The sequence below is a fragment of the Gossypium hirsutum genome, chromosome A07, assembly GCF_007990345.1.
Source record: "Gossypium hirsutum isolate 1008001.06 chromosome A07, Gossypium_hirsutum_v2.1, whole genome shotgun sequence".
In the NCBI taxonomy this organism is placed as follows: domain Eukaryota; kingdom Viridiplantae; phylum Streptophyta; class Magnoliopsida; order Malvales; family Malvaceae; genus Gossypium; species Gossypium hirsutum.
Genome location: NC_053430.1, coordinates 5324728 through 5608857, shown reverse-complemented (window position 1 = coordinate 5608857; position 284130 = coordinate 5324728). Strand labels below are relative to the sequence as shown.

Below are 284130 nucleotides of genomic sequence, written 5' to 3'. Positions count from 1 at the left end.
AATTTTCCTATTGTCCCATTTAGACAATATACTTATGCATACATTCTATGTTTTCTAGATAGCTTTACTTATCCATTTATTTAATTAAATTAATTCATGCTCATGACATCATATAAGGCCAAACAAACATAGATATTTGCATCACAATCACAACTTTCATTTCGTGCATCATCATGTACATATCATTACAATCATATAATTCAGTCCAACAATTTAACATAGATAAGTTCATTTCATTATAATCCTTTATCTCATAAAAATTATAAATCATTAACATTCAACGTCTAATTGAGACAATGACATTTTCATTCGTATCATGATATTATGACCTTTATTCATACCTCTATTACTTTCTATTTATTCCGTTCATCTTATCAAGTAAGCCACATACACTACATCATATGAGCATTAAGCAAATATGGATATTTATCACAATATGAAACTTTCATCTCACATATTATCACATATGTATCATAAATTTTTATTCATACTTTTCTGAACCGAGACTTATCATAATCATAACTTTACTCAAATACCTTCACATAACATTGAACATGGTCAGCGCAGCTCGGTTGGAGAGTACAAAGTACCCTGTCTAAATAAAACGGTACTTATATGCGTCGGAAGACATCACACTATCACAGATCAGTGGCATGTATAGCTAAACTTTTACACATGCTAAGTTAGTCCGAGAACTGACTAAACCTGCTCTGATACCACTAAATGTAATGCCCCCATACCCGAGACCATCGCCGGAGTCGAGCACGAGGCATTACTAAACTTATTTGAGCACTTAAACAAATTCGGACAAGCTGTCCAACTGCGTCATTCATATCTCGAGTTTTGAAACTCGAAATAAAATTCTGTAAATTTTTCCTTAAACTAGACTCATATATATATTTACTAATTTTTTTCTAGAATTTTTGGTCAAGCCAATTAGTACAGTTTATTAGTTAAAGTATCCCCTGTTTCAGGGTTTGACTGCTCTGACCTCTGTGTATTATGAATTAGATATCTCCCTGTACAGAGTTTCAATGACTATGCTATTTCTTTCTAATAAAACTAGACTAAATAAGGAATCTGTACATATAAAGCATGACTTCTAATTATCTTTTTACAATTTCTGGTGAATTTCCAAAGTCAGAACAGGGGATCCAGAAATCGCTCTGGCACTGTTTCACAAAAATTTAAACATCTCATAAAATATAACTTATATACCTGTTTTGTTCTATTCATATGAAAATAGACTCATAATTCTTTAATTCCATATTTTAATCATCATCTAATTATATCTCTACTATTTTTAATGATTTTTCAAACTCACGTCACTGCTGCTGTCTTAATCTATTTTATGGTAAATTTTACCTATTTCATGATTTCCATGGAATAACTAGCATTTAGGCATACACAACACCAAATATGTCCTTGATTAGCCATTCCAACAGCTAATCATTATCAAGCATTTCCATACCACTCAATAACCATATCATAAGACTATATACACAAAATGATTATAATGCTATACATGCCATGCTCAAAATATACAAACCGTTGTACCAAGATGATACACGGATAGTGTGAGCGAGCCTCCGACCGTTCCTGATTTCCGAGCTGGCTTGTCAAAACTACAAGGAATGAAAAGGAGGGAGTAGGCATAAATGCTTAGTAAGTTCACATGCAAATAGCAAGTAACACAACTATATAAGCAAACATAAAACATCATTTTCATAATCATCACCGAGACATTCATATCACATTTTCATTTACAATCTTACCATATTGTTGTTATGTCGAGTTTTCAACTCGAGGGTTAAGTACAAACCTGTTCAAAGTATTCATTTTACGACACTTACCAATACGTCCCTTTCATCTCTAGTATTCCTCCATTTGAGTAGAATTTTACCCGTTGAACACATCGGAATATAATTCGGATACATGGAAAGTTTGCACATAAGTGCCACATATGTAGCCAAGCTACCATGTAACCCGCCTATAAGCGAACTCGGACTCAACTCAACGAGCTCGGGCGTTCGCATCCATAAGTGAACTCGGACTCAACTCAACGAGCTCGGATGCCTAGTTACATCTTTCGAATTCGGACTCAACTCAACGAGTTCGGACATTCGTATCCATAAGTGAACTTGGACTCAACTCAACGAGTACGGATGCCCAAATATCCTAGTGACATGTCACTTGTATCCTAATCCATTCCTAAGGTTTAACGGGACCTTTTTCCCAATCATGTGTCTCAACCATCTTCTACGGAATGCTGATACCGATAATGGGTAGTATTTCTCATTTTCCAAGTATATCACATAATTTGACATATTATCAAACAATTATCACGAGTATAATATTTCATAATAATTATCATATCATTTAAATAACATAAAAATATTTAAAATAATAACTATGTTACCAACATTTACATATGAACTTACCTGGCTGATTTGTAGAAGATATTGAAATTTAGGGACTATTCCGCAACTTTTTCTTTTTCTCGTTCTTCTTTGGATTCTTGATCTATGATATAAAGTATTTCTACTAATTAGCATTTATTTGACTTCTATTTCACTCCACAATTTATGCTGTTCAAATTTCAAAATTGTACTTTTACCCTAAAATTTACAGTTTTTACAATTTAGTCCCTGCTCATTTCACCCATCAATTGAACTAATTTTTTTCTCAATTAACATTTTATTTTATCATTATAAATTATTTCACAACCTTTGATATTCTGAATTTCAACACTAACATTTAATTCACAACTTTTTCACAATTAGGTCCTAAATACCATTTTCTATCAAAATGACTTAATAAAACAACCTTAATATGAAATTAGAACTTCAATTTCATAATAATTCATCATATACTGCCCTTACTCAGCCAGGGTAACTTCCAATTTCACCCACCAAATCAAAAACTAATGAATTAGATGATTGGACCTAATTGCAAAAGTCTTAAAAATATAAAAAAATAAGAAAAGGGAAAGAAATAAACTCACATGCAGTGAAATTGTGCAAAACCAGCTTAAAAGCTCTCTCCCATGGCTGTCTGGCCAAAATTATGAGAAGAATGGCCTAGAAATCTCTTTCAATTTCAATTTATTTGTTTAATTTTGTTAAATTTACCATTTTACTTCACCTGATTCCAGATTTTTTTCTTGCTTATGCTGCCTCATCCATTCCCTTTAGGCTAATTTGCCTTTTAAGTCCTCCCTCATTTAACACTTGAGCCATTTAATCATTTTATCAAGTTTTGTACCTTTTTCAATTTAGTCATTTTTAATTAATTGACTATCCAAACGTTAAAATTTTCTAACGAAAACTTAATACTAACTTATTTACACTCCATAAATATTTTTAAAAATATTTATGGCTTGATTTATGAATTCGAGGTCTCGATACCTCGTTTTTATTCTGTTTTATCTACAACTTCCTATACTGCATAATTTCATTTACTTACTAATATCTAAACTCACATGTCAGATTTAGCAATTTCAAATCACTGTTCCGATATCACTAAAATTTGGGCCGTTACAACTCTCCCCCCCTTTAGGGATTTTCGTCCCCGAAAATCTTACCAGAAAAGTGGTATTCACTTAGATTTCTCAATTTCATATTCGATGCTGAAGAACTTTCACTCAGGCAGTGCCTCCAATTCTTATCAGGATGTTGAAGATTTTAGTGATCTCGATGTTGATGAGGTTCTGGACGATATCGATGATAAAGGCCCAGTGGAGGTTGAAGATGTTCATAGCCCTTAATTCAGTAACCTGAGTCGTGACATTATTTTACAAAATGAACCTGGGGGCGACATGTTGAACGTAGATCCAGTGCATGCATCTGAGTTCCCTGAGTACAACGATATAGTACCTGCTCATAGATTCACGTCAAATTCACAGTTCGATGAGTTGTTCGTTGGGAAATAGTTTGAGAATAAGGCGGACTGTGTGTTTTCCATCAAACAATACAACATGATGTTGTCGATTGATTACATGGTTGCCAAATCTACATTGACATTATATATTTGGGAATGTTAGAGAGCCGATGTGGGTGTGGTTAGCGAGTTCAAGCTGCATTTATACAGATGACTTAACAGTGGCAAATACGAAAATTAGAAGGACGTCATACATGCACTGTCGCACATATGTCTTAAGACTACGGGAAATTGGATGCCAAAAGTATTTGTAACTACATCATGCCATTAGTGAAAGATAGCCCAATTATTCTTATGTCAACATTGATTGCGGACATGCAAGCTCGACTTCAGGACAGAGTGTCGTACAGAAAAACATAGTGGGTGAAACAAATGGCCATACAACAATTTTATGGCGACTGGAATGAGTCATACAATGAACTTTAGGGTTAGATTTTAGCAATGGTGGAATACATCCTAAGAACTGTTGTGGACTTGCAAATGTTGCTTTATAGAGGCTCGAATGGACAACTAGAACTTGGGAGAAGAGTTTTCCATCGACTGCTCTAGACTTTCGATCTATGTGTTAAGGCTTTCTCCCACTATAAATCGCTAGTGCAAGCTGATGGAACACGGCTTTATAGAAAATAAACGCAAATACTTCTGATTGCGGTTTCACAAGACGGTAACAAAAATTTACTACTGATCACTTTTGCCATCATGGAGTCAGAAAACTTCGAATCGTAGGCATATTTCATTCGGAACTTGCAGAGGCATGCTGTTAGGCAAGACAATATTTGCATTATCTGTGACAGATCGAAGCGTTTTGTTGCCACGATTCGACAATCCGATGTTCCGTGGAGGTCTACCTATTGTATTCGTCACATCATTCCCAACTTCCATAATAAGTACAAGAACAAAAACTGGCGCAAACGAATTGTGAACATGGGTAGAAACATCGTATTTAAATTCGTATTTGTAAATGTTTTGAGTTCATTTCCTAATTGGGATTGTAATTCATTTTATCAATATGCATATGTAGGATACGAGCTGGAAGCATACCGATTCAGACATAAGTTGGCGAGGTTAGAGATTGATATGGCGGGGTTCAAACATTTTCTCAGACAATGGTTGGGTAGCATGGAGCAGTGGCAATGGGCTCAATGTTTTGACGAGGGGTACCAATATGGTCATATGACAACTAACCTCGTTGAGGCTATTAACTCTGTCTTGAAGCGTACGCGTCACTTGCCAATTTCAGCGGTTTTTTCAGCATATTTTACAGGCTAGCAACTTTAATGCCAAAAATACGGTTGAAACAAGCAAAACAGTTAGAGGCAGGGCATATGCGCGTCGAAAAAAATTAGGGACGCCATGAAAGAGAAAGCTCAAAGGGCTAGGTCAATGAATGCAGAAGTATATTCCCCAAACTTGAAAACTTTTCGAGTGACAGAGTACATTGGTCGTCGGTCGGGGATCCCACCACGGTCTTACAGAGTTGATATTTGAAATAGACGGTGTGAATGCGGGATATTCCAAACACTACAGTACCTATGTACGCATGTGGTTGAAGCGTGTGCTACCTACAGTTTGAATGTCGAACAACATGTAGACGATGTGTACACACTTGAAAGTACATTACGTATTTGGGGTAACGAGTTCCCCGTATTAAGAGATGTATTGACATAGGAAGTGCAACTGCCTGCGTTCAGGAAGTTGTCAGATCGGTCACTACGTAGGAGAGTCAAAGGTCGACTGACAACAATGAGGATTCAGAGTGACATGGATATAAGAGAACAGGTCGATCCAAAGTGTTGCACCATATGTAGAACAGTTGGCCACAATCGGAGTAAATGTCCCCATGGAAATGTCTATACTGGTCAATCTTCACGGTCTGAAAGAAATTAAATGTTGTACCTAATGTTTGCATTTTATGATCTTTTAAAAATAAAGTTTGTATTATTTAGTGTTAAGCTTTTATTTAAAATTAACAGTTTCAACTTTTAATACTTTAAAAGATATTATAAATTATACAAAAAAGACTAATATATAAGCTATGGAACCCTAAACCAATACAAAAAATATTACATAACACTTGAAATTTACATAACTAAAAATTGGAAAGAACAGGGAGTGGTATCATTGTTCGGGGTATAGTGGTTTACAGGCCTTTGTTGACGAGGTGGACGTTGGGTGTACTGTACACATTAGGAGGATTGACAGCTAGATCCAACATGGCCTGAGGCGGGGTGGAGTACATGTTATTACCAAACATATCAAATGATATATGTGGTTGATATCGGTGAAATAAACTTGAATCGCCTATGTCTGGGTGATATGAACTCGAACCGCCCATGTCCAAGTGATATGAACTCAAGCCGCTCATTTTCGGGTGATGAACTTGAACCGCCCATGTCCGGGTGATATGAACTGCTCTACGACTCATCACAAAAAGCGCCAACCCATTGGTCTGATGTGTTCAAATGTTGGTCCTCAGAGTTGGGCTTCATCATATGTTGATCCTCTAGCTCCCCCATAGGTTGATTTTCACATCTGTAGCCGTGACCTGGTACTATTATAAGTTGTCCACCATATAAATAAATGTGTTATTAAGTCATGTACCACTACATGTATTCAGTCAAGGGACTGAAGTCAAACATGCAGGAGTGCATCTTAGGCTGCCTACCTTACCAGGCATTCCATAGTGCTACATAACATTGATGTTCCACGTTCCAATCTGTTGTATGTTTCCTCCTCATGGTCTTACCGTGGACATCAGCAAATTGTTGTGGCTCAACCGACACAAACTGTCTACACCCAAATTGTCGCATAACTCGATCATCGTTGTACCACTCAACGGTTGAGAAGTTGAGCACCAAAATGTTAATGCACCACATATGGGTTTCAGCATGAACTCGTTAAGGAATAAGGGTTGCAATGTTCGGTACAGAATACGACATCTACAAGAACTGCATAATATAGCATAATGAGTCAAGTCACATCACATACTGCAAGTGGATATGTTAATTCAACGCTACTTAAACCATATTAATATATATTACTTTCTCTCTGGCGTATGTCTCTATCATTTGGCGATAAATGATTAATGTTTAGCTTGCGCCAATTTTCGAGACGTGGCCCATCTTAAACCAAAACAAACATGTTAGCAGTTAAACTTTGAAAAATATTATCCACACTTATAAGTCGTTAAATGTTAAGTATAATTTTGTTTTTACCTATTTATAAGTGGCCACGAATATGGTTGGTGCCTAACAGCCGCTAGAAATGGCATCCTGTATAGAGCCAAAGATTGCAGTAGGCCTAGACAACCAGCCATGTTACTAACCCTATGTTTTGTTGCTCGGCAAAGCTCATAGTGCAATACGGCCAACATTGTCGATCCTCAGCTGTAACTACTGGCACGAGAAAAATCCTCGAATAGAAGCAAGTACTTTAAGTGGACCCCATTAGACCTGTTGTTCGGTATAAGTACCCCAATATAGGCTCGAACAGCATACATCACCTTGTGCTTAGTGGCAGTGCTCGATAACTCCTTAAAATTTGCTCTCAACCGTGCCAATGTCAAGCATGTGAAATTCTATTCCCCATCATTAGGGGACCGTCCAAGTAATTTGTGGCATACTATTGAAGGTTCCAACATTTTGCTTTGACCCATGACCACAGCACCGTCTACTCGTAACCTAAGTTGCATAGCGACATCTTCAAATGTGATGTGCACTCCCCGCACGACATAATGAAAGTGTGGGTCTCCGTACACTATCGCTCAACCAAGGCAGATTTTAAGTTCGCCTTCAGGTCAAACCTTCGGATCAATGCGACGTCTCCAAATCCCACCAACTGTAAGTATGGCATGATTCACTCGTCTGGATCGTACTTGGGAAAATGAAACCACGACCTCCAAACCAAATACCCATCCTGTATGGTAAATTTTTTATAAAAATATGATAAATCAATTATCTATTTATTTTAAACATAAAATTATATATTGAAGAGTAAAATTGAAAGGTTGAGAAAACAACAACATCACACTTATACTATACCGACGTATCCATTCTAAGTATTTTTTTATTTAAGTTAAATTAAATAAGTAATAAAATATTAATAATAGAATGAAGATTTGTCATAAAATATTAATAATAACACGTAGAAATCAATTGTGGTTATTATGTCCTAATCATAGTTAAGCATTAAAACTAAAAGCAACTATATAACTACAAAAAGTACATAAAAAAAAACAATAACGTCCTAAAAAACTATAGGTGGTATGGGTAAATATAAAAATAAAGACTTATTTTTATTGAATTTATATTTATGATAATACATAGATTTTTACATATAATATAAACTAAGCATATTCAAACTCGAAAATTTATCTTACATACGAAAACTTTTATAAAAAAATATACACTCGTTAAAGATAAATATACTTTTTTGTACCCAACAAATAAAACCACGTACAGTAAACAGTAAAATTAAGCAAAAAGGTCATCATATTAAAAAATTAATATATAAATTTATGAATATGTACTAAATTAAAAAAATTATAACTAACATGTAGAGATGAGTTTCATATAAGAAAAAAGTTAAAAAGGTATAATAACAACTAAATAGAGATCAGTTTCATAATCAAAACACGTGGAGCAAAGTAGCGCTTAGCAAGAAAAAACAAGAAACTAAAACGATTTTTTTATTTAATTTATAATTAATTTTACTATTTCGTTGATCTTCAATGAAGTGTGATCCGTATTTGCTCCAGAAAACATTTTAATATCTGCATAATATAAAAAAAAACATAAATACAATATAATTAATTATTATATTACAATAACTATAAAATATAAAAATACAAAATAAAAATTATAAATAACTTTTTTTTTCTCATTTCTTCCTTCTACAAATATTTGAAGGGGATAAAACCCCACCTTATATAATACATTCATCTTCTTTTCTCTTTTTTTTCAATTAATAATTAGGTTAATAATTGGTAACATTGTTGATGTCACTGACAAGATGTGATTAGTCATAATTTTTAACAAATAAATCCTTTTTTTAACAAATAAAGTTTTTTATTTTTTTAATTAATTTAATTTTCACTTTTTTAAATAAAATATTATTTTTAAAATTTTAAATAGATTTTAAAAAAAGGTTTGAATATCTTTAAAAATAATTAAAAAATCATAATTAAAAAATTATATATAAAATTAAAAATATCTAAAATATACATTTAAAATATTATAAAACTAATAATAAATTTGAAAGGTCATAAAACTAATAATACATTTAAATATTTTATATTAGTAAAAAATAATTTAAAAAAATATATATTTAAAATTTTAAAAAATAATATTATAAAACATTTCAAATATACATTTCAAATTTTTTAAAACCAATAATAAACAATAAAATAAAATAAATAAGGACAAATAAATAAAAACTTAAAATGAAAAAAATGAAAAAGGACAAATCATAAAAAGTGACTTGAAGGAAAATTTTTTTTTGCCTTTACCTGTTTTAATAAGAAATAGGTGGCAGCTATTTTCTTAAAATTGGGTGGCCCCAATTTATTTGGTTCTACCAGAAAAGGTAAAATTGTTTAAGCCCTCTTATACATTTAAAAATCACAATATTTTTCTAGTATTTATACAAGTGGTACCATTCTGACCCTGTGTAACTCTCTGACTTGGGTCACACGGCCAAGCCACACGCCTATGTGTCAGGCCATGTACTAGGCCGTGCGAAAACTGTAGGGTATATTGACTTAAACCACACAGGCATGCCACACACCCATGTGCTAGGCCGTGTGAAGCTACTGACTTGTTTCAAATGAGGTATTAGAGACCTAACCGTGTGTCACACACAGCCGAGACACATGCCGGTGTCCTTGTCAATATGGACAAAATAAGCTAGTTTCCAAGCCATATTTCTCACCCAAATTGGTATCAAACTAACCACAACCATATGTATATAACCAAGGCATAATTAAAAAATCAAACCAACCAATAATAAGTTTGAATCATACAATATCCACACATATAACACAATGTCCATAGGTACTTCAATGGACTACTTGTGCTCATACAAACTATATATATATAATATGTCTATGTGATAAAACACATACATGCCTAATTGTGCCTATAACTTATCATGTATGCCATTTATTAAAAACCAATCATTTGGCATTTAACACACCATTTCGCAACCAAATCATTCACATGACAACCATATACCAAATACTATAAGACTAATTACATATTCACACAACAAAACTTTTATCATTTTCAAGTCAAATCACTTCGCTAAATGCACAACTAACATATAGGCTACACTAGCCAAAATCCCTATACATGCCATTTAACTCAAAATATAAATTTCAAAGTACTAAAATAGAGTTCGATAGTGCGAAGTGATCTTTGACAACTACCAATCCGAGTAAGCTTCCGAAACACTTGAACTTGTACGACGGAAAACGATCGTTTAATCAATAGCTTTGATCTTTCCTCAATCTAATTCTGTGCGTTGCTTTTCTTGATATTCAAGAGAATAGCTTGGCTGAAATTTTCAAGCTTCCATGGCTATTTTCTTCTACTAGAAACGGGTGGGGTAGAAAGAAAATGAAAGGATGATAGCTTCTTTTTTGTTTTTCTTTCTTTTTTTTTTAATCATGACAGTTTCTTTTTTGTTTTTCTTTCTTTTTTTTAATCTTTTTCTACACCTAATACCAACCTAACATTGTCAAATTTCATGATTGAAATCCATGTACATCCACCACCTTAATTAATGATTTAATTACTCAATAAAGGCCTCTACATTAAAATTCTATAGCTATTTAACACCTTTAGCTAGAAGAACACAACTTTTATACTTTATACGATTTAGTCCTATTTCACAAATTGAGCATACTAAACAATAGGATTTCTTAACAAATTTTTTATACCATGATTCTAACACACTATAAATATTTAAAATATATTAAAATAAATTTTTTGACATCGGATTTGTGATCCTAAAACTACTGTTTCGATTTCACTGAAAACGACTCGTTACAGTAATAATTTCAAGTATAGTGAATTGGTAAATCCTTAGTTGAGGTATACCAAGGTAATAGAGGTAGGTAATTAGGGTCGAACCACAATAAGTCAAATTATTCAAACTTTTCTTTCCTTCCCTCATTATTTAAAAAAGGTTGCAAAGATTTTTAAAATATCAATTCACCCCTCTTGGTGTTTTTGGGCCTAACAAATTGTAAAGGGTTTTCTTTGTTTTTAGCTTAGTATGAAAGATTTGAGATCATATAATCAAAATAAACTTGAGTTTCATGTACAATTATTAAAAGGTTTAGTATTTGGTACATCGACAATGTACTTTTTTTACTCCCGAGCCGCCTTAAAAAGTTACCATGTGTCTCTTTTTTAAAATATTTTTTTAATATTTTACTGTTGGAAATTATTTGGTACACTGTCATTGGAGTTTTTAAACTCTACAAGCATGTCAGAGGTTGACAAATGTCTTATAAGGGTATAATATAATATTAAAAATTAAAAATTTAAAAAAAAGATACATAAAAATTTTTTAAGTCTACTTATGGAATAAAAAAGTACACTGTCACTTTACCAAATACTCACCCTTTTATTAAATCCCTGTTTGGCACTTTTCAACCCCTGATCCTACTTATTGAGTCTAAAAACTTTACTGGCAGTGTACCAAATGTATTAGAGATGATTTATTTGAGTTGATTTTAATTTGAACACTTAAAAAATTTTAAAATTTAAAAAGACGTTAATTAATTAATTCCAATATTATAGTAATAAATTGATTAACACTAGTAAGGGACAAAAAAAATTCTATAACTTATTTAATTAATTTTGATGTTTTGAAATTTAAGATTTTAATATTAAAAAAATAGAACTTTCATGAAGGAGTAAACATGTACAATTTGATACTTTAAAAGTATTATTTAGTTTTTCCCTTTTTTTCATTTTTATTTTTTTCACCCTAGCCAATACTAAAAAAAAGAGAGAGACATTTTTAGATGATCAAAATGAAAGCAATAAAAAAATTGAATGATTAAAATAAAAGTATAAACATGATGTGATCTGTATAGTTAAACTACCTAAAATGAAAGTGTAAATATGATGTGATATGTACAGTTAATTACTGTTAAAAATTTAATAATTAAATGACTAAAATAAACGTGCTTTAAAAATTAAATGACAAAAATACAAAAATTTCATTTTAGATGACCAAAGCCTTAAAAATTGAGTATCGAACTAGTTTACCCTTAATTAAATAATACCAAAAGAAATTAAGTGTCTTCTTCCATGTCCACGTTGAATAGTAATCAAACTAAAAACAAACTTTTTCGAGTCAATGGAAAAGTTAAAATCAAAGAAAAGTCCTATCAATTTTTGCTTGGAAATATTATTGAGGTACGACTTGGATTATTCTGCCATCCTTTTTAGACATGATAATAGCAAGTAAATATAATTATATATAAAATATAAAATTTAAATACAAATTAAGTGATGTGAAGAAAATATCTTGGAAATAGCTATCGTCAAAACAGATGGGATAAGTGATGTGAAGAGGCGATGGGGTTATGGTGTCCAGCTGTTGAGATCGTCTGGGATAGATATTAGGTTTTCCTTTTTTCCTTTCCATTTATTGCTTTGTCTTTTGCTTGCTTTTTCCTTAATTTTATTATAATAAATATCCAGTCGAATTTTATTAAAAAGATACAGTTTAAGTAATTAATGTAAATTATTTGTAAATTTGATGATATCTAAAATATTTTAAAATTTCAATATAATAATAAATAAGATTTAAATAATTTAATATAATAATAAATGATATCTAAATAATTATATATAAAATATAAATTAATCTAATATTTTTATATATCTTTTAACTAGTTAATACAAATAAATGTATTTTGATAATTTTCACGGAAAAATTAAAAGCACCTAATCTCAACTTTTACATTCGGCTTTTTCAGCCCATTTTTAATTGCAGAGGTCTAAGTGTTTTTGGCTATTTTATCAAACTGACCCAAAAAAATTAATTTTTATAAAAATAATTCAGATTTAAAAATAATCACTAAAATAACTTGAAATGAACAGTAAATTAGGGTTTTGGCCTATCAATGGCCGGCACCAACTCGTATTTTGCACACATGTTTGCCTGATGATTGTGTCAGTCTTTAAAAAATTAAATTTTTTGTTTTTGGCCTGTCAATGGCCGGCACCAGGGTATTTTTTTTCAAACTGTATCATACTAGTCTACAAAAAAATGAGTTTTTAAAAAATATTTTAATTTAATTTTAATAATGCATATTTTATCCGGATGAAGTATGTATTAGCAGATTCAGTAATATGATTATATTTATATATATATACATGCATGTATCACATTACAAAAATAAAATTTTAAATACTTATACCTAATAAAACATGTATCTCATTACAATAATTGTTATTTCTCAAATAACATATTATTTTATAATTTTATTTCTTATTTAATATTTTAATTTAATTTTAATAATGTGTACTTTATCCGGATGAAGTACGCATTAACAGATTCACTAATATGATTATATATATATTACGCATGTATCACATTACAAAAATAAAATTTTAAATACTTATACCTAATAAAACATGTATCTCATTACAATAATAGTTAATTTCCAAATAACATATTGTTTTATAATTTTATTTCTTATTTAATATTTTAATTTAATTTTAATAATACATACTTTATCTGGATGAAATATGCAGCATTAAAATTAAATTAAAATATATTTTTAAAAAACTCGTATTTTTGTATACCAGTATGATACGGTTTGAAAAAAAAATACCCTGGTGCCGGCCATTGACAGGCCAAAACCAAAAAAAATTAATTTTTTAAAGCTTGACACAATCATCAGGCAATCATGTGTGTAAAATACGAGTTGGTGCCGGCCATTTACAGGCCAAAACCTCAATCTACTGTTCATTTCAGGTCATTTTAGTGATTGTTTTTGAACTTGGGTCATTTTTATAAATATCAAATTTTTTTAGGTTAATTTGATAAAATAGCCAGTATTCTTCGTTGCTTTGTGGTGGAAAAATACTGAATGCACCTTAATAATTTTCTATATGTTTTAAATAATTTTTAAAATTTTATTTAATTTTAGAAATTTTTTAAATTTTTAAATATTTATTGATGTGCGCCACGCCAACGGTATATGTAACACATGCGTGAATGCCCGGTTGCTTCGTTAATTACTTCATCATCATGAGGTTACATTTGTTTATCGCGCGGGGCTAATTTGCGTGTGGATCATGGCGTTGACACTATAGTCTCCCATGTCCTTGTTCTATTTTGATGTGTGACTGACTGATTTAACAGCTAAACTAAATATCAAGCTTGCTTTGTGAATGTTATATCATAATGTTATATATATATTGATGCGTGACTGACAGTGCTCAATTTCTGGTTCTTCATGATATACAGATTCTGTGAACTTCCATACTGATCATGGCCGTGTGTTTCAGTTTCAGATTAGCAATTCTTCAGCTATCCCTTATGATAAGCTTAGCAGGCAGCGATGATGTTGAATTCATCTACAATGGCTTCCGATCAGCCAATCTAACCCTTAATGGCATCGCACAGCTCACTTCCACTGGGCTCCTAAAGCTCACCAATGAAACCAAGAGAAGCACAGGCCAAGCTTTCTACCCTTACCATATAAACTTCAAGAACTCAACCAATAGTTCCGTTTCTTCCTTCTCTACCACCTTTGTGTTCGCTATTCTTTCCAAATACCATGGTTTAAGCAGTAACGGAATGGCTTTCGTGATTTCACCCAGCAGGAACTTCTCCGGAGCAGGTGGAAGCCAGTATCTCGGACTCTTCAACAAGTCCAGTAACGGAAAAGCTACAAACCACATTGTTGCTGTAGAACTCGACACAGTACAAAGTACCGACTTGAATGACATCAATGAGAATCACGTTGGGATTGATATTAATGGGTTAATTTCTGAAAAAGCTTTTCCTGCTGGATATTACGAGGATGGCAATGGCAGACGTCAGTTTAGAAACCTGAGTCTGATCAGCGGGCAAAGGTTACAAGTTTGGGTGGAATACGATGGTGTAGGTAAGCGAATGGATGTTACTTTAGCTCCATTTAAAGTTTCTAAACCCAAGACTCCACTTCTATCTTTGCATCGTGATCTCTCTTCAATTGTTAACAATGAGATATATGTTGGGTTTTCATCCTCAACTGCTACTATTCTCTCATCGCATTATGTCTTGGGTTGGAGCTTTAAGATGAATGGTCAAGCAAAAGACCTTACCCTGTCTCAACTTCCAAAGCTTCCTAAACCAAAGAAAATATCAAGGCTTTTCACAATTGGGTTGCCTTTCATTTTAGTGACTGCGATTTTGGTAGCAGTTTCAGGTGTTGTTTATTCTACAAGGAGGAAGAGGAAGTTTGCTGAAGTTACTGAAGATTGGGAGCTTGAGTATGGTCCTCATAGATTCAAGTTTAAAGATCTATACTTTGCTACAAAAGGATTCAAAGACGAGGAGCTATTGGGTGCTGGTGGATTTGGAAGAGTCTATAAAGGAACTCTTCCAACTAGTAAACTTGAGGTTGCAGTGAAAAGAGTCTCACATGAATCAAGACAAGGGATGAAAGAATTCGTGGCAGAAATCGTGAGTATTGGTCGTCTCCGTCACCGAACTTTAGTTAAACTCTTGGGATATTGCCGACGTAAAAGTGAGCTACTTCTAGTCTATGACTACATGCCTAATGGAAGTCTAGACAAGTACTTGTACAACCAGCCAAAGCTCACCCTTAATTGGAGCCAAAGGTTCAAAGTCATCAAAGGTGTAGCATCAGGATTGCTTTATTTACATGAAGAATGGGAGCAAGTTGTGATTCATAGGGATGTTAAGGCTAGCAATGTTTTGCTTGACAGTGAATTAAATGGAAGATTGGGAGATTTTGGGCTTGCTAGATTATATGATCATGGAACTGAACCATACACAACACATGTTGTGGGTACAATCGGTTATTTAGCTCCAGAGCATACTCTGACCGGTAAAGCCACACCCTGCACTGATGTGTTTGCTTTTGGGGCATTTCTGCTAGAAATTGCTTGTGGAAGAAGGCCGATATCACAATCCCCGGTAGATGAAGTCATTTTGGTTGATTGGGTGTATTCTTGTTGGCGCAAAGGTGATATTGTTGAGGCAAAGGATCCAAATTTGGGTTCAAATTATGAATTAGAGGAAGTTGAGTTGGTTTTAAAACTTGGGTTGATATGCTCTCACTCGGAGCCTGAAGCAAGACCAACTATGCGCCATGTTGTTCAGTTTTTAGAAAGGAATATGGCTTTGCCAGAAATATCATCATTTAGTCTCTCCTCTAGTGGCCTAGCATTTGCGCATCGTGAAGGCTTCGATGAATTTGCCAAGTCCATGTCATATACATCTTCCTTCTCCAAGGGATTCTCCCATTCTTCTTCTGTTGCACCGTCTGTACTTTCCGGTGGCCGATGATTGTAAACTTTTCGTAGGGTTTTTAAAAAACTGTGTCAGAAGTAGTTAGTTTGTGCTGGTGAATTTGGGTTTAGGTTTCAAGATTAAATAAGTTAACTTGTATTTATTTATAAATCTGTTATTATTATTATTATTATTATTTGTCTTATTCAATAATAATGTGTCATGTTATTATTTATTAATGGTGCATAAGACTCGTGTATTAGTGTATCAATATTCTCCCAAAATGATAAAAATCTATAAAATTTAAATGCATGTAATACATTATTATAAAATTTAAGAAATTATAATTAAAAATAGTTATAAAATTAAAAGATAAATATTTTAATAAATAAATGAAGACATGAGAAGCAAATTTTACATAAATTTGATCTCAAAACCTTAATATATTATTCGATACTTATATTTGATTTCGATGTTCAATTTGGTACCTGAGTTTTTTCAAATTGATATTTAAGAGTTTTTCTTTCTCCCATACAAACACCTAAGTTTGACTTCAATGTTCAATTTGATATTTAAGTTTTTTTTTGTCCTAATTAAGTACTTATGTTTTTTTTTACTAGAGCACACATATTAAAAGTTTAAAACCACACTAGGTACCAAATTAAATATTGAAACCAAATATAAGTACCAAAAGGTATATTAATCATATTTTTTTAACACAAAGTCTATAAAAGTCAAGGTGGGAAGATTTTTTGCCAACCTACTAGGGACCAATGCACCGGCCCTATAAATAAGTGCTAAAAGCAAAGGGGAGGCTTTGGGGTTGTGGTCTTGTTTGAATCTGCAGAAGCTAATAGAAACCTTTTCAATCTCAGCCCCACCCATACATGGAATGGAAGGCTTAGGAAAACTTTTGGTCTTTAGGTCACTTTCTTCGTGCCAAATATTTACATTTTATATAATTTTAAGTTCGGGTTCAAGACAATTTTAATTTCGTCATTCAAGTCAATTCGAGTTCAAATGATTGACTTTTTTCATTGGATTAGTTTGAGTTCAAATTAATTGAGTCGAGTTTCTAAGTTTGGGTTAGAACTAGCCACAGAATCCACAGGTTCGGAGGGCATAGAAAATTTCAAGCTCACTCACTATTCCACAACTTTAATAAGATCAGAAGAAACCATAATTAAAAGTATAATAACATACAATCACTCACATTTTCCTTTACTTAAATCATATGTCAATCTTTTTGAGTCTTTTATAGTACAGTCTGGTTGTGATAACAATTCCAGAATTTTCAATGTATTTACAAGAATTATTTCAGATATGGTAAACTAAAAAGCATTTAAAAGGGATTTACTAGGGAATGTAGTACATAGGATTCGGTAACTTGAACGAACGTCTCGATGGGTCGGCGCCCAATAAATCGCTCCATTGATCCCCGGAGTTACCCACAATCCTATATCCCTCTTCTACCATCTCACTCCTTTTCTCCGACTTAAAAACCACCGCTAGCTTGCCGTGCTGTTCCGAGTCCCTGTATGGAACAATAATACGATTATCAGTAGGCGATTACAAACATCAGTAATTCCGGCTTTTGCAGGATAAACAAAACATTCCTAGAAGCAACCATTGCTTCATGAAGTGAAAACTAAGGTGAGAATGAAATTTCAAACATTCAACTTCAATCAGATATAAGCATTGTGCACAGACATTGGCAGTAAAGCCAAAAGTCTCTCACGATTTCACTCCAAGCAGGGAAGGCATGAACAAATATGTGGTATAGCCACATCGGGTCCTAATGAAATGAGGAGTCAAGCCCCAACAAGCTTTGGCAAGGCATGAACAAATTTAAAGCCAAACATAACATAGAAACTAGTATCCAACAATTAGAACTCAAAAACCACTACAAAAACACCATTCCAGTCCAAAAATATTCAGCTAATAGGATCCTATAAATAATGAATCAAAAGAGGTATGATGTTTGTTTACCTTAAAATCAGCTTGTCCCAACGTTGAAACCCTGCTTTGGTAAGATTTTCGATTGTAATAGACCTGTGTTTTTCATTTCGACCGGTGAGTAAGAAAACTTTGAACCCTAAATCTAAAATCTTTTCATAAAGTTTCAGGCTTGGTTCAATCGCTTGTGCCATTCCCTTTTGAACCCACTTATCAAATTCAATAGGATCAAAAATCTCCAACCTGCAAATTATCAATGAAACCCATATTAAAATTTCACACAAAATTCAATTTCCCCCCGATTTCTTAGCAACCAAACAGCTTACCCATAACCATGCTCAATGTAGTAAGGAAGATTGGACAACAAAGTCTCATCAATATCAAAAATCCTGTTAAGAAATGGCTTAAAATTGGTAGTGGATTGTTGTTGTTGGTAGTGGGTTGTTGGTGGTAGTGGATTAGTGGATGGTTGTTGGTGTCCATTTTCAACCACAAATCTTTGCCAAAGTTTTGGACAATTATGTCCTTGAACTCTCTTATAAATAGAGAGGTTCATTAGCCATATTCATCATCCCAAACCAAGAGAGAGCAAAGCTTGTTCTTTGAAAGCTAGGATTTTAGCTTTCGGGTTTTCTATAGGGGTTGAGAGTTGTGAGGTTCTCGGGTTGTGTCTTGAGTGTAAAACACTTGTAATCTTCATCTTGTTATAGTGAAATTTCTCTTCGCCTCTGCCCGTGGACGTAGGCATTAAAGCCGAACCACGTAAATCCTTGTGTTCACTTTATTTTTCGTTCCGGTCAATTTACTTGTAGTCATATCGGAGTTCTCGAATCGATCCTTTCCGCAACAAATTGGTATCAGAGCGTAGTTGAAGGAGTGATAATATTTTCTGAATTGCCCTGTGACTGCAGCTTTGTCTGATCTTTCACATCAGGAAGAAAATATTATCATTCATTCAAAGGTTCCAAATTATGGCTACAAGTGTTTCATCGACTAAGTATGATGTCGAGAAATTTACCGGGAAAAATAGTTTCAGTTTATGGCGCATCAAGATGCGGGCAGTGCTGGTTCAACAAGGATTGCTCAAAGCATTGTCTGGTAAAGATAAATTACCAAGCACGCTTTCGGAAGAGCAAAAGGATGACATGCTAGAAAGAGCACATAGTGCTATTCTGCTATGTCTAGGAGATGAAGTGCTACGAGAAGTAGCGGATGAGAAAACCGCGTCCGGTTTGTGGCTCCGGTTAGAGAGCAAGTACATGACGAAGTCATTGACGAACCGGCTCTACCTCAAGCAAAGACTCTATGCCCTGAAGATGGAGGAAGGTACACCTGTTTCCCAGCACCTGGATAAATTCAATTCCATTATCATGGATTTGAATAATATCGATAACAAAATCGATGATGAGGACCAAGCAATAATTGTTTTGTGTTCTTTGCCTCCCTCGTATGAGAATTTTGTTGATACAATGATGTACGGTCGTGATGACCTGACTCTAGAGGAGGTGAAAAATGCCTTAAGTTCCAGTGAGTTGAGGAAGAAAATCACTGGTAAGGTGGTCGAAAACAATGAAGGCGAAGGCTTGGTTGCTCGAGGAAGATCCAAGGCAAAGGGTGGAAGTTCAAGTAAAAGCCATCCTAGATCGCAGTCCAAGAAGAGAATACAGTGCTACTACTGTAAGAAGTACGGGCACATGAAGGTAGATTGTCCGAAAAGGAAGGAGAAATCAGAATCACAGGAGCAACAAAATGATCGTGCGAATGTAGCTGATGCAGATTCTTCAAGTGATGCCGAGATCGTTCTTGCAGTATCCGACTCTTACGCTGGTGGGAGATGGATTCTTGATACGGGAGCTACATTTCATATAAGTACTTCGAAAGATGCATTCTCAACATACGAGAAGCATTCTGGTTCAGTACTAATGGGAAATGACCACGCATGTCAAGTCATGGGGATTGGCACAGTTCGTATAAAGATGTTTGACGGTATTGTTAGAACCCTAACTGATGTTCGGCACATTCCAGAAATGAAGAAAAATTTGATCTCTTTGAGTACGTTGGACAAGAAAGGCTTTCGGTACTCTGCTGAAGGTGGAGTTCTCAAGGTATTCTCGGGTGCTTTGACTGTGATACGTGGTAATTTGGAGCGGGGCCTTTACTTCCTCGATGGTTCCTCGGTTACAGGTGTTGCGGGAGTGTCATCATCAGATGATCTAGATTCTGACACCACGAAGTTATGGCATATGCGGCTCGGGCATATGAGCGAGAGAGGCTTATCGGTGCTAAGCAAACGAGGATTATTGTCTGGGCAGTGTACAGGAAAGTTGAATTTCTGTGAGCACTGCGTCTTCGGTAAGCAGACTCGGGTAAAGTTCAGCACTGGGATTCACAAGACAAAAGGCACAGTGGATTACTTCCATTCTGACCTTTGGGGGCCTTCTCCGACAATTTCTAAAGGTGGTTACAGATATCTGCTTACCTTTATCGATGATTACTCGAGAAAGGTTTGGGTGTATTTTCTGAAGAGCAAGTATGAGGTTCTCATCAACTTCAAGCAATTTAAAGCTTTGATCGAAAATCAAACAGGAAAGAAGATCAAGCGATTCCGGACGGATAATGGCTTGGAGTTTTGCTCAGGTGAATTCAATGAGTTCTGCAAAAATGAAGGAATAGTGAGACACCGCACTGTTCGTCGAACACCACAACAAAATGGAGTTGCAGAACGCATGAATAGAACTCTCTTGGAGCGAGCTCGTTGCATGCGATCAAATGCTGGGCTCGGTGAAGAATTTTGGGCTGAAGCTGTTAATACTGCTTGTTATTTGGTTAACAGATCTCCGTCAACAGCTATTGAGCTGAAGACTCCTGAGGAAGTATGGTCTGGTTCTCCTGCTGATTACTCTGGTTTAAGAGTGTTTGGCTGCCCTGCGTATGCTCATGTAAATGAGGGAAAACTCAAACCGAGGGCGAAGAAATGCATATTTCTTGGATACGGCCAAGGGGTGAAAGGATACAGGTTGTGGTGTCCTGATCCGGTTTCGTCCAAGTTCATCATCAGCAGAGATGTGACTTTTGATGAGTCATCCATGCTTCGATCCACCACAAATTCCCGGGAAAAGGAGGAGTCAGATAGAATGGGAGATCACGGTGTTGAGAAGCAGGTGGAGTGTCAGGTGGACGCTCCAATTCCTACGGAAGGTACTTCAGTCCAGGATGATCAAGTTGAGGTGCAAGATTCCGATGAAGATGAGTCACCTCAAGAAAAACCATATAGCATTGCCACTGGAAGAACGAAGAGACAAATCAAACCAAATCCGCGTTACGCTAATCTGGTGTCTTTCGCGCTCAGTGTGGCGGAGTCCATTGGTATAGAACCTTCCAGTTATAATGAGGCTGTCACGTGTGATGAGTCGGCACAGTGGGCAATTGCTATGAGTGAGGAGATAGAATCTCTTCACAAGAACCATACTTGGGAGTTGGTTAAGCCGCCAAGTAACCAGAAGATAGTTGGTTGCAAATGGGTCTTCAAGAAAAAGGAAGGCATCCTAGGGGTTGAAGCAACTAGATTCAAGGCACGATTGGTTGCTAAAGGCTTCACTCAGAAAGAGGGGATTGACTACAATGAAGTTTTCTCCCCAGTCGTAAAGCATTCTTCCATTCGTGTATTACTTGCCATGGTGGCCAAGTCTGATCTAGAACTTGAGCAGCTTGACGTAAAAACGGCGTTCTTGCATGGTGAGCTCGAGGAAACAATCTACATGCGTCAACCAGAGGGTTTTACAGTTCCTGGTAAAGAAGACCATGTCTGTCTATTAAAGAAGTCTTTATATGGATTGAAACAATCCCCAAGGCAGTGGTACAAGCGGTTTGATAGCTTCATGATTCAGCATGGTTACACAAGATGTGACTATGATGCTTGTGTCTATCATCGGAAGCTCTCAGATGGTTCGCACATTTATTTGTTGCTGTATGTTGATGACATGTTAATTGCTTCCAAAAACATGTCGGAAATCAACAAGTTAAAGTCGCAGTTGAGTGGTGAGTTCGAGATGAAGGATCTGGGTGCTGCCAAGAAAATTTTGGGCATGGATATTCACAGAGATCGCAAGGCGGGCAAGCTTCGTGTGTCGCAGAAGAACTACATTGAAAAGGTTCTTCAACGCTTCGGCATGGATAAAGCGAAAACTGTGAGTACTCCGTTGGCACCACATTTCAAACTCTCTGCAGAGTTGTCACCACAATCTGATGAAGAAAAGCAGCAAATGTCTCACATTCCATACTCGAGTGCAGTTGGAAGCGTGATGTATGCAATGGTTTGCACTCGTCCAGACATTTCACATGCAGTTAGTGTGGTCAGCAGATACATGAGTTGTCCTGGCAAGGAACACTGGCAGGCCGTGAAATGGATTCTCAGGTACTTGAGAGGTTCTGCAGATTTATGCTTGGTATATGATCAGAGTGACTGCACTAGCAGTGTCACGGGCTATGTGGACTCTGATTATGCTGGAGATCTGGACAAAAGAAGATCTCTGACGGGTTATGTTTTCACTTATTCTGGAGGAGCCATTAGTTGGAAAGCTGTGTTACAGTCTACCGTAGCCTTATCTACGACTGAGGCGGAATATATGGCGTTAGCAGAAGCAGTGAAAGAAGCATTGTGGATGAAAGGTCTAGTAAGCAGTTTGGGTTTACAACAGGATTTCACTGTTGTATTTTGCGATAGCCAGAGTGCCATACATCTGACTAAAAATCAGATGTTTCATGAACGGACCAAACACATTGATGTCAGATATCATTTTGTTCGGGAACATGTTACGCAAGGTGACATTGTTATCAGCAAGGTTGCTACCGAGAAGAATCCTGCAGATATGTTAACTAAGGTGATCCCTGCATATAAGTTCAAGCATTGCTTGGACTTGATAGGTATTCGGGATTGATTAGCGCCAGAGAGGCGTTTGGAAGAGGTGATCCAGTTCGAGGAATTCACTATGATGTTCAGCTTGGTAAATTTCAAGCCAAGGTGGAGATTTGTTAAGAAATGGCTTAAAATTGGTAGTGGATTGTTGTTGTTGGTAGTGGGTTGTTGGTGGTAGTGGATTAGTGGATGGTTGTTGGTGTCCATTTTCAACCACAAATCTTTGCCAAAGTTTTGGACAATTATGTCCTTGAACTCTCTTATAAATAGAGAGGTTCATTAGCCATATTCATCATCCCAAACCAAGAGAGAGCAAAGCTTGTTCTTTGAAAGCTAGGATTTTAGCTTTCGGGTTTTCTATAGGGGTTGAGAGTTGTGAGGTTCTCGGGTTGTGTCTTGAGTGTAAAACACTTGTAATCTTCATCTTGTTATAGTGAAATTTCTCTTCGCCTCTGCCCGTGGACGTAGGCATTAAAGCCGAACCACGTAAATCCTTGTGTTCACTTTATTTTTCGTTCCGGTCAATTTACTTGTAGTCATATCGGAGTTCTCGAATCGATCCTTTCCGCAACAAATCCAAACATCTTTTCCATCTCCACTCAACTCGAGGTTTTTGGCGTAAACCCCAGCCTCACTCGAAACCCTTTCGAGATCCAGTTTATAACCACGACCGGTCATATATTCTTTAACATAGCCCAGACATTCCTCGGGAATCGTCTTCCAGGGACTCAAATTGTTGGCTTCGACGGAAAATCTCCAACTGGTACAGTGTAAGTTGAGTTCATCATCGAATTTTTCAAACAGGGTCTCGATATCTTCTGGTTGTATGATTAATGGTCTGGGGAGAAGATGAGGGTCAAAGGCGGCATCGTGAGAGAAAGTGAAGGAAAACAAAGAAAAGAGAAGGAAAAGTTTTAAGAAAAGCATGATAAAATAGCGAATGCAGATCGTGAATTGAAGAGAAAGAAGAAGAAGAAGAAGAAGAAGAAGAAGAAAAATCTGGGCAATCAATTGAAGACTCAAAGAGAGATAAGGAAAATTGAATTAAAGAGATATTAATAAAGCTGCTTGCTTTATTTGTGGGTGGATACATGGAGATTAAAAAAAGTGCGTTCCTTTGGAGTTAGGAGAGAGAAAAGAAAAACCCTTTAAAAACAGTAACCTTTGCAGGTTCGAAGAAGAAGAACACAGTTACGTGTTGTTCGAATGCAACAAAGGGCAAGGTTTTTTTATAGTTTAATTCTAACTCAAGTCCTTGTACACATTAAACTTTTGAAATTTTATCCTTTTATGTTAAATTTTTAACTTTTAATAATCAAATATTTAATTTAAAAAATAAAATCCAAATGGTTATATTAATATATTAAAATTTAATAAATTATTTATTTAAATTTAAAATTTAAATTATGCAAAGCAGAAAGTTTAATTTTTTTGAATTAAAAGTAAAGGCACTAAAGTTTAAAAGATGGAAAGAGTAAGAGACTGAGGGTAAAATTAGACCCTTCTGTTTCCTTTTAAGTGACGAATTCGGTAGCGTCGGCTTTATCTTTTTGAACCAGGATCAAAGAGGTTGTTAAGTGGGACCCCTTTGGTCGGTTGGGCTCAAATGATAACGTGGCGCTTTTTAATTGGGTTCTCTTATGTGGCAAGATTAAATAATTAATTAAAAATTGACCATATAATGTAAACATTATAGAAAACATATTTTAAAATCAATTCCATCGGAGGTCCAATGAAAAAGGAATATAGTGAAATCTTCGATGGATTTAATTTTTAGATAATTATCATTTTAATCCTTTATTAAAAAACATATATTTAAAAAATTTACCTTTTAATACAATACATATAAATTCATAAAATATAAATACGTAAGACTTTAAATTTATAGTTTCTCTTTTAAATTATAAAAAAAAATAAAATCTTAATAACAAGACGACTAACATAATTTAAATCTAGACCATCAGACCAAATATTTATTTTTATAAAAAAATTAACTTTCTTATTTTCTATGTATTTTATTGATTATCAGTAAAGTAAAAAAAACTCAATAAATAAATTTAGAATGTTGTCAAATATTATTTTATTATTGTTACTACACCCTTTATTTCAAAAGAAAATTATTTTGCTACATATATTTTAGTTGGACTGATAGTTAACTGGATAATATATATTTAATTAGATTAAATATACCCATAAAACAACTTTTTACTTTTATATGTTTCGTTTATAATTGAATTTTATGTGTTTTTTTTATTGTATTACTTTAATTAAACTAGGATAAATTTTAAAGTTATACTTAAATTTCAATCTAATATGTGATTAGATATATGATTTATCATTTAGTGTAATTATATATATAAAATTTTAATTGTGCTTCAAATATATAAATAAAACTTTAATTTTGATCCAGTTGAACAGTTTTAAAAAAATACACAAATTATTTTTATATTAGATAAATATAATTATTACAATATATAAACATATAATAATGCTAATCAAGAATGGTTAAAACAAGAACATGTTCCATGGAATTATGTTGATATTGGCTCAAAACATAACTAAATTTCAAAATCCTCCGCTATATATAATATACAATTGCATTTCTTACAGATGGAATACTAGCAAAGACTTATAGTGGACTCGAAGTTGCAGAAAGGAAGCATATATATATATATTTGCAGTAGTGGGATTAGGGGAAAGAATATACAGTAAAAAGAAGAAAAAGAAATCATTGTTTTCTGGACTTCCACTCCAAAATTGCAGAAAGAAGAGAGTAATTTGGAAGCAGATTCTTATTTGGCAAAGCCAAATTTGTCATTGGTGATATATCATTCGTTTCAATCCATTTCTCTATTGCTTTGCGCTCATATGTGTATCCATCCGCAGCTACACATGGTTCATCCATTACATCCTGTTAGGACAAAAAAAAAAAAAAACCCAAATTTCATTCAGGCAATGGAATGGGCATTGTGAAGCATCAGTGCATATGCTACTGCAGGTGTGTTCTTTTGAGTGTATATCCAACGTGCAACGACGACAAATCCTTGTTTTCATTTAACAAATTGTAGAAGACTATCTCTGCATACCTTTGATATGGGGCAAATGAAGTGGTTAGGATGTGCAGACTGTATATTGGAGATTGAATTTCGGGCCTTGTTTGCAACCTCCTTCATTTTCTCTAGTATGGGAAGTACTCGGTCTTTCAAACCAGGTCGGTCTTTACGTCGAAGTTCAGCACAACTCAGTCCCAATATAGCTAATTCCTTTGTTTCTTCAACTGGCCAGTTTCCAGCTTCTGAATCTAAAATTCTGGTTAAGTTGTCGTTATCTATTGCTGTTTCCACCACATGAGTTAGTGCTATAGCGGGTTTTGCGATTAGCAACTGCAGAATTATCATCCCAAAAGCATAAATGTCAGATTTTGGAGATATCAACCCGGTTCTTTGATACTCAGGATCGATATAGCAGAGTGTTCCAACAGGTCCAGTGTCCTTGTACACGGTGGATGTAGAGGAAGAATCTGTCGTTATCATCACGGAAAGTCCTACATCACCGATCTTGCTCATAAAGTTATGATCAAGTAATATGTTCGCAGGCTTAAGGTCACGATGAATGATTGGTTCAGGCTTTGAGTTATGGAGGAAAACAAGAGCTGACCCTACTTCCCAAGCAATTCTGTATCTTTCGAACCAAGGGATTGGTGGGGTATTGTTCTTCCGCAGCAATCTGTCCTCCAAGCTACCATTTTCCATGTACTCATAAACTAGGCAACCATGTTCGGGACATGCACCGAGAAGGAGAAGTAGATGCGGATGACGAATTTTGCTCAATATTTCAAGCTGAAACAGGGAAGAAAGACAAGATTTTTCAGTGTCAAATCACCTCATAATTATCTATGAACTATTATGGCTTTGGTTTAATCCAAGAAATTTTGTACCTCCTGCTGGAATTGCTTAGTTCTACCATTTTCTTTTGAGTGGAGAACTTTCACCGCTGCAGCGGTATGATGGAATATGCATTTATAGACAGTTCCATATGCTCCCATTCCAATTCTAAGATCTTCCGAGAATGAGGATGTAGCTGACACAATCTCGTCCCAAGTGAACTTCTGGTATTGCTGGAGGGGACCTGTCAGATAATTCTCGAGCTTTTCTTTTTCTTTAGCTTCGTGAGAGGCTTTCATCGCCGCCTCTCGCCTCAGTGAAGCTTCTCTGTCGGCACACCCCTTCACATGCACAGCTTCTCTTATAGCAGCTTCACACTTCGCCTTCTCTTGTCTAGCTAATTCTTTAGCTTCCTCCTCTTTCAAACATACCTCCTTAAGCTTCATTGCTTCCTCTAGGCGACGTTTACTTAGAGTATTCAACTGAGAAAACAGTGTTGACAGAGAAAGAAGTGAATCAGTCCGTTAACCCGAACAGATGATGGAGAGAACAACTTAGAAAAGTAAAGAAGCTCAGTGACCAGGATGCCAAATAGCAGCAAAGATGTGATTCGGGAAGAAGGCAAAGTCGATATAATGCAACTAACCTTCTGGGATGCATCAATGGTCTCACTTTGAGCTGCAGCATGCATTTCTCGAATGTGTCTGAGTTCGGTTCTAAGCTTTTCTAGCTCAAAGTTGATATTTACCTGCGTATACGTGGAAGTTTCATATTGAATTCCAAAACTAAACCCAAAGGCACTATGCATTTTCAGTAAAAATCACATTTTTCTTCACTAAAACATCTGTTTGAAGGTAAATTGCTACTTAGAGGTCAATGCAAATTACGAGTTACTGCATCCTATAATTTAAGCACCGTGAAAATTACAGAGTTCACCTATGCATATCCATTAACTGAAAAGATGATGACACAAAAGAATGAATATCCTTATTCATAAGGCTACCATGATGAGTAATGAAATACCATATAAGGCTATAATGATGCATAACACTCATCCCGTTTTTGAACAATAAAGGCCAAACCTACCTCACATTCGGACGGATTATTGTCTGCCTGAGCATCCAAGGTTGATATTTGATCTGGTAACCATGATTGTTGATAGGTTTGCAAGCTTCTGCGACTGGAATTTCGACTGACTGCTTCTCTAGATTCTGAACTGTTGGGACAAGAGCTCATATCATCATTCCCTGCTGCATTGTCAAGAGACTGGCATCGAGAATGGTTGTTATCGGGAGATTTAAACTGAGTGGACTCAGTCGATCTGAACTGGTTACTAGCAAGAGAACTCGTTCTTGAATGTAAATGCGTTTGATTTATCATTGAAAGTGTTTGAGATCTCTGCATCGGCAGGGATGGAGAACGGAAAGTAGCATAGGTTGCCACAGAGCCTAATTCTGCAGTTACAGAAAAGAGAAATGAAGGTTCTCTATGAGTAGTTTGTGTCAATCGTTTAGTGAAAGATAAGTACCTGTCAGCGAACTGAAACTGTAGTCCGATGAGTTCTTGGAAGAAAAACTTGTTTCGCTACTGTCATCTTTAGTGCTTCCATTCATCTCTGAATCAGATGGCCGAATTGATGTCAACTTTCCTTTAGAAATAGCATAGACTGTACAAAAGCTTGGAGCGCAGGCTGATATTCTCGAAGACAAGTTATTTTTCTTAAGCTTCCTACAGATATCATCATATTTACAAAATTATTGGTGGAGCTAGTGGATAACAGTAAATGTAGAGCTCATAAGTAAACAGATATGCAAAGACTGGCTCTTTGATGTTCACTTTCCTTTTCCTAGGACGAACCAGAAAAGGAAAACTCGATATGCAATACCCCGTTTCCGAGAATATGAAAATCAATGCATCAGTAGATTTACACAACTGCAACTGATGCATATCCAAAAAGGTATGGGAGTTTCTTTTTTTCGCTATGTTGTGTTAAATACCTTGTTAACATCCCACGAGATGAAGCTCCAATAACAAGTCTAGTAATAGTGTTCTTTGAAACCTCCTCTGCTATTGCATTCGCCACTTGGTCTGATTCAATGATTATAATATCAGCTTCCACCTTCAGAATTTAAGCAAATTTAGTTCACTTTTTGGGGGAACATGCACAATAATGTTCAATAAGAAAAACAAGAATATACCTTTCTTTGAGCACACATCTTATAAGGAAGAAGCATTTCATTTGCCTGCCATTCCAGTTCCTTCTTATAAGCTGCAGCTACATCTTCTCGAACTTGTGAAATCGGAAGCAAGTTCCCCACTAGAATCGATATGATTTCAGTCAATTTGCATTAAACATAGCATTCTTAAATTGATGACATTTTCCCAAATATTTAACAAAAGTTTCTTGAGAAACAAAAAAAATTAACTATCATCCATGAGCAGATACACTAATCTTTAAGATCCTTGACTCACTTGGAGTAGGAACAAGTTTAATCTTCGCACGAACATGTAACAACTTAAACATGACATTTCCTTCAGGAACGAATTTCTCCAATGCCCATTTAACCACATATTTGCTTTCTCTATTTCCATTGATAGCTATACCAATAGTTAAAGTTGGAGAAGGTGGCAACACCAGTTCATTTTCTGCTTCTTCTCTTTCTTTCTTCTCCATTATTCTGCCAGTTTCTTCTTATAAGACCAAATAATCTGCAGCTTCATAGAAAATACAATGTTACAATTATTCATTGTTCATTATTCATTAGCAACTCTACTTGGCTTAGAACTTGAATACAAGGAAAGAACCTGCAGATTTAGTACTCTTTTGGCATGTAATCAATAGAGAAAGATAATGCCCCCTTTTGCTTACAATATATATACCTATATACACATACAATCAATCAAGGCAAGTTAAAGAAACAAATTCATGAAAATAAGTATAGAAATGTACAAATTAAAATATATATATATATATATTAACAAGGGCATTTTCCATTGGAGCTTAAGCTTGAAAAAAGAAAACAGACATAAATGAAAAGCTATACCCTTAATTCAGATAAATCAAGAACTAATAGAAACCCATAAAAGTAAAACATATATCAAATCAAAAAAGAGAAAAAAAAAGTACTAAAAAAAACATACCAGCTTCCTTTGCAGCTCAACAGCTTCAAGAAATCCACCATTTTTACTTAAACAAGAAACTAAACAAATCATACTTAATAAATATATATATTTACTATTACTGATATAACATATAATATATTCAGATTTCAGAGATAACTATGCCGTGAAGCGTTTACCATTATTTGATGACGACAATTTCATCAATTTTTAATTGATTTTTTTTCTTTTTACACTGCTACTGGGTTGTTTGTTCATGTTAAAGGAAACGAAAATGGCTGGTTGCTTCTGGTTAGTATAAAAATGCAAATATTTGGTATATTCCTTCCAAGAAAATCATCAGAGAAGACTTGATATTTTTCGGATAATATGGTAAGATTTATCAAATTTGATTAGTTCAAAGAGATTGAGTTGTAGCTGAATTCAGCTGGGTTTAATTCTTAATTTAATCACTCTACTTTGGGAACTATTCCAATTGGATAACTATGTCTTGGGTTAAATTGCTATCCTAAAAAAAAAAAGTGAAAATCAAATATTCAAAATTACATATTTATTAACCTTTTTTATTTTTTATTTATAAAATATAAGGATTAATTTCTTAATTTTTACATAATAGAATGATGAAATCTGGGACCATTCAAGTATGATAGAAAGTGTCTATTCAAGGATATTTATTGGTACTAAAAATAGAGCTCTTCCTTTCAAAGTTAATTTCGATGGCAGTGGGTCAATTTCTTCACATGAACCTTCGTATAAAAAAATTTTATTTTTGCTATAATTTATGGTTCTCCACACATTTAAATTTTAATATTTTTACTTTTTGATTTCGTATTAAAATCTAATTATAACATTTTATTGGTACGTGAAAATTATTTTTATTGCATTATCAATTAGATTTTAATTATTAAAATCGAAAAAATGAAAAATTAAATAATTAATTGGTCGAGATTAAAAGTATGAGATTAAATTTTAAATATGTAAAAAATACAAGGATTAATAGCATAATTAAATCAAAAGAATGGGTTTATTTTGGTTGCATGTTATTTTTTAGGTATTAATCTTTAATTTGTAGAATAAGAGTGGTCAAATAGATTTGGTCCCATGCATGTATTTTATTGTATATATAAAATTAAACTAAATTTCATTTTCATTGACTTTATGTTGTTGATGATTTTAGACATATCGAGGAGGCAAGAAGATTGTCACAATTATGGCATGCTACTATGCTTTTTCTTTTTTATTTTTTCATTATTTTGAATAAATAAAATTAAATTTAAAAAAATATTCGACCAAGCCTATATTAGGGATTTATTTTGGGATTATCGAGGTAAATGGGTTACTGGTTACAGTCAAAATATAGGCATTTGTTTTGCACTTGATGCGAAACTATTGGCAATCATGAACGGATTGGATATAACTTACAAAAGAGGCGTAAAACAATTATTGATGGAAGTGATTGTTTGGTTAATGTCAATATACTTAATGGTCAGATAGAAGAAACAAAAAAGAATCTGATACAAATGGTTTGAAAGCTGTTAGCAAGGAATTGTCAAGTGAAAGTAATATTTATTCCATAGCCAGCAAATATAATTGCAAATTCCATGACAACATTAATTAATTGAGATGAAAATTTTATAAAATAATGTTGATATCACATATAATTAATGTTATAGCTAAATTATATTTAGCTTCTTTATCTAAAATAAAACTCCACCAAATAAAGGTCTTAAATGACATATGAAGCATGATTAGTGAAGCTAGGAATTACCCTTTTTATTCTATATTTGTTTTAATCTCTATTAAAAAAAAATAATTACTAAAACACTCACAAGTATGACATAAACATATTTAAAATATACATGTGCGTGGAAAAATACATACAGTAAATAATCAAATTTATTATTTTAAAATAAAAATAATATAATATAGGTAGTATGTACAAAATTATAATAAAATATATACCACACTTTTCATGAGCTATGATTATAGTGGTTAGAGGTGTTAAACGGTTAACCGAATAGAATTAGTATTAACTGAATTGTATAGTTTTTAAATCGTTAATTGAATTGAAAATTTTTCAAAAAAAAATAGAACCGAAATATTTTGGTTAATTTGCTCGGTTAACTAAATTAACTAAAATTTATATGTTTTTTTTGTTAAAACAAGTATAAAACATATCAAAAAAGTATATTGATAATGTTCATTTGTCTTGAAAGTTAACCGAAATTTTAAGTTTTAGAACACTATATAATTAAGTTTGGTTAATTCAATTAATTACTTGATTTCGAACTGAATTAACCGATAACTTAATTTTTAAAAAATTATTAATCGATCTCCAATCAAAATAAATCAATTAACAGAATTAAATTGATTTAGTTAATTAATTTGGTTTTAACCAAAATTTGAACACTTTTAATAATCAATATCAATACATCAAAACAAGTTTTTCTAGTACAAATTAACTTTTATCACTCCATTATGTTGGTGAATCAAAAAATATAAAAAAAATATATTTTTGACAGAGAAAAAATATGTACTTATTTTTTAAATTAATAGTATTTTCTTTAGAAGGAATAAATGATAGTTTTTATTTAAGAGATTAATTTTTAAATGAGGTATTTTTTTTAAATTGATTTTTTAAGGACATTGATGGCCAAAGTTAAATAAGTGCCAGTCTTCTTTTAAGGTGTAATAAAATATATTTAAAAATAATAATATTTGACAATATTTAAGTTCTGTTTGTGTAGTTTTTATTTTTTAAGGGTAATTTAAGTTATTTTATTTAAATACATTATATAAAATTTATAAAACCCAAAATATCTTTAAAAGATTTATTATTTTAAAAAAAATCAATTTTTTAAATATATATTAACTTGTTATATCAATTTAATAAAATGTTTTAGGGTTGAGATTAGGCAATTTTTGCAAAATTTTTTCGTGATTCTAATTTATGTAAATTGAGAAATTGTGCGCAACTTTTGTGAATTAATAAAATATGTAGTAAAACCCAAAACTAACACTTAACAAATTAATATTATGTTCATTGATATTGACACTTAGGTAGGTGAATATTAAATTTATAAGTAATCTATTGCATTAATGTTGGGTATAAATGCTTGACTTTGAAGGTGACTTCCAATTATCTTTCTAAGTTATCTATTTTAAAACTTCAATCTTAAATTTGTTAAATTCAATTCCAATATTTGTTTACGAGTAGTTCAAATTTTAGTGTTTTTATAAAAAAAATATGAAATTTTAATTGTATGAAATAAAACAATAAAGATATAGTCAAATATATATACTATGATAAAGATGATCAAATGATATGACTAAGATTGAATTACTTTGAGGTTTAAGATTAATATGCACATCAAGTGGAATAGTGACAAATTTTAAGTAATTATGGATATCACACCCTGAGATGTTAAAGTTTAAATTGAAATCGTGATTTTGAGTATTTTTTTTGAAAAGTTTATAAATTGAGCGGGTTCTAGTGAAAATATTGAAGCAATGGTTAGCATGTAGCAATCACATGTTTTATTATTATTATTATTATTATTATTATTATTATTATTTGGATGTAATGATGTAACTTAGTTGTATTCCAACTAAGTTTGTTAGTGTAGTAGGTGGTGATTTATTTTAAGTGGATGTAATGATGAAACTTAGTTGTATTCCAACTAAGTTGTCAAGTTGTAAGCTTGTATAAATAGGCTTTATGCCATTTTAAAAAAATATGAATGAATTCAATCAAGATTTCATCCATATACTCTCTATTTTAGCTTTGCTTAAAATTTATTTCATTTTTCTTCTTTGTTTCTGCCGCAAGTCTCGATTCTTGCTCGGCAAGCTTTTTGTTGAACCTTGCTATTTGTTGCACTTAGCTCCAACAATTGGTATCAAGAGCCTATTTCTTAAGGGATCTGTTATACAAATTCATGGCTTCATCAAGCTTTTCACCAGCTGCACCTCAAGTCTTCAATGGAGAAGGCTACCACATATGGGTGGTTAAAATGAAGACCTACCTACAAGCTTTCGATCTGTGGGAGGTAGTCAACTCAGATGTTGAACCAGAGCCACTTAGAGGCAATCCAACAGTAGCTCAAATCAGGCAGCATGCTGATGAGAGGACCAAGAGGCACAAAGCCATGTCTTGCATCCAGAACTCAGTGTCAGATGTGATTTTCACAAGGATTATGGCCTGTGAATCACCAAAACAAGCCTGGGACAAGTTGCAAGAGGAGTTTCAAGGGACAGAGAGGACAAGGCAGCAACAGTTGCTGAACTTAAGGAGAGATTTCGAGAATTTGAAGATGAAGGAAGAAGAAACTATCAAGCAGTACTCTGACAGGATTATGGCTGTGGTTAACAGCATTAGGCTCCTTGGAGAGCAGCTCAAGGAAGCTAGGATAGTGGAGAAGGTTATTGCAACTCTGCCCGAGAGGTATGAGGCAAAAATCTCATCTCTCGAGGACTCAAGGGACCTGTACACCATCTCCCTGACAGAGTTGATCAATGCTTTATATGCTCAAGAGCAAAGAAGAGCAAGCAGACTGGAGGAGCATCAAGAAGGTGCCTTTCAGGCAAGAACAAACACTGCCTACAAAGGCAAGAAGGCCTGGAGAGACAAGCCAAGGACTGATGTTGCAAGAAAAGAGGGTCAGACTTGCAAGCACTGCAGAAGGGCTGGTCATCCAAAAGAAAAATGCTGGTTCAATCCAGATGCTGTATGTCAGCATTGTAAAAAGAAGGGTCATGTTGAGAGAGTCTGCAAGAGCAAGGCCAAATCAAGGCAGAGTCAGTTTCAACAGATGAAAGCTGAGGCTCGAGTAGCTAAGGAGGACAGTGACCAAGAGGAGCAAGTCTTTGCTGTGTTATGCTCAGCTGCTCAAGAAAAGTTCTCATCTGGTTGGCTTCTAGACAGTGGATGCACCAACCACATGACACCTGATGCTGCAATCTTCAAGTCTTTAGACAGAAGCTGCAGAACTAAAGTCAAGATAGGAAATGGACATTTTATTCAAGCTGAAGGCAAGGGTGATGTGCTGATATGCACCCCCACAGGTGCCAAAGTGATTTCAAATGTGCTTTTGGTGCCTGAAATTGACAGAAACCTGCTCAGCATAGCTCAGTTGCTGGAGAAAGGTTATTTTGTTGTGTTCAAAGACAACCAATGTCAAATCAATGATCCAAGTGGATCCAAGCTGATGGCAGTTCCTATGGCTAATAAGAGCTTTGTAGTTGACTGGACCAGGGAGTCAAACATTGCCTACACAGTCACATCAGATGAATCCAAGCTTTGGCATCAAAGACTGGGACATGCCAACTTCAGATCGATGGCTCGAATGGTCAGAGAGGACTTGGCTGAAAACTTCATCAACTCAGTGGATCATGATGATGTGTGTGAAGTGTGTCAGCTAGGAAAGCAGGCCAGACTCCCATTTCCCTCGAATCAAGCCTGGAGAGCCTCTGAAAAACTCCAACTGGTGCACACTGATGTGTGTGGCCCTATGAGGATTGAGTCATTAAGTGGAAACAGGTACTTCATACTGTTCATTGATGATTTTTCAAGATATTGCTGGCTTTACTTCCTAAAACAGAAATCAGAGGCGGCCTCAGTGTTTTGGAAGTTCAAGACTGCTGCTGAGACTGAAACAGGTTACAAGCTGAAGTCCATAAGGACTGATAATGGGACTGAGTACACCTCAGCTCAGTTCCAAGCCTTCTGTGATAAGGCAGGCATCAAACATCAACTTACCAACACATATACACCTCAGCAAAATGGTGTAAGTGAAAGGAAGAATAGGAGTTTGATGGATATGGCCAGGTGCTTGATGATTCAGAAGAATTTGCCTAAAGCACTATGGGCAGAGGCAGTTAACACTGCAAACTACATTCAAAATAGGCTTCCAACCAAGGCCTTGGATCAGAAGACTCCATTCGAAGCCTGGTTTGGATTCAAGCCATCACTGGCTCATCTGAAGGTCTTTGGATGCATCTGTTATGCTCATGTACCTGCTGTCAAAAGGGACAAATTGTCTGAAAGGGCTCGACCTGGTATTTTGGTGGGCTACAGCACTGTTAAGAAGGGCTATAGGATCTTGGATCCTTCAACAAAGAAAGTGTCAGTCAGTAGGGATGTGGTATTTGATGAAAAGTCATGTTGGAACTGGGAAAAACATGAACCTGAGAAAGTTTCAGAAGGACTTGCAACAGATCAAGCTGAGCCAGATCAAAATGTTCCTGAAATGGACATTGATGATGAACCAGTTAGAGGAACAAGACCATTGACTGAGATTTATGAAAGAGCTCATGTAGCCATAGCTGAACCAAGCAATTTTGAAGAGGCTGAAGCTCAGCAAGAGTGGAAGCAGGCAATGGCTGAGGAGATTAGCATGATTGAGAAGAACCAGACCTGGGAATTAGTTGAAAGGCCAGTCAAAAGGAAGATAATTGGGGTGAAATGGGTGTACAAAGCCAAGCAAAATGCTGATGGTACCTTGAACAAACTGAAAGCAAGGCTAGTTGTCAAGGGGTTCAGTCAGAGGTATGGCCTGGACTACCTGGAGACCTTTGCACCAGTGGCCAGGCTAGACACCATCAGATTACTGATTGCCTTAGCAGCACAGCTCGAGTGGAAGATCCATCAACTCGATGTGAAATCAGCCTTTCTGAATGGTTTCTTAGATGAAGAGATCTATGTTGAACAACCACAAGGGTTTGAGATAGCTGGCAGAGAGCATATGGTCTACAAACTGAAGAAGGCCCTATATGGCTTAAAACAGGCTCCAAGGGCCTGGTACAGCAGAATCGATGGCTACTTGACTAATTTGGGATTCGATCGAAGCAAGAGTGAGCCAACACTGTATGTCAAGAAGCAAGGGACACAAACACAGCTCATTGTATCCCTATATGTTGATGACCTGCTGGTGACAGGAGGAGATCGAGCAGTGCTGGTCGATTTCAAGACCAAGATGCAAGAAGTATTTGAAATGTCTGATCTAGGGGAAATGTCTTATTTCCTTGGAATGGAGGTGACTCAAGCACAAAATGGGATATTTCTAAGTCAGAGAAACTTTGCCACAAAGATTTTGACCAAGTTCTCCATGCAAAACAGTAAAGCAACTAAAACACCTGTTGCTGTTGGAGAAAAACTATCGAGCCAAGGTGATTTTGAGAAGGTTTGTGAAACAACCTACAGAAGTCTAGTTGGTTGTCTGTTATATTTAACTGCCACTAGACCAGACATAATGTATGCTGTAGGATTGCTCTCAAGGTTCTTGCATTGTTGTAATAAAAAGCATTTACAAGCTGCTAAGAGAGTGCTTAGATATGTCAAAGGCACTTTGAGCTATGGTTTAAAGTACAGCAAGGAAGGAAATCTGAAGCTGGTTGGCTACACTGATAGTGACTGGGCTGGCTCGATAGATGACATGAAAAGCACCTCAGGGTATGCTTTCAACCTTGGTTCAGCCATGTTTTGCTGGAGCTCGAAGAAGCAAAGTCTGGTGGCTCAATCTACTGCTGAAGCAGAATATGTGGCAGCTGCAAGTGCTGTCAACCAAGCCATTTGGCTAAGGAAAATCTTAGCTGATTTGAAAGTGCATCAAAAGGAAGCTACTGAGATCTTCTGTGACAACCAATCTTCAGTTGCAATTGCTAAAAATCCAGTGTTCCATGGAAGAACAAAGCATTTCAGCATCAAGTTGCATGTTGTTCGAGAAATGGAGCAAGCTCAGGAAGTGAAGCTGATCCATTGTAATTCTGAGGATCAACTTGCAGACATTTTGACTAAAGCCCTTAATGTCACAAGGTTCGAATGTCTAAGAAGGAAGCTAGGTGTTTGCTCCATGCAAACCAAGGAGGAGTATTGAAGCAATGGTTAGCATGTAGCAATCACATGTTTTATTATTATTATTATTATTATTATTATTATTATTTGGATGTAATGATGTAACTTAGTTGTATTCCAACTAAGTTTGTTAGTGTAGTAGGTGGTGATTTATTTTAAGTGGATGTAATGATGAAACTTAGTTGTATTCCAACTAAGTTGTCAAGTTGTAAGCTTGTATAAATAGGCTTTATGCCATTTTAAAAAAATATGAATGAATTCAATCAAGATTTCATCCATATACTCTCTATTTTAGCTTTGCTTAAAATTTATTTCATTTTTCTTCTTTGTTTCTGCCGCAAGTCTCGATTCTTGCTCGGCAAGCTTTTTGTTGAACCTTGCTATTTGTTGCACTTAGCTCCAACAGAAAATAACAGGAATTGATGACTAGTTGAGGAAAAGTTGGATTTTAATTTTGGTTTCGTTATATTTGAACTAGAAATATATCATAGTGGGAGACATGGTAATTGTGGAGTTTTACACTAGGGTGTTGAATTTGAAATTGGTGAGGAAGTGTGGGAGTAGTATATAAGGGAGAGAGAGAGTTCTTTCATTTTTCTATTCTTTCTTCATCTTCTTCACTGGTTTGGTTATAAGAGAGAAAGATTAAAAAGCGGTCTGCATGGAGGAAAGGAAATAAAGCCTGTGCATAAGTAACTGATGATTTATCAAGCTGATAAGCTTCTTAATCTTTTTGTGTTCATGTATTTAAGGAAAAGAGAGAAAGTTAACGATTTCAGTTAATTCATTGATATTGTTCTGTATCAGGTAAAGTTAAATGTAATCATTTTAAATAGCCTTTGCATGTAAAGGAATTATGGTTTGTATGATGATGAATTGTCTTCGTTAGAATTCTGAATTGATTGTTATACTTTGTTGACTAAGGAGGCTCAATATGTAGCAATGGAAAAGTTGAGTAGGTAGACTTGGCGTCAACCTCCAGGTTAGTTTCAGCATTTAGGTCTTAAAGGATGTCTATTTATTTTCAGTATCATGTGCTGAGTATGTTTATCTGAGTGTGGGGTAGATGGTTAGTTCCAACACTTAGATCTTAAAGGATGTCTATTTATTTTCAGTATCATGTGCTGAGTATGTTTAACTTAGGTCTTAAAAGATGCGTGCTATGTCTTGACATGCAAATGTAAGATTGGTCATAGGTTTATTAATGTGATATGGATGAAATGTTAGCGTAATATGTGTCATGTTTGAACAGTAGTATTGGTTGATTGTTTGTGTATGAAATACATGTGTATGAATTGTGTGGAGTAGTCGAGAGCTGTCAAAGTGTGTTTGAGATGAAAGACGGAGAAGGAGAATTTGATATGTTACAAGGTTTGCCTCTAGTGTGGCATGTGAATGCAAACCGATATTGGCAAATGACCCTGGTCTTGCGGGGGAACACTTATGTGTTCAAATTAACAAGGAGGATTTGCAAAGGTTCGGGCGGATTATACAGAAACTAAACATTAATGATATTGGCTTTGCGGAGGTTTGGACGGACTGTATGAAGAAAGGTGCGCACCAGGATACAAAAGCCCTTTATGGACGTATGAAAACCCTTTATGGGTGGTAAAAGACTTTACAGAGTCAGATGCTTTAAGTCGTATAAATGAATGCAAGTCTATGGTTATGGCGTGAACCAGGGAGGTCCGCGAAACAGTTCGCGGTTACGAATCTGTTAGAATTGCCTATAAGGCAAGATCCAATGGAGGTTCGAGATAATTCGCGTATGCAAATTCGTGTTTATGTCCACAACTCTGTTTCCATAAATATGGAGTCTACTTGATAAATCCGCCAAAAATGAGTTTGTTTTTTGGTAATCTATGGCCAAAGGTATGAGCTATCTGTTTATGTGAGTCCATATATAAAATATATGATAGTCCGTTAAGGCTATCTCACATGTAAAATTCCACAGAAAAGGATTCACTTGTATGAATTCGCCTACATATTATATGTTTCTAAGAGCTGTTCACTAAGAATGGGCTATCTATTTTTGCGAGACAGAGGCAGGATATGACAGTCCGCTAGAATGTTTATTTAATTAAGGTGAGTAGATTTCCACTTAATCTTTAATGGGGTCTTCTTTATGGATCCACATTTATGTTTCGCAAGGTATGAATATGCATCATTGGGTCTGAAACCAGAACCCATTTGGATCGTACTATAAATTTGAGTCCGTTAGGACAAATTAGCAGTCCGCAAAAGGAACTATTCGCTAAGATTCGTCTTAATTGGTTATCTGGATTTATTGGTACAAGATGTGCTATGGGGTTTATCTATAGATTTTCTTTCATAAGTTCCCAAGTAAGAATCCACGAAGAATAACTCTCAAGGGAATGGTTGCACAAGATTCTGCAAGGACAACTATTGAAAAAAGAATCTGCAGGTATTGTCCGCCAAAATATCAAACGTATATAGACCAGTATTCGTGATTACCTATCTATGAACTCTCGTAAGGGAAAGCCTTATATGGGCAAGACTGCGAGTAGTCCAGAACGTGTGCTCTCCTGATATCCATCGTTTGATCTGGATCTAATACAACCTAGCAAGCTGAATTGTTCTCAAAAAGTACCAACTAAGTTAAACTGCCTGAAGTAAAGATTACGCCAGCAAGATTGATGAAATGTTCTTGTACAAGAAAACATCATATGTGAATTCAGATCCTTGAAGTATTAGCTTGTTAGCATTATGATGGTTTCAGGTATGGATCACTAACTAAGTTCGATTGAACTTACCAGTGTTTTGTCATGAATTGCAGGTATTATGTCGATTCAAGGATTCGAGGAGGGATCAGGCCAGGATTTGCTGAGCTCATGCGACTTTCCTTATTTGATATAATATGCATACAGCGGGGCGACGCAGAAACGAAGTCTCAGGGTCCGAGTTGAGTTGTAATTAAGTTTGGAAATATTATATCAACTTTTAAAACCAAGTAGCTATCTCAATGTAGTAGAACTTCCGATGTAAATTGTTTTATACGGGTCTTAAAATTGTATTAAATTCCTTTGACGAAATAAATTACTTAACTAGGTTATAAATGGTTACTATTAATTTGATTCAGCATGCGGATCGTACTAAGGTAAGCTTTTATAAATAAGAGTTAGTACTACATGACTTGAATTGGTGGTATTTTTTAAATGAACATATTAGGTAGATTTAGGGTGAATTTGGATGGGTGGTGCGTTTACCTGCGGTTAGTGTAAAAGCAGTGGTGGCGGTGAAATTAGATACTGTAGCGATATTGTGGCGTGAGATAAAAAGTAAGCTAAACGCACCGCACCGCACCGCACCCAATCGCCCATCCAAACCCACCCTTAGTAATGGAGTGTAGTACCTTGTAGTCCGAATCCGGCAATTGAGTCAGGTTAGGGTGTTTTAATAGAACACTTTCCCAATATTTTTCTTTTTGGACGGTCTACACATCAGTTTTAAGAAATTTCAAGTGTTACTTCACTACCAACCATAGTTGAAAATGAAAAGGGTTAGTTGTGACATTAGGACTTCACTGTAACATGGGTTTGGTCGACATAGAAATTTAGAGTTTAATTCTTCCAATTTGGCATACATTTGTCTTTTTTTATTTTTGAAATGTTATCCTTAGATCCAAATTCAAAATACCATCACTTGTTGTCGCTAAAATGGTAGTATGATTTTTTTTATTGTTATTCCATCACACAATATGAAACATATAGTGAATCATTTACAACTAGTAGTAAAATTACTATAAAAAACCTCTACAGCTCCTTTCAATTTCAATCCCTCTAAAAAACTTGGGCCAATTTAATCACTGCCAATTTTAAAGATGAAAAACTAAGGACAATTAATGATGATGTTAATGTATTTCATCATTTGTATATAATTATGATTGGCTTCTAACAAATTTAGCCTTCAATGTTTTAATATTTTGCCAATTTGATTTTGGTTCTTATAAATTCAACAAATTCAACCTCAATGTTTATACAATTACACAAATATTGCGGGATAAATTTGTTAAATTAAGACCAAATTGATAGAATGTGTAAACTTTGAAGATTAAATTTATTATTATACCAATAAAAATCATGATACTTTCGTGATCAATTGTCCTTATTTGCTCGCTTTCAAAATTAAAAAGGATTAAATTGAATTAATTTTTTTTATTAGGGACCAATTTGTTCAATTTTAAAATTGAGAGAGATTGGAGAGGTCATTTTATCTAATTATGTTAGCCGAATGTTTCAGGCTACTAAAAAGAATCCAGTTATGTCATTTTATGAGGGAGATTAAAAATAGAATTAGGCCAAAAGAAAATAATAGCATTACAGAAAAATTTTCATTTTGTATGCTATAATTTTCTTAAAAAAAAGCTCTCAACATGAGTTTTTTTCAACCCTTTTATTGAATTTCATCATGCATCATATATAAAGCCATGCAAACTTCTTTTTTTTTATGCATTATGCCCCTTGTTGTCTATAAGCCTTCTTCTCATCGTCCACCTCTCCAACAATTGTTTTCCAAAACCGATGATCCTTCCACACTTTTTCCATTTGTTCAATCGGCACATTTTTGGTCTCCGGCAACAAAAAGTACACGAATGCAGTCATCACCACGACCCATCCTCCGAAAAAGAAGAAAATCCCGGACTCGAAACGACAAAGCATAGCTAGAAAAGATTGTGCAATGATGAATGTAAAGAGAAATCCCATTGCCACTGTAATGCTTTGTCCTGCTGATCTAATCTCCAGTGGGAAAATCTCACTAGGAACTAACCATCCTAATGGTCCCCATGACCATGCAAAACCAGCTACATATACACAAATTAAAGCTAAAACTAAATAAGCATACCCTTTGCTTAATCCACCATGATCCCCTAACAAAATGGCCATAATTACTCCAATTGTTATTTGTGTCACAAACATTTGAATTCCTCCTATCATAAACAAGGTCTTTCGACCAAGTTTATCGACCACGAGTGCTGATACGAATGTCGCAGTAGTACCAACAAGGCCGGTCACGACTGCGGACATCAGTGAAGCACTTTCACCTTGGCCAATGGTCCTAAATAGAATTGGTGCATAAAATGTGATGACATTGATGCCTGTTACTTGTTGGAAAAATGGTATAGCTATTGCCATTACCAGTTGAGGCCTATATTTTCTTTGTATAATTTTTCGAAACGGACGGTTGATGGTTTTTGAAATCAAGCTTGCTTCGACGAGATCATCTAGTTCTGCTTGGACATCGGTGGTGCCGCGTATACGTTGCAACACGGTTTTGGCCTTATCAGGATTACTGCTATTTTGAATTAAGCTGTTGGGTGTTTCGGGGAGGAGGATTGCTCCGATTGTTAGGATTGAGGCCGGTAATGCGGCTAGTGCGAGGGAGATTCGCCAACCCCATCCACCTTTGATCTTTTCGGTGCCAAAGTTTATAATGTTAGCCGAAAGAACGCCAAGGCCAACGCCGCATTGGAAGCCAATGTTCATTGCTCCTCTGTGTCTGGGAAGCGCCATTTCAGAGATATATAATGGGACTGACTATAAACCGAATGCAACAAAGCAAAAATACAATTAGGTCCCAAAATATAAGCAAATTCAAAGGGAAGGTCTAATTATAGTTTTGGTTCCTCTATAATCCTAAAATTTGAGGTTTAATCTCTAATCTCTAATTTGACATAGTTGTACACGATTTTTTTAACAATCTTAAACATTTCACATATATATAAAATTATTATTAGTTAAAAATATTTAACGAAATTTTCATGTTGCCCTCACTATGTGACCAAATAAAACCAAAAAAGCCCGATGTAATTATCACTTTAATGGAAACAATTAACCCCGAATTGTCAATTTAGACAAATTAATGATACTATAAATGCAGAGGACCAAATTATGAGGAGTTGGTTTAAATTAAGAAATTGTATTATAAATCTCCGGTGCGGAAGTAAGAGGAGTAAAGGAGTTCTTCGTCTCATCAAAATTTTGGAAAGTTGTCATTAAGTCTTTCAAAATGTTAAGCTCTACAAAAGTTTAGAAAATTTTAATTTAAACCTTTAAAATTTTTAAAATTTCTTATTAATTTTCGCAGAATTTTTAAAAAATTTTAATTAGACCCCTTTTTTTAAAAAATTCTCATTTAATCCCTAATATTCTCAAAAAAATTAATCAAACTTCTACAATTTTTGAAAATTTCAATTAGATCCCTCAAACTTATGCTACATTCCGCCACTATTGACCCTCCTAAAAATTTATAATTCCATTTATGCCCTTTTGATTAAAAAAAAACTCTGAATTTAACCTCTCCAAAAGCTTATAATTTTATCTTGACCTCCTAATAGAAAATTTCTAGTTTCGCCTTTGAAATTATGCCAAATTAAATCTCAAAATTTAAGCATAACGGAGGGACTACAACCATAATTAAACTGCAAATATAATTATTGTGCATACCTGGTTTGCAAATCCAACTCCAACGCCTAGCAAGACACGACCGAGTATCAACATGTAGACGTTAACAGCCGCACCACCAAGTGCTGAACCAGCAAGGAATGCAGCTCCTCCTATAAGGATGGAGGGCTTGCGGCCAAAGGCTCCAGTCACTGGCGATGCCAAGAAAGACGAAATAAGGCCAGCTATGTAGAGTGAGGACGTAAATGAAGTCAACAATTGGCTGTCGAATTTGCAGTAATTGCTGATTTTGGTATCTTCTTTCATCTTTGTGTAAACTTTTGGGAAAAACTTCTTCAAAAATGGCTCCATCGACGTCACTCCACCTTTGTTACAACACAGCACATGCCTCCATAAGTTTGACTTTTGTTCAGTTGAAGTGTCAATTTGTTTCGGTCTAATTGTAATTTAACCCCTCAATTATATTAAATTTTGAGATTTAACCACTTTAATTTAAATCGATAGAATTCAACTAATAACAAATTTACATATCAATATGAGGCTTAAAGCTGTAAAAAAATTTTCAAATCACCACAATAATGGCAACAACTACTACTAGCTGTGGTATAAATTTGGTCCTACTTATCTATACGACTGGAAATTAACAAGTGACTCCCGATTTGCTTTTCTCTTCTTCTTTTTTTGACATCACAATATAATGGTCAAATTTTAATTTTGATCCTTATATTAAGTTAAAATTTGAAATTTAATATATATATATACTTTAATTTTTAGTACAATTTTGTCTCTTTACTTTTATATTGTCATTAGTTAGTCTATATAGTTAATATTGTTAACTAAAACGTTAATGCCAATTTTTCTTAAAAATATTATTCCAACAAAAATTATTTTATCTCGATGAATTCGAATAGGTGTTTCTAAAAACAATATCCATATCAACATTTTTAAGGTCATCTTTTTGTTACATGGCTATTGAGAGTTTTTTTTTTTTTAATTTCAAAATGTAACACCAATGAAGTTAGAAGAATTTTTTAATGATGGTAAAAATTGAACCTAAATTTTTAAATCTGAAAAGAAAAAAAAATTAAATTCTTAAAAATAAAAGAGCTAAATTTCAATTATACGAAGTGCGTATAGTCTTGGAGTATATTTCAACTTCCAAATTTTTTACCCTATAATTTTTCCCAATCAAATAATTAACCCAACGCAAAGAGTGGGTTGAGCACCATACTCGTATTATTATAAAAGTAGAAGATGAAATTAAATTATAAAGTTAAAAAAACCAAAATTTCAACACAGCAGAGGGACTAAAACTTAATTAGACGATTTATTTTTCAAAACTAAGTTTCATTAGCCTTAAATTCATAAAATAGTCACTGCTTTAACAAAAAGTTTCAGCCAATAATGAAGTTGTTCCAATCATTCTATTTGAACCGAAGCAAATGCCAATAAGGTTATAAAACTTATTGACAATGTTTCAATGCCTATGTAGGCCATTACATCAACTTCAAAAGGATGCAATTTTTTCCCATACTAAGACAATAGAGACTATATACAAGAGTAGAGAATAAGTGCACGAATTCAAAATGATTCAGATTGATTCGACTGAAAATCAATCTAACCCACTCGAGTCTAGATGAAATATAAAAGAAAATCTTGCATATTGATGTTAAATAGATAAAAGTAGAAAAGAACCTGAAATTCCAAGATCATAACCAAAGATGATTCCTCCTGTGGCAGCCATCATACATGAAAGAAGTACAAGCAAAGTTAGCCTGCCATTGTATTGGCCACCTTCACTTGCTATAGCTAACCCAACTGCCATGGCTCAATTCCACCAAGAGAGAGAGATTTGAGATTTTAGATAATGGAGCAGACTTTGTTTGAATATTGTGTTATAGAGCTAATAATTAAGACCGGACTGTACCGTCTTCTTTGACTCTTTAATCTTCTTTAAAATGTAAGCTTCTGGTTTATGAGATTCACCAAAACAAGTGGATATAGGCACTCCACGCAAGCTTCAAAATAATGGTGATTCAGCACCCAACTCTTCTTCTAATTTGGGAGAGCTTAACAACATCTTGCCAAATTTTCTTTGAATATTCACATTATCTTAACCATGGAGAAGACAGCTTCCATCTGTATCCATATCAATGAGGAATTCAAAAATTCATTTAATGGCCGAAATTGAATAATAAAATATAAAGATTGAAAATATCAAACATAATTCTCTTCATTTCAAGGCAAATTGCATTTTTATTATAAATTAATTTTTAGTTTAAACATTTATTAACAATTTATGTCATAATTTTTTTAATTTTAAAGTAGCCAAAATTCGTCCTGCCTAAACTAATTAAATAAACAGACCACTGATTAAATAAACAAATGTAAATTTAAATTCGCTTTGCCTAACTACTGTAATATAGAAGTTGTTGTATTAAGAGTTAAATGATATTTTATTTATATATTCAAAAAATAAGAATATCAATCTATATATAATATATTAAAGAGTAAATTAGTCATTTTTATTAAAAAATTTATTTATTTTTACTGTTAAAAACTGATATTGATGATAGAATAACTAATTTTCAAAGATAAAATTAGATAAAATTTTTAATAAAATGATCAATTTATTTTTTTTAAATAAAATGATTAATTTATCTAATTTTTTAAATAAAAAAATAAAATGTATTCTAACTTTTACAATACCTTTAAGAATATTAAATGTGAATTTAGATTTATCATCCAATCGATTTCAATTTAATAATTTAAGTTTTAATAATTTTTGTGTCATTTAGGGTCGCACCTATCCATGCTCAAAATGTGGGAAGATTCAGGTAAACATGCATACACGAAAAATATATTATCTCTACGGGGAGACATGGGGCATCTGATTATCTCTACGCCGCTTTGAAGACGATAGATATTTAAGATTATGTAAGCTAAACAAGTCAAATCCGGAAACGTAAACTGAATGAGCCTCTTAAAACTTGGGTTCTACAATCAACGCTTCCATTTGCTTCGCTTTATTCCACCACAGTCTTCCAATGTCTCCCCATCTACCTTTTGGGTGCAAAATCTGACCAACAATAACACCACCAACCACTCATCGTTATCTTATTATACTCCCAGGATTAATCCTGTAATAGCCAAGGCACTGCGTACTGAAGCATCTGCCACAGTACAGCCCATAAAAATGGTGAAAGCTATCAGGGTTCATCAATTTGGTGGATCTCAGGTCTTTTCTTACCCTTTCCAATGCTTCATCACTTTGCTATTACAATTTTTATGAGTTTGATTGAATAGTTCTTTTGGGAAATTAAAAAGATGTGTTCTTGTTGTTTTCATGCTTTGCTGCTTGCAGTTTTGCCCTTCTTTTTTATTCAACTTTGATTCAATTATTCTGGGTTTTGTTGTTTTGGCCTTTTTTTTATTTAATTTTGATTGAATTAATTCTGGGTTTTTTAGAAAGTTAATTTTTTGATAAAGAAGGATCATACTCTTGTTATGAATGGTTAATTTTTTGATAAAGAAGGATCATACTCTTGTTATGAATGTCGTTTACATCCTGCGAATTTTAAAACGGAGCTTAGATTGGAATGTTTACGGGCTGTGGTTTGCTTGAATTGATTTCTTTGCATTGGCTATATAGGTCCTTAAATGGGAGGATGTGGAACTTGGGGAACCCAAAGAGGGTGAGATACGTATTAAAAATATAGCTATTGGAGTGAATTTCATCGATATCTATTTTCGGAAAGGAGTTTATAAGGCTACTACCATGCCCTTCACTCCAGGTTGGTTCGATTTGTTTGAAAGTTTAAAAGTAGAACAAATTTTTACATTATGAGAAATGCGGAACATTCCAGGCTGATATGATACATGTTTTGCAGATTAGTTGATATACAGCAAGTCTTTCTAGTCCCTTCTCATTGAGTATTGTCTAAATGCTAGGCCTTGGACTCTTGTCACTTGAATTTTAGTGGTACTTTCTTTGAACAAATTAATGTGATTGCACCGAAGTTCCGGAAAAAATAGTTGAGTTTACATTTAGCAAGAGATGAAAAGAGTAGCATAAAAGTTTATAAATTACTCTTTATGGTTGATTGTTGATACTTATTTCCATTTCATAATTTAATTTACTTGGCTTACTTAACCATACTAACCGTATTTTAGGTCTTTAAGATAATGATCAGCACAATCAAATATATTCAATCTTTAAACCTGGACTCTTTTACGGATCAGGAAGGTGTTATGACTATTTTAACCAATGGAACTTTAGATGTCCGATGCAGTCTATATTAAACTTGCATTAGAATCTGAATGAAGTAATTCTCTCAAGGTCTTTTTCAGTAAGTACTCTGTTTCCTTGCATGTCCTGAAGTAAATGGAACACTGAATTTATTTTCTAGATTTTCTTTTTCTTCCATCTCATCATGTAGTAGCCAACCCCATGGATTGGGAAAAGGATGTGTTCACTATGTTAGCATGAGTTTTCTCCAGTAATGATTATCACAGAAATCATTTGTTTCCATTCTTTAATTACAGGTATGGAAGCTGTTGGAGAGGTGACTGCCGTGGGACCTGGACTGACTGGCAGGAAAGTTGGAGATATTGTAGCTTATGCTGGTAATCCTATGGGTTCATATGCCGAGGAGCAGATTCTTCCAGCTGACAAAGTTGTGCCAGTTCCTCCTTCGGTTGACCCTATTACTGCTGCATCCATCATGCTGAAGGGTATGACTGCCCAGTTTCTAGTACGTCGTTGCTTCAAGGTAGATTGCATGGATACAAGTTGTTCATAACTTTAATCATACTATAGGTTTGGTGCTTGGTTATTTTCTCTTTATCCTGACATTTACTCCTGTCAATTAATCTTATTTAAATGTTGAAAAAGAGTCATAATTGTATTAACAAAAAGTTTTAACACAATATCATGTAATATAGGTCGAATCCGGACACACAGTTCTTGTTCATGCTGCAGCTGGTGGGGTTGGATCTTTATTATGCCAATGGGCAAATGCACTTGGTGCCACTGTCATTGGAACTGTCTCGACCAAAGAGAAGGCGGCTCAAGCAAAGGAAGACGGATGTCACCATGCAATAATTTATAAGGAAGAGGATTTTGTTTCCCGTGTCAATGAGATAACATGTGGCAAGGGGGTGGAAGTTGTCTACGATTCTGTAGGGAAAGATACCTTTGAGGTAATCACGGTTCTGATACTGATGCTTTATCGTCTACTTTGCTCGTTCTTACTTTTAGGTTGAATCTATTCTTATGTTAAGCCATTAAAGGTTTACAATATCCACGGTGAAAAATTATATAACTTCACTGAACTTTGTAGCATTCTACTAAAAGTTTTATATTTTGTTAGGGCTCGTTGGCATGTTTAAAGCCCCGTGGCTATATGGTGAACTTTGGGCAGTCATCCGGTACACCAGATCCGGTTCCGTTGTCTGCACTTGCACCCAAATCATTGTTCTTGACTAGGCCTTCCATGATGCAATACACGTCAACTCGGGATGAGCTGCTGGAAACTGCAGGGGAAGTGTTTGCTAATGTTGCATCAGGCGTATTGCGGGTTCGGGTGAATCACAAGTACCCCTTGTCAGAAGCAGCGCAGGCACATGCAGATCTCGAGAATCGCCGAACAACTGGATCAGTTGTGCTGATTCCATGAAAGCATCTCGGTTGACTTTGAACACCAATTGCATGAGAAAAATAAAAATAAAAAAAACTATAACGTGTGGGATTATGTAAGAACTTGATCTATATATATATGGAAGTGCATGTTGAAGGCTTGAAGCCAGAATTGAATAAATTATTGCTATTAGTTAAGCATGCATATATATACACAATGATTTATGCAATGATGAAGTTAAAATAGGATTAAAAGAAAATCAGTGGTACAAAAATAATATCCAAAATTTTGTGCACCTCAATGGAAATTAATTTATTGGACTTGAATGCTAAGGAGACTGGGTTGCTTACTATGTTCACAAATCCAGAAGTAAGGCCTGTTCACTGGTCGGAAGGGTAGTAGGCTTTGTCTCGGTGGAGATAGGTGGTTGTTACCATGAAGGTTTTATGCTAGTTCATGGATTGCATTTTGATCTTTTTACTGAAAAAAAGGTAAATTAATCCCTGTTAAATTAAAGAGTAAATTATTTTCTGTTATAAAATTTATTTCTACTGTTAGGTGTTGACATGGTTGATGAAACAATTAAAAAATGGCATGTGGGGCATCATGTGTTTCTCATGCTGATGTGGAGGAACTAATTCAAGCAAAATAGAAGAAATTTTTAATAGAAAAAATGGATGAAATTTTTGACAGAGTGGATGCAACTTTTTACATGGTGGAATTAATTCAAGCAATTAGACAATAACACGTTCATCGCTTAGCAATAGAATGGGCAAATTTTTAATACAATGACTAATTTATTTTTTTGACCTAATATATATGGATTAATTTATCCATTTTCAAGTAATTAAGGTAAACTGCAATCCACCTCCTAATATATGAGCCTTCAAAATACTTTTACCGCATAATTTTTTGTTAGTATAGTTAAACTTGATTTTTTAGTCGTTTTTATAATTTCATTATAATTTTCTTATTTAGAAATTAACCTATATCTGAAGTATAAATGGTTTGGATTCAGATTTTAGAATTTCCATAAAAATAAGATTTGAAGTTTTAATTTTTTAAAATAAAACAATAAAGATATGATGGAGTATATATACTATGATAAAGATGATCAAATGACATGGACTAACATTGAATTATTTTGATGCTTAAGATTAAGATGCACATAAAGTAGAATAGTGCATTTTTGCCCTCATTTTCCCTTGTTAATTTGTGGCTTATATAGTGACAAATTTAATGAAATTATGGACCACTTCCCCAAGGTTTTTCATTTTACACATTAGTTTTAAGAAATTTAGTGTTACTTCACTACAAACTATAGTTGAAAATGAAAAGGATTAATTGTGACGTTAGGACTTCACTGTATCACGGGTTTGGTCGACATAGAAATTTGAAGTTTAATTATTCTAACTTGACATAAATTTATTTATTTTTATTTTTAAAATATTATTTGTAGATCCAAATTGAAAATACCATTAGTTGTTATCGCTAAAATGATGGTATGATTTTTTTTTATTGTTATTCCATCGCACAATATGAACTACACAGTGAACTGTTGTCAACTAGTAATAAAATTACAGTAATGAAACTCTCCAATTCTTCTCAACTTCAAATTTGAGTAAATTGGTCTTTCTCGAAAAAATTGTACAATTTATTCTTTGTTAATTTCAAAAGTGAGCAATTAGGACAATTAAGCATTACGTTAATGTCTTTCGTCGATTGTAAATAATTTTGGTTGGTATGGTAATAAATTTAGACTTCAATATTTACATATTTTTTCAATATGGCCTTAATTCTTATAAATTCAACAAATTCAACCTAAATGTTTACACAATTACACAAATGTTATGGAACAAATTTGTTAAATTAGGACCAAATTGGCAAAAAATGTAAACTTTGAGGGCTAAATTTATTATTATACCAATCAAAATATTAATGTCTTGATTAATTGTCATTTTTTGCTCACTTTCAAAATTAACAAGGATTAAATTATTTTAATTTTTTTTGAGAAGGGATCTCATCTTTTAGGCTACTAAAAGGAATCCAATCATGTCATTTTATGAGGGGGACTAAAAACAAAATTAGACCAAAAGAAAATAATAGCATTAAGAAAAACATTTATTTTGTATGCTATATTTTTTTTAAGAAAAAGCTCTTCACATAGTTTTTTTCAACCCTTTTATCGAATTTCATCATGCATTGTATATAAAGTCATGCAAACTTCCTTTTTTTTTTTTGCTTTTTTTTTTTTTTTTTGCATTATGTCCCTTGTTGTGTGTAAGCCTTCTTCTCATCATCCGCCTCTCCAACAATTGTTTTCCAAAACCAATGATCCCTCCATTCTTCTTCCATTTGTTCAATCAACACATTTGTTGTCTCCGGAAACAAAAAGTACACGAATGCGGTCATTGCCACGCCCACAACCCATCCTCCGAAAAAGAAGAATCTTGGACTCAAAACGGCAAAGCATAGCTAGAAAAGCTTGTGCAATGATGAATGTAAAGAGAAATCCAATTGCCACTGCAATGCTTTGTCCTGCTTATATAATCTCAAGTGGGAAATTTTTACTAGGAACTAACCATCTTAAAAGTACACAAATTAAAGCGAAAACTAAATAAGCATACCCTTTGCTTAATCCGCCATGATCCCTAACAAAATAATCATAATTACTCCAATTGTTATTTGTGTCGCAAACATTTGAATTCCTCCTATTATAAACAAGGCCTTTCGACCGAGTTTTTCGACCACGATTGCTTATATGAATGTTGCGATGGTACCAACAAGGCCAGCCACAGCTGCGGGCATGAGTGAAGCACTTTCACCTTGGCCAATGATCCTAAATAAAATTGGTGTATAAAATGTGATGACATTTATGCCTAATATTACTTGTTGGAAAATGGTATAGCTATTGCCATTGCCAATTGAGACCTATATTTTCTATCTATAATTTTCTGAAATGTGTGGTTGATGATTTACGAAATCGAGCTTGCTTTGATGAGATCATCTAGTTCTTCTTGGGCATTGATGGTGTCACGTATACATTGCAACACGATTTTGGCCTTCTCAGGATTATTGTTGTTTTGGATTAAGTTGTTGGGTGTTTCGAGGAGGAAGATTGTTCCAATTGTTAGGATTGAGGCCGGTAATGCGGCAAGTGTGAGGGAGATTCGCCAACTCCATCCACCTTTGATCTTTTAGGTGCCGAAGTTTATAATGTTAGCCGAAAGAACATCGAGACAAACACCTCATTGGAAGCCAATGTTCATTGCTCCTCCATGTCTGGGAAGTGCCATTTCAGAGACATATAATGGGACCGGCTGTAAACCAAATGCAACAAAGCAAAAACACAATTAGGTCCCTAAATATATGCAAATTCAAAGAGAAGGTCTAATTATGGTTTTGGTCCCTCTATAATGTTAAAAGTTGAGATTTAATCTCTCTACTCTAATTTGACTTAGGTGTACACGAATTTTTTGAACAATCTTAAGCATTTGATAGACATAAATTTATTGTTAGTTAAAAATATTTAATGAATTTTTCATGATAAAACCAAAAAAATAGATGTAATTTTCACTTTAATGAAAACAACTAATCCTATTGTCAATTTAGACAAACTAATAATACCATAAAAGTAGAGGACCGAAATATGAAGAGAGGGATCCAAAAGGGAAGATGCTTTGGCCTCCTTGCTTTAAATTAAGAAATTGTATTATAAGCCTCAGGGGTTGAACGAGTCAAAGGAGGTCTTGGCCTTGTAAAAGATTTGGAAAATTGTCATTGAGTCTTTTAAAATGTTTGAAAATTTCATTTAAAACCTTTAAATTTTTCAAAAAAAAAGTACTTTAATATTTTAATTAGACTGATATTTTTTAGGAAATTCCCATTAATCCCCTATATTCTTGACCTCTCCAAAAGCTTATAATTTTATCTCAACCTCCTAATACAAAATTTCTAGTTTCATCCTCAAAATTATGCCAAATTAAATCACAAAATTTAAGCATAATGGAGGGACTAAAACCATAATTAAACAGCAAATATAACTATTGTGCATTCCTGGTTCGCAAATCCAACCCCAACCCCAACGCCTAGCAAGACACGACCGAGTATCAACATGTAGACGTTAACAGCCGCACCACCAAGTGCTGAACCAGCCAGGAATGTAGCTCCTCCTATAAAGATGGAGGGCTGGCGGCCAAAGGCTCCGGTCACCGGCAATGCCAAGATAGACGAAATAAGGCCAGCTATGTAGAGTGAGGACGTAAATGAAGTCAACAATTGACTGCGGCACCTTAAAATTTTAATTTTTGCAAGTCATTTTCATAAATAAGTAAAAAATTTCGGGTCAGTTTCTTAAAAGAGCCGGCATCTAATTATCTCTACGCCTCTTTGAAGACGACAGATATTGTGATTATGTAAGCTAAACAAGTCAAATTCGGAAACGTTAACCGAATGGGCCTCTTAAAACTTGGGTTCTACAATCAACGCTTCCATTTGCTTCGCTTTATTCCACCACAGTCTTCCAATGTCTCCCCATCTACCTTTTGAGTGCAAAACCTGACCAACAATAACACCACCAACCACTCATCGTTATCTTATACTCCCAGGATTAATCCTGTAATAGCCAAGGCACTACGTACTGAAGCAGCTGCCACAGCACAGCCCATAAAAATGGTGAAAGCTATCAGGGTTCATCAGCTCGGTGGACCTCAGGTCTTTTCTTACCCTTTTCAATGCTTCATTACTTTGCTATTACAATTTTTATGAGTTTGATTGAATAGTTCTTTTGGGAAATTAAAAATATGTGTTCTTGTTTTTTTCATGCTTTGCTGGTTGCAGTTTTGCCCTTCTTTTTTATTCAACTTTGATTCAATTATTCTGGGTTTTGTTGTTTTGGCCTTTTTTTATTTAATTTTGATTGAATTAATTCTGGGTTTTTTAGAAAGTTAATTTTTTGATAAAGAAGGATCATACTCTTGTTATGAATGTCGTTTACATCCTGCGAATTTTAAAACGGAGCTTAGGTTGGAGTGTTTACGGCTATGGTTTGCTTGAATTGATTACTTTGCATTGGCTATATAGGTCCTTCAATGGGAGGATGTGGAACTTGTGGAACCCAGAGAGGGTGAGATACGTATTAAAAACAAAGCTATGGGAGCGACTTTCATCGATATCTATTTTCGGAAAGGAGTTTATAAGGCTGCTACCATGCCCTTCACTCCAGGTTGGTTCGATTTGTGTGAAAGTTTAAAAGTAGAACGAGTTTTTACATTATGAGAAATGCAGAACATTCCAGTCTGATATGATACGTGTTTTGCAGATTAGTAGATATACAGAAAGTCTTTCTAGTCTCTTCTCATTGAGCATTGTCTAAATGCTAGGCCTTGGACTCTTTTATGGATCAGGAAGGTGTTGTGACTATTTTAACCAATGGAACTTTAGATGTCCGATGCAGGCTATATTAAACTTAAATTAAAATCGGAATGAAGTAATTCTCTCACGGTCTTTTTCAGTAAGTATTCTGTATTTGTTTTGCATGTCCTGAAGTAAATGGAACACTGAATATATTTTCGAGATTTTCTTTCTCTTCCATCTCATCACGTGGTAGCCAACCCCATGGATTGGGAAAAGGATGTGTTCACTATGTTAGCATGAGTCTTTGCCAGTAATGATTATCACAGAAATCATTTGTTTCCATTCTTTAACTACAGGTATGGAAGTTGTTGGAGAGGTGACTGCTGTGGGACCTGGACTGACTGGCAGGAAAGTTGGAGATATGGTAGCTTATGCTGGTGATCGTATGGGTTCCTATGCCGAGGAGCAGATTCTTCCGGCAGACAAAGTTGTACCAGTTCCTCCTCTGGTTGACCCTATTATCGCTGCATTCATCATGCTGAAGGGTATGACTGCCCAGTATCTAGTACGTCGTTGCTTCAAGGTAGGTTGTTTGGATACAAGTTGTTCATAACTTTAATCATATTATAGGTTTGGTGCTTGGTTATTTTCTCTTCATCCTGACATTAACTCTCATCAATTAATCTTATTTAAATGTAGAACAAGAGTCGTAATTGTATTAACAAAAGGTTTTAACACAATATCATGTAATATAGGTCAAACCCGGACACACAGTTCTTGTCCATGCTGCAGCTGGTGGGACTGGATCTTTATTATGCCAATGGGCAAATGCACTTGGTGCCACTGTCATCGGAACTGTCTCGACCAAAGAGAAGGCAGCTCAAGCAAAGGAAGATGGATGTCACCATGTAATAATTTATACGGAAGAGGATTTTGTTTCCTGTGTAAATGAGATGACATCCGGCAAGGGGGTGGAAGTTGTCTATGATTCTGTTGGGAAAAATACCTTTGAGGTAATCATGGTTCTGTGACTGATGCTCTATCGCCTGCTTTGCTCGTTCTTACTTTTAGGGTGAATCTATTCTTAAGTTGAGGCATTAAAGGATTACAATATCCACGGAGACAGATGATATAACTTCACTGAACTTTGTAGCATTCTACTAAAGGTTTTATATTTTGTTAGGGCTCGTTGGAATGTTTAAAGCCCCGTGGCTATATGGTGAGCTTTGGGCAGTCATCCGGTACACCAGATCCGGTTCCGTTGTCTGCACTTGCACCCAAATCATTGTTCTTGACTAGGCCTTCCATGATGCAATACACGTCAACTCGGGATGAGCTGCTGGAAACTGCAGGGGAAGTGATTGCTAATGTTGCATCGGGCATATCGCGGGTTCGGGTGAATCACAAGTACCCTTTGTCAGAAGCATCGCAGGCACATGCAGACCTCGAGAATCGCAGAACAACTGGATCAATTGTGCTGATTCCATGAAAGTATATCCATTGTGGCTTTGAACACCAATTGCATGAGAAAAAAAAAACTATAAAGTGTAGGATTATGTAAGAACTTGATCTATGTATATGGAATTGCATGTTGAAGGCTTGTAGCCGCAGCTAAATAACTTATTGCTATTAGTTAAGCATGTACATATATACACACACATGATTTATGTAATGATAAGTTAAAATAGGATTAAAAGAAAATCAGTGGTACAAAAATAATATCCAAAATTTTGTGCACCTCAATGGAAATTAATTTATTGGACTTGAATGTTAAGGACATTGAGTTGCTTACTATGTTCACAAATCCAGAAGTTACGCCTCTTCACTGGTCCGACGGGCAGTAGGCTTGGCCTCGATGGAGATTGGTGAATGTAAATGAACTAAGTTTGGATAATGGTAAAAGTACCATCAAGGTTTTGTATTGTCTTAAAAATGATAAATCAATCCCTATATGTTAATTTAAAGAGTATATTATTTTTCTGTTAAAAAAAACCTATTTCTATTGTTAGGTGTTGACATGATTGATGAAGCAATCAAAAAATGATATGTGGCGTACCATATATATCTTATGCTAACGTGGAGGGACTAATTCAAGCAAAATTAATGGAATTTTTAATAGAAAAAATAGCTAAATTTGTATACATAGGGTGCAATGAATGCAATTTTTGACGTGGCAGAACTAATTCAAGTAATCAACAATCACACGCCATCATTTAGCAATAATAAAATAGATAAATTTTTTAATAGAGGAGGCAAACTACAATCTACCTCCTAGTATAAGAGGTTTCAAAGTACTTTACCTTACATATTTGTTCATGTTTGTTATTTATTTTAAAGTTTATTCTTGTTTGTTAAAAATTTTAAATTTGCGTCCGTGTTTGTTTATCCAAAATTATGTATTTATTTTTATTATTTTACTTTAAATGAATTTATTAATGAATATTAAACAAACATGATTGTAAATATTAAACTAATATGTTCGTGAGCATATAATTAATAGTGTTCAAAAATAATATTCATGAATAATAATAAATAAACATATATATTTATTTTTAGATATAAAATAATCAAACACAAATATTAGTAATTCTATTATAAATATATAAAATAAGCTTAGTAATAAAATTATTATTAATTATATACTACTCTAACAATTAACGAATTTAAAAGTCTTCAAAATAATTTATTTATTCGCTATAATTTTTTTTATAATTATATAATAATTAAGTAAATTGTTTGAATAAATATATATTAAATAATTATTAATTTTTAAATAAGTTATAAATTTAATTATATAGAAATTTAATTTAATATTTTATTATAATTAACCTCCTCCCCCATTAGTGTGTTTGTATTTGAAATAATTCGATTTTAGTTTAATTTTAAATGTTAAATTTGGATATTAGTTTGGGGGTAGCGGGAAAAATATCTCATGCACACTAACAGGAATAAAAGTCATCATTGCCTCTCTCTCTCTCTCTCTCTCTCTCTCTCTCTCTCCCTGTGCAAATGCTGCTATTTGCTTTTTGCTTCCTTTCATTACTAACAGACTCACGCACACACTGAGATCCACTTTTTCTAATTTCATAACCCAACGCTATATATATCCTGCCTGCCTTCATTTCCTCGCTTCTCTTCTGCTATTCCTTTCGTTTCACCCCTCACGTCTCCCATTGTTTTCTTATTGTTGATTTCCAGGCTTTTTGTGCTCAGATTAATTCAACAAACCCAGTGTATGTTATCTCCCTTTTCTCTCTCTCTCTCTCTCTCTCTCTCTTTTTTTCATTTTGATCATTATCATTTGCTTTGCATTTTCAGAGAAAACAAAATATGCAGTACTAACTAATTTAGTTTTTTTTTTTTTTGTACTTTGAAGTTTTTCCGTTACCTCTCTTGTTTGATCTTTTCATTTAGCTATCTCCCTTTTCTTCTTTTTATATGTCATTTAAAAATTTATAGATGGAGCTAAAATCAATAAACAAAGCCGCCATTGTTATTACTTCGGTTCTTTGTTTAGTATATTACATTTTCAGTATTTCTCAGAAGCCCTAACTCACTCCTCTTCATGCATCTTTTTATATTCAAATTACTTCGTCTTCTTTTTTTATGGTTTTTTCTTTTTTGTAAATATCAGATTTGACGCCGCAATGAAGATTGCTTTGGGCAGACAATTGCTGCTCCCTTCCTCACTCGATGGTACGTACTTTTTTTTTCTTCATTATGCTCCATTAATGCCCACCTTTTCATACTTTTTTATTTTATATCAGATGCTGTTGCTCATATTAGAGTTGGGTCTTACTATGAAATTGATCATTCCAAGCTTCCCACTAAAACCCCAGAGCACCTCAAGTTAGTTCGTGTTATCATGGTAATAGATAAATAAATTTTTTGTTTATGAATTTAGTTTTTGAATCCTGGTGATAACTGTGTGCTTGGTGTTTTTTGTTTGTAAGGTGAGTAAGAAGTCTAAGTGCAGCGTGTCGTTAAGGTACCCAAGCATGTATTCTCTTCGAGCACACTTCAGCGAACGGAACCGGAGGAAAGTGGATGCGAAGATGTTACCCACATTAGATGAACAGTACGCCATGGAATCGGAGACTGCTGGAGATGTTTTATATCGTAGGATTCCACCGCATGTGATTGCAGTGCAAAGGAATCGATGGAGTTTTTGGGTAATGGGGGTTTCTTCTCCCAAGGGACAAGAAATAGGGAAGAACCCGAGCCCAAGCCCAGCTGTTATTACCAGCTATGTCAACATGGTGATTAAGAAAGGATTGTGCTGGTCTGAGTTGATATCCGCTGGGATGCTCCGATGGGGTCGGCGTAGGCAGGTTAGGTTTTTGGGACGCTACGTGGAAGAGAGAGGGTCAATAGGTTTTAAAGGAGAAGAGGACGAGAAGGAAAATGAGGAAGACAATGAAGAAGATAATAAAGAGGAGGAAGAAGAGACAGTTAGTGATGATGAGATCATGGAGACAGATGGGAATAACTGTAAGAGGAAGCTCCATGGAGAAAACTTCAAAACACAGACAGCAAAGAAACCGAAGCAGGAGAATGATAAACAAATTACTCTTTACAAGCCAAGTAAGAGAAAAGAAGTCAAAAACTCCATTGAACGATGGTCTGTTCAGAGGTGAGCTATAGTGTTATTGATTTAATTTTGTTGTTAACTATTTTTTTTTATTATATAAAGCTGGTTTTCCATGAAGGTATAATTTAGCTGAGAAAAACATGTTGAAGATTATGAAGGAGAAGGGAGCAGTGTTTGGGAACCCAATACTAAGGCCAGCATTGAGAGCAGAAGCAAGGAAGTTGATTGGGGACACTGGATTGTTGGATCATTTGCTTAAACACATGGCTTGGAAGGTGGCTCCTGGAGGTGAAGAAAGATTCATGAGGCGGCATAATGCCGATGGGGCTATGGAATATTGGTTGGAGAGTGCTGATTTAATGGACATAAGGAAAGAGGCCGGGGTTCAGGATCCTTATTGGACCCCTCCTGCTGGTTGGAAGCTTGGTGATAACCCTACCCAGGATCCAGTATGTGCCAGAGAGCTGAAGGAGCTAAGAGAAGAGATAGCCAAGCTAAGAAGGTATAGACCTTTTCTTCTTTTTACTAATATTTTATCATTGACTGCTAGCTGGTGTTGGCCTTTATACGTGTTATATGATTCGAATTGCTTTCATTTATAAAAAAAATAGGGATATGCTGGAGGCCAAAAAGACTGATGAAAATCTAGCTCTTGTTATCACCCCAAATTCTTCTGTTGCTAGCCAAAACATGGTTCATGATGCTACTACTATGTTACTTCCATTGAAGGTAGATATTAAAGCTTGACTTATATTGTTTACCATCCCATATGCTCTTCTCTTAGAACATTCTTGGATTTTTGCTCAGGAAAAGTACATGGACTTGATGAAATGGAAAGCTAATCTTGAGGGGCAGCTCGGGGAGATCTCAAAATCTTTATGTGGAGTGGAGGTATTCATCATGAGTCACTCAGTTTCCTTTGGCTGAAGTTCATGTATTGCGTTTTCACAGAATGTGATGATGAAATGGAGTGGATGATGAATCATGCAGGAAGAGATGGGGAAGCTAAGATCAAAAGTGGAAGCTGCAAATGCCCTAGTCATAATGGGATCAACAACACCGCCATTAAACACTGATAGTGACAAAGCTATGCTGGTAGTTTCAGATGAAGAAAAAGATGGTTACCCAGAAGAAAGGATCCCATCAGTTACTAGAAAAAGAAGAAACCCAGTGGCAACCACAGAAAATAAAGCAGCAAAAATTCAAAGGCTGAAGAGTGGGTTTAGAATATGCAAACCACAAGGGACCTTCCTATGGCCAAACATGGCTTTGTCTCGTCAGGTTGTTGCTCGCATTGATGACCTACTTGCGGTCCCCACTCCTCCCTCTGTCAGCTCTTCCACCACCACAGCTCCCCGTCGTAGTCCCCAACCGACTTCCACTGTCGAACCACTCGCTGAGAGACGACAAACTGTTGCTATCAAATACTTACCCACATCGCCTCCTCTGCCTCCAGAGGCAACGACTGAAACTACTCTCATCAACCTCAATGAGGTCCCCGGCAACCTCCATGACCATGGATATTGCGGGTCTCACAGCTCACCTTGTCCACTCACCTACCAGAGAAGACATCATCATTGGACAACCTCCACTTCCTTGCCGCGAGTATATTTTATATATATTCCCGCAATACCCTTTTCATTAATTAGTTCTAACATAACTGAAACTGACATTGTACTTTCACTTTCTTTTATAGATGATGCATACTAAGAAAGAGAACGAGACAAGCCAATGGGAGGAACAGGAAAGGGGATACTCATCGCATTCACCTTGTTCTCCAAGAACATGGTTGGCTCTATCTGCTCCCAGGTCGTCAATGAACAAGAATCCCAGGCGAGTCTAGAAGAACACTACACTACTAATATATATTATCATCTAAAATAACAATTTATACTGGAATTTTCATAATATATACACACACATATATACACTGTAGTTTGGGGAACAGTAATACCCATATTTAAACTTTTGACATACCTTTAAAGTAATCAAATCCCTATCCTATATCTTAAAAACATTTTTCCAGGTTTCTTTATTTACTTGCATTATCATCATCACCAACCCCTAGGAGATCAATGTTCAATCAAAGCTAATCACTCAAACTTTTTAATGCTTACGGAATTCAGTGTTTGTTTTTGCCTTAAACAAAAAAGTAAAAATGAAATTGAATCAAAACTCCATCGGTGGATCCAAATTCAACACAATTAGGTTATAGTCAAATTTAGTTATATAAGTAAGCTTAAATATAAGCTTATTATAACTTCACCAACTCAGATTAGAACTCATCGATTTTTATCAACTAGTACTTGGAACTGAAATTGAAAGCCAAGTAATGTCACTGCAGGTTATTACTGAATCCAAACTAATCAATTTCGTCCACTCGATTATTTAACCATAAAACTAACATAAAATGATGTAAACCAGAAATAGTCATAAGCCCAAACCCAAGATTCAAACACAAACAAAGCCCTAATTCAAAAAAAAAACTCTAATTAGACCAAAACATATTAACAAAGAAACCTAAATAACTTGAATCCAAATTGACAGGTATCACGACCCAAAATCATCTAATAGAGCAAGTGAAGACTTCTTGACTTGGGTTCGGATTTGTGGGGAATAAGTTGCGATGGGCTGCATATAGTTTTTCAGCCCACTAAATTTGTGAACTGCGTGCAAAAACAGCGGCTGAGGCAATGACAGTTCCGTAGATAGTTACATAGGGTAAACTTTATTTCTCGCTATTCAATTATAGTTAAGGTATTGCTCTTTTGGTTACTAAAATATCAAAATTATAGATATTATTTTTAACTTTCATTTTACTAACTTTTTTTAAATCATCATCTCCATAATAATACCAACGTTTTTTTATTGATATAATAATAAATTTAATTTTTAATATTTATATATTCTATCAATTTAGTTCACATTTTAAAAGTTTAAAATATATAAAAATAAAAATTACATAAATTTTCAAAAAAAATATAAAAAGTTATATAAAATTTTAAAAAATATATATTTAAAAAAATCAAATTCTATGTAGAAAATCATTAAAAAAGCTATAAATTTACTAAAAAATTATAAATTGTTATAATTAAAATTATCGAGTAGGTCAGATTTTATGATAATGTTGGCCACAAAATGGAAGATCATAGAGGAAGCAATAAGGTGATAATAAGTGAAGTAATTTGTGTTGGTGCGTGAGGTTAAAAATAGTAATGTAATGGCATATTGCATCTTTATAATTCTCTTTGCAAATTGTAAACTTTTCTCATTCAAAGCAGTTAGGCAAAAATGTATGAGCCAATCTAAGGATTGTTGAAGTGTGGGATAAAAATAAACTTTTAAAAAATTAATGAAGGTTTCAAGACGTGTATTAATGTCGCTTTTTTTAAGGTTCCATTTGCCTCCACCTATATGTTGATGTGTAAAAGAATTATTGGCAAATAAGGTTTGAGGATACAATGAAACCCAATGACTGCCTACGTTTTGAACTAATGAAAACAATCCACGGAGCCAGGGGCGAAGTAAGAATAATTTTTTAGAGGGTTGAATGAAATTTTAATTTTTTATAGTCTATATCTTTATAATTTTTAAAGGATTAGATCAAATTTTTATAATTTTAGGAAGGCCAAAATGTAATTTTACCTTTATTAATTTAAAATTTTTTAAAAAAATTAGAGGGCTTAAATGACAATTTTTCATTTTAGGGGGCCGGTGCCCATGCTAACCCCCTAGAATCGCCTCTGCACTGAGCATTGAGCATAGCATAGCAAGAATATCAATTTCTATAAAGAATGTCTGCAATAATTCTTTATAGAACAATCTAATAATAATATAAAATAGAGGAGAAATAAAAGAAAAAAAAGTTTCTATATTTATGGTTTTTCTAAACAAATGAAATTTGACTCCTATTTATAGGAGTTCACATGTCTCTTCGTAAAAACATAACTATCCAATAAATGCATATTTGAATGGTGACATTTTATTAACAATGAACACAACTATTCAATCGAATAGTCATATCTTTTAACAAGAAATATAATTATTCAATAAATATCTATTAAAATAATCATAACTCTTTGTTAATAATCAAATGACATAAATTTTAAATTTAAAAGACATAACTCATCACAATAAAAAGTGATAACTCTGGGTTAATAATCAAGTGATATAATTTTTTGATAACTTGTAATCTTTCATTTGTAAATATTGGAACATTATAAATATTTTGAAAATGCTCCAACAAAGATTTGGTTATAAGTTGATTTTAAAGGGGATCCTTTATAATTTCGGACATGAGGGGTTATTTCTTGATTTTGCCCAGTCATTAATAACTCGATAATTTTAGATAATAGTAGATAGAAACAACGCTCATAAGAAGTCTCATTGAAACCAAAAAAAGATAGACCTGTCTATCATCCACACCAAAATAAATAGAGTTTTTCAAAAAAAGACCTCCTAGAAATAAAAGACATAAAGCTTAAAGAGAGAGCTGATGTGTTGATAAGTCTATTACAACTTTTGAAACCCTAAACTCTATATCATACAAAAACTTGTATAAACCAAAGCCAACAGAGAGGGCAAAAGCATTGCAACTCTTTCATGGCAACCTTGAAAAGGTGACTCATGTATCTTCAATCTTACCCAAAAGTGAAAAAGGTATATTGAGCAATTTGTTAAAATAAAACATTGATGTGCTCGCCTGGTCGGCCATGCTAGGCATCAACCGTACCTTAAGTTTGAACTCCAAACATTAAGCCCATAAATAAGAAAAAATCGTTCTCCCCACTTGTGGTCTAGATTTCAAGAATAGAACTTTTAAATAAAGTGTGCCCAAGGATAGCTAATTTCTATTTCCTTTTATCAGGTAAACAAAATTCGATTCGATTTTAAAAATTTAAAAAAAAAATTAAATTTCAAGTTATTCGAGTCAATTCAATTTTTTTTCAAATTTTGAGTTTGAATCAAGTTGAGTTTTTGAACTTGAATAATTCAAATAAATCGAATATTAAATTATAATATTTTATATTTTTACCCCGAATCCTTAAACCTTTTTTCCCCAAAACTTTTACTCCCCTCCCATTCCATCTACTCCAAACATATTTTCCCCTCATTTTTTTTTTTGAATATTCCCCCTCCCAGATTTTACTCCTCCATTACTTTTTCCCCAAACTTTTTATTTTCCCTCTAAAATTTTACTTCTCACATTTTACTCCAAAAACAAAAATAAAAATCATCTAAAAAAATCCTAAACTTAAAGAGTAATAATTTTATTTATATCTACTATTTATATTATTAAATTAAATTTCACATTTTGTACTATTTATATATTGAATTGTTTCGAATCTTTATAAATTTATGTTAAAATTGAATTATTGATGATGCCATAAAATATTCATGTTAAAATTTTATGTTAGTATCAATTTCACATTTTATCTTTAAGATAAATTTTATTAAAAAATCACATTTTTTACATTTAATATATTTTTTAAATTTCAAAATACATAGTGACAAGAATCAGAAGATAATTGAAGCAACTAAGCAAACAAAAAAACTATCTTGTATATAAAAGATTGATAAATAATTTATGAAGGGATGAAAGTAAATAACAAATTTTATTACGGTGGTTATAATGGTTACAAGGACCCAAAGTTATTTTTTAATTTAAATCGAACAAAAATATTTGATTCGATTCGATTCAAATTCCATCTCACTCAACTCCAATTCAAGAAAATTTCAAATCAAGTCAGGATGATAAAACATGATTTGTCAACTAAATTAACTTAAAGTTTTTTTATTCGATTTGATCGAACGCTCACCCCTAATTGACAGACTAACTAATGTATCATCTAGTTATAAATACATGAGATTTATGGAATTTTTTTGTTACAACTATATTGCAATGGCATTAAATGATCAAGAAAAGACTTCTTTTATCATGGAGGATGAAGTATTATGTTACAATGTAATGCCCTTTGGCTAAAGAATGCAAGTGTCATATATCAGTCATGACCAAAATATTGAAATTGCACTATGTTGAAAGTTCAAATCGCAAAAAATTTGCTAAAAATAAACTTTAAGCTATTTTTTTCAAATATTCCCTAAATTAATAATAAATAAAATATAAATATAATTAATATAATTAAGAACATAAATAGAATAGTTCAAAAGGAGAAATGTCACAAATAATTGAGAAATTACTCACTTTATCATCTTCCTAATTATTCTCAATCTCATTATTACTTAGAAAGTTGCTCCAATCCAAAAAAACAAAACACAGGAACAAATCAAAATTTTATAGGTTATTCTCAATCTCATTATTACTTAGAAGGTTGCATATAACAAAAACCTCGACACTCATGACACTATATTCCTTTCTTTTTCTCTTGAGGTGCATCTTCATTGATCACAACTCCCTGACACTTTCCCTTGCAATAATTTGTATTGGTTTCAAATCTCTTATTCTTTCTGGTTAGCTTATTACGCCCTATTAAAATTTTGAGTAAAAAGGGCTAACTGCTCTTGCAAGTCCTCCATAGTAGTTTCACCCTCAGTTGCAACTAGGGTTACAACTTGCTATGCAATGTTCCTAGATCTAATACTAGTTGTGAGTTTGTTTATTTTGCCTTTTAGATGTATGCTCAGTTGAAATTAGACTAACTTACTAGCAATTGTAATAGAAGATGGACATAGAAGTTTGGCTACACAATTTGGAAGCTTCCTACATTTATACTGTGTTTCCCAAAGAGTAATACATTATAAATCAATATGTCCAATACATTATTTAATTCCAGCTCAGCGATCAAGTTGCAACCTCTCTCCTATACAAAACTAGATCGCTTTCTTATTAAGATTTTTTCACTTCAAAACTTAATTGTAAATTGAACAACACCAGCAACTTGCTTATAATAATTTTTGCATTAAAAAAAAAGTTCCTCGCTAGAACAAGCAATTGCTCTTTCAATTTCATATATAAAATAACAACAAGCCTTCTTGTAAATATACAATATTCAATGGCTTGCAAAATTACAATCAATGTGAGTTTTAATTCCCTTGAAAATTATCTCTAAACCCACAAGTTAGGGAACATGTGAAGCCATAGGACAAGTTTTTGAAAGAAAAAATATATATATTTGCTTTTGCTCATCTAATTATTTTTCAAAACGTATCTAACTAATAGAGAAGAGATAGTATGAAACTGTGATTCCACGTCATACTTGTCCCAGGAGGAAAATGCTAGAAATCAGGAGGAAAAATCTGATTTATTATTTTCTTATTTAAAAATTTAATTTAAAACTTAAATTTCAATTGATAAAAGTCGGCTAATAGTGCTATCAATTGGGATTGGGGGCAGAATTAGACTTCTACTTTTTTAAGTTAATTACAACCACAAATATCTATCACCATCTGATAATTACAAAACATGATTAAATTAGTACTCAAAATATATCTAAACATCAAACAAAATAACTCTAGACTGTAAACCCACATAAAGGATTTACAAAATTTGAGTCTTAAACTTAACAACTCAAAATTTTCAAGGCATAATCTTGTATTAAAAAGGCCCATCTAGACATAAGGGTTTAGAGCTCTAGGTGAATCCAAAATATCGAGGGTTGAATCAGTTTAATATTTTAAATTTTATGAATTTTTCATTATTGATAGAACAACGACTGAATCGAAAATCTAAATTTTATTGCATCACTGTTGCAGTAATTAAAACATTGGGTCCCAATAAAGTGTATTAAAGGTGCCAAACTCTCCCATTTTGGGACGTCCCCTTGCTCCAAGTCTCCTCCAAATAGCAGCTATACTAGTATCAAAAATTGAATATCCCTATAGATGACGTTGTTCTAATGGGTTTAAAGTATAAAAAGAAATCCCGTAGGGAGAAAAGATCATCAAACCCAGCAAAAAAACCTAGAGTGTCATCAATGAAACCCAACGCCAGCAACAATCGTGAAAAGAGTTGCAAGTATCGTGGTGTGAGGATGCGAAGTTGGGGCAAATGGGTGTCTGAAATACGTGAACCCAAGAAGAATTCAAGGATTTGGCTGGGCACATTTCCCACGGCGGAAATGGCAGCTCGAGCACACGATGCAGCCTCCATAGCTGTCAAAGGTGAATCAGCTTACCTTAATTTTCCCGAGTTAGCTCATCAACTTCCTCGTCCTGCTACTTGTAGCCATACGGATATTCAAAAGGCTGCTAATGAAGCAGCCTATGGGAATGGCAATGGCATGGTTGGTGAAGAAGAAGAAGAAGAAGAAGAAGAAGAAGAAGAAGAAGAAAGGTTTGAACGGGTAGCAACAAGTTCGACTACAATGTCATCGGAGGATAGTGATCTGAGTATGTGGTTTGACCTTCCTGATCTCTCACTTGAACCAGATGGAACCCATCATCGATTTGGTTTCAATTCATGGTGGCAACATGAACAAGCTGGAATTCACACTGATTTCCAGTTTGAGGAAACGATGATGGAATGAATACAGGTAAAATTATTATAGAGGCCATTGTACTAGGAGCAGATTACATTTTGTCTCCTTTATTCAAAAAATAAAAAAAAATTAATCTTTGTATGTTAGATGAAAGAGTAAACTGATCTTTTATATTTAAAATTTCATTCATTTTCACTATTGAAAACTGGAGTAACTGATTAAATGTACAAAATATCAGTTTTTAACTGTAGATTTGGATGAATTTTTTTAACAAAATCACCAGTTTACTCTTTGATATAATGTATAAAGATTAATTTCTCTAAATTTTTAATAAAAAGAATAAAATACAATCTAACTCTTAGTATAAAAACTTCTATAATAAATACCTCATCATCATAGCTAATGGCTTTTGTTTAAAGAATTTGGGGCGCTGTGGATGTTCTTCTATTCACCAACTTTACATGTATAAAGACTATTTAGTTCATTGTATTTGTAACAATGGAACCTGAAGATTTCATTTAGGTCAGGCTATAATGGGTTCCACTCTATTTGCTAAGATTTCATAATAATAACAATCTCATCAAACTTTTTATTCTATCGTGTATGTTTGGAGTTTGTAATTATTCTCTCTTCTTTCAGGTAAGGTTAAATTAGGGATGGGGTTAATTCCATCAAAAGTCCTCACATTATGACTGAAATTTTCTATTGATCTTAAATTTCAAAACATAATTGACATCTTAAAATATCAATAACCTATTAATTTAGGCATCAATTCTAATTCAAATTGGAGCATATTTAACATTCAAATGAATGACTCAATTACACGGTTGATAAAAGATACTAATAATTTAAGGATTCAACTAGAATATTTTAAAGTTTAAGGATCAATTTAAAAAGTAAATAATAATTTGGAGATCTCTGATACAAATAATCCAGCAGAATGTCATCTGAAAGTGTGAAGCATGCTACGTACAACTAGAGTCAAGTCTTCTGCTTTATGCTTTTCCTTAAGTCTTAATTTATTTCATGTCATTTCTTAATGGCAAATAGCAAGAGTCAAATCCTTCCTCTTTTCATCTAAAGAAAAATTGGGGCTTTAATAATTTAGCCTAAGAAAAGAAGAAAAAAAGGCGCGATCTTGATTTAAAAACAAAAAGATAAAAGACAAATTTAGTATTTTTTGTGGTTTTTAAAATATTTATTTAAAAATTATTAAAAATGTATGTCCAAAATGACTACGAATGTTTTACGACGTCCATTTTTAGTATATTTTAATATTCTTTTTAAAAAAAATTCAAGTGATATCGTGACACTTTGATAATCTCTTAACGGTGTTAAGAAAAAAAATTATTTCGTTTGATGAAATTCAAGTTTGAGGAATCATATGAATAGAAAAAAGTCCGAAAACCAAGTTGAGAAAAATTATAAAATTGACGAGAATAAAGGTTGGTTTAGTATTGTTTTTGAAAAGTTTAGTTTAAAATTTAAATGTTTAATATTATTGTGAAAAAAATATTAGACATGATGTTGTTAAATTAAAAAAATAAACGATGTTGTAATTTATTAATATGATATTTCAATAAAATAAAATAAAAAGTTTACTGTAACTCATTATTAATATTTTAAATATCAAAATATAAATTTTATGTAATTTTTAAACAATTAATATTAATTATTTGTAAAAATTTATTTGAATATAAAAATTATATTTTAAATATTAAAATATAACCATTACAATTTCAAATGCTATATATTTCATATAAATGTTACATAAAAATATATTGAATTATAAATGAAGGTTAAAAATAAGAACGAAGTCAAAAATTCTTGATTGGGGGACCAAGATAAAAATACAAATCATTGAGGGGCTAAAGCTAAAAAGTTAAATTAAATTGATAATTTTTAACGAAGTTTAAAATTGCAATACAATCCTTTTATTCAGGGGATCAAGGCCCTTATCAGCCTTTTTAGATTGCCCGTCATTGATTTCAAATCTGTTTTTTCTTTTTACATTTAAGTCCAAAATCACTTTTTAGAAACATTTTTAATTTAAAAAAAAATAATTTATGATCCAAACCCAAAAAGTAAATTACTTTTTTCGTAAAAAAAAAAAAAGAGAGAGCATGAAAATTATGATAATTATAATAAATTGACAAATTGAAGTCTAATTAAAGAAAAAGGAAGAACAGCCAAAGAGACCGTACTGCCCCTATCATCCCCATCTACATTAAATCCCAGCCAATTTGAATGTGTTATTACTTTCAAAGAAAAAAAACAAGAAATATAAAAATTTAATAAAAGAACTAAACTCGTTTATATTTTCTAAATCTGGATTTTTCCTTTATCTACTATTTCTATCTTCTTTAGTTTAACATTGTTTTCTATAAAAATATTTTTAAATTTCGACTGTTTAGCAGTGAAGTTAAAAAATATTATAAAAATTAAAATATTCATTTTAATTATAATTTTATAAAATAATAATAATAAAATAATTTTGTTAATATTATGATATATGAAATATCATTTTAGAATTAAATTATTATAATAAAGTATACAAAATTATAAGAACTCATTGCTAATATTATTATATTTTTTTAACATTTAATATAAAATTATTTAAAATTTAATTTAAATCATATTTATAATTTATACATATGAGGAGTATGATTTCACATCAAAATTGATTTGACTTGAAAACGATTTGAAAAGGAATGAAAAACGAGGCATTAAAGAAGGTATTAACCAAGGTTAAAAAGGAAAACCATCGCTTGTGGTAAATGAGAGACAATGGCTGGACAAGATTAGCCCACGTCATGGTGCTAAAAATCCATTCTTTTAATTTTATTTTATAAATTTTTATAAAATTAAAAAATACATAATGAATAATTTACAATCTCATTTAGATCTTAATTTTTTTTACTTTTAATTTTCTAAATTTAATTAAATTATAATTTTTTAAACGAAAAATTTGACTGATGGACTAAAATTGTATTAGTATTGGCATCACATTTGACATTGCACTCCATGTATATTAATGTAATTTAACCAAATTTTAAAGGATAATGGTTAAAGTGATAATAAAAAAGGACTAAGTGATAAAATAAGTAAATATTAGGGCCTAAATTAATAATTATCTAATTTAAAATTGGTATAAATATAAATTTAGCTCCTCACTTTTACTATTTTGTGACTTTGCCCATTTTATTTTTTTTTGTTTCGACTCTTAACCTTTAAATTTTAATTAAATTAATTTTTTTAAATAAAAATTTAATTGTATTGCTGTCACAGCACATATAATTGTCTACACATATTTCACTACTAACATGAATAATTATTAATTTTTTTTAAATTTATTAATAGTTTTATTTTTTATGAATTGTACATGTATTATACATGAATGATCACGTCAGTATTGTTAAAATTTTAATGCTTCAATTAATTTTTTCATTTAAAAAGAAAACAAATTAAACTAAAAGTTAAAAGTTAAAATAATAAAAATAAATAAGATAAAAATATAAAAATAAATATTAAAAATTAAAATTATCATTATACCTTCAACTTGCTAGAAGTGTACAGTACATATATACAAATATATGCATTTGTCACCATCAAATTTGAAGGACCATAAAAGTCTAAAACAAATGCATGCAAACCTGCAATAATTTAATGCTTGCTTGGGCCAAATAATACACTGACTACCCTACCCTTAATTGTTTTTTGTTTTCATTTTAAGGGGATGTAGCTGAGGTCAGTCATGCCTCATGCACATGTTAATGCAATTTAGTATACTCTTCACAAATTAAGATTTTAATCTACATATTTTTATTTTTAAAAATTTAATTTTTTTTATTTTTTATATTTTAAAATTTTAATCCGGTTATTGATATTGTTAATTTTTTTTAAGTTTATTAATGTGAAATTTTGAAATAATTAAAAAAATTCATTATGTAGTTATGTAATTAAAAAATAACGTTGTAATAAATTATAATTTAATAAAATAGTTTTTAATAATTGGAATTGAATTTTAAAATTTAAAAAGTAAAAAAAATAAATTTTTAAAAATAAAAATATAAAGACTAAAATCTAAATTTATGAAAATTATGGGGATTTATGAGATATTTTAAGCAAAAACTAAAGTCGGCAGTATTATGAAGCCATGAGATGAGGCAACCAATGTCACATGCTGACGTATATATGTAATATTAACTTTATTGTACTTTGATTTTGGTTCATTCGTGCATGCATGGCCCCGAATCGTTATCCTTTTTCAGCTCAATTTGGCAGATCAATGAAGGCTCGAGTTAGAGCTACCCGATGAAGAACCAGTACGTGATGTAAAAAAGTGGATTGAACCCAAAAATTCATGCAAAAGAGCATAAGGCGAACTCAAAACCTTTAAGATGTAGAAGTTACACGAGTAAGTTAATCGAATCGAGTTATTCGATTAAATAATTCGAGTTTCAAATTTAAATTGAGTTGAACTTTATAATTATTTGAATAATAACTGATTGGTGTAGGTACACCTTTGGTGCTTGCTCAATCTTGAAAATAAGTAAATTTGTCTCTCTCAACAAAAAAAAATTCCAAAACAAAAAAAAATCCAAAAAAAAGTTCAAAATAATTTTTTAAAAATCAAATATTTATAAAAATTCCAAATTTTATATATTTTTTAAAAAATAAAAAATCTAAAAAATATATAAAAAAAGTTCAAAAAACTTTTAAAATAATATTTTTGAGTATCTAAATAAGTAAATTAACGATTTAATTCATTATACTAAACTATCTTCTTTTTTTTAATCTTATTTTACTTTGAAAGAGTTTTCAAATATATATGCTTTAAAATAGAATTAGTTATATGATAACAAGATGCTAATTTAACATGTTTATTTTTTTTAATTTAACTCGAATAATTTTACTCGATTTAACTTGACTTGAATTTCTTTTCACTTGACCTGATTTAAAAATTTTCAAATCGAGCTAGAATGATAAAATAAAACTCCTCAACTCAATTAACTCAAAATGTTTTCACTCGATTCAATTGAATGCTCATCCTTAGTCCATGTTGTATCTTGGTTGCCCAAAATACCTCTATCAAGATACCATAGACCTTTTACGTTCAATTTGATCGAACTTTCACTCTCCACACGCTTTTACTCTCAAACAACCATGAACCTTTTACTCGCTTTCGCTCTTCAACAACTTTAAAAGATGCTTCTAAACTCTCTTCAAAACTGAAAAGACAAATCCTTCAAAATATAAAACTTACATACCATCACTATATACATTTTCGTATCATAGGCTTAAGGCACAAAACTTAGCATTATAAAGTATATACACAACCAAAACTAAAATGGCCTATGTGGCCTCGAATACATCTAAACATGTAGTAATGTATGCATTAACATAATTGATGATATACATGACACAACTATGAACCAAAATTAAAATATGCACATTAAAATTGTAGATGTTTTCTTGATTTGACGCAACTTGAAGTACAACTCTTTCTTTTTGTCGAGATCAATTACCTACGTACAAAAACATCAAATTTCGTGTGTTGAACTTTCCTCAAAACTCATACAAACTCTAACATAGGCATATAATATACTTTATAACTATTAAAAGCAAATTTAAATAGTATCTTATGCATTTGATCATTGTGATGTTCTAGGTAGGCTCCTATGTATGCCAACACGTACTCTATTCTAATATTAATACGTGTTCTTTAGACGTGGGTTCGCTTGCATGATAATACGAACACCCCACGTGCCAACTCATACGGAGATACAAACCCTCTATGCACAGGCCTACACAAGCGAACTATACAGGTTATCACTGTTAAAGTAAAGAGGATCGAGTCGATCTCAGTCGGGTAGTTGAGTAACGAGTCGGTAATAGCGAACACCATAACAATGTATCTTTCCAATCTTTTAATTTTTGTTATTAAGCTTTAATCCTTGTATCTCTTGAAATACTATATGTCACCTTTATGAGTCTACTAGAAAAATTTAACAATCTTTTCTCTTTTTATGCTCAAAGTATACCATTAAAGACTTTGACTATACTAGTGGCTATCATAACTATCTTTATACTCTCTTATTAGCTTTTAGTACTTTGTAAACTTCTTGCCATTTTATAGTATTTATTTTCATAACAATTTTTATACACTTATCTTTTAGCTTTGAGAACTCTGTTTGTACTTTATAAAGCTTTAGAGAATTTTCCTTGGTCTTGGATCTTTATCTATGTATGTTCTTACCAAAATTTTGGTAAACCTTACTATGCTATGATCTTTCCCCTAAGTAATACTATAATGCACTATATTTTCATCTATCATATACACAAGAATATACATATATATATATAAATAACAGTTTAAACAACAATAGCATTATAGAGACTCATGTATTAGGAAGTAGATTACATCTTACTCCCTCTACTCAAAAAATGAACAAATTAGCCCCCCAACATATATCAAATAGTAAATTGATCCTTTATGTTAAAATTTTTATCTATTTGTACTATTAAAAACTAGTGTGACTATTAAAATCATAAGATAGTAACACGTGGCGTGACACATGTACCTCATGCTGATCAAATTTTAATAGTAGAAATAGATGAAATTTTTAATAGAAAGATTAATTTATTCTTCGATCTAACGTACAAGAACTATTTTTCCTATATTTTGAGTAAGAGAGACAAAATGCAATCTAAATTTTAATGCGAGCAACATTTGGCCTTAGGAGGAATTTTAACAAACAACCATATGGGATTACATCGATTTTACCACACGGGTATTTGGTTCACGAGGCTGGCCTATGTTTTACAATTTTGCTGCTCCTTCTACAAGGTCATTGGCTGCAAATCTTTACTGTCCATAAGCCTATTCGGCTGGTGAGCAATCCAATATTTAATCGATTTTCTATTGGCATGCAAATTATAACCAAAACTAATTCCTACTAGTTTACCAAGTTTCTTCTAATGTTAAATAATATTTTTTAGATTTTATATATTTTAAATTTTAAAATAATAATATAAATTTTTAAAATTTTATTAAAAAATTAAAACATACTAAAATACTAAAAAAAATATGCCTAGAATGAACCGCACAAATGGACCTGAATATAGGTTTATTCCCTATGTACAAATTTTATATATTTTAAAAGTTTATTTTTTTTATCATATCTCAAAATGTGAGGTTTTCGCATGTTGCTATTGATATTGGTCATTAGTGTCACATCAAATATTTTCAAATACTTAAAAAAAATTCGATTGGCTTATAGTTTTCAAGTTCAAATACCAATTATGTCAAATAAAAATGTTTAGGTACCAAATATGTACAAATTACCAAATTTAGGTACCTCAACCCAAAGTTGCTTTAGCTAGTGAAATAGATTCTTTTAAGAAAGACCTCCTTCGATTAGACATTTGTAACACCCCTAACCCTTATCCGTCGTCGAAATAGGGTTACGGAGCATTACCAAACTTTACAGACTAATTACGATTATTTCATTACCTTTCTTATACAAATCAAGAATCAATCATAAAACATTCATATTGTCCCTTAGAAGGGCCCTCGAGGTCCAATATACACTTTTGAAGTGAATCGGGACTAAACCGAACACTAAAGAAAATTTTCCCAAAATTTCAAAATTCATCTTAGGAGCAGGGGACACACGCCCATCAATTGAGATATTTTTTCTCAATTAACACTTTACTGAAGTATTATAGGCTATTTCACAGCATTTGGCATTCATAATTTCATGCCAAACCCTAAGATTTAATCTTTTTCACAATTAGGTCCTAAAATCAAATTCTATCAAAATTACTTAATAAAATCATCATATAACAAGATAAAAGCTTCAAATCCATGTTAATTCATCATAAACTTCCAGCACTCAATAATGGTAACTTTCAAAATTACTCATGAAATAAAAAACTAATGAATTAAATAGTTGAACCTAATTGTAAAAGTCACAAAAACATAAAAATTACAAAGAAAAAGCAAGAATTGAACTCACTTAAAGTAAAAATATGAAAAACCAGCTTCAATGTTCTGCTATGGCCTTTTTTGGACTGAAATTTGATGAATAATTCTCTAGATTTCAATTTGGTCACTTGTTTTATTTTTAATTTCACTAATTTACCATTTTACCCTTAGTTCACACAAATTTTGCTATTTCTTTTACCCTTATGCTGTCCCAGCCAAATCACTTAGGCTAAATTACTCTTTAAGTCCTCCCTTATTTACTTTTCAAGCTATTTATCATTTTAACAAATTTTTCACTCTTTTCAATTTAGTCCTTTTTAATTAATTAACTATCAAAACGTTAAAATTTTCTAACGAAACTTTAATACTAACGAAACTAACACTCTGTAAATATTTATAAAAATATTTATGGTTCGATTTATAAAATAGAGGTTCGGTACTTCATTTTCGACCCAATTTACCTAATAAATTCTTTTAAATCACAAATTTTACTAATTCAAAAATATATCTAAAATAACAGTTGACTCATAAATATTAATTTATTAAATTTTTTAACTTGTTGGATTTAGTGATCTTGAATCACTGTTTCTGAGACAACTGAAAATTGGGTTGTTACAACATTAACTTTGATATGATTTTATAAGCAAAATTATAACAACCAATGGGTCAAAATTGATTGATGGCATTAGGGCATTTACTAATTTTTTGTGTATCAAAACATTACAGAAGAAATTTAGAGATAAAAGAGGAGAAGCAAGGGAAAGAAAGAAATAAGAACACAAGATAGAAGGGAAAGTGATGTCCACAAAACCAACTAAAAACTTGACTAAGGTAAGCGCACCTACCAATTAATAGTATAGTTACGGTGAGTAAAGATATCATTCCCAAGAAGACTAAAAGTACTAGTAATTATCGTCTTTCTATTATTTAATCGATAAATTTGAGTGATTGATTAAAACTAAAATTAACTAAATTAATTAACTACGAACGAGATAAAGATCAAATAAGGAAAATAATTGAGTAAACAACCAAGAAGCGAAACAATACCTATAACAGCCTAATTTTCAGTGGTATCGGGAATAGAGATTTGAGATCACTAAATCCGATGGGTGAGTTGAAAATTTAATAAATTAATACCTATGAGTCAAATGTCAATATAAAAGCATTTTTGAATTAGTGAATTTGGTGATTTAAAAGAATTAATTAGGTAAATTGGGTCGAGAAGGAGGTATCGAGACCTCGACTTCATAAATCTAGCCATAAATATTTTTAGAAATATTTATGGAGTGTTGGTGAGGTAGTAATAAAATTTAGTCAGAAAATTTTGACGTTTGGGTGGTTAATTAAATAAAAAGGACTAAATTGAAAAGGGTGTAAAAGTTGCCAAAAGGATTAAATAGCTCAATTGTCAAATGAGGAAGGACCTAAAGTGAAAATAAGCCCAAAGGAGATATTTTGGGCCGCAATAGCTGAGAAAAATCAGGAAATGGTTGAAATAAGGGCAAAATTGGAAAATTGACAAAATTAGCTAAATAAAAATGGGACTAAATTGGAATATCTAGAATTCTCTTCATTTCTCTTCATATTCATCAGCTGAAAAATAGCCATGGAGGAGAGTTCAAGCTGGTTTTCATACTCTAGCTTCATGTAAGTTTAATTCTTGCTTTCTCCTTGAAATTTTTATGTTTTTGGACTTTTACAATAGGGTCCAACTTACTATTTCATTAGTTTTTAATTCCATATCTAATTTTTGAAGATTGTTATGGATGAGTGCTGGAAGTATATGATGATTTGGCATGGAATTAGAGCTTTAAATTGTTTATATTCTGATTTTATTGAAAGAATTGAATAGAAAGTGAATGTTTGGGACCTAATTGTAAAAGAGTTTGAAGTTAGAGTTTTATGTGAAAATTCTAAATTTCAATAGTTATGAAATAACTTATAATGTCTATAAAAAGTATTAATTGAGAAAATTATCTTAATTGAGGGGTTAATTGAGCAAGGACTTAATTGTATGAATTGTAAAATTTGGGGTAAAATAGAAATCAACATTTTGCACTAAAACTGTTTTGGGCAGCAGCAGTAGTTTAACTTTGAAAAATCACCAAAAATTTTATAAATTGAATTAGAGGATGAATAAAATATTAAATTAAAGCTTATTGAGTCTAGTTTCTTATAAAAGAAATTATGTAAGCAATGGAATTTTAAATCATGAGATACAATAACTTTTGTGAGACAAGGTCAGAATGATTTCGGGTTCCCTTGTTATGAGTTTGGAAAATCATAAAAAATAGGATAAAAATAATTAGAGGCTTAAATTTGTATGTTTAGAATCCTGAATGAGTCTATTTTCAAGAGAAACAAACGAGGACATCATTCGAATCTTGTACGAGAAGATAATTAATTTTTAGTGAAGAAGGGTTGGAACTGTCAGACAGCAGAACAGGGGAGACTTCAATGAATAAAATTTATTAATTGGCCCAACCAAAAATTATGAAATTTTTGTGGTAAGAATACATATGAGTCTAGTTTCTGGGAAATTTTATGGATCTTAATTTGGAGTTCTTTAGCTCAAGATAAAAATAATTTAGTGACTATAACACAGATGGACAGCTTGAATATTCACATAAGTAGATAGTGAAAATTATGGATAATGTTACCTACAAATGTGTTGTTTATACTAAGGATGTGGATGGAGAGGAGGAGGAGGAAAATATACAAAAATATATGAATGACTCGTGTATAAATTGATCACATGCCCGATTGTAATCGATAAGAGTTGGATTAGAAATGATATAATGTTTTATTTGGTATATTTATTCTGAAATTATGATTATCGTTATAATACAAAAATTGAACTTGTGAGTTTATATGGCTAAATTTTAGTGATTATTTGTTAATTTTATGAATTTCATGATGTGTTATTTCATATGTATTGATGATAAAATCGTGAATAATGTAAAAGCATGAAATTTGAATAAATGATCAAATTGAGCATTTCAGTTCAGTGACAAGATGAATTGAAGGAAAAGACCATGGTTGGACCATGGCAACAAGTGATAAGCGATAGCTTTGGCTACACTTATCTGATCAATGACAAATGACAAGTGAAAAGTGGTAGCTTCAGCTACCTGATCAATGAAAAGTGGTAGTTTCGGCTACTTGATCAGTGAAAAATGGTAGCTCCGGCTACCTGATCAGTGAATAGTGGTAGCTTCGACTACAAGTGACAAGTGACAAGTGATTTCTGTATAAGACCATATCTGGGATATGGCATCGATGTGATATATGCTACTGTATAAGACCATATCTGGGATATGGCATCAGTGAGATATGTGATTCGTGTAAGACCATAGCTGGGCTATGGCATCGATATATGAATATGTGTAAGACCATAGCTGGGCTATGGCATCATTATGTGAAGATGTGTAAGACTATAGTTGAACTATGACATCAAGAAAACGAAGTACTCAATTCCGTAAGACGTTCACTAATTTGACAAAGTTTGGTAAGTGTTACATGGAATTATGTGATACAAGGAAGTACGAGTTGATAAGATACGAGTATAGAACTTGGTTGATAAATGAATTCATTTGTGATTATATAATTGTTCATCTTTAATGTATTGTCCATATGTATTGATAATTCAAATGTTTTAATGAATAAAATTCCGATATGGAATAAATTGAACACGAGACAAATAATTATGAAATTGAACTCGGAATTCATGAAAATGACGGTTATTGATATATGAAGACATGAGACATTGATATATGAATATGGAAAATGTTTGATAAATGTGTTTATTCATAATTATAGAATTATATACCTCATGTGTACTATTTGCATAAAGATGATATTTCAAATACTTTGGTTATTTAAGCTTAAATATGAAATAGTCTGAAATCAAGATAAGTTGTTATGAAAATATATTTAGATTACAGAGATATGGCTGATATATGTTGTATGATTACATAACGTGAAATTTTGTATATATATGAGAAATTGAATGAGAATTAAGCCCATACACGTTTCTTGTTATTTATATGAAGTGTACGATTGACAAGGGTGATGAAGTTATAAACAGAGAGTTACATGTGTTGAAAACACGAGCGTATGACTCTCCAAAGTGTGAAAATTTTCTAAGTGTTGCAAAAGTTTCATATGTTTACAGTTTGGTCCCGAACCATCCTGAATGTATGTTTTGGGCCCCATAGGCCCATATAAGGGACGTTAAACATATGTATGAAAGTTTTTAATTTAGAAAAAATTTTATGGCTGATTTTTTTACATGATTGATCATTTTAAGTTTGGTAATGCCTCGTACCCTATTCTAGGCTCGAAATACGGGTAGGGGGTGTTACAATACCGAGGAAAGAATTCACTAAGATTTCATTTGTCACTATTCATCTAAATTACCCAATTTCTTCACTTAGTATCTTAATCTGTAAAAATCCCTAAATTATACTAATATCTCTGTTCAAGAATAAAAGCAACAGACTCTAAGTTGATTAATTGAAATTTCTTTCTAATTAAAACTCCTATTATCGCATTAACTCGATCTATGGATTCCCCTATTAGATTTGACTTTAATCCGTTAGATTTATGTCGTCCTATTTCTAGGATTGCATGCAACTCCACTCAATCACACAAGATCTGCCCTTAAACAGGGTCTATTCCTCCTCTGATTTAAGCATATCAAACATAGATTAATAATCTAGAAATATTACACAAAGAATTAAGCACACATAATTGAAAACAATATCTAAGTATTTATTATGTAAAATAGAAATCAAATAACAAAATCCATTATAGGGTTCATCTCCCTAGTTATTTATAAAATTAGTTCATGCTAGCAAATAAAAATATTCAAAATACAATATAACCACAAGAAACAAAGAAACTGATAATAATCTTCAAAGAAATCAAAAGGGAATCTTCAAGCTTAATGGAAATCTACTTTAGAATCGGCTTCAATGGTGTTTTTCGAGTTGTTTTCTTGAGTATTTTATGACGGCTCTATAACAGCCTAAATTTTAATGGTGTCGGGAATAGTGATTCGAGATCACTAAATCTGACGAGTAAGTTTGAAAATTTAGTAGATTGATATTAATGAGTCAAGTGTGAATTTAGAAATTTTTTGAATTAGAGATTTGTGTGAATTTAAAAGAATTTATTAGGTCAAATGGGTCCAACACGAGGTATCGAGACCTTCAATTTATAAACCAAGCCATAAATATTTTTAGAAATATTTATGGAGTTTTATTGAGTTAGTATTAAAGTTTCGTCAGAAAAATTTAACGTTTTGATAGTTAATTAATTAAAAAAGACTAAATTGTAAAAGGTGAAAAACTTGCAAAAGTGATTAAATAGCTTAAGTGTCTAATGAGGAAGGATTTAAAAGGTAATTAGATCCAAATCATTTGGGCTGGACGGTATGGGTATAGAAATGGACAAGAAAACAATGTGAACTAAGGATAAAATGGTAATTTGGTTAAAATTAAATATAAAACAAGTGACTAAATTGAAAAATCTAGAAATCTCTTCATAATTCATCAGCCAAAACGCCATAGGAGGATTTAAAAAGCTGGTTTTTCATATTTTTGCATCATTTGAGTTCAATTCTTTCTTTTTCTTTGAAATTTTTATGTTTTTGGGACTTTTACAATTAGGCCCAATTATTGAATTAATTAGTTTTTGATTTTATGAGTGAAATTGAAAGTTGACATGGATAATTTCTGTATATTTATGATGAATTATGATGGATTTGAAGCTTTAAATTCATTATATGATGAATTTATTAAGAGATTTTAGTAGGAATTGAATTTTAGGACCTAATTATGAAAAAGCTTATAATTAGGGTTTGATGTTGAGATTATGATTACCAAATAATATATAGTAGTTTAGAATGATGGAATAAATGTTAGTTTATAAAATTAGCTCAATAGGTGGGTTAATTGAGTAGGGACTAAATTGTAAAAACTATAAAATTTGGGATAAAAGTGTAATTTTGAAAATTGAAGGGCATAAATTGTAAAGTGAATTAAAATTAAAATGAATGCTAATAAATGGAAAAATTTTATATTATAGATCAAGAATCCAAAGACGAATGTGGAAAGGAGAAAATCGTTGATTAGTCCCTGAATTGCTATAACTTCAACGATATTAGCCAAGTAAGTTCATATGGTTGAACTCTTATGATTAATTGTTAATGTATAAATGATATAATGTCTTATTTATATAAATTTGCTATTGGATTATGAAAATTGTAATAATGTGAAAGTCGAAGTGGAAATTCGAATTAAGGGAAACGCAGAATTGAGTACGTTCAATCAGTGATCAGTGACAAATTGACGGATAAGACCATGATGTTAAATCATGGCAAAGTGTGACATGTAAGACCAAAATGGAGCCATGGCATAGTGAGAAAGACCATAACTGAGTTATGGCACAGTGAAAGTGAATGTAAGACCATGGTTAAATCATGGCAATTATATAAGTGTGTGCTAGTGTAAGATCATAGCTAAGCTATGGCAAAGTGATAAAGTGTGCAATCATGGCGATACCATGATAGAAAGTGTACAAGATCAAAGTAAAATGAAGCATTAAGTGAACAATGTACTCAATTCCGTAAGACGTTTCCTAAATTTGATAAGAAATGGTAAGTGATAAATGAATTAAAATGATAGAAATTAATTAGTTCTAATATTGAGCTCAATCAAGTGAATTAATCATTTGAGACTGTGATTGGGAAGAAATATTAATGAAATGTTCTATTATTTCTTTGAAAATGTATCATGTTTGGTAAGATTTACTTTAAACCTATGAACTTACTAAGCTTCTACAAGTTTACCTGTGTGTGTTAATGTCTTTTGTAGATTGAAGTGAATTTGGAAGATCGGATCATCACAACGAGGCACACTATCCAGATCATCACCAATAGATCTTCTTATGTATTTAGAGGTTTATATGGTATGTATAGGAATTAAAAGAGTTAAATTTTGAAACAAGGTTATGAATTATACATAAGTATATGTTTTATGTATATAAGAACTAGTAGTTTATAATAATTAATGAATAAAGTTAAAATAGTGAATTTATGCAAATTGAATTTTATGATTGCTTATGATAGATATAAAACTTGATTTTGGCTTGAATTGGTTGTTTGGTTGAGATATATTATTGTATCAATGTGTTTAGTGCAGGTTGGTTGTGTAAGGGTGAGAAAAGTGGCCTTAAAATGGCCTATTTTCGTCCACACAGGTTGACACATAGGCATGTGTCTAACACACGGCCTGTCCTATGGGCATGTGTTTTGGCTGTGTGTCCCTTGTGTAACACCCCTAACCCGAATCCGCTGCCAGAACAAGGTTTCAGAGCATTACTACCATTTGCAGATCACTTAAAAAAAATTAAAATACTTACCAATTCAATGCATCATATAAAATAAATATATTACCATTCAATCAACAGTTTGGCACTTGTATAAGCATCAAACAGCAATATTGTTATATACTTGTACATATCTCATATAAATTCAACATTGATATATCTATTTTCTCGACATGTCACACTTGAGTTTAATAATAGTCTCAATTACATAATTTCCTTGTATCAACATATCAAAGATAATCATATATGTACATGTCATGAAACATATCATGCTCTTACCGTTTCTTCACAAGCATATATCGTTCATTTCATTATATCAATATTTTATGCTCAATCATTTCCATATATTTTATGTATATTTATTCTGGTAATAGCTTATATCAAACTTAACATAAATTATATTCCATGTACTTATACTTATTTTGTTTATCCATTTTCATAATAATTTCATACAACGCTTTTGTACATATATTTCCATATGACCAGTTCTTGTAAACATTTCACACAACCATTTCATATAACCATTCGCCATCTGATACATTTTACCTGAATATCAATTGTTCAACAGATGTTATAGCGTCTCCCATCCACGGTCTTATTTATCTTTGACGTGATGCCATAGTGTCTTTCAACTATGGTCTTACTCATTTTCTGTCATGTTGCCATGGTATCTTTCAACCATGGTCTTATTCTTTTCATGTCACGTTGCCATGGTATCTTTCAAGCATGGTCTTACACATCTCATATTAGGTTGCCATGGTATCTTTCAACCATGGTCTTACACATTTCATATCAGGTTGCCATGGTATCTTTCAACCATGGTCTTACACACAGGTTGCCATGGTATCTTTCAACCATGGTCTTACACATTTCATATCAGAGAGCACACTCCCGCGAACCTCATCTTTACAGTGGGATTACCAGTCCAGGCTAAATCCCCTGTAATATAAACTCATAGAGTATTGTCGGGATTACCAGTCCAGGCTAAATCCCCTGCAACGACAATTACTCTAATGAGCTTGGATCTGAATTACCAGTCCAGGCTAAATTCAGACCCTAATTCGGATTACCCGTCCGGGCTAAATCCGTTTTACACATATTCTTCGGGAGGGCTATATCAGGATAGGATCACCCGTCCGGGCTAGATCCTTTTTACCGTCAATTCCTTTTCAGAGATCCATCGAATTTTCCTTTCATTCAACCGGGATTGCTTCTCCTTTTATCAAATTTATCAATGTTTCATAAATTTTCATAAAATGAACATTCAAATCATATTCACATAAATATCATACAATCTCAAGCAATTAAGAATATAATTCAAGTTACATGAACTTACCTCATTGCTTGTTTGTGTTTATAATTTCATTAATCTGATATCTTTTTTTTTCCACGATCATGTCTCATATTTGAGTCGTCCGGATCTTTATAAATAAATTTTGATCATCATTTTCATTCATTTCATATTTAATGCATTTAATTAATGCTCTAGACAAAATTACCATTTTGCCCCTAAACTTTTAATTAATGACGATTTCATCCTTAGGGTCAGGAAAATAAAATTCTTGCAATTTAATCCTTATTTCCAGCTATTATTCTCATATATATTGATAACAATCCATGAATTCTATAAAATATCAGAATTTTTCATTATTTTAACACTTTTCAATTTAATCCCTAAAACATTTTTCCCCCGATCTTGAATTAAATTAATAATTTCATTCAATTTTGTAATTTAAATAATAAAATAATCCAATTCATGCAATTTGGTCATTTCTGACATGTTTACAAAATTGCCCATAAAGTTTTACTTTTATTCAATTTAGTCCCTAAGCTTAAAATATGCAAATTAGCCATGCTAGATGAATATTCATACATATTTTTCCTCCTCCTCCTCTCCATTCCACATCCTTAATGTAGATAACACACTTGTAAGTAACATTATCCATAATTTTTATTATTTACTTTTATGAATATTCAAGCTATCTATCTGCATCATAGTCACTAAATTATTTATATCTTGATCTATAGAACTAAAAATTAATATCCGATAATTTTCCCTGAATCTAGACTCATATATATTCTTACCATAAAAATTTCAGAATTTTCGATTTAGCCAATAATTACAGTTTATTCTTTAAAGTTACCCCTGTTCTGCTGTCTGACAGTTCTGACCCTTCTTCACCAAAAATTAATTATCTCCTCATAAAGGATGAAAATTATGTTATTGTTTGTTTATATTAAAAATATACTCATTCAGGATTTTATAAATATAAATTCAAGCCCCTAATTATTTTTATTCAATTTTTTATGATTTTTCAAAGTCAGAACAGGGGAACCCGAATTCATTCTGACCTTGTCTCACAAAATTAATTATATCTAAAAATTTAAAAATCCATTGCTTACACTATTTCTTCTATGAGAAACTATACTCAATAAGATTTAATTCCATATTTTTTTCATCTTCTAATTCGATTTATACAATTTATGGTGATTTTTCAAAGTTAGTCTACTGCTGTCTAAACTGTTTTTGTGCAAACTATTAATTACCATGTTATAACACCCTTATTTTCTTTTTCTACACCATTTCTCATCACTTTCTCTTATTTTCTCTTCACTAACATATCAAAAACATAGGACCTTATGTAAGAAAACTCTACTATAACATTATTTCCATGCTTTGTCAATAATAACAAACTTAAAAACATATTGAAATCTTGATATACTTACCTTGTTCTATTGATACTAATCTTTAACTTGATTTTCTCTCTCCTCCAGCTTCTATTTCTTGAATCCAACTTGATATTCTAACTCCCCATGCTCTCCTTAACATTTTTGTCTCTTGGTAGCTATGGAAATTCATTTGATTTTTGGGTGAAAATGGTGAATTTTTGGTAAAAGGACCAAATTGTAAAGAAAGCAAAACTTTCTTTCTTCCTCTCTTTCTCTCACGTTAGTGCATGGGAAAATATGGATGAGAATTTCTCATCTTTCTTTCTTTATATACTAATAAAATAATAATAAAATATCTTATTAAAGTATTAATAAAATAATATTTATCTAATTAAATAATTATAAAATATCAAAATATCTCTAGCATGATTATTACTTTCTAGATTTCTCTCTCTTCCAATTGACCATTTTGCCCTTTATTATCTTTTAAAATTCTATCCTTGAGTCATCATTAGTTTGGTAAAATTGCAATTTAGTCCCTCATAGTTCTTCATCTATTCAATTTGGTCCTAATTCATCCATTTTCCTTAGTTTCTAGATCATTCCACTCTTAAATTATTTACACTATTGGTCCTTCAACTTTTTCATCTTTACACTTTAACCCCTCAAATTATGAATATTTACTCTTGTGCAACAAAACTTTTCTCACTTTTACAATTTAGTCCTTTCTTGAATTAATATATCATAATATACTTCTCAATATTGACATAACTCAAAATTTCCCTTTTTGTCACTTTATTTCCTTATTTTACTATATCAAGGATAATATCTTATTGTAAAAATTTTCAGGGTGTTACACCTTGTACCTTAAAAATGAGAAACAGGATGCTCAGAATTTAGCACACGAGCAGAGACATGGGCGTGTGTCTCAGCCGTGTAGATGAAACGGCCTCAAACACGGGCATGTGCCTTGGCTGTGTGAAAACTGCACTTAATTTATGAAAATCAAATTTTCCACACGGCCTAGCACACGGGCGTGTAACTTGCCCGTGTGATTTATATTTGTTCATGGGTTGCAAGTCAGAGAGTTACACGAGGTTGGGACACGGGCGTGTGAAATCACACGGCCTGCCCACACAGGCGTGTTCCAAATCCACACGGGCATGTGGACCTTGTATAGTGGAGAATTTTACTAAATTTTCTAAAAGTTTCTAAAGTTCTCGGTTTAGTCCCGAATCACTTCCGGTGTATGTTTTTGGGCCTCATAAGCTCATGTTAAGGACATTATAATTGAGCGTGAATTATTTTAATTCGAATGGAAACTTATGACTCGAAATGTAGAATTATTTGTGTTATATGTCTGGTAATGCCTCAAACCTTATTCCAGCGTTGAATATGGGTGAAGGGTGTTACAGACTCACTCATATCTTCTTATTTTTGACATATATAGGTCTTAGAATGGCTAAAAAACCTAAAAATTGCATTTTTCCAGTGTTCGGAGTGCAATTCGTGAAACCAACACAGTCGTGTGGAATGGTCCAACCCATGTGGCTCCTGTAACTCGCTCTGATTTTTCAATTTTTACTCCTTTTACTCTCAAATGCTCTCTTAAGTATAAAAACATGAATTTAAAGGATTAAGAGCATAAAATTCACCATTTACATTGAATAGTCATCCAAAAACACATTAAGAACGAGGATAAAATATGTTACTTTTAACACTTACCAAAAAGAGAGAAATAAAGAGTTAAGAAGAAGACATTTCTATTTCATGAATGACTACCTCTTTATAACTAGCTTACCTATGGTGTTATTCTCAATATTACCCATTAGTGACTTATACAATTACTATTTAACCTATACAAATATTAATACTGTAGCACTATTTGGTATCAAGACAGTATTGGTAGGAAGTTCATCTGTGTTTGAAGAAATCTTTTACCATGAAAATGACATCTTCCTTGATTTTATCCTAGAAAGTATGGTAAAAAAGATTGGAAAAGCCACCCAATCCTAGGGATTGCACTACATTAAGATTGAAAATTGTGGCTTTGATTTCCTCTCCTAAGATTTCTTACTTCAATTTCTCATTAATTTTTCTGGATATAACATGATCAATCACGTGTTGCTTAGATAAAAGATTCCGAAAATGTGCTATGAGAAAACCTTTTATCTCATATTCACCACTAATGCACTTTTTAATGTAGGTCTTGATCCTATTCATTTTGTTGTTCATTATAGTACCATAAAAATCACTAATATTTAGTATTGTTCTAATAATATCTTTTTTAACATTCTTAAAAAAATTAAATTTGAAATTAAATAGTTTGAGTTAATCGAGTTATTCGGATCAACTCGAATAAAAAATTAATTCTTTCGGTTTAACTAAAATCTGAATTATACAATTTGAGTCATCCGAAAATCTGAATAAGAAAAGACAAAACTCTATACTTCGTCTACTAGTTAAATAATCAGTTTATGTAAAAGCAACATTGAGCATAAATAATAAGATTCGTTAACTTGATTTGAATTTTTTTTTACTCGATTCAATTTAAAAAAATTTCAATTTAAGTTTGGTTGCTAGAATAGGATTTGTCAACTTGACTAACTCCAAGTTTTTTGACTTGATCGAATGCTCACCCTTAAGTAAATTAATATACAATTAATGTACAAAAATTAGAATAGATAAAATAAAAGTACAGAGGTGACATAAAGTTTGTTAGATCCTAGTGGTAAAGTCATTGTTTCTTTGTCGAGGTCTGGGGTTCGAAACTTTCCTTTTCACGTTTTTGATAAATTTTTTTGTCTTCCCTGCTTCGTCTTCTTTCTACCGGAAACTCTGAAACCGCCATGGATGTTGACGGGCCTTCTTCTGGCCGGCGAAAGGTAAAAAAACATCATAATAATTTTCTCAGTTTTCTTCCACGATTTTTTTATTCCGTCGATTATCGAGATCTCGAGATGTAACGGTTTGATCTAGTTAAGTTTGTCGTGGTTTAACCTTGCTGTTCTTTTTCCAGGTCCGATTCGCTCCTAAAGCTCCTCAATCTTCAAGAAAGCCCAAACTTGCTGTTGCCAAATCGTATAATTCCTATTTCCCCCCTTTTTCTTTTCTCAGTTTTCTTTTTTGGTCTCTCTAATTCTGTATTCATATTTCAAAAAACGCGTAAATTTTATTCATCGGTCAAAATGCAGTGAAACGAGTGATGAAGATGAAGAAGCTGCTCAGGCGCAATATCTTCTTGGACGTTTCAACGTACGTAATTTTGCTTCTTCTTTTTTTTTTTGCTAATATTGTATCTTGATTTTCTGTTCACTTTAAATTCAGGTCCTTAGTTCATTTTGGCCGTAATATTTTCCATGCTAGGGAGTTGAATTTATTTGGCTGTATAAATAATCTGTTTACCTTGTTTTTATTGTATTATTATTTGTTAGTCACTACCACTACTAGTAGGGGGTGTTTGTACAATTGATGCATACTTGTTTATTCAATATATATTGCAGAATTTATGATTTTTTTTTCAAAATAATAATAATACTGGATGTGGCATTAGCTTAATAGTAAGGTTTACATCGTGACAAACTTGAGTCTTATTTTATATAAATTATGTGTAGGATTTATTTGGATTTTGTTCTAATTTAAGTTCGGACATATTTCTGTTATCAATTTTTTTAGTAATTGATTGATTTTGACTTCAGATGTGTATTACTTGTATTTGTAATATCATTTATGATAGTTTTTACACATTATTTTTGCTAAATAAAATAAATTAATTATATATTTTTTGGTATCAAAATTTGATTAGCATTTGTGTGAAAACAAATTTTCTTTTTCAAAATATACTAAAAGTAACGTAGTATACATGTGGACCATAGAAGGTTTAGTGATGCCCGGAATTTTTCTGAATTGTGAAATTGCAAAAACATCTGTTTCATTCATGTTTGTGCCTGCATTGTCAAACGGTGGCGAGCAGCATATAATATCCCTAGGTTGAACAAATACCCTTTGTTCATTTTCACAACAAAAAGTTAATACATGAATTGAATGGCTTTTATTCTATGAGTAAGATAAGTTTTTGTGCCATTTGCATCCAAGTTGTTTACATTCTTTGGCCAAAAACTCATATGTTTGCTGTTGCATTTTGCAGGAGAATCTAACGCGACAAAAGCCGAAAGTTGAGAAGAAATGTAATCCCTTATTAGCTTTTCTTTCATTTCTGTGTACTAGTTTTTGTACAGGAATCATAGAATAGATTGATGATAGCAGGCTTATGTAGCAATGAATACCCTTCATATGATATCTTCTTGTATGCATATAAAGTGTTCTATAATTTCTCTAGGTATTTTCTGCTAGGTAGTCAAGGTAAAGCCTAATTGGTGGCTAGCTTTGTCCTGCAAAAAGCTGGTCCCTGAGTTTAATCCTTCTTTCCCGACTCGAAGTTGACATGAAATTTGTGAAGATAGATAATGAAATTCAGTAGCATACTAACTAGCTTTTCGTAAAAGACGAGCAAAAAAAAAAAAAAACCATTGTGAGGTTAGAAGAAAGCATTTAGAGAAGATCCATGATAAACTAACTTAAAAGAATGCAGTATAGGTATGGTTGAAATGCATGACTTATTGTTGTGGTTTAGATAAGTTTACATGGTGATGGATTATAAGAGCTCCACCTTTATATTCTATTAGCTATTTCGAGTTTGCACGGAATTTTCTGCTGGTAATTTTCAAATTTTGAGTCTGCAGCTTCAGTGCAAATTGCATTTGGTCCTGGAGCCCCATCATCCACTTCATTGAGGTCATATGGCAATAAAAGAGCTGGTAGAATCCTAGATGATTCGTCTTCGACTTCCAAAGAAGATTGCACTGATATATGTTCTTCAGATGCTATTGAAGCACCAGCCCCAAGAGTCAAGAGTGAATACAGAGAACCATGGGTAAAATTTTGCCTTCTGTTCATGTGTCCGTGAATGAGAGCAACCTCCTGCCTGCATTCGTCTCTTACGAACTGGCACTGTTTGGTTCCATGACATTGCAGGATTACAACCGCACTTACTATCCTACTACCCTTCCTCAGAGGAGACCTTACTCGGGTGACCCTGGTAGGTTTTCTGCGTCGAAAATGAGTCAAATGAACTCCAAAAGTGTCTTCTTACCTTCCCTGGAGGCAATTTGAGATAATATTACTCTTTTCATTTGAATGAAACCCGTGCTTGCAAGTACTAGTCATACACTTTTGCTTGTCTGAACTAATATGTATTGAGCATGTTATCGTGTCTTGCTTGTAGAACTTCTAGATGAAGCAGAATTTGTAGAGACTGCTAAAAAGGAATATGATGAGACAACTATTAATCCTGCATCAGATCTTGGGCTACTGGTTGGTGATTATATTAATAATAATGTTCCAACCCCTTTAAATTCTACATTTGTGAGAGAAGTATCTAAAATAATGATAATTGGTGACAGCAGGAAGGTGACAAACAAAAGATGCTCTTCTTTCAGTTCCCCGGAAATCTTCCTAGAATTAAGCAACCAGTTAGCAAGAAGGGGAAAGAGAAAGCTGAGCACTCGGTATCATCTGATAGGTTTGGAGCTTTAAAGAAAGGATGCCGGTTGGAAGAGCTGCCGGAGGGATATGTGGGGAAAATGCTGGTTTACAAGAGCGGAGCAGTCAAGTTGAAGATAGGAGAAACACTATTTGATGTAAGTCTTAAATATACCTTGCTTGATACTTACCGAAGCATAACCTATATATGCATTTTCCGAAATCAGAAATTACTACAACTCAAAATAATTTGAACTCAAAATGACCCCAGAACTACTCATAATTTAAAATGATCTAAACATGAAAATGCTCCAACAAGTAACCCGAAATGACACAGACACAAGTGTCAAACCCATTGAACAAACCCGAAATGACCCGACTAGCAGGCCCAAATAGCTTGAATACAAGAGTGACCCAAACTCAAACATGAAACGATATGAAAATTTAAAATCCAAAATTGACCTCACTCTAAACCAATCCAATCCGCCCTATTGACAGGTTTACTAACATTCCTAATCTGTATCATCTTTTTGTGCATTTCTCCATGGATTGCAGTGACAGTTTGATCTATGGATGTGGCTTCCAAGTTTAATTTATTGGTGATTATGCATATTGTTAAGAATTTTGGTAATAAATATTTTTTGATGGAAGCTTATAGGTTAAGAAATTAAATGCAGGTATCACCTGGTGAAGCTTGTGTGTTCGCACAGGATGTTGCTGCCTTCAATACCGCAAGCAAACAGTGTTGTGTCATTGGTGAGGTTGGTCAACGGGTTGTTGTCACTCCGGACTTTAGTTTTCTTTAGGAATGTAATAATTGTAAGAAGGAGGAGGAGAAGAAGAAGAAGAAGAAGATATCCTGTGTTATCCAATCTGATTTAATATTTTGAATTGAATATTTAAACTCTCAAATATGGTATATGTGAATTCGATGTTAGTAAATTAACAAATTTTAGATCTTAAAATAGTTTATTAAATTATATATGTTATACATGTCTCTTCGAAGTAGGTCTTGCCAATCATGTCTAAGACAACCTTGTCTATGGACGACTTCTCAATAAGATTGATCTTCGTCAATACCTACATGGTCGAAACATAAAATGCCTTTAATCTATCTCGCCAAGAAAAGTGTTGAGCCCCTTCCTCACATGAACAATACATGAAACTCCATTAGTTCCATATTAATTTAATCACAGTCTGGATTACTGAATCCGTTAATCTCATCACTGTTTAGTTAAGAAGGTTATGATGCCCGTAAGGAGCCAATCAATGCAAGGCCAGCATACACGTGTCTAGGCCTCAGGATAAGAGGACAACAAAACATCGTTATTAAATATCCTTCTTTGGCTATAAGGAGTCCAGGATAAGAGGACAATCAAAACATCGTTATTAAATATCCTTCTTTGGCTATAAGGAGTCTTGCTTTTTGAACCTTTTCTCTTTGTTATGTGCTTATCTTGTTCAACCTCCATTTCAAGCAGCTCTTAACACACTTTTATTGTGTGAACCGTCATTTTCCTTCGTTTTATGTTTAACAATTGGTGTAGCGGCTCTTAACACACCACTATATGAACTATCATTTTTCTCTTCTTTTTTTACCCACAATAGTTTGGTGCAATGAGTGTGGATGACATGAATCATCTGATGAGAACCCTTGAACCTTTTCTTCTTGTTATGTACTTAGATTGTTCAACCTCCATCTCAGCACACTTCCACTATGTGAATTGTTATCTTTCTTCTTCCTCATTTCACCCTCAACAATTTGATACAATGCGCATGGACAAAATGATTAATCCCGACGAGAACATCTCCAAGAATTCCACTGCTACAACCAATCCCACCACACAAACTTTCAGATTGGCCAAGCGGCTATCAGCGCACTTCCATGATGGGCGTGAATTACGTACTTCCTTTTATTTTTTTTTCCCTCATTTCCCTTTCAGCAATTTGATATGATGACTCTCAACATACCTCCACAGTGTGAACCATCAGCTTACTCTTTTCACACTCAACAATATTTCACTAAATATTTTGACTTAGGAAATTTGAAAATTTCAGACAAGAAAATTCAACAAAATTTGTCCCTACTAGTTTAGTGTTATCAAACTATTTACAAATACGAATTTAAATATTTGATGAGATAAAAGGGAAAAACATGGTTGGCCCAAAAAATTTCAAACTTAAATAAAATAAACAGGTCGCGGCCCCATTTTAAACATGGTCTGAAAGATAGGATCGATCCAACAGCCCACTTGAACAGAATCAAGCAATGGGGGTAAATTTGTCAATTCAAATAGCCTTTGTCATGCCTTCTAAAACCCTAATGCGAGATTCCGACTTCTTAAGTATATAATATTATTTCAAATTGGGCAGCAGCTCCTTCTAAACCCAAATCAGACACCGCAGGAGTTCAATCTGCCATGGGTACGCTATTTTTCTTTACCATTTCGCATCTATTAATCATTATTTTAACAACTGTTTTAATTTCTCATTTGCTTTCTCGTTTGATGTTAATATGATAATTTGAAATCTGGGGTTTGTTTATTTGTTTATGTAAATTAATCAGTTTTTTCCTCAGCTTGATTTAATGTCCTTTAATTAGAATCTAGAAGCTTGCTAAAGCTTTGGTTTTTACTGATTAGGTTCTCAGCTTTCGTTTTTAGATTCAAAGACTAGTTTATGAAAAATGATTTTTTTTTATTATTTAGATGTTTGTTTTGGTATTTTGGGTTATGATTTGTGGCGATTTTAATTTCTGTTGTGATTTTTGTGAAATTAGGGGCTTACAAGTACGTGTCAGAGCTATGGAGGAAGAAGCAATCCGATGTGATGAGGTTCTTGCAGAGGGTGAGGTGCTGGGAGTACCGTCAGCACCCTTCCATCGTGCGAGTTAACCACCCAACTCGCCCCGACAAGGCTCGTCGATTGGGGTACAAAGCCAAGCAGGTAAATTGATATATCATTTTTTCTTTAAATATTGTTTTATGCTACTGCAACCTTATAAGGTCTGATTTTTTTATATTGTATTTTTTAATTTATTATATACGTGTTGTCGTAGTTGTAACACATTCTAGTTATAAGATTATCCTATGTTTTCAAAACTGCATAGTTGAAATGTTCATCGAATTAAAAGCCACAAGAGAAAGAATTCCAAAGGAAACTGAAGCTTCGGGTAGGGAAAGGTTTTTTTATCCTGAGATTTGAAAACCAGAAGTGCATGGTGACTGGAGTTCTAAATTATTCTTAGTGTTAAATAGATTCACTAAGTGCCTAGTTCAACTTCTATGCATGCAAGGACAATTTTTTCCTTGTTTTATTTGTTTTCACTTAACTGGGAATTTCTGCTTCTGGATAAAGCTGGGGTGGTAATGTTTCTACCTGATTACTGTCTGATGCCATGTTAGTCTTTTAATATTCTTTAAACTCCTACATATTTACAGTGGTAACTTGATTTCATTTTTGCGTTAAGGATATTCAATGTGTTGTTAATACTTTCTCTGCGTGTATGTTGTATTTGGTGGCTAATCTTCTTTTTAACAGGGTTATGTCGTCTATCGTGTCCGTGTAAGGCGTGGTGGGAGGAAGAGACCAGTTCCTAAGGGTATTGTATATGGAAAGCCCACAAACCAGGGTGTTACCCAGCTGAAATTCCAACGTAGCAAACGATCAGTTGCAGAGGAACGAGCTGGCCGGAAGCTTGGTGGTCTTAGGGTCGTGAACTCTTATTGGATCAATGAGGTGAGTTTTAAGCCAAGCCCAATTTATTAACATTAGTTATTCATCTAAAGAACAATGACTGATAAATTCCATTGGCAACATTTTATTCTCATAGCATAATGAATAGCACTAAACAAAGTTATATCTTTCATCTTTATAGATTTTATATCTATTTTGTGTGGGAATCAATGCACACCAATCAATTGTATCGATTTTAAAATGGAGTTTGATGCTCAACTCTTTGTGGGCGCTTAATGTTCCAATTTGTTTTCTTTTTCTTTGTAGGATTCAACTTACAAATACTTTGAAGTCATCTTAGTCGATCCTGCCCACAACGCTATCCGCAATGACCCAAGAATCAACTGGATCTGCAATCCGGTTCACAAGCACAGGGAACTCCGAGGACTGACCTCTGCTGGCAAGAAATACAGGGGTCTTCGTGGCAAGGGGCACTTGCACCACAAGGCTCGACCTTCAAGGAGGGCAACCTGGAAGAGAAACAACACACTCTCCCTTCGCCGCTACCGTTGATCCCCTGGACCGTACTTGGTGATTTTGTTCCTGCTATCTTGGCTTCATTACTATTGTAGGGTTTATAAGAATTTTGAGACAGTTATATTGTGTGTGGGACATCTTGAAAATCTTCTATGTTAGAGGCTATTGAGATTTATGTGCTCACTGAAAATGTCCAATGCTATTGTCATATTGAGGTTGTGTTGTTTGAGTATTTTTTATTAAATACTAGAAATGGGATTTTAGATTTTACCATTTTTATTGCTTTTATAGCAACAAAATACGTAAATATATCATGGCTGGGCCTGGCAGTGGCATGAATCGACAGGATTGTTTCTTTTCTTAATATTTCTATTATTTTATTGCTGTGTGTGTGCGCGCATTGAGCTGTGATGCAATGTCACCCTTTTTAACTCATTAGCACTTTGTAAGTAGTAATTAGATGGTTTTGTTTTGAAAGAAAGTTAGCAAATAACACTCATCACTACGATTTTATAGTAGTTGTATCCAATTCAATTTCGACTAACAAAATCAGCATAATAATAAGATCTAGTTATGTCTGGTTTCATAATTCCATATTCTAAAACAAAACCATGCTTCATCAAATTTTACTATCATGAATGGTTTAATTTTTCACCATGCCTCTGAGATATTACCCCTTTTTTCTTTTCTAATTTTCAGCTACCTTTAATTCTTTAAACCCCTTACAAGGAACACATTTCTCACATTTATCTCCTCGAGATTACAACCTCTAGGTACAAACTGAACTAGTTCTTAATCCACACAAATATTACTACTTAAATTAAAACAAATTAGGTACATTATTATATGTTATTGGTATAAAGCTGGGATAGTGGTGGTAGGTGACAGTTCATATAATGGTGGTCGGGATTTGAGTTTTATTGAGAGATTGAAGTTTGAGAGTAGGAAGAGAGATACCTGAGAGTATGATAAAAGAGAGAGCCCTCTATATATTTGTGAGCCTTAAAAGGGGAGCTTTTAGGTATCCTCGTATTAGTTTCGTACTCCCTGAAACCTAATTGACCTATTGTTATATTGTTTTCTTAAGTATGAACTACCATGTCAGGACAATGGATATATATGATATACAGATAACAAAATATTTTGTCCAAGTCAATGGTATTGTCCCCATGGTGTCAGTTTGCAAAGTCTTGGGTTTATAAAGTTACAAGCTCACAGAATTTTGAAGTCATGAGGTTTTGGCCTGGTAAGTGTTCTTAGTTTACAAGAAAATTATAATTCGTGACATTAACCAATAAAATTGATAAGAAATTAAATAAACTCACTAAATATAAATATAAGATGTACATAAACCTTGTACAAATATATATATATATAGTTCCTTAACAAAAATATTTACTATGACATCAGCTAAATTAATATGAAAATTCAAGAGTAAATCTTGGTTGAATCCCCCCCCCCCTTCCAAAAAAGAAAGGACAATTATCATCCCATAGCCATATCTTGGACTTGGTGAGACAAATATTGAGATGCCCTTTGTCTAGATAGGTGCTAAAATCTAGTTAATAAAATAATCTACCTCAAACACCCAATTTGACTGATTATCATCATTTGGTTCTTATTCTAATTTGGTATTAACACTTTCTATTGTTAATATCTTTAATTATTCAAAATGGAAAAAAGAAAGTGAAAATTCTCTAATTAGTCAAATGAGTCTATGAAGCAACAAACAACTTCACCTATAATAATATATATATATATTTTTTTATCTTTTTATATAAAAAAAACAAAATTCTAAACCTAAAATAAATTTTTAATAAATTTAAAAAATTCGATAAATGGTGGGATTTGAACCTATAACACCAAAATACTTGAAGATTCAATTTTTACATTCAAATCAAAATCTTATTAGATTTTTACATAATTTTTTTTATAAATATAATTTTTACTTATTTTTTTTCATCCATATCGTGAATGTGTTATAATTTAATATGGTCTTAAGAGTCAAAATCATGTTACTTATTCTTAAGAAAAAAAGATAATTTTTTTTAAATATGGTATGAAAATTTAGAAAAATTTAAGATATTAAATCAATTTTTTTTCTAAATTTTTAACAAGAAATTTACTAGAACAATTTGCTATTAAAGCTAAAATATTATATATATTTATATGGTTAAAATATGCCATTAGTTCTTTTATTTTGGTAAATTTCGAGATTTAATAATTATATTGAGAAACTAAAAATTAGTCATTTTACTTTTTTTAATTTTAAAACTTTATTCCAATAATTAACATTGTACTATCCTAAAATTTTGGTTTCTAAAAAACAACAAGTATTTTAAAGGAGAGTTAAATATTTGGAGACAAAGTATGAATAACGAAAGTTAGTAAGGATTAAATTGCAAATTTTAAAAGTTGAAGGATTAAAAGTGTAAATTTACCTTTTTAGAAAAAAGGCAAAAGTTTTAGAATTTTTTTCATGAATGTGACACGGAGATATATTGACATGCGGAAATTGGAAATTGAGATAATGACTAAATTGAATAAAATAGAAAAGTATAGGGACTAAAGTGTGATTTCCCATTTTTATGAAGGAGGGATCTAAATGTAAAATTTCTATATTTAATTGATATTTAGAGAAAAAAGGATGGGATTAAAATCCCATATCTGATGACGCGGAAAGTTTGTAAAAATTTATGGAAATTAAGGTTGAAAAGTGTTCAAATTTTATTGGATGATGAAATAAGTAGACTAAAACGAAATCAAAAGGAAAAGTGTAGAACTTTCTACACAATTGAAAGGCTGAAAGATAGCAGCGAGGGGCAGCAAAAATAAAAGGGAAAGAAAAAAAGGAAGGATTAAGAGTGCAATTATACCAAGAAAATGTCACGAATCAAGAATATAATGGTAGAGAAAGTCAAGGCAAAATAATTATTTTTTAAATAAGATAATTATGAAAAAAAAAAGATCATGGTTTTTGGAAAAATATTATCTATTGGATGTGATTGAAAAATAAGATGAAATCTTAACTATTTGATTAAAATGACTAAAGTTAGATTTTTATATATTAAACAATAAAATTTTATTATTAAATTAGTTGAGATATTTTAATGAAGAAATGAAGAAACTTCTTTATCTTTTATATAAGTGGTTCACGCCACTTTCAAGAAAAAAAATGGGAGAGAAACTTCAATTTTTATACAATTTGGTCTTTTGTCACAAAATTTCAGTATTTCACCTCAAAACCTTGAAAATTTTCATAGCCACCAAAGAGGTAAGATGAAGTACAGGTCTGGAAGAGTTTGTATAACATCTTAGAGGCAAGAGGTAAGAAATTAGAAGTAAAGAAAGTTGGAAGGAAAGTGAAAGATTGCGAAGAGAATGAGAAAGGAAGAGAACAAAAGCAAATAAAGTGAGGTTTTTGCTAAAAGAGAGGTAAGTATTTAATTGAATTCAAGTTGGTTTGTTTTAATTTGAATATTTGAGTAAAGTGCTATATGAAATTGAATTAAAATCTAAAGTGTAAAGTATTGTAAATAAGAGATATGCTTGTGTTCATGTGAAATAATGAATGAAACGAGGAAGTAGCGCATGTGGTTATGAAATTCAAAGTGAATAAGTAATGTGATACAAAGTGATATATGTGATATGTCAAGTATGTTACATGAAAGTGAATATGTGAATGTGTCAAATGAAAATATTATGTATATGTTTATGTGATTTAAAATGAACGAATAAAGTGTTATGTGAATAGATGCCTTAATAATCTAAGAGGATATATAATATGTGATGGTGAAATGATTTTGAAGTTGAGAGGGGTTGGGGGTTCGGATGGGAATCGGGCTGGTGTTGCGGAGGTTTGGAGGGGATTAGGAGACGAGAAATGGGATAGGTAATGTGTTTAATGGAGTTTTGTATGTTTTCTAGAATTCTGTTACCAGAGTTCCATTAAAGGCCAAGAGTTCTATTTTGGCCTAGTGCTATGCAATGTAACAAAATTATTGAAACTCGATTGAGACTCATTAAGGACTGCAAAAGTGATATGTGTAATAATATGTGAAAATAAAGATAAAAGTGAACATGTGAATTAAGTGTTAAAAGATATATGTAAATTAAGTGTTTATGTTATATTTGTGAAATGAGAGAAAGATTTTGATATGTGAATGCAAAAGTTAATTAGTGATAATATATGTTGAAGTTAAGACTATAAGTTATAAAGTTAATTTAAATGATTCTATGTTTTGGAATTTTTTTTAAAAGTTTAAGTATATTAGTGAAAGAAACAATGTGAATAAATGTTATAAAAAATGTATTTAAATTGTGTATATATATATATGGTAAAATTGAATTCAGTTGAATACTTATTAAGTTATTCATGTAGCTTAACGCATTTGTTTTAAACGCATAGGTGATAGATAACTTTCGAAAAGAATCGAGGATTGTTGCTTCAGTTCGGATCACATCACTCCTCAAGCTTTAAGTTCAAGTCTTTTAGACTTTAGTTTGACATGTACTTAGGTTTATTGGTAAACAAAAAATGTGAATTATGTATGAATAATAATGTTTTGTGCTATAAGTTACCTCAATTATAATGAAACAAGAATATATTTAAGTGGTGAATTTAGTGTTTAAATATAGCATCTCTTACTTGGATCAGGTGAGAAGTGTTACAAGCATCATTAGTATTTCCTTCAAAATTTGCCAATTTGGCATGTTGATCCGATTGTATTCATATGAGACAATATATGATTGATAAAAAAATAAACATATCAAGTTGACAGATTTTGACAAAAATTTCCAATGGTATTAATGATTAGACTAAAACTTTTTAAATTGAAAAAACAATTTTTTTTAGTTTTTTTAAATATAAAAACTAAATCTTAAATTTTGATTATTTATCTATATATATATCGTATATGATTTTTGAAGAGAGATATATATTTTGGACTGAAATATGTAGTAATTGAAGGGTTAAGTTTTCCAAAATTTCAATTCTTTTGCTAATGTTAACCTTATACAACTTTTTTTTTTTGTTATTCTTTTAGAAGGTCTAAATCATAGGCATGCTTGTTCTCAAAATAAGTGGTGTTATAATTATAAATATAAGAAAGTTAGTAGGGTTTTAATATCAAATTAGTTATTCTTATAAAAAAAAAGTTAGAATTAATTTTTAAAATATGAAAGAATTTAGATGTTGAAATTTAAGATATTAAATCAACTTTTTTAAAATTGTTAAAAAGAAATGTACTGGAATAATTTTCTATTAGGACTAAAATATTATATATATATATTTATATTTATATGGTTAAAATGTGTAGCTTGTATTTTGGTAAAATTAGAAATCTATTCATTATAATTGAGAAATTAATTAAAAATTAAGTTATTTTACTTCTTTAATTTTAAAATTTTAGTCCAATCATAAACATCATTAGTATTTCTATTAGAATTTGTCAATTGGACATGTTAATCAGGTTGTATTCATATGAGATGATATATGATTGATGAAAATTTTGACAAAAATTACTAATAGCGTTGATGATTAAACTACAATTTTTTAAATATAAAAACTAAATCTGAAATTTTGAACATTTAAAAATCTCACATATGACTTCTTTTGTTTCTTTATATATATATATATATATATGTTGAACTGAAAATAATGTAGTAAGTGGAGGGTTAAGTTTCCCAAAATTCCAATGTCTCTTTAGTTAATAGTTAACTTTTTTGTTATTCCTTTAGAAGGTCAAAATCATAAGGTTATTGTTGTCAAAAGAAGTGGTGTTTACATTGTAAGTCCCTCACATTATCTTCATATTAAAGCATCTTTTGAAACAAAAACCAAATGGGAGAACATGGCATCTAATCATAATATATTGGGCCCCTCTTCCTTTTGAAATCCTCTTTGGTCTCTTCAAACACATCCCACAATCACTGCCCACTATTATCATTAAAGCTTTCAAATGTGTAATTATTAAAAAATATTTTTGGGGATCTCAATTACCTTCTTTAATTAACTTTCTAATGAATCCCCCCACCCCCCTAAAAGCTTGGTTAATTTTGTGTGTTTTCAAGATAAACAACAAAAATTTGTGGCCCATTTGCCACACTACTTACCATTTGACCTACAAATGATCTGCAGAATGTATGCATGCATGCATACATACATAGCATCTACACGGTTGAATAGGTGTACAGCAGTCTTAATGGAAAGGATTGAGTTAGAGAGAGGGAGAGAGGGGTATGTCACATGCTAAGTTCACTCAACCTTGAAACCCTCATCATTTTGTTCTCCACTTGGGCAAATGAGAAATAATATAATGTTAGGATTAAGGACCTATAAATCTATGTAAGCAAGAACTACTGTGTTTAAATTTCATTGCAGAAAAAAAAGAGAAATAGTGGGTCCATTTTTTTTATTTTTTATAATTTGGTCAGCCAATGATGTTATTTTTGTGGAGAGTATGTTCAAATTCTTCCATCATTCTCTTGTGGAACCCTCCTCTCCTTTTTCTGTCTTTTCATTACAGCGTTTTGGATCTCTGTACTTAGTCTTTGTCCTAATTGCCTTAAGCCCTTGATTAGTTCACAATTTGATTAATTCGCTTCACAACTATGACCTTTATCACTGATATATATACATATGTATATTACTTTGACAATATTTCAGTGCTAGTCTTCATTGGGGATGAGGATGGGACAGCATAAATTAAATCTTAGGTCAAGCATGTGAGGATGTATGCAATTCTTTCTCTTGTGTGTAAAATATTTTTTTATGAAAATTTAATTATAAACAAACAGTCAAAGTTGATTTTAACATATGAAAAGTAGAGGGGCTAAATTCCTAGTAAAATTATAGGGAATAAATTCCAAAATTGCAAAGAGTATAAGGACTTATAATATATCTTTAAAAAAAGCAATAGGAGAGCATGTCCTCCATTTAAGGGTCCAATTTAACTTAATTCTTTTTTTTTCTTGGTATCCTCTATTTTCATTTTACCATTCATATTTGAAGTTTAGGGTTATTTTTTTAACAATGTCGTCTCTAAAATTTAAACTTGTATTATCTGCTTAAGAATATATAATTTTTTTAAGTGAAGAGTAAACCCTAAACTTCCAAAATGTTAAATAATTTCAAGTATAACATAAAGCTTAGATGTTAAACAAAATCAATGTTAATTGTGGCATTTTAGGAGAATTATTGAAAAACAAGAAGTTATAAATTGATGCAAAAGCAATCCCACCATCATTGTAACTTGGTAGGCCTATATATGAATTTAAACTTGTGTTTGATTTTTGGTTACTTCAATAAAAATTGGCATCACCTACACCAACACCTTCATTAAGTCTTCAATCATATTCTCAACAATTAATAGTTTACCCACTCAGAATCATTTTGCTAATTATCATTGCCCTTGTGCGTGACTTCAAAGCAAAACACCCAGCAACCACTATAAACCTAAAGGCCAAAAAAAAAAAATCATAAAATAAAAATTTTTAAACAATTTCTTTATAGGTTTTGATAGTATCCACTCGTTTTGACACAATGTTTAAAATTACACATAGTTCATCTCCAACCTATAAATAAAAGGATAATGCGATTCAATACACCCGAATCCACGTCCTACTACATTGACAATAAAGATATTAATCAAATTAAAATTCAATCAAATGATAGAATAAAGAGTTTGTATTTAATATAATATAATTATAAATTTTACACTAACAATCAATCAATAATGATATCTCATTAAAAGCACTGCATTTTTTTTATAAATAAGTATATAAATTTTAATTAAATTCAAGATGAAAATTTTAAAATTTAATTACCATAATTTTTATTTTTAAAAAAATGTGTAACAGTCTGGTTTTGGGCCTAGTCGGATTTGTGGTAGATGTAACAACTCGATTTTGGGCCTAGTCGGAACAGTGATTTTGGGACCACAAATCCGACATTGTAAAAATTTATTTTTATTATATTTTTATGGTTCTATGGAATTGTTTTGTGAAAATTTCGTTTGAAAATTTTGACATTCGGGCACTCAATTTAGTCAAAAGTTCTATATGCTAGAGGTGTCCAATTGTTATGAAATTTTAAATTGGATGAAATTTTATGGCCTGATTTTATATGATTGGTTATATTTAAGTCCGGTAATGCCTCGTATCCCGTCCCAATGGCGGACACGAAAAAGGAGTGTTACAAAATGTGACACATGTCATGAAATTAATAAATGTCCCAGAATATATTAAATTAATTGAATGATGGCAAGGTTGCTATATGCTTGGAAGATTGATGGATTAGTACTTTAATGGGTACCAAATGTTTGATGTAATGTATCAATCTCCAATCCCATGGAATAAGAGTATTTTGATGATCAAATTGAAGACCCTCACTTCACTTTACTTTTTAACTCAATGTTATGGGACAACGATGTTCACTATCTATTACACCAATCTATTAAAACCCATACTTTATATTAAATAATGTTAGACAAAGTTTTGATATCACCTTCAAGATTTAAGCCTATTTCAAATCCAAGTTATTTTTGAAATAGATGAATACTCGAATAATAATAAACTATAATTTGAGATTCGATCTTATTTGATCATAAAAAATTAAAAATTTGAATTAGTTCAAACTGAATTAAAATGACTTAATCTCTAAATGACCAAAATAAATAACTCAAAACCACTTGAACCTAAAGTGATTAAGACCTGAAATAATTTGGACTCATAATGAGTTGACTTAAAAAACTTGAATCTCAAACTTGAATCACTTGATCTTAAACCTAAATCTGAACCTAAATTTATCCAAACTCGAAATTAATTCAAATTGAAAATTTTTAAAACCCAAATTTACATCATCAAGATGAACCAACCAAAACGAATATGATCCACCCTATTTGAAGGTCTAAGCAAAGTGTTTAATTACACTTCTACAGAACATGATTTGTCCATGGATATTTCATTGGAATAAGTAAATCCAAAATACTTGAAACTCTAAGTGGAAAAAATTAGAAATGATTTAAACTCATAATGACTTTACTTGAAAACTTAAGTTTAAAACCCTAATGACTTGAATATGAAAAACCTAAACTTAAAATTAATTCAAATCTAAAATATTTAATCTCGAAACTGACCCGAACCAAGTAACTTAGAAAATTTTTAAACTAAAATTGACCTAATCTAATGGATCCAACCCAACTCAAAACCAAATGAAACTCATCCATGTAGAGTTCTAAGCAAAGTGTTCAATTAGACTGCTAGGGAACCTGAATCTCCACTATTATTTCATCTAAACTTAAGACATGCATAAGGTTTTAGTGATAGAACTTGTCTTATAAACAAAGATGAATTGCATATCAAAATAAAACCCTTATCTTTTTAAAGAAAACATACTTTGATTAACTTGTAGCATATGAAAATAATGCAAATCTTTGCAAGATTTGACATTGCTGCGTTCTTATCTAATAAGCAACCGATGGATATTTGGCAATAAATACATAGAATTCCACTCCTTTTGTTTTTGCCCAAAACATATTCTATTCAAGGATCAGCACAACTTTGCTGAAATGGAAGCCAATATATTGAAAGGGACGAAGGGAGGGAAAAAAAGAAGAGAGGAAAGATAAGGCTGAACCAAAGGTCGAATAATTGCATAAATTGAACTATTACATATCATTTTCAGTGTAAAGCAAAAGAAAATGAAGATAATAGAACAGGATAATCAAGTGCATTATTCAAGTTTTAATGGGAGAATGTGACCCCATGCAACGTTTACACACGCACTAGCGGTTCATAGAATCACACACAAAAGCATGAAATTACTTGACTTGGATGACAAGAGAATGCAATTTCATTGTCAAAACTTTAGATGAAAATGGACATAACCACTAAATTTTATCATCCAAAGCTGGAAAATATTGAAGTAAAAATAAAGGGGAAATTTCTAGGAGAACTTTCAAAGATTTTCATGTGCCAATTAGTTTGAATGTGATTTTCCCCACTTTATGATCAAAGTAGCATATAGTGGAAAATAGAGAGTAATGCTGAATTATCCATAATTATTCAAACATTGATATGATTAGATGAGGATTCTTCTTCTTGTTTTGCTTAACAAATTGATTGAAAATAACAATGAGTTTTGATTAATCAAGCTTTTGATATAACTGATATTTAAGATTAAAATGAAATATCTTATGAAATATTTTCAAATGTTATAAATACTCATAAAGGTGTTTCCAAAATGATTTAGCTTGTATAAAATGGTTTTTTAGTTAATCCAAAATCTTTTTTGAAATATTTACAATTATTTTTCTAGCATTTAAGAAGCTAGAGGGAGGATCAATCCTATGCAAGTCAGTAGCCAACGGCTTATTAAATCCCGTTGACCAGTACTTGGAGGGATCAACCCCCATCGTGTCGGTACTCAGGATTTTATCAATTTCTATCAATTCCCCTTGTGCAGAGTTGTCAGATTTTACATGTTAAATGTTTCTAATCACTATTTTCACCCCAAATGGCCACAATTATTCATGCTAATTATCTTGGTATTTTGATGGAAAAATGGATTGTAATTGATCTTTTAACACTTATATATAAAAGGATTGTAGAAGTAAAAAAAAATAGTATTTATTTTGTTATTTAGAACTTGTTTTTTAGAGTGCATTTTGTAAGTAATCAAGTGAGTCACTAATTTAGTGACTAGATTTTAGCTGCAAAAGTGAATTTGCTAATTTAGTGAGTGTTAATGCTTCTAATCATTAATTGTATGAGGTATTAAGATAGTTTATTATCTCTCTTGGCATGGCCTCGAAGATATAAAGAAAACTGAACTGCATAAATATATCGAGTGTTTATTATTTTTTTACTCTATTCTTCACCAAAATTTAAAGTAGTTGGCACTGCTTCTAGCACTAAATTTCTAATTGCAATTATCAATTTTGAACCTAACATAAGGTTTCAAAGTAGAAAAGAGAATAGATTTAAAGTTAAAATAAGCTCAAATCAAAGATTTTATTCTTCATTCTTGTATTTATTATCTCCAATTATAAAATTTTTTACTTCACCATATTATTTTAGCCTTCAAAAGCCTTCAAAAAAATTAAAAAAGATAGTAAATGAAAATACTTAGCTAGAGGTGTTAAGATAGTAGAGGTAGATAAGTGAGATCCAATCACGATAAAAAAAAATTTCGTTTAGCTTGTGCGACACCCTGCAAATCTTCAAACGGGAGTGCAGCAGCTATTCTAGTTTGGTATATTTGTTATATAGGTCCCTTAAATTTAAATTTTATTTTAATTCTAACCTTAATTTGCAATTTTAATAGTTTTGAATTTAGTTTGTATTTATCTGGTTTTTTTTTAAATTACTAATTCCTTTGTATGTATATGGTGAAGACTCAATTTGTTGTATAATAATTTTAGTTGTGTCTATTTAATAAAAAGACATTAGTAATTGAATCTATATTAAAAAGACATGTAAATAGACACAACTAAAATTATTATACAACAAAGTGAATCTTCACCATATACATATAAAGGCATTAGTAATTTAAAAAACCAGATAAATACAAACTAAATTCAAAACTATTAAAAGCAATGACTAAATAAAATAAATAAAATTGCCAATTAAAGTTAGGATTAAAACAAAATTTAAAATTGAGGGACTTATATAGGAAATATCCCTAAATATAATAGCTGCTGCACTCCCATTTGAAGACTTGCAGGGTGTCGCACAACCTAATAATTATTTCAAAGTTGTACCATTTTCGAAATCATATTATTTTGATAAAAATCCCTAAATCACCCTATTCTCATATATGCTACGAAGTTGGCTAATAGTTTTAAGTGTTTTCATATATTTAATATAGGGTAAACTATAACCATGGTCAATTTTATTTATCTTTCATTATATTTTAGTCATTTATATTTAAAATATTACGTTTTAATCATTTACGTTATTGTGTTGTAAGATTTTAGTCACTGAACCGTTAATTACAGTTAATGATGTAACGGTAAGCTGGCGTGACATGTTAAATCATCATTTTGAACACAAATTTTAGGTTAAATTATACAATTTGTCCCCATATTTTTTCCTTTTCAGCAATTTAATTTTTTTTCTTTTATGTTCTTTTAATTTTTTTTTTTGTTTTCATTCTCTTTTTCTCCTCCCTCTATTTTCCTCCCTTCTCCATTCCTTTTAAGATATCAGGGAGTCGAAATAGCATTGAATAAAAAAGCAGGAAGTCGAAAGCCATTATTGTCTATAACCAAAACTCATAAACTCATACCATTTGCTAACTATCAAAACCCTCCACCACTACCTGTCATCTTCGTTTCATCCACTAACACATTCACTACTACTATGACTTCCTTTCGAAAAGATATAAAAAAATCCCCAACTTTTGGACTACCCAAGATCAAATCTCCATCATTGGCCATTAAATCAACTTAATTTTTTGATATGTGTTCCTCCTCACCAATATCTCCTTCCTGACTGCTAGGGTCAACAAGAAAGTTGTCAGAGTACCTCAAACCATTGACATGAATCTAACCCCCCTTTCTCTCTCTCTCGATTGATTTGAACGTGGCTTTGTTTGGTGAGGGGATGATATTGTTGGGTTTGTCATGAATGAGCTCATGGTAGTTAAAATAAATGGAGAAGGTAGGAAAAAGTAGAAGAGAATGGAAACAAAAAAAGGAAAGTTAAAAAATCATAAAAGGAAAAAATTAAATTATTCAAAACAAAAAAAATATGGGAACCAATTGTATAATTTAACCTAAAATTATTGTTTAAAATGATGATTTAACGTGCCAGCTTACTGTTAATGATAATTAACGGCTCAGTGACTAAAACATAACATTTCAAACTAAGTAAAATAAAATGTAACTTAAGATAAACAAAAATAATCATGAGTGTAGTTTTACCCTTTAAGATATTATATCTGTAATGGGCCAAATTTGCCCGACCCAAGCAAACACAAGAAAACCAAAACAAAATATAAAATAAAACAAACAAATAAAAAACCACAGTCCATTACAGTCCAATTACAAAAAAACCAAGCCCAAATTAATATTAAACCTAGACCCAACCCCAAAAGTACACCGACCCAAATGGCCCAAAATTTTTAGAACGAACAGAACCCTAGGGTTCTCTCTCTCGCGCCGCAGCCAAGCCCCGGCCCTGGCCTCCGTACCCTCCAACAGCCACGCACACGCACTCCAGCCTAGACCCGTACCCGAGCGCCAACGCACAGCCCGTGCTCCGTACCTGCAAAAGAAAACAAACAAAAGCAGCAACAAGCCAATACAAAAGCAGAGGACAAAAATTGTTGTTTTCTTTAGTTATTCGGCTATAAAGCCTTTGATTTTCAATTGTAAAAGGAGACTACGAACAGATTACACAAAAAAAGAGGAATCAAATACAAAGAAGTTGAATATTCTACAAAGGTTGTTCCCTGTTTTCATTTTTACGCCTTTATTTTCTTTTTATTTTGAAATCTATCTCAAAAATAAAAAAAGAAAGCAAAAGAGAGGTTTACCTTGCGAAACTAGCCGTCATTCCCCCTTCACTTCGTCGAAATCGAAGTCTGAATGGGGGTTTCAAAGACGAAAACCCCTCCTTTAGGGCTCGAACGCGCAGACCGACGCTCATAGTGGCGCATTAGTGCTGAGAGGAGCACTTGGGGGTCGATTAAGCAATGAAAGAGGGGAAAGGGCTAGGGTTCGGCCGAGTGACCCAGTTTTTAGCCTTTTTAAAGGGCCAAATGCGACGCCGTTTCAAGCACAGTTCAATGGCTCAAAAACGACGTCGTTTGGTGGAGCCCAGACCTGATCCGTTTAGCTGCCCCGATGACTCGCGTATTTTCGCGACGAGGGTCTATTTGCAGCACCGGTCCCTCCCTGCTGCACCATGTTTCATTTGGCTCTCATTTGTAGTTCTTTTTTTATTAATTTAGCTATGTAGTTTACACTCGTTTGCAAATGGATCCGCGCCCAAACGCAGTATTTTGGGATCTGGTATATTACCAGTTTTAGTCCCTAACTGTCTTCGCACATTGATTATTGGTACTTTTATTGCTATTGTTTTATTTTCGAATGGTCCCCGCTGTTTTAGTTTAATTTTAATTAAGTTTTTCTTTGTTTTATACCCATTTTTTTATTCTTAATCAATTATTTTACTTTTTAAATCACTTTAATAATTGTTTCTTCATTATTTTAAATGTTTTTTTGTAATATTATTACCACATTTTGTACACTTTAAATATTTACTTCCTTTGTATTATTGTACACATAAGTATATATTATAATAAAGTTAATAGTATTTCATACACCTAATGATGTGTTGATTCTATCCATGCATTTTAACCTATATTTTGTTATTCTAATATGTTTTATATGTTTCGCGTAAAATTAAAATTGTTTTTCTACTTACTTATATTAACACACATATTTGATTTATGTACATTAATTTAAGTCTACATATTATCATTTCCACGTTATCTTATGTACATTTGCTTTTTAAATTTATATGTATCATCTTTATAATGTTTATAAATGTTCTTTTTGTGCCTTCATTTTATAGCACCTATTTTAAAATTATTTATATCTTATTTTTACTAATTACCTCGAATTCTAATAAGTGCGGTTTGCTCACCAATGCATCATTCTCTAGGAGTTCTATTCGGTATTAATTTTATGTCGTTTAGTCTCATGGGTTTTGTTCTTTTTCATAATTATTTCATGTGTGTTATGTCAACTATTCTCCATGCATGCTTGAATATTGAGTCATGGATTTTAGATTGATCATAGTTAATTGCCTTGTTAGTTGATTAAATAAATTGTTTCGCCTCCATTCCTTAATTGTCGTGTTTTACGCGTACACATATCACCCCTTATCATCGTTTTCCACTTAATTTTTGAAATGTGGTTTTAAAACCTAATTTTTTTATAATTAATTTCATCTTATTTCAAATCGAATTAATGCGTTTTAAGCTAGCTTTACGATTATTTAAAATTCTTCAAAACGAAGACGAAATTTGATGTTCGGCAATTCGCGGAATCGTGCCCTAACGTGTTGGGTTGCAATTTCGTATTTGCTCAAAATAATCAAATTTCTCTTCGAAATTCCATTCATTTCTTTTAAAATCCCTTAAACGAAGATGAGATTTGATGTTTGGCAATTCGCGAAATCGTGACCTAACGTGTTGGGTTGCAATTTCGCATTTGCTCAAAATAATCAAATTTTCCTTCGAAATTCCATTCAAAAAATCCCTTAAACGAAGATGAGATTTGATGTTTGGCAATTCGCGGAATCGTGCCCTAACGTGTTGGGTTGCAATTTCACATTTGCTCAAAATAATCGAATATCACTTTGAAATTTCGCTCGTGTCTTTTAAAATCCCTAAAACGAAGGCGATATTCGGTATTTGGCAATTTGTGGGATCATGCCCTAACGTGTTGGGTAGCAATTGCTCGATTGTTTAAAATAATCAAATATCCCTTCAAAATTTCACTCGGCTCTTCTAAAAATCCTTTAAAACGAGGGCAATGCTCGGTGTTCGACAATTCGGGAATCATGCCTTATCGTGCTGGGTTGTGATTTCTCGTTTGTTCAAAACGGTCGAGTATTCCTTTAGGTCTTTATTCATAATTATTAAAAACCTTTCAAAACGAATGTGATGTTCGATGTTTGGCAATTTGAGAATCGAGCCCTATCGTGCTGGGTTGCGCTTTTTCATTTGCTCAAAACCATCAAAGATCCCTTCGGGATTTCACCCTTATTTTTTAAGGTAAGGCAATGGATAATGTTTGGAAATTCGAGGAATCGTGCCCTACTGTGCTGGGTTTCGGTTTTTTGTTGGACCAAACAGTTGGGCATCCTTTTGTTAATTTCAAATTATAAACTTTTGGACGTCGAAACAAGAAGATTTTTGGCAACCAACTCGGGTTATTCAAATGTTATTAACAAGAACCACATTTCAAAAACTTTTTTAATTTTAGACATAAGGACAATATTTAATCGATTTGGTACCAATTTTTGGCGTAATGAGGGTGCTAATCCTTCCTCATACGTAACCGACTCCCGAGCCCATTTGCTCATATTTTCGTAGATCAGAATCATTGTTTTAGTAAACCAAAAGTGTTTTATTAAAATAATCAAATTCTTAGGTGATCCGATCACACCAAAACAAAAGGATCGGTGGCGACTCCACGTATTTATTTTTTCAAAAGTCGATTCCCCCATTTTTCACTAAATTTAAAATTGTAAAATCCGAAAAAGGGATGATTTCGACAATATCTATAGAAAATTTTAAAAATAAATAAAAATTTTGAAGTCTATAGCCGTAGAAAAGAAGTCAATGTGCAAGTTAATCAGAAAGCAAGCAGTGCTTGGAAAAGGTAGCTGCATTATTCCACTAACCTTCTTCATGCGTGCCCGATGCTCTTCTTCAATATTAGTACATGAAGAAAAAGAAAAAAAGGATAAAAAAAAAAAGGCCACTCGAGACTATGATCTTGTTTTTTTTTTGAGTAATGATAAATTTATTTATTTTTATCACGATAGTTATCAACTTTTAAATTTTAGTTAAATTATTTTGCTTTTAATGGAAAAGTTGTATATACCATTAAATATTTAGTAATTTTGGTGTTGTAGTCTACGTAACAATTTATTTTATGAATTTTTTATTAATTTTATGAAATACATGCTAATTGACGCATAAGCTTCTACATCATTGTTGTTAAAATTTGAACATTTCAATCTCTCTTTTCAATCAAAGAAAAGCAAATTAATTAAATTTTGAAGGTTGAAGGAGAAAGTAATTCAAAAAAAGAATTAGTTGAGATCAAATTGACAGTAAAAAAAAGTATTAAGAGCTAAATTTATTATAATATTTTTTTAATATACTTGAATATTTGATAATTATATTACTTTTGATTAAATTTAAAAGTGATTATTAAATTTTGATTAAATTTAAAATTGAGTACAACCGAATCAAAATTTTAAAAGGTAACGAGATCTCGATTCAACCCTTATTATAATAGAAAAGAAAGGGAGAAAACCTTGAGAAAAAGGCCTATAGGTGAAGTATTATGAGGAGCTACAGTTAGGGCGGAAATTGAGACGACAAGTATAACGCGTTGGCTTCGCAATGGAAAGCAACTGGCCAATCATGATGATGATGATGATGATGATGCATGTTAATGATGGCAGTGCCACAAATATGATGCATCCTTTGCTTTGCTCTGGTGGTAGGGTCATGCATGCATGCATGCTGCCATGCCATGACTATCACGCCAAACACACACCCCGGTCCCGATTCTCTGCACATGACAGGCACGTGAGCCCTGTATAATCCTGCCATTCCCATCCCTCCATAGCCTTCCTTTTTGCAAGCGATGGGTATAAGGGGGACAAACTAAGTGGTGAAACCAATTTGGACCCACCCCCATTATGCATTCCCTACCCCTTTCTACTATTTGGTTCGATTTTAATTTATTTATCAATTGAATCTCAATTTAGAGGCCTTAGAGGTGTACTGTGGGCATCCCCACCAGCAATTATATATGAGCATAATGTTTTATGTAGCTTTCTAAAATTTTAGTGTAGTTTTGTTGTTTCCTGTTGCTTCTTTTTTGGTGATAAAAATAAAAAAAATAATTAAAATTATTAAAATCACATAAATCATTAGCTCTTTCTAAGAGTTTCAGCAAATATCCTCACATCAATTTTTCTGTCAGATATTATTTTAGTTAAACAGTCTATAACTAGATTTTTTTCTTCGGGATATGTCTTATATGCTATAAGATTTGAATGATTCTCTTGATTAAAGTGAAATTCAATTCTGTAAAAGAATTAGTCCATCCAAGATGTCCTAGAGATTAACAACAAATACTAAACAGACTCCTAGAAAATGATTATAACCAAGGATCCAAGTCGCTCTCTGATCACGTAGAACCCCTATAGAAACAATCACTATTGCTTTTTTTTATTTTCTCAAATGTTGAAATGTTTTTACCCACTTCATTCTTTTTTACTAAATGAATTAATTATGTCTTGTAAGAGCAAATAAAGGTATATATATTACCAATAATTAGCATTTCATTAGCTGTTCTGTGACATTACACAAGTGAAATTAACAAGGTTTAAAATTAGATTCTTCAAAGCAAAATAATAACAATAATAATAATAAAGTGATAGAAGGCGTGGAGCTTAAAAGGCGAAGCAATTAGAAGGCATGCATGCCGAACATTATTCGCCTTTTTGCTTGTATTTCTCAAAAAAGAAAAAAAAAACCAAAAAGATAATAAAAACACAACATACTTAAACAAGATTTATAGTTTCACATTTGTACATCTAAATATAAATAAATAAAATTATAATACAGCATGTGTATAAATTACCAGTTTAATATTAATTTTAGTCGGTGATTTGAGTTTTAACTCGATTAGTATATATATTATTATTAATGTAAGAGAATGTAAATTCGAACGTATTTAAACGTATTATTCTTCTATTTATAAGTTAAAAAGGGCTTTGAGTGATTTTAAGTATATAATATAAAAAAAAGGGAAAGTATAATTCATAATTGTGTTACTAATCACTTTTTACCGGCATTAATGATACAAAGTAAATGGGCATCATAGATAAAGCTAGCCTTAAAAAAAAGTCAAACTCCATTGCAAACAAACAAAAAATGAAAAACAAAATAGTACTACTACTATTTACTGTTTAGCATTTTGGTATGAAGTTTCACATTCATGAAGAGAATAGTATTTAAAGGTTATAAGTATAATAATTATAGTTAATATATTTGAATAATTATAACAAAATTCAGAGATTGAAATCGAAATGTTTTTTTAAAAAAAAATTAAAATCAAGAAAAATGGAAGAAAAAACACAAACATGGTGAAGCTCTCAAAAAGCATCCACCTTTGTCTCCTAATTAAAACATATGTTTCCCTTGCCTTGAATTTACCTCTATAAACTAAAGATGAAGCTTCATACATCCACCTCAAAACGCCCCACATCCCGGCCATAACCATGATCCTTCATTTTCTTCTTCTCCTCCTCACATTCTTCTTTTATCTACTAATTCCATCTTCTCCTTTTGTCCTCTCTGCTTCTGCACCACCTCCTCTGCCTCTCCCTCTCCCTCTCCTCTCCCTTCTCTCCTTGAAATCCTCCCTTAATGACCCTTTCTCCACTTTCAAAGATTGGGACCCTTCCCCTGCCTTTTCCAACTCTGGTTCCCATGATCAACCGGTTTGGTGTTCATGGTCAGGTGTCAAATGCAACCCCATTACTGCTCAAGTCACGTCTCTTGATCTCTCTTTTCGCAACCTCTCTGGGATTATCCCACCCGAGATCAGGTTTTTGACTAGCCTGGTCGACCTCAATTTGAGCAGAAATTATTTCGATGGGCCGCTACAACCTGCCATTTTTGAGCTCACTCAACTGAGGACTCTTGACATAAGCCACAACTCCTTCAATGCCACATTTCCACCTGGGGTTTCCAAGCTTAAGTTTTTGAAATTTTTTAATGGATACAGCAACGATTTCATTGGCCCATTGCCGCTCGAGTTCATACACTTACAGTTCTTGGAACAGCTCAATCTTGGGGGAAGCTACTTTGAAGGGGTGATACCAGTTGGCTATGGAAACGTTAAAAGATTAAAGTTCCTTGACTTGGCAGGAAATGCATTGGAAGGTACTTTACCACCACAACTAGGATTCTTGACCCAGCTTGAACACATCGAGATTGGCTACAATGGGTTTACAGGCAAAATACCAGTGGAACTTGCACTGCTATCAAATCTCAAGTACTTGGACATCTCGAATTGTTCACTTTCAGGTCTACTTCCTGAAGAACTTGGCAATTTAACCAAGTTAGAAGTTTTATATTTTTTCAAAAACAACTTTGTAGGTGAAATTCCAATGAGTTACACAAAGTTGAAAGCTTTGAAGGTTCTTGATTTATCTAATAACTTACTCAGTGGTACAATCCCAGAAGAGTTAGCTTCTTTAACTGAGCTAACATGGTTGAGCTTAATTGGCAACAAATTTTCTGGTACTATTCCGCAAAGCATCGGTGAGTTGCCAAATCTCAACACTTTACTTCTATGGGACAACAATTTCAGCGGCATTCTCCCACAGAAACTGGGTTCAAATGGGAAGCTACTGACTCTCGATGTATCATCAAATTCTCTAACTGGGCCACTCCCTCCAAATCTTTGCCATGGAAATAAGCTTTTCAAACTCATACTTTTCAACAACATGTTCACAAATGAGCTGCCAAGAAGCCTAGTGAGCTGCACATCGCTTTCTAGATTCCGAATCCAAAACAATCTCCTCAATGGTACCATCCCATACGGCTTCGGGCTCTTAAGGAACTTAACATTTGTGGATGCGAGTAAGAACAAGTTTACAGGTGAGATTCCTGGGGATCTTGGCTATGCACCAATGTTGCAGTACCTTAACATCTCGGAGAACGATTTCAACAACGAACTGCCAAGCAACATATGGAGTGCACCGCGCTTGCAAATTTTTTCAGCAAGTTCATCTAAGCTCACAGGCAAAATACCAGATTTTGTTGACTGTAATAACGTGTACAAGATCGAACTCCAAGGTAATTTTCTAAACGGAAGCATCCCTGGGGATATTGATCGTTGTCAAAAGCTCTTGTCTTTGAATTTAAGCAGCAATTTGCTTACGGGTATAATCCCAAGGGAACTATCGATGCTTCCTTCGATAAATGCGGTTGATCTTTCACATAATTTGCTCACCGGAACTATCCCTTCAAGCTTCGAAAACTGTAGCACTTTGGAAAATTTCGACGTTTCTTACAATTTGCTATCTGGTCCAATCCCATCGTCCGGTCCAACATTTCCCAATTTACACCCTTCCTCATTTTCCGGTAACGACGGACTTTGCGGCAGAATTGTAGCTAAACCGTGCCCGGAGGCTTTGGCTACAGGTGATGTGGAAGCTGGTAATAACAACCAACAACATCCGCCTAAGAAAGCAGCGGGAGCTATAGTTTGGATTGTGGCAGCTGCTTTTGGTGTCGGCTTGTTCGTTCTCGTGGCTGGGACCCGTTGTTTCCACGCCAGTTACGGCCGTAGATTCAATGATGATCGTGAGATCGGACCGTGGAAACTAACCGCCTTCCATCGGCTGAATTTCACGTCGGACGATGTGCTGGAGTGCTTGTCGATGACCGATAAGATCATAGGGATGGGGTCTACGGGAACGGTATACAAAGCCGAGATGCCGAGTGGCGAGACCATAGCGGTGAAGAAGCTGTGGGGTAAGAATAAAGAGACGGCGAGACGACGGAGAGGGGTATTGGCTGAGGTGGAGGTGTTGGGAAACGTCCGGCACCGTAACATAGTGAGATTATTAGGGTGTTGCAGCAACAGTAAGTGCACCATGTTGCTGTACGAGTACATGCCCAACGGGAACCTCGATGACCTATTGCATGGCATAAACAAAGGGGACAATTTGGTGGCTGATTGGGTGACTAGGTACAAAATCGCTCTCGGGGTGGCTCAAGGCATTTGCTATCTCCACCACGACTGCGATCCGGTGATCGTCCACCGTGATCTGAAGCCGAGTAATATTTTATTGGACGGTGAGATGGAGGCTAGAGTGGCGGATTTTGGGGTGGCTAAGTTGATCCAAAGTGATGAGTCCATGTCGGTCATTGCTGGCTCCTATGGCTACATTGCGCCAGGTGCGTTTACCCATCTTTCCGTTCATTTTAGTTTGAGATTATGGAATCTTGCTAACCTACGCTTAATCCTTGTTCATGGTCGGTCCGTACATATGAATTTTGTTTGCTAGTTTTGGTAAAGTTTGTGCATTAAAAAAAATCATAGGATAAGATTTTATTTGCTCAATTTTATCAAATTCTCGAATTTAATATAAATAATAATAATTTAAATTTAAAATTTAAGTATAAAATCATTTTAAATTAAAATAATTTTTTATTCGAATTAATCCTATTTTAGATAAACTCGAGTCAATTGATAGGACAAAGGCACTTTTCAGCTAGTGAATCTATTACATTCTTCCCCTTTTTGTTGATTTACAACAAAAATGGGTCCATCCCATCACACTTATTAAGGTAACAAACAAATAAAATTTAATTCCATTTAAACCATATATAATAAGAGGTTTTAATTTAGTCCAACTTTAATTTGCTTTAGACTCATGGTGGTGCGCATTGCGCACAACAACTAAAAAGCCTATTTTGGCACCGCCCTGTTTTTTGTAACTGTTGCATGGGCGTGAAGACTTATGCTTTATTTGTTGAAGTCGTTTATATTGCTTTGCTTGTAAATCCTTGTAAGATTACATTACAATGGTGGGCCCATCCCAAGGAGACTTTTGTCAATGCCTTTTGATTCATTACATCATGTTTTGTCTGTTTTGTAATGTTGTAGTAATCATTAACGTTCTTGTATCATTGTTGCAGAATATGCTTATACTCTACAAGTTGACGAAAAGAGTGATATATATAGCTTTGGGGTAGTGTTGATGGAGATTATAAGTGGGAAAAGATCGGTGGAGTCGGAATTTGGTGATGGGCACAGCATCGTGGATTGGGTTAGGTCTAAAATCAAGAATAAAGACAGGATTGTTGACGTTTTGGATAAAAATGTTGGGGCAACATGTGCATCCGTGAGGGAAGAAATGATGCAAATGCTTAGAATTGCGTTGTTATGCACCAGTTGTAACCCGGTGGAGCGGCCGTCGATGAGGGACGTCGTGTTGATGCTACAAGGAGCTAAGCCCAAGCGGAAACTACCTGCGGAGGGTGGCGGTGGTGGTGTCAATGGGAGCAATGTGGTTGTTGTTGGCATTGATGATTCTATAGCACAAAAGGCTAAACTAGAATGTTAATATATATAATATCATTACTTTTACGTTTCCTTTTCTTGTATCGTTTATATTTAGAATGGTGGGGAATTGGTATAGGAGAAGTGGTTTTCATTTTTTTTCTTCTCTTTTTTCCTTTCAATGGAATTTTCAAGTGCTTTTATTAACTTCATACATACATATTTTTGGAATTAGACTTGTACTTTTATTAAGTTCGGATTAAATTTGAAATTGAATTAAATTAGACTTTTAAATAAAAGCAAAGCTACTTTTAAGTTTTTTTTTTTCATTTCAAACTTTTGACCAATAAATATAGGGGAAGATATTTTATTTGATGGCCAAAATTGAGTGAGCAGCTATTTGTGCGAGTTGTCGGCTTGTTAGTTTTTTTTATTATAATTTAAACTCCTATATGATTTGGGCACACGGTCGTGTGACCCTTACTTTGTGAAAGTGTTCTTATCTTTTAAAAATATTACAATTTGGTCCATATTTATTTTTGGATTTATCTCAGAACTTATATAAATTCGTACAAAATGTGCAAAAGGTTAAAATAGTATTGAATGCTTGATATGATTGAAGTTACTATAATTTTAATTGTTAACTATTTGTAATTATTTTAATTAAATTTAAATTATTTGAGCATAAAAAATAACAACACCAACACTAACAGAATTAATCCAAATTTAATCAAAACAAGTAACTTGAAACAATTTAATCTTAAAATTTATATCTGTAATGATATATGATTAAAACCTAAAATCACACAAATTCATAAAAAAAACTAAACTCAAAATTAATATTAAACGAATTGAAATGGCTCAAATATTTTAAAGCCCAAATTCATACAAAGATGAAGTAAATGACTTTTCCCAATGGATATTTATTTAAATAGAAAACTATATTAATTTTATTTGAATTGATTTAACTAAAAATTAATTTTACTCATTCAACTAACAGATACAATTAAAATAGATTAGAGGGTTGATTAACATCGAGATTGGAGCATAACCCAAATAATCCATGTAACCTATTTTTGTTTGGCCTGGTGTCTTAAAAAGTTTAAGAAATATGTGCAAGTATAATATCGAGATTAAACTAGTGATCAGATCTATTTTTTTTTTACGTAATGTTTAAAATTACTCATAATTCTCTCTTTAACCTATAAATAAGAAAATAATGTGTTTTAACGAACTCGAATCAACGTCCTCTTATATTAGTAACAATACTCGTATCAATCAAATTAAGACTCAATCAACTGATACTCTTTGCTTTTACATATGCCTTTGCTTTTCTTCTTTTACAAAAATTTATGAGATGAATTTTTCAGTGAGGAGTTTGACCTTTCCTTGACTCCTTAGCTGCTTGGATAAGATGCACACGTAGGCTCTGCTCAGACACCTGCTTAGGAAACATTTGTAATTACACAAATTAAAACCTTAGGAGGAGTGGCTAATTATTCAATGCTTTTGGTCTCAAATCAGTCTACATGAAAAATTTATTGACAAACGTACTCGAATAATCTCAACATAAAATGTTTCAAGGAACGTGAAATAATTTCAATTCAACATTAACTTTAAACTCAAAAATTTTGAAATTAAATTAAACCAATGTATGGAAATTAGTGTATATGTTCTTTTTTTATACTTTAATTGTAATCAAGATAATATAATTTGTTATAATGCTAACGATTATTAACTCATTAACCAGTTAGTCTGTTGAGTCTTTATGAGTTTATACATGTGAAATATGGGTTCGCCTACACATAGTGTTAATTTTATATATACTAATTTACTTTAAGTATGTGTTAACCTTAAAATAGGATAAGTATCATCATGCATGGAAATCTACTTAGTATGTTACATCTATGAACGATAACTGTATCATATAAATACACAAAAACGTTCAACATAATTATAATATGAGCAAATAATCAAAGGGTAAATTATTAAAGAGCGCACCAATATATTTTTTGGAGGAACCAAGGTGATAACTTTCTCCATTTCTTCCAAGCACTGTTTTTCTTGTTCCACCATGCTTATAAGCTCAGTAACCATATACAGCATTTTCTCCACCGGCTGCTTCCACTCACATAAAATTACAATTAGATATATAGAAATGAAATTTATACAAGTGCCAATTACTTTAATACCCACAATTTAATTATATATGTAAAACCAACCTGTGAGAAGATGTTTATAATAGTGGCTTCTATGCCATCCATGGCTGCAATGGCTGCACTTATAGCTTCATTGAGAGACTCCACATCTACCTGCATGCACTCTACTGGTTCAACATTTTTTCTTCTTATAATCAACCTTGCACTCCGATTTCTCCATAATTAATTAACCAATGCTAGCTAATTAGTAAGATATATGGATATATGGATATATATATAAGTCTAATTTTGCTTCTAGTCCCTATACTCTTTGAACATATACAATTTAGTTCTTTCACTTTTAACCTCGAAATTTAATCTCTTCACTTTTTTAATCAATCAATCTTCACTTTTTTAATCAATCAAGCGGCATGGAAACCATGTTTAAAAAAAAATCAATTTTCACTATAAGGAAGAACCTTATAATCCCATGTTCAGAATTTGAAACATTACAATTTCAAACTCAACATTTTTATTTCCATATGTAGCTTTCCACACGTGTGATATTAGCTATATGTGACCTTTTAATATTATTTTAAGAATACCGTATAATCCAATTCAACGAAACTTCTTTCATCAATTATAATATCAAAAAATAAATAAATAACTAAAATTTAAATATGCAATAAATATAGAATCTGAAAGTATAATTAGACTGGAATCATAATACAATATATACCTTGGCATCTTGTTTAAGAGGGACTCTAACTAGGACTGCCGAGAGTTTACGAATCACCCGGCTAACAGCTTCGTAATTTTTGGCCTCCAATTTCGCCCACTCATTTAGTAGACATAACTGTGGACCTACAATTTGATGTAGTTTGATCTCATGTATCAGCTTCTCAAGTTGAATTCTCTTTTCTAAATTAGAGTTTCTTATCTTTAGGATTCTTAGCCACACACCAAACAATTTATCCTGAAAAATCAAATATTAGAAACAACATAATCAATTACTCAGGTTAGTTTAGAATCAAATTAATTTGTAATAGGTAAGTTTTGAGTATTAATATATTCGAATTATTTCAAGTCGGAGATATTTTTAGTTTGAAACATTTTGTGTTTAGATTAGTTGAATTCGTCTATCGAGTTTTTTAAATTTGGGAGAATTGAGTAGGTTTTGGATTGGTTTAATCTAAATCTAGTCAATTTGAATTTTAAGCTTGGATCATTTTGACTTCGCACTCATAGAATTTTTTAGTTGGGTTTTTAAGGCCGGTTCATATTTAGCTCATTTAGGATTAGTTTGTTTAAAATTTACTAAAAACAACATATAAAATTTAAAGATATATATTATATATATGTATACGTACCTGTGCATCTGTATTCACAGCGTTCATGGCAACTTCAGCTCTAGCATTCACAAACCTCCACTGCAACATCCTATTATAAAAAACTCGAAACTGATGATACTCTTCTTCTCGAATAGGCGACACCTTCTTTTGCCTGAAATACTTTAAAAACCCACTTACTCCTTTGGAGTACTTAGCCTTTACCTCAGTCGTCGACCCACAAGATCCTTGTGGCTCCATTCCTACCATCAACGGCGAAGACCTACCCGGAGACAATGCCCATGCTGATGGAGAACTCGTCACTGATTTTGATCCCTTAATTGCAACGCCACTGCCACGCTGCTGCATGAACCTAACCACCCCATCTCTACCCTCTTGATGGTTAGGCTTCTTTTGCATGTTGGTGGTGGTAGGGTTAATGTTCTCTCCATTTCTTAGGGTTCTTGATGACCTTGTCGTTGACTTTGACCTGTGAGCCGAGCTTTGGATCGAGTTCATCACCGGCGGTGCCCTGTTTAGGGCTGAGGTTCCACTTCGACTCCGCAGTAGGTGTGGAGATACGGACCTTGCCTCCGACTGATGGCGGCGCGTCGTCAATGACGTTTCCATGTTACAAATTTTATGTTCAGATGAGATGTGTTTGCTTAGGGATTAAGTGAATAGAGAAAGTGCAAATCCATGGTTTAAATTGCATTGCAGCAGTTTAAAATACATTAATGGAACTAAGTATAAGTTGATGGCACGTTGATGAGGAATATATATATATGTATGTATGTGAAATGCATGACAATAGTGCAGTAAGGAAGGTAGGTGAAGAGAAGACTATTTTCCCTCACGTAAAGGCTTCCACGAACAAGGAATATTATTTAAGACCTCGGAAAATTTAATTATTTCTTATCTATCTTATTCATTAATCTACAATACATACTATTTTATAATTAATAATATATCTACAATACATACTATATTATAATTATTAATAATATTGAAGTGGATTAAATAATATCTACTACCTACTTGGCTGTCTGAATTCGACTTTATTTCCATTACATAATCAATTCAATTATTTATTATTGATTGAAGATCGGAAAATTGTTTTTAACTTCTAAAACTTCAACACAAACATCAACATGTTCATTTTTTAATATAGATGCTTTAATTTGAATAAGTATTCTTAGATTTTTTTTTGTCCTTTTCGGCATCTAAAGGCAAAATTACAAGGAAAAAAGGCTACAAATTAAAAAATAGAAAAAAAAAAAAGACTACGTGAGGCATGAAACCAAACATGATCTCAGTATTTTCCAATTCTTAGAGTTGAATATATATGTGTCAATGACCATGAAGTTAGTGGCTATACTCAGAGCCATGACCAGTAAAATTTGCTTGGTGTGTTGGCAGTGACGCATCATCTATGTAGCGATCTTTTCTTACCCTTGAAGATTGTTGGGGTTAGGAAAGATCATCCATTTCAACATTCTCCTCATTAACATCACCATCTACTTGTTCCTTTGCAATTAGTTCCTGTGACACGGTTTCGTCAGGAGCAGTAGCAACTGCTTTTATATCTACTTGTGTCAAATCTTCATCTTCAAGTGTCAGTCTGGTGGTTCCATTTTTCACAACAACGTTAATAGACTCCACTATTTGAGCTTGCTTGTTATAGACTCTATAAGCCTTGTTGTTGGAATAGCCCAAAAAATCCCTTTATCATTTTTTACATTGACCTTTCCTTGATACGGTCGATCTCTCAAGATATAACATGTGCTTTCAAAAACATCGAAGTATTTGACAGTAGGTCTCATTCCTCTCCACATTTTGTATAGAGTCACCGTTGTCCGCTGTTTCAACTCAAAATGTATGAGATACATTTTTGCAACCCTTTGTAGTGCACATGTCCCAACTTCTCATACCACATTTCAAGCTCAGAGGTACCTGTTTTGTTACACTTCGTTTGTCTGGTCAGCTTGTAGCAATTATCAAAAGTCTTGGTCCCTTCCAACACTAGTTCATCTGTCTTCTTGGCTATCAGGCATTTATTCTTTATGGATTTAACAAGCATTTGTTGGTTACATAGTTGACTGATATCGATGACATTGGCTTTTGATCCTTCTACCAAGAAGACATTCTAAAGCTTTTTAAATGCCTTCAATATTTAGGACTCCTTTTCCAAGGATTTGTTCCTTTTTTTCTCCAGCTCCAAATGCCACTGTTCCTTCATGATTCTCATGAAAATTAGATAGGCACAATCTATTACCAGTCATGAGGCACGAATATCACTGCCGAAATACCACACATGATTAATTGATAACTTGATTTAGCGGTTCTTTCTGAAAGGCACGAATACAAATAAAAAATATATCTTAGATAAGTTTCACAACCCAGCGGTTTTCGTGATGGAAGAGACATCAAAGCAGCTCCTATATAAGGAGCAAGGTACTATAATGTAGCTAGGAAATCCACCGTTTCGACTACCACAATGGTGTACTCCATCGCTCCCCTTTCTTGGAAAGTGGTCATTACCTGAGTCATAGAAGAAGATGTTCTTTAATCAATAGCTACGTAAACACATATTACATATTGCCATTGTTGATTGAGAATCATATTCGTGGCTACTATTGTTCTACAGGTCTGTTTATCCCCAATAATTAATTCTCGCTGGCCACGTCCTATAGGGATCATCGAATCAATAACAATAAGTCATGTTTGAAGAGGCTCATAAACGGAAATTCAATTAACCGAGATTTAGAAGTTGAAATTTCACCCCGACCGTCAATAGGCTTAGTCAGGACATTTATAACACGATCCAGATAAAGTAACCTTCAAGATTGAACAATGATCAAACACCTCTAATCCTTTTTTTTTGTTAAATATAGTGCCCTAAGTTTAATATTTTCATCTACATATACTTCTATTTTTGAACAATTATATTTAATAAAAGTTTTGGCTAGAAACTCCAATAGTGAAATTTTCCTTTCTAATGTGATAGATTAAACAATGCTACAATCACAAAGCATATTAAGAAAATTAACACTTCTTCATCAAGGCTCTAATATCAATTTTTGAGGACACCGGGTAATATCTCGTATGAATATAGCTTCACAACTAATTAAACACTAGCTAAAAGCAAATTGAAACTACCCAAGTACAACGGATTAACCCAACAAATTACTATTAAATATCGAAATGTGACAGATAAACCAATAAGTACACATAAAATAATAAAAGAACAAAACATCAAATTTACAAAATTCAACATATTGTCTATGTCCTTAGACACAACGATAATTTCATTAATACGAAAAAATTTCTAAACTCTTAATTAAAAGGATTTCCAAAACATATACTTTAAGTTGTATTCAGTAGTGACATGTGAAGTACTTTTAAAGTAAAATGAATATTAAACAACTTTTGAAGAAACTTTTTGGCTTTTCAAAAATACTTTTTTCCAAATGAAAAATTAAGTGGAAAAATTAAAATTTTCAAACTTTTTTCTCTTAAAACTATTATTAACAACTTAATTATGTTTTCATTCCTCTAACACTCCTTTAACACAATATACTTTCCCTCTTCTGGTTAATTACTTAAGTACTTTTTAAACTAACCCTTAAAAGCATTGGAAAGGGTGCAGAAGAGGTAATTGTCTTAAAAGAGAGGCTAAAAGCCGTTATTTATACAATGGTTGAGGCCGCATAACTTTTCCCACTTTCAGTGTGGGATTTAAGCAGCCAACCCCAACATTTACCTTATTATTGAAAAAGAATCCCAAAAGAGACCTACCCTTTAATTTTCAAGATCATAAAAATATTAAGAGTTGACTTCGTAAGGTTAACACATATAATATTAGAGACGGGTTTAATTTTAAGAAAATAACTATCAACTTAAAAACACTATTTTACATTACTACTTAAAAATAGTTAAATCATAAAAATATACACCATGGCTTTTGTTTGCAATTTTGATAATTTGCGTTATGTTCAATTCATTAATTATGATGAGAAAAGCTGCTTTTTCAGAAAAACTTGGCAAGAAATCCTATAGTCATTAATGTCAGATTTCACAAATAAATAACATCATCCCCACCGACCAATTTTTTGTTACTTAAGCTTAGTTTGGATCGGCAATTGGGTGCGGTGCGGTGCGGTGCATTTAGCTTACTTTTTATCTCACGCTACAGTATCGTTACAGTATCTAATCTCATCGCCACCGCTGTTTTTACACTAACAGCAGATAAACGCACTGTCCATCCAAACTCACCCTTAATAGACAATTGTAAGCTAAAAACTTTTGATTTTTTGTCAAATTTAGTAAATTGCTTTGTTTTTTTTTTTTTGAATTCAATATTTTTTTATCAAATGGCGGGCAATAACTATTGGCCAGGTAACCAAACGAACCTATATGGCAAGGACTTAATCATAAAAATTATTATGGTTTATTAAGGTAGTCAGTTAGAGGTTTTTTATTTATAAAAAATAACTTTAAATTTAAGAGAAAAAAAAACCCATTTTTGGCTAAAGTGGCACGTAATAAATATTATATTTTTTTATAACATATGCTACCTCATTTTAAATCATCAAAAGTTGGATATAAGTAATACTGAGGATAAATTATATTAATAGTTACTTAATTATTAATATTTTTTTTCATTTAATTATAAAAATTTATAAAATGGTCATTCGGTTTTTTTTGTCACTAACCGTGAAATTATTAAAGGAAAGATACAATGACAACTTTTAAAATTGACTTAGTAATAACTTTAACCCTTAATAATTATACATTGAGTCAATTTAATATTTATTCTAAAAAAATTAACCATCAACATATTACACATAGTGTAATTTGGTCCATCTTTTTTTTGCAATTTTACTTACCTCTGTGACATGAATATTAATTTTAAAAGAGGGTTAGTAGAGTTTTTTAACTCCAGAATCAAGGTTTAGTTCATGACATGTATCTATTCTAATTTTTTTAATATTCCCTCAGAGCATATGACAACATTTTATTCGTGCTTGTGGAATTTTTTTAACTCCACCGGTAGTGTATCAAATAATTTCTCTTCAAAAGAATGAAAAAAAATTGAAAATTATTATCTTCACTTTTATAGTGCGAAAGTAACTCACATCCTTAATCAACCATGATATTATAATTTTCTATTTAAAACTACGATAATTTCTATGTTTGATTTATAGTTTATAATTGTTCGTTTTAATAATGTCATTTTTTAATATTTAAATCTGAATTATTTAATATAATATACGCTATCATTTATAATAATGTCGCTTTTTATTATAGCTTTAAACTTCTTCCTAACTTTCTTTGGAGCAAAATTATATAATATGTTTAGAAAATACTAAAATTTGAATCTTAAAAACATTTTAAAAATAATTGTTTGATAAAGAAAATAGATTAAATTCAAATTCAAAATAAAGCAGGTAAAATATCATTTCTTTTTCCTCCTCAAAGGAAAAGAAATTGAGAAATTTCTTGTAGGAAGTGATATTTTATTAAATTAATGAATCAATGCGATTGATTCGATTATTAATCTAATAATAATTAATTAATTTTTTTTCAATTCAATTTTTTTATCGATTTCAAACGATTAATTTAAATATTAATTTATTTTCTTTATCTATATTGGTACACCGATCAATTTTCGGTTCAATCGATCTATTAAATTAGAGAAAATCTGAGTAAACATAGATAGGGAAACTTATGTAGGTATTACCCAACTCAAAATAGACAGTCACCGTAGAGATTAATTATAGGGCCTGGAATGAAGGCATATGATTGTCATTTCATTCTGATACTAAGAAGATCATCATCATGAATCATAAACCTAGTACCTACTCTACCTAATCCCCTCCATGGATTTCTACTTCTTTCCATGGTACTCCATAAAATGCCACATTATAGGCTAGCCCTAGAGAGCACATAAATTTATCCCAACATACATACATACATGGATATATATTTGACTTCATTATCATCAGTACAAAACAAAGGTAATCTTTTGAGTATCCAAACAAAAAACAAGAAGAAAGAAAGGTTTCTAGTCATTTCATGATTAATATTGTATTATAACTTAGCATCACCATAGAGACAAAGAAAATCATATGAAATTTTCCTTGAATCAAACCCTGTATTAAAACAACAAATACATTACCAGTACAGTAAAAGATAAAAGCTCATTTGCTAAAAGAGACCTGAAATAAACTAACCACTGTGTCTTAACTGAGTAAAAAGAAAGAGCCCACTGTTTGAATGTAAAATGAAGTTATAGTTTATACGCAAACAAACCTCCATTTACCATTCATATAGCTTTGTCATAGATAGAGGGCCGACGCACTGTATTCTGAGCTAGGCTAACTTCATCGTCATCTTGTTCTGAAGGTGGTAAATTAAGATCGAATGGTTGAACGGTAGGCTTAAACTTAATGGAAATCCTATTATGAGTAACCGATGGTGAGTAACCAAAATGAATTTTCTTATGGCCACCCAGTGCTTGACCCGATTGAAACACCCTATCACAGAACTCGCATTCAAAGATTCTTTGTTGATGGATCTTATGACCAGTAGCGTCACCACCATTTTCAGCTTCTTCTTGGGCAATCTTCTTGTTTTTGAAATTGTGACTAGCTATATGCCCACCCAAAGCCTGGTGAGATCTGAAAGTTCTATTGCATGTCTCACACTTGTAGCACTTTGGGTGAGCCTTGGCCTCAGTAAAGAACTCACCGTCTTCTTCATCCTTCTCGTAATCAAAACCCACACCATGATCAGATATTTCGTAACCTTGGGTTAGTTTTGGATTGTCAGTCCGGTCATTCCTTGAAAGCATTAGAAGACACAGGGCAGCATCTTCCATAGAGAAAGGTGAGCTCACCGAGTCAGATGGTGAGTCGTTCATCGCCATGTCGGAGGAGAACTTGGGAAGATGTTTAGATCTTTTCCCAGATGGGTTCTCAGGAGACTCGGTGGAGTCAGTAGAAAGTTCATGTTTGGTGGAAGTCAATGAAGAGAGAGGAGGGTTGGAAGAAGAGGAAGAAGGTGGTAAGGAGAAATTAGGAAAGTTGTTAAGAAATGGCTTAAAATTGGTAGTGGATTGTTGTTGTTGGTAGTGGGTTGTTGGTGGTAGTGGATTAGTGGATGGTTGTTGGTGTCCATTTTCAACCACAAATCTTTGCCAAAGTTTTGGACAATTATGTCATTGAACTCTCTTATAAATAGAGAGGTTCATTAGCCATATTGATCATCCCAAACCAAGAGAGAGCAAAGCTTGTTCTTTGAAAGCTAGGATTTTAGCTTTCGGGTTTTCTATAGGGGTTGAGAGTTGTGAGGTTCTCGGGTTGTGTCTTGAGTGTAAAACACTTGTAATCTTCATCTTGTTATAGTGAAATTTCTTTTCGCCTCTGCCCGTGGACGTAGGCATTAAAGCCGAACCACGTAAATCCTTGTGTTCACTTTATTTTTCGTTCCGGTCAATTTACTTGTAGTCATATCGGAGTTCTCGAATCGATCCTTTCCGCAACAAATTGGTATCAGAGCGTAGTTGAAGGAGTGATAATATTTTCTGAATTGCCCTGTGACTGCAGCTTTGTCTGATCTTTCACATCAGGAAGAAAATATTATCATTCATTCAAAGGTTCCAAATTATGGCTACAAGTGTTTCATCGACTAAGTATGATGTCGAGAAATTTACCGGGAAAAATAGTTTCAGTTTATGGCGCATCAAGATGCGGGCAGTGCTGGTTCAACAAGGATTGCTAAAAGCATTGTCTGGTAAAGATAAATTACCAAGCACGCTTTCGGAAGAGCAAAAGGATGACATGCTAGAAAGAGCACATAGTGCTATTCTGCTATGTCTAGGAGATGAAGTGCTACGAGAAGTAGCGGATGAGAAAACCGCGTCCGGTTTGTGGCTCCGGTTAGAGAGCAAGTACATGACGAAGTCATTGACGAACCGGCTCTACCTCAAGCAAAGACTCTATGCCCTGAAGATGGAGGAAGGTACACCTGTTTCCCAGCACCTGGATAAATTCAATTCCATTATCATGGATTTGAATAATATCGATAACAAAATCGATGATGAGGACCAAGCAATAATTGTTTTGTGTTCTTTGCCTCCCTCGTATGAGAATTTTGTTGATACAATGATGTACGGTCGTGATGACCTGACTCTAGAGGAGGTGAAAAATGCCTTAAGTTCCAGTGAGTTGAGGAAGAAAATCACTGGTAAGGTGGTCGAAAACAATGAAGGCGAAGGCTTGGTTGCTCGAGGAAGATCCAAGGCAAAGGGTGGAAGTTCAAGTAAAAGCCATCCTAGATCGCAGTCCAAGAAGAGAATACAGTGCTACTACTGTAAGAAGTACGGGCACATGAAGGTAGATTGTCCGAAAAGGAAGGAGAAATCAGAATCACAGGAGCAACAAAATGATCGTGCGAATGTAGCTGATGCAGATTCTTCAAGTGATGCCGAGATCGTTCTTGCAGTATCCGACTCTTACGCTGGTGGGAGATGGATTCTTGATACGGGAGCTACATTTCATATAAGTACTTCGAAAGATGCATTCTCAACATACGAGAAGCATTCTGGTTCAGTACTAATGGGAAATGACCACGCATGTCAAGTCATGGGGATTGGCACAGTTCGTATAAAGATGTTTGACGGTATTGTTAGAACTCTAACTGATGTTCGGCACATTCCAGAAATGAAGAAAAATTTGATCTCTTTGAGTACGTTGGACAAGAAAGGCTTTCGGTACTCTGCTGAAGGTGGAGTTCTCAAGGTATTCTCGGGTGCTTTGACTGTGATACGTGGTAATTTGGAGCGGGGCCTTTACTTCCTCGATGGTTCCTCGGTTACAGGTGTTGCGGGAGTGTCATCATCAGATGATCTAGATTCTGACACCACGAAGTTATGGCATATGCGGCTCGGGCATATGAGCGAGAGAGGCTTATCGGTGCTAAGCAAACGAGGATTATTGTCTGGGCAGTGTACAGGAAAGTTGAATTTCTGTGAGCACTGCGTCTTCGGTAAGCAGACTCGGGTAAAGTTCAGCACTGGGATTCACAAGACAAAAGGCACAGTGGATTACTTCCATTCTGACCTTTGGGGGCCTTCTCCGACAATTTCTAAAGGTGGTTACAGATATCTGCTTACCTTTATCGATGATTACTCGAGAAAGGTTTGGGTGTATTTTCTGAAGAGCAAGTATGAGGTTCTCATCAACTTCAAGCAATTTAAAGTTTTGATCGAAAATCAAACAGGAAAGAAGATCAAGCGATTCCGGACGGATAATGGCTTGGAGTTTTGCTCAGGTGAATTCAATGAGTTCTGCAAAAATGAAGGAATAGTGAGACACCGCACTGTTCGTCGAACACCACAACAAAATGGAGTTGCAGAACGCATGAATAGAACTCTCTTGGAGCGAGCTCGTTGCATGCGATCAAATGCTGGGCTCGGTGAAGAATTTGGGCTGAAGCTGTTAATACTGCTTGTTATTTGGTTAACAGATCTCCGTCAACAGCTATTGAGCTGAAGACTCCTGAGGAAGTATGGTCTGGTTCTCCTACTGATTACTCTGGTTTAAGAGTGTTTGGCTGCCCTGCGTATGCTCATGTAAATGAGGGAAAACTCAAACCGAGGGCGAAGAAATGCATATTTCTTGGATACGGCCAAGGGGTGAAAGGATACAGGTTGTGGTGTCCTGATCCGGTTTCGTCCAAGTTCATCATCAGCAGAGATGTGACTTTTGATGAGTCATCCATGCTTCGATCCACCACAAATTCCCGGGAAAAGGAGGAGTCAGAAAGAATGGGAGATCACGGTGTTGAGAAGCAGGTGGAGTGTCAGGTGGACGCTCCAATTCCTACGGAAGGTACTTCAGTCCAGGATGATCAAGTTGAGGTGCAAGATTCCGATGAAGATGAGTCACCTCAAGAAAAACCATATAGCATTGCCACTGGAAGAACGAAGAGACAAATCAAACCAAATCCGCGTTACGCTAATCTGGTGTCTTTCGCGCTCAGTGTGGCGGAGTCCATTGGTATAGAACCTTCCAGTTATAATGAGGCTGTCACGTGTGATGAGTCGGCACAGTGGGCAATTGCTATGAGTGAGGAGATAGAATCTCTTCACAAGAACCATACTTGGGAGTTGGTTAAGCCGCCAAGTAACCAGAAGATAGTTGGTTGCAAATGGGTCTTCAAGAAAAAGGAAGGCATCCTAGGGGTTGAAGCAACTAGATTCAAGGCACGATTGGTTGCTAAAGGCTTCACTCAGAAAGAGGGGATTGACTACAATGAAGTTTTCTCCCCAGTCGTAAAGCATTCTTCCATTCGTGTATTACTTGCCATGGTGGCCAAGTCTGATCTAGAACTTGAGCAGCTTGACGTAAAAACGGCGTTCTTGCATGGTGAGCTCGAGGAAACAATCTACATGCGTCAACCAGAGGGTTTTACAGTTCCTGGTAAAGAAGACCATGTCTGTCTATTAAAGAAGTCTTTATATGGATTGAAACAATCCCCAAGGCAGTGGTACAAGCGGTTTGATAGCTTCATGATTCAGCATGGTTACACAAGATGTGACTATGATGCTTGTGTCTATCATCGGAAGCTCTCAGATGGTTCGCACATTTATTTGTTGCTGTATGTTGATGACATGTTAATTGCTTCCAAAAACATGTCGGAAATCAACAAGTTAAAGTCGCAGTTGAGTGGTGAGTTCGAGATGAAGGATCTGGGTGCTGCCAAGAAAATTTTGGGCATGGATATTCACAGAGATCGCAAGGCGGGCAAGCTTCGTGTGTCGCAGAAGAACTACATTGAAAAGGTTCTTCAACGCTTCGGCATGGATAAAGCGAAAACTGTGAGTACTCCGTTGGCACCACATTTCAAACTCTCTGCAGAGTTGTCACCACAATCTGATGAAGAAAAGCATCAAATGTCTCACATTCCATACTCGAGTGCAGTTGGAAGCGTGATGTATGCAATGGTTTGCACTCGTCCAGACATTTCACATGCAGTTAGTGTGGTCAGCAGATACATGAGTTGTCCTGGCAAGGAACACTGGCAGGCCGTGAAATGGATTCTCAGGTACTTGAGAGGTTCTGCAGATTTATGCTTGGTATATGATCAGAGTGACTGCACTAGCAGTGTCACGGGCTATGTGGACTCTGATTATGCTGGAGATCTGGACAAAAGAAGATCTCTGACGGGTTATGTTTTCACTTATTCTGGAGGAGCCATTAGTTGGAAAGCTGTGTTACAGTCTACCGTAGCCTTATCTACGACTGAGGCGGAATATATGGCGTTAGCAGAAGCAGTGAAAGAAGCATTGTGGATGAAAGGTCTAGTAAGCAGTTTGGGTTTACAACAGGATTTCACTGTTGTATTTTGCGATAGCCAGAGTGCCATACATCTGACTAAAAATCAGATGTTTCATGAACGGACCAAACACATTGATGTCAGATATCATTTGTTCGGAAATGTAGCAAGGATGTATCAGAAGGGCACGAGAATCTCAGATAGTTAACTAAGGTTGTTAAGAAATGGCTTAAAATTGGTAGTGGATTGTTGTTGTTGGTAGTGGGTTGTTGGTGGTAGTGGATTAGTGGATGGTTGTTGGTGTCCATTTTCAACCACAAATCTTTGCCAAAGTTTTGGACAATTATGTCCTTGAACTCTCTTATAAATAGAGAGGTTCATTAGCCATATTGATCATCCCAAAACCAAGAGAGAGCAAAGCTTGTTCTTTGAAAGCTAGGATTTTAGCTTTCGGGTTTTCTATAGGGGTTGAGAGTTGTGAGGTTCTCGGGTTGTGTCTTGAGTGTAAAACACTTGTAATCTTCATCTTGTTATAGTGAAATTTCTTTTCGCCTCTGCCCGTGGACGTAGGCATTAAAGCCGAACCACGTAAATCCTTGTGTTCACTTTATTTTTCGTTCCGGTCAATTTACTTGTAGTCATATCGGAGTTCTCGAATCGATCCTTTCCGCAACAAATTGGTATCAGAGCGTAGTTGAAGGAGTGATAATATTTTCTGAATTGCCCTGTGACTGCAGCTTTGTCTGATCTTTCACATCAGGAAGAAAATATTATCATTCATTCAAAGGTTCCAAATTATGGCTACAAGTGTTTCATCGACTAAGTATGATGTCGAGAAATTTACCGGGAAAAATAGTTTCAGTTTATGGCGCATCAAGATGCGGGCAGTGCTGGTTCAACAAGGATTGCTAAAAGCATTGTCTGGTAAAGATAAATTACCAAGCACGCTTTCGGAAGAGCAAAAGGATGACATGCTAGAAAGAGCACATAGTGCTATTCTGCTATGTCTAGGAGATGAAGTGCTACGAGAAGTAGCGGATGAGAAAACCGCGTCCGGTTTGTGGCTCCGGTTAGAGAGCAAGTACATGACGAAGTCATTGACGAACCGGCTCTACCTCAAGCAAAGACTCTATGCCCTGAAGATGGAGGAAGGTACACCTGTTTCCCAGCACCTGGATAAATTCAATTCCATTATCATGGATTTGAATAATATCGATAACAAAATCGATGATGAGGACCAAGCAATAATTGTTTTGTGTTCTTTGCCTCCCTCGTATGAGAATTTTGTTGATACAATGATGTACGGTCGTGATGACCTGACTCTAGAGGAGGTGAAAAATGCCTTAAGTTCCAGTGAGTTGAGGAAGAAAATCACTGGTAAGGTGGTCGAAAACAATGAAGGCGAAGGCTTGGTTGCTCGAGGAAGATCCAAGGCAAAGGGTGGAAGTTCAAGTAAAAGCCATCCTAGATCGCAGTCCAAGAAGAGAATACAGTGCTACTACTGTAAGAAGTACGGGCACATGAAGGTAGATTGTCCGAAAAGGAAGGAGAAATCAGAATCACAGGAGCAACAAAATGATCGTGCGAATGTAGCTGATGCAGATTCTTCAAGTGATGCCGAGATCGTTCTTGCAGTATCCGACTCTTACGCTGGTGGGAGATGGATTCTTGATACGGGAGCTACATTTCATATAAGTACTTCGAAAGATGCATTCTCAACATACGAGAAGCATTCTGGTTCAGTACTAATGGGAAATGACCACGCATGTCAAGTCATGGGGATTGGCACAGTTCGTATAAAGATGTTTGACGGTATTGTTAGAACTCTAACTGATGTTCGGCACATTCCAGAAATGAAGAAAAATTTGATCTCTTTGAGTACGTTGGACAAGAAAGGCTTTCGGTACTCTGCTGAAGGTGGAGTTCTCAAGGTATTCTCGGGTGCTTTGACTGTGATACGTGGTAATTTGGAGCGGGGCCTTTACTTCCTCGATGGTTCCTCGGTTACAGGTGTTGCGGGAGTGTCATCATCAGATGATCTAGATTCTGACACCACGAAGTTATGGCATATGCGGCTCGGGCATATGAGCGAGAGAGGCTTATCGGTGCTAAGCAAACGAGGATTATTGTCTGGGCAGTGTACAGGAAAGTTGAATTTCTGTGAGCACTGCGTCTTCGGTAAGCAGACTCGGGTAAAGTTCAGCACTGGGATTCACAAGACAAAAGGCACAGTGGATTACTTCCATTCTGACCTTTGGGGGCCTTCTCCGACAATTTCTAAAGGTGGTTACAGATATCTGCTTACCTTTATCGATGATTACTCGAGAAAGGTTTGGGTGTATTTTCTGAAGAGCAAGTATGAGGTTCTCATCAACTTCAAGCAATTTAAAGCTTTGATCGAAAATCAAACAGGAAAGAAGATCAAGCGATTCCGGACGGATAATGGCTTGGAGTTTTGCTCAGGTGAATTCAATGAGTTCTGCAAAAATGAAGGAATAGTGAGACACCGCACTGTTCGTCGAACACCACAACAAAATGGAGTTGCAGAACGCATGAATAGAACTCTCTTGGAGCGAGCTCGTTGCATGCGATCAAATGCTGGGCTCGGTGAAGAATTTTGGGCTGAAGCTGTTAATACTGCTTGTTATTTGGTTAACAGATCTCCGTCAACAGCTATTGAGCTGAAGACTCCTGAGGAAGTATGGTCTGGTTCTCCTGCTGATTACTCTGGTTTAAGAGTGTTTGGCTGCCCTGCGTATGCTCATGTAAATGAGGGAAAACTCAAACCGAGGGCGAAGAAATGCATATTTCTTGGATACGGCCAAGGGGTGAAAGGATACAGGTTGTGGTGTCCTGATCCGGTTTCGTCCAAGTTCATCATCAGCAGAGATGTGACTTTTGATGAGTCATCCATGCTTCGATCCACCACAAATTCCCGGGAAAAGGAGGAGTCAGATAGAATGGGAGATCACGGTGTTGAGAAGCAGGTGGAGTGTCAGGTGGACGCTCCAATTCCTACGGAAGGTACTTCAGTCCAGGATGATCAAGTTGAGGTGCAAGATTCCGATGAAGATGAGTCACCTCAAGAAAAACCATATAGCATTGCCACTGGAAGAACGAAGAGACAAATCAAACCAAATCCGCGTTACGCTAATCTGGTGTCTTTCGCGCTCAGTGTGGCGGAGTCCATTGGTATAGAACCTTCCAGTTATAATGAGGCTGTCACGTGTGATGAGTCGGCACAGTGGGCAATTGCTATGAGTGAGGAGATAGAATCTCTTCACAAGAACCATACTTGGGAGTTGGTTAAGCCGCCAAGTAACCAGAAGATAGTTGGTTGCAAATGGGTCTTCAAGAAAAAGGAAGGCATCCTAGGGGTTGAAGCAACTAGATTCAAGGCACGATTGGTTGCTAAAGGCTTCACTCAGAAAGAGGGGATTGACTACAATGAAGTTTTCTCCCCAGTCGTAAAGCATTCTTCCATTCGTGTATTACTTGCCATGGTGGCCAAGTCTGATCTAGAACTTGAGCAGCTTGACGTAAAAACGGCGTTCTTGCATGGTGAGCTCGAGGAAACAATCTACATGCGTCAACCAGAGGGTTTTACAGTTCCTGGTAAAGAAGACCATGTCTGTCTATTAAAGAAGTCTTTATATGGATTGAAACAATCCCCAAGGCAGTGGTACAAGCGGTTTGATAGCTTCATGATTCAGCATGGTTACACAAGATGTGACTATGATGCTTGTGTCTATCATCGGAAGCTCTCAGATGGTTCGCACATTTATTTGTTGCTGTATGTTGATGACATGTTAATTGCTTCCAAAAACATGTCGGAAATCAACAAGTTAAAGTCGCAGTTGAGTGGTGAGTTCGAGATGAAGGATCTGGGTGCTGCCAAGAAAATTTTGGGCATGGATATTCACAGAGATCGCAAGGCGGGCAAGCTTCGTGTGTCGCAGAAGAACTACATTGAAAAGGTTCTTCAACGCTTCGGCATGGATAAAGCGAAAACTGTGAGTACTCCGTTGGCACCACATTTCAAACTCTCTGCAGAGTTGTCACCACAATCTGATGAAGAAAAGCAGCAAATGTCTCACATTCCATACTCGAGTGCAGTTGGAAGCGTGATGTATGCAATGGTTTGCACTCGTCCAGACATTTCACATGCAGTTAGTGTGGTCAGCAGATACATGAGTTGTCCTGGCAAGGAACACTGGCAGGCCGTGAAATGGATTCTCAGGTACTTGAGAGGTTCTGCAGATTTATGCTTGGTATATGATCAGAGTGACTGCACTAGCAGTGTCACGGGCTATGTGGACTCTGATTATGCTGGAGATCTGGACAAAAGAAGATCTCTGACGGGTTATGTTTTCACTTATTCTGGAGGAGCCATTAGTTGGAAAGCTGTGTTACAGTCTACCGTAGCCTTATCTACGACTGAGGCGGAATATATGGCGTTAGCAGAAGCAGTGAAAGAAGCATTGTGGATGAAAGGTCTAGTAAGCAGTTTGGGTTTACAACAGGATTTCACTGTTGTATTTTGCGATAGCCAGAGTGCCATACATCTGACTAAAAATCAGATGTTTCATGAACGGACCAAACACATTGATGTCAGATATCATTTTGTTCGGGAACATGTTACGCAAGGTGACATTGTTATCAGCAAGGTTGCTACCGAGAAGAATCCTGCAGATATGTTAACTAAGGTGATCCCTGCATATAAGTTCAAGCATTGCTTGGACTTGATAGGTATTCGGGATTGATTAGCGCCAGAGAGGCGTTTGGAAGAGGTGATCCAGTTCGAGGAATTCACTATGATGTTCAGCTTGGTAAATTTCAAGCCAAGGTGGAGATTTGTTAAGAAATGGCTTAAAATTGGTAGTGGATTGTTGTTGTTGGTAGTGGGTTGTTGGTGGTAGTGGATTAGTGGATGGTTGTTGGTGTCCATTTTCAACCACAAATCTTTGCCAAAGTTTTGGACAATTATGTCCTTGAACTCTCTTATAAATAGAGAGGTTCATTAGCCATATTGATCATCCCAAAACCAAGAGAGAGCAAAGCTTGTTCTTTGAAAGCTAGGATTTTAGCTTTCGGGTTTTCTATAGGGGTTGAGAGTTGTGAGGTTCTCGGGTTGTGTCTTGAGTGTAAAACACTTGTAATCTTCATCTTGTTATAGTGAAATTTCTTTTCGCCTCTGCCCGTGGACGTAGGCATTAAAGCCGAACCACGTAAATCCTTGTGTTCACTTTATTTTTCGTTCCGGTCAATTTACTTGTAGTCATATCGGAGTTCTCGAATCGATCCTTTCCGCAACAAAAGTGAAATCTCATGTGAGCACCCAAGGCTTTGCCATTGGAGAATCTTCGGTCACAGATCCTACATACTTTGGGATATTGGTCCATGGCCGTAATCCAGATGAAGAACACGAAAACAAAGGAGTGTGGGTTAAGAGAACGAAGGGTGATTAGGTATTGTTATTTATTTATATAATTTGTTAAGCCTTCCTTTGCCAAATCAGAACATCAGCACACACAGCCACTCTCACCTTGCCTAATTTATTTTATTTATCTCTATTTTTTATTTTATTTATTTATTTATAAAAATAAATTATAACTTTTTTTTTGTAAATTATAACTTAAAACAGCCTTGAAAATAATTTTCTATTTTTTTAAAAGAAAAAATATTATATTTGAAAATATTCACTTATTTTTCTAAAATTTAATACGAAGAATATATTCAAGCAAGCAACTATAATCGGAAACTATTATAAAGCAGAATTAAGTTGATAGTTAGAATAAATCTAGACTTATAATAGAATGAATCTATACAAACTCCCCATACGTAAACAAAAATAAATATGAATTGACCTCAAACACAGTTTAGATAGAGCAACACTTGAACTTGGGCTTTTAAGCTTATGTTTAAAACTTTCTAAAATAATGATAATTACTTACAGAGTAATTGAATAAAAGTGTAATCACCAAGATAGTAATTACTAATTACACTCTTTTGTCTTGTACTTCCTTAGACGTGTTCTGCTAATTTAATGTAATTACATGTCATGTTTATAGTACAAGTTGTAATTACATAATTACATAATTTATATTTTTTGAAATATTAATTACTATAAAAAATTATTAGTATGATAGAAATAATTTCTAAAGATGAAGCTAAATATATTTAATTTTATGTAATTAAATTTTTATTATGTTTGTAATTAAAAAATAACAAGGGTATAATTGTGATTTTAATGAAAAAGGGTTTATGAAATGAGAATAAATATGATGAGTAAGCATGTTTATCCAAATATTATAGTAAATTGAAATATATAAGGTAGCTTTTATTTGAAGCAGTGGCAAAGCATGTGTTGAGAGTTAAAATGGAAGGTAAATTATTGATAGATTTTTAGGCTTAGCTGTGTTTCATACCAATTAAGAGTTAAAAAGAAGGGTAATTAATGAGTTTGACTGCTCTATTTGGTATGCAATTTTATTTCTTTTTCTCATGATTTGATTAATATGAATTTCAGATTTATTTTCTTTTTAAAGAAAATATAAATCTAAATGATGACATATTAACCTAAGTAGAATACGTTCAAGACAAGAAGGCCAACTCATATGGAACGGATATATCTATCCAAATATGACGTCAGCATTTTATAATTTTTTTTTGTGTCAATTCTAAAACTGTCACTTAAAATACATTTTAATTATTTATAATTTTTTAAAATTTTTAGAAAAACTAAATCAAAATTGTATCATTTTTAAAAAGGTTAAAGTGCAATTCTATCGTACACTAATTTAAAATTTCATAACTTTTAAAAAGTTAAAAATGATATTTTTTATTTTAAAGGAACCGAAGCCCTGCCAATCGCCTGACGCCGCCTTTTAATTTTTATAACGATCGATCGTGTTGAAACTGTTATAATTTCGGTATACGAATATATAGGAAGAAAGGGGGTAAACTACAAAAATAGTCATTTTTGTTTTGTCTTATATTACATTTTAGCCACTTATGTTTGAAATGTTATGTTTTAGTCACTTACATTGTCGTTTGTTACGAAGTGGCCACTCTAAACTCCATTACGCCCCTAATGACAGTCCTACATGGCAGTCCAAATGAGTTTTAAATGTCAACTTGGATCTCCGGTTGCTAGGATAAAAATAGGTTTTTAATTAAATAAATTTAATTTGGACTACCATGTAGGACTCCCATTAGGGAGGTAATGGATCTTAACTGTAGAGTGACCACTTCGTAACAAAACATTAACGTAAGTGACTAAAACATAACATTTCAAACATAAGTTACTAAAATGCAATCTAAGGCAAACAAAAGTGATTATTTTTATAGTTTACCCTTTTTTTTCCTATACATTCGTATACCAAAATTATAACTGTTTTAATACAATCGATCGTTATAAGAATTAAAAGGCGGCGTTAGGCAACTGGCAGGGGCTTTGGTTCCTTTAAAATAGGAAATATCATTTTTAACTTTTTAAAATTTATGAAATTTTAAGTTAGTGTACGATAGAATTGCAGTTTAACCTTTCTAAAAATGATAAAATTTTGATTTAGTATTTTTTAAAATTAAAAAAAAGATATAAGTTATTAAAATAGTAAAATCGTATTTTAGCTTTTCATAAAAATATACAATTTAATTTCAAACCCAAAAATATTTCATAATTTCAACTTGAACTGAATAACTAACTCATCTCTAACTAAATTAAGTAATTAGGTGAGAGTCGAACTTAAAAAAATTTAAAATTGTTATAATCTCAACTTTATTATTGAACCAATGTATCGGTTTAAATCAAAGAAAATTATATAAATTAAAAAATAAGAACAAATATGGGCATTCTTAATTTATTCCATAAACTATATCCAACGTCATTAAATTATTAGTAAATTTACATTTTGACGACTTGAGAAGGCAATATACAGATCTTGATTTACCAACTCTTTCTTTGCTCTGTTGTTTCCAAATTTGTTCTTTTCTCTTCAAACTCGGTTCAATGCGTATAAAATACCTTGCAAAACTTATTAAAAAAAAGAATCTAATTAAAAAGTAACAAAGTAGCTTAAAATACTAAAATTAAAGACTCATGTTAGAACTAGTTGTAAAATCAATTAAAAGACTCAATACTTGCTAAAAATCACTTAGAAAAACAATGCAAATATGAGTGAATAAAGGTCTAATATACGAGAATTTTAAAATTTTGAATTTTACACAAAAACATATTTAGCAAGGTATTTTGAGTGTCACAATGTACTAAAACTTTCCTTGTGCATATTTAAGTACACTATCAATGGAGTTTTTAATTTTCGCAAAACAAGGTCAAGGGATAACAAATATCCTATAAAGATATAGTAAAATATTAAAAAAGAAAAAACATAACAATTTTTAAATTTACTTATAAAATTTAAAAAAATATACTATGAATGTACCAAATTGAAAATAAAAATCAGCTTTAAAATTTCTTTTGTAAAAGATGATTTTGTAAGCAATCAATTACACTTGCCCAAAAAAAATCAGTGAAGCCTAGTGTTTTTGTTTTAAACCATTTTTTTTCTCAAAATTCCTCAAGCTGAATTTTTATTCTAAGAAAATGTTGACATTCATGTTTATACTATATATCAAAATTTTGGTGTCTTCCATAATTAAATTTTAATTTAATTTTTAAATTAGTAAAAGATATTTATTTTAATAAAACAATAAATATTAAATTTAAGGGTATTTTTATATATAAAATCCAAGAAAAAATGTTTATGATAGGATTTAAATAAAACTTTTTTAATTTTATCATTTTAACTAAAGTAAAATTTAATTTTTAATAAATATATTATATAATTGTTTTCTTTTACATTGTGGATGTGTCACAAATTAACTCGGTCAACTCAAGAAAAAAAATATAATATATGTGATATTATTATTTTTAAAATTTTATACTTTATTATTTATTATATGTTATTTTTAAATCCACATTTATGTTCTAAATATATAATTTTCCTATAGGAATATGTATGTAATAAAACTTCAAATAAATTAGCAATAAAGAAGAGTTAATTTGCGAAAGGGACTAAATTAAAAAAGATTGAAAAGAAAATGTGCACTGTTTCAATGTAAAATGAAGAACCAAAAAGAAGCATTATCTTGTACATACACAAAAACAAAACAAACAAAAAAAACTTCATTAACCATTCATATAAGCTTGTTAAAAGATGGAGCGCATTGGATTCTGAACTAAGCTAACTTCATCATCATCTTGTTCTAAAGCTAAAGCTAGTAAATTAAGATAGACCGATTGAACAGTAGACGACGACGTAATGGAAGTCGAGCAATCGGTGGTAAGTAATCGAAATGAATTTTCTTATGGCCACCAGGTGCTTGACCCCATTGAAACACCCACAAAACGGGCATTCAAAGATAGGTTCTTTGTTGATGAATCTTATGATCAGTAGTATCACCGCCATTTTCATCATCATCTTCTTCTTCTTCTTGGGAAATCTTCTTGCTTTTCAGTTTGTGACTAGCTCTATGCCCACCCAAAGCCTGGTGAGATCTGAAAGTTCTATTGCATGTCCCACACTTGTAGCGCTTTGGGTGAACCTTGGCTGCACCAAAGAACTCATCATCTTCTTCATCCTTCTCATTATCAGAACCCACACCATCATCAGATATTTCATAACCTTGGGTTAGTTTTGGATTATTACTCCGTTGATCCCTTGAAAGCATTAAAAGACATAGGGCAGCATCTTCAACAGAGAGAGGTGAGCTCACCGAGTCAGATGGTGAACCGGTCATCGCCATGTTGGAGGAGAACTTGCGAAGAGTTTTAGATCTTTTCCCGGCTGGGTACTTAGCAGACCCGGTGGACTCAGAAGAAAGTTCATGTTTGGACGAAGCAAGAGGTGGGTTGGAAGAAGAAGTAGAAGATGGTGAGGAGAATCTACCAAAGTGAGATTTCATGTGAGCACCCAAGGCTTTGCCGTTGGAGAATCTTCGGAGACAGATCGTACATAGTCTGGAATTTTGGTCCATGGCCGTAAGGAGATGAAACAACACGATAACAAAGGAGTGTGGGTTAAAAGAAAGAAGGGAGATTAGTATTGTTATTTATATATATATAATTGTTAAGCCTTTCTTTGCCGAATCAGAACATAAAGCACATAAGGTCCGGAGCAACTCTCACCTTGTCTAATTTATTAATTTTTTAAATTTATCTCTATTTTAAATTTATTTATATACATTAGTATTATTTAATCACGCACATAAGTTTAATTAGACTTAGTTTAGTATTACTTCTCAAAAAATGTTTTCCAAAATAAACTACTTTTGGGAAGAAACTAAAAAGCAACTTGTTTACAAATATTTTTCTTCCAAAAGTGTTTTTTTTTGTCTCAAAAGTGCTTGTTAAAAGCAATACTAATCACACCCTTGGTTGACATGATTGGTTAGATCATCTCGATCAATAATAATGTGACAAAAAGAGAATTTACATTGAATTTATTAAAGAATCTAAAGATTCTTCATTTATCAAGTATTGTTCGTTCTCAAAGAAGATTTAGCAAAACTCATTAGCAAAAGTTGAGATTAGATCTCTTACATTTTTTAAAGAAATATGTGCCAATTTATCCAACAAGTGGATATTTTGATATAATTTGGTAGATGCATGTACAACTTAATCACATGTGAGTTATGATCAACTCGCAATCTGTAGTTTGTGAGATTATTTGTTTAATTGTTTGTTTAACAACAAAACTTTCAAATTATGTCGTCGAGATAATTCTTGCTAATGTTAGTGAATTTATACTCAAGTTTTGATAATTACTGTTTGCTAGATACTCAGTGCAAGTATTGAAGAACCTGATACTTATGTGTATAAAATGGTTTAATAGAATTTATAAAGTAAATGTCTTAAATTAGTAGCTAAATCATATCTTTTGAGAAAAAAAGTTTTTGTATATACGGAAATGACATTTTACATGAATTAACACTTATAAGCATCATGTCAATAAGTTATTATAAAAACTCTCTGTTAGAATTGGCTTTCGGTTAGTAACCCAATGCAACTCATTTTAGAATTTTTGAATGTGCAATGGATGTTCAAGTTGCTCTATCACAATGCACAAAATGGATATTCAAAGAAAGTTGGGAATATATATTAATTATGAATCTCCTTGTATTATTAAATGCTTTGGACGAATTGGAGATTCAATTTAGTTATATATCTCGATAATCAATCACAATCATATCAATTCAATTCAATTAACCATTTTCAACTCACCTCAATATCACGTCGTGCAAAAAAATATAAATATGCAACAATTAAAGTGATATGAATCATAGAAATAAAATTCGAACACTCGAGCTACTTGTCGTTAGCTCTCGCTTTTCCTTTTTCTCTCAACGATTCAGTGATGTTGTTAACTATGAACAATCACAAAACATATCAAAATATCAAATTCCAGTCAATTCATAATCAATTATCCGTTTATGCAAATTTTTGTACTTTATTCAATTTAGTCCTTAAACCCAGGACAAACATAACTTTCAATCAAAAGCTTTGGATTGAAATCCAATTTTACAAATACTTATTAGGGACCTTCTATTTTTTATTTATATAAAAATTTCATGTCAATTTTAAGTTTTATTTAATTTGCTCCCTAATATACAGACTTAACAATTAAAAGTTATAATTTAGTCTTTTTCATAATTTAAACTTAATTTCTCATATATTCATACAAATTTCATCAAATTCTCAATAATGGTAACTTTCTAAACTATAAAAATTTTACAAATTAACAAATAAATTAGCTGAATGAAACTCTCATGACCTTAAATTTATAAAAATTACAAGAAAATTACTTACCCGAATGGTAGGAAAAATATTGAAGTTTTCTTTGTTTTTCTTTTGTGGAGGACGGCCTAATGTGGAAGATGAGAGAGAAATTACTCTTTCTTTCCTACACAAATTATATTTATTCTTAACTTAATGTTGTTCAACTTAAGTTAATTATGCTTTAGTTAAGAATTAATCTTAATTCTACTTAATTAATCAATCATCGTTACACAGTCCACTAAGTCTTATTTTAACAAGGTCTAACTATTGTTTGGTACCTTTAGTTAATTGCAATTTAAGTTCTCAAGTCATTCTTTAATTAAAAATTTATAGTGATTAAATTTTATAATTTAGTCTCTAGGTCTTAATTAATCACAATTTCGATTAAATTAACTATACAAATTTCAATTCACCTATACAATAACTCTATAAATATTTTTATTTAATATTTACAAGCTCGAAATGAGATCCCGAAATCACAATTTTCAATATCACTAAGACCTGAGTTGTTACAAAGATGATTTTTGTTACTTTAATAATTCAATCAATTTCTTTTCTATTAAAACCTTCCAAATTGATTTATTTTGATTTTGGGGATATGTTAAATATTTAATTATAATATTAACTGTTTTACCAATATTGGGGATACTATTTTGTTGTCCCGAAAGACCCCAAGATGTCTACTAGTGTTTGGTTTTTTGCACCCCCTAAACGTGCTGATGCGACAATTTGGAGAATGCTTTTCTTTGCTGTTATATGGTCCATTTGATTGTTTAGAAATAATTTAAATTTTTACGGCAAAGCTCTGGATTTCCTGTTATTGATCAATACACCTTAATGGCGATCATCCATTTAATTTATTCTTTAATCCCCCTAACCAGGTTCTCTTGGAGAAGAATAAGAGGACTAACTTTAGCGCCCGATGAGTGTAGCCTCCCATTGGGTGCTGAAATTCAATGTCGATAGCTCTGCTAAAGATGGTGTGGAAGGCACTGGATGTATTCTCCGAAATGAAAAAGGCTCGGCACTCGTGATTTTCTAATGCCCTCCTGTATTCACTACTTCTCCTCTATCCGAGATTCTAGGCTTGTCATTTGCTTTGATCTTGTTGTCAATTGGTGCACTGATCCTTCTCTAGCACGGGGTGTCGTTGGGAATTTCGTTAGTAGTTTTATTAGGAAGGTTTTTCATATTTTTGGATAATTCGTCATATATCCCGCAATACTAATATGGAGGATAATAATCTCGCCAAAGTAGGGGCCAATAGAGACTGTTATTTATAGCAATACTTTGCTTAACCTTTTTGACTTCCTTCCTCAACTTTTGCTACCCAGGTGTGCTCTTATTTTAGAGTGGTGTTATTTTTTTTTCCCTAAGTAATAGATTATGTTTGTTTTTGACTTTGTATTGAGTTTTGTTGAATCAATAAATGTGATATCTTTACCTATAAAAGAATGTAAAATAAAATAATTTACTGAATTCATCAGCTCTAGGTTAATATATAATTAAATTAAATATAAATTGCAAATATAAGAATTCTTTTTTAAATATGACGAAGATAATTTCACATTCTTAAAATTATGGAAGTATATTTTACATTAAACTATCATAGGTATATTTAGCCAAATATAATAATAATAACTGATAACTTGAAATGTATATGATAGCTTTTATTTTAATCTGTTGCAAAAGTTTTAAGAAATAAAATCGCAAGTAATTAATGATAAATTATTAGACTTAAACTTTTTTTTTCTCATTGAAATTAGATGAATATATTCATTGTTGGTAATAATAACTAATTTTTTTTGCCATGTGTTCTTCAAAAATGTAAACAGTTAATATGTGCTCTATTTTTATGAATGAAGATCGAAACCTCAAAATCTCATAATTAAGATACGAGATAAACAACCACATCTATTTTTCAAGAAAAAAAACATTTGAAGAGATTAATTAGATACAAGAAAAAAGATAACTGCTCAAATTGGTATGAAAGTCCAATCTAATATGTTTGATAAAATTGATCTTTTTTTTTTCTCATGATTTGATGAAATTGATTTATCAGATAAAATCAGTTTCATATTTACTTTTTAAATATTTGAATTTAAAAAATGAAGTCTAAATGATGAGATATTAACCTAAGTAGGGAACAAGTTAAAAGTCAGGAAGGCGAGCTAATATGATATGGGTTGGGCTGTTTATATCTTTACAACTATATAAAAATGATCCCACATTGACTGTATTTTGTTTGATGCAAAAGTTTTTATATTTACCGAAATTTTACCGAAATTACAAGAACCAAGGCGATAAAAATTTTAGTCCATTAAAATTGGAAATTTTATTTTTTATTTTTTTAAAACTTATAAAATTTTAAATTAATATATAATAAAATTGCACTTAAACTACTCCAAAAATATAAATTTTTATTTTTATTTTTAAAATTTTAAAAAATTTTAAGCTATTAAATTAATTGCATTTTAACCCTTGTAGAAATATACAATTAAATAGGGTATTCGTAATTTATTATAGATTTTGATGTTTGCCCAACTTCCCCCTTTTTACCTTATGCCATTTGAATCTAAGTTTTCTTGTCTTGTATTGGAGATAACATAAGTTTATTCCATAGATGCTATTTACTGTAGATAAATTTTCATCCTTGGCTTTCATCTACCAAGTTGTTTCACCATTTCTTTCTTCTATTGTAAGTGGCACTGGAAATTACCTGCTCGGCTTAGAAGCAACAGTCCTCTGGACAGTGGAAACGCCATTCATGAATTTTGTCCGGAAAAGAACATTAGCGTTGTTAAACATGCCCTCTTTCAGTGAAACTACGATAAACTGCAAGTTTCAACAACAAATGTTCAAGATCAGTTCAATGACTAAATTCCATCAAAACTAGGCAAGCCATATCAACATGAATACTTTCACCACTGCATGAATTGCGGTGCATTGTGTATCAACAACACCATTGTCCACATGTCAGACTTATACAGATTATTAACTTATCAATTCATCAAACCTGAGATTGTGGAAAGTGAGCTTTAATCATTCTCCCTATATTCTGAGTGTGGCTTAGATCAATTCTGCATCGATCTGTTGCAATCATGTTTTTTGTAATAATTTATAAGAATAGCATCGTCACCAAAAACCCTGTGTGGACTTGCTGAGGGTTAGTTTTGAAGATGCCACTTCCCCATAGCATGAAAATTAAATCCAAATATTTAACCTGACCCACTTTCATGAAACAATGAACCTTACTGAGCAGAAAAAATATCAGCACCCTACCGGTTTGGGATGTGTGCAGGTATTGAGCGGGCAGAAGAAGCAAGTAGGAAGAAGAAAGGAAGAAGAAAATAAGTACCTCGTCAAGTATATAAAATGGAGCGGGGTTAAACAGCAGCAGAGCCAAGATTAAAGAAAGTGCAAGTAGAGACCTTGACCTCCACTCAGTTCAGACAAGGACTGTTTCCAAACATCTCCAAACGCAACACGGACCTCAAGACCATCTAAGAAGCTGCAACCTTCTGGGGGTTCGAGCTTTGCCATGGCTCCGGGCAAAAGGGTAGAAAAGATGGACCCAAAGTCTCTTTAAGAAAAGTGCATCATGAAGACCCAGCAAAATTAACTTTTAGACAACTCAAAACCAAAATAACCATAGGAGAGATGAAACATAACATCTAAAAAAAGAGATTCAAACAGATACGTAAAATGCAGAAAAACCAAATATAACGGAAAGTAATGCTTACTTGTTAACTTTGACCAAAGTGACCTTAAGTGTTTCTTTCTTCTTCTCATCTAGTTCTTCAAGCGTCTTCTTAATTTTAGACTTGTCATTCTAGACAGAGGAACCATAGGATAAGGAAAAGTTAAATGCTAAAAAAGATGACAGATTGAGAGTATCTAACCTCTACAGTGTTTTTCTTGGACATCAGATTATTATATTCATCTTCTGCTTTCTCAAACATTGCCACTACTTTCTTGTTCACTCTTTTTCCAAGGCTTTATGAGAGGCGACCAAAAAAAATTGAAAATCAAGTCAAACCAGGGAAAAGTGAGCAATAACCTTTCATATTATTAGAAGATAATAGGTATGATATTGTTTTGGACTACATGAATATGAAAAAAAATTGCGACAGAATTTATTTAACTCTGCACCTTGATTGTTCGGCTTGAAGCTTGTCAAGTTCTTCCCTTGTTTTAAGAGGATCACAGGATGCAAAATCATAATCCGTTCCACCTTTGCCAAAAAATTGTCTTTCAGTAGCAACCCAGGCGTGCTTCTCAATCAATTTGTCAACTTTCATGGAGCAATCTTTCTGCTCCCTCTCCGTTTGCTTTACCTAAGAGACAATAATAAGTAGTATTTAACTGCATCAAGTTATAGGAGACCTACATGGACTAATAAAAAAAACTTACCTCATTGTCCAACCTTTTCCTCTCAAGCTTTATGTCACTAAGCTTAAGCTGAAGTTTTTGCTGCTCCTTAACAATGCTGCTAATTTGTGAATCACACTCCTTACTCTTTAAACGAATTGAGTCTAACTCAGATTGCAATTGGTCATGGTCTTTATTTAGAGTATCAACCTACACCAGAGAGCATGAAAAAAAATATTTTTATAACATAGAAATAAACAAGATAGGAATCTGCCGGTACCTTGGCCAGTTGTTCTTCTACTTCCAAATTAAGATTGTAAATCTGTGTTCTCAAGGAAGCCAATTGGCTCTCTAAAGATGATTGTTCTTGTTTAACTGCTTCTCGTTCCATAACAAGCATCTCTATTTCATTTTCATGCTCCTAAAACATGCAACAGCAAGTCCAAGAAATGAATGAGCCAAAATAAACTAAGTCTTCATCTGTACTCAAAATTAAACCACAACCGATTACTAAAAGAAAACAAGGGAGAATTAGACATTCAAATTCCACAACCACCATCCACCACCCCTCCCAAAAAAAAAAAAAAATGGTTGTGTGACTAGTGCTTATAATGGTTACCACATTAACTAAAATCCAAAAACATCTATAAACACAAATTCAACATAAACCGTGTCTCTAGAATCAATAACAAAATAGCAACGCTGCATAAAAAGTTCAAATAAGTTAACTCTTTGTTTCTTCAAAATCATTTTTAAAGGAACTACGAAAAAGTGTCAATATACCTTTAGATCCATTGAAGCCAACAACAATTGAGATTTTGTAGCCTTAATCTTTCTCTCCAAGGTTTTAAGTCTGCCCTCTCTATTATTCTCATGATCCCTAATTGATTTCTCAAGTTGCAAAATTGCACTAACATGCTTTTCATACAAAGTTTGCTTTTCTTTAACAGCTAAGTTTGCTACTTCAAGTTCTTGCTCAATGTTCTTTATCATTTCTGCAAGCTAGTTTCATTTAAAAGACGGAAATGAGAAAATTAAAAAAAGGAAAGGAAAAAAAAAATAGGGGCTTCATGATGGCTTAAATGAGATAAATTTATTGGTTAAAAGTATAATCAAAAAGAGCGAAGTGGAAAACCTTAAGATGCTCATTTTTGTTTGCCCTGTTCTGGAATAAGGAAAGGTCATGCGTTTTAAGTTCTAACTGAGCTTTAAGGTGCATGAACCTTTTCTGAAGAGGCTGTAGGTCTGCAATCTACAAGACCAGAAAAATGAAGACAATAAACAATTGAAAACAGTGGAAATTTGATTTACTGTAGAAACTGGCACTTAAGTGGCACATAAACGTTCAAAACAAAATACAATAGAACCTGGGAACAAATAGAATACAGATTTTTCCATTCATAGAAAATGTGATTTTGAATATCGGAATAATTACTAAAATCAAAGATCCAGTTAGATAATACAGCTACCAATGTATTGAAAATCCTGTAATTGATATCACTGCAGCAATATTTCCATGAATGGATTAAAACCATACAGACTATTCAGTCTTAAATTAATGAATCATAAATTGATAGAACTGTATAACAAGTCCCCATCAAAATGTAAAATGCAAAATTTGACATTGACGTCATGATTCTGGTGATCCATCAAAAGCAAGGGTGCAGAGTGTAATTTTTTTCTTTCCAGGAAGCCAAAAAGAGAGGATGTGATATAATGCGCAGCAATTGTACTTTTAATCAATCCTCTCAATCAATTCATTTTCTGATAAGAGCGAGCATGCTTAAGAAGAATTACAAGTCAGAATCTGAATGGAAATGATATTTGCTATGGAGTAATTTTTCATACAATTTCTTCTTTAAAAGACATACCACTAGATAAAATGACAAAGAACGATAGTATCACGTATAGTGTTTTTATTAATATTAGAATCAGATGTATCTAAGATAGCAGGTGATTATATCCATACATCAAAGAACAATTCGGCTAACTCATACAAGAATCTGACAAGACACAAATGCATCAGTAACGTACTAAATATGAAAAGATATTCATTCAATGCAGATTACCTTCATTTCAATTTCAGATAACCTCTTCTGATGACCTGCAAGTTTTGATTCACACTCTGCTAAATCATGAAGTTGTCTAAGCAGATCACCCCCACCCCTGTGAAAAAGGTCTCAATTTTCAAACCTCTTAATTTACACAAATAAGTACTTGGATACAATTACTTAGGACAAGTTATAAGAAGAAAAACAGTCACTCTCTAAAAAAAATTTAAACATCCACTCCAACCTTTCCAAAAGCAGAATGAAACCTCAAGTTTCAGGGGAAAAAAAGAGGGAAGAAAGGACAAATACTAAAATACTTTACGAGAATAAATAACCATGTACCTGCGGCTTCCACCAGTCAAAAGACCACTAGGTTGAAATATATCACCTTCAAGGGTGACACTAGGAGCGCGAATTTCCCTATTAAAAGCAACCTGCAATGCGTTGAGTTGAAAAGAAAAGAAACCATACATGAATTGACAGCTAATATTGTTTTCAGGTGACAAATAAAGGTAAAACTTAGACATGAGCTCTAGCCAAATAAGAGAATAGTGAATCGTTTCACATTGTTTAAAGAACCACATATGAAAGTATTCAGATGGACATGCCTCCGTTGCAGCATCAGTAGTTTTACAAACAAAAGTAGCTCCAAATACATACTCCATAGCACTCTGCAGGACCATTCAAAACTTCAGAATAAGACATCAAACAAAATAAAAGTTACCAATATTTCCATCCCGGCTACTTAAAAAGCTCCAAAAGCATGTATAGCTCAATTAATCGAATTTAAGCACCACATTATTAGTTACATTAAGCATACGTCAGAAATTTCTAATAGGCATCATGCAGCAGAGGTTTAACAAATAAAATAGCATCATGAAAACATACCTCCAATTCCTCATCATAACCAACCAAAGAAAGTGCCAGCTTTGCATTCTCCTTGCCAACCTGCCAATGCGAACATTAAATCAGAACAGAGAAAGAGAGACTCAAAAAGAAAAAGAACAAAGACAAAAACAAGAGACCAATTTCATAGCAGCCTGATGAACCCTTGGATGGACAGTACTAGGTTGGATTTTTTTTAATGGTATAATTGTTACTCTTCTTCGTAGATCACCATTCTGAAGCAACTGCTTTCCAGTATTTTCGGTGTCAACTACCACATTAAATAACTTCCCACCAGCAGAAACCTACAAATTGATTTAAAGAGTTACCATATAAATTTGATGGTAGGCTAGAAATATATCATTTATATGTTGTCAACCTCTAAGGCTGCCATTGCTGAGCTATCCTTCACTTTTATCAGTTTTACAACCACTCCTTTCACCTTTGACCTATCAAAATTTTTCACAGGATCACAATAAGTGAACTGAACATTTGCTAGCTGTGCTGAAAGATCTTGTACTGTGTCATTCAACTTCTGGATGAGGTCCAACTTAATTGCACAGTCCTAGGTAAATTTGTCCATTAAAAACAATTTAGCCAAAAGAAAATTCATGGACATTCCACACTGGAGAAAGAAACATATAAGGAACCTTCTGCAAAGTTTCCATCTGGCCTTCTTTGTGTGGAAGAGATTCCAATTCAATTTTAACTTTTTCCAGATCTTTTCTCCTAGAATTAAGCTCATTCTCCACCTCAAGTGCTTCATCACGCTTTGACATTAATTGATGCCTTTTCTCTTCCAGCTCTTTTCCACAATGGCTAATTTTCGTTCTCAGCTGTTTCAATTCTGTTTCAGCAGCCCCAACTGCAACCTTAGCATCACCTAGTTGATCTGCAAGGCATTTCTCCTCATTGCCACTGTTCTTGCCAGCTACGATAGCCTGCCATTTTAATGACAGAAAAATTCCTCAGTAAACTTGGTTTACTAGTTAACGCAAGAAATATAATATTTATTGTTTATAGAAAAAATTCACATATGAAGGTGGTTACCTGGTATTCCTTTTCATGCTCTTTGAAACTCTTAGAAAGGTCCTCAACTCTCTTTTTCAGATCAGCTGCTCCTTCTTTAGACTTTTGCACAGCAACGGCTTTCTCTTCTATAGACTGCTTCAAAACTTCAATATAGTGAATAATCTGCAACAGAAAATAAGAAATACAAGTAATTTACATGAAAACAAGATAAAGATTAAACAAATTGAACAGAAGATAAACAGATGCTTGAGCTGATGCTTATAAAGCAGCAGAGGTCGGGACAATAAATCAATAACCTTTTCAGCATTTTCTTTCTCACCCTTGAGAGTATCCTCCTTGCTATTCAGCACAGAAACTTCCTGCACAAGTTTCTTAGATAAGGAATCTACTTCATCTGATAAAGCTTTAACTTCCCCACCCAAATTAGCTTCCTGTTCAGCAGTCAACTTCGATATGTTAGTCTCCATATCTTGAATTTCCACCTTTACCCTTTCTGTATCATTATCTATTTCGGTGATCTTTGCCTTCAATCTTTGGACTTCACCAACCGCACTATCTCTAATCCTCTTTGCTTCAACGTAATCATAAGCAACGCAAAATCTTTTAAGTCTATCCAGCTCAACATTCCCATTAGACCATTGCACATACTGCATCCGTTCTTTCCTTAACTTCTCCAAAGCAGGCAGTATTTCCTCATCAAGAAGCTTATTAATCTCATCAACCTTACTTTGTTTCTTATCAAGTGTTTTTAACACAAACTCTGTCTTTGTTTCATACATCCTCGTCCCGGAAGCCTCTTCGAGCATAGATAAAATCTCCGGAGGCTTCATATTCAAAACCTTGGTGATCCGACCTTGCATTATGACGAAATACGGATTGTTAACATTAAGTTGAACCGAATGGAAGAGATTCTGCACTTGACTCGGCTGCGCAAGTTTTCCGTTGATCAAATATTTGTTCCTTCCACCAACCACAATCTACGAAGGTTTCAATAAGATTTTCAATTTTAAAAGATAGAGATAAACATGGGATTTGCAGCAATATTTCAAACTGAAACAAAATCATAGCTGAAATAAAGAAAAGAAGAAGACAATTACGCATCACCTACTTGTCGAGTTACAGTGATTTCAGAGTGCTCCTCGTAACCGAGTGGACTCCGGGATCTATCGGAATTATCAAAGATAATGGAGACAGTGGCCTTGGTAATTCCGGCTTGGCCTTGCTTGTAAACGAGCTCTTGGAGATTGGCAGCACGAACTTGTTGCAAATTAGTGATCCCTAAAACAAAGCATATGGAGCCGAGGATGTTGGATTTCCCAGAGCCGTTTAAACCGGTTATGGAATTAAAGAAAGGATCGAAACCAGGGACCAGGGTCCTCGATGCATAGGACTTGAACCCTTCCAAACATATTTCCTTGATGTACATCGTGCCTTAAATTCAGGGACTCATAGAAAGAATACTCTAGAATTTGAAAGAAAAGAAAATCGCATGAAATTGTGGAGGAAGTAACGGTAGATGCGGCGATTAGATTCACTTTTGGAGCAAAAAGCGAGGGAGGGAGTGTGTTCTGAGTTTGGAGCCGACGTACTCGGTAAGAGGAAACGGCGTCGGAGATTGAAACGGTGGTTTTTCAGAATTTCGAAAGTCAGCGTTTGAGATACTGGGTTGGTGGTGTTGATGATGAAACTGACCGAACCAAAGGGCGGGAAACGGATGTGCCCATTGATTTTTCGAAATCTGACGGATGAGGAAGCCAAGTGTTTTTTTTTTTTTACAATTTTATCCCAATTATTAGGTTATTTTTTTAAGGAAATAACAATAAAAATTAATGAATTGAACTCTCTCCATTTTTTGTATATTGTTTAACTAACATTGCAACTTTATCTATTTTTCATTATAAGTTTTGGAAAATTAATATTTAATCTTTTATTTTATTTTTGTTTTAGGGATAATAATGACTATTAAATTCATCATCGTTCCATAATTAACATGTTTTGCTTTACTCCTTTATGAACGTATAATTTTGACAACCACTATCATTTTCATAGGTTATGGATACATTCATCTCCACCTCTTACACTTCAATTTAATTTTTACTATTTATTTTTAATAATTTCTATTTTTTAAATTAAGTAAACATTTAAACATAATATATTTTTTCTATTTTAAATTATTATAATTTTACCCTTTTAATAATTTTATACAATGAAGCGAATCAAGACAAGTAATTACCTTAATTGCTACATACCCAATATTCAAAAGAAAAATTCACCCCTCTACATCCACCTTTCAAACATCCACCTTCCAAAAAAATAACATATATTACATTTTATTGCCCTCATGATGGGATAAAACAAATTAATACTGAATTATATTTATAAAAAAAATTATTCAACGTTAAAAATATTTATAAATAAGTTGTCTTTAGGCTTTAGACATTATATTTAGTTGTTTAATTTAAGCATTTGATATAAAAATAGTGAAAGACAATTATTATTATATTAATATTTATAATTTTATTAAAAATTAATTTATAATATAATTATTTTATTTGATCCTCTAAATGGGTTGATTTAAGACATTAATTTAATCAAACACCTTATATAAAAATAAATATATATTAATTATGTTAAAATACAAAATATAATTTTACAAAATATTGTTGTGGTATAGTGACCCTTTTGTTCTAAGGGACTTGTGGATTTCATATTAAATCTATATCTCTTACAAAATAAGAAACTTAGTACAGAAGAAAAGAAAGCACAGTTAAACTCTAGTTGTTCCATCGGAATTCACCCTTCCAGAAACATGACCGGGGAACATAACATTATCATACAGAAGCCCAGCCACTGCTGCTCCAATCATTGGTCCAACCCAATAAACTGCCTGGTTCTTGAACCGTCCAGCAACTACGGCGGACCCAAAGGCTAATGCTGGGTTCATTGACCCTCCAGAGAATGGTCCTGCCGCCAGAACCATGCTTCCTGCCATCAATCCTATTACCAGTGGTCCAATGCTCCTCAGTGGACCGCTTCTTGTGTCACCTCCGGCATAAACAGCGTACACCAAACCAAATGTCAGCACACCTTCTACCATGGATGCTCCGAACCCTGTCATTTCACTTGCAATTGTATATATTGGGACATCCTGTAAATACCTATAAATGTCATTTTAAGGGTAATGAAAAATGAAGTAACTGTATGATGGTGCAACAACAGATGAAATGATATACCTGGGAGACAGTGGCGACCTTCAACAAAAGGCAAGCCATCACAGAGGCCAACATTTGAGAAACCCAGTAAAACAGAGCAGTCGAGACACTTATATGACCCCCAACTGCCAACCCAAAAGTGACGGCCGGGTTCACATGCCCACCGGAAACGTTTGAGGCAATGTACACCGACGAGGACAGCGCGAAGGTGTTTGCAATGGCGACTAACACCAGACTAGACGGATCGGTTGCCGAGTCCGACATCAATTTCCCTGGTAAAAAAATAACAAGTCGGCCATCATGTCATGTAGGGGAAAAAAACCCAGATTCATAAACAAGATGAAAAGGCACTAACGTGAAGCCATGGCAGAACCGACAACAACAAAGACATAAAAGAATGTGGAAATGAACTCAGCGAGATAAGATCTGAGGGCATCGGGGGTAACAAATTGCTTGAAACGGGCAGTGAAGGAAGCGAGAGCCATTTCGTAACAAGAAGAATATGATGAAATGGAATTTGTTTTGAGTATAGAAAAGAGGGTTGGGATTTCTGGTTAAATTGCTTTTGAATACAAAGAAGGGGTGAGGGAAGTTTATAACAAGCATGAAAGGTTGCGACCTGTTCATGTTCAAAAATTAACCGCCCACTAGTTCACGTTGTTTCTGGCGGTCTATACCGTTACGTTGATTCGGCGGGGAAGCCAACTGTTAAATGTGTACGGCTTGGGCCAGCTGCTACGTAGATCTGCTAATGGGTGATGCAAATTCAAAATTTTTAATTACATTTTTTAAGTCCACACCCGACTCAAAAATAACTTTGAAATATGTTTAAACTTTCATTCAAATTAAAAATATTAAGGGTGAGTTTGGATGGGCGGTGCGTTTACTTGCGTTTAGTGTAAAAACAGCGGTGGCGGTGAGATTAGATACTGTAGTATACTGTAGCGTGAGACAAAAAGTAAGCTAAACGCACCGCACCGCACCGCACCCAATCGCCCATCCAAACCTATCCTAAATTAGAGCTTGAACCACTCTGTTTGAATTAAATTGATATATAAAAATAAATTTAAAAAGTATAATATATCAAAACATACTATAAATATTAAAATAAATATTTCTCAATAAATTTAAAATACATTAAAAAATTTTATACTTAAATAACATTAAAATAGTGACAACTTAGCAAGCAAATACGTCTAAAATAATAGCAAAATTAATAATAAAATAAGAGTTATACAATATCCAAATAATAATAATATAATAATAAAATAACAACAAATAATAGGAGTAAACAGCAACAGAAGAGAAAGTATAAATAAAATCCTACTTAAGGCTCAGCTAATTTAAAAAACAGACCTTATTTTTTGTTCTAATCCAATTTTTGGGCCTATATTTTTTGTCCAAATCTTCCCACTTTTTTGACAAACCTTCAGGCTTGGACAAATGACACCATAATATTTGAGAATAGTCTTTATTTGATGAATGTATTAGAATAAAATTTTGATTTTGTTAGTGACATTTATTTGATAAATGTATTAAAATAAGTGACATTAAACTCATTTAGTTGTTTGTTTCTTTTATTAAGAAAGATAGTATAAATTATTACCTGGGTCGAAGCCAGAACAAATTTTTAGAGGAGCCGGATGAAAATTTAATTTTTTATAGTCTGTATCTTTATAATTTTTAAAAGATTAAATCATATTTTTATAATTTAAAGAGAGACCAAAGTACAATTTTACCTTTACTAAATTAAAATTTTTAAAAAATTTCAAGGGCCTAAATATAAAATTTCCATTTTAGGGGGGCCAGGGCCACTACCAGCCCCCCTTTGTATCCGCATCTGATTATTACATAGCAATCAATTTAGAAAAAGATAAATCAGTAACAATTTCGTGCAACACATTCAAAGTAAAATCAGAAGGTTGGAATTAAGAGTAAAAGCCAACAACCACTTCTTCCGAAGCCTTTGCTCAGCAATCAACCATTTTTATACATGCCTAACATCAATATCTCAATCTCGATGCATCTCGAATGGTATGAATGACATACTAATCTTGTTAATGTATCATCAAAGTACATTTAACATGATGCAACGCTTGTAAATAATCAATTTCTAACAACATATCACAACAACCATGCGCCCAAGCCTGCTCAAAACTATCAAGAATACTCAAAAGTTCCGCCTCATAAGCACTACACCACCCAATATTCCTTAAAATCCCAAGCACCACGAGCTAGATGCACCTCAGATCATGTCGCCCGCCATTCCTATTATGTATTCCAGATTCTGGCCACCGTCTACATTTACTTTCCATTTCCCCATCAGTGGGGGAGACCATGAAAGTTACGTCCACCTTCTTTGGACATTTGTAGATCCCTAAATCTGTTTCAATTGACTGAAAAATAAAATCGCTTCTTTATGTCTCATGCAAGGATGATAAAACCATCATTGTCTACACAATCAGGCGTAAAAATATAAGCATTTCTTCTCTTCCATAATAACCAACAAACAAAGAAAATATCCCCATTTTTTATAGAGCTCGAAAAATACCAAGACCCGGTGAGGTTACGAACAATCCAGTCCTCAATGCTTAAATTATAAAACTTTGCTAACTTACCGTTATTTACCAGACTATTCCTGCAAAGGATCGTCACCGAGCATCTTAATACATGATCTATATCCTCAACATTAGTACCACATATATGAAAACTAGAATCCATAGTCAAATTCCTCTTTAACTCTTTCAACATTAGTTAGCACCTTTCCACTGCAGACCAACCACAAGAAAGCTCTAACTTGTTGTGGACAGCGAGATTTCCATAGAACTTTACCATCTCGGATTCAAGGGACTAACCATTTGATCCATGGTTGCATATGTTGATTTTGTAGTGAAAATTCTCCTTCGTCCCATTTCCAACCGGGCCAAACCATAATCTCTTCACCACAGGGACGCCGAATTGGCGCAATCTTGGCCAAGCATTGAGTCGGAAGTAAGAAACAAAACTGATTCCATGCACATTGTCCATGCTTAGTCATCATATCTCTAACTAAAATATGAAACGCCCGTATCAAAATCTATTGCAAACAATAAGCCGCAAGGGACTCACTTCAATGGATCCAAACATCTCTCCAAAAGTCAACTTAACGCCCATCGCCCAAAACCCCAACAACTCCATTTCAAACCTCATCCCAAACCTTACATAGTCCCTTCCATAATCGTAATCCATTTCTAGGATGAAGAACCTCCTAAAGCCTTCTATCAACTTTATACGTAGACCGAAGCACTTGTACCCATAGATGATCCATACGAGCCACCAACATATAGTCATTCTTAACAAGAAAGCTATTGTTCAATTGATTGTTTATAAATAGTATAGAATCTAGTTGTTTATACTTAGGATAAAAAGAAATTAGTGGGTTTATCTTTTGAAGAGTAAATGACATATTATACATTTACTTGATAAATATATTATAAAAATGATATTTTTGGTAATTTCACTACTGAATTATTTTCATAGAGTTAAGTGGCGCCAAACTTAGTTAGCTGCTCTATGATAAGTACATATGGAAGTTATTTACTACTTCACTAGAAGTATGTCCTGTAGAAAGCACGCCTCACCCATTATAGGTACCTCACCACACCAATTATACCTTATCAAGAGATTAAGGGTTCTTTTGGATGAGTCTTTACCTCCAGTGAGATATATTTAGCTTTCTTTTTATCTCACGCTACAATATTCCTATAATATTTAATTTCATCGCCACTGCTATTTTTACACTAAACACACTATCCATCCAAAGGGACCCTAAACCTTACCAATCACATGACAAATGGATTTAATTGAATCCATCTACCTATAAGACAAGACTCTCCTCAACTTGCAACACTGTTGTTTAAGAGAGATAATAACTCATTAAACCTACCAAACTAAGGGACGATTGATCAGATGGAGACCACAAAAGGATTCATACAATAATAGTTAATGCAGGGAACATGCAAATATAGACCTTCTCTCCAACTTCCTCCTTGAACCTTTTCTCTCTCCCCACTCTCTCTCTCTCTAATTGACCTTGCATCTTAGTAGCTCAGGATGCAACTCTCTGCACACCTCTATGTGAACCGCCCTCAACATCCTTCCCCATCTTCGATAATTAACAATTATACTAGTTATGTATCTAAAGAATTTAATTAAAGTAATAATTGTTAGTGTCAATTTTCAATGATAAAAATGGTAGCTTTCACAAGCCACCGACTCTTTGGACGGCTAAGTTGATTGCTTATTTTATTAGTTTGATGAGAAATGGTTACTTTTAAGTGTGTGCCCCAATCATGTATGGTATAATATGATTGTTATGTGGATCTCAAATTTTTTGGATTAATTCAAATTAAATTATTTTAAAATCAACAAATGAACAATTTACGATAAACAATGGCCTAATAAAATCAAATGCCAGCTCACATCTTAATCCACTTTGGGGCTGGAAATTTTGAAAACTTCTGAATCACACAAATAATATGCGCATAAAAATGGCATGCTAAGTACTGCCAAAAATAGATGATAATAATAATTAAATGAGCCGAAAAATTAGTGTAGCAGAGAATATTTGGAAACACCAAAGCATTTCTAGTATACTGCTGCTGCTGCTCTAAAACTCCATAATCTAAAATGGCGTTCTCAGTCGCAAAAACAATTGAAAATGAAAATCTCGAGTAATTTCACAAATATTCACAGCTGAAAGGCTGATCTCCTTACTATTATTGGAAATAAATTCAATTTATGATGGAAAAATATAAACATAAAATTGCAAAAGATTTTCAGCTTCTACAGACTAGAAATTAATCAGCCTATATTATACATCTGCAGCAATATAGTAATAGAAGTTTCAAGAACTCGACACACCCGAAATTTGAGATTGATCTTTTCTTTGATCGTTGCCTCAAGTATTTTTGTGCTGTTTCTTTATGGTAACTCTCCAGCACATCTTCCTTGTAAAGCAAATCTCTGGTGTCTCTTATATCGTCGGTGCCGAAAAACACATCTCCGATGGTGCCGCGATTGACCGACGAGTGGTACAAAGAATCGGAAGAAGACGATGTGGAAAGGGAAGAAGATTGGGTAAAGTATTGGCCTCCACTGCCACCACCACCGCCTGTATGATCATAGAAGCTGCCACCGTCGTCATAATTTGGGATTCCTCTGGCCATGGAAAAGGGTTTAGGGGAGGAAGAGAGGAGTTTGATTAGGTTATGGAATTTTTCTAGTCCATTCCATTCGGGAGATGGACAACAATAATAGAGAGTGATTTGACTAGAAGGTATTTAGCCGACTTCAATTAAATCAATTAAGGGTTAGACTACTATCATAATTCAAGCTACGACGTTTGCAGCTATACGCAACAGTATATTCCAATATTCTTTTTTTTTTTATTTACTTATTTTAATAAATTAAACCAGAATAATCTATTAGTTTAATTCTAAAAATTTTAAATTAATAACGGAATTATAAACAAATGGTGTTAGCATATTTTATTTTATATATCATGTCATTAAATATTTAAAAAATTTAAAATAATTAAAATTTTTTAAAATTTTTAAAAAAGCTAAATTATAAAAAAGTATAAAAGTTCATAAAAAAATAAAACAGCAACTTTTGACTCTGTTGGACTATTTCCTTGAATTACCATGATTATTTCGATAAAATAATTATCACTTATCATTTATATGTTTTACAATACTCATCTATCAAAAGTTGGCACGTGGCCTATACAATTTAAAGTTAGAAAAAAGATTATATGAAATAGTTAGTCACATCATTATATCTATTTTTTAGTAGTTTAATGTCATCCGACATTTTTATTTTGAAAAAAATTAATTTAAATACTAAAATTTAGGATTAAATTATTAATATTTTAGATAATAAATATATTTCATACAATCTTTTCTCAAGTAAAACTTTGGCCTTTTGTTGGCTGTTGCTTGAAATTTTTTATTTTAATTTGAGGCTTTTTTTAAAATAAAATTTTTATTTTGGACTTCGACCTCAATAATTTTACATTTTTTTTCGATCCTAGTTTGGCTTCCCCCTTGCCTTTCTCACGTGTAAAGAGCACACATTCACCATTTCTCTCACCTCAAACCTCATTTGTATCTCTTCCATTGGGTCCCATTTCTCATAATTTTTCTCCTTTTTAACCTCTCGAATAGTATGACTTCCCGTCCAAACAGGGCGAACTGTCTTCAATCTTCACCCCACTCTCCTCCACATCACTTCTAAAACTTGAAATTGCTAATTGTTGAATAAAATTTTTAACCCATATAATAGATATGTTAAAATTTAGTATATATACAAATAGGGGTAATATCTGATGCACGCAGGCTCTATGCATTATTAATACATCACAATTGATTATATCACTGATAAATAAAATATGAAAAAGTTAAAGTACTTTTTAATAAATATTTAAATTTTCATTTAAATTTAATTATATATTCTGATCATCATCTCTTAACAACAACACTAAAATTTTTTAATTTAAGATTCTCACAAACCTTAAGGAACAAATTGTACTTAATAAAAACATTTTTTTTTTCAATTTTGTTGGAAGTGTTACATCTTCTATGGTGATTGAATAGTGATAAAAGGAGACCGCCTCTGTACTTCAAAGGAAGGAAAAAAAAACTGCACCATTTTTTTTCAATCTGTTTTTAGAACAGTGGTAGAGTAAAAAAAAAGTTTTGAGGCCGAATTAAATTATATACTGTTATAATAATAAAAAAATAATTTCATCATTTTAATAGATTATATCTCTATAATTTTTAAAGAATTAAATTAAAATTTTATTATTTATAAGAAAATTAAAGTTTAATTTTATTATCACTTATTTAAAATTTTATAAATTATAAAATATTTAAATAAAAAAAATTCATTTTAAGGGAGCCGGTCCTGCCTGCCTGCCCTTGGCTCCCCCACTGGCTGAGAACTTATATTGAAGGCACTTTCCACCCAGTGTAGTTGGTTGCTCACCAATTCCAACCCTATCACCAGTGTAGTTTCTGTTAAGTGTTGTTAGGAAGAGTTTTCCTGTAGTTACATTTTTGTAGCAAAATTATCGATAAAACCGGATACTAAAAGAAATCGATAGTAATATGTAGTAGTTTTAATGAATAAACGATACATCTATCAATACAATACTAATTACTTTGTTTGAATAAAAATAATATATTATATTAGATTATTTACAAAATTATTTGAATCGGATGGAATTGAAGTTTTAAACAAGTCTTCACGTTTTGAAAAGTAAGCTAGGGCAGGACTCGAGAATGGTGAAATCAAATTCAAGTTTGTTTTAATCAAACTCGAAAAACTTGTCTCATTTCATATCCAAATTTTAGTGCACAAACAGAGCATGTAAAATAAACAATCCTTTGCATAGATGGGTTGAAACTTTTCACCAAATTTCGTCACACTTTCCATTTACGATGAAACCCAAGGAATAATTTGCAAGAAAATTTAGAAAAATCATTCTTTCTCTAACCAAAACATTAATTAGGCATTATTAATTTTCAATCTATGCAAGGAAGGAGGTTTAACAAGCGGACGAACCTCCGTCTTGAAGAGAAGGAAACAAAGCTTGTCCACCGAGAAGTACAAGAATCCTCCGCCGGCGTGCGTCACAAACGACCCAAAACTCTTCCCCACTATGCAATGCCATGCCGGTCCGTACAACGCATCAAATTCCTGCATCCCCCAAAAAACATTTTTTTAGGAAAAAAAAAACTCAAAACCCCCGACATCCAAAAATGTGACTGAAGAAGCAAGATTTTAGGTTTACCTTCTTAAGGCACATTGCGACCTGCGTAGGTTTGGTAATACCTGGGTTGTTAGCGTCGACTAAAGCTCTGGCTCTCCGGATAGCTCGCTCTTGCATTGCGAGAGGCATATCGGCGGATCTCAGGCGGACGTTCAAATCGATGGCCATTGCTGCTAGTTTCAATTGGTTTGGAGGAGGAGGTGGTGGCGAAGCTCTGGCGACCGGCGGCAGAGATGAAGAACGCTGGAGCCTACATTGTGAAAGATTTTTGGGTCTTTCGTCAATATTTCTTCGTCCATTATAAGAACGTTGTCTCTCCATTCACTCAAAACTAGTTGGGTGTGTTGTTTTTGAGCGATGGTTGCAGGGAGGAAGGCAAGTGTCTTCAAAGTTTGAGCTTTGACTGACACTGTTTCTATTTGCTTTATTTGGACTCCAAAAAGAGACTAACTCCTGGGTTATATACGCTTTTAGTCCTTTTTATTATTCTGAAATTCGCGTTTTAATTTAAATTGGAATTTCTTTTAATTTTTATTTTGTCCTTAGTTCAAAATGTAATTTTACCAATATTTTAACAAATAATAATTAGTACATTTAAATTGGTTTCTATGTAAAATGCTTAAGGTTGTTTTAAGAGGAAAAATTTAGACTTTTTAATAATATTATAAAGATGTCAGTGTAAAGTAGAAAATTTTTTTAAATATGAACATAGTAAAAGGATTAAAATTAACATTAGACCAAATTTTTTTATTCGCTATTCAAATATAAAAAAAGAAATAATGGGAAGTGTGACGTTACGGGGAATGAGTGCAGTGCAGGCTACAGGCTACGGATATAATAAGAGGGACTAGGCCCCGTAAGTAACCAAGCAAGACAGATAACTATTGGATCAATTATTTTTGTCTTGAGGTTGAGGGGGGCCTTCAATTTTATTCCCATCTTCACCAAAGGGAAAAAATAGAGTAAAAATAAGTGGAAAATGAAGCCTTTTGGTTCCTTATAATACCAGGGGATGATAGTTATTTGTAGCAGTATAAGAGTGACACCATAGCTCCCAATAAAAGGAACATACATGGAAGGAAAACCGATATCTGAGAGTGAAATCCTCACCATTTATAGCAAAGCAAAGATACACAGGTAAAGAGTTTCCATCTAATAAGATTAAAGACTTTGTTCATCAATTTTCATTCATTAGTTCTATGAGGGCCAATTTCTGTACCAACCGGCCCATGCAGAGACCAAGCCACTGATACCAAGTGACAGTGGATGGTTGCAGAAAGGGTTTGGCTCGATCTCTGCAGCTGCAATTATTAAATCAGCAACATTTGCTGCCACTGCCATCAGCCTCATCACCCTATCCCCTCTTATCTTTCTTATCTTCTCTTTTGCATCTTTTGAATCTTCTTCTTCTTCTTGTAAAGCAATGAGCTTCCTTTCGGCCTCAACCCCTTGTTTCATGATGATCAAATCTGAAACAATGAAGAAAATATAACCGAATGACTCACCAAATGCAGATATGAAGCTCATCCTCTTAGCCAACTTGGCATCCAATGTTCCAATCCTCGATAGCCATAGAAAGTGGTCGAAAAAGAAATACACCATCTCTCCTGCATTAGCAAGTACAGCTAGGAACTTGAATGTTGGGGTGGCACCAGGGTTCCTTCTCAACCCATTGAAACCAGTGAGGAACCTGCCTGTTCTAAAGGCTTTTCTGCTAAGACCGGAGGAGACCTCCCATTGTTTGAACCTGTTTGCTAGGTCTGGGTGTGTGGCTTCTACTTGCCAGTTAACAAGCTTAGAGACGTATTGGAAGGTCTTCACAAGCTTGTCAATGCCATCTCTTTTGGCTAGAAAGATCACGAGCTTGTCTACTGTGTCATTCATTGTTGAGGTGGTGGTGAGGGTAAAGCTTTTTTGGGTGTTGTTGATAATGATGAACCTAGTGAACACCTTATTTGATTTCTTGACATGTTTAAGGAGAGTGAGAGCCACAGGAATTTTTTGGTTTCGGGGATAATACTACGAGGGATTTGCCTTGTGGTTTTAGGCTCCTCACACTCACAGCCAGTGGTTTACTTGTTTTTTTCTGTCTTATTATATCAAAAGCAATTTGGGGTGCCATGTGGACTTATTTCTTCTTCATGCAGTAACACATCTTATCTACCACATATATCGGATAAGCTATTTTGTATTTGCCCAAAGACAGCCGTGAAACACAATGACTGTGCTTCATCATGGTTGGTGTCACTGTTATATATACACATACGACTGGGGGGGGTATGCTATGGAGTACTAAAGGTGATTTACCCATTTGCTGAGCAACACAGAAGATAATAAAGGAAGCACATATACTATCTTCATATACGTGATTTAAAAGGTTATACAATTTCCGGACAACGAGTGAAACATCCATGACATGGTGCTGGTTCTGATCCAAACTTGAAGCACCTTACAGCTGCCTCAACAATAACTTGAGGAATATATTCTTCCATTCTTCGAACTGTGTCACTGAGGTCAAGGCCTTGGGCTCCCACACCAGCAGTGGCATCCACTCCAGCAATGTCAAAGGAGAGGAGAACATCATCCATGTGTGAGATAAAGTTTGAGATGTTGGTTCCGTAAATCTAAGTAGACAATTCAAATATAATAGTGTATTCATAATAAATAACCGAATTTATCTTTATGTAGTCAATCTGATTGAACAAACAAAATCAATCGTTCAAAATTCTCTCTTGTGTGCTAGAAAAGGGATTGAGGTGAATGAAAAAATTGGATAATATATCTTTATGTCGATTCCAAACTCCTTTTAAATAATGAGCATAAGAGAGAATTAAACCACCTGTTCTGTTGATTGGCTAACTTGTAAACGTCGGCCGTAGCAAGTATTATTTAAACGCGGGCCTAGCCCTATGATTAGCCTTAAGGATAATGGGCTCGTTTAGAAAATTAGATAGAAGGAATACCATCCACGTTCCAACACCTGTTCTCCACGGTGTGAATTCAACACAATTCCGCACAAAAGTTTATCTTCGAAAGATACGCTTTGGATCACTTTATTGTCAATTAGAGGCAAACGATCGGGTTTGGATTAGGCTCATATAATATATTTAGATGAATTTTAAAATTTTGGTTGGTTTTGACTAAAAATTAGATTTATTTTTTCACTCAATTTAAGAAAAATAAAATTGGACCCAAAAAATTTATTATTATTTAAAAATAATTTTGAAAAAATATAATATATTAAACGCATTAACAAAATCTAATAAAAATTTTCTAACACGTTAAAAATATATTAAAAAGTGTTTATATTAAAAACACTACCATAAATATAATAAATGCTTTATTATATTAAAAAACACAAATAAATATAATAAATATTTTATTAAATAATGTTTAGAATTTTATATTTTGGGTTAGGTTATTTAGTTGAGTAAGTTCTTTTTTAGGTTTTGGGTAATAGGTTTAATTGCTATTAGATTAATTATTTAATATAAATATAAATATATAGCATTATTATTTAACATATATAATTAATATAATATTCTTTTATAACATAATATATTCGGGTCCGGTTGAACTGAGCTAATCTTGAGTAAAAAAAAATCTTACTTAAATCCCAACCCATATAAAAAACACGCCTTAAAATTTCCATAAGTCCATTTTCCATTTGCCCAAATCCTCTTATTTTATCGGACAAATTTTCGAGCTTGAACAGATAATTCGACCCGTGAATAGTTCTATCCTCAATAACTATATCACTTCCATTCCTCAAATTATCATACCTTTTTTGCCACCCTTTCTTCTAGACCAGTTTGGCCTATCTTCATGTTTAGTCCCATCACTATTATATATATAATTTGATTTTGTACAATTTTATATATGAAATATTGATTTGATCTATTTCTTACAAATTATTAACATATTTATTAATGTAGCGCATACAAAAATAATTATATTTGTCAAATATAAAATTAAATTTATATATTTTATTTATTTAAATGTGTATAATTGAAACAAAATTAAAGTTTCATTTATAAATTAAAACCACAATAAAAATTTCATATATTTATATAATTACATATGTATCAAATTACACATTAAAACAAAAATCATATACAATTTTAAAATTTATCCCTAATTCTTTTAACTCAATTTAATATTATTATGCATTCACATGCACATGTATTTAGAACATATAGTAGTGCCATAATTATATGTCATATATATATATATATTCGTACTTAATTGATGGGGGAAGCCATAAGTGGGCTGCAAAATAGTAAAACAATTTATAACCAAAACCATGTAGTTTGTATATCCCATATGCGCACACCACGAAAACTTTAGTGTTATAAAGTTGACCCCCAATCATCACTCCGCCCCCCAATTGAGACACTATCACCCACTCTTTTTATTCTTCTAAACTCCAACTTGCAGGGACCACTTCAAAGTGCTGTGACTCCCAGCAGCCTTTCTACGTATTTATGATCACCAACCTGAAATTCATATAAAATCCTAATCATTTACTCGTTGTTCGGTTGGACCTTACCAGTTGGATGTATATAAGTCTTGTAGTGGGGATCTTCGGAGGAGCTCGCAAGGATAGTTTGTAATCTCAGTTCGCATATACAAAGAGTTTACATGTGTGATAGACTAAAACTATACACGTGTCTAACATGTATAGAGCCTACCAAAAATGTCAGTTTCATAAACAATAATCATATGCATAAATATCACTATGATAATATTTTTGTTTTTTGTTTTTAATGTAAAATCTATGGAAAGATATTTAAATTTAAAATTAAATTAAAAGAAAAATCATCCATTAGTCAAGTTGCAGGCAAAGTTAGAGGTAGGGTAGAGAACATGGTGCTATCTGCTATGCACATCAAGCAATTCATTCAGTACTATATGACTGAAAACAGGAGGAGAATAGGCTGCGCACCAATTCTGACTTGTACCAAAAGAGGGTATGGCGTACTTAGTCAAGGATTGGTCACTCAAGCTGGATTCCATATTTTAATAAAAGATTAACAATTTATTTATTTTTATCAATAACTCCCAATATAAAACTTTTAGCTTCCAATTTTATTAGCCAAAGACTATCTAAATTGGATTAGAAATTGCGGTTGCTTGTTTTGATTCGAAAAAATTTGAAAAAAGAAAATTTTAAATTAATCAAATTGAATTTTTCGAGTCAAGTAGAATACGTAGTTTGAATTTCAAATTTGAATCGAATTAAATTATATATTTTTAATAACAAATTTACGTAAATAAACAAATTAGTTTCTCAATAAAAATTACAAAAGATATTCAAAATAGATTTTAAAATTTAAAATATTTTTAAAAATTTCAAAATTTATATTTTTTAAAAATTATAAAAAAATTTTAAGAAAATTCTAAAGAATATATAAAAATTTTAAAAATATTCTAAAATAATAATTTTAGGAGCTAAATAAATTAATTAATGATTCAAAATTATCATATTAGTATCTTATTTTCTTTTTCTTAATTTGCTTTAATTTTTTTTAAATATATATAATTTTAAATTTATATTATCTAACATAAAATTAGTTATTCTATAATAAAATTTCAAATTGACATGTTTAATTTTTTTAATTTAATTTAAATAATTTTATCCAATTCGATTAAAAGTTAAATTAAATTAAATTAATAAAATAAAATTTATCAACTTAATTATTTTAAAAAAAATTTATTCAAATAGATTCGATGTACCCTCTGTCGGCCAGTAAAGACAGTGACAGGGACAGGCAGCCCGAAGGAATACAAGGTTGGCCGAGTACTATGTCCAGTTCCACTTGTATTAAGATCCTAAACACAATACAATCATGCCATGTAATTTCTCCAAAATCCGACATGGCAGTTGTGGGTCCCAACCTCGAAAGAAGGATGAGGATATACGCCTCTCAGAATAATTCTTCTCGGATATGCGAATATGCTTTTCCGACTCCATCCGCCATTTCCATCATTTAACTCTCGCCCTCACGTGGATTGACGGAAATATCCTCCCTTGTTTCCCACAAATCACCCTTTCGCCATTTTCCTTATTTTTTGACCGCTGTGACCCAATTGACCCTATCCTCAAAGCAAATTGAAGCCTCAAAAAAAGCACGTTGTGGTTGGATTTGTTTATTTATTTCATACCCCGTCCCTATTGGTTTGACAAATATTTTTTTCTCCGAAAGGTTCCACATTTTTCATACGTGAAGAGTTGAATAACCTACATTATTTATACTTATCCTTCCTTCTTTGCTTGATTCTCAATTTCAGGGTTTAGTCCTTGTAGTCCCTCTCAAAAGAAGACGTCTCAATTTTTTCAAACCCCCCTGGCCCCTGCCTTTATATTCGTTATTATGTATTAGGATGTGCAAAAGGAGAAATCGCATTGGTAGCCAATTTAATGGCTTAGAATACTGAAAAAGAAAAGCATAAAAAGAGAAATAGTAGCCACTGAAGTTGAGCTGCTTTTTATTTTATGGTGATAAGGAAATTAAATTTCACTTTCATTTTCATTTTTTTTTTTTGCAATTTATGCATGCATACTCAATTTCTTGCCTTAGATTTAATTGCAAAATTAGAAATTTTAGATTAAGAAGTCAAGTAAATTTATAGGGGACAAAATAACATTTTATCAATATTTTTGGGAGTCTAAATGACAATTTTATCAAATTTTATATGCAAATATAGAATCTCATTCCAATTGATAATTAACTTAATAAAAATTCAACTACTGACCTTTTTTAGTAGTGGGAATTGGGACCACAAAGACTTTGCCTTCGCTTTTTTAATAATGCTTGGCCAGTACGTTCTGATGAGGGACAATTATGTCAGTTTAATAAAAATGAGGTGGATCTAATAAACGAGGAAGTAGAATACTAATAGGAAAATAAGTAAGGGTATATTTGACAATTCAATTGTTTAAATTATTATTTATGCCAAGTTTTGGAGTCCTCCCTCCCGCTGCACTTGGAGCTTGAAAATCCGTGACTTTGACAACCGGGGAAAAGAAGAAGATAAAAAACAGAGAAGAGAAACAATAGAAGAGAATTTTTAGGAAAAAGAAAGAGAGAAATCAAAGGCAATAGCATAGCAATCTAGTGACGTCAACTAAGCTCGAGGTAACGATCCTTTTGCTTCCTGCTGTATTTTCCTTAATGTATCTGTTTCGTCAATATTGAAGCTGTAATTCTTGTAAACTTGTTTTTTTTTATATATATATATACTAATTTTCTGGGTTCTTTGAGATTGCTTTGGCGTTAATGTTGAGGGGAACTCCCCAGGATGGAAATTTGACCATTTGGGTTTTATTTTTATTTGGAATGGTCAAAATTATCATTGGAAACTCTGGATACCTGTTTCTTGGCGATTCTCTGTTTTTTTTCCATGTGGATTCTGTATCGACACCTGCGTTTGATGGTGTTTTGTTTGCTTTTTTAGCTGCCGTTTTTATGAACCTGTTGGATTTTTTTAAGATTCCATTGAATCCTCTGCTACGTTGCATCATTATTTGTTATGGAACTAATTTTGCTTCGGTTACAATCTATTTCATGGGTCCAGTTAATATTCGATGTTAAATTTGAGACTGTTTCATGATTCAAAGCAATAACTGCAATTGGGGTCTTTTCTTTACTGAAGACAAGGAATATCGTTTCTTTTATAAGTTTCTAATTGAAGGACTTGTTTCCACTTTGAAACTTTATTGAATTTTGACTAGAATTTCATGGACTTTTCCAGCACAGTATCTCAACTTTAGGAACTTGATATTGTTATATTTCTGGGGATTCTGAATTTTTAGCAGCATCTCAATTAATTTCTAGGAGCCTTATCAACAGTATAACCTATTTTCAACCATTTGACGAATTTTAACTATTTCTGATTGATACCCGATCAAGTATTCTCTCTTTGTTTGATTTGATTTAGAAATTTATTTATTTGTTGCTTTTTCTTTTCATTAAGTTCTGTTTTTAATTGAGTAATTATTACTTTGGAATTGTATATCAAATAACAATCTAACGTAGCTTATTGGCTGTCTGATTTTGGTGTACCAGGGGAAGTTGGAGCTCTACTTGGTCTTTTTCTTTTATTTGGGGGGAATCAAAATATATGGGTTCAGAACATGAATTGCCAGCTGATAGAAGTTATAGCAAGCCTCTTGGAATTCGATTCTTGGAATACATTAAGAAAGCGAAGCTTTCCTATGAAAGTCATCAAGCCATTGTCTTGATTGTAACATTTTTCGCATACGCTAGCTATCATGCGACGAGGAAAACCACCAGCATTGTCAAGAGTGCCCTTGATCCCCAATCATCTGATGTAGGCTTGAAGTTCCCGTGGAGGATAACATACCTTAGTGCTCCAGAAAGCAAAGGACTTTCATGGGTTCTAGGAGATGGTTGGGCGCCCTTTAATGGATCCGATGGGACGGCCTTGCTTGGTCAACTTGATGTGGCCTTTCTTTCAGTATATGCTTTAGGAATGTACTTCTCTGGACACATGGGTGATAGAATGAACCTAAGGATCTTTCTGACAGTGGGAATGGTTGGAACTGGCTTGTTTACTTCACTATTTGGTGCTGGGTATTGGGCTAAAATCCATAGCTTTTATTACTACCTGATAGTGCAAATGATTGCTGGGTTATTTCAATCGACGGGATGGCCTTCGGTTGTTGCAGTAGTTGGTAAATGGTTTGGGAAGAAGAAGAGAGGGCTGATTATGGGTATATGGAATGCTCACACATCTGTTGGGAACATTACTGGTTCTTTGATTGCTTCAGCACTATTGAGCTATGGATGGGGTTGGTCCTTTGTTGTGCCAGGTCTGCTTATTGCTTTCATGGGCTTGGTGGTTTTCTTTTTTCTGCCTGTTAGTCCCGAATCAGTCGGTGCTTATAGAGAAGAAGATGAAGTGGATTCACTTAGGAAGAATGAAGAGGAAGAGGGAGTTACGGAGCCTCTATTGGGCTCAAATACTGAGCTCAAGGAAAAAGCTGTAGGGTTCATTGAGGCTTGGAAAATTCCTGGGGTTGCTCCTTTTGCTTTCTGCCTCTTCTTTGCCAAATTGGTCGCTTACACATTTCTCTATTGGCTTCCATACTACATTAGCCATACAGGTATTCTTCTTTATTTCCTTCTCCTATGCATTTCTCTATTGTAGTTTTGAATGCTGTTGATAGATATTGTGTTATACCATTTGGATATATGGTATTCCTTTAAACATGCTAAACTTGGCTGTCTATAGATGATTCATTTCTGATTAGCCTTTCTTTATTTGATCTTGCAGCGATTGAGGGTAAATATTTATCCAATGAGGCGGCTGGAAACTTGTCGACATTTTTTGATATTGGAGGGGTGCTTGGAGGAATCTTAGCTGGACACATTTCTGATCGTCTAGATGCGAGAGCCATAACTGCGGCAACTTTTATGTATTGTGCTATCCCTGCTCTCTATTTCTACCGTAGTTACGGACACGTTTCCTTGGTCATGAATGTAGCTCTCATGTTCATCTGCGGAATGTTCGTAAATGGCCCCTATGCTCTTATAACAACTGCTGTCTCGGCAGACCTGGGAACACACAGTTCATTAAGAGGGAGCTCCAAGGCATTGGCAACCGTAACAGCAATCATAGATGGAACAGGTTCTGTTGGTGCTGCAATCGGACCATTATTAACTGGTTACATCTCTGCCGAGAGTTGGAGCGCGGTTTTCACAATGCTCATGGGAGCAGCACTAGTTGCAGGGCTACTGTTGACAAGGCTTGTAGTGGCCGAGGTGGCAGCTAGGATATCCGAATCAAGGTCACAAGGAGGATCACAAACACGATCTGAAGCTCCAGAACTGGATGTATGATTGATTTTGTAGGGGCAACATAAGCTCCACCTGTATAAATAGTGTGTGATTTCATATTTTTCTTTGCTGTAGTTATAAAATGAAGAGAGGAAAAGCTTTCATTATGACTTGGCAAGGAGAAGATTTTTTTAGCCTTCTCCATGATTCTAGTTATGATTACTATGGAGTTTTTTTTTTTTTTATTATAGGAATTATTTGGAGGGAGAAGTTGGAGTAAAAGAAAATAGAAGAGTAATGAGAGAGTATTTTCTCTGCCAATCTGTATGTACATTCTGTATGTTACACTATATTAATTGATGAAGGCATCATTCAATCCTGTTGCTTATTAAAAACTTCACCTCTACTTTTGGCATATCCTCGCCAGTTTTTTGCACTTGATTTTGGATAATAATGTAAACATTGAAGTTATTCTTGATATAATCTTTTAAACTACTTATAATTTCTTCTAAACCCATAAATAAATAAATTTACGCTATCTTATATTAACTTTTTTTAATTAATTGAGCACGATGTTGCTCAGTTTTTTCTTAAAAGTTATTTCATTTTCAGGGCATATACAAATAAATAAATATATTAAGAAACTATTATTAATTGTTTTAGGTAAAGAATTTTATTTTTTAAATAATTTTTACTATTTTCTTCTCTTAAATTAAAAATAAAAATTATTAATAATAGGATGACGAGTTTTTCTTCTTCTTCTTTTTTTTCTTGCGTTTCCCGCAAAAAATAACTGCTCGTTTTATTCTCAGATTTTTCTTTAAAGAAAGGGAAAGAAATTGTCGGTGAATTGCGAAAACTCGTCATAGCATTTTCTTCATCTTCTTTAGATCGAATCAGGTTTCGTGTTCTTTTCATCCTATATATCTTTTATTCACTTAAAATATCTATAAATTCTTACATTTAGCTTCTCGAATCTATCAATTCTTGATCTTTATGGAAAAAAATTTAATATCTCCAATTCAATAAATGTTCTTGCTACAATTTCCGTTCAGTGCCCTAATTTTATTTGGTCCTCCATATTCTTTCGGTTTTCAGTTTTTATTTGTGGCAATCAGGATGAGATTTTTTATGAATGTTAAATGGTATAAACTTCTTCTTTGATTGTAATATAAATCATTCCCTGAATATAATTTTGCTTTTTCTTGGTGGTCATTCAATATAGTTATGCTTTATATGGTGGCTGTTTCATATTCCATCTACATATGTCTTCTTTAAAAGGAACCAATTAATGAGATAAGAAAAGGATATGATCTTTTAGAAGCTGAAAATTCGTCATTAAAAAATTCAAGAAATTCTACTATTTGTTCTTTTTTCCCCTTTTGTTGGTTATATTGGGCATGTTTTTTCAGGTTCGTATGGTTGCAAAGTAGCCTCAGTAATTGACTTCATTACCATTGATTGTGCCAATTTCGAAGTTTGCTATTATTGCCCAGTGATTAGTTATGTTTAGTTGGTTCTAATGAAAATCAGCAAGTTCGTTTTTGGTGGAAAAGTTGTGTTTGTCACCAATGGGTGTGAACTACTTGGTGATCTCAGTGTTCTCTACAGCTTTAAGCTTTATAGCTCTTCAACTTCGGACAGAATTTTCACTACTTCAAACTGATGGGTTAATTACTGAGAATTTTATTCATACGGAAAATGTCAACCATGTACCTGAGCTTCTTTTGGGTTCTTACTCCATCATGGCTCTGCTGGCAAATTTTGTGCTCAATGTATTTATTCTAGTCATCCTTACTCTAAAGGTTAGTTTAGTCTGTTTCCACGAGCCTTTAAGTATTAATGATTTTGAAATTTTGAATTTATAATGAGAGCTGATAACTGTTATCTGTCTTAAGACATTACTCTGATATGAAGCAGCTATATGCTGAGATAGTTTTGCAAGGTAAATGACGTTGTCAAAATTATTTATTACATTGGAAGAATCATTTGAAACTCTGAACACTCTGAAACCAGATTGATACTTTGATTCCAAGTCCTGGCTATAAACAAAACCTGTGGAAATGTGAAGCATATATGTCACTTTCTGATAATTGTTTGAAGTTCTCATGATTCGATTTACAAGTGCTCCATGTCTGAAATTATGAAAATGAACTTCAGCTAGGTTCTTGCTAATTAGTGGGCTTTTGATATCCATTTCCTAAGTAAATTTTTTTTGAGCTTTGATGAAATAGGCAGGTTCATTTTGGAGTTCATATATCTAAGAGTAATTATTTATTGTGATAGTAAATTTATGCCGTCTTACTTTAACCTTGTTTCACTCTTTGGCGGTTCCTTCTTCCATGTGCAGACTGTATTCTTTGGTCAGTTATACTCTTCAGAAATTCGGAAATTAATAGAACGCATTATCAACTATGTTATCTACAAGGTAAATGTTTTAACTGATTTAAACAATATTAACCTGTAATGGATGGTTTCCTGGATTTCTGATATGTTTAGTCTGTGTACAGGCCAATTTTGGCCCACCCCCAAAACCCAACTAACCTACCCTAACTAAACAAACCCAACGGGCCAACAAAAATAAACCCTAGCCCAAATCAAAAAATGACAGAAACCCTAGCAGCCCTATGCCCATGTGCGCCGCTCAGTCTCGTCTGCCCCCCAGCATTGCATGCGCGCCCTCGCCCCCACGACGCCCATACCGTCTGACACTTCCACCACCAACACCGGCTATACCCTGCAAACACAAACAACAAGAAACATCAGCAACAACAGAGGCCAAGTAGCAGAAAAAACAAGAGCAAAAAGACAAAAAATAGAAAATAAAAGTATTGTAACTTGGCTTTAAAAGCCAGAACCTGGTCATTGAAATTTCTGGGTCCCTTTTTTGGAGAAAAGCTTTTTACACACATCAGTAAAAAATCAAGAAAACAAAATCAAGAAAGGTTGATTTTAGTCTCTACTTGTTCGGTTTCTTTTTGTTCAATTTATATTTTTTATCTTTTTATTTTCATTACAAATCTATTTTAAATAGAAAAATCAATAAAAAGAAAACAAAAAGAGGAGAACCTTACCCGAACGCCCCGTGGTCGGCCATCGAAATTCTCCTCTCCGTCGCTGAAGTCGATTTCAAGAGAGAAAAATGGGTCTTTCTTTCATATATCATTTTTTTGAGGGGGGTTTTGAGGAGGCTCGGTTTTCAAATTCTTTAAACGGAGGTGAAAAACCCTCCTTTTCACTTGCCTTCAACCACCGTCCATGGTGGCCTTAACGGCAGTGGCGATGATGGGTATGAAGCCCTAGCCAAAAAGAGAGAAATGGGGGAGAAAAGGGGAAGGAGAGAAAGCAAAAAGCTTTCTATTTTCTTTAAAAAAAAGGGCTGGAAACAAAAAATAAAAAAGGGGGTTTTAAGTTTTTTTAAAAAAAAAAATAAGCCTGCACTTTAACCCATTTATCAGGCCTAATATGTGCCTTTTAATTGAAAATGGGGGAATTGTGCATTAGGTCCTTCCCATTTGCGCAAACATTCAATCATGCCTCATTTATTTCATTTCTTTTTAATTTGGCTTTGACACTTATGTATATTAGCATTTCGGTCCCATTTCTTTTTATTTTATTATTTTCGCCCCAAATTTCTGTCTAGAGTTCAAATTAGCCCCTTTTCGTCCTTTTCTTTTATATTTTCTTTTATTATTTAACATTATGGTATTATAATTGTATTTTATTTTCTTGCATATTATTTACTATTATTATTATCACCTTCATTCCATTATTATTATTGCTATTGCTTTTTTTTGTTGTTTATATTTTTATTTATATTATTATTAGTATCATTATTATTATTATTATCTCCATTACTATTATTATTATTATTATTATTATTCTCTTGTTATATTACTATTATTGTTATATTATTATTACAACTATTTTTCTTACTATTATTATTACTACAACTATTATTACTATGATTATATTTTCTTTTTATACCCATTTGCTTATTACCTCATTGATTTTATATCATTACTATTATAATAATTATTATCATTACTTTTCATCGTTATATATATTTTTTCTTTTCTCTGTTTTATTACTATTATTAATATCATTATTAATATTATTTTATTTCTATTTTTATTTTTATTAACATATTTTTTTTACCATATTATTATTTCCTTTTTTATACATATCATTATTGATATTAACATATACTATTATTATTAATGTACTATTATTTTCTATTTATTACTATTATATTTATTACTATTATTAATATATATATTTTTTTCTTTTCTTTAGTGCTATCACTATTATTATATTATTCATCTTATTAATGTACTGTTACTATTTCCCACTTAGCTATTATTACTATTATTATTTTTACTATTATAATTATTATTAATCTTTTATTATTCTCTTACATTGCTTGTTTGTCTTACTCCTCTATTTCTGATCTCATCATTCTTACTATGCATTTATTTTTATTCTGTTATGTTCATTGATATCGAAATTCATATTTGTTTGCTCATTTTTCGCTATTCCACTTTACCACGAATTTATATTAATTACCCAACAAAAACAATTCTTTCATAAAAGCAATATTTCGCGTTAGGAAAGTTCGAGAAAACGTGCCCTAACGTGCTGGGTTTCGATTCCTCGTTCGACCAAATGGCCAAATACCCTTTTAAACTTTCAATAATAAAGGCAATATTTCGTATTTAGAAAATTCGAGAAAACGTGCCCTAACGTGCTGGGTTTCGATTCCTCGTTCGACCAAATGGCCAAATACCCTTTTAAACTTTCAATAATAAAGGCAATATTTCGTATTTAGAAAATTCGAAAAAATCGTGCCCTAACTTACTGAGCTTCAATTTTTCTCGCGTTGTTCCTAAATAATCGAATATCCTTTGAAATTTGAAATAAATGAGGTTTAAAAAAAATAATAAAAGGCAAGCTTACTCTCAAAAATACGAGGTGTCGTGTCCTAACTTACTGGATGTGACATCTTGTTAATTCGAGATAAGAAGGAATTTTTCATTTTGATTTATCCAAGTAATTTTTTTTTTAAAAAATAATGCAAATATAAAGAAGGATCGTATTTTTAAATTCTTTTCGAGTTTTTTAATTTTCGACATAAATACATTAAATAATCAACTAAGGTACCAATTTTGGGCGTGTCGAGGGTGCTAATCATTCCTCGTGCGTAACCGACTCCCGAACCCTTTTTTCTGAATTTCGTAGACCAAAATCGTTATTTTAATAAAAATTAAATCGTTTATTAAAAACAGCCACTCTTCGAGGTGACCCGATCACACCTCATCAAAAAAGATTGGTGGCGACTCCCACTTTCGTTTTCATTTTTCAAAACCCAAGTTGACCCCGTTTTCCGTCAAAAAAAATGGTGTCAACAGTCTGTATCTCCTTAAGGCATATGAACACGCTATTTCCTTCTTTCTTCTTAAGAGAGTATGGTTATGGAGAGTAAATTTGATGATGCAGAAAACTGACAGAGATGACGGTGCTTAGGGCATATTTAAATTGAGGAAGTTCTTGGTGCTCTTGGTCAAAGGTTTAATTGAAGATTTGATTGTGAATAGTTACATTTTATTGGACAGGCAAATGCTTAAGTTTTTCTAGGGTTTTAACACAACTATTAGTACTTTAATGAGGAATAGATGCTTTTTGAGTTGATGAGTATTGGTCACTTGTATCAGAATGTCATCATATTGGGCTTCTTGATGGCTGGAGACCACCTGGTGAACATTGAACTACCAGCTGTTGTGAATTATTTTTGGTCTGGCTCACCATTCGGATTCCTGAGACAGTATTCAGGATAAGGTCCCCTTGTTCAATTATATTTGGTTTCTTGAGGAAGTATATTAAATTGCTGAAGTTAGGTTTGTACAATTCGTGATGACTAACTTTGATCACCATTTATTTTCTCACCAAATAAGAATAGTATCTTTCCCTTGGTCATGGCTCATCTCAAGGGCCACTTTGTGGTCAACCTTAGATATGCTGAATGCTGATGGTTTTGCAATATGATGGATACACCAAAGGATGGGTGGATTGTAAACTTCATTGTTTGTGTGAGGGTGTAAGAGAACTCTTTATTTTTGTTATAATGCATAAGGAATATTTCTTTGACTAAAGGATTGGATGGAAGATGCATATGGACAAAATGAGGATATACGTGGTTTTCAGAGAATGGCAACCTAGTCAGTAGAATAAAGAGAAAGGAAAGAGAGGAAAGCCCCTTGAGGAAGAAGAAGATCAATTTACACTTCTTTGATTAAATTATCAGTCTGTTTGCTTGTAGAAACCTCATGGTCCTCATGGATATATTACAGGAAATCAGCATACCATCCCCAAGATTTTTTTTTCTAGCACTGTATCTGTAGTGTATGACAATAGGTACTGCTGTATTGCCAGCTGAATTGATTAATTGAACTAAATATGTTGTGTGGGTTGGCATAAGTTGTTTGTGATTGAATTGCTGATACTTTCTTAAGGTGAAACTAAGTCAGGATTGAAATTGGTAAATATTTGGGACCATTTTCATCTTAAGTTCTCTTGACATGCTTTTAAGGTTTTTTCTTTCCTCTTCTTTCTTTTCGCTAATTCTGATATGTATATTGGTGGATATTGCACAGGGGACCTTTTTACCATTAGTTATTCCACCAACAATAATCCAAGCAGGTCTTTGGTTAATCTGGTTGACTGTTAAATGTTGTCTAAAGGTATACTATTTGTGATGGAAATCTTGTTTTTAGCTGAGGATGGAAGAGATTGAATTTGAATTGCTTCTTATGTATCCTAACATTTTCTTGAGCACACACTACAGATGTTTCAAGCTTTGGGCAGGGATAGACTTGAGCATTTGAATGCATCTCCTTCTGTTACACCGTGGGCATACTTCCGTGTCTTTTCAGTGTTTCTCTTTGTCCTATCTTTCAGTTTCTTCTGGTATTGCTCTATGTCTTGTACTTTTGTGAATTAGGAAATACATCCATAAACAACATCCCTTCTTTTTCTTTTCGTTTTTTTAAAATTACCATAGAATGAATAGCATTATCATACTTTTAGAATGCATGGCAGCATTAGAACTCAAAGGCTATAATGATGTTAGTTATTTTTTAATAGGAATATGAATTCTGTTGTTGATGCCTCTATTTTGGTGGCTGGGACTTACTGCCACTCTGAACACCAAAAGAAGAATAGAAAGATGAGTTTGAAAATATTATTGAAGCCTGTACAGTATTTTGAAGTTATCTTACACAAATAACCTTATTTATCGGATAGGTCCTAACACTAAAGTGCCTTAAAGTAAATAGTAGCTTCAGAATTGTACTTCTTTGTTTCTATCTGTCTAAACTCAATAGTGCCTTTAGAGTGCAATTCCATGACGTTAATTTTGGTGATTCTAAGCTTCAGGCAAACAGTGTAGTACAAAAACTTGTTCCTGAGTTGCGGGTAGTGGAGTTTCTACTTTTTATAATTTGGAAGAAGGCAGTTTGGCTTCGCACAAGTTCATAAATATGTGAAATATACTTGTTTTTTTGTGGGTGCACTCAGGATAGGGCTGAGCTTTGTGCTATTCAAAACACTGAATCCGTCTATGTTTCTGCTGTTGTTTTTTGAGCCTCTCAGTATTACTTTTGAGACCTTGCAGGTATGCTTGATATATACATGTGCAGTTTTTATGATAAATGCAATCATTCTTGAAGTTATGTAACACTTTTTTTTGATAAAGTTGTATAATACTATTATTCAGTGAAAATATTGGATCCTGGTTTGATTAGGTGGCTTTGTTATATATGGTATTCTATACAGGCAATTTTGGTTCATGGGTTTCAGCTGCTTGAAATATCATTCCATGCAGTGGGCAACACTGTAGATTGCCAAAGATCAAAACTATTTGATTTATCAGTTGCAGGTATTTTTGCTCTTTTTTTTTTTGGTATGGATGTAAGTACTTTGTTTGTTGATAGGTTGGCTGGATGTTCTCATACTTGAAGGTTCTCTACTTTACAATGTCATTGACTTGAAGAGTTTTGTTTCCTGAGATTGCTAAGCAAGTGAGCAATAAATCAAAGGGATTTCATTGTATTGTTCTCATTATATTATCATCTCCATTCTCATTAACATAATCCTTGTTACTCTAGTTTTTCATATATACTAGGTAAGGACATATGAATAAATGGAGAAAGCTGAGGCACCTGTTCTTGTATTTGAGAATTTGATCTATTCTTCAGTATCTATACGACTTGGAGCTATTATGTTCAAGTCTTTCAGATTGCAACATTTTATGCCTTCTGGTTATTTGCAAATTCGTTCGTGCTTCTAGTTAAAATTTTTCTAGGCTTGCAGGTTTCATCTTAAGTTCTTTGCATTCCTTTACTATGTGACATTTTCCCCCTTTTAGAATGATTGCTATTTTCTTATTTATTATCTGGCTGAAAAGGGTGAGGTTCCTTGTTGTTAGCCTTCTGTTTGTTCCCTGCACTTTCTTCCTCTTATTTTCTTTTGACGATTGTACCTACAGGTTCGTTTTGGGAATGGAAGGGCATTCTTATTCGCAATCTAGGTTTCTTCCTTGACTTGGCAACACTGATAATGGCAGTTGGCCATTATGTGCTTATTTGGTGGCTTCATGGCATGGCATTCCATCTAGCAGATGCAGTTCTTTTCTTGAATATACGCGTAAATATTCCATTGTATTTGGAGCATTTTACAGCCCAATATTGATAATTTGACATCCCAATACATGTTCCTTCTGTTCACCAATTCAACTTTTTTGAGCAGGCATTGCTAACTGCAATTGTGAAACGAATAAAGGGATTTATCAAATTGAGAATGGCATTAGGTGCTCTTCATGCGGCACTTCCTGATGCAACATCTGCAGAGATACAGGCATATGATGATGAATGTGCCATATGTCGGGTATGCTTTTGTTTTTTTAATTGTTTCCTTTCTAGTTTCCATTGATTTCTTAATGTCTAACTAACTTTGCAAAGCTCAGGAATCTATGGCCAAGGCTAAAAAGCTTCATTGTAATCACCTTTTTCATCTTTCTTGCTTGAGATCTTGGTATGATTATATGCTACTATCAAATTCGGTTTGTGTATTTGCTATGTGTGCAGCTGAACCTAATGCTGGATATTAATATACCATGCCAGGTTGGACCAAGGCTTAAATGAAGCTTACTCATGTCCAACGTGTAGAAAGCCACTTTTCCTGGGCAGAACTGAAAATGAGGTGAATTCCCGTCAAATAAATTCTGGACTTGATCGGCAAAATATGCCTGGTCACACTTTAGCTACCGGAGTATTCCCAAATCAAATGCAGAACCCAGTGGAGGGCAGCCCTTGGAGGTTTGGTTCCTTTAAATTAGTCTCCCTAGCTTGCCTTGAAATAACAGTGTGTTGTATTTTCATTTTGAACAATCATTTAATCTAGAAGTTAGTATTAAAGTATGATTCATTTAGTGCCCTGAGTATCACTGGAATTCTTTTGTTGTGCCTTGCATAGTTTATGGATTTTCTGTTAGTGAGGGTCAAAGGTGGTTTGCCCCAGCTTGTTTTGAAATAACCATGTGTTGTACCTTCTGTTTGAACAATCATTTAGAAGTTCAAATTGAGATGGGAAACTTTTACTCTTGATCCTGATTACAAAGGAATTCTTTTATTTTTTGGGTAATAAGTATTTCATTTATTGTTAGGTAGGATTAAACTGGTGGTCTGCCTCCTTTCTTTCTCAAGGAAGGAATTAATTTAGGTTTGGGGAATGGTAGGTGGGATTTTGATGGACTTCAACTCCATTAGCAGCAAACTGCTGCCCTACATCTGCTGCTGTTATCACTCCATATCCATGTCCTTAAAGAGAAAGGTTCCTCTGGTTTTAGAAAGAAGTAAATTGCATTGCCTGCATTATTTCTTCTGTTGATGCAGGAGTCAGAAGGGAGATGGCAACTTTCAGATGCCTAAGATATAATGTTTGTTGCAAACCCAAAATTGATTTTGGAAGTGAGTTGGAAATTATTGTTCTCTTTGTTGTTCTTCAGGATGCTTATTGATATATATTATTTGGTTTTTGTAGGAGTGCAGAACTGGATTCAGGATGGCTGCATTCTTGGCCAACCCAGAGTGTTGATGGAGCAGGTCCTTCTACCGGTGTTAGATCTGTTGGACTTGGGAGAGTTCATATGATGATGAGGCATCTTGCATCTGTCGGAGATACTGCTGTTGAACATACTGCTCGGAGCCCCTGGTCCATGAATCTGTCTCAGGCCGCTGCATCTGTTTCATCAGTTCCACCAAATGTCGGCGGAAGATACCCTGGAAATGCTGGCAGTTTACGTATGAGGACTACCCCAAGTACAGGAAATGGCAACATAGCAAACATACTTGCCATGACTGAGACTGTACGAGAGGTTTTGCCACATATCCCGGATGAGATGATTATTCAGGTATGGTTAGGATTCAATATGACAATTAAGATTTTTAGCTTGCAGATTTTACTTGGTTCAGTCGAGTGTGGTTTTTCATTTGTTAAAAGATAAAAGGAAAAGGAAAATTATTCGAGGGAAGGAACAGCTTAGCTAATTGAATTTATTGTTTATTATAATTATAAGAAATGATGTAATTTGACATTGGAAATTGCAGGACTTGCAGAGAACAAATTCTGTTACTGACACAGTGAATAATCTTCTTCTCCAAATGTGATGATGTGCTTTCTCCTTGGACACATGCTTCATCCATTCTAGTTCATTAACAAATATCCTGGTCTTTTAGCATATGTGATGCTGATGCCAATGGCAATGGCAACCTTTTTGAGGTTGTTGGGATCAGAAAATGGCCGGTCCTCTTGTATAAATATATGATGATGGTTGGTTGCGTGAATATGAAGGCAAGGTTAGTGAATCAGATGGTGTTATGGATAGAAAAGAAAGTATGAGAAGTTAACAGTTGTATTGGTTTTTGTTGTTGTTATTGTTTTAATTTGAAAAATAGAAGTTGGTCATTAGCAATGAGTACGAGGGTTGGCGTTGGTAATGCCATTCACATTGGTCTTGAATCTCGATCCCACCACAGCTGAAGCAGCAAAAGGAGAGAGAAAGAGAGAGAAAGGCGTACATTGTTTTGTTAGATGTTTGTATGAGAATGGTGGCAGTGGATCCGAAACTCTAACTTTTACTTTGGGTTTTAAGTAGTATTGTAACTACACCCACAAATTTAATAAAAATAAAGCAGACTTTTGATCTTGCATTTACAGAAATTCGATTAGTAGTACTTTTAACACACCTACAAGTTTATTTCCTATGTTTGAGAGTAGACTAGATTAGGCAGGGCTACAGGGTTGAAGTGGACAAGTTGGCAGTAAAAAAGGTAGTTTTGTCGACCCAAGATCCGGGGATTGTTAACAGTACGAAAAAAATCAGCGTAGTTATTGTAATAAATAAAATAGTGATTGTCGGTAATTGTTGTGGTGAATGTAGGAGGGGTGGTCATAAAAGCAGGCGACAATTGAATTGGAATTGCACTCCATATGGGAAAATGTTGCATTTTGTATTCCTCCATTACTGTTCTACTCTTGTCATTCGTGAATGTGCCTTTTTTGACTACATCCATCTCGTCTACAATTTTGCTTCACAAATCACTAAGCAATTAACACGAGTTACACGCACGCCAATGAAAATATATATATATACTTGCAATTAAAGTTTGATGGTGCTGCTGGAGCTCTCTCCTTTGGTAGGATTAAGGGTCTAAGTTTCTGGGGGCGGCATTTAGTTTCTTCTCATGCTCTTAGACAGTCAGTGTCACCCACAGCAATCATCTGCCTTTCATGCAATAGTCTGCCATTTATATTTATTCAAAATACCACCACAAGAAACATTTTACTTACCAACTAGATTTAATTCCGAATCCAATCATGTCTTGTCTATTCTTCTTCATCTTTGTGTGCCTGGCCATGCATGCATGCAATGCACGACATCTTGGAGTAGTCATGGACGACAATGATGTATCCAATAAGAAACATCTTTTTTCTACCAAGGTAAAACCTTTCTTCTCTCACTACTAATACCCTTAATTGATTTGTGTTTCTTATTTGGGATTTGTTATACATAATTGCAGGTAGTGGGAAGTGTTAAACGGCCGAACAAGGAGCAACCAACAGAAACATCACTTAAAAGCATAGTTTTCCGTGAGAGGAAGGGAAGAGAAGAAAGGTCAAAGACAGCAGTAGGTGTTTCAGCTTCGGCCAAGGAGTTGGATGACCGTTGTGGGTTTTTCTCTGATTATTCCAGACCTAGAACACGCCCTCCTTCTCATAATTGAACTGTTGCCTCCATTGTTATTACTTACACCATACTATTATTTGTTTTCTAAGCTCAGTTCTTATATGTAACTAACATATATAGCACGCCTGCACTGCCCCTCATTAACGTAATACTATTACTTTCCATTTTATTATTCACCATTACCCTTTCTTTTTTTTAATTAGCTCCTGCAAATGAGGGTGATGCTTAGGGCAACAATAGTCAATCACATAACTATAACTCCCATCTGAAATATGAATTTCGAAATCACATTTAAATTTTCTTTTTTTTTTTAAATCACCTCCAAATTTAATGACTTTTTTTTATATGTTTTCTAATTTACTCTTAAGTTCTAGGAGCCATTGATAATTAGGATGCCAACTTAAGTAATATTTGAATTATATAAACTTAAATACTTTTTAAAATTCATGTCTTATTTTTTTATATAATACTTAAAATTATCCATAATCTCTCTAATCTATGAATATGAGGATGATAATACGTTTCAACGCAGTCAAATCTATCTCTTCTTACTTTGACAACAATACCCATATCCATTGAATTAAGATATTAATAAATATGTAGAACTTTTATACGGTTTACGGATTAATTATTTCTTCCAAATTCTCTCACGAAAATATAGACTATTTTTGCTCATTTCTAAAAAATAAGCTTAATTTAATTGTGTTTTAAAGATTAAGTGAGCAGAAAATGGGATTAAATGTGAATAAATTTGGTTTACAAGATTGCCTCCAAATCCAAGGATAGGGACAGGAGACCATTTCCATCCCTTCCTATAACCAATACACCAAAATGAAGGGGACCAACGGCTATGCTTTATAATTTATTAATTAAGTTTAGACTTTAGAGATTAATTGTAATTAATTAGGGTAAGAAGTGTTTGGAATCCCCAAATCCAAAATGAAGATCTCCTACCTCATCTCAATGCAATGGGACCACTTCTGTCACGTGCCACAATCTCCTCCGACCAGACAAATATACATATACATACATGCGCCATATATATATATATTTGATTTTGGAATGAATAAATGACCCACTCCAAATGACAAAAAAGATGTTAGTAATAATAAAATATGATGCACCATTAATATAAAATATTTATACGTAAGTACCTAATGCTTGACGCCTCGTGTCATGAAAAGCATCACTACGAAATGTTACACTAAATTCATTGGGATACACCCAAGCTATTCCCTTTCTTTTATGATAAAGGGACATTGAACACGAAACAAGAGGAATCATTAGTTATTACTTTATTAAACCATCATCTTAAAACTTTTAGCCTTACTCACTTTCTAAATCATATTCACATAATAGTGTATAACTTAATATTTTTGTATCACAATTAATATTATGCGTGAAAAATAAGACCAAAAACTATGGCTAAATTGACTAACCTTTGTTAACACACCTATGGGTTAAAAGGATAGTTTCTACGGGGCGTAAGCCTCCCAAAAGGTAATGGAGGTGTGTAAAGGTTTTCTCGAGTCAGATGAAGATTGCCCTCGAGTGCAAAGTTAGAAAGAAGTTTAATTGTAAGACCCACCTATCTAGTAAGGACGAAAGTCAGCTTTAGTGATTTGATTGTGCCGAGTGGAAGGGTCGTCGCTCAATAGATTAAAGTTACTCTAGAGATAATAGGCTACTCTTCCCTAAGAGCTCACATCAATGGAAAGGTTTGGCACATCGATTTCGGCTCTTCGTCACTTGAGGCTATAGTATATTCCAAGGGTTGGGTTGTTCGCCTATTAAAGTGATATGTGAGCTGGGTTCAGAACATCCTGAGACAGTTTGTTCCATTTCTGGTGTGGGCGTTAAAGCATTGAGAAGACCTTTCCCTAGTACAAGAAGATTGAGAAGAACGCACCTTTGGTGTACCAGTTATCATGTCTACGATAAACGCTAGGTAGCCAAGTTTGAAATGTCATCCAAACATTGAAGCTAAATTAGGAAAATAACGGAAGTGCGCCTCAAGATAGGAAAGACTAAGTTTCAAGACTTGAACCCCAAAGTCACGAGACATATCATCATCAAAGCAAAAATACTAAACCAAGGGAGGTTTGTCTCAAGACAGTTTTGTTGTCTCGAGATATACTATTGGATTTTGGATATTGAGTTTGGGTTTAAATCCTAACTTTGAATTCGATGGAATTTGGCATCACCTTTGGATTCGAAAACCAAATAGGATATAGGGTGTTACAAAATAAATGATTTTAAAAATCTTTTAAATTTTTATAAGTTTATCAATAATTGTTTTAGAATTTTTATTTTTATTTATAAATTCTCCATTAGCGTTTTTATACTTTTTATAAGTTATTATAGATTTTTTTGAAATTTTTATAAATTTTCTAAACTTTTTTTTTAGAATTTAAAATAATTAAAAATAAAAAATTAAGAAAGAAATAAACTCTAAAAATAAAAAAGAAATCTAAAAACTTATAATTAAGAAACTCCAACATCAAAGTGGTGTCTATAGTTGACTCATAACTGATTCCTAGAAAATTGTTGAAGAAGTTAAAGCAAAATTTGGAAGCAAGTGGTTTTACTATTGTTGAAGAACACTTGTGGATTTCACTTTTAACTTTTTTTTTAATTAAAAAATATTAAAATTGGATTTACTTTGTTTCCACGAAAAAGCTTTTACGAAAAATGTTTTCGGCTTTTTCTTATGTTGATTTCATGTAAAATTACTATCTTTATTTCTGTAAAATGTCTTACCAAATTTTTTTTTGTAAAATATTTTTTAAACTGATAAGATTCTGTTCATTGTAACACCGCCGTACTCGACTCGAACATCATGTCAAAGCGCCGGGATGTTACATTCTCTACTACATTCTTCAATTATCAAATATTTTCTTAAAAACTTTCATAACTTTTCAATTTAGTCTTTTTTTTCATAAAAGTTCAATATTTACTAAATTAATCATATTAAATCAATTTTCTTTATTGTTACACCTTAATCACATAATTTATTTCAAAATCTTATTTCACATATCAAATTTCTATGTGTTTCACTTCTATTATTTCATCCACATATTTTCTCATGTTTAACAATTTAGTCATTATCATCATAAAAAATACATATTTTTCCATAATTTCACTTTTACAATACTTTATGCATATTTCATCATCTCATAACACGTTCATTAAACTGTTATCATAGTATTCTTATTCACATATTAAATTGTTTCACACTGAAACTTTTGTACATTTTTAATTTAGTCACTATTGCCATGTAATTTATTTTCACCATATAAGCACTTTAATCAAATAATTCATTATAATATTTTATTCCACATAAAAAAATTATGCATATCACTTATCTTGTTTCAATTATAAATTTCACAAAGTTTACAACATGAAAATTCATTATTTACTATAATTTCAAATTAACATCACTTTGTAATCAATTCACTACTTATCATAAATCTCAACTGCATGATTGTTTTATTGAAAATAGCTTTTATGAAATATTTTTAAGAAATCTGCCGAACACTAGAAACTATTTTACACAAATTCATCAAAATACCAAAAAATATTAACTTTTTTAGAAAAATAAATTATTTTCCTAAAATCATTTTTCAGAAATCATTTTCAATAAAAACAAATAGAGCGTTAAACTCAAAACAAAGATTTGAAGCTAATGGGTCTAAGGGATAGGTTATGCTCAATTTTATTTGGTAAGGGGAAAAAAATTGGTTTCCTTGGTCTGCATAGGTTTGACATTTAAGGAGCTTGCTCCAAGCTAGAATTAAAGACCTCAAAGCCTATATTCCATGAGACTTTTAGAGTAAAGAGGAGTTCCTCGAGAAGCTATGGAATAAATAAAAATGATACCAACTCCATCAGCCAAAGAAGCCAACGAAATAAGCATCAAGATGTAACTTTTCATTGAAGATCAAATTTAATTCCTTTATTCAAGAGTTTGTTTCTAATTAAATTTTATTATTCGGACCTCGATGCAAAATTTTAGGCCTATTGTCTAGGTCCGGATAAAAAAAATGGACTTAAAATTTTGTCCAAATTTGACCTGGATAAAAAATGCTAAACTTAAGTCCGACTGGCTCGCCTGTATTAAATTTGTATATAAAAAAATTTAAAAATATAATACATCAAATACACTAAAAATATTAAAATAAATATTTTTCAACAAATTGAAAATATATTTAAAAAAGTATTTATACTTACATAACACTAAGATAGTTACAATTTAGCAAGCAAATGCCTCTAAAATAGTAGCAAAATTAACAATAAAATAAGAGTTATACAACAAAATTATAGCAATATAATAGTAAAATGGTAGCAAAACATTAAAAGTAAAAAATTAGTCAAATTCGGGCCGAACCAAAAATTCTTATCTGAGGCTTAACCCGTTTAGAAAATGAGCCTTATTTTTTGTCCAAACCCATTTTTTATATTTATATTTTTATTCAAACTCTTCTATTTTTCATGTGAACCTTTGAATTTGGATGGGTAATCCGACCCATGATCAGGTCTATTTCTAACCAACTTAAGAAATTCCTTAACTATCGTTTTAAAGTGCAAGTTTGATTTTTTTTTCTTAAAAAGAAATTCAATTTGGAAGTTTTGTATGAAGTTTCAAAACATGAAAACTTATGTTTAGGAGACAATTTAGACACCTTTCCTTACATTTGGGAAGCTCTCATGATGTTTGGAAGGTTTTGAGCAAAGTTAAAGGGTTGTTAATTAGTTTTCTAATTTGTACCCATGCGTTTAGGAACCTTGTAATAGTAAGACATTGTTATTAGGTTGAGACAAGTATTTTGGTTGTTATAGTTTAAAGAAATTGCAAAGTTCCAAAATGAAGTGTTAAGAGTGGCGACTACAAGATGAATTCAACCATTTCATGGGAAGTCTTCAAGGTACCCCACTGTTATGTTATTTGACAATTATACTCTTAAAAGTTTCATTACATTTACACTTCTATGATTTATTATTACATCAGCATTATCATAAGGTCCCATATAGAATAAAAACGATTCTAGTCACTAGTCACCCGGAGAAGAAATTGTATAAAATTGTAATTTCACGTCATCCCTATCCCTTTCGAATAGGAGAATAATAAATTAGATTTTTTTCTCCTAATTTTAGCATTTTAGTTGGATTTGAATTTGTTCAGGAGTAAAAAACTAAAAATTAGGAAGAAAAAAACTAAAAATCAAGAGAAAAAATTTGATTTGTCATTTTCTTATTGAAAATGGATAGAGATGAGATGGAATCATAATTTCATACAATTCTTTTCTCTCTTTAATACATGTGTTTTCTATGATCCCTTACTTTGACGAGGAGCAACTAAATTATTGGACTCTCTAAATATATATATGTATAAATTTAACTTCACCACAGTTTTCACCAAAGTATCTATATCAACCACTAGAGACTCAATGCCCCATGGTGTAGAAGAATTGCCACAACACCATTCAACATCTGCAAATGCATCAAATTCCACCATAAGGTCAAATTTGCTATTCCATTGGGAAGCTATTCCACTGGGAATCATGAAAGAGCTCTAAAGCCATCTTAATAGCATAAAGTTCAACCATTTCAACACGCATGCATAGAGTTTCTGAGTTTGTTCCGATTGACCACCAATTCCAAAAATCTAATTTTAGTAACAAACAATAGCTTATTTATTTCAAGTAATAAAAATTAAAAGAAAAAAAGTAAATAAATAAACAGAACACTTTGCATGAGAAAATTACATGCTGCTTGATTAACACTATGTGTTCCTCTCTAGTCTTTATTCTCTTAATATAACTAAATATTACCGATTGAATTAGTTAATTATTAACTTATACACTAAAATATTATATAAAAAACAATACTTCTACCAAAACATAGTATATATATTCTTTTTCATACAATATCAGTAACTATCCATAACTTCTATATTCTTTTTTATACAATACCTAGAATTATTTATAATCCCTCCCCGAGCTTTAAATAGGAGAATAATGCGCTTCTGCACACTTGAACCTATGTCTTACTAGATTAGCAACAATTCTTATGCTAATGGAAGTAAGATTTAACTGGTTAGTATATATATATTCTTAATAAATGATAAATTTATCATTTTTTCTAGATTAATAGTTGATTTAGATATTTGGTGGCGGAAGCAACCATCTGCTACCCTCAATGAAGCCAAGATTTAAGAATTCTTGGGCAACGTTCTCAGTTAGCTGTACAGCGAATGGCACTCGCCCAGCTTGATCAGCTCCTGGCCCTGTGTTCTTGTATTCTCCGTAGAAAACAGTTCTGCAAATGAACCCCCAGAAAAAGCACCATTGTCAACTTCTCTAATCAGTGTAATAAAAAGAAAGAAGCAGCTTGCTTTTGGAGGGTTAAGATTGATGGTGAAGCTTAGTCATGGGGGGAAAAAAGATATGTAAATGAAACTTACTGGGCGCGCTCAGGTTGTAAATTATGAGACCATCCCTCGGGATTGATGACTTCGCTCATATCAGTATAGGCATAAACAACTTTTGGACTGGTCTTCCAAGCTCTACCCAGATATGCACCTTGCGCTGTTCCAGTAATGGTGCAATGCACAAAAGAATAACCAGTGTTCTCCTCTCGACTTTCCCTTGCTTGTGCTGTGATTACTGTTAGTCCCGTATCCCCGTCTACGTATAATTCTGTGTTCTGCATGATCAAATTATGGAATGGTGTTATAGTACTGGGAAAAAAATCGCACGTGTTGTTAAGCTTAACGTATTTAACTTATGATAGCGGGTGCATTTTCCATTGCATCATGTTTATTGAAGTAACGCATGATTAATTATGATAATTACCATTGTCAGTCAGCTTCTCCAATTAGTTTATTTTAAAAATAATGATTTACCAGATACAAAGACTTTCCACTTCCGAAAATGAAATCAACAGTGCCATGAATATAGCAGTTCATAAAGAAATGGTTTCCTCTGTCATCACATAATGTATCTTGGAAACCAATGATCTTGCAGTTATAGAAAGCCGCCTCATCGCCAGAGATTCTCAGGGCAACAGCTTGTGCTCCGACCGTTTTCCCGTCTGGTCTCGGAGCAGAATTCTATGTATATGCCAAGAAATACAATAAATATTCAGTAAAAAATTGGTTAGAAGAATATATATATTGTCCAATACTTAGTTGCTTACTTCTATAATGAGATTAACAGCCATGAAGAAATCAGACTCCACAATAAGGGAGGCACTGTCTACTGTTCCATAATCATGTGCGGTACCATCGAATGTCAAAGTTGGCATCCCGTTGGGATCCCCATGGAATGTAATGAATGGTTTAGTTCGTTCAATTTTGATTTTCTCTTTATAAGAACCAGGTCCAATCGATATAATCACGCGTTTGTCGTTCCCTTCGGGAACGCTCTCAATGGCTTCGGTTATGGTTTCAAAATCTCCACCGCCACCTTGCACCACTTTTACCACTGTAGGTTCAGTTTCGGCCTGCGCAAGGACAGCGTCTATGCTGCCAGTTCTCTCAGATGCAGGCATGACGTTGGCGTCAAACCACGCACTCACTTGTGATTTATCTTCGGGTATCTCTGGTGAACTTTGCGATGAAACAGTTGAAGCAAATATGAGAATTATGGTAATTAGTGCACCAACTTCAACGTTTCCGATTCCTATTCCTGTCATTTCTTTTCAATGTTCTTTAAGTTTATGAATTTGATTTGATTTTTTAGAGCCTGTAAGGGTTCCAATTCACAAGACAATTATAGTAACCCCAAAACTCTTAAAACATGCAATTTAGAGGGTTTCTCGCTTTACCATTCATTTCTGATTTTTCCTTGGAGCTGGGTACAAATTACAGACCAACCATTTCTTTTTATATTCTCAAAGATTAAATTTTGATTTCTTTTATCCACAAGTTGCATGTATTGCTAAAATGTTTATTATTTCGATGAAACAATTTGAAATTTTAAAATTTAGTAGAACTACTCATAGTTTCTTTAAAGATAATGTGTTTTAATCGAGTTAAGATTCAAATGCAAAATTTATTTTCTTTTTAAATTAACAGTTGCTATTATTTGTTTTTTTTTTAGTTTATTTGTTGTACTAATTGTCATGTTAAGTACATGTAGGCATACTTGTGAGAGAGAAATTCAATTTTTTCCATGGGAACCACACTCCATGGGATGGTCCATTTTGGGAGGAGTAGCCAAAAAATTGACCTGCGGTTGATTGGGGGTGATTGAGGACTGGAAAATGTCATTTGGGTTAATGGGTTTTATTTGAGATTCAGATAATATAGAACTTAAATGTGGGGTAGTTGCCAGGGCATGTGTGAGAAGGGTTCACAAAGTCATTTGGATTTGTTTCCATACAAGTATGCATAATAGGATTGGACTAATATGGGGTTATGTGGTGAAAGCTTATAAGAAGAAGTTGTGACTCAAAGGAAACCACGATGGAATTGATGATAACAAAAATCAAGGAGATGCACATTCTTTCCACATAATTAGCATTGGATTCTTGAACTACTATATCGACTACATTAACGACTATAAAACGCTTATAATTCAGTCGAATGTTGCACATTTGAACCATTGGTCTCTTAAGAAAAGTTCGTTGTTGCATGAACTTCATGCTTGAATAGTTGAAATCGAGTTGCATCAACACCAATCGACATTCTAACAAGCTTTCTTTGCGTTGTTTCTAAATCCATCGAAACAAAGATTACACTGTCCAAAGAGTAAGGAACCCTACTGAAACTGAAAGTAACTACAGCAAAAAATGAGTTGTACTCTTGAGGCAGTCAATTAAAAAAGGTGGCAATGTGTTCTGTTTTAAATACAGGGCTTCCACACACTGCTAGTGTATCACATATTTGTTTAATTTTCTTTTCTCATGGCCCTTAACTGACAAGACAGGTGCAAAACGCTTGCTTTTGTGGGGTGAGCGAAGAACAACCTCAATAACGTGCTCCGAATTGCTAATGATGTTTCATCACCAACTAATTGAGGCAAGATATATGCGCTAACTGTGGATAACCATAAAGATGCAAGGACATAATCTTGTTGTACATGTTGCACATAATCTTCATTTTACTTCTTTTAACCCATCATCAGAAACAAAAAATTCTGGTGAAATCACTGACGATCCATTTAGCTTTTGTTTTTGTTTTTTTTTGTTTTTTAAATCTAACATAATAAATCATGTTTGATTGAGTTTTACTTAAGATATTTCATCGCGGGGTAGGGGTGTTCAAATGGTTAGCTGACCAAATTAGTATTAACTGAACTTTTTAATCTTTTAATCGTAAACTGAATCGAAATATTTCGGTTAATTCGGTCGGTTAACTGAATTAACCAAAATTTATATATTTTTTTTGTTAAAATAAGTATAAAACATATAAAATAAATAAATTGAAAATGTTCATTTGACCTAATTAACGGAATTAGTAATAGTCTAATACATATAATATATAATATTATTTATTAAGTTAGGTTAATTCAGTTAATTACTTAATTTCGAACCGAAATTATTGTTAACCGAAATTTTAAAAAAATTTAACTAATCTTCTATCGAATTAAATCAATTTAATGAATTAATTTAATTTTAACCGAAGTTTGAATAATCTTGGAATAGATTGTAATAAACATCATTACTTAAAATTCCTGGTAATGACCAAAATAATTAACTTAGTACTGAATAGGTATGAGTTGGTGGGAATTGGGATTGAATTTTATAACAATTCCTACAACTAGGATTAGGATTCGGGCATCCCAATCAGAAGTGGTTTCCGAGTTGCCTACCATATCTTCAGCATTGTTATTATTAAAAAAAGGGTCTGGCTTAATGGCATGTGGAAGTTGGTTTGTGGCCTGGCTTAGCTGCTATTGCCCCCAACTTGTTTGATTGTATTCAATTTCAATTCACCCCAACCAAATAACATCGAAAAATGGGACAGCCCTTGATTTGCTTCCGTCTTTTTCAACCAATCTCTTACTCTTCGGAAGATATCTGAATTGTAAATAAATAAAAAGCAACTGTCGTGTCGAAGCTACCACGATTGGATGATGGGATAGTAATGGCAGTAGTCAAATGCTGGTTGAGTCCCCACTAAGTCCATTTTCCAACATTATTATTATTATTATTATGAGAATCTGCTAATTTTGGGCAAAGCTGATCTGTGATATGGAAACGTCAATTGTTAAAGCAATCAAGTATATGGACGCTCAAATCTTCAATTAATTAAGTGGAAGGAAAAGATATACATTACGGGCTGTTGTTCAGTGATTTTCAAAATACTTTTAGCTTCAAAAATATTTTTAGAAGAAAAATTATATAGAATAACTTATTTTTTGCTGAAATCTTTTTAACTTTTTAGAAGTTAAAATTTTTAATATTTTCTCTCCTAAAAATATTTTTAATGCTTATTTATTTTTTTACCCTTATAATAATATAATACTTTCCTTTTTTGTGCTTAATTATAAATGTATTAAAATCATTAATTTAAAATAAATTTTTTTTAAAAATACTAATTACAAATATTTAATAGTTATATTTAAATATTTAAAATATAATTTATATATTCTAATTAAATTTTATAAATAATTAATATTTATTACTTAAAAATATTTAAAATTTTTATTTTATATATTAAAATATTAATAATAAGTTATAATAATTTTTTTATATTCTTATTAAAATATAATAATATTAACTAATTTAAATATTATTTAAATATATATTTGTTACTTGATAATAACATGTTTAAAATAGATATTTTATTTTTTAAAAATATTTTTTGACAATAATATTAAACACTTAAATTTTAAACTAAACTTTTTTTAAAATACTTATGAGAAATATACTTTTTAAAAATATTGCCATACATTTGCTGGGATGAAGCGCGTTGAATTGATGGATGGAGGAGGGGCTCAAACATTCCAAAAACCCTGACTTCCACCCCCTTAATATCAGGCGGGTTTAATTGATTTCCCAATCCACCAAATGACATTGATTGATTGATACTTAAACCCAAATTCAAACAAGTCATGGTGGGTATTGTCTGCCTTATATTAATATTAATTAATTACTTAATACCAAAAGTAAATGGAAACAAAAAGAATTCCTTCTGCTTCTCAGTTCTCACTCATGGATTGGCCTTCAATTAAGTAATCGGGGTGGGCCTCTCAATAATTTTAGAAAAAGTCAATTTCTTTTCTTAATTTCTTTTGTATTTTTAAAATTTTAAAATTTAAATACTAATTAAAATTAAAATATTAGTATTAACGTTGGAAAGATGAAGAATGTGAAAATGGTGTGAGTCGTTGGGTTGCGGTGCATGTGAAGCGGACGCTTTTCTCAGCATAATCTCAACTGAAGGTTAGAAGTTTGGAGAAAAAGGGAAGGAAATCCTGATTTCACATTTAAATAATATTAATGTGAGAAAAGAAGACCGAAACTTATGCAGTTTCTCCCATTTATCCCTGCCTTCATTACAGGGCTGTTTGTCTCATTCCACCGGCTGCAGCAAGTTAAAGCTATACAGGTTGAAACAATATCGGCATTTCAGAGTGTACCAGACAATAAAATATTTGGAAAATAATGTTTTCGATTCATCCATAAATTAAATAAACAACAAAAGCCCCGCTCTTCCTCTTTCTCTCTCTACTACTTGTGTCTTTTTTCAGCTTTTTCTCCTACTTTGATGTTGTAAAACTTCATAACTATTCTTTCTTGATTATTTTCTTTTCATTTTATTTCAAATCCCATTCTTCGCTGCGAAGAAGAAGATATCTTTTTTTTTTGGTAATATGGCTCTGCTTCTTTTGATTCACATTGCTCTGTTTTCCACTCTCTGTTTTGCTGCCGACCCTTCCGTCTTCCTTGATTTGAAACTCTCTTACATCACCCTCTCCCCTCTTGGTGTTCCTCAACGGGTTTGTTTTCTCACTACTCTCTGTTTCTTTCAGTACTTTCACTTTGTGGGGTGGTTCTGGCTTAGATTGTTGAAGTACATCAGAGGGTATCTCTTTAAGTAACTGCATCTACAAACTGGATTGTTAGTGAACTATTTGTGATTTTCCACTAGTATATTAGATTTGTGTTCTTTGATTAACTTTTGAACCTAAGTTGAGTACTTGGCAATGGTTGTGCTTCAACTATATTAGTAGTTAGCATATACGCATGTCGCATAGGACTTCACGACTTGTCCCCGTGTTTGAAAATCTGGATACTTATAAAAGTTCAAATTGCCTTATTCATGTTTAATTCATCTGTTGGCAGGTTATAGCAGTGAATGGGGCTTTTCCTGGTCCTGTTGTTAATGTCACAACTAATTACAATGTGAATATTAATGTTCACAATCAGTTGGACGAAAATCTTTTGATGACTTGGTAGGATTTGAGTGTTTCCCTTGGGATATTATTACTACTATTATTTGTTCAACGTCAGGTTCTGAAACTTGAAATTTTACAGGCCAGGAATTCAAATGCGGAGAAATTCATGGCAGGATGGTGTTCTTGGCACCAACTGTCCAATTCATCCCAAGAAGAATTTTACTTACCGATTTCAAGTCAAGGATCAAATTGGGAGCTTTTTCTACTTCCCCTCCCTCAATTTTCAAAGAGCATCGGGTGGCTTTGGTCCCATTATTATTAATAACCGGAATATTATAGCAATTCCTTTTGCTCATCCGGATGCTGACATTGTCCTCTTGGTGGGTGATTGGTATACCAAAAACCACACGGTTAGTAACTGATGAAGGGTTGGGATTTTGATTTTATCCGCATTCTACTTTTTTTTTTTTGCAGTTTAAGTCTAATAATTGACACACTCTTCTTTTAGGCATTGAGAACAATTCTTGAGTCTGGTGAAGAACTTGGGATGCCAGATGGAGTTCTCATTAATGGGAAAGGACCCTACCGGTATAACTCAACTCTTGTACCTAATGGTATTGAATATGAAACCATTAATGTTGATCCAGGTATTCTTTTCAAACAAGTTTGCTTTGTTTTTCTTATCATCTGAGTATATGGTATCATCAGTTACAGTAATTTTTCTGAGCCTGATTTAAACTGAATGGTTTTACCTTTTGCGTTGGCATCCTTTAAGCTTTATCTAAAATATACCCCACACCCTTGAAAGTAATAGGTTTCACGTGTTTCATTCAGTTATTGATAACGCTTCATGTAACATCAGCTGAAAGGGGTTATTAGTTTTTACTGTATGAAGTCTTAATCTGCAATGGCATTGTGTTTTGCAGGCAAAACTTATCGCTTTCGAGTGAATAATGTTGGGACATCTACTAGTTTGAACTTTAGAATTGAGGGCCATAATCTTCTCTTAGTGGAAACCGAGGGATTCTATACAACACAACAGAATTTCACCAGCTTTGATATTCATGTGGGACAATCGTATTCCTTTCTGGTTACCATGGATCAGAATGCAACTAAAGATTATTACATTGTGGCAAGTGCTAGGTTTGTGAATGAAACAGTGTGGGAAAGAGTAACCGGTGTGGCCATCTTGCATTATTCCAACTCAAAAGGACCAGCCAGTGGGCCTCTGCCTGTTGCGCCAAGTGATATTTACAATCAATGGTCAGCAATGAACCAGCCCAGGGCCATCAGGTTTATGCTCACAGTTCCTTAGCATGTGTCTACATTGATACTTTCCTTCCTTTATAAACTTCCAACGGCCCCTCTTTCTAAAGTTGGCTTATTTTTAGAACAAATTTGTCTGCAAAGATTCACATATTGAACTCTCTATTTTGTCATGATTAGGCAAAATACTACTGCAAGTGGAGCTCGCCCAAACCCCCAAGGGTCTTTTCACTATGGTTCAATTAATGTGACTGACACATATGTGATACAGAGCTTGCCTCCGGTTAGGATTGATGGGAAGTTTCGTGCTACACTTAATGGTATCTCTTTCGTCAACCCTGATACACCAATCAGGTTAGCTGACCTGCACAAAGTAAAGGGTGCTTATAAGCTGGATTTCCCCAATAAGCCACATGATAGAACTCCCCACATGGACCGATCTGTCATTAATGCTACATACAAAGGATTCATAGAAATTATATTGCAGAATAATGACACCAAGATGCAGAGCTTTCACATGGATGGCTATGCATTCTTTGTGGTCGGGTAAGAAACTTATACATGATGTGCCAAGTGCCAATCTGCATTTATGTTCTACAGTATTTTAAGCAACTCTTGGGTGTTTTATGCAGAATGGATTTTGGTGTGTGGAGTGAGAACAGCAGAAACAATTATAATAAATGGGATGCGATTTCTCGCTCCACAACAGAGGTTTGTTTTTTTCTAACACCACTTCCTTTTTCACTGCTGTGTGCAATGGCAAGTGCTTAATCAATTAATATTTCTATTAATTGGTTTTATGTAGGTCTACCCAGGTGGATGGACGGCTGTCCTTGTATCTCTTGATAATGTTGGAGTATGGAACCTTAGAGTGGAGAACTTGGATAGATGGTACCTAGGCCAAGAGACCTACATGAGAATTATCAATCCAGAGGAAAATGGCAAGACAGAGATGGTCCCTCCTGATAATGTTATTTATTGCGGTGCTCTGCAGAGCTTGCAGAAGTATGTATATATATCTGATAATAAAACCTTGTTAAAATTTCTCTCCATCCCTTCCTAATACTAATGGCTGGTTGTATTTGCAGGGAATCACAAAGCTCTTCTGCAATGGCATTGCACTGTGGTAACTTCAAGCTGTTTCTAACTCTTGTCATCACAATTTTAGCCTTGTATTTTGACTTTTAGGTGACTATTCAAAGCTTACAGCTCCTCGGCTGTTTGTTATCTTTCTCTATCCTGTTGGAGTGGTTTGCTCCTATTTGATAGTTAGATTAGGCGTGCAAATGAAGTCAGACCTCACATTATTCTTTGTTTTGGTGTTAAAAGTTTCTCCTCTTTCTACATAATTGTAATTTGCATCATGAGGGGATCCATCATTATGTACTTCACATACTTTGTTAAAATTTTGCTTTCTATGTTTCCTGGGTTGATTTATTACCTACATTCAACATTATTTGTCTTGATTCTGTAAGTAGAACGGGACCTTTTTATGGTACTTATGACAATTCATTTTAGCAGTGTTGTGTGGAATTTTTGAATGTCAGTTCTATAACATGACTTTAACTTGAAGCAATGGGGTATCATAATTCATAATCTTGATTTAGATTTTCACAAGAGGGACAATTCATCTACTTTTAGCACGAGTGGGGCAAAGTAGCTTTATAGTAGGGATTTTTTTGGATTGAAATGCAAATTAGGATTGAAGATAAAAGCAAGAATATTTTGCAATATCTAAGCTAGGCGGATTGTTGGCTTCGAGAACGCAGTATCCAACAATAATAGGATCACTAAATGGTATGCAGATATGATGAGGTGGACCGTGCCGAAGCAGCAAAAATGTCATTCTTGACAAAAGAACATTTATAAATTATTGGAGTAACTACATTCATAATTATTTTTTTATACAAGTAATATAAGAGATTATTACAACAAAAAAAATTATAACTTTATTGCTTGGTCAAAATATTTACAAAACTCCCTACTGTTATAATTGTCGTAAGTAGAAATTTTCAAAGATTTGCACAAAGTGATACCTCAAACTTGGTTTTCTTTAGACGGATAAATTAATATCCTAATAAAGTCAAAATAAATTCAAATATTCATTATTGAAGGTGAAATTCATATAGAGGTATATTTATTTTATTTAATATTGGTTTGAATGAGATATTTTAACCATATTGTATTACTTTTATTAGACTTTAATTAGAATAAAGAGACAGAACACACGTGATATATATGTTAGTTACATACTCAAATGTCATTATATTTTTCTTTAAAAACTGCATTTATTTTAAAAACACAATCATATTAGAGTACCAATAATTGTGTTATCAAGTGGCTATAACACCACACAATATACCTCTTTATTATAGATGTTACTACTTAATTTATAACTATGATTGAAACCATGTCCATTACTCAAATAAGTCCAATGACATATTCCTATTTTAAACATGGTCATACTCACAACATCTTTGTTTTGTGGCTTCCAAAGTACACATACAATTTTTTTTATCAAACCAGAGATTATAGATTATTTCTGAACTATATAAATATATATAATAATAAAAAATCATATATGTCACCATAAGCATTCACAATCTTAATTTCGAAGATATGACTATTGTGTTACACTTCTCTTAAAAGATTTTATTTCTATATCATAATAATGATATTATGTAAGCCAATGATTTCCCTATATTCCACCTAGGCTAGAAAAGTTAACCAGATATATGATATCTTCCATTTCTCTACTTTGTGAAGTTTTTGTGTTAGTCACAATCTTACACTGCCTATGCTGTGTTTCAACAATTCTGCAGCTTGTGGCCTTGATCGATAAATTTTCTTTTCAAATATATATAGATGGGTCAAAGCGTGACAAACAAATAAATCTTGATGATTCATTAAAGTCTAATGATTAGTTGTATTGAAGGAAAATAGTCTATTGAGAACCCAACAAAGTACATACAACAAAATATCAAATTTTATAAAAATTCTCTACAATAGTTTTTTTTATAAAATAATATATCATCTGTATTTGCGCTTCTTCTTTTTTTCCTTTTTTTTCTCTAACCTTGGATTCCTTGTTTCGAATATTAATGTCCATCTCTGTGTCTCTCTCATGTGTAGTGTGCGTTGAGGAGGAGGAGCACTATGAGAATGTCCATGGGGAGATATCTCTTTGGCTAAAGTTAAAGCCTTCTTGACTCTTGTATGAGTCTGATGAGTAAATGTTTTTACAATTCAAACTTCTCTAAGCTTTTATAAAAATTAATTTCATGGCAGTAATTTTTTTTTTTAAATTGACTTTATAGCATTTTTAGTTCATATTAAGCAGTACGCATGCTCAATCACTTTGCTCCCCTCATCCTTCGACACTTCTTGATTACTGTCTATGCCCTTTCTTGCATTCGCTCGGTCCACCTTGAGTTGAATCAAACGTAAATGTTCAAGGTAGGTATTTCTTGCTTCTTAGTTTCACTTCTCTACATGCAATGACTTGTATCATATCTGCTATATGTCCTTTCACATCATCCAATTTTAAGATGTTTCTTATACGTACTTTGCATGCCCTTCAAACCCCTTCCTAGTATCAGAACATGCAAGAATATTTTGGGAGTTTCAAATGCCTTTAGGATGAGTTCGCTGTTCCTATATAAGCTTGTAATTCTCTGAAACTCTGGAAACTTGCTGTTCATACTCATTTTCATGCATTCCTAGTCATTTTGGCCTCTATCTATAGCTTGATAGCCACCTAGTTTTGCTCATATATATTTTATATACCTTTTATTATTTGAGGTTAGGTAGCTCTCTACCTTTATGCTCAACACATTTTAGGATTACGTATTAGCAGAAACTTGATTTCCACAGCAATATTTTTAGGATGATTGAACTATTTTGGAGTGGCTTCTACGTTTAAAAAGAACCCAAAAAAAAAAAAGAAAAAAAAGAAAAGAGTATACGTACGCATTTGTGTTGCGTGCCTCACTTGCATGCCAAGCTTTCCAGCAAAGCTAGCATTCAAGTAATCATTTTAGACAAGCTGAGACAATTTATATTTGATTCTGGTCCACCAGATGTTTGTTTGATATCTATGCATGCTGCTTGCCCCCTCATTGCAAAAATGGATCTTTTTTTATCGTCTTTTTCAAAATTACAGCAAAGCATTTAATTTTGCTTTACTTATAATCCAATCAATAGTCCATAAGAAACAATTCTAGAAACTAATATAGATCACAAGATGAAAGAAAGAGGCAAAGGAAAGTTTTTCTGATTAACGCTACTATTCATTGACAAGTATAAATATCTTATCACCTGTCGGGTCGATCAATGAACAATAATATATGTGTCTGGGGCTGTTATATACTTAATCCATAGGCCATAATTAAACAACTCATTCCTCACTGTAATACTCCGTCTTGCTACCTATACCAATTTTTCTTCTTGATAGAAACAACTTTTTTCCCCCTGACTAATCATGTTATTAATTTAATACCACCAGGGAAGGGAAGAGCTAGCAATTGTTATACAGTTTTGATATGTACAGAAAATTAAATAATAACTTCCCTTCCCTTCCCCTTTTTCCTTTTTCCCTTTGAAACTGAATATGCTATGATTAGTAATATATACTGTCAAATAATTAAAGGACCAGTCACTTCCACAGATCAGTGTGACGATTGGATGTTGATGCATTCTCCGGTGCCATTTCTTGTTTGTTTAAATGTCTGATGAGCAAATTTGCGTGCTGCGACGAGTGGAAGACATTCTTAGCTGAAGCACTTGAATAGTTATTTTGCTTGGCAACTTCTTCTTGACTGAGTTGAGAAGCCACAAACTTGTCAAGGATGCGCCAATCAGTGACTTGATCCGCCGCATGCTCGTTATTGGTGTTAGCATAGAGTGTCTGCAAGTGTTGCTCATGAGTTTCCTGTAGAGTGCTTGCATTGTTGATGTCTAGGCCAAATGCTTCGACGGATGGGTGGAGTAGTTTTGGGCTGTCTAGAAGTGGTAGCTGGAGGTAATGCTCATTTGGGGCTTGGTACTTCAAATCAAGCTCTTTCTTGCAGGAATAGGGAAGGTGGTGGTAAGCCATATTTTGCATTGGTGAAGCAAGATCTGGAGTGAAAGAGACTTGGTCATCGTACCAACAAGGAGACTCATACTGACTGACTTTGCTAATAGCTGGTATTCTCTTCTTGAATACCCTACACACAACCCATCCTTCTTCCTGCGGAGTCCCGTTTTCGTCTGTTTCTAGGCGATACTCATGCATGATCCAGTCTGACTTTTGTCCATTTGGGGCTCGACCTTTATAAAACACTAAGGTCTTCCTCATGCCAATCAAGTCATGCTTAGAGTAAATAGCCTTGTCTCTACCGGTTGCTTTCCAAAACCCAGCTGCAGTGGCTCTATTTGTGCGAGTTCCAGTTGGATACTTCTTATCCTTATGACTAAAGAAATACCATTCATTTTGCTCTTCTGTCCCTATTCTGCATAGCTCTGTTCAAAATACACGCAAGGTGTTCAATTAGTGTCATTTGGCCTTAACTTTGTAATCTACAAAGATTTCAGAATTTATCTACCTTGAAGATCCCATGGCTCAATTTTATAGAGATCAACATCTCTAATTACATCTAGGTCAATCCTTCTTGATGTAATTTTCTTCCTCAGGTAATAGGCCACAAGTTCTTCATCAGTGGGATGGAAGCGAAAGCCTGGTGGAACTTTTGAAAATGCATTCATTTTCCCCTGCAAACCCATCACCACACTAAACTTTGATCACATGATATATTAATATATTAACATATTTTTCCATTAACCACACTTAGAGAACAGATGAGCACAGATCGATCAAAGAATTGATTGAAATGCACACTTAGCTACTAAGATTAAGACCTAGCAAAATTCATGGCTTAACTAGTACTTGCCCATTCAACTTGGGATGTGGTTTTATCAAAAGAGAGAACTTGTTCCATGGTTGTTGCACAATTATAACAGACCATCTCAATGCGGGCAAAACCTAGCTCTTTTGAGAGTCTACGTACTCATATTTTTACATATTTAATTACTTCCGTATTTTGATTCCCAAAGCAATTGGTAAAGGATAAATTACAACTGGCTCACCAATATAACTCTAACTACAAAATATCAATGCACATGTTACATCAAGTAAGAAAATAAGTGAATTTTCCACTTTTTCTGTTGTTCTTAATCTGCAAGACATGATGAAAGTATATGAATAAATCATCATATAATCTGTAAAATAATCTGTAAATTTCATTTTATAACTCTTTAGATTCTACATATATTCGACTAAATGAAGAAATCTAAAAAAAAAAAAAAGGAAAACAAAAATCAATTTATAGAAGCAAGAACAGTAAAGATAAGTCTGATTTCGATAATTTTCATTACCATTTTATGCAGTTTAAATTTAAATGCACGTTCCTTGCAGGTTCAATGGCCTACACTATCATTGTTTTGTAATAGATAAAACTACAATGAATATTTTTATGGAGGTCAATAAGACAATAACATAATGAAGACAAGTAAACAAAATCATGCTAGTAACATTATATTATGCATATTCAACTGTCCTTCTGTTTCCCCTAAATCCTTATGGAAATATGATGATATGTTATATTTGATAAGTCCCTTTTTCACAAGGCCGAAAGGAGTGTATCTCGGACTTTCATTGTAGGAGAATGCGAATATATAGTTTTGGTAAGAGGAGAATAACATGTTGAAATACCATGTATTTAATCGCATATTAATACACTTTTCATATATAATTATAATAGATTAAAGTAATAGAAGCTTAAAAGAGAGAAAACAAAGTTAGCTTTCTTTTTTACCCCTTTTTTCTGCTGTTAATGGAAAAAATAAAGAGAAGAAGAAGATAAAAGCACCTGACATAGAATTTCATTCTTATCTTGTTATTACAGAAATAAGGTGCACGAACACAGGCCGGCATGCAGTGAAATTAAAAGCACGTGATAAAACCATTATGTCATCTCCATTGTAAACTCATGAAATGGCTGAACAAGTGTTCATTGTGGCGAGAGATCCTATTTTGTGATAAAGAAACTTAATGGAAAATGCATGCTTTCGAGATCTACAGTCGGGAAAATAGTCTAGAAGAGCGTATTAATGCGTCGTAGAAAAAGAAATATATATTACAAGTGATAAATTTTTGCTGAATATAAGTATGATGATCATGGGATTAGTGCAAGTTTTAATTATCCAAAACTGGTACAAATATGCAGTCAATGACAAAATGAGTTAGAGGCCCACTTTTCATTAGAAAGAAAAACTTGTAGATCTGATCAAAGATGTTCTTTTGACCCAAACTAAATTCATCCCATAACGTTAAACCTAACACACACAGTGTTTTAGACAATCTAAAGAAAAATATAGAATTGCGTGCGTGTGTGATGTGTGTGTATAGAGAGAGAGAGAGAGAGAGAGAGAGGGAGTGCTCACGGATCAAGCAACCAAAGATCTAGCTCTTTTTTAACACACGGATCTGGAGTGATTGAATCTTCCAGGAAGAATCAAGAAAATGCCTTTTTCTCCCGAAATATGTCGAGCGTTCTAAACTTTTAACCATTCAGCAGGCTCCAAATTTGGACAAGAAGACCAACACAAAGAAGCAGTCAAGTGATTAATTAGTGGTAATCGGTAGTCTTTATTTATTTTTATTTTTTTTGCTTTTAACTATTGGCTCCAAATTTGGACAGGAAGACAAATAAAGAGAGAGAGAGAAAGAAACAAGTTACTAGATATTTTGTGGTCTCGAGAACTGAACCCAACTGCTTTGGACAAAGGATAGGTAGGATCGAATCCCGAAGGAATAAAAGAGAGAAAAAGGGAAAGAGTTTGGGGGAATGGAGAAAGAGTAGGGTTATATAGGAAGCAAAAGAAAAAGAAAGTGATTGGAGAGAGAGGGAAACCCTAATGATGGAAGAATTGGTAAGATGTATGTTAGTAAGCTAAATGTTTTCATTATCTATCATAACCAATCATTGTCTCTCACTGTCGGTTTGGAGCTAAATTGGTGCAGAAGCTTAGGGCGGGAAAATGGTGGCGCAAGATTGGCTGAGAGAAAGATGGCGAGAGAGAAATACCCCACTCTTCTGCCACCTCCACCCTTAAATGACAACGACCCTAATGAGTGTGAATGTTTTTCAGTTTCAAAGTCAGAGGAACCAACCACAACATCAACTGTAACAGAAATCATATTAGCTATATAGGGTGTGAATCAATTGTGGTAGTGCTGATCTGGAGTGGGGTGACGCAACCCAACAACCACCAGCAGCCCACGAATACTTCGATAATATTATTGATAAATTCCAGCAGAGGGAAATGGTCTACTCCATGAATCTCCCTAGGTATGGCCGGCCCCCCTCTTAGCCCTAACTCCTTTCCTACTCCATACCATTTCCTCTAATATCTGTTATTCTGGCTAAACAAGGGGTGCGTGCAAACCTTTGCAAGCTGCTTCCACTTGTCTTATTTGTCATAAAAATGTAGGCAACATAATTTATTCACTAATACATTTGAAAGATAATTTTTTTTTAATTCATGTTTTAATGAGCCAACAATTTTCTTTTTTTAATTAAGATATCACTGATGTTGCTTTTATGTTTTTGAAAATTAATTCATTCTAACTATGTTTCACGAAGAATACAGTGTGTGTTAAGAACTTGTATAAGTTTCTGTTCCACTTTCACTATCATAATGATAATAAATATATGGGCAATCCATTTTATAAAGAAAACACGCCCAGTATCTGTGCTCATCAGTTTGCGCCATTGTTACGGAGTTCAATCTCCCAATTTTGCTTCAACAGCTTGCTCATAGCTTTTATCCCTCCCGTCCCGTGCGCGTCCTTTTTCTTCAAGTAATGACGCTCACCAAACAACGGTACGTGGCTCCGTTGGGTTGGTCGGTTGCTTTAAGAACCATGCTACTCCCGGTTTCCAGTGGCTTCGCCGTCGGTCCAACTAACTTCCTCCCTGGGAACCACCTTTGCTAATACATTATGCGCTAATATCTCTCTGATTCAATTTTATTAAATAAACATAGTTTCTTATATTAGTAACAGAATTAAATAAATTTAAATTTTAATATTTATTGATTAAATATAACATAAGTCTTTTTATTTTCAATTCAATTTTATATAAAGAATTTCATTACAAAATCATAAAAATAAAATTTAAGATATTAAAAATTAAACAATATTTTTAAATAATAAATCTCTGCATTATGCTATACGTGACTGGTGCACAGTAGGTTCCGCAAGGCAGGATGGATCGGAAGTGAATAATAAAGAAATACTCCCCCTGGGTGGGTCTCTGTATGCTGCGGCTTGCGGTCCGGCGTGGGCTAGCCACTATCATTAAGCTCGCACTTGAGGGTGGGACTCCCCGTCTTTTATCCCAAATTTCAGTACACGTGAAATTTAGCAAAGCTGCAAGTATTGATTACAAACCTTGTATGGTTCTCGCGTAATGACGTTTAAACTTATATCCTCTTTTGTTGATATAATATTAATGGACTAAAGCTTAAGCAATTTGTTGGTTTTATTTTCCAATTTATCATATACTAACTTTTATGTATTTAAAATTTATAATTATTATAAAATATTTACTTAAGTTGGTGTCATACCAATTTAATTATGTAAGCACCTTTTATATAAAATATTTTTATCATATATACTTTTAATAAAATAATATTATGAGAGCATTTCAGCTCAAATCACATGTTCATTATTTCCAACCAAAATCTTATTTGTTTTTTTAAAAATTATCAAAAATAATTTGATGAAATGTTATGTAATTCAACTTTATTTGTTTAATTTGATAAAATAGGTTTCTTAAATAAAATTTTAGTCAAACCCAAGAAAGAAAAGGAAATATGTAATATATATATATAAATAAAGATATTAAGAGTACGATGGTATATTAGCAAATAACACTTATGCTTTAACCTATTACAAACATATATGGTAAGAAAGTATACTTATTCATGGGTAAGGTTTAGGTTGAACCTTGACAAAATTTTAGGCCAGTTTGATAGCTTAGGTTTGACCCAACTCAAAAAATGGGTTTAAAATTTTTGCTCAAATTCAGTCTAAATAACAATGTTAAAGTCTAAGCCCAACCTAGCCCGTACATGGTAAAATTTTGTATATATATATATTTTAAATATAATACATCAAAAATATTAAAAATATAAAAATAAATATTTCTCAAAAAAATTGAAAATAAATTTTAAAAAATATTTATACTTAAATAACACTAATATAGGTGCAACTTAACAAACAAATGCCTCTAAAATAATAACAAAATTAACAATAAAATAAGAGTTATACAATATCTAACCAACAACAACAAAATAGTAACAATATAATAGTGAAATGGTAACAAAATAGTGAGAAAACAACAAAAAACAATAGTAAAATAATGGGAAAACAATAAGAAAACAATAATTTTTTTCTTTTTGTAAATTCGAGTCAGGCCAGGCCTGGCCTGGTAAAAAAAGCCTTACATGAGGCCCAACCTGTTTTTCAAACGAGCCTTGTTTTTTTTCTCAAACCTATTTTTTAGGCCTATATATTTAGCTTCTTTATTTATCACTATTATTTATATTAAATGTATGAAATAAAAATTAAAAGAATAAAAAACAGAAAGAACTAATTATTAAAAAGGAAAATAGTTTTTATAAACATATAAAGTCCCGAGTGGTGGGCTGGGCAAAATCTATTCTCAACTTGATTCTTAGGCTAGATGTGCAAGGATCCAGCCCATTATCTTCCCAAGTTTCTTCGGCAATACTGTGGATTTATTATATAAAAAGAGAAAAATGTCAAACCTAGCAAGGTGAACTCATTGGAAGCTTGAAAGGATAAGGCCGATGGAATAAACGTAAAGAGAAAACAAGGGCTAGAATGAATACATTTTGTATTGGCATTAATTAATTTAAAGTACGTAACTTAAGGTAAGTGCCACTGGCAAAGGCGCCCGCCATTCAGCCTCCATATGATCCCATCTTGCTTTTCAATTTAAAAGCTTGTTTAATTTCTCTTCAATCAATGCAGATTACCTTTTCAAGATATACATGCATAACCTAGGCGGCGAAGTCCCTTGCTGCTTGATCTAACCCCAGATTATTAAAATTTTCAACGTGATTCTCTCTTTTTTTCTTTTCCAAAATACCTTTTTGGGCAACTTATCTTTGGCTTATTGACAAAGGCAACTACGTATCCAACATTCCAAATAATCTGAAACTAACGCCTCACCAGTTACGACGGTACACAAGTCTCCGCCTGTTGCGTGCCTTATTTCTGCTTTCTTTTGTTTAGGCGGAAGCAAGCAAATGCATGCATGATTCATTACAAAGCGATTGGTTTTGGTCATCCCTGAACTAATCATATTGCATTATCCCATAGATAAATTGGATACCATTCATCTTAAAATTCAACCTCTAAGCCAAATCCGTGCTTACATATAATACGTGCTTATATTGTTCCTTGGACATCTGCAAGTAGACAAAAACAGACTAAAAGGGTAACTAAACAACGGAAACGTTTAGTCATGAGCCTAATACAAAGGTTATCAGTGTTGGGAATGGCGGCAATGGCAATGGGTTTGGTGGCTTCACATGATTATGGTGAGGCATTAACAAAGAGTATTTTGTTCTACGAAGGCCAGAGGTCGGGGAAGTTGCCTCCTACTCAAAGGATCACCTGGAGGAAGGATTCTGCTCTTCGCGATGGCTTTGAGATTGGTGTAAGTCTTTCTGTCTTCCCTCTTCGGCAGCACAACCGTGCAATGAGCTAAAGTCTTTCGTTTGACAAGTAATGTTGGACTACCCGAAAAAAAGAACTATTGTGTGCTAGCAATAGCACTTGCGTGACTCAAGTTCTTACATTTCATGGGATTCATGCCTAAGAAATACTTGCATGGAGCAGAAATTACGTAAAATAGAATATACCATAAAAACTGAAAAGTAAAAAACAAACATTCTCTAGCTAGTTTGATATCACATTATATGGCTTTTCATTCACAGGTTGATTTGGTGGGAGGTTACTATGACGCTGGTGATAATGTTAAATTCACTTTTCCAATGGCTTTCTCCATAACTATGCTAGCTTGGAGTGTACTAGAGTTTGGCCAATCCCTTGGCACAGATCTGCAGCATTCATTGAAGGCAATTCAGTGGGGAACGGATTACTTGCTGAAAGCCACAAGCATCCCAGGCTTTGTGTTTGCTCAAGTTGGCGATCCTTATGGTGATCACAACTGCTGGGAGAGGCCTGAAGACATGGACACTCCTAGAACCCCATATGCAGTGAGTAAAGAGTTTCCAGGATCAGAAGTTTCGGCTGAGATAGCTGCTGCGCTTGCAGCCTCTTCAATGGTGTTTAGACCTATTAATCGTGGATATTCTGCAAGGCTGCTCAAAAGAGCAAGAATGGTAAATGGTAGTATTAAATTGAATAATTTTCTTTGGATCTAGGAATATGTCCCATTAGTAACACAACACTTGTGCTGGGGTTAGGTTTTTGAATTTGCAGATAAGTACAGGGGATCATACAATGATAGTCTTGGACCATGGGCGTGCCCATTTTACTGTGATTATAGTGGATATCAGGTAAGGTTAGGGGAAACAATAAACATTCAAATGATCAGCTCAGCATATATAAATTAATAATGACTGCCGATACACCTTAATCAATGCAAGGATGAATTAGTTTGGGGGGCAGCATGGTTACTGAGGGCAACAAAGGCTCCCTATTACAGGAATTATGTTTTAGCCAACATTCAAAACTTGGACAAGAGTAGTAGCTTTGCGGAATTTGGATGGGATACCAAGCATGCTGGCATCAACGTACTTGTTTCCAGGGCAAGTATATGTAGTATTAAATTTTAATTTACTGACTTGAGTAATTTTTATTTTTATTTTGTTCTTGAAAACATGGAGATGATCAAATATCAATGTAATAGTTTACTCATCTGCGCGCAGCTAATAAAGAGTCAAACTCCTAAGCCTTTCATTACTAATGCAGACAAGTTTGTCTGTTCTGTGTTGCCTGAATCACCAACTGTTTCAGTCTCCTACTTGCCAGGTAAGGCAATCAGTTTTCTCTTACGACCAAACTCAATTCTATTTACTGGCTGACTGTTGTTTAATTTTCTTGGAAATTAAATACATGTAATATACATTTATCTCCCTTCCCGTCAGGTGGGCTCCTTATTAAACCTGGAGGAAGCAATTTGCAGCATGCAACAGCTTTATCCTTCCTTCTTCTAGTGTACAGTCGCCCTCTGAGTAAAGACAGTCGGGTGATCCACTGTGGCAATGTTGTTGCCACCCCTGCCAGGCTTCTACAGGTTGCAAGAAGCCAGGTATTGAATTATATGATTATACATTAATGTCCATATCCCTGTGACTAGCTTTGTTTTGGGAATAATATATTGATGCGCGCATGCAGGTGGATTACATCTTAGGAAGCAATCCACTGAATATGTCATACATGGTGGGATATGGCAAGAAGTTCCCGGAGAGGATACATCATCGGGGCTCCTCTTTACCTTCTATTACTCTACATCCCCAACATATTGACTGCACAGGTGGAGCTACCTATTTCTATACTAACAATCCTAACCCTAACTTGTTAACCGGAGCTGTTGTTGGAGGACCTGATATTAAGGATTCTTATGCTGATTCCAGAGCAGATTTTGCACACTCCGAGCCAACCACCTACATTAATGCACCTCTCGTTGGTCTCTTGGCTTACTTCAAATCACATTAATGATTAACCTTCTTCCCGTTTCTAGCAACTGTATACAAACATGCATGTCTGTATGTATATAATTAATTGGATTTCTTACCCAGGAATTTGTTGGTTTTTATATGACAGTGTAACAATTCAACTTTGAATGCTACAAAAGGTCAAATATTGTTTAGTGGAATCAAACTGCAATCCTATGCATATATTGCTCAACTTCTCTATGCTTTTTTCTTCTTCTTTGTTTTTTTTTTTTTTACAAAAAATGAAACAAACTTGATAAAGCTTCTGTGTTTAATAAGGATAAGAACAAGTTTAGAAGTAAAACTAGAAAGAGACCGAAAACAAATTACCGGCTGGAATAAAGGTTAAAAACTAACCAAAAGCACCCCTGAATCACACCAAAACACACCCCTGAAACGAAATAACATGTTTGAATCCATAAAGCACACTTAAGCCTTAGAGGAGAAAGCAATAAGAACACCATACACAAACAGCCATAAAACTGGTTGAACTGGACAAACCGATGGCCAAGCCTATTGAATCAGTTTTCTTTATTTTTTATTTTAGTAATTTATTCAATCGGACTGGTCGAACTAATGTTCTGACCGATTCACCAACCAACCTGATTATGAAAACCGATTCACCCTACACCCGACTCGATTGTCGGATTCGAATATGAGATACCTCGTTCGTTGCCAAAACAACTAAAATTAGTTTTTCATTCAATGTCAACACAAATATCATACTTTTACCACATTATACAAAACATTCGTATTGCTTAAAAACAAGTTCAAATCATTTAAAATACTTTAGAAACATTTTTAATTGAGCTCTAAGTGTTTGGGGATTATCAGGACCAAGTTCAGGTCTCTAGGGGTCAAATCAAGTCAAAATAAAGGAAGGATCCCTATCTGACTCGGTTGTATCGATACAAATGAATACTTTTATTGATATTATTGAGTATTACTGTTTATTTTTAGCTACTAACTTAATTGTACCGATAAAAATTTGTCAAAATCCAAAAATACTCCAAAACTCACCTAATTTGATCCAAAACATTACCAATTCATCTCGAAACATTACGAAACACTATAAACAAATTTCAAGCATATTTAACGCCTTGAATCACATGCTCACAAACATATACACCACATCACTAATTCCATGCATCAATTTCACTTATTTGGCGTGCAAGCAATACCTCAAATATAGTATAAACATAACCAAAATGAGCAAGCATACCATCATATTCCTAGGTTAACATATATACACACCACCATACAGACATGACCACATTCAAATAACAACCCTTTAACATGATAAGTATCAAAACATCCAATATATAAGCTCAAAGACTAATCAATGACTCTAGATACATGTTAATTTGCTACAAAACATATCCAAAGCTATACAAACTCGGTTAAGTTGAGAACTGAATCTTAAATGTTTTCGTATTTTTTAAATCTTTGAGATTTAATATTACCTGTATACGAAAATAAACAAAATCGTATGCTGAACAATAAAGCTCAGTGATACTAACATAATTTGTAAACAAAATGAATCAATGCATAATTAAGTTAAACACATTTTTTAACATATAATTCATAACTAATGAAACCATATCATCTACTCTTGTGTCATGTACTTATAATTTATGCTTGTTGTAACAAATCACTTTTAATTACTTTGAATCCATTTACTATACAATTTCAATACCAACTCAATTGTTTTTATTATAAGGCAAATCATATACACATATTTACTCTCTCATTTCACTATTGAATCCATTTATTCGTTTTATAATTATATCGTAGGTGATTAAGGTGATCAAAATTCAAAACTCTTAAAGAGAGAGATATCTTGTTCGGATGTTTATGGGTCTTAAAAGAAGGTGCTCCTTTTCGAGATGTCACGTGTAGACCTGTTCATGGATCGAGTTATTTATCCAAGCCCGAAGGCCGGTTAGAAATTTAGAAGGGTTTGGGAAAAGAAATATTAAGCCTAAAAAATAAACTTCAATAAAAAAATTAAGCCCATTTAAAATATACATCAGGTTCAGGCTTGAACATTCAAAGCCCAAACCTAACCCGACTCACTTTTAAGTTTGTAATATTTTATATTATATTATTTTCTATATATTATGTAATTTATAATACATAAAAATTAAATCTATAGTAATATATAATACTACTATAACATAAACATTAAAAAATATTAAGATAACTAAATATAACATTTTAATAAATAAAAAATATATAAAATCATTAAATATTAAATTAAAAATAATATAAATAGATATTTTTTAAATTTAAAAAAAAATAATATGAATGAACCTAAAATAAGTTTGGATAAACTATTTACAAATTAGTAAGCTTAAGCAAAATTTTAAACACATTTCGAACCAAACTGAGCTTGAAAAAACATAAAATATATTAATATCATGTCTAAACTCGACTCAAATCCAACACACAAACACTTCTAATCACGTGTCATTCCCATGTTAATTTCATACTTTCTAGAGCCGAATCCTATATACTCATATGAGACTTACATTTTGTTATTTTATTGTTAGCACTTAAAAAGCATAAAAACACTCGCCTTTCTTTTCAAATTAAAATGTCTGAAAGTCAATTCCACTACAGAAGTAAAACAAACCACCCGCAATTTCAACAAACCATATTTTGTCTAAACCATCAAGAGCCGGTTTTCTGTTCCGTTCTTTTTTGTTGTTATAAAAAATGAGGGTAGATAAGCTGGTTCAATCCAAAAGATAGCAACAGATGTTTCCCCAAAATAGATGTGTTGTAATATATTAACATAACTACTTCAAACATTAGATGCAATTTCAACTACTTTCACGTCTTTACCCGTCAATGCCTTCTTCATCCATAAACCAACTACCCCTCGCAGTTATTGCTACTATATTGCTCAAATTGGTTCCATATCAAATACATTTTCACTTCAACTAACACCATTTCTTTCTAGAAAAACCCAACACCTTTCATTTCTCCAGTAGCTGGCCCCTCTGCTTTATCAACATTTCCCAAAAACACAATCCGACCTACATATTTCACAACAAACATTAACTTTAAAGTCAAGTACTTTTCACCCCCAAAAGATAATATAATAAAACAAGCAGACTAAATCTCTCATTTCCTCCATGAAGCAGAAACAAGACCAGGAAAAAATGGATGAAAAAAAAAAAAAAAGACTACACCAGTAAGCCACAAGACAGCCTAGTGTCGGGTTCATCCATACATGGACACACAACATTCATAAAATATAAATATTTAAATATCAGCACCAAGGTAAACAAAAAAAGAAACTGAAAATTTCAAGCAAGAGAACACATTCTTCTTATAAGCACCACTTGACCTTTTTCAATTTTATAAGGTAAGATCAAGGATACCTTTTCCAATAGGCATAAACTGAAAGACCCATAAGGTTATTCGGGATTTTGCGGACTCCTTGGTACAAAATAACAATATTATAAATTATTATTAACTTCTCTTTCAATTCAAGGTAAGTACTCCAAGTCTGACATGCCAAAAACAAAACAAAAGTCAAAAAGCATTCATGACTTCAAAATCTATCCCATGACAGTAAACCAAAAATTAGTGTTTAATCATAAAATCACTCATCCAGTTGACGATACACATCTAAATTTTTGCTATTGTCAAATAAGGAATTAAACGCGGTACGAAATATTAATCAGAAATACATCCATTTGAGCACTAAAAATACTTAAGAAAAAATCTTGGCAGACAAGTATAGTGGTTTCATTTTCTTCTTTTCAGTTCAAAAGAGCAAGTACTAAAACAGGTAATTAGTAAGCATAGAATGGAAGAAAACAAAATGCTTACCATTTCGACGAATAGAAATCTCTCTCAGGCGTCGAACCATACCACTGATTGGATCAGTGAAGACTTTCATCTCCAGATTTCCCTCTAGATATAGAGTCGTGCTACATCAGAGGAAAAAAACATATATTACAACCAAGATAAAGAATGAAAGCATTTAAAAGGCATCAAACCATGCTCAAAACCAGATTACTATAGCATTCAATATCCCATTCTCACCCATTCCAAGAGACATATTAGAAACCTCATTTTGAATTTCATACATAAACAGAACTAGTTGCCCTAAGTTTATATATTGAAAATAATGCTATCAGAAAACTGTTATGCTCAGAAATGATCCACTACAGTCTCCCCACCCAAGAACATGGAATGCACAAAATCCAAAAGCTACGTAGATTTCATCAGCTGATTAGTAGAGCTCATTCAGTCTAAACTCAGACATAACTAAAATCCTTCAAAACCAACTATTCTCTCGACAGAACAAGGTTGCCTTTATCCGGATTCTTGCAGCCACCCTTTCTCATGCATTTCACATTCATTAAAGAAGGCTACCCAATTCTAGATGTAAATAGACTGTTACCAGAGCATCTTCAGTATAAGTGTCTAATAACTTTAATAATTCAGTAATACCAGAGCATTCACCCTTAATCTTTTACAGCATGTATGTACTTTTAAATCAAAAGAAAACACAGTAACTAACCGTTACAATAAGTTTTACAAATAAAAGGGACGAAATTCAAGGATAAGAAAATAGACATAATCTGAATATAAAGAAGCATTTCCGCATGTTAAGTACAATGAAATATGCTTCGAATGAAACCTTACCCAGGAAGAGCATGCTTCAGGACAACACCTCCCAAGTGCTCTTGGTAAACACAAACACGATGCCACTGAATAGCACAGCGATTAGCATACTCCACTGGTTCCTCATTCCCATGTGGCCTCCTGTTGTTTCGAATCCCACCTGTCCCCAGGGAAAATAATGTCACTGATAGCCCACTCTTCAGTTTCTTATGGATTGGGGTCTGCCCTACCTGTCCAACCAGAATTGCCTACCAACAGGAAAACCAACCAAAAGCCAAAGAACCACTTCGAGTTAGCATATACGACATTTTTGTCCTCATGTTTTCTTTTTAGAGTCGGCTAATGCCCAGAAATCACCAAACAGAAATATTGAAATTTCTTTTAATAAGAGAGAGAGAGAGGTATAGAAAGCCATTAGATTGAAAATGAATGCACCTTGTAAATGCCCGTATCAAAGCCATTCTCAAGCGGGAGGTCGTATAAACGACTCTTAGTGTTGGAGTCCTTGGCAGATTCTAACGGCGTTGAGGATTGCGAAGAAGAAAAGTCGGGAAATGGATCAGAGTCCGAGTCGGAAGTTTCAGCAGAGGAGGAAATCGGGGTGGTGGTGCAAAAGGGCATTGAAAGTTGAGAAGTTCTGGGGTTACAGAGAAGAGATCTATAAACCCTTCTAGATAAATTTGCCATCGAATTCGCCATTTTCCTTTTTGGCTGGAGCTGGAAAATTTCGAATGTCGCGGTGGTAGAGTAGGCTTAATTCTTAAACACTAAGCTTAAACCCTAGCAATGTATGACTCACACACTCCCACATTTCTAAATTTTCTTTATTCAATTAATGTTTTTCTCCTTTTATTTACAACTAGAGAGGCTGCCATATTTTGTATTATTGAAAGGTTAATTATTTTATATGATATACTTATTTAAATAAAAACAATTATTTAATATACAAATGAAAAAATGTGACAAGTTTTAAATTTTTCTAAATAATCATTTTTTTAATTTACACTTTCTGATGCAATATCAATTATTTGTTTTCAAAAAATAATGTAAAAACCCTCCGGACTTCAAAAATAAAAATTAAGTCTTTGCTTTCTTTTTTATCTAATTGGGAAACTTTTTAAATACGTAAAAAAGATCCTGGAATTTTTTTTAAAAAAAATTATTAAGTCTTTGTTTTTTTTACTTAATTAAATAATCAAACTGCCAAAATTATCAAATAAATCATTTTTAATAAAAACAATGATAAAAAATAAAAATTAAGCACCACGTGCCACAATCACATTTAAAAATTTATAAAATTTATAAAATTATTAAATTTTAATAAAAATATAAAAATATTTAAAATTTACTAAAAATTAAAAAAAATATATAAAAATTATAAAAAAAGTATAAAATATAGAAAAAAATATAAAATTTTATAAAGTCGTAAGAAAATTATAAAAATATATAAAAATATAAAATTCGTAAAAAGAATTATAAAAATTATTGTACCAAAGAAGCATTTTATTTTTCTATAACTTTTATTAATTTTTATTTTAATAATTTTTTGTTACATGTCACTCTATATTGCAACACGTGATGGCTTTAATTGAAAAAAACTAGTGGGTCATTTTTATAATTTGAACGATCAACGGTTAAAATTAATGGTTAAAAGTTCTTTTTATGCATTTTATATTTTTATGATTTTTATAAAATTTTATATTTTTTAATATATTTTTATGATTTTTATAGTTTTTTTCTAATTTTTAATAAATTTAAAATATTTCTTATTAATAAATTTTATTAATTTTTATTTTTTATAATTTTTGCCATATATCATGCTGTAGTTGTGACACAAGATGACTTTAACTTAAAAAAAATTAGATACAGTTAACTTTAACGGTCAAAAGACAATGTATCAATTTGATACACTTTGAAAGTACAACTATTCAATTGAATGAGAAAAATAAAAAACAAAAATTTAATTGACTTTTTTGAAAAAAATTGATGACTTTTTACACAGTTAAACTAAATTTAAAAAATTTTAGTATATATAATGGTTAGATTAATTATATTTTTATATAAAAATGAATATTATTTTTACTCAAACAAACTTACAAACGAAAATTATTGGTTATTATTAACAATATAAACTGGGGAACCTAAAGAGACATACTAGTAGCTAATTTGGATAGTCACCCAATTAAAAATAGGTAAAAGAACAGAATATAGCTACGTGAAGCAAAAGCAGCAGAACTCTCTGAACGCAGTGTAGATTTAGAACACAGAAAAGAGAAGTTATGAGAGGAGCCAAAAATTCTTACAATATCCTTCCTCCCCATAATTACAGCAGCATCTCTGCAACCTCTTCCATTACTCCCTAACATTCATTTCATTCCCCCCCCCCCCCGGCCCTCTTTTTCCTTTCCTTTTCCATTCTCAAACAGTTCAAATTATCCCCAGTTTTGTGTCATCTCTTCTTATGTGGCTGAAGAAGAGGCTTCAAAGCTGGTCCTCATAAATTGTGCCTTCATCTTGATGGACTCCGATTTGCAAGCATGCAAGCTTTCTTCTTTTCTTTTTTGGAAATAAAACACTTACCACTCCTATCATCTAAAATTAAACGACTCATTTAAATCTTAAAACTTTCCCAACTCCCCAAAATTGACGTTTAAAACTCATTCATTCAATTTCAGCTGTCTCGGCAATAATTTGGCTGTAAACTGGAGTACTATTTCACAAAGCCCACCAATGGATACAATAATATATTTCTATGTTTCACATGGTAGAAACCAAGATATGTGTGATTTCCGTATTCGCCTACAGAATGAGCGAGTTCAATCTTCCATTTCTTTCATGATGCATACCACGATAATGCTTGTAGGTACAAACACTACTTTAGCTTCATTCTCGAGTGATTTTAGTTCTTTTGGCCGTAGGGGACATGAAAAGCTTTCTAACTGAGGCAATGGGATCATCAACCTGCAGAATAAAATCTAGGATGATTATAATCCTCTAGGGATGGGAAAGCTAAGGATGTTAATCCGGTAAAAACAAAAACTTAGGATATTTTAATCATCAAGGCTAAGCAACAGTTCCTATAACGAACTGCTTTATGGATGAAGCCTAAATTTTACAACAGATTCGAAAATTAGAGTAAGATAGTAGAACTAGGGGTAAGCACAGTAAATCAATTTTTTTTATTAAAAAAAAAAAACTCTTAACAGCAAGCATACCAAATTCATATTTATACTCAATTACAAATTAATATGAATATATACTTCTGTTTCAGAACAAGATATACAGCAACACCTCCATTACTTGAATTAAGTAACATTTCAACTTACCTTAATCATGGAGACGGTTGAAGTAGAACACACAGGTGAAGAATTAGGAAAATCTTTCCCATAAAGCAAAGCAGATAATGTTTGTTGCCATCCCGGTGCCCCACCACTCAGTGATGCAATCCACGGACAAAAATGCCTGTGCTGCCTGATCGGATCAAACTCTGATATTTTATCCATATGTAGTCGCTTTAGATCCTTTCCTGGAAAATGGAGGCACATCAGTTGCTCACTCTTGTTATTAACTGAAAATTCATGAAATCACAAATAGGAATATAGCAATCGCAAATACCACAAACACATAGACCATATATAAATTACATATCAAGAAAGACATACTTCATTACTAACCAGCTGGATTGCAAAGATCTAATGAGGACTTAAGAAAAAGAAAGGAAAAAAAAAATGCCATGCAGTTACTGGATCAACCTTTCCAGGTAGCACTAGCATGAGATAGGTCACAAAAGCTCCTAGCTGATCCAACAAAAGGTTTAAAGTACAACATACTCGGGGCATTATTATGGAAGTAAAAGAAAAAAAAAAAAAAAAAGAGTTGAATTCTAACTTTGCGGCAAAGTTTCACTATTTCAGGTTAAATCGTTCAAGACAGATAATTGTCAATGAATATAAACATGCCATCCCAGTGAAATTGAAGTGTTTGAGTGCAATCAGAGTTAATTATTGCCTTTACAACCTTGGAGCACTGTCCTCTATCAGTCCAGTAAGAACTTTAAACTGTTCTGTCGCAAATTCCAAGATGAAAAAAAAAAAGATAAAATAGAAATTATATTAAGCCCCGTCACCATTAAGTTGAAAGCAACTCATGAAGATAGCCTCAACCACCATCACCACCCCAGTAACCTAGCATCAGTTTAATCAAGTACCATTTTTCAAACATCATATCTAGATAAATGCATAAGTTGATGGCTATGTTTCTTTTAATTCATCAAGGTGCAGTTCTAGGAAGATTCTTCTACATGACAATTCTAGCATGTTGTCTGCCCATCCAACAACAGATCTACCTCTCATTCTATACCTAGAGAACTAGAACAAAGGTTACATAAAATATTTTAGCAAATGCAAGAGCAAATCAATAAAACCTTGGATGTACCTTCCGCATTAACAAATGATGAAAGTTTTATTAACAAGGCATTAATTTTCAACAAGGTACTTGATTGATCAAAAGAAACTACAGAACCATTTTGGTATCTACAAGCAAAAACTATAAACTATAAATGTATAACCCAACTAGGTCTACAAGCAGCTTGAATAAGTCCATACTTGAAGAGTAAAGTTGGAATCAAATCAGGAGCATAGGTGCATTGAAAAATGTGTCACATTCTTGACAACACATCAGATGGAAAAGTGGGATAGAGAAGCAGTGAATAATCTTCCCTCAGTCCATCTGATATTATCTATGGATTTGGGTTCAACATGATAGACTGAAGGGAAGTTATTCCTTCCATGTAGGAATATAGTTGATCTCCTTGGGCTATACTGTACTAGGAAAGTTGAGCATTCTGCTCAATTGTACATACAAGGCTCATATGTTTCAAATATCTTCTAGAAAATTCTGGAAGTCTCCAACTCGTGCTTATTGCACACTTCTAAACAGGAAACATAGTACAACTCAAACACCCAACTTGGTACGTAGAACTCAATTCGAAAGGACAGAAAAAAAAATAATGTGTAATGAGTATATAAACAAGAATCACTCAATCACACTAACTGAAAAGGAGAGTTCAGCAAATTAGAGCACTAAATTACATATTCATGAGCTGGTAATCAGAGAAGTCATATATAAGCCACATGCCTGCCGGAATAGACCATTAATAGAAATTGATTGGCAAAACAGGCTTGATATGATATATGTATGAAAAATAAAATATTCACACCAAAGATTATAAAAAAAAAAAAAATCATATCCTAATTTAACTTCCTGTAACATAAAGTGAATAGCATCTTCTCCCATTGAAAAAAAAGTTTAACTTCATTATCAATAAACAATAATCAGTTAAAAGCCCACCAAAGCCCATAACAAAGGGAACTAATTAACAACACAGAAAGAGGGAAAAAAAAAAAGCATAAGTGAAACTTTCATTTTGCTAAAGATCTTTTCCAATGACACTGAGAACAAAACTTATTGATCATGAACAATACTGCATTAATGCTTACCTTTGGGACAGGATAAGACCTTATTGTTTTGTACAGCCTGGACTTCGGCAATCACTCCTTCCTCGCTGTTGGAACAAGTTTTGTCTTCTCTGGAGTTCATCTTGTTTGTGCCATCAACATTTACATCAGCTTCCAAGCAAGAGGCAACACATGTAGAGTCTTGATTAGATAAACAATTTTTTTTATCACAAACCTTATCTGGTTCTGCATTTTGTTCTGGATAGTACTTTTCAGATGTAACCATAACTGATGAATCATTAGCCTTAGCTCCTTCATTTCTAGGGGAAACATTAGCACCTTGAGTCATAACAGAAGACTCACCAACATGCATGGCATCAGAGTTCTTTACTGCTAAGTTGCAAGTTCTATCATTGTCTACCTTTTCAGGAAAGTTATTACTCTGGCAAGAATCTAGGACTACATTCTGAGAACTCTCTATTTGACCCCCAATATTAGAATCATCTATACCAGTATAAGGAGAATTTTCTTTTGCAGTGAAGTCGGTTCCTTCCAAAGGTGTGACATTTCTAAAAGTATCATCTCCTGAACAAACATCATAGTTTGAACAAGGAGACCGATCGCTGCTTTTAGAATTACAATTCACTTGACCATCTTTTTTTCTATTTAAAGTTCTCAAGTCCGCTAATGGAACACCTAGCTGATTAACACTATTATTGAAACAATCTATTTCTCCTGGAATCCTATTACAATTGGATTCTACTAGAGTATTTTTTGGATTACTGTATATCTGATCTCTAACCTCTGGATGATACAAAAGTCTAGCCCTTAAACTCTCGCCAATAACAGGTACACAGATTCTTGCTTTAAAGTTTTGTTGTGTTGGTGGAGGACCCCCAGCTATAGTTAATTTTGAATTTGAAGATGGCTCCATAGATGATGCCCCACTATTAAAAGGAACCTCACAGACATTGCTTTCATGGCCAGAATCGTGGACTCCAGGATTGACTTCCTCACATCCAAATAATCTGAATAACTCTACAGGCTGTTGGACAGTGGAGAAAGCCCATAATCCAACACTCGCGCCACAAAGCCTGCAATCTAGAACAACAGATTTGGGATCATACTGCAATCCAAAAGAATTTTCAAAGTCTTTATTTGCCGTCAAATTCTCATTTTCATCAGTTGGACGGAAGCCGAGACGCAAATTTAGTCCATAATCAACTCCCTCGGATGAACTTAAAATATCAGCATCTTTAACAAACTGATTCTGACCATCCTTGCAGTCAACTACATAAGGTAGTGAACGTGGTTCCCAGCCACACAGACTTAAAAGCTTTTGAGCCTGCAACATTTTCAGATTTATCAGTCTTCAACACCAACACAAATCCAGGAAGCCATAAAAGACAAAACCACAATCAACAATGCAGGACATGTTGTACAGTCATCAATTGGAGAATCCATTGGATTATTATTACTCCTTTTACCAGAAAGCAGGTAGAATGGTATGAAAATGCAGTAGAAGAAAGTTTCAGAAAACAAACATGCATGTTTAAGTGTACTCGTATGCAACTGAAACTGGCAAAAGCTGTCAGCCTTTAATGTACTTGTAATCGCAAACCAAAATGAGAAACAAGTTACATACCTGATAATACAAGTTGGCAGAATCCACAGCAGAACCATCTTCTATCCTTTCTAAATGAGAAAATTCAGCGTTCCCTTTCAGACAATCCAGCATTAAGGGTTGTCTGAGAAATTGTTCAAGCTGAGGGCTTCTCATAAATTCAATGGCCAAAGATGAAATAACAGGAAGAGCTATAAGTTGAAAGAGTGAGTCAGATCTCGCCCGGAATTTATCAACTAAATCAGCTGGCACAGAGGGAGGAAATTCAGCCAATCTTTCATCACAGATATTGTCAATCCAAGGGCAAAGCAATTTGTGTCCACTATCCAGCTTTAAGCTAAATACCAAGGCTGCCTTCTCAACTGAAGAGTATAAAAGTTAAATAATTTAGCCTTACAAATACCAGATTTTTCAAACTATTGGTTCAAAGTGAAGGAATATCTGATGGATGACATGCCTTGCTGCCGTGTCCAAGAAGATGGAGTAGAAAACAGGAGACGTGCTCCACATGATTCGCACGCTATAATGTCCATATCCACATTGACCCAACCTCTCCTAGCACAATTAACAGCATTTACTACCTAAAACAACGGAAAACATGATCATCTCTTTATCTATTAAATAAAAACCCAAAAGCGTAGGAAAGTGTATAGTCAGAATAGAGAGAGGAAAGAAAAGGGAACCTTGGGCTTAGCAAACCAAGTCATGGATTTGAAAGTTGATAACCTCCTCAAAAGATCTCCTCTATCCCATGGTCTGCAGAGTGGAGCTTCAGACGCAGCTAAGCAGTGCTGCTGCTTTTCCACTGCTGTAGTGTACGATGGAACGGGTCGTTTCTTCGCCCGTAATAGTTGTCTTTGTCCTCCCGTTCCCGGTGCCGGAGGACTAGTAATTAATTACAAATATATTTATAAATAAACAAATAAATAGCCGTAGTTTAATAGAAATTTCATCAACTAGAAGGAAACAAATCAGCAGTTAAAAGCAAATAGGGAAACAAAAAGGAACCTGGAGAAGGAAGTGGTAGATTTAGAAGAATGGAAGAGCTTGTCCATGATCGAATGAAACCTCTTCTCTGGATCGTCGGCCATTTTATTTCCTTTATCGGAGAAATAATATCTTCGTTGTACAAAAGAGAAACGAAGAAGAATGTTATTGAACTCCGCCTCGCCCTCTCCAGTGGATTTTAAGATCTCTTGCCGCTCCTAGACCGATTGGGCTCTTCTAATAATTCGCTTTCTTCACCCCTAATATCAGTGCAGAATTTGGTCTTCCCTTTGGGCTTGTTAAGGGCCAGGCCGAAAATTAATTATATTGGATAGGGGTAGCTCCAGTGCCAAGTATATAGATCTCTCGATTTTCAATTTTGTAAGAGTGAAAATTCGTATAAGGTAAGATTTAGAGAGTTGATTCATATTTAAAAAGAGAATGCAAAGAAAGAACGGAACCATACAAAGAAAAAAAATGATTTATCTTTTACTAATCTTAATTTGAATTTGTCTAGTGAATTTTGTTTGTTTCTTTCAAAAATTTGTTCATCCTCCAAAAATAGCTCAATTAAATTATTCCATTTATGATAAATTTGAAGACGAATTTTTGAGTAAATGAAGAATGATACATGCATAGATGAATTGAAATTTATTAAATTTAATTCACCAAATCTGTCAATTTCCAAGTTTGAAAAATCGGTAGATTTGCTATAACTTTTGAGATGAGATCTAGACATTTTTAAGCTAAGATGTTTTCATAAAGTTCAAAAAGTTATCTCTTAACTTCGAAATGCACTTTAAATCACTCAATTTCAAGCTAGAGAGCTCAATCTATTACAATTTTAATGAGCTATGGTACGCACTTTGAATCACTCGATTTTAAATCTGAGAGTTCAAATTATTACTATTTTAGAAAATAACATGTTAGCAAAATTTTTGAACAAGACTACAAAAATTACTAGTTTAGGTTTTAATTAATTTTTAAATCGTAGGGTTTAATCTTAATGTCTATATCCAAGCACACAAGTATATTTAATAATTTTTATATGGTTTTTTATTTATTTTAAGTTACTTAGGAAATAAGAGTTGTAAATCATTTTAAGTTCTTGTTAGATAAGATTGGCCACATCCTTCTGGAGTTTGAATTCATCAAGGAGTTTTGTTCCATGACCATGAGTGCCTATAAATAAGGCTGGCCTCCTTCATTTTTAATCAGATTAAATTTTAATTACTCTTTTGAGTTTCCTCTCTTTTCAAGAATTCACTTTTTGTAATTTTCAAAAAAAGTTTCAACTTCAATTTCATTTGAATTGCTGGTGGAAATTCTTCAACTTTTATGTTGCCAAGTAATTTTCTTGGAGGTTCAGATGCCATCTCTTATTATTGGTTCTTCCTCATTCTTCAAGGGGAAAGTAAAACTGTGGACAAGAGCCCCAGTTTTTCAAGTTTTAAGGGCCAAATACAACTGGATGTTTTCCTTTATACATGAAGTTGAGAATAAAATTGCTTGTCAAAATCATGAATGTAAGTCTTCATCAATTGTAGCTCATCTACACTTTGAGTTTGATCATGTCATGAGAAACATTACCTGTGCATTGCGTCAAAACTCATACCAAGTACATCCATCAGGAATTTTATTGAAGGAGACCGGGTAGTGGTGGGTGTTCTGCTTATCTATATCTGCTAGCTTTTGGTTTTCTTACTTCTCAACTAAAGAATTTGCTGCCAAAAGTTACTCAGAAATCTCAACAGCAGCCTAAAACACAGCCATATCTACACGTCGAAAGCTCATGTGTAGCTTCAAGTTCTAAAATTCTTTAATCCACAACCTAATGAAGGAGCAAATTATGTTATCAGCTCTAAATTTTAAAACCAGTTCTTTAAGAATATTAGACTTAAAAGTAAATATAAAATAGATTTAAATGTGACTTAAGGATCTACCCCCAGATATAGGTACATTTAAATGTTAGAAACACTGCAAGTCCAGTCAAGTGGCCATTGAGTCGTGTAGGGATATGGTCATTTTAAAGAAACTTGCTGAACGGTGGTATAACTCCACCTTCCATACTGCTTCCATTGTTGAGGCATTGTGTGGATAGCAGTATGGAAGGTGGAGTTATACCACCATTCAGCAAGTGGTAACCACTTCACCCAATCTTGTGGCCGTTCCCCAGACATGCACTTTAAGTAACTCACAAGACATCTGTTCAACACCTCGGTTTGTCCATCAGTTTCAGGATGGTAAGCAGTTGTAAGATGAAGTCTCGCACCAGCCCTTTGGAAAAAAAGGTCCTGCCAGAAGTTGCTGATGAATACCTTGTCCCTATCAGATACGACTGAGTCTGGCATCCATCATTCCATGTAACTTGTAGACATTATCCAAGAATACCTGAGCTACTGATACAGCAGTAAAAGGTGAGATAAGGCAATAAAATGACCATATTTAGTCAAACCATCTACCACCAACAGTATGACAATTTTTTCCATTGAACTTGGAATGCCTTCTATAAAATCCATAGAGATTGATGACCAAGACCTCACTGGTATTGGACGAGGTTGCAGTAAGCCTGTAGGTGCAACATTTTCTGACTTGTATTTTTGACAGGTGGAACATTCTTTTGTCCAACGCTTAAGGTCATTTGACAGTCCCTTCCAATACAATAGACTGCCCATTCTCCTATTGGTAGCATGGATACCAGAGTGCCCTCCCAAAGCACTTGCATGGAATAGCTAGAATAGTTCTTGCCTGAGGTTATTTTCATCACCTACCACGATTTTGCCTTTCCTTCTAAGGAATCTACCATCCCAGCTGTACTTTGGGTGCTTAGCTCCCTGTTGTTGCACCTTGAGACATAACTTGTGTGTTTTTGAATCCTTTAGGTAAGAAGCTTGGACTCTTGCAAGTACTTGAGAGCTAATGGCACTGCTAGTGATTTGAAAGAGCGTGGGTGTTTTACTTGAAGAGATTTGAGATTAATTTAAGACGAGAAGTGGGGATTTTTTTTAATTTAAAGATTTGGTTTTTTTTTTTTTTTAATTTGAGATTTGGGAACGTGAGTCCCAAATTGATAAAGGGCATTATCGCCCAACTGAAAACTACGGGCCAGCGTAAACTTGCCTACTGTTCTTATACGGATACGGTTCCGACTCAGATTACCTTTCCCCCTTTTCTTTCTGACATTCAAACCCCTGCATATGCAAAACCTCCCTCAGTTTTATTTTTATATTAAATTTACAGCTTCATTTTCTCATTTTTGCCCTTTGATATTCCGCTTCTGCTTCTTTTTCCAGGTTCTGGCTTTATTTATACCAAGCCTAAAGGTAGACATGATAAAACCCAGTATATGTAAAACCCAGAGAAGATATCACCTTGTTTGTCGGTTTATACATGGCTGTAATGTGGAGGTATTATCATGTCTTCACTTTTTTTTTTCTTCCTTTTCATTCCCCCTTCTATTTAGACTGTAGTTTATTTCTTGATATTTTGTGATATTAGTTGTGGGGTTTCTCTTTTTCTTTATTGATGTTGATTTGCATGATTGGTTTCTTTATTTGTTGATGAGTTTATGGATAATTGGGTGGATTTGATTCCTAAAGATCTGATTGAGGACCATTGACTTTTCTTAGTTCTTACTATATACGGTCCTTGGGGATTAAAGAAATTTTATTAAGAAATTGTTATGATAAGTTATAATAGTTCTCTGAAGGAATGAGACTTTTTGGTGCAGACAAGTTTAGGATTTTTCGTAGAAAACGATGCCCGGTCTTATTATGGATGATAATAAAGAAGAAGCAGATGTGAATGAAGTGAATGGGACTTCATCACATATTAAGGAAAATGTGGTTTTGAATAAGTCCCCTAAGAGCGCAAGACTGCAAAGCCTTCGTGGTGCAGAATCTGCTCTTCACCTCAATAATGGGATGAATCAGGCTGACACCTCCATTGAGCAGCTTTACGAGAATGTGTGTGATATGCAGAGTTCTGATCAGTCACCCTCAAGGCAGAGCTTTGGATCATATGGTGAAGAGTCTAGGATTGATTCGGAATTGTGCCATCTTGTTGGAGGAGAGATGAGAGAAGTTGAAATAATGCAAGTAGATATAGATAAACCAGAAGATGATAGTAATAGTAATTCCTCTTCTAAGAAGGGAGGCTCGTCTAGTGGTAAGAAGTCAGGGTTGTTGGACAAGAGCCAATCTGCAAGTGCAAAATCCATTTCTCCAGATCATGTCAGGAAATCGTCTCAATCACAAATGGTCTCTGAAGTATCAACAAAACTCAGTCTTAAGGGAAAAAGTCCACCTGAGAAACCTCCCATTAACAAGCGGAACAATAAGATTCTGAAGAAATCAAACTCAGGAATTGTATCCATGAAGAAAGGGAAAGGGTCGAAGTTACAAAATGGAACTGAGGATGCTTCCGAGTCGTGGTTAGGTAGTCCTGATCTTGGATCATTTTTACTCAAGCAAGCTAGAGATTTGGTTTCTGCAGGAGACAATCCCCAGAAAGCTCTTGAATTGGCACTTCGAGCGGCAAAATCATATGAACTTTGCGCGAATGAGAAACCCAACTTAGAACTGGTCATGTGTTTGCATGTTACTGCAGCAATATTTTGCAGCTTAGGCCAGTACAATGAGGCAATTCCTCTTCTTGAACAATCAATTGAGATTCCACTGATTGAGGAAGGCCAGGAGCATGCCCTCGCTAAATTTGCTGGTTATATGCAGTTGGGTGACACTTATGCAATGCTAGGAGAGCTTGAGAACTCAATAACTTGTTACACCACTGGCCTTGAAGTCCAGAAACAAGTTCTTGGAGAAACAGATCCCAGATTTGGTGAGATCTGCAGGTATTTGGCTGAAGCTCATGTGCAGGCATTGCAATTTGATGAAGCTCAGAGGCTATGTCAAATGGCTCTTGACATTCACAGAGAAAATGGTTCATCAGCTCTTCTTGAAGAGGCAGCAGATCGGAGGCTCATGGGTCTCATATGTGAAACAAGGGGAGACCATGAGGCAGCTTTGGAACATCTTGTTTTAGCCAGTATGTCCATGGTGGCAAATGGCCAGGAGGCAGAAGTGGCTTCTGTTGATTGCAGCATTGGAGATGCATACCTATCTTTGTCTAGGTATGATGAGGCTGTTTTTGCCTATCAGAAAGCACTCACAGCTTTTAAGACAACCAAAGGAGAGAATCATCCAGCAATTGGATCAGTTTTTGTCCGGTTGGCTGACTTGTATAACAGGACAGGGAAATTAAGGGAATCAAAATCATACTGTGAGAATGCTCTCCGAATCTACGAAAAACCCACGCTTGGGATTCCTCCAGAAGAAATTGCAAGTGGCCTCACAGATGTTTCTGCTATCTATGAATCAATGAATGACCTTGATCAGGCAATCAAGTTGCTACAGAAGGCCTTAAAAATATACAATGATTGCCCTGGTCAGCAAAGTACAATTGCTGGAATTGAAGCACAGATAGGAGTAATGTATTACATGCTGGGGAACTATTCAGAATCTTACAACTCCTTCAAAGGTGCCATTTCAAAGCTACGTGCATGTGGACAGAGGAAATCTGCCTTCTTTGGCGTTGCTCTCAATCAGATGGGGCTAGCTTGTGTCCAATGCTACGCTATACATGAGGCTGTCCAGTTGTTCGAAGAAGCCAAGAGCATATTGGAGCAAGAGCGCGGACCGTACCACCTTGATACACTTGGTGTTTATAGTAATCTTGCAGGCACTTATGATGCAAGTGGCAGGTATCACTATGCTTCTGTTCCTTTCTTCTCAATCTCATATCTACACCTGATTGTCAAAATTCACGACGCCACACTGACTTTCCTCGGGTTATGCTAGGTTTGATGGATCTATAAATATTTAACTAAACTGCTACCATTGTACTACTTTCTGGATGCAGATTTTTTAATCTTCTTACCGTGATTGCTGTGATATATGGTGTCAACAGGTTGGATGATGCCATTGAAATATTGGAGCATGTTGTTCAAATGAGAGAGGAAAAACTGGGGACTGCTACTCCTGAGGTTTATGATGAGAAGAAAAGGTTATCTGAATTATTAAAAGAAGCAGGAAGAGTTCGGAGCAGGAAAGCCAGATCATTAGAAACCCTTCTCGATGCCAACCCTCATAGTTTAAATGGTGAAGGAATTAAGGTGGGATAAGGATGAATTTATGTATTTATGATTGAAGATAGTGTATTATAGGACCCATTAAACTGAAAGAATGGAAGAAAAGAAAATAAAAAATAAAAATAGATTTTTTTATTGGCATGGGAAGAATATAAAGGGTGGTTGGGAGGGATGAAATAACTATCTGGAGATTTTGCTGTACTATTTGTTGTAATCCTATATTGATTGAAGGTTGCTTTTAATTATATTCTAATAATTTGTGATGTTATTTCTATAATAAAATCTCTTGAAGTATGGATATGCTTAGTGTTGCATAAGTAAAGGTTTGTTTGATCAGATGTAATTAGTGGTTGCAATGATGACCAACATCTTATTCAGTTGATCGATTGCTAACTCTTTTTCGGTTTGGTGCTACCATTCTTGAATCGCCTAGGGCTGAACTTATCAGTGCACTTAAGAGTGTTAGGAGGAAAGGCGTTATTAATGCTAAGCATAATTGTCTCTTGGAGTGTTTAGAAGGATGTACTTTAAGTGCCTCTATCAATGATAAATTGGGAAATAGAGCTGTGAATGGGTAGCCCGGCCTGAAGGCCCGTCCAAATAATGGGAGGGTTCGGGTAAAAATATAGGTTTGAAGTATGGGTTTGAGTAAAAAAACGAGGCCTATTTTCTAAACGGGCCAGGCCTTGGGAAAAACTATTTTGGCTCGGGCACAGCCCGGTCGAATTATATACTAAATATATTTTTATTTTTATTTTAAATCATATTTATATTTTATTTTCAATTTTAATATAACCACTTTTTATTATATTTTCAATTTGTGTATTGTTTTAAGAATTGTTTATCTCTTTTTTTGTTTGTTTTTTATTTTAATATTTGTTTTTATGTTTTTAAATGTATTTGATTTATTATATTTTAAAATTTTTTATTTAATGAAATAAGCTAAAAAAAATTAATATGGGCCCGGTCAGGCTCGGGCTTAACAATTTTTTTGGGCCGGGTTGGACAAATTTTTAGGCCCATATTTTGGGCTGGGCTGGGCCCAGAAAACCGGCCTAAAATTTTATCTGGGCTTGGGTAGAACCTAACTTGGCCCTGCCCATGTGTACCTCTAGTGGGAAAACATTCAACGATACAGTGATGTTATGTCATTTATATTCTTTTTTAAGTAATTTAATGTCATATTAGAATTTTCATTTTGAATTTTAAGATTTTCATCTTAAAAAAATCAAATCTAAATGAAAATCCTAAAATTTAAGATGAATTACTGATGTGGCATTAAACTATTAGAAAGTGATAATATCCATGTTTTATACAATTCGTTTGCATATGGATATATTTCGTATACTTATTTCAAGGTGAAATGAAATGCTAGAAAAATGAAAAAATCATGGTTGGGATGATTAGAGTAGCAAAAGTCATTGGAATTTTTATTTTATACATTGGAAGAATCCATTTTGTTATGAATAGACTAAAAGAAAACTGAAAGAAAGAATTAGTTATTCAGAAAAAAAAATTATTTAATGGCCAAAATTAAATGGGGTTACATAGCTCGGAGACGTCAAACAAAATAAATTTATTCTACTTATATTCCACCACTATTTACTAAGGACTGAAAATGAAATTGTAACAATAACCATTATCGAACTTGTGACATGGTTTAACTGTTGGCTTGGTAATATTGGTATATATGTTGAATGAACTAGTCAAATGAACTATAACACTCATCCATCTCAACGATTGGAACGAATATGAGTTGCAACAACGACAATTTCAAGCTTAAACCAATATATATATATTTCGCATCATATTAATGTTTTATAAATCAAATTGGCAAGGTTAGAAAGTTTCAAACAAGATTAGAAATCATTTTGGGTCATTGAGTATATACGGGGACATGCCCAAATCATACAAGTGTTTGAAAATTCTTTGGCTTAATCGAGATCACTCAGGTTGAGAAAGATAAAAGTTTTACAATAACTTAAAACTTAAAATAATTTCAATAAAACTATAAAAACAAGGTAAAATCATTTTTGAAGGCTTTAAAATCATTTAGAAACTCTTATTGAGTGATTAAAGGTGGTCGAGGTCAAGTACGAGCTCCAAGGAGACCAAAACGACCGAGACAATGCAAGGAACCCTACCCAGGATATTTAAGCCTGGTATTATAGCATTTTAACTATTGTAAAGTCCTATTCCGATACCTATAAGTTAGGACCGGAACTTGGTGTCCATAAGCCAAAACTCGGTCTAAAAACATATAAAAACACCATTAAGTATCGGTAGGTTTCAAATCATTTAAAACACATTCAAATGACTCGTAGAACTCACATACATTCATAAAGCATACTCAAGAATTTCAATGATCAAATAATAATTTATAAATCATCAAATTAAAGTACATTATCACTTATCAACATGAAACAAATAATTACAACTCTTTTCAAGGGACAAAGCCTTTATGTAAATGTCATTTTGATACAAATTCTAAGATATCATCCAATGTTCAACCTTCTGATATCATCAAGTGGTGATGTGATGCATCTAAATCACTAATTCAATCCTCTCGGAAATGGTTTTACCTACGGGTTCTAAATCATTACCGTGTGAGCTTGATAAGCTTAGTAAGTATCTAAAGATAAACTTATTTATCCTATCCTTTTATAATGTTGATCCCCTCTTAAGCATGTCATACAAAGTTCACTCAACCCGCATTATAATGCTACAAACCGATTCATTTAAATTAATTAAATTACTGGCCTCAAATTACATTTTAATAGTTTATTTGTCAATCATTTATGGAATTCATGTTCCAAAATCTTATGGAAAGTTTGTACAGAGTTTAATCTCACACACAATCCTTTAAACCATAGTTTCTTAACATTTTCATATATGTATACAAACATTCTCTTTTATGTATCATACATTTTATTTTCGTAACTTCACTAAGGGCGTACATGATTATCAATTACCATAATATCACTAAAGACATGTTCACTTAGGCCACACAGATTTAGAATTTGTTACCATATCAATTTCTTATTAGCTTATTTAGATTATGCACCTTATAGCCACATTTTTCAATTATGCACCTTATAGCCACATTTTTCATTTCATTTTCAACTTTTATCAAAGTTTGAATTAACGCCTACTATAATCTTAGTAATATAGGATTTAGATAAACAGGAAATTTGCATACACTAATGAGCATCAAGGTGCTAAGCCCAAAGACAACAGAACTCCGAATGTATCATGAGGGCCTCTGAAGAGGTAATGTAAGCCTAATGATCTACAAAACAAGCTTGACCAAGGGGTAACGTAACAAAATTCGAAGTCTAATCACATAACTCTAGAACTCCACATAACACCATTACAAAATTCCAGTAAAAATACACATGAGACCCTAATTGACATGCCAACAATATCCTAACATTGCTACCACATAATCAAGATCTTTATTCATGTAGTATTTATCGTCTTTCCATTTCTATGTTATAGCATATCAAATTTCATGATCTTAAATATACTTCATACACATTCATTTCCATTTAATGGTCCCCAAATGGTAGAGAGTCATGATTCATTTATTCATCAACTTTTACATAGTCATTTTCATGTTTTTACTGACTCTATTGGCAACTTGCAAGAATTAACAATTCATCCCATACTAGGTTTAGAGGTGCTCATGGGTCGAGTCGGTTGGGCTCAACCAAAATTTTAGGCTCATTTGCTAGGCCCGGGCCAAATCCCACCTAAAAAATGAGCCTAAAATTTTGTCCAAACTTAGCCTGAATAAAAATGCTAAAATTCGAACCCAGCCCGGCCCACCTGTATTAATTTTTTATATTATTTTTATATAAATTTTTAAATATATATAATACATTAAAAAGACTAAAAACATTAAAATAAATGTTTCTAACAAATTGAAAATAAATTTAAAAAATATGTAATTTAAATAACACTAAGATATGTGCAACTTAACAAGCAAATGCATTTAAAATAGTAACAAAATTAACAATAAAACAAGAGATATACAATATCCAAATAATAACAGCAAAATAGTAGCAACATAATAGTAAAATGATAGCAAAATAGTGAAAAAACAACAACAAGAAAATAACAAAAAAAAGTAAAAACAAATAATAAAAAAACAACAGTTTTTTTGGCATATTCAGGCCGGGTCGGGCTCGGGAGAAAAGTCCCGTTTTCTAAACGGGCCTTATTTTTTTGCCCAAGCCCATTTTTCGGGGCCATATTTTTACCTAAACCCTCTTACTTTTCAAGCGGGCCTTCAAGCTGGGCCACCCAGCTCGGCCCATGAACAAGTCTAACTTGGCCATAGGGACATTATTAACATTTTCATACAATAAAGTATTTCATACATATTCATACACATCCTAACATACTTTTTAACACTTCCATGGCAACCAAGATTTCACATCCCACAATTAATTAATATCATCTGACCAATTCAACCTTATTTGACAAGCAACGTGTCATTTGAAGCAATTAAATTCCCATGCATTCTCATATCCTACATATAGATACATTTGTAATTAAACACATTTAAAGAATGCAATGATTATACAGGGTTAAACTGTATTTAGAATTTAAATTCAAACTCATGTGACTAATTTCCATTGGAGGTCTTGAGACATATCTTCCATGTCTCAAGACAAGATGGGCTTTACTATAATTTGATATGAAGATGTCTTGAGATATTGGGGTTTATGTCTCAAGACTATGCGCCTTATGTCTTGAGACGAATTTCTCATATTTTCTTAATTTAGTTTAATGTTTGGGTGTTTAGTTTATGTCTCGATACTTGGAACAGAGCAAATCTATTTTAGCTTCGAAGTGACATTGTCTCGAAACAAAAGTTACATTGTCTTGAGACTTAAGTTAGATTGTCTCAAGACTTCCTTGATCAATCTTGAGACTTAAAGCAAGCAAATGCATGAAATGGTTAATTTTATTCTTATGGTCTCAAGGTATGTTCTTATTGTATCGAGACTCTATGATAAAATGACCTAAAAATAAGCATTTAACGCATGCGACAACAATCAAATTCATCCGAAAGCCAACTTATAAACAAATGCATAAACATCAATTTGGCATATACAGTAGCATGTTTAAACTTGCATATTCATCATCTAAGACCTTGTAAGTCCTTACCACCAAAACATACAAAAAAGGATCAAAATAAACATTAGACTTCAAAACTCAACTTAGGTTCATGCCATAAACTATAAAAATATAAAATGAATAAAATTTTGATCGGAGTTGAGTTGCTGAATCTTGGGTGCTTCGAACTTGATCTATTAAATCCTTACGAAACCAGTGCACGAAAATAAACAGCTAATGAACTATGATGATGGTGGCCAATGGGTGTTGGTGGAGTGGAGAACAACAAAGGTTTTTGTTAGGGATTTAGGACTTCAAACGTCAAAGAGGGCTATTGATTGCTAAATAAGGGGAAAAAAAGAAGAATTGTTTTTATTATTTTATAATATAATTTGTTCGGGTCAAACTCAACTTAAAAAACTTTTACTCGAGGCTTGAGCCTTAATTATTGTCTAAACTCATTTTTTGAACATCTATTTTTATCAAAATTCTCTTACTTTTTAAGCAAATCTTCGAGCTTAGATATATGACCTATGATCAGGTCTAATCCATGCTTTGCTGAAATTCGAGAAGCACAACATTTTTATGGGATAATAATTCGAATCAGATTGCCTTAAGGTTGTTAATGTGTTACCTCTTCTTGTTTAGTATTATAATTAGTGATTGTTTAATGCTGAAAGACTCGCATATGTCTTCCCTTCGAACACGCGACAGGATGCTAGCGGCTCTAAGGTAGCTCTGTTCTATGTAAGCCGATTCTCTTGGGATTTTCCCTCCACTATTTCTTCCATTTCGATGAGTCTTGAAGATTATAAAAAACAGATTATTGTATTTAGACTGTATTTCTATTTGCAGAACCGACGAAAATACGAGTCTAATACAACCCACATTACCTTGGAGCCCAAGAACAGTAATATCATAGCTAAATCATAAAATTCCCAGAAAATGTCAATAAATCGTTAAAAATTACCACATCCATACTCTACCTAATGAGGCAGATCCGGAAACCCATAATTGCCCACTTACCAAAATCATGTTATTGCAAATAAAAGTCATTCATTTAAGCTAAAACAACACAACTTCGAAAAATCCACACCACCTTTTATTCTCTTAAAGAACACACCTCATCCAAGTGCAAAACCAACACAAATTTGCATCACAGTCAGCAGAAAGAAAGGGCATAACTTGGTATTGATTGAATAAGACTTAGTTCTTCTATTTTTTTTATTTTTTAGTTTCAGCATAAAGCAAGAGTGAAGCCTCACTTTGGGTCAGTGAAGAAGCTGTTGATACTGGGCATGATTTCTGGCGTCTTGTTGCGGACATATTTTCTCAAGAAATGTTCAGAATATTTTTCTCCCTCAGCAAAGTTGTCCAAAACCCCAGCAGCCCTGTTCTCCTTGGTTACCCTGTGAAAATCAATATATTCAACAGTTTAATTGATTCTCTCTCACAATCTTTCACTAATACCCAAAACGACAAATTTGGCTTGATAATTTGCCTATTTGCTTATTTATTTATTTATTCACTTTTTAAAAGCAAAATAAGTTTTAATTTTCCACTCATTCGTATCGACATAGTCATGGAACTGTAGAAAGGGCGAGCAGGAAGTGCACTGTAATAGTGTATACCCGGGTTTGATTCCTCTCTAGGAAATCCCTGATCAGTAATAAAAAACAAATTGGATGGACCGATTGACTTGAAAAATCAATGTTGCAATTATGCAAACATCTCCAGGTGGCATTCAGTAATCTCGACAAGTAGCATTCCTCATTACGTGTAAAAAAAGAGATGAATTTTGACAAAGATGATTCAATTATAAAAGGAAAAATCCCTTTGTAAACCTACCCCATGATTTTCGTTAAATAAAAGTAGACTTATATTTGATTTAAACGTGCTATCAACTTTCACTTGAAACCACATGTATATGGCCAGTACCACCAACAATAGATACAAACCCATTATAGTAGTAAGAACAGCAGCTTTCACATGTACAACAATAACAGTACCTTCCATACTTTCACAACAATAATAGTATTCACAACTCCCTCAAATAGACAACTGTAGCAGCAGCTTTCCCAGTTACTTTCACAAGTACAACAAAAGTCGTAGCTTTGCTGAATAAAAGCAAAGATAACTTCCTTAGCTACAACAAATGTTTGGGACATGATTGGTGGTCCTGCTTATGTTCAAGGACCAGTCCAGGGCCATCGGGCAAAGGTGAGGATTTCTTTGCTCTTTTAATTATTTTTTAGATTAAAATAAAGTACTATGATATTTTTTTAATTTCTTTTTGAGGTAATAGGTTCTTTATCTTGCTGATATGTTTTATGATTTAGCTAATTTGTTCACATTTGATTCTTGAATCTAAACTTTATGATTGAGGACATTATAGGAAGTGATTATCGTAGGTTATTCTATTTTAAGTACATCGCATTGTTCAATGTTTTGCTTTTGCAATTGGTTAGATTTAGCTTTCATACATAGTCGCCACTGATTAATGAATGTCATATAAATGTACACACATATAAAGAACTCGAAATCGAAATGATATTGAATCATATCCTAGGAGAAATTTAGATTCTATAGCTCTCTTATGAATCAGTATAATTTCATTAGTCATCCGAGGTTCGTCAAATAATGTAATTCTTACCATGCTATCCTATCCCTTGATCTGTCCTATCTCTTTGTAATACTTTGCTATGAGCTCTTTAGAGAAAGATATGTGATCTTATCTAATGATCAAACCCAAGATATTACTGATTTAGATTTCAAGAGAGGCAACTAAAATCTTTGTCCCATGTTGATTTAGGTTCTTTAAAAAGATGATAATACTAGCTTTCTTCTTGATTTCTGTCGCCTTTACTCCTGATCTTCTTGATCATGCAATGGCAAGTATAGCAACTTCTTACAATGCATGATAAGATGAAAGTTTCAAGTAAGCTATTTTAATCATTCCATCCGATTTGGGTTTTGTCTTCCAATTCTATCAAAATCCCTAATGGATTCTTAAAGCGGAAACTGTTCAAAGTGCCTAAACTGCATACGGTTTAAGTCGAATTTTTTATAGGCCATTTATAGAGAAGATGCCACAGCTTGAGCTACCAATGGCATATAAGTCATGAAAGAACGGGAAAATTGAAGAGTTTGCATATGGTTTAACTCGATTTATTATAGGTCATTTATAGAAAGAGCTACCTATGGCATAGACCTCATTTATGAGGAAATATGCAAGTTACACTCAAAGTGGTAGCATCCTCCCTGTGATTGACCAATATGCCATAGCTCATTGCTCGTAGACAAAGACCACCATGCACAAACTCTTCATTTTTGACACTTTATCTATTTCGGCACTCCTTCCTTATGAATCTACCACCAAGAGTATCAGTAAATTTGAAGCAACCCCCCCCCCCCAAAAAAAAAGAACAATATGTTGAATTTGCTGAATGCTAGCAACTCTCAACAATGATTTGTATGAAAGGTATATAAAAACATTAATCTCAAATGTGCTATTAATAAATCTCCAACAAATATCCATATATTTAAGAAATAATCATAAGCGTTTTATATATGTTTTATATATTAGAAATTTTGTATTCTATATTCGTATTAAATATAAATCAAACATAAAACACAACGAATATTTTTTAAAAAAAACCCTATAAATAGGCAAAACTAGCTTATATATAACAAAAATCATAAATATATTAAAATATGAAAAGGAGAGAGAGACCTGACTTCAGGGTTGATGCAGATATTGCGCACCAACTGAAACCCGCAGATTCCGACAGCAACACCTACGGCCGCAAACAGCGGATACACCTGCAAAGTGCCCCCCAAATCCCCGTTTTTTTCTTATTAATTCATCAGATCTGACAAATACTATAACCTATAGAAAAAAATGAAATGAACCAACGACATGAATCTGAGCTTACCTCAGGCCTCAACCATCGATTTGCCATCGAGTGCACAGCAAGGATGCGAAATCAAAGCGATAGATAAGCCAAAGAGAATAGAGAGAGAGAGCTTTGAAATAAGGGAAAAAGGGAAGAAAACAGGAAGAATAGACCACCTTTTATCTGGATGACTTGTTAGGGCATATTCTATTTTTATTTTTTTTGCTTTAAAATAATTATACGCGGTTGAACCTAATTGGTTAGGGAAGAGCGCTAACGTATGGGATTTATCCAATCTGTTGATGCCGCGTGGACTACAGTGCTCTTTTCGAGGCTCTTGCAAAAAGAAAGTAAATTGTATCTGATTCGACCCAAGTATTATAGACATTTCCCATTTTCATCCCCGAGCATTTTATTGGTATATAATAGGAGGAAAATGTTTATTAAAAGTCTGTTTATTTACATGTAAAATATTTTACGAAAAATATTTTTTATATTTTTTGTGTTAATTTCATAAAAAATAATTTAGTCAACGAAAAATGATTTATAGGTCAAGGTAAAATAATTTTTTTGGTGTAAAATGACTTACTCTTTTGAAAAGCATAAATCATTTTTTGGAGTTCTATAATTAATTTTATTTTTATATAAAAATTAATTCAAATTAAGTTTAATATTATTATATTGATAATAAATTTTATTTTTTTAAAAAAATATTTAAAATATTATATTTTTCAATATTATTAAACATATATATTTAATTTTTTATATTTAGTCATATAATAAATTATTAATATAATAAATATAATTTATTATTCTAAAAAATTTTAAAAAATAATAATTTTAAATAATATTATTCACATAATATTGAAAATATTCAATATTAATATTTTAATAATAAATATTTATTACAATTACAAATATATTAATAATAAATGTTTTGTAGTATAAAGGTTAAAATATATCATAAGTCTATGTACATTTCACGTATTTGTAATTTAGTCTTTGTACTTTTATTTTTTAAAATTTAATTCTTTTACTTTTCAAATTGGAAAATCAAGTCTAATTGTTGACATTATTAATTTTTTTTGTCAACTATGTTGATGTCACATTTTTAAATAAAAAATACTCACTTAGTAGTCATGTAATTAAAAATAACGTTGTAATGAATTTGAATTTAACATAATATTTTTAAAATATGCAAAAACAATGTAAAATATAAAATTATAGATAAAAATAAATTCAATTAAACAATGAAAAAAATAAGAAAATCTCAAATATATGTTTGTTTAATTGAAAACAACTTTTATGAAATATTTTTAAGAAATCTACTAAACAACAGAAAATATTTTACACAGATTCATCCAAATATCAAAAAATATTAGCTTTTTTCAGAAATCATTTTCCAAAAGTTATTTTCAGTGAAACAAACGGAGCCTTATTATATATCTATTATAATAGTTAGATTTAAAATAAATATAGTTTACACGAATTTAAATTTAAAATAAAAAAGACGATTAAAAATAATAATTGATCATCGGTTGGGATTGGGATTGAATTAATTTGGATTGAATTAATGTAAAACTTTAGGTTTATTTTGAACTAACTATTTTTTATTATAATGTTGTATATATTTTATTAATATTATTGATTAGTTTCAAATAATTTGTTTTATGCTTTAATATATGTTATTTTTAAAGCTAATCTGTATGTTATAAATACATAGTTTTCAAATAGATATATGTGGCAGAATTCTAGTATTTATAATATATGTTATTTAATTTAATTATAAATAAAAATTATTAAATTTTGATACAACATTTTATACCTAACTTGGAAGATGATTAGATGCAAAGTGTCACATTTGTTGTCAAAGCAATAAAAAATAAACATTAAACTAACCATGAAAGCTAAAAGTTTGAACAAAAATAACTAAAGTGTGACATATACAATTAAAAAATATAACAAGTGATAAACAAACTCAAACGAGTTTATACGCAACATATTGGAGTCAGAGACAATCAAACACAGAGGCAGGTTACGTATACTAGGTTAAATTAGAAAAATACATAGCTATTTCAAACTCAAACGGGTTTATACGCAACATATTGGAGTCAGAGACAATCAAACACAGAGGCAGGTTACGTATACTAGGTTAACTTAGAAAAATACATAGCTATGTCAAAGATATGCCTCTTTTATATTTAAGTTCAGCTTTGAAGTTTCGTGTCTTAAGACAATATAGCTATATCTTAAGACTTGACCTATATATCTCGAGATACTAGCACCATGTCTTGAGACTTTGGCCTCTAAATAATGTTTTTAGTTTTGTTGTTTTATGGCATGAGATTTTAGTGTTCATGTATCAAGACAATTATGATATGTTTCAATATATGTACCTAGAGAAGCATAGATCTCATAAATTGTTCTTGAGTCTTTGAATACATTCTTAATGTCTTGAGATACGGACTTAAAAATGCAAAAAGCAAGTATCACAAGTTGAGTCTATAAATGTCTCTATACATATACGAAATGACACTAAATCATTGTAAGCATATTGAAAATACAAAAACGAGTTTAAAATTTGCAAAAATATGATCATTATCATAATAGATAAAAAAAATTCACTAGGTAAAATAAATTTTAACACTTAAATGTATGCATAAGCATATAATTTGCATCACAACTCAAACCAAAAGTAATTAATATTCTCAAAATAAATCAAGACATAACAAATATATCAAATATTCTAAAATCACATAGAAATATACTTAAAGACATGAAAATCCCCTTAGTGGCTCAAGTACATGTTCAAACTAATAAAGTTCAAAGTAGGAGTAACGAAGTTGTGGATGAGACTTAGGCCTTGGATGTTGGAATAATCAAATCAAGTCTCATATGCACCCCTACTACTTTCATACAAAACAAACATACTATGCCTTGAGCTTTCCAAAGTTTAATGGTGTTAGCAAATCCAATTTCATAATATATGACCATTATGCAATTAAGCATGCTATAATGTTAGCATCAATTCAATATAACTCATATAATCGAAACATTATCTTAAAGTATCAATTAACATATCATCACTAGCACAAACCCATAGATCAACATATTTCAAAGTTTAGTTAGGCAATGCCTCAATTCATGGTATAACATATTTTCAAATGCCAAATCTTCATATTTTTCAAGTTGATATCATCATAGCAAACATTAGTTTACATCAAGAAATTTGCCTTTATTGACCAATTATAAAACAAAGAATAAATACATAGATCAACCCTCTAACTTTCCAAATAATCATGCACAAGTGCCAAATGGGTAAATGTACTCTAGTGCATGTAAAACATGATTTTCTCTTAAGTGTAATACCTCTAAAATCACCATGCTATATTTGTAAAGTGTCATACTAGAAATATACAGAGTGATTTTCTGAGTAAATGAAATGTGATAACTATGCACTAGTGACCCAAGTTACTAGTTAAGTGATTACCAACCTAGTCGATTTAGGAATTATTAATGCAATTAAAATCAAAACATAGAAAGCTAAGCTAGATTATCTACCAAGTAAGCTAACCTAAACTTCCGCCTTCTTATTTTAGACTAATGCAATTAGTGGGGCAATAATCGATTAGTCAACTAGTTACTAGCCAAGCTAACACGTCTTGATCGTATCAATTGTCATCCCTAATCAATCTCCTCTTGACCTCATTCAAACCTAGGAACTACAATTCAGGATCTCTTCTCAGTCTTAGCTAGTTTATAGCTCTCTTCTAGGTTTTACTGTTCAACACAATCATATTAACATTCTACTTAATAAACTCTTATCTCAGCCTCATCTATCTACATATCTAACTACAATAATCATTTGTAGTTTATTAAGCGTTTTAACCGAATCAAACAATCAACCAATCAATCTTTAACATTCACATTAACTATACTTAACAACCAACATTCTAATTAACCATTAGAGAAATTTAGCACATGGTAATCAAAACACAAACAACCATTCTAAATATTCAATTAGTAGAAATGAATTAAAGCAAGAGTAGTTGTAAGATTGTTTTACTTTAGAAACATAAAGTTTTTTTATGCCTTAAAAGGTTTAATTATGAGATTAATCACCTTTAAAGATTAGAAAGCTAGTTTAAGGTTTCATTTGTTAATTCTCTATTTCATTTTATTTTTCAAAAAAGAAAAAAAGAAGGGCCAAAACAAAATAGGTGTCTATGCCTTTGCACCTTCCTTATTACACAAGCAACACACTAAAAGGGGCAGTTATAGACACCTAATTTTGTCCAGAGTATGTGATTTCGAATTTATTGGGATTTGAATCTATTAAAATAGAGGTTATATGATACTTTTGAGTAAAATCAATTTTGATTTTGATTTTGATTTTAAATTTGATTTAGTATTAATCTAGTTTGCTACTTAAATTAAAATATGATTTTTTAAATTGGGACTAAATTGAACTTCTTTCATAAAATTTAAGGATTTCGATTAAAATTTTGGTTGAAATAACGACAAGCTGAATTGAAATTTATTTGTTTTTGGTTTTTCATGGTGGATTATTTTGAAAATAATAAAAACATTTTTTATAAATAAATTTGATTTTGTATTTAAATAATTTTTAATTATTAATAACGAGGTTCGATGGAAGAGCTCGTTTTAAGTCCAATTAAATTCCAACCCAAGTCCATATTTGAAACTAGTTTTAAGCCCCATTCCAAGAAACGGTCCATTTTAAAGTCCATTTTACTTTTGGGCCTAAAGGCCCATATTATTATGATATTTCAGTTTATGGTTTTGAACCATAAAGTGGTTGTCGTGAATCAAAGTGGTAGTAAATACCACTTATTATTGTATTTTTTATTTTTACTTTTGAAAATATCAAAACTGCTAAAAATGAATCTCGGAAATCAAAAGAAGGAAAATGAAAAAAAAGTTTCTTCCTGATCAAGAACACAAGCATGCAAATCTAACATTTCTGAGGCACAAATAAATAAATTTTAAAAACCTTAATTGCCTAATTAAATAAGGGTGCTTTTTTTTCTTTTTGTCTTTTTTTTTTATCTCATCATTATAGAAATCCCGTATAGTGAACCCAAGAAAACATCAACCACTATCAACATCACAACAAAAAAATTTTAAAAAATAAATTAGAAAAGAATACCAATAGGCACACACAAACACAGAGAGCACAAGCAGTAGCAGTTTCAGAATACCAAATGTATAATTTTTTAATTCGTTTTTTTCTTTTCCCCCTTTTTTTTTTGTGTGGATGCATTGTTGATAATTGAGGTTTGGTTTCGAGAAGTTTTTGGGGCTTTGAGATGAGAAAGAGAGAAGGCTCTAATGAACATGACCTCACCGGGGTTTAAACCTAAAGTCATGAGAGACCCATCAATTTCCTTAAGCCCAGAAGATAAAATAAAATTTCTTTTATCCTTTTTTAAGGTTTTAAACATAGATTTGAGAAAAGGAAAGGGAAAAGTAACGACTTTTTTTTTTTTGAAAAGAAGAACAAGAAAGAAGAGTTTTTTTTTTATTTGAAAAAGAGAAAATTTTGAAATTTTCAACCATTGTGTGCAGTGCGCCGCTGAAGAATTTTGAGTTGAAATATTTAATTGTTCTACGGTGTGTTAGAACAAGTAGTGGAATACAACTATATCTACTATTTACACTTATGCTAGAATAAGTGTATGTTCCAATCAAAATCTTTTAAGGTTGACATTATTAACATTAAAGGAACATGTTTTAAAGACCAAACTAGTTGAGACATGAATATTGCTTGAAGCCCATGTTTGATTAGTTTGAGGTTTCTTGTGCTAAAACTCTACCTATACTGCTTGTCTCTTTTCATGTTCAAACTACAGTTAGAAGTATCTATTTTGGAACAGTTGAAGTCTTTTATGTTGTCATGTTTGACTTTTAATTAAATATCATTAAGGCCTCAACTGTGGAAATATTTTGTGGTTAACATTTTAGGATAATCATCATCATTTGCTTGTATGACTTGGAGAAGAGGTAGAGCAGTTTTATGTGCTTGGAAAAGCTATACTTAATTCTTATCTCTTGAGAGCTTTGAAGCTGATGGAAATTGTTCTATAAATAGCTTTATTTGAATATCTTTTAAGATAATTATCAGTGTTTAAAGTTATATTAAACTCTTATCTCTTGGTTGCTAATCAACTTTGGAGAAGAGCTATAAATAGTTAGCTAGTCAACTTTCTCATTAACCGTTTTGGGGTGTGTATAGACACTCATTGTTTAGGAATTTTTGTGAATGTGAGGTATTTGAAGAGACTTATTTGTAATAATTTGGTTTTGACTTTGAGACTTCTCAACTTCCATTTTAACATAAGATAGAGAGAAACTATTTTTAAACATTAAGTCAGAATGAAGTGCAAACTAAAGGCTTTTTCATATGGGGTTCTCCAATGACGAGACAGATAAATGAGAAAAAGAGAAGGTAGAGGAAAATAAAGGGAAAAGAGAAAAGAGAAAAGGGAGGGTGTTTTTCAAAAAAAAAAAGAAAAAGTTTTAGGGGGTTAAATAGTGAGGGAAATGGGAAAATTTCTATCTAGTCCCTCCAGTTTTTTTTATTCAAATTTTCTAATGTTTCTGCTTTTTGAGATAACATGATTGGTTCCTTTAAGTTTTAATTTCATTTGAATTTTGAAAACTTTTCAATCAAGTCCCTTTTCTTTCACGTTGTTTTTAAAATTTGAAATTAAAATATCTTCTTAATTTAAGTTAATTTATTTTAGAATTAAAATTTTCTAAAGTGTTCATTTAGATTGATATATTTTGTAACTTAATTAATTTTGATTATAATTTTAGGTGGTTTTTATAACTTTCTTCTTACTATTAGTGTTTGATTTTGCTTGTGAAAAGTTTTGATGTATTTATCGAGTTATCTTTATTGTAAAGTTAAACTTGACTCAAACTCGAAAATTAAATTATTTATTTGAGGTAACACAAAATTTAAAAAAATTTTCAAGTCGAATTGAGTTTTGTTCAACCTTAATATAAATACAAGGTATTAATAACATTTTATACATGACAGTTACTACCAAAACGGTAATTAAAACCATAATTTACAAAATAGGACCTACTAGTAAAATAAATATTGTGAAAATGCTGATGCGTGGATTAAAGAACTAGGACACTCACTCTACCAAAATGGCTCATGTACCATGCTTTATTTTATATGTCTACATAAAAGATATCACAACTCCTAACCTTTATAGAACTTAGACTACCCCATTAATTAGATATTAGCAATTATAATAAGGATCAATCAGTGGCAAGCATTCCAATGGGTTCATGGCCTATAAATTTGTTGTTCGTCTTTAGCTACTCATTCAAAAATATTTTTGAGACAATGGAAACAGTTTCCATGAAGAAGAGATTTGTGATAACCAATGTAGTCTCCATTTTATGTATGCTTATTGCAGTTCACGCTCAAGGAGACTTCCCTCCTGATTATTCTTCTTCGCAATCTGAATTTCCTCAGAATTCTCAGGACATGAAATACCCCAGGGAGACCCAAAAGTCATCTCTTGAAGAACAATCACATTCTCCCAATACCTCTCTCTCTTCAGAATCTATATTTCCTCAAGACCCCAATGAGCCTTTTGAAGACCCTTTTGAATCGGAATTTCCTAATGAAACAGATTCAAATGTCAAAATCCAGTCACCTCCTCCATCTCCCGCACCTTTGTCCTCAGCTACACCACCCTCACCTACAAAACCTCCATATCCTCCTAAACATCCATGGATTTTAGATAACACTTGTAAAACAAGGTGTTCTACGCTTTGCATAAGACACAAAGTTCCTCTTCTTAATAACCTATGCAAGGAAATCTGTGGGAAAAGATGCATACTCTATTACTGGCAGCTTGTCTACAACTGTACCATTCATTGTGCATATTCCATGCCCAAAATTTGCAAATCCGGTAAAAAGACTCTTTTAAGTGAACTTGTCTTTTAAATCTTTCATGGTATCAATATCGATTTCTGATAAAAACATTTCTTGGTATCCTTGTTCTTTCAGATAAAAAGAAAGAAGCAGGATATGTGAGTTACTGCTATCACAAATGCATCAAGAAATTCTAGGCTATGAATATCATTTCATATTGCAGGGAGGGATTTGAGATCCATGGAACTGAAGCTATATTTGGTTTATCTCAAATGAAAGTACAATAGAACTGTCATTAGGAAGTTGATACTTTTTGATTGACGAAATAAAACTGGAGAGGAATTGTAATTTCAATATTCCACCTACTCCTTGCAATGCAAAGAACGAGCTATAATTGTCATTTCAGTATTTCACCTACTCGCTGCAATATTAACATCTTTTGATGCTCTAATATCATGCAAAGAATTAGTTCCATTTGTCATTTCAGTAATTCACATAACATATTTCCATGATAGAATCATGCCAAGTATGAGTTAGATTTGTCATTTCAGTATTCCAACTACCCTTGTAAACCTTACTATTACATGAGCCAAATATCAATCTTTATAATTGATTTCAATTTATAGTTAAAATTATAAATAATTTTAGACATAAAATTAGAAGAGTTAAATCAACTAAAAATTAGTATTTTCATTATCTATTTATTTTAACCACATTTGATAATCCCGGTAAACTATAAAAATAATCACATTTAGTTTTCTTTTCCATTTTGACTGAAAAAATTATTCTCATCCTAGTTGGACATTCAAGTTGGCATTTAAATCCCATTTGGACTGCCACGTAGGATTGCTATTAGAGAGGTAATGGAGGTTAAAGGTAGAATGACTACTTCGTAACAGAATAATAACATAAGTGACTAAAACGTAATGTTTCAAACATAAGTGACTAAAATATAATCTGAAGCAAACAAAAAAGACTATTTTTATAGTTTACCCTAAAAAGAAAATGATTGAATTTTTATTTATGTCAAAATAAAATAATTATAATAACATTTCTATAATTAATTTAACTTGTCTGATATGGTGAATATAATCCAACATTTACTTTATTCCGGTCATTACAACCAGAGAATGTGACCCTATAAGTTCTTATATCGTTGGCATTATAACCAAGTTATCATAGAAATTAATGAAATTTTTAATAGAATGACAAGTTGACTCTTTGATTTAATGTGTATGGACTAATTTACCCATTTTAAATAGAGAAGACAAAATGCAACCTTAATCCTAATACATAGGCTACATATGACTTTTACTTATATATCAACACTTGTGAATAGTTTAAATTTCTCCAAATTTCTCAGATCTGATTAGCTCCAAACTGCGAGTGGAAGGAAAAAAAAGTAATTTGCACTCTCTTCTCTTCACTATCTCTACAAAGGACAGTTTAATATGACTCTTCGTTTGGCTTCATAGGTACTTATTTACCAGCCAGATTTTCAGAATTGCATAATGGGCCTGAATACTTGCTTTTTTGCTGCTCCCTTGTGTGTGTATTCACCATTAAAGACCTAACTTATGTTTTAAGGCAACTGTTCCTTATTTATGTTGCTTTTGTGGATTTTGTTATTCACTGTAAACTTATCCTCCAGTCAAAAGTAAAAATGATGTCTTAACCAAATCTTAAACCATCTGCACCAGCTACTATAAATTGTTAACATTAATGGAAGACAATTAATAATGGTTGCCATTAACATTAATGGGAGACAATCAATAATGACAACCACCAACTTTGGAAAAGTGGCAAGGGATAATTTTTTTTTGGTCCTTGAGATAATGGGTTATTTATTGTTTGGTCCTTGAACCTCAACTATAAATAGGCCTTCTCATTTCTCATTTCAATTCATCCCAACCAATCTTTCTCTTTTAGTTTTCTCTCTTCTCTCATTTGAGAATTCTTAAGGAATTCTATTTGTTTGTAATATCTTGAAGATAGTAAAGTTATCATCTGGTGTTAGTGCCCGAGGACGTAGGTATAATTTACCGAACCTCGTTAAAACTCTTGTGTTCTTTCTTGTCCTATTTTTCTTTCAATATTTGAGGGTATAATAGTAGTATTTAATTGTGCTATTAAATTACTATAGAAGGGATATTCTGTCTAAGGAAAGACTTGGTATTTAAGAGATCCATGTGATCCACCTCTCTTCCCTGGGAATTGAACTTTGTGTGATTTTTAGTACAATAATTTACACGCTTCCGACCCTATTGGAACAACAAGTGGTATCAGAGCCGAAGGTTAATCGTAGTATGCTCTGTGATTGCAGTTTAAACTGATCTTCCACATCAGAAAAGATTTCCTTAGGTATATTGAAAGATTATGGAGAAAACGGTGGGTGTAGGAGCTTCAACATCGTCCATGTGGACAAGATCGACAATTGCAAATGCAAGATTGGCCGTGGAGATCTTTGATGGCACGGGCCATTTTGGTATGTGGCAAAGTGAGGTTCTAGATGCCCTTTTTCAGCAGGGTCTAGACATTGCCATTGATGAAGAGAAACCAGATGATGTACAGGAGAAAGATTGGAAGGCGATTAATCGGTTGGCATGTGGCACAATTCGATCATGCCTTTCTCGAGAGCAGAGGTATGCTTTTTTAAAGGAGACTTCTGCAATTAAGTTGTGGGTGGCACTTGAAGAAAAGTTTTTGAAGAAAAACAGTCAAAATAAGCTCCACTTGAAGAAAAGACTGTTTCGCTTCACATACGTCCCAAGTACCACAATGAATGATCACATCACCAAATTAATCAGTTAGTCACTGATTTGCTGAATATGGATGAGACATTCAAAGATGAAGATTTGGCTTTGATGCTGTTGGGGTCACTTCCTGAGGAGTTTGAGTTCCTAGAAACTACTCTACTTCATGGCAGGAGTGATATATCTCTGAGCGAAGTCTGTGCGGCCTTATACAGTTATGAACAGAGAAAGAAGGACAAACAGAAAAACTCAATCAGAGATACAGAAGCTTTAGTAGTCCGAGGTCGTTCATACACTCGGAAGAAAACTCAAAAGGGGAGATCAAAGTCAAAGTCCAGACTCGGGAAAGATGAATGTGCTTTTTGTCATGAGAAAGGCCACTAGAAGAAAAATTGTCCAAAGCTGAAGAATAAGGGAAAAGCTGCTGTAGATGCTTGTGTTGCTAAGCATGATACTAGTGACTCTGAACTATCACTGGTTGCATCATCATCGTCGTTCTATTCAGATGAGTGGATATTGGATTCGGGTTGTACCTATCATATGTCCCCTAACCGGGAGTGGTTCTCTGATTTAGTAGAACTAAATGGAGGAGTTGTTTATATGGGCAATGACAATGCCTGTAAAACTGTTGGGATAGGTTCAATCCAATTAAAGAATAAAGATGGATCAACCAGAGTTCTGACTGATGTTCGGTACGTGCCCAGTTTGAAGAAAAATCTCATCTCATTGGGAGCCTTGGAATCCAATGGTTCAGTTGTTACTATGAGAGATGGGGTTTTGAAAGTGACATCTGGCGCACTTGTGATATTGAAGGGCATCAGGAAAAATAACTTGTATTACTACCAAGGTAGTACAGTTATTGGAGCAGTCGCTGCAGCTTCCGGCAACAAAGAATTGGACTCAATATAGTTGTGGCATATGAAGTTGGGACATGCCAGCGAAAAATCCTTGCAAATTCTGGCAAAGCAAGGATTGTTGAAAGGTGCAAAGGCTTGCAAATTAAAATTTTGCGAGCATTGTGTTCTGGGAAAGCAAAAGAGAGTGAAATTCGGTACTGCTATCCATAATACAAAAGGTATTTTGGAATATGTTCACTCACATATGTGGGGGCCTTCCAAGACACCTTCATTGGGAGGAAAACACTACTTTGTTACTTTTGTTGATAACTTTTCCAGAAGAGTTTGGGTGTATACCATGAGAACTAAGGATGAAGTGCTTAGAGTTTTTCTTAAATGGAAAACTATGATCGAAAACCAGACTGGCAAGAAAATCAAGCGGCTTAGGACGGACAATGGAGGGGAATATAAAAGTGATCCGTTCTTCGATGTGTGCCAAGAGTATGGTATTGTTCGACACTTCACAGTTAGGGATACACCACAGCAGAATGGATTGGCAGAGCGTATGAATCGAACATTGCTGGAGAAAGTTCGATGTATGTTGTCCAATGCTGGGTTGGGCAAGCAATTTTGGGCTAAGGCTGTGACATACGCTGGCCATCTTGTTAATCGTTTGCCATCATCTGCATTAGAAAGAAAAACTCCTATGGAGGTATGGTCTGGAAAACCGGCTACAGATTATGATTCCTTACATGTGTTTGGAACCACTGCATATTACCATGTGAAGGAGTCAAAGTTAGATCCGAGGGCAAAGAAAGCTCTCTTTATGGGAATCACTTCTGGAGTGAAGGGATTTCGTCTTTGGTGCTTAAGCACAAAGAAAATGATCTGTAGCAGAGATGTTACCTTTGATGAATCTGTCACATTGAAAAAGGTAGCAGATAAAGATATTCAGATGAGCAATACTCCACAGCAGGTGGAGTGTACTCCAAAACAGGTGGAGTGTAACAGCCCAATTTTCAGTAGTGTCAGAACAGTGATTTGAGATCACTAAATTCGATGAAAAAGTTAGAAATATTTTTGAATTAGTGAATTTTGTGATTTAAAAGAAATTATTAGGTAAATTGGGTCGAAAACGAGGTATCGAGACCTCGATATTATAAACTGAGCCGTAAATATTTTTATAAATATTTACGGAGTGTCAATAGGATAATATTAAAGTTTCGTTAAGAAATTTTAATGTTTCGATAGTTAATTATGAAAAAGGATTAAATTGCAATAGGGATAAAAGTTTAATTATAGATTAAAGAAAAGTTAAAAGGACCAAATAGGCAATTATGCCTTTTTCTAAAGTTGAGGCGGCATAATGAAAGAAATATCTGAGATATTCTAGTTAATATATATATTATATATATGTAAGTAATGATTATTATTAATATTTTATATTATATTATATATATAACAAAAGAAAGAATAGAAATGAAAAAGAAAAAAACAGAGAGCAAAACGAAACAGAGAAGGGAGAAAGAAGAAAAAGAAAGAGCGACGGTTCAGGGGTTTCAAAACTTCTAAATTCAATTGGTAAGTCAATTTAGTCCCCTTTTCTTATGGTTTTGATATTTTTGGAATCCTAGAGCAAAATACTACTTGATTTAAGTGGAAATTTTGGAAGTTAGTAGATTATTAGATGTTGTTCATGTTGAATTAATTGATGAATTAGAGGTTAAAATGATTGAATTTTAAGTTAAAAGTTAGTAAAAGGTTGATTTGTAAAATAAAACATAAGTTTTGAATTGATAGGGATTAAATTGAAAGAATCCCGAAATTAGGGATTTATGGGGAAATTGAAGAATTAAACTGAGTTTATAGTAAGAATTAAGAGATAATATAGAGTTAGAATGGAAAAATAAAATTAGTATTGATAAGGGATTAAATTAGAATTTGGGTAAAGTTTAGGTATACGGGAAATATTTTAATGAAATTGAGTATTAATGATTTTTAATTGTTTAATTACGTAGCTAATGTCGTGTACGAGTCATTGTCCGAGAAAGGAAAGGAGAAGGTGGACAAGGATTGACTCGGGAGAAATTTCGGTTAGTATTACCATAATTCGAATTTAATTATTAATTCTTAAAATTAAATTAATATACACGATAAGCAAATTGAGGTGAGTTTCATAATTGAATTGAATAATATATATATATATACGTATTGATATTGAATTTATTGACAGTAATTATTAAATTTTGAATAATATGTTAGTAAATAAAAATAAGGAGAATATCAATATTTAATTGAATGAATTAAAATATGAATTGAATAAAGGAGATATTAAATTGAGATATGTGAATATGTGAATTGTATATTGATTTGAAAGTGGGAAGTGAATCTGAGTTGAATTGCGATTAAATCGAAAGTGAATTTGAAATAGAAAAATGTATTGAAACAAATGGTGATTAAATGGGAATGATTTGAATTGAAAGTATGAGAAAGTGATTGAATTGAAATGTGATTTGGAAACCCTATTAACTAGTCGGGCTGAGTCGGATATAGTTGGCATGCCATAGGATTGGAAGAGTTCAGGGATACTTCGACCTTGAGTCGATGAGACACTGGGTGTCATACTATTACTTCGGATAGATTCGATGAGGTACTGGGTACCATCTTACTTCGGCTTGGCCGATGAGACACTGGGTGTCAACTATTGCTTCGAACTATCCGATGAGGCACTGGGTGCCATTCTGGTGTGTTTGGTTGGATCCGTGTATCCGCCAAGGTCCGAGTCTTGTTAATAGGGGTAAATAATTGAAATGAGAAAATTGAATAAATGTGATTGATTGAGCTATGGGAAGAAACGAAAAAGTGAAATTGTGAATTGATGTGTGAATTGGAAATCGAAATAAGAGATTTAAAGATATGAGCCCAAAGTTCATGATGTGCTAAAGAGTAAATTTTGTTATATGATATTAGTGAGTACAAATTGCAATAGAATTGATACTAAATATAGTGATAAATTGAATGAATTTCATATGAACTGAAATGAATTATTGGAATGAGATGTGAAAAATCCAATAAAATTTAGATAGTGAAATAAGGTATGAATACCATTAAATATAAGACTGAAATATTGCTTATTGTTATTAATGATCGAGTTGATTTAAAGTATGAGACAATTAGTGAATAATTGTAGACATAAATTAAATGTATATAATTTATCAATTAATGTTATTAATTTGAATTATGGTAATACCACTGAGTATACCCATACTCAGCGTACGGTTGTTTCCGTGCGCAGGATTGTAGAAAACCAGTGTTCGATCCAGCATCCAAAGTAATCCCGACCTCAGAGACATTTTAGTGATGTACCTTTCTGTTGATAATGTGGCATGTACCTAAGTAATGTACATACCTAGGTAATGTATATACCTAAGTGATGTATAGGGATTAGTCATTTTGAATGTTGTATCTATGATATCGCTAAAGAAAGATGTGTGAGTATGTGATAATGTTTGGCTTTTAAAATGGTTAAGTATGAAAATCAAGAAAGGGTAAATTTTGCAAAGAAACAGAATTCAGACAGCAACAGCGACGTAACTTTGAAAAATCACCTAAGATAGTATAAAATGAATTAGAGGGTGAAAGATATATGAATTTGAATGAGACAGGGTCAGATCTGTTTCTGGAGTCCTCTGTTCCGAGTTTAGAAAATCACTAAAACTGGTACAAAAATAGTTATGAGTTGTAGTTTATATGTATTGAATCCTTATTGAGTCTATTTTCTGTAGAAACAAGTGGTAATATCATGTGAAAATACTATAATGAGAAAAATTATTTTTAGTGGCAAGAGGTCAGGACAGTCGATTGAAGAAACAGGGGAGACTTTAACTAATAAACTGTACTAATTGGCCAAATCAAAAATTCTGAAAATTTTATGGTAGAAAGATATATGAGTCTAGTTTCAGGGAAAATTTACGGAATTAAAATTCGAGTCCCGTAGCTCGAGTTATAATCAATTTAGTAACTGCTACGTGATTGGGTAGATTACTGTAAACAGTGAAATAAATTTTCAAACCAAATTTTTATGCTACGAATTGGTAAAATAAGCTCAGTAACGCCTCGTGCTCGACTCCGGCAACGGTCTCAGGTAAGGGGTGTTACAATTTTGTTGGTATCAGAGCTTTGCAGGTTTAGTCGATTCTCGGACTAAATCGAGCTCAGAATTGAGTTTAGAGGTACATGCCATAATTGTGTCGAATTGAGTCGGGATTTGGATGCTGATATATTTGCTTATGTTTTAGAGTTGAAAATGTCGAATGAATATGATGATGAATATTACGTTATATGTTTCATTGTAAAATAAATTATAGTGCTCTACAAACTGTTGAATTGATAACTAAATTATAAAATATACAAAAGTAATATATGAAATAGATGATAAGGATTATTAAAGAATTATGGATGAATAGTAAGTTTTGAAATATATTACATGTGCTAAAGATAGAGAAGGTATAAATGCACGAATTATTGGTACAAGAATTAAATTGTAAAGCATGTAAAAGTATTGTGCGAAAAGTGTAAAAGTGATATGCATACATGAATGAAATAATTTGCCCAAGTAGACGAGGTTAGAACTATTAGGATATTAAGGGAGTTTAGCGTGCTCTCTGATTATTAGCACATTGGTGCTCTCTGATTATTAGCACATCGGTGCTCTCTGATATTTAGCACGTCAGTGCTCTCTGAATATTAGCACGCTCTCTGATCACTAGCACGTTAGTGCTCTCCGTTTAGCGCATTTGTGCTCTCTGTTTAATAGTGCATAATAATGCACCTCTGTATCAGTCCCGTATATCCTAAGTGTTCTATTTCGTCTACTGGGTCTCTGTTAAAAAAAATTATTACAAGATAAAAGATTATCTTTGATTCAATGATGAATGATTATAAAGGAAAATAAGTTACAAAGCTGTGAATAAATAAGCATGTATTTGTAATAAAATAATTTAAAGTTGTGAATAAGTAAATGTTATTTAGTTCTGTATGGAGATTTAAAATAGTAATCCTTATAGATAAGGATGAAAATATACATTTATACACTTAAAAGAGTAACCTTGATAAATGAGAAATGTTTTACTAATAGACAAAAATGTCTCCAATTGATCTAGTTCCGACAGTGATGAAAGTGATATTTGAGTATTTGATAGAGAAAAGGGGAGTTGCCTATATGAGTAAAGATTTATAAGGTACGAAATGAATGTTTGTAATGAATATATTGACGATAAAAGTCATGTTATGTGTATATATATATATAAGTATATATATAAGAGTCAAATTTTGAGGCTTTACGACCTTCACCCCCTCACCTGAACAATGGAATTTACAAGAATTGTATTCATTAAGTTTACAAGTGTGAAATTGAAGAGTTCAATAATTGAAGGAATAATAATGCAGTCAGAATTGTGGATGGGATAGCAAGTAAAGAGAGTTCTAGAAAGGATATTAGATTTTTTTTAAATGATTATTGGGATTTGCAATGTCGCTATTAAGGAATAAGCTATTCACGAGTAACCGACTTACTCAGGTATAAAATTTAAAGAGCAGGTTAATCGGAATTTCTTCTGAATTGATTTCTTTAATGATTGGTATAATGTGAGATTATTGATGACTTTAATAATCAGTGGGATTGTGTTGAAAATTGTAAACATATCTGAATGCAGTTGTTATAGTCGAGTATTTTACAATGATCTCTTCTGGGTATTCTATATGGGTATTCTATATGCTCTTTTATCCTCAGAGGTATATGCAATTATTTATTTTCAGATATGATTCTTATCATATAGCAAGGTTGGCTAATCGTATTGTTAGACGAAATTATTATTAGTCTGGTTGATTCATGATCGGGATTCCTCTATCTTTCTTTGGTTTTCTAATCTATTATGTTCGATAGAAGATTTGATGATAAGACTCATATGAAACGATTTTCTATTTCTACTGGTTGAAGCTCCGAATTATATATATATGGAATTTATATTGTCTTTATCACAACTATTTCTAGTGCGTACAAGTGATATTCTTCTTGTGGATTTTCTCTGGGATATTCTTTTGGACTTTCTCTGGGATATTCTTTTGGATTTTCTCTGGGATATTCTTTTGGATTTTCTCTCGAAAATTCAGTATAGTTTCACATCTTGGATTTTATTATCTCGGTTTTCTTATTATTCTTATGGTCTAATCTTATCTATTAACCATGGTTTATCCGTACAAGATATTCATTGGCCGGAGGTAATTATATTTATTACTGTTATAAATCTTGGTTTGATCATGGGAACTCGGTGATATGGATCTCAGATTTTAGAAGTTGTATTACTGCACTGGTTGTTATTGGGACTACTTCGGTTTTCTTCATCTATTTTGGAGTGCACTATTGATGTTGAGGTATTGTTCTATCTATATAGTTGGAACGTCGGTCCTATTATAGCTCTATAGTTTTTAATCTATTTGATGGTTGTGGCTTCGGTATAGTTCAAAGCTTCGATGTTAATGATTGAAATAGTTTTATTATATATATAATTCCTTTCTAGTTTTCGTGAAAGGGTTGACATCGGCAAAAGTGTAGATGGAGGAAGATTGAGCTCAAACTTGTATTTTGGTTTCCACTTCTCAGGTAATTCTGAAATTATGTCAACAAGTCAATAATGGAATGTCAAAATTCGTTTGAGTTAAATGCTATTTGTGGAAATTTTCGATTGGTGTTCCGAGAGGATTATGATATATGGTATATCTGGATTGTTTTGACAACAAGAAGAATGGATTATTCTGAAATGTTATTATCTGATAGATAAAATCGACTCAGTTGTTTTAATCAGAGTGGGTTATTCATTGAAAAGTTAATTGAGTTATAATCAGTGATGGAATCAGTACATCTTGGGTCTCCACAATGGGTTTAAATTATCTGTTTTCTTATCGCTGGATGGGTTTCCAAGATCTTCGTTCAAAGGTATTAAATAAGATAATTCGGGTTTCTCAGTTATGTTTCGACAGACAATTACTGGAAATTTCTTGGTAGTCATACTACTAGTGAAAAAGTGATGGCAAGAGAACATCAGAGCTGCTCAGTTAAGTTCAGGCATAGTATCAATTTCTAAAATGAGTTTTGATATGAGTTCGGAAGTGATATGAGTTATGATTAATTTTTATGGACTTCGATTGAAAGGGGTGAAGAAAGATTTGACTTAATAGCTTGTATCAGGTGAGAAATTTCGAGGACGAAATTTTTTAAGGGGGGGAAGAGTTGTAACAGCCCAATTTTCAGTAGTGTCAGAACAGTGATTTGAGATCACTAAATTCGATGAAAAAGTTAGAAATATTTTTGAATTAGTGAATTTTGTGATTTAAAAGAAATTATTAGGTAAATTGGGTCGAAAACGAGGTATCGAGACCTAGATATTATAAACTGAGCCGTAAATATTTTATAAATATTTACGGAGTGTCAGTAGGATAATATTAAAGTTTCGTTAAGTAATTTTAATGTTTCGATAGTTAATTATGAAAAAGGATTAAATTGCAATAGGGATAAAAGTTTAATTATAGATTAAAGAAAAGTTAAAAGGACCAAATAGGCAATTATGCCTTTTCTAAAGTTGAGGCGGCATAATGAAAGAAATATCTGAGATATTCTAGTTAATATATATATTATATATATGTAAGTAATGATTATTATTAATATTTTATATTATATTATATATATATAACAAAAGAAAGAATAGAAATGAAAAAGAAAGAAACAGAGAGCAAAACGAAACAGAGAAGGGAGAAAGAAGAAAAAGAAAGAGCGACGGTTCAGGGGTTTCAAAACTTCTAAATTCAATTGGTAAGTCAATTTAGTCCCCTTTTCTTATGGTTTTGATATTTTTGGAATCCTAGAGCAAAATACTACTTGATTTAAGTGGAAATTTTGGAAGTTAGTAGATTATTAGATGTTGTTCATGTTGAATTAATTGATGAATTAGAGGTTAAAATGATTGAATTTTAAGTTAAAAGTTAGTAAAAGGTTGATTTGTAAAATAAAACATAAGTTTTGAATTGATAGGGATTAAATTGAAAGAATCCCGAAATTAGGGATTTATGGGGAAATTGAAGAATTAAACTGAGTTTATAGTAAGAATTAAGAGATAATATAGAGTTAGAATGGAAAAATAAAATTAGTATTGATAAGGGATTAAATTAGAATTTGGGTAAAGTTTAGGTATACGGGAAATATTTTAATGAAATTGAGTATTAATGATTTTTAATTGTTTAATTACGTAGCTAATGTCGTGTACGAGTCATTGTCCGAGAAAGGAAAGGAGAAGGTGGACAAGGATTGACTCGGGAGAAATTTCGGTTAGTATTACCATAATTCGAATTTAATTATTAATTCTTAAAATTAAATTAATATACACGATAAGCAAATTGAGGTGAGTTTCATAATTGAATTGAATAATATATATATACGTATTGATATTGAATTTATTGACAGTAATTATTAAATTTTGAATAATATGTTAGTAAATAAAAATAAGGAGAATATCAATATTTAATTGAATGAATTAAAATATGAATTGAATAAAGGAGATATTAAATTGAGATATGTGAATATGTGAATTGTATATTGATTTGAAAGTGGGAAATGAATCTGAGTTGAATTGCGATTAAATCGAAAGTGAATTTGAAATAGAAAAATGTATTGAAACAAATGGTGATTAAATGGGAATGATTTGAATTGAAAGTATGAGAAAGTGATTGAATTGAAATGTGATTCGGAAACCCTATTAACTAGTCAGGCTGAGTCGGATATAGTTGGCATGCCATAGGATTGGAAGAGTTCAGGGATACTTCGACCTTGAGTCGATGAGACACTGGGTGTCATACTATTACTTCGGATAGATTCGATGAGGTACTGGGTACCATCTTACTTCGGCTTGGCCGATGAGACACTGGGTGTCAACTATTGCTTCGAACTATCCGATGAGGCACTGGGTGCCATTCTGGTGTGTTTGGTTGGATCCGTGTATCCGCCAAGGTCCGAGTCTTGTTAATAGGGGTAAATAATTGAAATGAGAAAATTGAATAAATGTGATTGATTGAGCTATGGGAAGAAACGAAAAAGTGAAATTGTGAATTGATGTGTGAATTGGAAATCGAAATAAGAGATTTAAAGATATGAGCCCAAAGTTCATGATGTGATAAAGAGTAAATTTTGTTATATGATATTAGTGAGTACAAATTGCAATAGAATTGATACTAAATATAGTGATAAATTGAATGAATTTCATATGAACTGAAATGAATTATTGGAATGAGATGTGAAAAATCCAATAAAATTTAGATAGTGAAATAAGGTATGAATACCATTAAATATAAGACTGAAATATTGCTTATTGTTATTAATGATCGAGTTGATTTAAAGTATGAGACAATTAGTGAATAATTGTAGACATAAATTAAATGTATATAATTTATCAATTAATGTTATTAATTTGAATTATGGTAATACCACTGAGTATACCCATACTCAGCGTACGGTTGTTTCCGTGCGCAGGATTGTAGAAAACCAGTGTTCGATCCAGCATCCAAAGTAATCCCGACCTCAGAAACATTTTAGTGATGTACCTTTCTGTTGATAATGTGGCATGTGCCTAAGTAATGTACATACCTAGGTAATGTATATACCTAAGTGATGTATAGGGATTAGTCATTTTGAATGTTGTATCTATGATATCGCTAAAGAAAGATGTGTGAGTATGTGATAATGTTTGGCTTTTAAAATGGTTAAGTATGAAAATCAAGAAAGGGTAAATTTTGCAAAGAAACAGAATTCAGACAGCAACAGCGACGTAACTTTGAAAAATCACCTAAGATAGTATAAAATGAATTAGAGGGTGAAAGATATATGAATTTGAATGAGACAGGGTCAGATCTGTTTCTGGAGTCCTCTGTTCCGAGTTTAGAAAATCACTAAAACTGGTACAAAAATAGTTATGAGTTGTAGTTTATATGTATTGAATCCTTATTGAGTCTATTTTCTGTAGAAACAAGTGGTAATATCATGTGAAAATACTATAATGAGAAAAATTATTTTTAGTGGCAAGAGGTCAGGACAGTCGATTGAAGAAACAGGGGAGACTTTAACTAATAAACTGTACTAATTGGCCAAATCAAAAATTCTGAAAATTTTATGGTAGAAAGATATATGAGTCTAGTTTCAGGGAAAATTTACGGAATTAAAATTCGAGTCCCGTAGCTCGAGTTATAATCAATTTAGTAACTGCTGCGTGATTGGGCAGATTACTGTAAACAGTGAAATAAATTTTCAAACCAAATTTTTATGCTCCGAATTGGTAAAATAAGCTCAGTAACACCTCGTGCTCGACTCCGGCAACGGTCTCGGGTAAGGGGTGTTACATGCAGTTTGAGCAGATGGGGATTTGCCCAGTTAATAAGTCTAATTCTCCAGCCACAATGGAGGAATTAGAGGTTGAAGAGGTTCTGACCCAAGAACCACTAAGTACACCAGAACCAGTTGCAGTTGCAAGGCCACGGAGAGAAATTCGTAAACCTGCTCGATTTACTGATATGGTGGCCTACGCCCTTCCCGTTGTTGATGATATTCCTATCACTTATCAAGAAGCAATGCAAAGCTTAGAAAGTGATAAATGGAAAAGCGCCATGGATGAAGAAATGCAGTCTCTCCTGAAGAACAATACTTGGGAATTGGCGTAATTACCGAAAGGTAAAAGGGCAATCGGATGCATGTGAGTATTCGCAAAGAAAGATGGATCTCCTAGCAAGAAGGATATTCGCTACAAGGCAAGATTGGTAGCTAAAGGCTACGCTCAGAAGGAGGGAATTGACTACAATGATGTATTTTCCCCTGTTGTGAAGCATTCCTCCATTAGAATTTTGTTGGCCTTGGTAGCACAGTTGAATTTGGAGCTAGCTCAACTTGATGTTAAGATGGCTTTCTTGCATGGTGAGTTAGAAGAGGAGATCTATATGACTCAGCCAGAAGGATACACAGATGCTGGTGGTAGAAATTGGGTTTGTAAGCTTAACAAATCGCTATATGGATTGAAGCAATCCCCGAGGCAGTGGTACAAGCGATTTGATAGCTTTATGAGAAGGCAAAAGTACACAAGAAGCAAATATGACAATTGTGTATATTTGCAGAAGCTGCATGACGGATCTTTCATTTATCTACTCTTGTATGTTGATGATATGTTAATTGCTTCGAAGAGCCAAAATGAGATAGATAAGCTGAAGGCTCAGTTGAATCAAGAGTTCGAGATGAAAGATCTAGGTGAGGCCAAGAAGATTCTCGGCATGGAGATAAGTAGAGATAGACCGAGAGGCAAGCTCTGTTTAAATCAGAAGCAATATCTGAAAAAGGTATTACAATGTTTTGGTGTAAATGAAAACACAAAACATGTAAGTACCCCACTTGCTTCTCATTTGAAACTTAGTGCTCAATTATCTCCGAAGACTGAAGATGAAAGAGAATATATGGCGAAAATCCCATATGCTAATGCAGTTGGGAGTTTGATGTATGCGATGGTGTGTACGAGGCCTGACATTTCACAAGCTGTTGGAGTTGTGAGCAGGTATATGCATGATCCTGGAAAAGGACATTGGCAAGCTGTGAAATGGATTCTACGGTATCTTCGAAAAACCATAGATGTTGGTTTAATTTTTGAACAGGATGAAACACTTGGTCAGTTTGTAGTTGGATATGTTGATTCCGACTTTGCTGGTGATTTAGATAAACGTCGTTCAACTACGGGGTATCTGTTTACTCTTGCGAAAGCCCCAGTGAGTTGGAAGTCTACCTTACAGTCTACAGTAGCTGTGTCTACTACAGAGGCAGAATATATGGCTGTTACAGAAGCTGTTAAGGAGGCTATTTGGCTTAATGGATTGTTGAAAGACTTAGGAGTTGTTCAAAGTCACATAAGTTTATATTGTGACAGTTAGAGCGCTATTCATTTAGTGAAAAATCAAGTCTATCATTCAAGAACCAAGCATATCGACGTAAGATATCACTTTGTGCGGGAAGTCTTTGAAAAAGGAAAAATTCTACTTCAGAAGATTCCGACAGCAGATAATCCCGCAGATATGATGACCAAGGTGGTAACAACAATCAAGTTTAATCATTGTTTGAACTTGATTAACATCCTGAGAATTTGAGCACCTTCAGGTGTATGGCGCTCGAGAGCGCATTTGTAGGCACTACAAAAGATAGCTTTATCGAATTTGGGGAGTTGAAGGAAGTGTGTGAAGATGTGATTATCCTAATCAAATCTTCAAGGTGGAGATTGTTAACATTAATGGAAGACAATTAATAATGGTTGCCATTAACATTAATGGGAGACAATCAATAATGACAACCACCAACTTTGGAAAAGTGACAAGGGATAATTTTTTTGGTCCTTGAGATAATGGGCTATTTATTGTTTGGTCCTTGAACCTCAACTATAAATAGGCCTTCTCATTTCTCATTTCAATTCATCCCAACCAATCTTTCTCTCTTAGTTTTCTCTCTTCTCTAATTTGAGAATTCTTAAGGAATTCTATTTGTTTGTAATATCTTGAAGATAGTAAAGTTATCATCTAGTGTTAGTTCCCGAGGACGTAGGTATAATTTACCGAACCTCGTTAAAACTCTTGTGTTCTTTCTTGTCCTATTTTTCTTTCAATATTTGAGGGTATAATAGTAGTATTTAATTGTGCTATTAAATTACTATAGAAGGGATATTCTGTCTAAGGAAAGACTTGGTATTTAAGAGATCCATGTGATCCACCTCTCTTCCCTGGAAATTGAACTTTGTGTGATTTTTTAGTATAATAATTTACACGCTTCCGACCCTATTGGAACAACATAAATGACCTTATTTTGCGTCTGTTTGCCAATGACTTTTGATACACTGATCCTGTAAGTCTACATTTTTGTTGTCTCTGCTTAAAACTTGATTTCCTTCAACATATTACTGTACTATCTTCAAATATCTATAATATAGATTGTCTGTATTTTTAGGTGGATGGAAGTGTAACTACAAAGCAAGATGTTTGATTAGTCTTCACCGATGGTTCAAGGATTATATTTCGTTGATCGGTATGGCATTGCTTTGTTTCCCTAACTCAAAACTTGAAGGCTCATAACTTGCTTACTCTTTATCACATGTTAATTTCATATGCATACAGGGAACTGGTTCAGCCGGTGCTACCATTCAAATCTGTATTGAGCAGTTTAAGCCACATGCTTCCAGACACGACATGGATGCCCTCAAGTCATTAATAGCTCAGTTACTGATGATTTTACATATATTCCTCTGGGCAAGTTATGAATAAATTGTTTGCTAGTATTTCAGAACACTTTACAGGAAGAGAAAGCTACAGTCATCACATAAACCACACTCATCCTGAATCTTACTTATCAACTGTTATCTCAAGTGGCCGTTACGCTCCATGTAATTTATGTGGACTGTTTATGCAGAAATAAAGCATCTAACTTCCACCGCTAGATAATGAAGAGCAAGTGGGATCCAGTAATACATTTCTGTTGATAAGACATCCGCACACAGGCTAAAAAGAGATGCCATTCAAATGGTCGATTAATGGAATTCTACTTTGACTCGATCGCAACTAATAAAATCTTGTTGTAGTTGCTAATTTCTGAAAAAGATAAAATGTTTAATGGAAGTTTTTGGCGTGATGGACAAATTGACAAACAGAGTAAAACAATGACACTAAAGATTGTTTATAGAGTTCAATTTCTTTACATCTATGAAGCTTAATTTGGTAAGTAAATTTACTATCTTTAATTTGCAATACAATAATTGTATTAAGTTCTATCACTTTTTTAGTATAACAATCTCACTTTTGTATCTAAATACCTAGACCACTCACCTCTCAATCCCTCTTTCGGCAGTAAACAAAACGTGTTTACTCTCTCAAATGCATTCAATAAAGTATTCTACAATGAACAAATTCATACTCTCTAGATCAAAACTTACACAAATCTCTTAATATATAAGAAGTTTCGAGGCTTGCTAACATACTAAACATCAATTACAATCCAATTCGTTTTCCCCTATCTAAGGAATCCAATTGTTAGATCTGATCCGATCCAATCCTATCTTGAAGCTAAGTTGCTTCAAATGGATTGGTCCTCAAAGTCAGACTTTCATACCTCCACAATATCAACAACATTCAAAGTGCAAACAAATTTATTTTAAAAAGTTATCAACTTTAAACATGACAAGTAACAATCACCGCAATGATGATAAAAGTGACTACTTCAAAACTTTCCTCAACGAATTCATTGACTAGCTATTTCAATTGAATAAATTGATTTTTAATACTATTCATCCTTTTTGAAGACTTGGTCCGATGGAGTATTTACGACAAGGACAAAAGAGAAGTTGGCTTTCACTTGTCAAGGTGAGTTCGTAGATCCATTTGAGCTGATGAGATTTGGATGATTCAAATTTGAGACATGAGAGCCATCCACTGGTAGTGTCCCGACCAACTCTTATGGTACAACTAAGACAAGCATGAGCACCATGCAAATTTTGATGTCAAAAAAATGGTGTCCCTCGTGCCTACAGTTTTCCTATGAAATGCGAGCCAACGCTCTCCAGCAAAGCCCAAAAGTGACATAATGGCACAGCAAGCACTCAACGGGAGGAAGCATGTTGGGACAGCATGGCTGCGTGGCTTTCGAACCATGCAATTTAATTTGTATCATCCAGGTCTTTCTTCAATGCATTTCTACCTTTCTTTGGACGTGACACTTTCGGACAATACCCTCTTCACTTCAGGAAATAAGTTTCTTCTATTAGGAGGGTCCTAGCAACGTGCTTTTCCATAAAATTTTCAGTGCATATGGAAATCTAAAAAAGATGCCATTTTCCCTGTTTAACTGTTCCCTTATCATTGCCAGCTACAACATAAAGGGGTTCAACTAGAAATAGCTAGAAAGGAATAGCATTCATGGCTTTGAAATTTACAAACTTTACATGTGGAAAGGTGTCCAGTATCTGCGTGTGACAAGTGACAAACTGTTGGACCAAAACTCGATCAAAACATACATTTACACTCATAAATTGATTTGTCAGGATAAATATGGTTAACTTAACCTGAATGAGAAAAAAACATGCCTTGTTTGACTCCATAACTTTTCTTTAAAGAAAAAACATAACTCCTACTATCTATATAACTTTATAAAGGAATGCATTAATAGCCTTTCTTTATTGACACGTGCATCATCATAATGCTTTCCGTTTTACATTTTAAAAAATGGTGAAATTTCAGTTTTAGTCCCTCTATTATATTTAAATTTAAAGTTTAACCATCACACTTTTATTTCTAACATAATTCGGTCCCTATATTATTGTTAATATAACTAACTTTTCAATTAAAATATTAGGTGATTATATATAATTTGAATACCCTAATAATCTTAAAGATTGATTCTAGCTTTCCATTTCTTCTAGTTTATATAGAGATAAATTATATTCATAAGAAGTACCTTTACAAAATTGTAAAATTTATTTTAAAAGAGTTGTTAAATATATATTTTTTTCCATAGTGATGATTAACTTTGGAAAAGTCACTAAACTTTTTATGTTTTTCCCTTTCCTCATCTTCAGGGGCAGATTTAGGGGTAGCTCCGACCCTCCTAAAATGTAAAATTTTTATTTAACTCCTTAATTTTTTTTTAAAAAAATTAAATTAATAAAGGTAAAGTTACACTTTGCCCTTTAAAATTATAAAAATTTGATTTAATTCTTTAAAAATTATAAAGATATAGACTATAAAAATTTAAAATTTCATTCGATTCCCCTTAAAAATTTGTTCTGGCTTCGTCCTTGCTCATCTTTATTTATTTTCTTATAATAAAATATTTGTATTTTCTTCTTACCAGATATATTTTGTTCATAATGTCGTATTAAAGGTAAATATACAATGCGTGCTAAGTATAGTGGAAGACAACTATCTCTCAAGCAACAAATAATAGTAATAATTCTTGAATGGGTGCAGTGTGGTTAACTACAAAGGTCCACTTGAACTTGTTGAATCATAACTGGAAAGTCATAATGAAGCGATGACCTGTTCATATGAAACTATCTCTTCATTCTCCTGTTTCAGTGCTTTATATAGAAGCCACTTAATGTAGGTTTTGACAACATTATTTTTGGACTCAACTCGTTAATGACTGAATGTCTGTCATGTTCACTCTTTTCCTACATAATTGTTGTTTTTTTCCTTCAAATCAAGAAACATCCCAGACACATATAGTTCATATAGTTCATCGTCAATTTCAACTTGTCCAAAATCCACACACATGACACAGAGCAGCAAGCTAATGGCTGTCTGAAGTAGAATAAATATTGTGGCCTACGCTTTGGCAAAATCCAAAATTAGAAACACTAGAGGACATATGATAACAAGCCAGGAGAGGAGGCATCAACTCTCCATCAGAGCAGGCATGTAACATGATGGTGGAGTAGACATAATGTGATGCACATAAACAAGTGGGGCAAATTAATTTGAGTTGAGGCCAAGAGCAAAGAGCAGATCCCATGATATTGATATACCCAACAAGGTTGGATCCATGTACAAACAGTAGTTGAAGAGGTGCTTACAATTAGGACAAACACAGTTCCATCTTCCAATTTATTTATCCACTAAAAAGATTGCTTGCTTTTCTCCCTGTCTGTACCATTATTTGTTGGTGGGTCTGGTGGTGGGATATTAAACCACATTACAAATGGGGGGCAGAGAATCCCCATTGATTTTGGTTTTGGAGTTTTGAAGAAAAGGACGGGGCTCTTGGCTACCATTTCCAAACTTTTGTGTTCTCTTCCCCAGTTTGTATTAGGAATTATATCAATTTCGCTATTAAACCCTCGTATTCCTATTTTCTTTGAATTTCTTCTCATGCCTTGCCTGGCTGGCCCTTCGCCGAATGGTAAAATTGTGATTTTAGGCCCTGTAGAAGGTAAAACATTCAATTTAAGACTTTAGTTAAATGAAAGATTCAAATTTTTACCCCTGCGAAAATAAATAAGTTAATTTAAGTATTTTTAACACAATATTTTTAGCTTTGCCCCCCAAAATTTTATAATTACATTTTTCATCTTGAATAAAATTCTTGGCTTCACCTAAAACTGGTACTAGCAAGCTACTCGAGTTCAACTTGAAAAATACTCTAACTCGATTTGATAATTATTGAGCTGAATACGAGTTTAGTAATACTCAGTTAGAACAACTCGCAAGCATTATCAAGCTTTTCATTTTCAATATATATTTTAAATATTTTAATTTTATGAAATTATGTTATTGCCCTTAATATATATAATCAAACCTAGCATTAATTATCGAGTCAAGCTCGAGCTCAAGTTTACATGTCTACAAGCTTATCGAACCCAAGTTCAAGCTTGAGTACGAAAATTAAATCGAGCTCCAACCCGATTAACTCAATTATATCCTCAGTCGATCTTAAACTTAAAAAATGATGTTAGATCGAGTTTAAACCGAATATTGAGATTCAAATTTCAAGTACAGCTCAAGCTTATTAATATTCAAGCTCAACTCGACTTGGTTACACCCTTAGAGTTGCCACCCTTTCTCTCTCCCTTGCTTCAACAATTGAATAACCCAAATTGCCACATTATTTAAATATTAAAGGCCTTTTTTTTTTCTAATTATTGAGTAGGATAGGACTTCTTCGGCGTTCGAACCCAAGATTGATGTTGAAGACGTGACCACAAGTCATTTTAACCTATAAATAATTATTTGGTACACTAGCCTTGATTTTTTTAAATTCTACAACTGATGTTAAAAAAAAAGGAAGAAGACAATTGTCCTTAAATTGGATTCAAAAATAATAAATAAAATGTAACATCCCTAAATTCTCCTTGGTTATAAGTAGTATTATTTCGAGAAAAATATGTGCTAGATTTTTTAGAGTAAATAAAATGTTATTTATCAATATTAGTAGGGAAGGTAATTGGATATCGGAGGAAGTTGAAAATAATGCTATGTTGGGAGATATTAATATGGGGTGTGGCCTAAATTGTAAAGAAGTGGAAACTAAAGGGGTAAAATTATAAATATTTAAAAGTTGAGGGGTTAAACAAAAAATATGGAATAGTTGGATGACCAAAGTTGCATTTTTTTCCCAAAGTGTGAATGGTGAAATTGTAAATGTTAAAAATGATAAAGGCAAAATGATCATTTGATAAGAGATATTTTTTAGTAAAATTATCAAAATGCCCTTAGATGTGCATTTAATTGGTGCCCTTGGATTTACTTGATGGAAATGGATTATGAGTCTTTACATGAACAAATGCCTTCCTATAGAAATAAATTGTATCTTTTATTCATTTTAGTCTTTTGTCATTAAATTCCACTAGTTCACACTAAAACTTTGGGAATTTTCATAGCCTACCTTAGAGAAAAAGTAAAATAAAGATCTTAGAGAGTTTGTTTATCATCTTGAAGCTAAGACCTTAGAAGTTAGAATTGAAGAAAATTGAAAGGAAGTGATGAAGGTGTGACAGGCAAGGGCTAATCTAGGGGACTGGTAGGCCCTGACCTCCCTAAAATGAAAAATTTTCTTAAATTTTTTGTTTTGGTCCTTTAAAAATTTAAAAATTTTAAATTAGTAAAGATAAAATTGTACTTTGACCCCCTAAAAATGATAAAATTTTGATTTAATCCTTTAAAAATTGCATCTTTGCTATTGTAAAAATTACAGTTTAATTTTGACCCCTTAAAAAAAAATTTCTAACTTCACCCCTAGTGACAAAAAGAAAAAAAGAAGTAAATAAGTGATGTTCTTGTCAGAAAGAGGTAATTATTCTTTTGGAAATTTCTGACCATGTTAGGTTTCGACGAAAATAAAGATATAGACTAATAAAATATTGATGAATATGTTAAAGGGTTGAAAGGTTAAATTGTATAGAAAAAATATGATTTAATTGTGTTAGTTAATTTATATAGTAAACTACAAAGCTAAATTATTATAAATCTCAATAAAACATATTTCTAGACAGCAACAGTGTTGCAAATTTATAATTTTACAGAAAAATTTGTAGGAATTGAGTTAAATTTTGAACTAAACATGAAATCAAAGCTTTATAATTCTAGTTTTATATACAAGAAAAAGTGTAATGAATTGGATTGTAATTAATGAGAAAAATAAGTTTTGGTGAGATAGGTCAGTCTAATTTTAGGTTTCCTGTTTCAACTTTAAAAAATAATTAAAAATATAAAAAAATAATTAGAAGATGAAGTTTATATGTATAAAATTCTTAATAAGTTTATTATGAAGAAGAACAAATAACGACATTGTATAAATTTTGTACTAAAAGATAAATATTTTCTAATGGAAGAAAGTCAAAGTAGCCTAACAGTAGAATAGGGGAAAATTTGAAGACAAATTGTATTAACTGGCTAATTTAAAAGATTTGATCAAAATTTTTATATTAGTGGTGGGGTATGCAGTTTTGAGAATTTCAAATGAAACTTAATTATTAATTCTAATGAATGAGATATGAATAAAAAACATGACTATTATGCATTGGATTGTTCTGTTTTGAAAGTTAAGTATAGGTATATAATTTTGATCGCTTATAAGTGATATATTATGAGACATGAAAAGTGAATATGCTTGACAACAAGATATCGAACTGGGATTATTATAAATATTTTTATATTTATAAATATAAACTTTGTAGAAACATAGTAGATATCTTGTTGATGAATAAATAATATACACTTCTCTCTCTCTCTTCTTTTTTCTTTTGAATAATTTTATTATAGGTTTTGATCCTATCTACTTTTTGTGACACAAAAATGCCTAGAACTACTTATAACCCCTCCCTTACCTATAAATAGGAAGATAATACGCTTCAGTATACTCAAACCCACATTTTCCTGCATTGGTAACAATGTCCATGCCAATCAACTCTTTTTTTCTTTGATATAAAAGATTAGAATAAAGGATATTATTCAAGTAAACCCATCTTAACAATAAAATTTTTAAGATTCAAACTCAATCTAAATAACTGAAAAAAAAAAAATCCTTCCAACCATTAGTTGCTATACATACTTTCCTTTCTATTCTCTTCATCTATTGTTGTTTTACCTTTGTTGTTTGCTTTACTTTTATGACATTATTAATTATCCATCATTTTTCGTCATTTTGTCTTCCTATATATAATTATAAAGACATGATAGAGAAAATGTGGTAGGTAGTATTAATAACGTGACATAACACTCAAATTCAGGACCACAATATCGAAAATATAAAAATGCAGTGACATATATGAGAATATATGTCTTGTAGCTGTAGATTAAAACCAAATATATATATATCATTTTACATAAATAAAGTTATAGCCTTATCTAGCTTGGGTTTAAAATAAAATTTGTTCAGTAGACAGTGAACTCTAAAAGGCACAAGGAAATTCAAATTTTGAACAGCAAGAAACAGGGCTGTTAGGTTGCGCTAATTTTTTTTCTTGGATTGTTATGGATAAATTAATGTACCAAAATGTTACTCTACTCGCCATCTATATGTTAGCTCAATGTATAGTAGTTGGTTTAACTGGAAACTGATGAAATATGCTACAAATCTTTGACAATATGCATAAAATGATAACAATTTGTTGCCCAAAAACAAAAGAGCAGAAGAATCCAGAACATGACAATGATTAACACAGTTTCAAAGTTTACTATGCTTCAGTCAAAAGTCCCTTGCACGATAATTAGACATGTGACTTCAAGATGTCGGCAACAACTTAGATTATCTTCAAGAAAACTGTTGTTAGGGGTAAAGGTCCTATTTAGTTTTGACTGCCCAAAAGCCTTTTTCATACCCAAAATAATCCTAAACAGTTGGCTGTTTCTGTCAAAAGCTGTTGAAAAGATATTTTTTCTTGTTGGCAAACGTTGTTTTTAGCCCCTTGGAGGAGCATTATAATAAATAGGCATCTCAGTCTTGGCGAAACCCCAGACATCCGTAGCATAGGCTTGAAGAAGCACTATCACAAATCATTGAGAGTTTAAGGCCCTACCCCCCCAACCAAAAAAAAAAAGCTGTGACGAGTATACGCTGCTCAAAGTCCTGTGATAGTTTCTGTGTTTCCTTGACATGAAATATGAAAGCTAACTCCCAGGATATTTTCTTGTTGTCAGTTTGTTGCAATGAAAGATCTTGGTGATATGAAATGAAACAGAAAATTTTGTGTCTTTTCCTTTAGTACTATGTTTGATTGACAATTATTCTGGTAACAAGTCAGCTATAACTGCTACAAAGTTTTTGGGTTCTGTCACAACACAACAAAGCCAGTCTCTTTCAGGGTGCTCGCTACTTTGGCAAGTTTAACGTGCTGTTTATCTTGATGTTTCTCTGTCCTTTTAGCAGGGTTAATAATACTGAGGAAAGAAGTTGAAAATGATACATGATGAGTTAGATGAATTAAGGTGAATTTCAGCATTTGGTTGCTCACGTGTATGTATAATTGGATAATCAGTGGGGTGTAGTGTGGTTCGACGGGTCGTCCTATAAGGGAAAGCATGCATAATGCTGTCTCATATTGGGCTTTGCCATTAGGTACAGAGATCTATGGGTCTGACTGCCAAGGACGCCCGCTGCTATAAAATAGTGAGGTCTTAGTACAGGTGACATTAGGATATCTCTCCACTAATAAAACGCCAAATATCATGGAAACGCTTCCTGGCAAACATTTAAAATTAAAAAGAAAAGGAAAAAAGACAACCTCCCCTACAACCTGTAGCAGTTTTCTTAATTTTTTCAATTCACAAAGCACCAAAACTGCAATTCTCCCTTTTAAGTAGCCCTTGTTTGCAAAAAAAGAATAAAGAAATAAATAAATTCAACAGAGATAGAGATAGAGCGAGATAGAGAGAGGGGGGGAGGAGCTATAAGATTCCAAAATTTGCGCACTGATTTCCCCAATGAGAGCGGCCTTGGCGTTTCTTTCATCACACCTCTCAAACTTATGTCTCTCCCTCCTCTTCTTTCCAATAACTAACTATTCCTTTCTCTGTCTCAGTCCATCTCTTACCGCCCATAACTACTCCTAAAATCACTCAAGTATATAAATATATCCATCTTTCTTAGGCCTCAAAATATTTACACTTCATGCAATGGCAATTGACTGCGTCTCCAGCATAGCCTCCATGCCTCACCATCTCAAAGACGACAGTAAAGATGAGCAAAAACAACTAGTTTTTGATGCTTCTGTGCTTAAATACCAATCCTGCATACCACAACAATTTATATGGCCTGACGACGAAAAGCCTTGCGCTAGTGCACCAGAACTCCAAGTACCACTCATTGACATTAAAGGTTTCCTCTCTGGTGACCCTGTTGCTGCGATGGAAGCTTCAAGGCTTGTCGGCGAGGCATGTCAACAGCATGGTTTCTTTCTTGTAGTTAATCATGGAGTCGATGCCACACTCGTGGCCGATGCTCATAGGTACATGGATAACTTCTTTGAATTGCCACTCTGCGAAAAGCAATGGGCTCAGAGAAAAGTTGGTGAGCACTGTGGATATGCCAGCAGCTTCACCGGCAGGTTCTCCTCCAAGTTGCCTTGGAAAGAAACACTTTCTTTTCGCTACTCAGCTCAGAGAAACGCATCCACGATGGTTGAAGACTACCTTGTTAATAAAATGGGAGATGAATTCAGGCATTTCGGGTAAGAAATTCGAATGTTGTAAAGTTTTCCGTGTCATTTTTTCTGCTTATTGTTATTATACTCCTCGATGCTGAAATCTTGAGTTTAATTGCCTGCAGAAGGGTATACCAGAGCTACTGCGAGGCTATGAGCAAGCTTTCTCTAGGGATTATGGAGCTTTTAGCCATCAGTCTGGGCGTAGGCAGAGCGCATTTCAGGGAATTTTTTGAGGAAAATGATTCAATAATGAGGCTGAATTACTATCCGCTTTGCCAAAAACCAGACCTCACTTTAGGAACGGGGCCTCATTGCGATCCAACGTCTTTAACCATCCTTCACCAAGACCGAGTTGGTGGTCTTCAAGTGTTTGTAGACAACGAATGGCGTTCAATCAGCCCAAATTTCGAAGCATTTGTTGTTAACATTGGCGACACCTTCATGGTAAGATCCTTTTCCGTTTAATCCGTGCATTCTTTAAGTGTAGGAATGCTTTGGTGATTAAGTTTTGGAGTAATGTTGATTAAGCTGTGTGGGTTTAATTTTCAGGCTTTATCAAATGGAAGATACAAAAGTTGCTTGCACCGGGCGGTTGTGAACAGTCACACCCCAAGAAAATCCCTTGCTTTCTTTTTGTGCCCAAAGGGTGATAAAGTGGTTACCCCACCAAAAGAGTTGGTGGACGCAAATAGCCCCAGAGTATATCCAGATTTTACATGGCCTATGCTGCTTGAATTCACACAAAAGCACTACAGAGCTGACATGAATACGCTTGAAGTATTCTCAAACTGGGTTCAACAGAGAAGCCGCTGAACCGCTGTTGTCTCTACCGTGTTGTAAATTAGCTAGGTGTCATTACAAAACAGACATTGCCATATCACTGGCCTCTCTGCCAAGAACATGACACTTGATGGGTGGACAGAAAACTGATTCAAGAGCTGGGATTTTTGCTACGAGTTGAAGGCAAGGTCAGGGGATAAGGGATCAGGTGACAAGCATTTTAAGTGATGAAATGAAATACAAGACAAGAGATGCTACGAGGAACCCAATAAACAGCTCCACCATCACTAATTTTTTTTTTGTATCTCCTTTGAGAATATAGAAAGCATAGAATTACCTCTCCTCATGTAAAAACAAAATTAGGCTACTTAATTGCTAGGTTCTCTTTCTTTTGTTGTTATATTTCATGCAACTTCTTCCATTGCAAGTCGTTATATATTTTGTTTCATACTTTGGCTTAGTTTTTTATTTTTAGGTATGGCCTCGTAGAACCAAAACTCAGCCAATCCTATAAAAGCTAACCTTTAGCTTTGCATAGGATTGTCGCATCGGAGCATTACAAAATTCAGTCAATATGTCCGAAACATTACACTCTCGTAAGATCAATTCAATTAAAAACTTCATCAAAATAAAAAGGTTGATAAAAAAATTATTTCTCTTTAACTTCACTCAATGTTTTTGTGGTTATATTATTGATCTCTTAACCACCTTATAGTTTATTAGTTAGTCAAAGTTACATACTACTCGCTCCCATTTGATTTATTGCGTTAGGCTACTTGATCTTTCTCCATATCTGCCTATCTTCATTCAAAGATTCACAGCAGTGAAGATTTGATTAAATACCAAAAAAGATATCATTCATTTTTCGATTACAAATGTGTTGATCCGAAGTTGCATCAACCAATTAATGATCTTGTTGCATATGAAGTTGTTGGACTTACATGGGGCTTAAGGCTGCCAAATAAATCCAAAGGAAGAGCTCACCCACCGATTGAATGGCAGAGCTAGCTTTTCTCTGTAAAATGTATTCTTCTGCCAATACTTTATTGGGTTATTTGTTTATTTATATATATCTGGAGATTTGGAAGGTTGTGCTAATATATAGAATAGAAAGGAATACGAGCACCATTGTCGTTGTGTTTGTCTTTAAATGCTGCAACATTCTTTTGTTTATATATAATAATAATTAACTCGACGAAGATGATTGTAAAAGGAAAGAAAATATAATATAAAAATATATTTTTAAAATAAAATAATATCTAATTTTAACCATAGGTTTAATTTTGATCTAAAAGTCAGAAAAAATTTTAAATTTTAGACAGTGGATTGTTTCTGTGATAAAATTAGAAGTAATATTTCCTTTTTGTTATAATTTTATTTCTTTCTTCTTTTGGAGTTTTCATCTTTCATCTCAAATCTAGAGTTAAATATGATTAAATCAACCACTCATAAAATAAAAAAAAATCTTTCCAATTATAGAAGATTTATTGCGAAATGACCATTCATGCAATAGCTCGCATATATAACGGACAAGCAAAGTGCGGACTATCTTGCGAACAAATCAAGAACAAGTAGTCCCGCAGGTGTGGGTCATTTGACGGACAGGCCAAATGCAAGAAGAATAACGGATTGTCAGTTAGTGAACTATTTAGTGGATAACCATTGACGGACTATCTGGCAGATTGTCTAAATACAAAAAAGACTCACGGATACGCAAGACATGAGCTGCCTTGCTAATTGGCATACTCTAAGCTATTGAAGGGCGAACTATCAAGATGCTAAACGACTATGCCAAGTTGAGATGCTGCAAACTATCCCAATGTTTTGATACACGTTGGCAAGTTATCAACTTATTTAAAAAATTTGTAAACTTATTTTGATAGGAAAATTTTAGCGATGCTGACTGGACAAAAATCAGCCAATGAATAATATCAAATTCCTAAGCTTGCCAATTGTCAAGTCGTAATTGGTAATATTTTTCAGGCTTTGTAAATTATGAACTGAAACATAAAAATATAACAAATCACATTTAATTGCTAAACTTGATCTGTCTTTCCCAACAAGATTTCCCCCAGATGAATAGTCATTATACAGTGGCTCACAATCATGGTAGATATACTTAACAATTCCGACAATACTCATAAACTGTTGAAGTCAATCCCCATGCAGCAGCCAAGGTGACCATGCAAGGTGGCCATGCAGGGATCGTGCTTTAACAGCAAACCGAAACTGCATTGTTTCATTTGGTTACTCAAATGAACATTTTGTGTTTTAGTTTGTTTTGAACTAAGTTGGTAACTGTATTTTGATGTAATTAGGTGCTGAATGACAAGTTTAGGTAGAAGTTTTTGTTTTTCAATCAAGTTTACCAAGTTACTAGGCAATTTAGTGGTGTTAGGTATGTTATTAGGTGATTACTTGTTTGTTTTACTTGTTGACTGATATATGTAATGGCTTAATGCTTTGTTGATGAGTTAATGAAGAAAATCAGCTCATTTTCATTCAATCTTCTTCTCTTTTTTCTGTTATTCACTAGCTAGCTTCATTTTCTGTTTTTTGCTTCCGAGTTTGTTTCTTCACCAAGGCTCGAGGCTTGCTATACAAGCAAGATAAAAACAGCCTGTTATTGCCTCTTGCACCAACAATTGGTATCTAGAGCCGTTGTCTTAGTGGACCTGTTGCTTTAAACCAAGGAACCTGATAGCTTCTTCAGGATTTTCACCAGCAGCCCCACCAGTCTTCAATGGAGAAAGCTTTCACATATGGCTGGTAAAGATGAAGACTTACCTGCAGGCCTTTGATCTGTGGGAAGTTGTTAACACAGATGCTGAGCCAGCACCACTGAGGGCTAATCCCACAGTAGCTCAGATCAGACAACATGCTGATGAGAGGACCAAAAGGCACAAAGCCATGTCCTGCATTCAGAACTGTGTATCAGATGTCATCTTTACCAGAATTATGGCCTGTGAGACTCCAAAACAGGCCTGGGACAAGCTTAAGGAGGAGTTTCAAGGCACTGAGAGAACAAGGCAACAGCAGCTGTTGAACTTGAGAAGGGATTTCGAGAATTTGAAGATGAAGGAAGAAGAAACAGTGAAGCAGTATTCAGATAGAATTATGGCAGTGGTTAACAGCATAAGGCTCCTAGGTCAGCACTTTGATGAGGCAAGAATTGTGGAGAAAGTCCTCTCCACTTTGCCTGAGAAATATGAAGCAAAGATATCCTCCCTAGAGGACTCAAGAGACCTTGCTAGCATCTCTTTGACTGAGTTAATCAACACCTTCTATGCTCAGGAACAAAGGAGAGCTAGCAGAGCTGAAGATCACCAAGAAGGTGCATTTCAAGCCAAGGCCAGAGAAGCCTCGAGCACCAATGCTCAAAGAGGCAAAAAGCCTTGGAAAAGCAAGCCTAAGCCTGATGCTGCAAGGAGCAATGACCAGCCCTGCAGATATTGCAAGGAGCTAGGCCATCCAGAAGACAGATGCTGGTTTAGGCCAGATGCAGTATGCCAACACTGCAAGAAGAAAGGCCATGTTGAAAGGGTCTGTAAAAACAGGAGTAAGCCAAGGCAGAATCAATTTCAGCAATCAAAGGTTGAAGCTCGAGTAGCTGAGGACAGTAGTGACCAAGAAGAACAAGTCTTTGCTGTTTCCTGTTTAGCTGCTGAGAAGAAATGCTCAAAAGGCTGGTTGCTGGACAGTGGTTGTACTAACCACATGTCACCAGATGCCTCCTTGTTTAAAACCTTGGACAGAAGTTATAAAACCAAGGTCAAGGTTGGAAATGGTCAGTTTATAAGGGCTGAAGGAAGAGGAGAAGTGCTGATATGTACTCCCACAGGCAACAAGATCATTCCAAATGTGTTGTTGGTGCCAGAGATTGACAGAAACCTTCTCAGCATAGCTCAACTGCTCGAGAAAGGTTATTCTGTTGTGTTCAAAGACAAACAATGCCACATTACTGATCCAAGTGGATCAAGCCTTATGACAGTCACAATGACTGATAAATGCTTTGAGGTTTACTGGGCAAATGACTCAAACTCAGCATACACAACTTCTGTTGATGACTTCAAGCTTTGGCATCAAAGGCTTGGACATGCCAACTTCAGATCAATGGCTCGATTGGCCAAAGAGGGCTTGGTAGAGAACTTCACCAGCTCAGTGGAGCATGATGATGTGTGTGAAGTTTGCCAGATGGGGAAACAGGCAAGACTGCCATTTCCTACAAATTCAGCTTAGAGAGCTACTGAAAGACTGCAGCTGGTGCACTCTGATGTATGTGGCCCGATGAGGACTGAATCACTCAGCAAAAACAGGTATTTCATCCTCTTTATTGATGATCTTACAAGGTTTTGCTGGATTTTCTTCTTAAAACACAAGTCTGAGGTAGCTCAAGTGTTTGTGAAGTTCAAAAATGCTGTAGAAACAGAAACAGGTTGCAAGCTGAAATCGATAAGGACAGACAATGGCACTGAGTACACTTCAGCTCAGTTTCAAGCCATTTGCAATGATGCTGGTATCAAACATCAGCTTACAAATGTCTACACACCTCAGCAGAATGGGGTAGCTGAAAGAAAGAACAGAAGTCTGATGGATATGGCCAGATGTCTCCTGTTTGAAAAGAAACTGCCCAAGACCATGTGGGCTGAGGCAGTAAACACTGCTGTTTACCTTCAGAACAGGCTTCCTACCAAAGCTCTTGCATCCGAGACACCTTTCGAGGCTTGGTTCAGTTTCAAGCCTTCCTTGGCACATCTGAAGGTGTTTGGTTGCCTGTGTTATGCACAAATACCAGCAGCAAAGAGAGACAAGCTCTCTAAAAGGGCTCAACCAGGTGTTCTAGTAGGCTACAGCTCAGTCAAAAAGGGCTACAGGGTTCTGGATCCCTTGACAAACAAAGTCCAGGTGAGCAGAGATGTCATCTTTGATGAAAAAGCCTGCTGGAATTGGGAGAAAAATGAGCCAGAAGCAATTTCAGAAGACCTAGTGCCTAATCAAGCTGAACTTGAGCAGCTAGAACCTAAAATGGATGTTGATGATGTGCCTGTGAGAGGCACAAGGCCCCTAGAAGATATTTATGAAAGGGCATAGGTTGCAATAGCAGAACCTAGCAGTTTTGAAGAGGCTGAGGCAGATGAAGGTTGGAAACAAGCTATGGTTGATGAAATCAACATGATTGTAAAGAATCAGACATGGGAGTTGGTTGAAAAACCTGCCAACAGAAAGACTATCGGTGTAAAATGGGTCTATCGAGTGAAGCACAATGCGGATGGAAGTTTAAACAAGCTAAAGGCCAGGCTAGTTGTAAAGGGCTTCAGTCAAAGGTATGGTCTGGACTACATGGAAACATTTGCTCCAGTAGCCAGACTCGATACAATCAGATTGCTGATTGCAGTTGCTGCTCAGAACCAGTGGACAATCCACCAAATGGATGTCAAGTCTGCATTCCTCAATGGATTCCTAGAAGAGGAGATATACATCGAGCAACCCCCAGGTTTTATAATGCCTGGTAAGGAACATTTGGTGTATAGGCTAAGAAAGGCCTTGTATGGCCTAAAACAGGCCCCTCGAGCCTGGTATGCTCGAATTGACTCATACTTGGTCAGTTTGGGATTTGAAAGGAGTGCTAGTGAGCCAACACTTTATGTTAAGAAGGATCAAGCAGAAACACAGCTTATTGTGTCTCTTTATGTGGATGATCTCCTTGTAACAGGAGGAGACAAGACTATGTTAGAAGATTTCAAAAGAAAAATGAAGGAGATGTTCGAGATGTCAGATTTGGGGTTGATGACTTATTTCCTTGGAATAGAGATACAACAAGCTAATCAAGGAATCTTTTTGGGACAAAAGGCGTTTGCTTTGAAAGTTTTATCCAAGTTTTCAATGCAAAATTGCAAGCCAACATGCACACCTATGGCAGTTGGCATAAAACTGTCGAGCCAAGAAGAACATGAGCCTGTTAATGAATCATTTTATAGGAGCCTTGTTGGTTGTTTGCTGTATTTAACAGCAACAAGACCTGACATTCTGTTTGCTGTGAGCATGCTATCAAGGTTCATGCACTGCTGTAACCAGCAACATTACAAGGCTGGGAAAAGGGTGCTAAGATACATCAAAGGTACCTTAAACCATGGAATACAGTTTAGAAAGGCTGAAGAGTTGAAACTGATTGGCTACACTGATAGCGATTGGGCTGGTTCAAAGGATGACATGAAGAGCACTTCTGGCTATGCTTTTACACTTGGCTCAGCTATGATTTGTTGGAGCTTAAGAAAACAAACAATGGTGGCTCAATTGACAGCAGAAGCAGAGTATGTAGCAGCTGCTAATGCTGTTAATCAAGCTATGTGGCTGAGAAAATTTTTGGGTGATTTGAATCTACAGCAGAATGATGCAACTGTGATACATTGTGACAACAAG

The 284130-nt window shown here is 33.4% G+C and overlaps 30 protein-coding genes, 4 long non-coding RNA genes and 2 pseudogenes across 50 annotated transcripts; 19 read left to right on the top strand and 17 right to left on the bottom strand.

Annotated features, from left to right (window-relative positions):
- Positions 1 to 14313: 14313 nt before the first annotated feature.
- LOC107913187 (L-type lectin-domain containing receptor kinase IV.1) lies at positions 14314 to 16618 on the top strand. The gene has a single exon (XM_016841685.2). The coding sequence runs from the start codon at positions 14458 to 14460 to the stop codon at positions 16483 to 16485; it is 2028 nt and encodes a 675-aa protein (XP_016697174.1). The 5' UTR covers positions 14314 to 14457; the 3' UTR covers positions 16486 to 16618.
- Positions 16619 to 17623: 1005 nt separating this feature from the next.
- On the bottom strand, positions 17624 to 24498 carry LOC107911096 (acid phosphatase 1). Its single transcript, XM_041117319.1, has 4 exons — positions 23877 to 24498; positions 18711 to 18773; positions 18418 to 18627; positions 17624 to 17962 (listed from the first exon to the last, which is right to left on the bottom strand). Exons 1-4 carry the CDS (start codon positions 24224 to 24226, stop codon positions 17785 to 17787), a joined length of 801 nt encoding a protein of 266 aa, XP_040973253.1. The 5' UTR covers positions 24227 to 24498; the 3' UTR covers positions 17624 to 17784.
- Positions 24499 to 25804: 1306 nt separating this feature from the next.
- LOC107913186 (U-box domain-containing protein 35) lies at positions 25805 to 30718 on the bottom strand. 3 transcript variants are annotated; one of them, XM_041117317.1, is made up of 12 exons: positions 30483 to 30716; positions 30325 to 30383; positions 29989 to 30063; positions 29656 to 29892; positions 29382 to 29500; positions 29181 to 29302; positions 28712 to 28911; positions 28270 to 28637; positions 27830 to 27931; positions 27237 to 27665; positions 26386 to 27138; positions 25805 to 26210 (listed from the first exon to the last, which is right to left on the bottom strand). In XM_041117317.1, exons 4-12 carry the CDS (start codon positions 29855 to 29857, stop codon positions 26028 to 26030), a joined length of 2478 nt encoding a protein of 825 aa, XP_040973251.1. In that variant the 5' UTR covers positions 29858 to 29892; positions 29989 to 30063; positions 30325 to 30383; positions 30483 to 30716; the 3' UTR covers positions 25805 to 26027. The 3 variants fall into 3 exon arrangements, with proteins under 3 accessions (XP_040973251.1, XP_040973252.1, XP_016697172.2); XM_041117318.1 differs by having other exon boundaries at positions 30325 to 30370; XM_016841683.2 differs by having other exon boundaries at positions 28270 to 28631; positions 30325 to 30718.
- Positions 30719 to 42468: 11750 nt separating this feature from the next.
- On the bottom strand, positions 42469 to 46498 carry LOC107913185 (hexose carrier protein HEX6). The gene is made up of 3 exons (XM_016841681.2): positions 46273 to 46498; positions 44620 to 44942; positions 42469 to 43710 (listed from the first exon to the last, which is right to left on the bottom strand). The coding sequence occupies exons 1-3, from the start codon at positions 46400 to 46402 to the stop codon at positions 42628 to 42630; spliced, it is 1536 nt and encodes a 511-aa protein (XP_016697170.1). The 5' UTR covers positions 46403 to 46498; the 3' UTR covers positions 42469 to 42627.
- Positions 46499 to 47370: 872 nt separating this feature from the next.
- On the top strand, positions 47371 to 50396 carry LOC107913183 (quinone oxidoreductase). The gene is made up of 5 exons (XM_041117316.1): positions 47371 to 47815; positions 48230 to 48371; positions 49123 to 49349; positions 49522 to 49779; positions 49950 to 50396. The coding sequence occupies exons 1-5, from the start codon at positions 47552 to 47554 to the stop codon at positions 50253 to 50255; spliced, it is 1197 nt and encodes a 398-aa protein (XP_040973250.1). The 5' UTR covers positions 47371 to 47551; the 3' UTR covers positions 50256 to 50396.
- A 2082-nt stretch (positions 50397 to 52478) lies between these two features.
- Positions 52479 to 54518, bottom strand: LOC107911095 (hexose carrier protein HEX6-like; annotated as a pseudogene).
- A 48-nt stretch (positions 54519 to 54566) lies between these two features.
- On the top strand, positions 54567 to 57272 carry LOC107913182 (2-haloacrylate reductase). 3 transcript variants are annotated; one of them, XM_016841677.2, is made up of 5 exons: positions 54567 to 54929; positions 55299 to 55440; positions 55928 to 56154; positions 56327 to 56584; positions 56755 to 57272. In XM_016841677.2, the coding sequence occupies exons 1-5, from the start codon at positions 54888 to 54890 to the stop codon at positions 57058 to 57060; spliced, it is 975 nt and encodes a 324-aa protein (XP_016697166.1). In that variant the 5' UTR covers positions 54567 to 54887; the 3' UTR covers positions 57061 to 57272. The 3 variants fall into 3 exon arrangements, with proteins under 3 accessions (XP_016697166.1, XP_016697168.1, XP_040973249.1); XM_016841679.2 differs by lacking the exon at positions 54567 to 54929 and adding an exon at positions 55537 to 55728 and having other exon boundaries at positions 55305 to 55440; XM_041117315.1 differs by lacking the exon at positions 54567 to 54929 and having other exon boundaries at positions 55305 to 55440; positions 55537 to 56154.
- A 1946-nt stretch (positions 57273 to 59218) lies between these two features.
- Positions 59219 to 60909, top strand: LOC107911094 (protein DYAD-like). Its single transcript, XM_016838983.2, has 5 exons — positions 59219 to 59267; positions 59339 to 59439; positions 59525 to 60204; positions 60281 to 60664; positions 60774 to 60909. Exons 1-5 carry the CDS (start codon positions 59219 to 59221, stop codon positions 60907 to 60909), a joined length of 1350 nt encoding a protein of 449 aa, XP_016694472.2.
- A 65-nt stretch (positions 60910 to 60974) lies between these two features.
- LOC121232020 (protein DYAD-like) lies at positions 60975 to 62127 on the top strand. The gene is made up of 3 exons (XM_041117314.1): positions 60975 to 61053; positions 61153 to 61767; positions 61859 to 62127. The coding sequence occupies exons 1-3, from the start codon at positions 60979 to 60981 to the stop codon at positions 62003 to 62005; spliced, it is 837 nt and encodes a 278-aa protein (XP_040973248.1). The 5' UTR covers positions 60975 to 60978; the 3' UTR covers positions 62006 to 62127.
- A 5891-nt stretch (positions 62128 to 68018) lies between these two features.
- On the top strand, positions 68019 to 68640 carry LOC107911093 (ethylene-responsive transcription factor ERF035). Its single transcript, XM_016838982.1, has 2 exons — positions 68019 to 68405; positions 68551 to 68640. Exons 1-2 carry the CDS (start codon positions 68019 to 68021, stop codon positions 68638 to 68640), a joined length of 477 nt encoding a protein of 158 aa, XP_016694471.1.
- A 20740-nt stretch (positions 68641 to 89380) lies between these two features.
- Positions 89381 to 93158, top strand: LOC107913181 (DNA-directed RNA polymerase III subunit RPC4). Of its 2 annotated transcripts, none has more exons than XM_016841676.2 (9): positions 89381 to 89537; positions 89672 to 89733; positions 89847 to 89907; positions 90800 to 90839; positions 91395 to 91585; positions 91687 to 91750; positions 91937 to 92025; positions 92118 to 92351; positions 92871 to 93158. In XM_016841676.2, the coding sequence occupies exons 1-9, from the start codon at positions 89502 to 89504 to the stop codon at positions 92997 to 92999; spliced, it is 906 nt and encodes a 301-aa protein (XP_016697165.2). In that variant the 5' UTR covers positions 89381 to 89501; the 3' UTR covers positions 93000 to 93158. The 2 variants fall into 2 exon arrangements, with proteins under 2 accessions (XP_016697165.2, XP_016697164.2); XM_016841675.2 differs by having other exon boundaries at positions 92115 to 92351.
- A 1252-nt stretch (positions 93159 to 94410) lies between these two features.
- On the top strand, positions 94411 to 96675 carry LOC107913180 (60S ribosomal protein L15-1). The gene is made up of 4 exons (XM_016841674.2): positions 94411 to 94617; positions 94973 to 95139; positions 95734 to 95931; positions 96196 to 96675. The coding sequence occupies exons 1-4, from the start codon at positions 94614 to 94616 to the stop codon at positions 96439 to 96441; spliced, it is 615 nt and encodes a 204-aa protein (XP_016697163.1). The 5' UTR covers positions 94411 to 94613; the 3' UTR covers positions 96442 to 96675.
- An 18540-nt stretch (positions 96676 to 115215) lies between these two features.
- LOC107913179 (leucine-rich repeat receptor-like protein kinase TDR) lies at positions 115216 to 119469 on the top strand. Its single transcript, XM_016841673.2, has 2 exons — positions 115216 to 118141; positions 118886 to 119469. The coding sequence occupies exons 1-2, from the start codon at positions 115450 to 115452 to the stop codon at positions 119311 to 119313; spliced, it is 3120 nt and encodes a 1039-aa protein (XP_016697162.2). The 5' UTR covers positions 115216 to 115449; the 3' UTR covers positions 119314 to 119469.
- A 2639-nt stretch (positions 119470 to 122108) lies between these two features.
- LOC107911091 (QWRF motif-containing protein 7) lies at positions 122109 to 123345 on the bottom strand. Its single transcript, XM_016838981.2, has 2 exons — positions 122758 to 123345; positions 122109 to 122363 (listed from the first exon to the last, which is right to left on the bottom strand). Exons 1-2 carry the CDS (start codon positions 123343 to 123345, stop codon positions 122109 to 122111), a joined length of 843 nt encoding a protein of 280 aa, XP_016694470.2.
- A 5479-nt stretch (positions 123346 to 128824) lies between these two features.
- On the bottom strand, positions 128825 to 129791 carry LOC121232019 (zinc finger protein ZAT9). Its single transcript, XM_041117312.1, has one exon. The coding sequence runs from the start codon at positions 129644 to 129646 to the stop codon at positions 129044 to 129046; it is 603 nt and encodes a 200-aa protein (XP_040973246.1). The 5' UTR covers positions 129647 to 129791; the 3' UTR covers positions 128825 to 129043.
- A 13684-nt stretch (positions 129792 to 143475) lies between these two features.
- On the bottom strand, positions 143476 to 144096 carry LOC107911090 (zinc finger protein ZAT9). The gene has a single exon (XM_016838980.1). The coding sequence runs from the start codon at positions 144094 to 144096 to the stop codon at positions 143476 to 143478; it is 621 nt and encodes a 206-aa protein (XP_016694469.1).
- Positions 144097 to 148389: 4293 nt separating this feature from the next.
- On the bottom strand, positions 148390 to 156004 carry LOC107913178 (structural maintenance of chromosomes protein 2-1-like; annotated as a pseudogene).
- An 837-nt stretch (positions 156005 to 156841) lies between these two features.
- On the bottom strand, positions 156842 to 158225 carry LOC107911379 (probable aquaporin TIP5-1). The gene is made up of 3 exons (XM_016839219.2): positions 157804 to 158225; positions 157470 to 157720; positions 156842 to 157384 (listed from the first exon to the last, which is right to left on the bottom strand). The coding sequence occupies exons 1-3, from the start codon at positions 157931 to 157933 to the stop codon at positions 157004 to 157006; spliced, it is 762 nt and encodes a 253-aa protein (XP_016694708.2). The 5' UTR covers positions 157934 to 158225; the 3' UTR covers positions 156842 to 157003.
- Positions 158226 to 162164: 3939 nt separating this feature from the next.
- Positions 162165 to 165582, bottom strand: LOC107913177 (dynein light chain, cytoplasmic). Of its 3 annotated transcripts, none has more exons than XM_016841671.2 (3): positions 165283 to 165582; positions 165054 to 165188; positions 162165 to 164531 (listed from the first exon to the last, which is right to left on the bottom strand). In XM_016841671.2, exons 1-3 carry the CDS (start codon positions 165580 to 165582, stop codon positions 164517 to 164519), a joined length of 450 nt encoding a protein of 149 aa, XP_016697160.1. In that variant the 3' UTR covers positions 162165 to 164516. The 3 variants fall into 3 exon arrangements, with proteins under 3 accessions (XP_016697160.1, XP_016697159.1, XP_016697158.1); XM_016841670.2 differs by having other exon boundaries at positions 162165 to 164485; XM_016841669.2 differs by having other exon boundaries at positions 162165 to 165188.
- Positions 165583 to 166353: 771 nt separating this feature from the next.
- LOC107913175 (peroxisomal membrane protein 11B) lies at positions 166354 to 167145 on the bottom strand. The gene has a single exon (XM_016841668.2). It carries the CDS (start codon positions 167143 to 167145, stop codon positions 166459 to 166461), a length of 687 nt encoding a protein of 228 aa, XP_016697157.1. The 3' UTR covers positions 166354 to 166458.
- A 5083-nt stretch (positions 167146 to 172228) lies between these two features.
- Positions 172229 to 175459, top strand: LOC107913174 (putative glycerol-3-phosphate transporter 1). The gene is made up of 3 exons (XM_016841667.2): positions 172229 to 172400; positions 173331 to 174391; positions 174562 to 175459. Exons 2-3 carry the CDS (start codon positions 173386 to 173388, stop codon positions 175125 to 175127), a joined length of 1572 nt encoding a protein of 523 aa, XP_016697156.2. The 5' UTR covers positions 172229 to 172400; positions 173331 to 173385; the 3' UTR covers positions 175128 to 175459.
- A 337-nt stretch (positions 175460 to 175796) lies between these two features.
- Positions 175797 to 186328, top strand: LOC107911089 (E3 ubiquitin protein ligase RIN2). Of its 3 annotated transcripts, XR_005930244.1 has the most exons (14): positions 175797 to 175964; positions 176477 to 176869; positions 177415 to 177492; positions 181715 to 181801; positions 181906 to 182027; positions 182637 to 182733; positions 182895 to 182997; positions 183607 to 183764; positions 183867 to 184004; positions 184084 to 184151; positions 184241 to 184435; positions 185160 to 185529; positions 185726 to 185974; positions 186074 to 186328. XR_005930244.1 is itself a non-coding variant. In XM_041117310.1 (13 exons), exons 2-13 carry the CDS (start codon positions 176636 to 176638, stop codon positions 185783 to 185785), a joined length of 1710 nt encoding a protein of 569 aa, XP_040973244.1. In that variant the 5' UTR covers positions 175797 to 175964; positions 176477 to 176635; the 3' UTR covers positions 185786 to 186328. The 3 variants fall into 3 exon arrangements, 2 of the variants coding, with proteins under 2 accessions (XP_040973244.1, XP_040973245.1); XM_041117310.1 differs by having other exon boundaries at positions 185726 to 186328; XM_041117311.1 differs by lacking the exon at positions 177415 to 177492 and having other exon boundaries at positions 185726 to 186328.
- On the bottom strand, positions 177449 to 178714 carry LOC121232018 (uncharacterized). Its single transcript, XR_005930245.1, has 2 exons — positions 178139 to 178714; positions 177449 to 177801 (listed from the first exon to the last, which is right to left on the bottom strand). It is a non-coding gene; the product is annotated as an uncharacterized lncRNA (long non-coding RNA).
- Positions 186329 to 192656: 6328 nt separating the features above from the next.
- On the bottom strand, positions 192657 to 195094 carry LOC107911368 (pectinesterase PPME1). Of its 2 annotated transcripts, XR_005930243.1 has the most exons (5): positions 194563 to 195094; positions 194270 to 194476; positions 193829 to 194070; positions 193338 to 193683; positions 192657 to 192855 (listed from the first exon to the last, which is right to left on the bottom strand). XR_005930243.1 is itself a non-coding variant. In XM_016839213.2 (4 exons), the coding sequence occupies exons 1-4, from the start codon at positions 195058 to 195060 to the stop codon at positions 193524 to 193526; spliced, it is 1107 nt and encodes a 368-aa protein (XP_016694702.1). In that variant the 5' UTR covers positions 195061 to 195094; the 3' UTR covers positions 193236 to 193523. The 2 variants fall into 2 exon arrangements, 1 of the variants encoding a protein (XP_016694702.1); XM_016839213.2 differs by lacking the exon at positions 192657 to 192855 and having other exon boundaries at positions 193236 to 193683.
- Positions 195095 to 198729: 3635 nt separating this feature from the next.
- LOC107913173 (monocopper oxidase-like protein SKS1) lies at positions 198730 to 202396 on the top strand. Its single transcript, XM_016841666.2, has 9 exons — positions 198730 to 199313; positions 199660 to 199769; positions 199852 to 200122; positions 200221 to 200359; positions 200639 to 201005; positions 201159 to 201524; positions 201611 to 201689; positions 201784 to 201983; positions 202067 to 202396. The coding sequence occupies exons 1-9, from the start codon at positions 199188 to 199190 to the stop codon at positions 202164 to 202166; spliced, it is 1758 nt and encodes a 585-aa protein (XP_016697155.2). The 5' UTR covers positions 198730 to 199187; the 3' UTR covers positions 202167 to 202396.
- A 2855-nt stretch (positions 202397 to 205251) lies between these two features.
- Positions 205252 to 209431, bottom strand: LOC107913172 (NAC domain-containing protein 7). Of its 2 annotated transcripts, XM_016841665.2 has the most exons (3): positions 208461 to 209431; positions 206564 to 206729; positions 205252 to 206480 (listed from the first exon to the last, which is right to left on the bottom strand). In XM_016841665.2, exons 2-3 carry the CDS (start codon positions 206721 to 206723, stop codon positions 205633 to 205635), a joined length of 1008 nt encoding a protein of 335 aa, XP_016697154.1. In that variant the 5' UTR covers positions 206724 to 206729; positions 208461 to 209431; the 3' UTR covers positions 205252 to 205632. The 2 variants fall into 2 exon arrangements, with proteins under 2 accessions (XP_016697154.1, XP_016697153.1); XM_016841664.2 differs by lacking the exon at positions 208461 to 209431 and having other exon boundaries at positions 206564 to 207232.
- Positions 209432 to 211886: 2455 nt separating this feature from the next.
- Positions 211887 to 214989, top strand: LOC107911367 (endoglucanase 8). Its single transcript, XM_016839212.2, has 7 exons — positions 211887 to 212770; positions 213051 to 213458; positions 213543 to 213635; positions 213726 to 213887; positions 214008 to 214110; positions 214227 to 214390; positions 214477 to 214989. Exons 1-7 carry the CDS (start codon positions 212576 to 212578, stop codon positions 214795 to 214797), a joined length of 1446 nt encoding a protein of 481 aa, XP_016694701.1. The 5' UTR covers positions 211887 to 212575; the 3' UTR covers positions 214798 to 214989.
- A 2368-nt stretch (positions 214990 to 217357) lies between these two features.
- On the bottom strand, positions 217358 to 220315 carry LOC107913171 (single-stranded DNA-binding protein). The gene is made up of 4 exons (XM_016841663.2): positions 219876 to 220315; positions 219462 to 219688; positions 218640 to 218740; positions 217358 to 217837 (listed from the first exon to the last, which is right to left on the bottom strand). The coding sequence occupies exons 1-4, from the start codon at positions 220137 to 220139 to the stop codon at positions 217758 to 217760; spliced, it is 672 nt and encodes a 223-aa protein (XP_016697152.1). The 5' UTR covers positions 220140 to 220315; the 3' UTR covers positions 217358 to 217757.
- Positions 220316 to 221693: 1378 nt separating this feature from the next.
- LOC107913170 (uncharacterized) lies at positions 221694 to 227750 on the bottom strand. Of its 2 annotated transcripts, XM_016841662.2 has the most exons (8): positions 227529 to 227750; positions 227204 to 227405; positions 226978 to 227101; positions 226542 to 226882; positions 225132 to 226241; positions 224939 to 225038; positions 222767 to 222966; positions 221694 to 222401 (listed from the first exon to the last, which is right to left on the bottom strand). In XM_016841662.2, the coding sequence occupies exons 1-8, from the start codon at positions 227609 to 227611 to the stop codon at positions 222324 to 222326; spliced, it is 2238 nt and encodes a 745-aa protein (XP_016697151.1). In that variant the 5' UTR covers positions 227612 to 227750; the 3' UTR covers positions 221694 to 222323. The 2 variants fall into 2 exon arrangements, with proteins under 2 accessions (XP_016697151.1, XP_016697150.1); XM_016841661.2 differs by having other exon boundaries at positions 224939 to 226241.
- A 1039-nt stretch (positions 227751 to 228789) lies between these two features.
- LOC107913169 (protein KINESIN LIGHT CHAIN-RELATED 3) lies at positions 228790 to 233900 on the top strand. 4 transcript variants are annotated; one of them, XM_016841656.2, is made up of 5 exons: positions 228790 to 229033; positions 229741 to 230389; positions 230801 to 230914; positions 231238 to 233268; positions 233427 to 233900. In XM_016841656.2, the coding sequence occupies exons 4-5, from the start codon at positions 231266 to 231268 to the stop codon at positions 233686 to 233688; spliced, it is 2265 nt and encodes a 754-aa protein (XP_016697145.2). In that variant the 5' UTR covers positions 228790 to 229033; positions 229741 to 230389; positions 230801 to 230914; positions 231238 to 231265; the 3' UTR covers positions 233689 to 233900. The 4 variants fall into 4 exon arrangements, with proteins under 4 accessions (XP_016697145.2, XP_016697146.2, XP_016697148.2 ...); XM_016841657.2 differs by lacking the exons at positions 228790 to 229033; positions 229741 to 230389 and adding an exon at positions 230481 to 230649; XM_016841659.2 differs by lacking the exons at positions 228790 to 229033; positions 229741 to 230389 and having other exon boundaries at positions 230484 to 230914; positions 233475 to 233900.
- A 5959-nt stretch (positions 233901 to 239859) lies between these two features.
- On the bottom strand, positions 239860 to 243068 carry LOC107913167 (uncharacterized). Its single transcript, XM_016841655.2, has 3 exons — positions 242715 to 243068; positions 242513 to 242601; positions 239860 to 240188 (listed from the first exon to the last, which is right to left on the bottom strand). Exons 1-3 carry the CDS (start codon positions 242739 to 242741, stop codon positions 240041 to 240043), a joined length of 264 nt encoding a protein of 87 aa, XP_016697144.1. The 5' UTR covers positions 242742 to 243068; the 3' UTR covers positions 239860 to 240040.
- A 6936-nt stretch (positions 243069 to 250004) lies between these two features.
- Positions 250005 to 251001, top strand: LOC107911460 (uncharacterized). Its single transcript, XM_016839278.2, has 2 exons — positions 250005 to 250633; positions 250732 to 251001. The coding sequence occupies exons 1-2, from the start codon at positions 250060 to 250062 to the stop codon at positions 250791 to 250793; spliced, it is 636 nt and encodes a 211-aa protein (XP_016694767.2). The 5' UTR covers positions 250005 to 250059; the 3' UTR covers positions 250794 to 251001.
- Positions 251002 to 255686: 4685 nt separating this feature from the next.
- LOC107944419 (uncharacterized) lies at positions 255687 to 257795 on the top strand. The gene is made up of 3 exons (XR_001696212.2): positions 255687 to 255766; positions 256204 to 256278; positions 257481 to 257795. It is a non-coding gene; the product is annotated as an uncharacterized lncRNA (long non-coding RNA).
- A 4177-nt stretch (positions 257796 to 261972) lies between these two features.
- On the top strand, positions 261973 to 263814 carry LOC121232017 (uncharacterized). The gene is made up of 3 exons (XR_005930242.1): positions 261973 to 262052; positions 262490 to 262564; positions 263763 to 263814. It is a non-coding gene; the product is annotated as an uncharacterized lncRNA (long non-coding RNA).
- A 2910-nt stretch (positions 263815 to 266724) lies between these two features.
- LOC121232016 (uncharacterized) lies at positions 266725 to 267990 on the top strand. The gene is made up of 3 exons (XR_005930241.1): positions 266725 to 267149; positions 267252 to 267329; positions 267419 to 267990. It is a non-coding gene; the product is annotated as an uncharacterized lncRNA (long non-coding RNA).
- Positions 267991 to 276181: 8191 nt separating this feature from the next.
- Positions 276182 to 278158, top strand: LOC107913166 (gibberellin 20 oxidase 1-D). 2 transcript variants are annotated; one of them, XM_041117308.1, is made up of 3 exons: positions 276182 to 276954; positions 277056 to 277374; positions 277480 to 278158. In XM_041117308.1, the coding sequence occupies exons 1-3, from the start codon at positions 276401 to 276403 to the stop codon at positions 277741 to 277743; spliced, it is 1137 nt and encodes a 378-aa protein (XP_040973242.1). In that variant the 5' UTR covers positions 276182 to 276400; the 3' UTR covers positions 277744 to 278158. The 2 variants fall into 2 exon arrangements, with proteins under 2 accessions (XP_040973242.1, XP_016697143.1); XM_016841654.2 differs by having other exon boundaries at positions 276189 to 276954; positions 277053 to 277374.
- The last annotated feature ends 5972 nt before the right edge of the window (positions 278159 to 284130 follow it).

What these genes read in the sequence shown, in the direction of transcription:
- LOC107913173 (XM_016841666.2), top strand. Translation starts at nt 199,188, where the DNA reads ATGGCTCTGCTTCTTTTGATTCACATTGCTCTGTTTTCCACTCTCTGT. An exon ending in CTCTTGGTGTTCCTCAACGG is followed by an intron (nt 199,314 to 199,659) that starts GTTTGTTTTCTC and finishes ATCTGTTGGCAG; the next exon opens with GTTATAGCAGTGAATGGGGC. An exon ending in AACCAGCCCAGGGCCATCAG is followed by an intron (nt 201,006 to 201,158) that starts GTTTATGCTCAC and finishes TGTCATGATTAG; the next exon opens with GCAAAATACTACTGCAAGTG.
- LOC107913169 (XM_016841656.2), top strand. Translation starts at nt 231,266, where the DNA reads ATGCCCGGTCTTATTATGGATGATAATAAAGAAGAAGCAGATGTGAAT. An exon ending in ACTTATGATGCAAGTGGCAG is followed by an intron (nt 233,269 to 233,426) that starts GTATCACTATGC and finishes TTCTGGATGCAG; the next exon opens with ATTTTTTAATCTTCTTACCG.
- LOC107911089 (XM_041117310.1), top strand. Translation starts at nt 176,636, where the DNA reads ATGGGTGTGAACTACTTGGTGATCTCAGTGTTCTCTACAGCTTTAAGC. An exon ending in ATGAATGTGCCATATGTCGG is followed by an intron (nt 184,005 to 184,083) that starts GTATGCTTTTGT and finishes TGCAAAGCTCAG; the next exon opens with GAATCTATGGCCAAGGCTAA. An exon ending in CGGATGAGATGATTATTCAG is followed by an intron (nt 185,530 to 185,725) that starts GTATGGTTAGGA and finishes TGGAAATTGCAG; the next exon opens with GACTTGCAGAGAACAAATTC.
- LOC107911093 (XM_016838982.1), top strand. Translation starts at nt 68,019, where the DNA reads ATGGGTTTAAAGTATAAAAAGAAATCCCGTAGGGAGAAAAGATCATCA. An exon ending in ATGGGAATGGCAATGGCATG is followed by an intron (nt 68,406 to 68,550) that starts GTTGGTGAAGAA and finishes CACTTGAACCAG; the next exon opens with ATGGAACCCATCATCGATTT.
- LOC107911367 (XM_016839212.2), top strand. Translation starts at nt 212,576, where the DNA reads ATGAGCCTAATACAAAGGTTATCAGTGTTGGGAATGGCGGCAATGGCA. An exon ending in GCGATGGCTTTGAGATTGGT is followed by an intron (nt 212,771 to 213,050) that starts GTAAGTCTTTCT and finishes TTTCATTCACAG; the next exon opens with GTTGATTTGGTGGGAGGTTA. An exon ending in TGCTCAAAAGAGCAAGAATG is followed by an intron (nt 213,459 to 213,542) that starts GTAAATGGTAGT and finishes TGCTGGGGTTAG; the next exon opens with GTTTTTGAATTTGCAGATAA.
- LOC107911091 (XM_016838981.2), bottom strand. Translation starts at nt 123,345, where the DNA reads ATGGAAACGTCATTGACGACGCGCCGCCATCAGTCGGAGGCAAGGTCC. An exon ending in CTGTGAATACAGATGCACAG is followed by an intron (nt 122,364 to 122,757) that starts GTACGTATACAT and finishes TTGATTTTTCAG; the next exon opens with GATAAATTGTTTGGTGTGTG.
- LOC107913181 (XM_016841675.2), top strand. Translation starts at nt 89,502, where the DNA reads ATGGATGTTGACGGGCCTTCTTCTGGCCGGCGAAAG. An exon ending in CTTCTTCTGGCCGGCGAAAG is followed by an intron (nt 89,538 to 89,671) that starts GTAAAAAAACAT and finishes TTCTTTTTCCAG; the next exon opens with GTCCGATTCGCTCCTAAAGC. An exon ending in CATCAGATCTTGGGCTACTG is followed by an intron (nt 92,026 to 92,114) that starts GTTGGTGATTAT and finishes AATTGGTGACAG; the next exon opens with CAGGAAGGTGACAAACAAAA.
- LOC107913177 (XM_016841669.2), bottom strand. Translation starts at nt 165,582, where the DNA reads ATGGAGAGACAACGTTCTTATAATGGACGAAGAAATATTGACGAAAGA. An exon ending in TCGCAATGTGCCTTAAGAAG is followed by an intron (nt 165,189 to 165,282) that starts GTAAACCTAAAA and finishes TGGGGGATGCAG; the next exon opens with GAATTTGATGCGTTGTACGG.
- LOC107911368 (XM_016839213.2), bottom strand. Translation starts at nt 195,060, where the DNA reads ATGACAGGAATAGGAATCGGAAACGTTGAAGTTGGTGCACTAATTACC. An exon ending in GTGGAAAGTCTTTGTATCTG is followed by an intron (nt 194,071 to 194,269) that starts GTAAATCATTAT and finishes TTGATCATGCAG; the next exon opens with AACACAGAATTATACGTAGA. An exon ending in TTACAACCTGAGCGCGCCCA is followed by an intron (nt 193,684 to 193,828) that starts GTAAGTTTCATT and finishes GTTCATTTGCAG; the next exon opens with AACTGTTTTCTACGGAGAAT.
- LOC107913183 (XM_041117316.1), top strand. Translation starts at nt 47,552, where the DNA reads ATGAGCCTCTTAAAACTTGGGTTCTACAATCAACGCTTCCATTTGCTT. An exon ending in TAGTACGTCGTTGCTTCAAG is followed by an intron (nt 49,350 to 49,521) that starts GTAGATTGCATG and finishes CATGTAATATAG; the next exon opens with GTCGAATCCGGACACACAGT. An exon ending in TAGGGAAAGATACCTTTGAG is followed by an intron (nt 49,780 to 49,949) that starts GTAATCACGGTT and finishes ATATTTTGTTAG; the next exon opens with GGCTCGTTGGCATGTTTAAA.
- LOC107911096 (XM_041117319.1), bottom strand. Translation starts at nt 24,226, where the DNA reads ATGCTTTTCTTAAAACTTTTCCTTCTCTTTTCTTTGTTTTCCTTCACT. An exon ending in TACATTGAGCATGGTTATGG is followed by an intron (nt 18,628 to 18,710) that starts GTAAGCTGTTTG and finishes GATAATTTGCAG; the next exon opens with GTTGGAGATTTTTGATCCTA. An exon ending in TGGGACAAGCTGATTTTAAG is followed by an intron (nt 17,963 to 18,417) that starts GTAAACAAACAT and finishes TGTTCCATACAG; the next exon opens with GGACTCGGAACAGCACGGCA.
- LOC107913170 (XM_016841661.2), bottom strand. Translation starts at nt 227,611, where the DNA reads ATGGCCGACGATCCAGAGAAGAGGTTTCATTCGATCATGGACAAGCTC. An exon ending in CTTGGTTTGCTAAGCCCAAG is followed by an intron (nt 227,102 to 227,203) that starts GTTCCCTTTTCT and finishes CCGTTGTTTTAG; the next exon opens with GTAGTAAATGCTGTTAATTG. An exon ending in CTGCCAACTTGTATTATCAG is followed by an intron (nt 226,242 to 226,541) that starts GTATGTAACTTG and finishes AAAATGTTGCAG; the next exon opens with GCTCAAAAGCTTTTAAGTCT.
- LOC107913172 (XM_016841664.2), bottom strand. Translation starts at nt 206,741, where the DNA reads ATGGGTTTGCAGGGGAAAATGAATGCATTTTCAAAAGTTCCACCAGGC. An exon ending in TGAGCCATGGGATCTTCAAG is followed by an intron (nt 206,481 to 206,563) that starts GTAGATAAATTC and finishes TATTTTGAACAG; the next exon opens with AGCTATGCAGAATAGGGACA.
- LOC107913187 (XM_016841685.2), top strand. Translation starts at nt 14,458, where the DNA reads ATGGCCGTGTGTTTCAGTTTCAGATTAGCAATTCTTCAGCTATCCCTT.
- LOC107913166 (XM_016841654.2), top strand. Translation starts at nt 276,401, where the DNA reads ATGGCAATTGACTGCGTCTCCAGCATAGCCTCCATGCCTCACCATCTC. An exon ending in GATGAATTCAGGCATTTCGG is followed by an intron (nt 276,955 to 277,052) that starts GTAAGAAATTCG and finishes AATTGCCTGCAG; the next exon opens with AAGGGTATACCAGAGCTACT. An exon ending in ACATTGGCGACACCTTCATG is followed by an intron (nt 277,375 to 277,479) that starts GTAAGATCCTTT and finishes TTTAATTTTCAG; the next exon opens with GCTTTATCAAATGGAAGATA.
- LOC107913174 (XM_016841667.2), top strand. Translation starts at nt 173,386, where the DNA reads ATGGGTTCAGAACATGAATTGCCAGCTGATAGAAGTTATAGCAAGCCT. An exon ending in ATACTACATTAGCCATACAG is followed by an intron (nt 174,392 to 174,561) that starts GTATTCTTCTTT and finishes TTGATCTTGCAG; the next exon opens with CGATTGAGGGTAAATATTTA.
- LOC107913175 (XM_016841668.2), bottom strand. Translation starts at nt 167,145, where the DNA reads ATGAATGACACAGTAGACAAGCTCGTGATCTTTCTAGCCAAAAGAGAT.
- LOC107913180 (XM_016841674.2), top strand. An exon ending in TGGGGTACAAAGCCAAGCAG is followed by an intron (nt 95,140 to 95,733) that starts GTAAATTGATAT and finishes TCTTTTTAACAG; the next exon opens with GGTTATGTCGTCTATCGTGT. An exon ending in ACTCTTATTGGATCAATGAG is followed by an intron (nt 95,932 to 96,195) that starts GTGAGTTTTAAG and finishes TTTTCTTTGTAG; the next exon opens with GATTCAACTTACAAATACTT.
- LOC107911090 (XM_016838980.1), bottom strand. Translation starts at nt 144,096, where the DNA reads ATGGACCAAAATTCCAGACTATGTACGATCTGTCTCCGAAGATTCTCC.
- LOC121232019 (XM_041117312.1), bottom strand. Translation starts at nt 129,646, where the DNA reads ATGGCGATGAACGACTCACCATCTGACTCGGTGAGCTCACCTTTCTCT.
- LOC107913186 (XM_041117317.1), bottom strand. Translation starts at nt 29,857, where the DNA reads ATGGAGAAGAAAGAAAGAGAAGAAGCAGAAAATGAACTGGTGTTGCCA. An exon ending in TCTCGTGGGATGTTAACAAG is followed by an intron (nt 28,912 to 29,180) that starts GTATTTAACACA and finishes TGATATCTGTAG; the next exon opens with GAAGCTTAAGAAAAATAACT. An exon ending in CAGTTTCAGTTCGCTGACAG is followed by an intron (nt 28,638 to 28,711) that starts GTACTTATCTTT and finishes CTGTAACTGCAG; the next exon opens with AATTAGGCTCTGTGGCAACC.
- LOC107913185 (XM_016841681.2), bottom strand. Translation starts at nt 46,402, where the DNA reads ATGGCAGTTGGGTTAGCTATAGCAAGTGAAGGTGGCCAATACAATGGC. An exon ending in TTATGATCTTGGAATTTCAG is followed by an intron (nt 44,943 to 46,272) that starts GTTCTTTTCTAC and finishes GTTGTAACAAAG; the next exon opens with GTGGAGTGACGTCGATGGAG. An exon ending in GAGTTGGATTTGCAAACCAG is followed by an intron (nt 43,711 to 44,619) that starts GTATGCACAATA and finishes TTCGGTTTATAG; the next exon opens with TCAGTCCCATTATATATCTC.
- LOC107913171 (XM_016841663.2), bottom strand. Translation starts at nt 220,139, where the DNA reads ATGGCGAATTCGATGGCAAATTTATCTAGAAGGGTTTATAGATCTCTT. An exon ending in TTGATACGGGCATTTACAAG is followed by an intron (nt 219,689 to 219,875) that starts GTGCATTCATTT and finishes TCCTGTTGGTAG; the next exon opens with GCAATTCTGGTTGGACAGGT. An exon ending in GATTTCTATTCGTCGAAATG is followed by an intron (nt 217,838 to 218,639) that starts GTAAGCATTTTG and finishes TGAAATATGTAG; the next exon opens with GTCGGATTGTGTTTTTGGGA.
- LOC107913179 (XM_016841673.2), top strand. Translation starts at nt 115,450, where the DNA reads ATGATCCTTCATTTTCTTCTTCTCCTCCTCACATTCTTCTTTTATCTA. An exon ending in CTATGGCTACATTGCGCCAG is followed by an intron (nt 118,142 to 118,885) that starts GTGCGTTTACCC and finishes TCATTGTTGCAG; the next exon opens with AATATGCTTATACTCTACAA.
- LOC107911460 (XM_016839278.2), top strand. Translation starts at nt 250,060, where the DNA reads ATGGAAACAGTTTCCATGAAGAAGAGATTTGTGATAACCAATGTAGTC. An exon ending in GCCCAAAATTTGCAAATCCG is followed by an intron (nt 250,634 to 250,731) that starts GTAAAAAGACTC and finishes TTGTTCTTTCAG; the next exon opens with ATAAAAAGAAAGAAGCAGGA.
- LOC107913167 (XM_016841655.2), bottom strand. Translation starts at nt 242,741, where the DNA reads ATGGCAAATCGATGGTTGAGGCCTGAG. An exon ending in ATCGATGGTTGAGGCCTGAG is followed by an intron (nt 242,602 to 242,714) that starts GTAAGCTCAGAT and finishes GGCACTTTGCAG; the next exon opens with GTGTATCCGCTGTTTGCGGC. An exon ending in TGCATCAACCCTGAAGTCAG is followed by an intron (nt 240,189 to 242,512) that starts GTCTCTCTCTCC and finishes TGATTTTCACAG; the next exon opens with GGTAACCAAGGAGAACAGGG.
- LOC121232020 (XM_041117314.1), top strand. Translation starts at nt 60,979, where the DNA reads ATGGACTTGATGAAATGGAAAGCTAATCTTGAGGGGCAGCTCGGGGAG. An exon ending in AATCTTTATGTGGAGTGGAG is followed by an intron (nt 61,054 to 61,152) that starts GTATTCATCATG and finishes TGAATCATGCAG; the next exon opens with GAAGAGATGGGGAAGCTAAG. An exon ending in CCTCCACTTCCTTGCCGCGA is followed by an intron (nt 61,768 to 61,858) that starts GTATATTTTATA and finishes TTTCTTTTATAG; the next exon opens with ATGATGCATACTAAGAAAGA.
- LOC107911379 (XM_016839219.2), bottom strand. Translation starts at nt 157,933, where the DNA reads ATGGCTCTCGCTTCCTTCACTGCCCGTTTCAAGCAATTTGTTACCCCC. An exon ending in CGGTTCTGCCATGGCTTCAC is followed by an intron (nt 157,721 to 157,803) that starts GTTAGTGCCTTT and finishes TTTTTTTACCAG; the next exon opens with GGAAATTGATGTCGGACTCG. An exon ending in AGGTCGCCACTGTCTCCCAG is followed by an intron (nt 157,385 to 157,469) that starts GTATATCATTTC and finishes AGGTATTTACAG; the next exon opens with GATGTCCCAATATATACAAT.
- LOC107911094 (XM_016838983.2), top strand. Translation starts at nt 59,219, where the DNA reads ATGAAGATTGCTTTGGGCAGACAATTGCTGCTCCCTTCCTCACTCGAT. An exon ending in GCTCCCTTCCTCACTCGATG is followed by an intron (nt 59,268 to 59,338) that starts GTACGTACTTTT and finishes ATTTTATATCAG; the next exon opens with ATGCTGTTGCTCATATTAGA. An exon ending in GAGATAGCCAAGCTAAGAAG is followed by an intron (nt 60,665 to 60,773) that starts GTATAGACCTTT and finishes TAAAAAAAATAG; the next exon opens with GGATATGCTGGAGGCCAAAA.
- LOC107913182 (XM_016841677.2), top strand. Translation starts at nt 54,888, where the DNA reads ATGGTGAAAGCTATCAGGGTTCATCAGCTCGGTGGACCTCAG. An exon ending in ATCAGCTCGGTGGACCTCAG is followed by an intron (nt 54,930 to 55,298) that starts GTCTTTTCTTAC and finishes TTGGCTATATAG; the next exon opens with GTCCTTCAATGGGAGGATGT. An exon ending in TAGTACGTCGTTGCTTCAAG is followed by an intron (nt 56,155 to 56,326) that starts GTAGGTTGTTTG and finishes CATGTAATATAG; the next exon opens with GTCAAACCCGGACACACAGT.